The sequence below is a fragment of the Pongo abelii genome, chromosome 4, assembly GCF_028885655.2.
Source record: "Pongo abelii isolate AG06213 chromosome 4, NHGRI_mPonAbe1-v2.0_pri, whole genome shotgun sequence".
Taxonomy (NCBI): domain Eukaryota; kingdom Metazoa; phylum Chordata; class Mammalia; order Primates; family Hominidae; genus Pongo; species Pongo abelii.
In genome coordinates this window covers 1344200-1627200 of record NC_071989.2, presented here as the reverse complement: position 1 = coordinate 1627200, position 283001 = coordinate 1344200, and the positions used below count along the sequence as shown (strand labels likewise).

The 283001-nt window shown below is 52.7% G+C and overlaps 5 protein-coding genes, 2 long non-coding RNA genes and 1 pseudogene across 11 annotated transcripts; 5 read left to right on the top strand and 3 right to left on the bottom strand.

Annotated features, from left to right (window-relative positions):
• The first annotated feature begins 33998 nt into the window (after positions 1–33998).
• Positions 33999–36460, top strand: LOC134761373 (protein MOST-1-like). The gene is made up of 2 exons (XM_063724040.1): positions 33999–34082; positions 36176–36460. The coding sequence occupies exons 1-2, from the start codon at positions 33999–34001 to the stop codon at positions 36335–36337; spliced, it is 246 nt and encodes an 81-aa protein (XP_063580110.1). The 3' UTR covers positions 36338–36460.
• A 13974-nt stretch (positions 36461–50434) lies between these two features.
• Positions 50435–56199, bottom strand: LOC129059309 (mucin-1-like). Of its 4 annotated transcripts, none has more exons than XM_063724038.1 (3): positions 56025–56199; positions 52088–53527; positions 50435–51246 (listed from the first exon to the last, which is right to left on the bottom strand). In XM_063724038.1, exons 2-3 carry the CDS (start codon positions 53016–53018, stop codon positions 51077–51079), a joined length of 1101 nt encoding a protein of 366 aa, XP_063580108.1. In that variant the 5' UTR covers positions 53019–53527; positions 56025–56199; the 3' UTR covers positions 50435–51076. The 4 variants fall into 4 exon arrangements, with proteins under 4 accessions (XP_063580108.1, XP_054411274.2, XP_063580107.1 ...); XM_054555299.2 differs by having other exon boundaries at positions 50435–50954; XM_063724037.1 differs by having other exon boundaries at positions 50435–50954; positions 52088–53503; positions 56025–56156.
• LOC112128503 (serine/threonine-protein phosphatase 4 regulatory subunit 2-like) lies at positions 55569–55703 on the bottom strand. Its single transcript, XM_063724039.1, has one exon. It carries the CDS (start codon positions 55701–55703, stop codon positions 55569–55571), a length of 135 nt encoding a protein of 44 aa, XP_063580109.1.
• A 4751-nt stretch (positions 56200–60950) lies between the features above and the next one.
• On the top strand, positions 60951–90211 carry LOC100438237 (succinate dehydrogenase [ubiquinone] flavoprotein subunit, mitochondrial-like; annotated as a pseudogene).
• A 178-nt stretch (positions 90212–90389) lies between these two features.
• On the top strand, positions 90390–96217 carry LOC134761374 (uncharacterized). Its single transcript, XR_010139899.1, has 2 exons — positions 90390–90851; positions 94703–96217. It is a non-coding gene; the product is annotated as an uncharacterized LOC134761374 (long non-coding RNA).
• Positions 96218–140573: 44356 nt separating this feature from the next.
• On the top strand, positions 140574–204303 carry LPCAT1 (lysophosphatidylcholine acyltransferase 1). Its single transcript, XM_002815391.4, has 14 exons — positions 140574–140851; positions 161971–162113; positions 170690–170904; positions 175804–175916; positions 177199–177259; positions 182658–182716; positions 185269–185303; positions 186573–186627; positions 188467–188549; positions 191275–191400; positions 191859–192012; positions 195059–195157; positions 199049–199190; positions 201893–204303. The coding sequence occupies exons 1-14, from the start codon at positions 140717–140719 to the stop codon at positions 202075–202077; spliced, it is 1605 nt and encodes a 534-aa protein (XP_002815437.1). The 5' UTR covers positions 140574–140716; the 3' UTR covers positions 202078–204303.
• On the bottom strand, positions 199056–201895 carry LOC134761372 (uncharacterized). The gene is made up of 2 exons (XR_010139898.1): positions 199660–201895; positions 199056–199318 (listed from the first exon to the last, which is right to left on the bottom strand). It is a non-coding gene; the product is annotated as an uncharacterized LOC134761372 (long non-coding RNA).
• Positions 204304–219211: 14908 nt separating the features above from the next.
• On the top strand, positions 219212–271351 carry SLC6A3 (solute carrier family 6 member 3). Of its 2 annotated transcripts, XM_024247229.3 has the most exons (15): positions 219222–219322; positions 221373–221703; positions 223122–223253; positions 231727–231961; positions 241596–241734; positions 242917–243051; positions 247905–248008; positions 249288–249412; positions 252481–252593; positions 254013–254141; positions 254735–254834; positions 257553–257653; positions 261393–261560; positions 263477–263548; positions 269706–271351. In XM_024247229.3, exons 2-15 carry the CDS (start codon positions 221418–221420, stop codon positions 269727–269729), a joined length of 1863 nt encoding a protein of 620 aa, XP_024102997.1. In that variant the 5' UTR covers positions 219222–219322; positions 221373–221417; the 3' UTR covers positions 269730–271351. The 2 variants fall into 2 exon arrangements, with proteins under 2 accessions (XP_063580105.1, XP_024102997.1); XM_063724035.1 differs by lacking the exon at positions 223122–223253 and having other exon boundaries at positions 219212–219322.
• Positions 271352–283001: the final 11650 nt, after the last annotated feature.

Sequence of the window (283001 nt, the reverse complement as noted above, 5' to 3'; positions counted from 1 at the left end):
CCTCACCCGTACCTCCGCATCCCCACCTGGACCTCCACATCCTCACCCGTACCTCCGCATCCCCACCTGGACCTCCACATCCTCACCCGTACCTCCGCATCCCCACCTGGACCTCCACATCCTCACCCGTACCTCCGCATCCCCACCTGGACCTCCACATCCTCACCCGTACCTCCGCATCCCCACCTGGACCTCCACATCCTCACCCGTACCTCCGCATCCCCACCTGGACCTCCACATCCTCACCCATACCTCTGCATCCTCACCTGGACCTCCGCATCCTCACCCGAACCTCCACTTTCTCACCTGGACTTCCCCATGTTCTCACCTGGACCTCCGCATCCTCACCTGGACCTCCGCATCCTCACCTGGACATCCCCATCCTCACCTGGACCTCCACATCCTCACCTGGACCTCCGCATCCTCACCTGGACCTCCGCATCCTCACCTGGACCTCTGCATCCTCACCTGGACCTCCACATCCTCACCCGTACCTCTGCATCCTCACCTGGACCTCCGCATCCTCTCTTGGACCTCTACATTATCACCTGGACTTCCATGTCCTCACCTGGACCTCCCCTATGTTCTCACCAGGACCTCTACATTCATTCTCACCCGGACCTCCACGTGTTCTCACCTAGACCTCCCCATATTCTCACCTGGACCTCTATGTCCTCACCTGGACCTCTGCATCCTACCTGGACCTTCCCACATCCTCACTTGGACTTCCCCATGTTCTCACCCGGACCTCCACATCCTCGCCCGGACCTCCACATCCTCACCTGGACCTCCACATCCTCGCCCGGACCTCCACATCCTCGCCCGGACCTCCACATCCTCGCCCGGACCTCCACATCCTCGCCCGGACCTCCACATCCTCGCCCGGACCTCCACATCCTCGCCCGGACCTCCACATCCTCGCCCGGACCTCCACATCCTCGCCCGGACATCCACATCCTCGCCCCGACATCCACATCCTCACCCGGACCTCCACATCCTCACCTGGACCTCCCCATGTTCTACCTGGACCTCCACTTTCTCACTTGGAACTCCACGTACTCACTTGGACCTCCACTTTCTCACCTGGACTTGCATGTTCTCACCAGGACCTCCACGCTCTCACCTGGCCCTTCCCTTGGCTCTCCAGCCCTCAGCACAGAGGCCAGACACCCTGTTCCTGGAGGGCTGCCATGATGATGGTGAGCACTCCCTACAGCTGCAGGGCCAGGCGGGACAGGGTATGGTGGGTGTACAGAGGAGCCTGTGGCATTCCTCCATCCCCGGGGGCTCCCAAACACCAGCCTCAGCATGCTTCCTTCTCCTTTCAGCAGAAGGAATAGAGCATCTTCAGGCAACAAGGCCAGAGGATGTCTCAAGGCAAAGCAGCTCACGTTTGCGTCATTGGGGCCACCACCCACTGAGAAAACCAGCTCCCTTCACTGGAAGCTGCCTCTTCCTCTGCAGACCCAGTTCAGCAGGAGCACAGCTTGACTAGATGGAATGCAAGAGGCCACCTTTTGCAACTCACCTGCAGTGGGACCCGTGAACCAACTCACCTTCATTCATTCATTCATTCACTACCAAATGTTTTTGCAGCCCTCACTATACAGTAGAAACCAGGCAAAGCTCTGTGGGAGGTACGGCATGCATAAAACTGGAAAAAGAAGTCCCTGGCTTTGAGGACCTTGCACTCCCAAAGGGGACATTTGGGGTAACTGTTGCCATGGCAAGGCAGCATAGAGGAGCAGTTGTAGGGCACCCTCTGCAGTCAGATTGCCAGGTTCAGCAGCCCCTCTCCACCACCACCCATGGCAAACTTAGGCATGTTTCTCAGGTCTCCCTGCCTCAGTTGGGGATAATCACAATGTTTACTCCCTGAGACTGGGGATTACATGGGCTGCTACAGGAAGGACTTAGTAAATATCTATTTGTATTGAGGACTGAGAAATTATTAAAAATAACACCATAATATAACATGACAATATTTTAGGAAATGGCTACTATAAGACAGAGCAGATGAGAATCATTTTCTCAGACAGACAGAACCTTTCAATAGGCATGTGCTCTTGGATCAAAACAATAGTGCAGGGGGTATATTGACACCTTTGTGGCTGTCATGTCCAGTCTGTGGAGTGACAGAGAGCTAACTGTAGACTTGACATAACCTGCATAGACAAGTATTCCCTCCCGCTGTTACTTTTGTGTCTACCTTCCTTGAAGAAATAAAACACAGGTCCTGTGGTTCTGAACAAAATGGTGTTTCAAGAAACTCAGCAGGAAATTCATCAAATCTTAGAATCTTAATTTGAAGGGATCCTAGTGTCTCATGATGTGACACAATGTAACAAGATGCAGCCAGTGTAGCCCATTGTAATAGCACGAAGAGAAGACAGGCCACTTTGCCAAAGCCCCGCAGGGGCTGTCTGCTGCTCACCAGGAGGATCCCATGTCCACTCACCGCTGCCTCTCGCCAGGAGGACCCCTCCGTCCACTCACCGCTGCTCCTCGCCAGGAGGACCCCTCTGTCCACTCACCATCTGGGAGGGACTTTGGAGGTGGAGCCAGCCACCCCCTGACCTCCCAGCTCCTGCCTCTCATACCTGGGGACACAGGTTCGTCCTCACCAACCCCGAAAGCTCAATCTCAGCACCAGCCCTCAACGGCAAGGAGACACTCACCGTGGGGGTACACGGCCTGTAAGGAGGGCGGGACACGTGCCACCCTCACACACTGTGGGGGCGGCAGCCCGGAGGGGGCTCTGGCTCAGTGCAGCCCCTCCTGGTCTCAGCCCCGCCCAGGTCAACTGGGCCACATCACAGCACACGGCTCCCAGGGAAGGTCAGGACCACACTCACCATGACCATTTGTCAGAATAGCTCAGAATCGGGCTGGGGTTGACCTGACACACCCGGGCTCTGGTGCAGGAAGGGACCAGACACACAAACATGCAGACACACATAGAAAGACAAATACAGACACAGAGACACATGCAGACACAGGAACACACACAGACACAGGGGCACACACACATGCGGACACACACAGACACAGGGACACACACACACATGCAGACACACATAGAAAGACAAATACAGACACAGAGACACATGCAGACACAGGAACACACACAGACACAGGGACACACACACACGCAGACACACACAGACACAGGGACACACACGCACACGGACACACACAGACATGCGGACACACACAGACACAGGGACACATGCATACACGAGGATGCACGCAGACACAGAGACACACACAGACGCAGGGGCACACACAGACACAAGGACACACGCAGACACAGAGACACACACAGACACAGAGACACACGCAGACACAGGGACACACACAGACACGGGTGCACACAGACACATAGACACACACAGACACACACAGACACAGGGAGACATGCAGACACAAAGACACACACAGACACAGGGACACACACAGACCCGCGGACACACACAGACACGCGGACACACACAGATACAGAGACACACGCAGACACAGGGACACACACAGACACAGGGATGCACACAGACATGCAGACACACACAGACACAAGAAGACACGCAGATAGAAAGACACACACAGACAGGGATGCACACAGACACAGGGACGCACACAGACATGCAAACACACACAGACACAGGGACACACTGTGTCTGCGTGTCCCCAGCCTGTGGGAGTGTGGGACACGTTGCTGTGTTCTCGGCCCCACCTGTGCACTCTGTCATGCAGCCGACTAGCACTGGGACGGAGCTGCTTCCCGGTATCTGGAACGCTGTCTTGTGGAAAAGGACTGGGTCTGCTGTTTTGCATCCCAACAGGCAGGACTATGTCCAGAAAGTAAAAGTGTCCCAAGGAAAGATGGAGCGGCATCCACTCCCGCCCACGTGCTGAGTGGTGCCTGGTGTGGAGGGGCGGCTGGGCAAGCGGAGGTTGGTTTCTGATTCTCCCTCATCGAAGATGTCCTGTCCAGCCAGCAGGATGGGCAGCACCACGGGAAGGCCACACGTTTTAGGCCGATATGAACTTCATTGACACGACCCAGGAGCGCGTCCTAACCCTGCTGGGGAGGGACGCCTTTGGAAGGGTCAGCAGCGGGTGGCGGCAGGCTGTCCAGGGGCAGGGACTATGGGGTGAAAGTTTGGCATTTCCAGGGCCAGGAGGTCCCTGTGGGCATGAGAAGGTCACCTGAGTTTATAGGGAGGTCAGCTTGTGACAAGCCTTACTGGACACGCATTGCCACTGCCCTTTATTCTGCCGGGAGCTCGGGTGGCCTGGATCACAGCGGGGCCACAGGAGGCTGTGGCCATAGCTCATGGACCCAGACCTGGGGGACTGCGAGAAGGTGTGCAGAAGCAGCCTGGTCCAAGGCGTCCCCTACCCCTGGGGTGCCTGGCACCCACTCTCGGGCCTGCTGCAGGAGAAATCCCCCAGCAGGGGCTAAACAGGCTCCTTGATCCCTCCTGGCTCAGACCCCACAAGTTAGGACCTTGGGGGCTTCTCAAAGCAAACTGTGCAGCCTGCAATGGACACCAAGAGTGGAGGCCGGAAGTAAAATGACGTAGGTGGGAGAAACAGGGGCTCTGAGGGCCAGCATGTCCGCGAGGATTGAGTCTTCTAGTTCCACGTGTTTCAGAAAAGGAAAGTTGCGATGCTGAGGGCTCCTGATAGCCACCCCCCCACCCCCGCCCCCCAAAAACAAAGTGCCACAAACAAAGCAGGTTTGCCATGGAGAAGGCCCTTGTGTGGATGCTGAGAAATGCAAAGCCCCGTGGAGGCCTGAGCTCGGGGCTGCCAGGAGCAGCTGAGCTTCCAGGGGACCTTGGTGCCAAGGCCCACACCTGCCGCTCCACAAGGCCAGCATCCCTGGGGTCCCTCCCCAGCGGCACAGCAGCCAAATGGAGGGCCCGGAGCCCCTCTCAAGGTCACGGCTGTCACTGTGCTGAGTGGGTGGGGACAGCCCACTCCACCTCGGCACCCCTGAAGAATAATATTTCAGTCCAGCAGCCTAGTGTCCTCTAGACTATGTGGGTCTTGGTCATTTTAGAATCTAATCATTTTGGTCTCTATCTCACTTTCAGGGGCAAAACAGGTGTGTAAGGACTCTACATGGCTCGTGGCAAAAGGATGAGGTGGCCAGGAGTATTTTGGTAATGACAGAAGGCTGGTGCTAGGGGACAGGGATTCTCTCGTTTGGAGCCACCTGCACTTCTGGCCGGTGCATCCTTCTTCCTCTTGTTTGTGTGCCTCACAGCTTAAAAATTCAATGTAATAACCCCAGCACGAAAAAACAAAACCTGTCTACCATTTGAATCTGTTATTTGCCATGTTGTTTCAACTTTTGTTGATAATAACATTTCCCACCGTATTCCTTGATCCTGGTGATAACAGACACACGTACACACACACACACTCACAACACAGAGTCCACCCAGCCTCACACGTACACACACACACTCACAACACAGAGTCAACCCAGCCTCACACGTACACACACACACTCACAACACAGAGTCAACCCAGCCTCACACGTACACACACACTCACAACACAGAGTCAACCCAGCCTCACACGTACACACACACACACTCACAACACAGTCAACCCAGCCTCACACGTACACACACACACTCACAACACAGTCAACCCAGCCTCACACGTACACACACACACTCAACACAGAGTCAACCCGGCCTCACCTGATGGCACCACCCGAAGCCCGCGGGAAGAGTGGGAGCTGAGACTTGGGGTTGTGTCCGGGGAGGGGAACCTGCTCCTGACATCAGGACACTCAGCAGGCCTCTTTGGCCTCCGTCCTTCAGTGAGGAGGTGTCTCGCCTGTCCTTCTGCCACGTCCTGCTGTGCAGGAGGGAGCCACAAGCCCTTCCCTGCTCCTGCCACAAATAAGCCACAGGCACAGAGAGTTTGCACAGGACGGCAGAATGTCTCAAAAGTTGGAAGATTTTTGTTCATAAATGTGCAGATCATTCTTCCTGATTGGAGGCCTTTTCCCACAGACACCCACGCAGACCGGCAGGGAACCCTCCATCTGGTGGGTGACGTCTCGGGGGCAGCAGCTGTCACCCTCAGGCCCATGAGGTGGTTAGGAGAGTGCCAGGAGCCCAGGGGGCAGACAGCCTCCAGCCAGCCCCAGCTCCCGGTCAGTGGGGCAGTTCAAGTGAGTGCCACCCGTCTGCCTCCTCGTCCCTAAGGTAGGGATGATGGCGTGTATCCAGTGGAATCAGGGCAGCACCCACAGAGACTCACTATGGGGTCTTGGGTCACAGGCACAAGGCAGCCGGGCAGCCCCTGCCGGAGGAGTGCGCTGGGCCAGGTGGGGTCAGCGTGGGTGGGGGGAAGGGCGCCTGCTGTTTCCCTCAAGCATGTCACACGGCTGCCGTGGACCGATGTGCCCCCGCCCCAGAATTCACACTCTGAAGCCCTTACCCCAGCAGGATGGCCTCAGTGGTATTTGGGAGATAACGAGGGTTAGATGAGACCATGAAGGTGCAGCTCTTGTGATGGGATTAGGGCTCGCATGAAAAGAGACACCAGAGCCTCCTCTCTCTCTGCCGTGTGAGGACACAGGGAGGCGGGGCCGTCTGTGAACCAGAAGGGGGCCCTCCTCGGACCCCAACCCTGCGGGCACCGGGACCTCAGACCCCCGGCCTCCTGTGACAAACCCACATCTGTTCTTGGGGCCCCCAGCCTGTGGCATCCTGTTAGGGAGGACTGAGCAGACCGAAACAGCCATGAAGTCTAAAGTCCTGCAAATCCTGCCCCCAGCTCGGCCTCCCTTGCCTAAGTAAGAGAGTTTCTTTAACGCTGGCTTTTTGTATGCCAAAAATGAGAGGCCAGCAGGAAAGCTGAGCTGGAAGAGACGGGAGTGGAGCTCGGAATGGAGCAGCCGGCACCAGCGAACCCACCGGCTCGCGGCCACCCTCCCTGCCCCGGGAGAGGGCTGTGCTCAGAGCCCATGGGAAGGACACAAGTGTGGTGGTGAGCCCCGGGCCACATGGCTGCAGGAGTGGGCAGAGGCTCAGCCTCAGCATCACTGGGTCCACCTGTGACTAAGTCGGTGCTTCCCGATAGAGACTTTGCTATGAATCCTTCCAGGCTTAGAGAGAGAACCCTTCTGGGTTCAGAAGCAGAGGTGCTCCTGCCTGCTGGATTTTTCCTTTGAATGACTGAATCGAATATGCCCTTCCGTAAAAAGCAACCTCAAACATCCATGGACCTGAGATTCCTCAAAAAAATTATAAAGGAGTGGCTACTCCTCTGCATTTAGTGAGCATTCTAAAAGTTAAAAACAGAATTTTGCTTTGTTTCTAAGATTCCAGTCTATCCAAAAGATCTCATTTTAAGCCTGTTACCATTTTGATGATCAAGGCAGTATCCATTGTTAAAATTCATTGCCCTCAAGCTATGAAAAAAATTAGACGCCCTCCTTTACATGGCTAACGCAGGCAAGAGAGCAGGTGGCTGGTTTTGTGTTGGTAAATTGCGTTTCTCTTTTTTAACAATTCAGCTGTTGAGATGTGGCCCGATTAGATCTCTGCCCGCCATCAACCTGACGCCCTGGGGCCTCTGCCCTCGCACTCCACCAGACTCCCAACCTGCCGACCGGCCTGCTAGCCACGGACACAGTTATCTCCTTCTAAATTAAAATTGTAACTCGTTCAGTCCCATTTACACAAAGCCTCAGCTTTGACACATGCAATTACTATGAACATAGGGGAAACATGATTGCTAAGGGCCCCAGAAAGAGAGTTTAATCAGAAAACATGGAGTTGTTCCAGCCGATTTATAATTCCTCTACTTGCTATTCCTTTATGTTCTTATGTGTTCAGATAATTAGATACACTAGTTCCTGCTTCCCGAGAGGCCAGAAAGGGCAAAATTTCTATTCTTTTTACATTAAAAAGATTAAATTATAATATAGAAAATCTGTAACTTTTGGTAGAAATGACAAATTCACACTACATTAATTTCAGTGCTTACAAAATGTTACAAATAATTTGCGCATTCTTTGCTTTCTCGTGTAGGTGCACGTGAATTAATTACCTATCCAATTTCAACGTCTTTCAAGTCCGCTTTCCCCGGACAACTCTGAAATTAAAAGGAAATAGGTTTGATTTCCATTCGCTGAGCATATTTGTTTTAGATGTTTAACCATTTAAACCTTTGTGCATGAACAGAAGTACATGGGCATTAACAGGCGTGTTCACTACGCAAACATGGTGTGGGACAACAGAGTCCATGGGTAATTATGAAGCAGAAGGGACACACTTCAATCCTGATACTTTGCAAAGCGGAGCAGGTACACTCTCACCTAGGAGGGGTGAGCTCACACCCCAAGTCAGGGGAATTAGAAATACGAGGTTTTGGCCAGGTGCAGTGGCTCACACCTGTAATCCCAGCAACTTTGGGAGGCCAAGGTCGGTGGATCACCCTAGGTCAGGAGTTCGAGACCAGCCTGACCAATATGGTGAAACCCTATCCCTACTAAAAATACAAAAATTATCTGGGCATGGTGGCAGGCACCTGTAGTCCCAGCTACTCAGGAGGCTGAGACAGGAAAATTGCTTGAACCCAGGAGGCAGAGGTCGCAATGAGCTGAGATTATGCCACTGCACTCTAGCCTGGGCAAGAGAGTGAGACTCCATCTCAAAAAATAATAATAATAATAAAAGAAAATAAAAATAAAAATAAGAAATACGAGGTTTTAAGGGGACTTAGCACATGTGCACCACACAGGTGGCTGGACAAGTTTTCGTCAGGAGGTGGGGACTCCAGCTTCACTTCTTTTTCCAAAGAACAACTGACTGAGGGTCCAACCTATGGCAGGCGTCCGCCCACCAAGGACAGCTGGCAGCACCAGGGCCTGGGAGAGGCCAGGCAGGGACTCCCTGGAGCTTCAGGAGGGTCATGGTCCTGCCCACAACGTGATCACAGCACCACAGCGAGACAGCACAGTCTGTTACTTGGACCCCCGACCAGCCCGGGGACCCAGACACAACTTGTGCCCTCACCGGAAGGGCACACAGAGACACAGTGAAGACGACGTGAAGAGATGCAGGGAGAAGGAGGCCGAGAAGGCGGAGGCAGAGACACAGCCACGGCCATGAAGCGCCACGACCTGCTGGCACCGCCAGAGGCTGGGAGAGGCATGCAGGCGACTCTGTCAGCTCCGGCAGTCAACAAACGCCGACCGGAGGCTCAAACAACAGAGGCTGACTTCTCACAGTCCTGGGGCCTGCACACGCCAAGATTAAGGTCCCAGCCCACTGAATTCCTTCTTCCTGGCTTGGGGTAGGCGCCTTCTCACTCTGTCCTCACATGGCAGAGAGAGCCAGAAACAGAGAGGGAGAGCCGGAGACAGAGAAAGAGAGAGGGACAGAGAAAGAGGGAGCGCCCTGGTGTGGTCCTTCTCTTACAAGGACACAATCCCATCTTGGGAACACCACCCTGATGACGCCCCACAGGCCCTGCTTTCTAAGACCATCACTTTGGGGGCTGGGGGCTTCAGCTTACAAATCTGAGGGTGACACTGAGTCCGTAGCAGAAGTGCCTCCCGAAGGAACCAGCCCTGTGGCATCCTCGTTTTGGACTTCTGGCCTTCAGAATTGGGAGAGAATTAATCCTAGCTGTTATGGCAGCCACAAGGCACCAAAGAGAGACTCAGCTGAGGTTTGGGAGTTGAGAAGCCCTTGCCAGGATAGGACAGTGAGGTGGGGACCCCAGGTGGAAGGCACGTTCTGGGCAGGGCCGCGCTGTGACTTACGGTTCCCCCAACACCACAGACAGGGAACGCTGTGCGCACTGACACCCACAGTATAAAGATGAAACATTATTTTAGAGTAAAACATTGTTTTGACCTAAAAGTTTATATTTTTCTTATTTTAAAAGAAATGGAAGCACTTTGGGAGGCCCCTAAGAGTACCACGGGCCCCCACCTTCTGCCCACAGCACCTCCTGGGCAAGCGGCTTCGGTTCTGGGCCACAGCCCAGGAGGGGCCGCATGTTTAGGAAGGATGGGGACAGCCCCAGGGTGGACCAGAGGGGATGGAGGAGCTGCGGGCATCGGGCAGTGCCTGAGCGGCCCACACCTGCAGGCCGGGCCAGAGCTGACAGATCTGTAAACCCAGACGTGCAGTGGGAATGTGAAAGGTGAGGGTCACCTTAGCTGCTGTACAGGAAATGAGTCACACCACGGTCTGTCCCTAAAGAGAGGTGGTTCCAAAAAGCCTTCTTCAAAGGAGTTTCCACAGAAGCAGCTGGTTCCACCCACAGAGTCAGCCGCACAGCGTCTTCCAGTTTCTCTCCACTTCCATCCTCGGTCACCGGCCACCTTCTCTTGCCTCCGCCTTGCGAGGACATTGTCTTTGCAGTGAGGACCTGTGTGAGTTTCCTGGGCAGCCAGAGCAAACCAGCCACACCTGCTGCTTGCAACAGTCCATGCTTGTCTCGCAGTTCTGGAGGCCAAGGTCTGGAATCCGTAGCCGTGAACTGGGCTGGTGCCTCCTGGAGGCTGAGAGTCGGGCCAGCTGCCCTCCAGCATCTGCTGTGGCCAGCAGCCCCTGGTGGCCCTCGGTGGGCTCCTGGCCCCGCTGGGCCTCTCCACTCATGGTGCCCTCCTCCCTGCATCTCCTCTTCTCATAAGGACACGGGTTATACTAGATCAGGGCCACTCTGTTCTAGGATGACCACGTCTTAACGAATCACGTCTGCAATGCCTATTTCCAGATAGGGTCCCATTCTAAGGTGTGGGGAGGGATGTGAATCTGGGGTTGGGGGGGCCACTACCTGGCCCAGCACAGGGTGCAGCTGGGTGACCGGGAGGCTCTCCCTGCTCCAGACCTGTCATCATGTTGCCGTCTCAGGCGGCACTCACAGCTTTGAGGGGCTGCACATCTTTGGGGGCCTCCCCTCAGCTTGGTACAGTGTGTGCCCAGCAAGTAGACGACAGCATCCTCACCAGCACACATGTGCTAGAAACTTCTGTCAGGAAATGCTGCTCCTCACAGCCACGGGTGGAAACTACTGGATGCATTGCAGAGCTGACGCCCTCCCTCCGGCCTGGCTCTGAGCTGCGCCTGGTGTGGTGGAGGGGTGGAGGCCACCCTCACCCGGCCCTGTGTGCTGCTCTGACGCGGCTGAGGGGACCAGGGCCTGGGTGTGCCCTCAGTGCGTCCACTCCAGAGGGGAGCCTGCGCCCACATTTTGGCCTGTGGGTAAAGGTGGCTTCCCCTGAGCTTGTAGGGGTGTGGGACACTGCCTGATGCCGCCTGCCATGATTTTACATGAAAAGCCAGGAAGAGGCACTGAGGAGCCACCTGACCCCACGGAATGCCATTTCCTGGGGTCACTTGGCTAGGAAGTCATTGACACAGCTCTGCCAGCCGGAAGCTGGGGCAGGGACGGGGTCCTGCCTTCTGGGACAGGCTCTGTGTGTGCGTGACCATGTCCCAGAGGTCTCTGCTCAGCCCTGGGGGCGGGTGGGGTGGGGTTGGAGGGTGGATGGTGGAGGTGGGGCCAAGTTGGCCCGAGAGGTCTGTGAGGTGAGAAGGGCTGGGGTCTCTCCTCCTCTCCCCCGTGCCCCGCCCCACCTTGCTCTGAATCTCTCCGTCTGTCTGTCTCTGTCGGTCTCTTTCTCTCTCTACTCCCCACTCTGGTGTCTTTAGAGCTCTGGGTAAGGTGCGTGCTGAGTCGGGTCTGGTTTGGGGTAGACGTTCTTTGATCTGTTACCACTCCTGGAGAGAAAGCCCCGGGCCCCCATTCCTGCAGAGCCAGGCCCCACCCACCAGTTGCCCCCATCTGGCCCAGGGAGACCTTTCCTCTGCTCTCCAGGGATGACTGAAGGGGTGTGGCCCCTGAGGGGAGCATAAGGGTGCAGTGCCTGACTCAGGGGACACAGAAGCCCTGTCCATATGGCCTTTTATGCAGCACAGCACCCAGCCTTCTGCAGCCCAGAGCAGGAACCAACAGGGTAGGTACCCAGGGGCCCCAAAGGTCAGAGTTCCTCCCACAGCTGCCAGGGAGCACAGGGACCGCAGCACAGGATCTTCTGCTCAGCACCGGGACCCCGCTCACTGCAACTAAAGAAACAAATAAGTCCAAGGGCTCCATGGCCAGGGCCGGGCACCTGGAACAGAGTGGTCCTGGGGCGGCCACATCCACTCCTTCCAGGTCAGTTCCCGGTGACCCTCGGCCTGCAGTCGGCCTTGCTGAATTCTCTTAGGCCACCCGGATACCCCCTGCTACGCGTCCAGCTGTTGATCGCCCATTGGTCTGTAGAAGACCTGATCAGCCCATCTGTCTTCTGTCACCCATGGAGGCGCCCGCGGGTGCTCCGCGCAGCCCGCCCGGCCCTGCACAGACCCGAGGCGGCACCAGGAGGCGCTGCTGGCCCGAGGACGCGGGCGCCGGGCAGAGGCTGCTGGGCAGGAGCCGCTGTGCGCGTTCAGGCAGCTTTCCGAGACCCCTGGCACCGACCGCAGCCCCCAGAGGCCCCCGGGGGGTTTCTGCCTGAGCCTAAACTGAAGACAGGGCCTGTTTTCAGTCATCGTGACCCAACAGACTCTGCCCGTTACTTCCCGCCCTGCCCGGCGCCCTAGTACCCAGAACTTGTGAGGACTCCAGGCCACCAAAGGCAGGGGCGGGGCGGGCGGTTGCAGGAAGATTGGGACACGGAGAAGTGGGACAAGGCCTGGAGCCCGAGGGATCAGGACGCTCTGCCAGCCTCACCACGTGCAACATCCAGGCACGGACTCATGCACACACCCCACACGTGTGAACACGCATGAATGGCTGCACACGTGCACATAGAGGCACACCCTGCAGGAACACAGATGCATGCACACGGGCACAGGCACGCTCCCTTCACTCTCTCACTCACACCCCAGGTGCAGACACCCCCACCCAGAGGATGCAGCTTGGATGGAAAAACAGGCTGGGTCACAAAAGCCACGGGAGGCAGCCCCTGCTGTTGGGTGTCTTCTCTGGGGAAAGCTTTTCCAGAGCCTGATGGAGGAAGACAGAGGAAGAGAGACCTGTGTTCCCTGATGCACTGGCCAGCTGCTTCCCGGGGAGGGGGAGGCAGCAGCCAGGTCCAGCCCTCTGGGGAGTCAGGCGCGATGTGTGGCCCCCACAAGGTCCCCCCAAAAAAAAGAACCTGAGGACGCTGGAGCACGGAGGGCCCAGAGGCGTGAGAAGCTCAGACCCCTGGACAGGTGACCCCACCCCACACTTGAGGCCACACACCATCGGCTACCTGGCACTCAGAGAGGACCCGGCTCCCAGTCTCCCCAGCTAGCTCTCAAAACACTAACGTCAAGTTTTCATCGGGAAACCGGCGCTGTCAGTGGCTTCCACCACCAGGCTAGCTCTTCCTGGCTGTCATCCAAATGCCAAGGGCCTGTTTTGGAAGGCATCAACCACAAGTTCCTTGTGAGGCCTCGGCATGGCCTGCCAGGGTCCCTCCCCTCACGGAGAGACACCCGGCCCAAGCTGGCTCCTCCCCACTGCCCAAGCCTCAGCCATGCCCCATCTTCCTCATGTCCCCCCAGCAAGTCACCAGGCTGGTGGGGGCCCAAGGGAAGCAGGAGCAGAGGCTACTCTGATCGTGTTCATTCCTAAGTCCCTCCCTCCTACACCAACCTAAAACCCAGTTGTGGGGAAGGAGGGCCAGGCCAGCCTCCAACAGGGAGGGCACTGCTGATGTCCTCCTCTGGACATTTTGTCCTCAGGGCCCCCCACACTGGGTGTGACATAGGGTGACCCCTGGGAGCACTTGACTACTTCCCTGCACAGGGCACCTGGGGGACCCACAGCATCCTCCCTGCACCCGGCCGTCGCCCCACCTCACAGCGTCCTGCGAGGCTGGCGGGATCCCATGGCCACATGGCCAGATTGTGGACTTCCAAGCCCTGGCTCTCTCCTACATCCATGTTACACTCATGTGGTCCCTGGAGTGGGTTAGTGACAGCATGGCCAGCCTGGCCCTCTGGAGAAGCACAGAACTGGGGTGGGAGCAGGGAGAGGGACAGGCCTCCATGGATTGTTCCAGGACCCTCCATGGCGAGGGACCCCATTCCCCCGGAGAATTGATCTGTTCTTGTTCCACCATCAGGCTCCTCCTAAGAATGGGCCCTGCCTTCCCCTGGCCCAGCACCTCCCCTACGGCCTCTGCTTGTGCACCCACCCTGCTCCACACTCGGGGGCCTGAGGAGCCCTCACCCTGAGACCCCTCCTCTCGAAAGGTCCCTGACCACCCACCCACTCCAGGCACCCTCTTCTTCCCCAGGGAACTTCCACCCTGTCTGGGCCATTGCTCCAGACCCACCGTCCCCTCATCAACCTTGGGGGCAGGAGGTCAAAGAAAAACCAGGCTGCCTTGTTCTCAGCAGGAGCTCAGCAGGAGCCCAGGGCCTGGCAGAGGCCCTGCGTGTCACAGGATGAGCCAAGGAAGGGAAGAGTGACACTGTCCCAGACCCCGGGGACCCAGGCCCCATGCCCCCATAGGCCCCGCCCCACAGGCCCACCGTCCCCCAGTCCCACCCCTCCCCAGACCTCATCCCTCCCCAGCCTTACCCTCCCCAGCCCTGACATCTCCAGGCTACCCCTCCCCAGGCGTCATCCCTCCCCAGCCTTACCCTCCCCAGCCCTGACATCTCCAGGCCACCCCTCCCCAGGCGTCATCCCTCCCCAGCCTTGCCCTACCCCAGTCCTGCCCTCTCTGGCCCCACCCCTCCCCAGCCCCACCTTCCCCAGGCCTCACCCCTCCCCATCCCCCACTCTTCCCAGGCCCTACCCTCCCCAGGCCTCACCCCTCCCCAGGCCTCATCCCTCCCCAGCCCCGCCCTCCCCTGACCCCACTCTCCCCAGCCCCACCCTTTTCTGTCCCCGCCGTCCCCAGGACCCACCCCAGCCCTCATGGCACGTCAGTGTCGGGCGAAGCCGGCTGGATCCCATGGCTGCACTGCCAGGTGGTGAGTCAAAGCCCTGGGCTCCCAGGACTCTGTCACTTTAGGGATCCCCTCCCACCCCCCACAAACTCCTCACACACCCCCGTCACTGTCACCCACAGCCCCTGCTTCCCCACACCTGGGATTAACACCCAGTAATTAAGAAGTTCAAGTATTTTCTTTCTTTCAATTTCTTTCTATTTATACACCTTCAAATTAAAATTGGAATAAAGTCGTCTGTATAACTTAATGCTCTCACTTAGCATGACCCTCTCCTGAGTGTTTTCTCATGTTACTGGAAGCTCTTCAGCAGCACTGTCTATCTGTAGTGGCTGCCGAACATGACAGGATTTGCATTTGCCAGAATCGATTGAACTACTTCCATGAGGTTGGAAAGACGAACATTTAGGCCCTTTACTTCTTTATTTTATTTTTACCAACATTTTCTAAATGCTGCAAAATGAACACCTGGACCGTTTTGTTGTTTACCTGTTTACTCCTCCACATAGATCAGGGGTCTGCAAAAGTGCTCTGCAGAGAGCTAGAGAGTCAATATTGTGCTGGGGGCAGGGACAGGGAAGACGGTCTCCACCACACACTCTTCCTTATTCGCTAATTGTTTTCACAGCCCTTTCAACGTAACCACGGACCATTCCGAGCTCTTGGCCATGCAGCAACAGGCCACAGAGCGGATTTTGACCACTTGCCAGTTTATCATCCTAAAGGTAGTATTACTAGGTCAGCCAGATTGTAAGGCTTTTGGTGCATATTACCAAATCCCTCTCCAGAACAAAATTATACTGATACTTTTGCTAGTAGTTATCTGAAAATGCATATTCCTCTGAATATTTGCCAACATTGACTATTACTATTTTTAAGCAAGTTGCTAAATTCATAGTTAAAACTCAAATTGCATCTTCCTGGGTTGTTGTGATTCTATTTCCACATCTAACTTCATTCGATTGTGCCTTCCTTCTTGCTGTGAGACCTCTAGACACTGAGGACATCAGATGTCAAAACTGTCACAGCGTGCTTCCGGTTTTTGTTGGATTTTGTTTGTTTTGTTTTGGTGTTTTTTGAAGTGTCACAGGGTTTAATATCTTTGTAATCAAATCTAAATTTTTTTGAAAAGTGTTTATTGATACATAATAACTGTACATATTTACGGGGCAGTTGTGATATTTTGATTGTGCACACAGCATGCAGTGATCAAATCAGGGTATATAGTATATCCATCACTTCGAACATCTACTCTTTGTGTTGGGAAGATTCCAGTTCTTCTAGCTATTTTGAAATATACAGTGGACCAGGTGCAGTGGCTCACACCTGTAATCCCAGCGCTTTAGGAGGCCAAGGTGGGTGGATCACCTGAGGTTAGGAGTTCGAGACCAGCCTGACCAACATGGCAAAACTCCATCTCTACTGAAAACACAAAAATTAGCCAGGCATGGTGGCACACACCTGTAATCCCAGCTACTCGGGAAGCTGACGGGAGAATCGTTTGAACCCAGGAGGCAGAGGTTGCAGTGAGCTGAGATCATGCCGCCACTGCACTGCAGCCTGGGGGACAAGAGTGAGACTCTGTCAAAAAGAAAGAGAGAGAGAGAGACAGAAAGAAAGAAAGAAAGAAAGAAAGAAAGAGAGAGAGAGAGAGAGAGAGGGAGGGAGGGAGGGAGGGAGGGAGGGAGGGGAGGGAGGGAGGAAGGAAGGAAGGAAACAAACAAACAGTAAATGATTGTTGCCTTTGGTCTGTGAACTGTGCTATGGAACACTGGAACTTACTCCTTCCCCTGACTGCATGTTTGTGCCCCATAACCAGCCTCACTTTCTGTCTGCCTCTCGCCGACACACCCTGCCCAGCCTCTGGGAACCGCCAGCCAACTCTCTGCCTCTGTGAGAGCCACTCCTTCAGTGCCCACAAATGAATGAGAACATGGTGCATTTGTCTTTCTACCCCTGGCTTACTTCTGTTAACATGATAGCTTTCAATTCCATCCATGTTGTTGCAAACGACATGATTTCATTCCTGTGTATGGCTGCAGAGTATTCCATCGCGTATAGATACCACGTGTTCTGTATCCATTTATCCATTCATAGGCACCTAGGTTGATTCCATATCTTTGCCATTGTGAACAGTGCTGCAGTAAACAGGGGAGCGCAGATTCCCTTTCACACAGGATCCCCTTTCCTTTGGATAAATACCCATCAGCGGGGATGGCTGGATCATAGGGTAGCTCTATTTTTAATTTTTTAAGAACTCAATCCTGTTGTCTATTGTGGCTGTACTCATTTACATTCCCACCTACAGTGTGTGTGGGTCCCCTTTCTCCACATCCTCGGCAGCATTTGTTATGGTTGTTTTTTTTTTTTAATTAAAGCCGTCTGAACTGGAGTAGATGATATCTCATTGTGATTTTGATCAGCACTTTCCCCAATGATTCATGATGCTGAGCATTTTTTCGCTTGCTTTTTGGGGCCAATATCCAGAATAGACAAGGAAATCAAACAACAGAAAAAAATAGATAAATAAATAATCCCATAGAAAGTGGACAAAAGATCATTTCTCAACAGAATACATATAAGTGGCCAACAGGTATATGGAAAAGTCTAAGCTTTTTAATCTTTGTGTTCCTTTATTGTTTCAAGCAGTGTTTTTCTTTTTCTTTCTTTCTTTTTTTTTTTTTTTGAGATGGAGTCTCACTCTGCTGCCCAGGCTGGAGTGCAGTGGTGCAATCCTGGCTCACTGCAACTTTTGCCTCCTGGGTTCAAGCAATTCTCCTGCCTCAGCCTCCCAAGTAGCTGGGATTACAGGCATGTACCACAATGCCCAGCTAATTTTTGTATTTTTAGCAGAGACGGGGTTCCACCATGTTGACCAGGCTGGTTTGAACTCCTGACCTCAGGTGATCCTCCCACCTTGGCCTCCCAAAGTGCTGGGATTACAGGCGTGGCCACCGCACCCGGCCCGAGCAGTGTTTTTCAAAGCCATGTCTCAGGACCACCTCAAGAATGCAGACATGAGGGTGGGATCAGCAGTTCTGGGGGAGTGGGGGCAGCTGAGCGCCCCACCACAGAAACACTCCTCTGTTTTGCAGAGAAAAGGGTTCCACAGGGGGAAAAACAAAAAGCAAAAACAAGAACTTCCTGATCACCTTTTATTTTTGAGATAGTCTCAGTCTGTCACCCAGGCTGGAGTGCAGTGGTGCAATCTCAGTTCACTGCAACCTCTGCCTGCTGGGTTCAAGTAACTCTCATGCCTCAGCCTCCCAAGTAGCTGGGATTACAGGTGCAGGCCACCACGCCCAGCTATTTTTTTTTTTTTTTTTTTTTTTTTAGTAGAGACAGGGTTTGCCATGTCGGCCAGGCTGGTCTCAAACTCCTGATCTCAAGTGATCTGCTCGCCTTGGATTCCCACAGTGCTGAGATTACAGGCATGAGCCACCATGCCCAGTGGCTGATCACCCAAGTTCTATCTGCTCCTCCTGGAGCCTGCTGGAGCCTTCCCACCTGGAAGCATCTGATGGACTGAGGCTGGGACTTGGGGGAAAGGAGGCTGTCTAAGGAGACCACAGCTGGCGAGCTGCTGGGATAGACCCACAGGGCCCAGGGTAACAGGCAGGGGTTTGGACACTGCCTTTCGAGTGACAGGGAGATGCTGGCGGGCACCAAGCAGGGTGGTGGTTCCATTACCTTGGAAAGTGAAAGGCTGCTTCTGCCTCAGAGAGCCATGGGCTGGAGAGAGGCGCCCGTGGGCTAGAAACCTCACACGATTAAAACTCCTATGACAGAAGGTTGGAGGGTGGCTTTTGCTTGTAAACATGATTATTATTATTATTATTATTATACTCTAAGTTCTAGGGTACATGTGCACAACGTGCAGGTTTGTTACATATGTATACATGTGCCATGTTGGTGTGCGGCCCCCATTACCTCGTCATTTACATTAGGTATATCTCCTAATGCTATCCCTTCCCCCTCCCCCCACCCCACAACAGGCCCTGGTGTGTGATGTTCCCCTTCCTGTGTCCAAGTGTTCTCGTTGTTCAATTCCCACCTGTGAGTGAGAACATGCAGTGTTTGGTTTTTTGTCCTTGCGATAGTTTGCTGAGAATGATGGTTTCCAGCTTCATCCATGTCCCCACAAAGGACATAAACTCATCATTTTTTATGGCTGCATAGTAGTCCATGGTGTATATGTGCCACATTTTCTTAATCCAGTCTATCATTGTTGGACATTTTGGTTGGTTCCAAGTCTTTGCTATTGTAAGTAGTGCCGCAATAAACATATGTGTGCATGTGTCTTTATAGCAGCATGATTTATATTCCTTTGGGTATATACCCAGTAATGGGATGGCTGGGTCAAATGGTATTTCTAGTTCTAGATCCCTGAGGAATTGCCATACTGTCTTCCACAATGGTTGAACTAGTTTACAGTCCCACCAACAGTGTAAAAGTGTTCCTATTTCTCCACATCCTCTCCAGCACCTGTTGTTTCCTGACTTTTTAATGATCGCCATTCTAACTGGTGTGAGATGATATCTCATTGTGGTTTTGATTTGCATTTCTCTGATGGCCAGTGATGATGAGCATTTTTTCATGTGTCTGTTGGCTGCATAAATGTCTTCTTTTGAAAAGTGTCTGTTCATATCCTTTGCCCACTTTTTGATGGGGTTGTTTTTTTCTTGAGTTATTTGTAGATTCTGGATATTAGTCCTTTGTCAGATGAGTAGATTGCAAAAATGTTCTCCCATTCTGTAGGTTGCCTGTTCACTCTGATGGTAGTTTCTTTTGCTGTGCAGAAGCTCTTTAGTTTAATTAGATCCCATTTGTCAATTTTGCCTTTTGTTGCCATTGCTTTTGGTGTTTTAGACATGAAGTCCTTGCCCATGTGTATGTCCTGAATGGTAATGCCTACGTTTTCTTCTAGGGTTTTTATGGTTTTAGGTCTAACATTTAAGTCTTTAATCCATCTTTAATTAATTTTTGTATAAGGTGTTAAGAAGGGATCCAGTTTCAGCTTTCTACATATGGCTAGCCAGTTTTCCCAGCACCATTTGTTAAGTAGGGAATCCTTTCCCCATTTCTTGTTTTTGTCAGGTTTGTCAAAGATCAGAAGGTTGTATTTCTGAGGGCTCTGTTCTGTTCCATTGGTCTATATCTCTGTTTTGGTAGCAGTACCATGCTGTTTTGGTTACTGTAGCCTTGTAGTATAGTTTGAAGTCAGATAGCTTGATGCCTCCAGCTTTGTTCTTTTGGCTTAGGATTGTCTTGGCAATGTGGGCTCTTTTTTGGTTCTATATGAACTTTAAAGTAGTTTTTTCCAATTCTGTGAAGAAGGTCATTGGTAGCTTGATGGGGATGGCATTGAATCTATAAATTACCTTGGGCAGTATGGCCATTTTCACGATATTGATTCTTCCTATCCATGAGCATGGAATGTTCTTCCATTTGTTTGTGTCCTCTTTTATTTTGTTGAGCAGTGGTTTGTAGTTCTCCTTGAAGAGGTCCTTTGCATCCCTTGTAAGTTGGATTGCTAGGTATTTTATTCTCTTTGAAGCAATTGTGAATGGGAGTTCACTCATGGTTTGGCTCTCTGTCTGTCATTGGTGTATAAGAATGCTTGTGATTTTTGCACATTGATTTTGTATCCTGAGACTTTGCTGAAGTTGCTGATCAGCTTAAGGAGATTTTGGGCTGAGACGATGGGGTTTCCTAGATATACAATTCTTACAAACCCACTTTCAACTGAATTTGAGAGCGGGGAAGCTGGGAAGGAAAGCCCAGGTGTAGACGGCCCTGGGTCCGCTTGCCCCGGTGCTGGCTGGATCCGGTGGCCTGGTGGGTGTGAGAAGAATCTCTGTCTCGGTCTTTCCCGCCCGGATCACTGAGGCTGAGCATGACCGTGCTGGGCGCGGCTTCCTGCTGGTGGGATGGATGTCTGCCCCTTCGCCAGCTTTTCTCAGGGCTGCTCACGACTCTGGTCTCCACCTCCCTCCAAGGCGTCCTCCTTTCTGTCCCTGCACTGGCCAGGACAGCGGTCTGTCCGGCTCCGACAGAGCTCTGAGGCCTCCTGCAAGCCCCGCCACCGCCCAGGATGGAGGAAGGCCTCAGGGAAGCCCTCCCAGGAGGGACTCGGCCGGAGCCGGGGGACCATCCACAAGAGAGTGTGGGCAGCACGCAGGACGTCCTGAGAAGATGCTTGCGCAGCTGGAGTGTTTAAAAACAAACCCGAATAGCGTCCGCTCCTGGGGACTGCAGGAAGGGAACAGGCTCAGGGCCAGCAGCAGCGCGTAGGCTGCGGCTCCGGACTGGGGACGCGGAGACCACACGGTGGCGCTGTGGGCCGTGTTTCCCGACACTGCAGCGCATTAGTTCGTTCCCGCGGTTCTCACCCTTAGCCCCTAGCAAACTGCAGCAGAGGAAAATCAGGTCCACCTGCCTGCGGGGTGCGGGGTAGCTCGGTTTCAGCAAACTGCAGCAGAGGAAAATCAGGTCCACCTGCCTGCAGGGTGCGGGGTAGCTCGGTTTCAGCAAACTCTGCAGCAGAGGAAAATCAGATCCACCTGCCTGCGGGGTGCGGGGTAGCTCGGTTTCAGCAAACTCTGCAGCAGAGGAAAATCAGGTCCACCTGCCTGCGGGGTGCGGGGTAGCTCGGTTTCAGCAAACTCTGCAGCAGAGGAAAATCAGGTCCACCTGCCTGCGGGGTGCGGGGTAGCTCGGTTTCAGCAAACTCTGCAGGAGAGGAAAATCAGATCCACGTGCCTGCGGGGTGCAGTGGAGCTCTGTTTTATGCCTTGAAATGTATTTGCGGCATCCCATTGTAAAACTGCCCGTGAACGCAGCGTCACGCGCTCGTTTAAACAGGAAGGTGCTCTAAGACATCACTGAGAGAATTAAAAGTAACTACATAGCAGGAACAGCATGATCTCGTTTGAAGATTTTATTTAGAAACATCAAAAAAGGTAAAACGGGTAGTGTTCTCTAGGTGGAAGAATAGGAATTCGTTTATTTTCTTATTTTTGCATATATATGTGTAACTTTAACACCACTACTCTGAAAATCACTGAATATCAGAACATCTTCTAAATATCTGAGTACCCAGGGCGGGTCCGAGGACGTCCCCAGGGAAACTGTCCCTTGTCAGGGTGAGTGGGGATGGGGGGATGGGGGAACGGGGACCCTCCCTCCCCAGGCTTTCCCATCCAAGGAATTTCACTGGAGGCGGGAAGGCTTCAGAACAGTTTTTCCTCCACTCTTGGATGATTTTCTTGGACTCCCCCAGACCATACAGCCCCTGTCACTGAGCAGTGTTTTGATACTGACAGCCAGCTCCAGTTTCTGAGCTACCAGCTTCAGCCTTGCCCCCGGGGCCTTGTGAAAAAACCCCACCTGGGCTCTGCGAATCCACATTCTCATGCTCATTCTGATCCCCAGTGACTCAGGGCCACATGAGAGTCTGGGAAGAAACGGCTGTGCTGGGGCAGGAGCATCTGCAGCCATGATGCCACCAGCCTAAGCACAGAGGGTTGTGCCCTCTCGACGGGAGTGCCAGGGACAGGGACCGCGTCCCCACCTGTCACCTGTCCACCTGCAGCATCTGAAAGAGGTGTAGTTGTTAGTATATTGGCATTACTAGAATCTCATTGCAAAACATTTCTATTACCCTGAAAAGGAGCCCTGGATTCACTACCAGCTCCCTCTCTCCGCAGCCTCCGGCTGCTCCCAATCTGCTTTCTGCCATAGAGCAGCTTATTCCAAGCATTTCATATGAATGCCATCACAAGACACATGGTTGCTTTCGTGTCTGGCTCCTTTCACCTAATAATTTTTTTTTTTTTTTTTTTTTTTTTTTTGAGATGGAGTCTTGCTCTGTCGCCCAGGCTGGAGTACAGTGGCGCAATCTCGGCTCACTGCAACCTCCGCCTCCCAGGTTCATGCCATTCTCCTGCCTCAGTCTCCTGAGTAGCTGGGATTACAGGCACCTGCCACCACGCCTGGCTAATTTTTTTGTATTTTTAGTAGAGACGGATTTCACCGTGTTAGCCAGGATGAGTCTTGATCTCCTGACCTCGTGATCCGCCCATCTCAGGCTCCCAAAGTGCTGGGATTACAGGCATGAGCCACTGTGCCCGGCCTCACCTAATAATTTTTCTAATAATTTATTCAAATAGGCATCAGGCTCCACACAGGCACAAGGGCCAAGAGGTGCCCCCAAGGACTTGTGTGTGGGGTGAGGAGGCAGGTGGTCCTACAGAGGGGGTGGTCCTGCAGTGCAGGTGAGCGCCGCACATGCTGGTGGCATCACCAAGGCGGGGACTGCGCTGCAGTAACACCCACCTCCCACTGGCTCAAAGCAAAGGGTCTGTGTGTCACTTATGTCACTGCTGAACCCGGGCCGGGTGGCCCTCCCACAGCCCCCAGGGCTATGGTCTCTGGGTCACAGAGCAGGCATAGGAGCTGCCTCAGCCTAGCCTGACCCCCAGCCCTTGTGCCCACAGTTTGCTGGGCAGAGCTGGTGGCGGCCCCACCCTGCCTGTGGAGGAGTCCTGGAGATGTGGGAGCAGCAGCAGGCCAGGTTGGCCCAGGCCCCTCCGGCCCAGGCCCCTCCCTTTTACTAAAAGAAAAGCATCTTATGTGGGAGGTAGAAAGGACAGAGCTGGGGAGGGTCTCATTGCTGGTTTCAAACTTTTTTTACCAAATACTTTTTGTCCACACCTAACTCTCCACAGGAGAGTGGCCAAGATGCCCGGCTGCTCATAAAAGAGGCCCCAGAGTGCCCCTCCCCCATCCACCACGTGAGGACGCAGTGACACACCAGGGAAGCCGGTCCTCACCACACACAGAATCTGCCGGTACCTTGATCTGAGACTCCCCAGCCTTCAAAGCTCTGAGAAATGCATTGTTGTTTCTAAGCCCCCCAGTCTATGGCATTTCGTTATGGCAGCCAGAACTAAGCCAGGCTTCCACATGTGCATTCTGGGAGGACACGGTTCAGTCCCTCACACTTGCTCTTCTCTATTTTCCTCCTTATGCTCCTATCCTTCATTCTGAGAATTTTCTTCTGACCTACTTTCCAATTATTCATTATTTTTCAATGATATCTAAACTATTTTTAAACCCACTTATTGAGTTCTGAAACATGGCTTGTATTTTTTCCAGGCAATCATTTTTGTATTGCATTTACAAATAGGCATAGAGGTAGAGACTGCAGTGAGAAAATAGAGAACGCAATGAGAAAAGTTGGAGTTCTAGAAAGAAAGTGGAGGGTGAATAGGAAGTATACAATCAGCAAAAAAAAAAAAAAAAAAAAAAAAAAATTCTTTCCTTTTTGTGTAATTTTTATTTCTCCACTGAAGTTCTTGACCTTGTCTTTTTCTTCTCATGGACAATGTCTCCAGTGCTTTCTGCAGCCGGCGTCTGAGGACGCTGTGTCTGCATTCTCGTGCAGATGTTTTCATTTGCAGTGTCTCCAGCGCTCTCTGCAGCCATCTGAGGATGCTGTGTCTACATTCTCGTGTAGATGTTTTCATTCGCTGGGTCTCCAGTGCTCTCTGCAGCCAGCGTCTGAGGACGCTGTGTCTGCATTCTTGTGTGGATGTTTTCATTTGCAGTGTCTCCAGCACTCTCTGCAGCCATCTGAGGACGCTGTGTCTGCATTCTCGTGTAGATGTTTTCATTTGCAGTGTCTCCAGCGCTCTCTGCAGCCATCTGAGGACGCTGTGTCTACATTCTCATGTAGATGTTTTCGTTTGCAGTGTCTCCAGCCCTCTCTGCAGCCATCTGAGGACGCTGTGTCTACATTCTTGTGTAGATGTTTTCATCTGCAGTGTCTCCAGTGCTCTCTGCAGCCGGCGTCTGAGGGCGCTGTGTCTGCGTTCTCATGTGGATGTTTTCATTTGCAGTGTCTCCAGCGCTCTCTGCAGCCATCTGAGGATGCTGTGTCTACATTCTCGTGTAGATGTTTTCATTTGCAGTGTCTCCAGCGCTCTCTGCAGCCGGCATCTGAGGGTGCTGTGTCTGCATTCTCGTGTAGATGTTTTCATTCGCTGGGTCTCCAGTGCTCTCTGCAGCCATCTGAGGGCACTGTGTCTGCATTCTCGTGTAGACGTTTTCATTCCCTGGGTTTCTCACCACTTACACTCATGCTGCCATCTCTCCATGTGTGCCTGGCTCTTTCTTTCTTTGCCTGACATTCTATTTGCAATGTTTTGGAAGGAGAATCTGAGGCCAGAATGAATCTGGAGAATGGCTTCTCCAGAGAGGGTGAGCCCGAGTGCCGGCAGCCTGGAGGGGCAGGACGGTGGCTCTGGTGTCCTGTGGTTTGCGTGGGCTCTCTCTGCACTTACACTCACAAAAAGACAGTATCTCAGGCAGGAATTCTCTCAGGGTGCACGCTTCTCTTTTGACAGTTTAATGTCACGCATGGATTCCTTTGTAAACATCAGATCAATAGCGGAGTTCCAAATTAAAACATTAGGATAAGAAGCCCGTGTTGACTCATCAGTCCCTGGAATGGCCTAGAAGACGGGGCACTTGGTGTTTGCAGATGCATTTGTCTCAGGTCGGCCTCCACGGGTCAGGTAGCCTAGGGCGGGAGGAGGAGGGCAGCAGGCAGCCCCACAGCCGGGATCCAGGAGAAAGGAAGGGCCACTCATCTTCTCTTCTTCACAAAGTCCTGGGAACGCAGGGAGGGGAGACGGGGTCTCACTCTAAAAGGCAGCTTTGTAGCCAAACTGCTCCCTCCAGACAGGAAGAGAATCCTTGCTCAGAAGAAAGGTGGGCCACCCCCGATGATGGCAAGTGGCCCCGAGTGTTTGGATGCGGCGGGCCTCACGGGTTTGGGCCTAAACTCAAGCGGCCCCTAATGGTTCCATGATACTCTTCTCGCTCACACTTCATAGAGATGTCTGACTGATGTCCACTGCTCAGCTGCATCCCCGAGCTGGTGAACATTCAGGTAGAGCACTCACCTCTACTTTCCTCACCCCTAAAATCAGAGACTGGTTCTAAGCTGGTGCAGCCACCGCTCCAGCGTTCCGGATGCAGGACTTTCCCTACTAACACTGGACAGTCCCAGCAAAGCAGACGGTGGGTCACTCTGTATCTCTGAAGAACCTGTGTGTGTCATTCTCAGGCATCTGGCCCAGGACTTCTCCTCCAGGAAGGTGGGGAGGAGCTGCTCAGTTCCGGGCACTGCCAGGGGCCGTGGGCCCCACATCCTTTCCAGGCTGTTCCCCAGCATCTGCCTTCATGCAGCCACCGCGGTGTGCATCCCAGGGATTCTCAGAATAGAATTCTGTCCCTCTCTCGCCTCTGGAAGTGACCGTGCTCTGTAGGAAAATATCACAGCACGCCGGCCTCAAAAGGCCACGACGTGGCTCCAAACTGCTCTAAGTATGTCAGTTGCTTGGAACAATCAGGGTCAGAACAAGCTGGGGTGTAGAGTCAGGGGTCAGGGAACAGACAGCATCTTGTCTTGCAGAGAGAATGCTAGCAATTTGCAAGTTTACATGAAAAGCTTTGTGATTTTCCAGCACCCTGAGTAATTCTAGCCAAAATGCGCGACTAGCCTCACACTAGATGCTTGCTGTAATTGTGTCTCTGTATTAAACCGACCGACCGTCCTTTGGAGCTTCAGAATGGACCAGGAGGAAAAGGTAAATACCAACCTCCCTACAACCTCAGAGGCATCAATGGTCTCCTGCTACAGACACATCTGTTCTCACCTGGTTCCTGCCGGCTGCCCTGGGAGAGGCCACAAAACGCCCTCCATGGAGACAAGGCCTGAGAACCTTCGGGGCTCCTGCTGCCACTCACTGTGTTGAAGAACTGCCCGGTCAGCACCCTGGGCCCTACACACATACACACACAGCTCCGCGGAGGATGAGGAAGTGCCATCAGATGAGACCACCGTGAAAAATCTTCAGAGACACAACAATCTTGCTGAATTAAAACTACAGACTCTAATTTATAAAAACTGTCTGTTTCAAAAGCCCCAAATGTTTACATTCTCCGATTCATCGTTCCTTCTTCTAATTTATTTTAGGAAATAATGCAAAGTACTCACAAAAAAATTTATATAGAAAGATGTTCATTGCAGAATTCATTATAATAAAGAAAACCTGAGTGCCCAGCATCAGCATGGTGGTAACATGCATACAAGGGAATATTGTGCAGCCGCAGTTAGTTCTTATTACATTTCATAGGCATCTTAAATGCTTTGTGAACATTGGTATATAGATTTTTTTGTTTGGTATAGATGGCAATAATTAGATGGGTGCAAGTAATAAAAACAGGACATGTAATTTTAAAAAGATTGAGTGACAGAAAAAAATGAAACAATGTTTAAAGAACTTTTTGGTTATTATATTATCACTAAAAGGCCCTGTCTCCTTGCTCCCTTCTTTGGGGACCGTTCTGGCCTTGCCTGGCCCGTGGGTGGGAATTGTGGTGCTCCAAGTGCCTTCAGCTGCTGCTGGGGTCCCAGGAGCCCAGCCTAGGTGTTCTTCCGTCCTCACCACCCCATGGCCTCCATGGAGCCCCACAGGCAGCCTCAGGAAGGAGGGCAGTATCATCAGAACAGAGTCCTCGTGGACCCCCAAGAGACCCTTGGACAGAATGCCCCATCTCACCCACGTCCAGCTTCACTCAGCACCTAAACAAGAGCACGGCTGCAGGCAGGCTCCATGAACCCCATCCCCAGGGAAGCCGCAGCCCCTGTCCCACACATCCCAGGCGGGCATCTGTAACTGAAGGCAGTGTGCTTGGGTGAGCAGCGAGGCACACGCCGGCTGGGCGGGGAGGGGTGGCCCTGAATGGTCGTCTTGCTCAGTGCTGGAGGGGCTCTGAGCTGAGGGTCCGAGGGTCCTGGAGCTGCCATGGCAGATTCCCTCAGCCTGGGCAGCTCGAAACAACGGGCTCATTCTCTCCCCACTCAGCAGGGAGGGGTCTGAAACCAAGGAGTCCACGGGCTGTGCTCCCTCCAGAGGCTCCAGGGGAGGACTCTCCCACCTCCGCCAGCTTCTGTGGCTCCAGGCATCCCTGAGCCACGGCCGCATTGCTGCACCTCTGCCTCCGTGTCCAGGTGGCCTCCTCCTCTGTCTGCGTCTAACCTCCCTCTGCCTCTGTGTAAGGACACTTGCCATGTGTTTAGGGCCAACGGGTTAATCCAGAATGACCTCCTTATCTCAAGATCTTTAACTTAATCACCGCCACAAAGACCTGCCTCCTATCTGAAGAGAGGTCCTGTGCACAGTTCCAGGGTCAGGAGGTGAACACCCGGTGGCCCAGCCTCAGCCACCCCAGTGAGGATGTGCAAGGTTTCAGAACGGCTGTGCTGCCCTGTTAGGAGCTATACACACAGAAAGGCAACTCCACCGGCGTCAGGGGTGCTGGATGCATGCGGGGATCAGATGGCGTCAGATTTCCCAGGGAAGCTGGGGAGCAAGGGTCCTGCACCAAGGGAGGCAGGAGGCCGGAGACCAGCCCAGGCCCAGCCCAGGACCAGTCCAGGAGAAGCCTGGCCAGGAGTCCCACCAAAGCCACTGGAGACTCCAGTGACCCAGCCCTGGAGGGTCAGCACTGTCCCACAAACGGATTCTTCACACACAGGTCTCCCTGTCTGTGGGGGCTGCAGGGCTGGTGCCTGAGGAGCACAGACTGCCGGAAACCTTTGGGGTGGGAGGCTCCAGATGGGACTTCCTGGCCTGTGTTTATGTGGAGCCCAGGCTGCGGGCACCACAGCCAGGCACAGGTTAGGGGTGAGTTGTGGGTGATGTAGGGACTAGAAGCACAAGTAATGGCCTGACCCCGATGTCCCGGCTGTGCTGTGCGGTAGGAAAGACACAGGCTCGGGCGGCTGCTGGGGGTGGCCTGGCCTGCTCCTGCTGGGTCCACCCCTGGCCACCAGGCTCACCCAAGTGCAGTTGGTACTGCCTGCCTCACTCCTGCCGACACTCAGGGGCCTAGGGGTCCCGCTTGGGGGGTCTAGGAACCATGCTGGAGGACGTGCCTGTGCCAGGGCCACCAGGATGTCTATGGCAGGAGCCGGTGCTAGCAAACCCCACACCCTGAGCCCCAGAGCCAGGCTCCTCAGCCCAGGAAAGGGATCAGAGGCAGGAAGACCACCCAGCAAAGGCTGTCCCTTGCAGTCATGGCTCCACCATCACCGCCCACACATGGAAGGCAGCCACGACTGGGAGAAGCCGTCTTCACAGATATGCCATCCTTGTGGCTCTCACACATGTGCACAGACGCTCCGTCCTCTCCCACCCTCCTGCCACCCCAGGCGGGCCAGGAAGTCCCATCTGGGGCCTCCCACCCTGAGGGTTGCCATCAGTCTGTGTGCCCAGGCATCGGGGCCTGCAGCCCCCACAGACAGCGAGACCTGTGTGCAAAGCGGAATCCGTCCTAGGGACAGTGCTGACCCTCCAAGGCTGGGTCACTGGAGGCTCCCCGGGTCCAGTGGCTTTGGTGGGACTCCTGGCCATGCTCCTCCTGGGCTGGGCTGGTCTCCGGCCTCCTGCCTCCCTTGGTGGAGCACCCTTGCTCCCCAGCACCTCCCGGATTCACACAGCTCCTCCCTGGGGCCGCACACTGACCCAGGGGCAGGAGGTGGGCCGTCCTCTCCGTGGACTGAAGACCTTGTCCGAAGGGAAATCAGGGCCGGCCCAAGGCCTGGCTGGAAGAGCCGGACTTGGTGGCAAAGGCAGCTCGTGGGGGCAGCCCACACAAATGCTTCCCTGGTGCCCTGAGCCCCTGCCCGCGGCTGAGCCTGCTGTACTCTGGCTCCCTCCCATGGAAAGATGGCCTGGGCCTACCATGCTCAGTATCACCCAAAAATTCCTACAGAAGTCTCTTGGGAATAGAAAAGGCCTTCTTCCCTCACTCCTCCTTTCCTCTTCTTTCTTTCATCAGGGAACAGCTTCCGGCCACCTGCACTGTTTGGGCACCATCATAAGAAGCCGTGACGGCCTTCACAGAGCTCCGGGTCTCACGGGTGTGGCTGACCTGCCACAAATGGGGTGACAGAGGAGAGGGAGGGTCGGGTACCGATGGCTCAGGAGGGAAGAGATCCCTTCTGTATGGTGAGACAGGGGCTTCCTGGAGGGAGCCGGAGCAAGGGGCTCACCAGGGTGAGACATCCAAGGGACCTGGGGGACCGGCCATGGGACACTGTGGTCCCACGTGGCTCCTGGATGTGCTGTGTGTTTGCTGAGCTAGAGGGGATAGGGAGCCCACGTGTGGGAGCAGGAGAGGCCATGCACGCCCTGAGTCGGGCTTTACGAAAACCTTCTGGCAGCAGTAGGAGAGGAGCCACGCAGAGTCACAGCCAGGGAGGGGCTGTGGGGTAGTGAGGGGGATGTTGGGGTGCACAGGTTAGGAGACCCCTGAGCCCTGGGACCTGCACGCTGATGGTCAGGGTTGCAGAGGCGGCTGCTGTGGTGACCACAGGGCAGGGAGAGGCGGTGGGGTAGTGAGGGGATGTCGGGGTGCACAGCGCCAGACCCTCCCAGATCTTCCGATTCAGTCCTGGGGAGTCCCTACCCCAGATCTTCCAATTCAGTCCTGGAGGGACCCTACCCCAGATCTTCCGATTCAGTCCTGGTTTGGCCTGAGAATTTGCATTTTTAACATGTCCAGGGACCACAGTTTGAAAACCTCCATGGTTGACATGTAATGGGATGACATGGTCCAATAAATGAAAGAAAAATAACAGGTGGCAACCTCAGGCAGCTTCATCCCAACCAGTAAGAAAGTAAATCCTTTTGTAAACTAAGAGGAAGTATTAATATGGGCGTTTGAGCAGACATTTAAGTGTTAGGATAAAGAATTAAAAACTAGCACAGGCACCCCTAAAGCATGATAGGATGGCAACAGAAGGGCTGATTTAGTTTCCAAGAAATAACTGACAGGCAGTGTTGTGTGTGTGTCTACTGCTTAGGAACCCAAAACAAACCTTCAGACCATTTTCATGAGTACTGAGACCAAGAAAACCACTGGGCAATGGGTGGTCTGGAAATGTAAATGTTTATGGTACTCCACTAATGAGTCATAGAACAATGTTTCCTATTGAAAATGTTTTTGTAAATGTGGGTTTCAAGGTTTCAAAGTGAACCCATATGTTTTAGGAGAAAGGACACACCAAAGAAGTAAAATAATTGGGTCAATATAAAAAGAAAGTAGAATATTGCCCAGAGAGAAGATATGGATAATTCCTAACACGGATCAAAGGCACCAAAACGGTGAGCTGCGAGTAAGATATTCAGACCTGCACCGTCCCCTGCAGTAGACACAGACAACTTCTTGGTAGGCAACTGGGTAAAAATTCAGAGACAATCCTAGGAACTATGAGGATGAAAAAAGTTAGCATTCATGGAATGAGGCACTGAAGAACCTGAAAAGCTGAAATAACGAGAATAATTGTAGTATCCTGAACCGGGACACAGGACACAGGACTGGAGTGGAAGGCCAAACGCGACTACCCATGCGGGAAAGACCCAGGGATCACAGTGGCCCAAAGCTGGGCACTTCCCAATTCCGGGATTTGTGCTACAGGCACTCCAGGCTCCACCATAGAACTGTGTCCAGCACGAAGGCAGTGCTGTCTCAGGGAAGGCAGGGCTCACCACCACCAGAGCGGGAAGGAGCCCGGCAGGGAGGCGCCCAGTGTTTCCAGCTGCAGGGGGTCGGGGACCGCGCTGATGCAAAGCGCGGGGACGCAGGTTAAACCTAACGGAGGGAAGCTTTTGGGGGCGGAACAGACAACCGGGAACGCTGCGCACTGCCCTTCCCAAGCGAACGCGAATTGTGCTTTGCCTTTTTTTTTTTTTTTTGAGACGGAGTTTTGCTCTTGTTGCCCAGGCCTGGAGTGCAATGGCCTGATCTCTGCTCACTGCAACCTCCGCCTCCTGGGTTCAAGCAATTTTCCTGCCTCAGCCTCCGGAGTAGCTGGGATTACAGGCGTGCGCCACCACGCCCGGCTAATTTTGTATTTTTAGTAGATACTGGGTTTCTCCATATTGTCCAGGTTGGTCTCGAACTCCCGACTTCAGGTGATCCACCGGCCTCGGCCTCCCAAAGTGCTGGGATTACACGCGTCAGCCACCGCACCCGGCCTGCTTTTGCTTTTTTTTTTTTTTTTTTTTTTTTTGCAGAGTCTCGCTGTCCACCGGGCTGGAGTGCAGTGATCTCAGCTCCCTGCGGCCTCGACCTCCCGGGCTCAGGCGATCCTCCCGCCTCAGCCCACGGAGTAGATGGGACCACAGGAGCCCGCCACCATGCCCGACTACTTTTTGTAATTTTTGTAGGGATGAGGTCTAGCCATGCTGCCCAGGCTGGTCCCAACCGCTGGGCTCAAGAGCTCCGCCAGCCTCCGCCTCCCAAAGCGCAGGGATCACAGGTGTGAGCTACTGCGCCCCGCCCAGAGTTTCCGACTGTTAGCGTGAATCATATTCACGTCAAAACTTCTTTTTATACAAGAACTAAAAGGCAAACTAAGTCCCTGCTCCATCACTGCCTGTCCCGGGTCGCAGCGCGGGACATTTTCTCTAAGCGCCTTCCCGCCCGGCGCGCAGGCGGCCTGCGCCGGAGCATCCCGGACCACGCGCATTTCCTGCGCCCCCGGAAGTGGCGGTAACGCCCCGCCCTGCCCCCGGCGGAGGCGGAAGCGGTGTCGCCCTGAGAGGTCGCCCGTCGCTGCAGGCGCCTCAGCCCAGCCGCGCGCCTTGGCCCTTGGCCGCCTACTCCTACCGCCCCGGCCCTGGGGCCGGCCCTGGGCCTGCTGCGGGCGCGACGCTGCCCGACCAGCGCTTCCTGTGGAAAGTCTTCCAGAGGTGCGGGCTGGCACCGCCCCGGCACCTCCCGCCTCCCCGGCAGCCGCCCCCGACCCCTGTCCCGACCCTCGCGGCCGACTCCAACCCCTACCCCGACCGCCGCGGCCGCCCCCGACCCCTGCCGGGTCCCCCGCGGCCTCTCCCGTCCCCTGCCCCGACCCCCGGAGCCGCCCCCGACCCCTGCCTCGACCGACGTGGCCGCCCCCATCCCCTGCCGGGTCCCCCGCGGCCTCTCCCGTCCCCTGCCCCGACCCCTGCCTCGACCGACGTGGCCGCCCCCATCCCCTGCCGGGTCCCCCGCGGTGCCTCCCGTCCCCTGCGGCCGCCCCTGCCTCCTGCCCGGTCCCTGTCCTGTGCGTCGGGCCCTTCCCAAGGTGCAGAGTGCGCCACTGCAGACCCGAGGTCGCGGCCACCGGCTCCTGGGCTACGCCCTTTTTCTCGCCTCAAGAGCCGCCAGGTGGAGGGTCTCCAGGGTGCTTGTTTGGGGAAAGTGGAAACAGACTGCGTGGGCCGCTGTTAAAATGTCAGCAGCCAAGGAAGAAGCAGCCACCTGGCATCTGCTCGGGGCAGGTGACCTTTATGGCGGCGCCTTCTGTCCCTGGTCGCTTTTCCACTGAATGAATGACCGAAACTGTAGTAACTCATGGCCAGGGAATGGCTTAGTTATCTGAGGGAATCTTTTCTTGTTTGTGAAAAAGGGAAACTGGTGCAAATGGGAATTCAGACAGGCCAGGAGAGGAAGGAAGGGAAGGATTGAGGTGGGAAAAGAGAGGGAAAGATGATTGTCCTCTTAGGGAAAGACCACACTGGACGTCGGCTCCTGGGGCACTTCCTTGATTCCCCTGTACTCTTCAGGGGGATGGGAGAGGCGGAGGTTCCAGGAGGGAGCCTTCCAGAGTCGGTGCAGGGTTGACAGGAGACGTTTGTTTTGCTTTTCCTGGACTTTCGATCGCCAGCTTATTTGCTCCTCTTGATGTTGTAGGGTTGATAAAGACAGGAGTGGAGTGATATCGGACACCGAGCTTCAGCAAGCTCTCTCCAATGGTGAGTGGGCCAGTGGGACCTGGGTCTCCGGACCAAGAAGCCGCGAGCCTGCCCTGCTCACAGTGGATAACCTTCTTTCTGAAGTTGATTTTCCAAGGAGAAAGGAATCATTAGGACAAATTGTTATTACTGCTTCATGGTGGAGATGCTTCTGGTTTATTTTGTGGCTACCGCTGTTACTGCTTGGAGTGTCTCACCCAGCCAGCTAACAACTGCGTGCGTGAGCACAGGGAAAGGCTTCTCGAGAAATGAAAACTAGGTTGTAGGTTTAGGAGGGGAATAGGAAGGTTACCAAAAGCCGAAAGCCTTTTGGTAAGTTGGAGGTCCTTGAATTTCCTCGGTGACTGCATCTTTGTGACTTCTCTGAATAGACCTTCGAGGGCACTGGGGGGTGATTGTTGGAGGTCTTGGGGAGCTCAGGCAGCACTTGTGTGGGAATGTGGCTGTTACAGGAACTGCAGAAACTGGGACTGGATTCCTGGGGAAAGGATTGGGGGTGTTGGAGGCGCTGGCCAGGGGATTATGGGGAGGCGTTCTTATCAGTGTGCGAATACTGGGCGTTCAGGCAGCGGGAAATCCGGTTCCTTGCCTATTGTGAGCTCCCTGGAGTTAAGTTCTTGCCAGTTTCAGCTCAACTGATCCCCCTCCCCTGCGCTATCATTGGACACATTTTACTTCATTGAACACCTGACTGCCGCTTTTTCTGTAATCCCTCAGGGGCAGTCATCTTTTCTGATTCTGCGTATAGTTTGCTTTTCCAGATCCGTGCCATTTAAGCTAGAAAAGGGGTCAGTTTTGAGATGTTGTGAAAATGTTGAAAGGCTTCTGATTATTAGTGGGAAGTATCTGAAGTTGCCAGAGACTGGACTGGGGCGCGGGGAGCACTACGGCTGCTAGACACTGCCTCACTGCGCTGTGGGTGGGGGGTGCTGGATTCAGCCTTACTTACTGCCTAATGATTTGTGAGGATTTGTGTTTTCAGAGTAACATTTTTACCTTATATTCTGACATCCGTTCCTGATAGGTGACGTGTGGGCCACAGATGCTGGTGTATTATTTCACATGCATTTATATAGATTGTTTTCAGGGAATTCAGAAATGCTGTTATCTCTACACTAGTGATTATGCTTTCTTGGTTTTTCTCTTTTCAGTATTCTTAAATCCTCCTTTTTTTTATTTGCATCTCAGTTCGTTTATACTCGGGAAGTGCAAGACGTGGCTACTAGAAAGAGATGTCAAGAGAACCTGGAATCCAGTAGGCTACAGTTTGGCAAATCTCAGCTTAAAACTTCCTAAATGTTGACCACAGTGGATGCAAATGGCTCTGTGCGTCACCTGTTAAATATGGTCAGATGACCACCCAGGTGCAAGTGGTTTGTCACCAGGGTGATACGAGCCACACGGAGTGCCCTCCTCAGAGGCCGTGTCTCAGAGATATTTGAGTGGTTTTCCAGTGAGTGATGCAAGATTTATGATCCACTTTAACAGCCTGCTTTTTATGCATTTGCTCAAATTTTTAGATTTTAGGTTTAGTTTTAGGTTTTCTGTTAAACTTGCTGAACTAGGAGTGGTGGTCAAATACTGGACCTCATTAGCATGGTAGACTCTGCCCACCTTGGCAGGCTCCACTGGAGTGCTTTGGGGCCTGCCTGGATTCCAGTCCTGGCTCTAACAGTTTTGTGTCCTCGCCGTTACTGGGAGGGAGTATTGAGGAAATGCATGCGAGTTGCTTCCCGTGATTCCTGGCACGGAGCAAGTGCTCAGTAATTGTCAGCTGTGAATATTAGTAGTAGCTGATACACTACTACTATTCTTGGCTAACAAGCCAGCTCAAAGCTTTGATGGTTTTCCATTACCTGATGACGGTGATGATGGTTTCCACTTACTGAACACTCACACACTGGGCTAGGCACTTAACCCAAATCCAAGGTCAGCGTTATTGTTTGGGGGTGGGGGAGACACCTCCTGCTCTGACTTGTGTGTTTGGGTTCCCGTATTTTCACCAGAGGGCGTTAGTCCTGCCCCAGTTCAGCTGGCCCTCAAAGCATATATAGCTCTTTAACCATCGGCAAGTGTCAGTCAGAACATAATCTTGATTTCAGCTGCTACTAAATATCTACCAGGAGCCTGCTGGAGAGAGAGAATTTCCTGACAGGGGCTGAGTCCACCATTCCGAGATACTTTGAAATCAGTGTCTGGCTTAACCCAAGCTGTGTATCGGGACCCTCTCACCGTGGTCCCAATGGAGTCACTTTTCTTAGGCGCTCCCCTTTACCTTGGACTCTGAGCTTCCTCTGCCTTTCATCTCTGCAGGATGAAGCCCCACCCGCCCTTCAGGATGCAAAGCCCTCCTCTATAAAGTGCGTGCGGGGCCAGATGCAGTGGCTCACATCTAACCTCCCAACACTTTGGGAGGCCAAGGCAGGGGGATCGCTTGAGCCCAGGAGTTTGAGACCAGCCTGGGCAACATTGTGAGACCCTGTTCCTTGAATTGCCCTGGGAGATTTCCTCAGCTTGTGCTGGAGGCATGTGGCCCCATGAAGCTCGTAGTCACTGTTCACCCTGAGAGATGCTGGCTTTGGGGCTCACACGCCTGCTGTGGGGCAGCCCCGGGAGATGGCCACCCTGTTTCTCCTGGAGCTGGAGCTGCGCGTGTTCTCAGCAACTGTGGTGGCTGTTCTGTTTTGTTTGCATCTTATAAACCTTTACCTGATTACATTTTCCTCTTCAATTTAGCTGCTAGAAAACTTAAAGTCAGATTGGTGGCTCACCAGTAATGAGTTTAGAGTAGAGGTAAACTTTATGACATAGTCAGACTCTTCACTTTCTCCTCAGCCAACATGATTCACATTTACTTTATTTTGCTGTACTGTGAGTGTCTTTGTGTTTCCTGAATTCCTTCTGGAATAAGGCAGGTTGTTAGTAAGCACAGGTTTCTGGTCCATCACATAGCCTCAGGCAGTGGGCGGTGCTGTCCGTGCTCCCTTTCTGGGTTACCTGTGGTAGCTCTGAAGTTGCAGGGCTGCAATTTGAAGCCTGATTTAGTACACCGTGTTTCTGTCATGTTCTGTGGTGGTTTGCTCCTCACATGTGAGCATTCACCCTGTGACCCTGTGTTTTTCCACCACACCTCTACCTGGTGGCATTCTACTGGATGTCTCAGCCGAGCCACTCTGTTCTGAAGACGCCCTTGTCCTCCACCCCTTTGCTTTGGGCTCTGAGCTTCTTCTGCCTTTCATCTCTGTAGGATGAAGCCCCACCCGCCCTTCAGAATGCCAGCCTTGGCAACATTGTGAGACCCTGTTTCTACAAAAAGTAAACAAGTGTAGTGGTGCACGCCTGTAGTCCCAGCTACTTGGGTGGCTGAGATGGGAAGATCACTTGAGCCTGGGAGGTTGAGGCTGCATTGAGCTGAGATCAAGCCACTGCACTCCAGCCTGGGAGACAGAGCGAAACCCCATCTCAAAAAAAACAAAGTGGATGCGCGCTGCTCCTGCCATTGGATCATCGCAGCATTTTTCTTTTCTCTGATGCGCGCCTTTTTCCTCACCGTGGGGGCTCATGTTTTCATAGTTTCCTCTCGCTACTAGATTGTGAGCTGCGTGAAGGAAGGTTCATAGTTGTGTTGTATGTACAGGTACACAAAATTTGTCCTTGGATAAACACATCAATCCTCTTCCTTCTTCTCTCTGAATTTCTTTATTTTAAGAAAAAAATTAGAGATGGAGTCTCACTGTCTTGCTCAGGCTGGTCTCAAACTCCTAGGCTCAAGCGATCCTCCTGCCTTAGCCTATACTAATATGAATTCCTATACTAATATGATTGAAATTAGTTTGACTTCTATAATAATTGTGCTCCCAGATTGTGCTTCTGTTTTGATAGTAGAACTAAATTATTAGGCTATTTCAAGAAATTAATATATTACTGGTAGAAAAACTGAAGCTACAAAATGGCCTGGTTTCTCACTTCAGTTAAATTTGTGCTTCTGAGTGCTTGTATTCTAGGTGAAACCACACTGAGAAGGTATTTGTGGCCCGTACACTGATTCCTTCATGAGACTTGTTTGCACAGGAGAGCTGCTAAAAATTACTGCTCTCAGGGAGGTCTGTGGGGAACAGGTATGAAGAAGAAGACTGTTCTCTGCCCTTTTTGCAATAAAATGTTCCAAACTGTCTTGAGTTTGATCCCTTTTCGGGTGTTTTGTTTTGTTTTTTTTTTAAACATTCACATATTTCTTGGAATTATAAGAAATTAACTTTGTGCTTCTGAAGTAGGTTTGCCTTAATATAACACTTATGTATTTGTAAAGGGCATTTTTAAAGCTGTACTTTAAAAAATAATAATTCTTATATTCGTTTGAAGGTTTTTTTTGTTTGTTTTTGAGACAGAGGCTCGCTCTGTCGCCCAGGCTGGAGTGCAGTGGCGTGATCTTGGCTCATTACAACCTCCACATCTGGGGTTCAAGCAATTCTCCTGCCTCAGCCTCCTGAGTAGCTGGGACTACAGGCGCCCACCACCACGCCCAGCTAATTTTTTGTTTTTTTTTTTTTTTTTTTTTTTTTTTGAGGCAGAGTCTCGCTCTGTTGCCCAGGCTGGAGTGCGGTGGCGCTATCTTGGCTCACTGCAAGCTCCGCCTCCCGGGTTCACGCCATTCTCCTGCCTCAGCCTCCCGAGTAGCTGGGACTACAGGCGCCCGCCACCACGCCCGGCTAATTTTTTGTCTTTTTAGTAGAGACGGGGTTTCACTGTGTTAGCCAGGATGGTCTCAATCTCCTGACCTCTTGATCTGCCTTCCTCAGCCTCCCAAAGTGCTGGGATTACAGGCATGAGCCAGGGGACCAACATGGTGAAACCCCATCTCTACTAAAAATACAAAATTAGCTGGGAATGGTGGTGTGCGCCTGTAATCCCAGCTACTCAGGAGGCTGAGGCGTGAGAATCACTTGAACCTGGGAGGCAGAGGTTGCAGTGAGCTGAGATCGCGCCACTGCACTCCAGCCTGGGGGACAGTGAGACTCTATCTCAAAAAAAAGAAAAAGAAAAAGAATGGAATAACCCTTGTTTAGGTGTTACAAAATCCAAGCCAGACAAATCTAAACTTTAATCTCACACCCGGTTCCTAGAGTAGTCCCTTCTCCAGCTCAGGTTTGGCCTAAGTCTCAGGGGTCCTTGCTTGGTGGGCACCACCCGCTCCCTTCCCCACCTTTGTTCCTGTTTTTCCTCTGCTGGTTCCTCCGGGGTTGGGTGTGTTCAGAGGCGGAGACAGGCTAAAGGTCTTTGGCTTTTAGGTTCTATTGATGGGTGAGTTCCAAATACTAGCTTTCTCTTGTAGGATATTTCATTTATTTATTAAAAATATTTATTTAGAACACACCATTCATGTGCCAGACCCTGTTCCAGGCACTGGGGATAGGGTGATAAATGAGATAAACAAAAACACCTGCTCACGTTAAGCTCCTGTTCTAGGGAAGACAAAAAAGAAAGAAAATACACGTGTCCTTAGTACATTAGAAGATTCCAAGTACTGTAGAGAAAAATAAAGCAGGCTGGACTCGGTGGCTCATGCCTGTAATCCCAGCACTTTGGGAGGCTGAGGTGGGAGGATTACTTGAGCTCAGGAATTTGAGACCAGCCTGAGCAACATGGAAGATCCTGTCTCTACCAAAAAAAAAAAAAAAATTTTAGCTGGGTGTGGTGGCGTGCATCTGTAGTCCCAGCCACTGGGAAGGCTGAGGAGGGAGAATTGCTTCAGCCCAGGAGGTGAAAGTTGCAGTAAGCCGAGATCGTGCCATTGCACTCCAGCCTGGGTGACAGAGCCAGACCCTGTCTCAAATAAAACAAAAGGAAAGAAAGAAAATGAAAAAAAGAAAGCAGAGATGGGGCAAGCAGGGGAGAGGGCTGGGGACATAGGGGAGGGTGCTGGGGACACGGGAGGGTGCTGGGGACACAGTGGAGGGTGCTGGGGACGCAGGGGAGGGTGCTGGGGACACGGGAGGGGCTGGAGACGCAAGCTTTGCTGAGTTCCCACAATTCTCTGCTCCTCTCCTGTCTCACGGGGCGTGGGCCACCTGCGGCTTGCCGTTGTTTTGCGCCAAGCTAATATCTTATTCTTCCCAACAGACAGAGGCCCGTTGAGGCTTCTCTGTCCTCCACGGGGAACAGCATTGGCCTAAACCTGCAGACGCCATTGCAAAGGGAAGTCAGCTCAGGCAAACCTGCTGGTGAAGAATAATTCCAGTGTGGGGACACAGAGGCTGACATTTCTTGCCGTGGGTGATTTAATGTTGGGCCTCAATTTTTCACTCCCCCCGTAAGAGTATGACACAGCCGCATCCTTGCCAGGGCCTGAGGGAGGGTGGATGGACTTATCCATCCCATAGGTGTTGCTCATGGCTGGGTGACTTGCTTCTGCCAATGAGATTTTCACAGACATGGCACAAGCAGAAGCCTGGAATGTGTGGGCACTACCGGGCCTGCCTCCTAAGGCTCTTGATTTTCCCCACGAGATGCGCGTGCTCCAGGGAACGGCGGCTCTGGCTGCAGGATGAGAGGCGTGTGGAGCAGGCATGGTTCCCATCCTCAGCCTGGAGTCAAGCCCAGACTAGATCAGCCTAAGCCCAGCCACGCCACGGGTGCAGCAGTGAAGAGCAAATGCCAACTGTCCATGACAGTGACTTTCAAAGGGGCGTGTCATGTGCCTCATCCCAGCAACAGTGAAGGCATTTCTCTATCAGTCAGTTGGTAAATGATTATTGACAAACAATGTACTGGGAAGGTGGAGTGATTTGAGTAGATCTGGCCTCTGTTCTCATGGAGCTTCCTTTCTAGAGGGGAAGACAGATGATGAATGAATAAATATGAATGATTCTAATAGGTTGGTGCAGCAATCATTAAAAGTAATAGCAAAAAAAAAAAGTGGGGAGGAGCCAGTGCTGCAGTTCATTAATAGTAAACCGCGATGACTTGTGCACCAAGCTAACACAGTAATCACGGGTGTGCAAAATGTGGCGATGGGCGAGTTCCGAGTGCTAGGAGAGCATCTAGCTTCCCGGAGTCAGGAGACGGGTTGGCAACCTAACCAAGGTGAAGCCCAAGGGAGGGGTGTGGGCAGGGAGCGATATTTCAGTGGAGACTCCAAGGATGAGTGGTATTTAGAGAGTAGAGGGTGTGTGTCTGGCACAGAGAAGAGCCTGTGCAAAAGCTGGCGGGGCGAGAGGACACCGTGTGTTCATCCACCTGAGGGGCGACCAGCAGGCTGGAGCTCAGCGGGTTGAGAGGAGGATGCAGAGCCCGGGAAAGGCACCCTAGGCAGAGGGCACAGCAGGGCAAAGGCCTGGAGTCAGGCCTGAGCCTGTGTGTTTTGAGGAACGGACAGAGGCCTGTCCCGCAGGAAGGGAACGGCACAGGGGAGAGACCTTAGGCCAGAGCAGAGGGCAGGGCTGTGCTGGGCACTGTGGGCTGTGGATGGTGCTGGCATTTAAGAGGGGAGTCCATAGGCCAGGGCAGAGGGCAGGGCTGTGCTGGGCACTGTGGGCTGTGGATGGAGCTGGCATTTAAGAGGGGAGTCCATAGACCAGGGCAGAGGGGTGGGGAGGGCTGGGCCGGGCACCAGAGTGGAGACCATAGGCCAGGGCAGAGGGCAGGGCTGTGCTGGGCACTGTGGGCTGTGGATGGTGCTGGCATTTAAGAGGGGAGTCCATAGACCAGGGCAGAGGGCAGGGCCGTGCTGGGCACTTTGGGCTGTGGATGGTGCTGGCATTTAAGAGGGGAGACCATAGACCAGGGCAGAGGGCAGGGCTGTGCTGGGCACTGTGGGCTGTGGATGGGAGCTGGCATTTAGGCTCAGGTGATGGGAATATGTGAAAAGATTTTAAGGAGGGGAGTAACAGTTGGAATTAATGTGTATTCTGGGAATCTCAACAAAGTAAATTCATAGTTCGAATTTTCATAAGACTTCTTCACAGGCAGAGAGAAATAAGATCGTGTCTACAGCTGTGTGATGATTTTGTTTAAAAATATTACTAAGTTTTTAAACGTGATTTCAAATGGTGTGTTTCTGTTTCACATTGGACATTAGATTGCAAGGCTAATGGAAAGTAGAAAAGTTAACTCATGAACATAAAAGAGATATCAATTTGAAAACAAAACATTTATTCATTTACTTCCGCTGCAGATTTCTTGACTGATGAATTTCATGAGAAGGAATTGTTCAGGGAGGGTCATGGGGCTGAAGACCTGGAGAGGAGCTGGTGCTACCACTCTCCAAATCTGAGGGTGGTGGAGATGGAGCCTTGGGGAGGAGCAGGTGCTGCCTTTTAAGTCTATGAGAGTCGTTGAGCTGGACCTCCAGGGAGGAGCTGGTGCTCCCACTGATGTCTTAGGTTGTGGACCTGAGGACAGTGAAGGAGCCAGTGTGGCTGTTCTGTGAGAGTCGCGGAGCTGGAGATCCAGGTGGGAGAGGTGTTCTAGCTTGGGAAGGAGCTGATGTTCTACATTCAGGGCCCTGCAGCTGCAGACCCGGAGAGGAGCTGATGTTCTAGACTGAGGGTCGTGCAGCTGGAGACCCAGAGAGGAGCTGATGTTCTAGTTTGAGGGTCTTGCAGCTGCAGACCTGGAGAGGTGCTGATGTTCTAGATTGAGGGTCATGCAGCTGAAGACTCAGGGAGGAGCTGATAATCTCGATTGAGGGTCATGGAGGTGGAGACCCGGACAGGAGCTGATGTTCTAGTTAGTGGATCTTCCAGCTGCAGACCCAGAGAGGAGCTGATGTTCTAGATTGAGGGTTATGCAGCTGAAGACTCGGGGAGGAGCTGATGTTGTAGTTTGAGGGTCGTGCAGTTGAGGACTTCGGGAGGAGCTGATGTTGTTCACGTTGAGGGTCTTTCAGCTGGAGACTCAAGGAGGAGCTGAATAATCTTGATTGAGGGTGATGGAGCTGGAGACCCAGACAGGAGTTGATATTCTAGTTAGTGGATCTTCCAGCTGCAGACCCAGGGAGGAGCTGATGTTCTACTGTTAGGTTCTTGCAGCTGCAGACCCGGAGAGGAGCTGATGTTCTAGATTGAGGGTCGTGCAGCTAAAGACTCGGGGAGGAGCTGATGTTGTAATTTGAGGGTCGTGCAGTTGTGGACTCGGGGAGAAGGTGATGTTGTTTGTGTTGCGGGTCTTTCAGCTGGAGACTCAGGGAGGTCCTGATAATCTTGATTGAGGATCATGGAGCTGGAAACCTGGACAGGAGCTGATGTTCTAGTTAGTGGATTTTCCAGGTGCAGACCCAGAGAGGAGCTGATGTTCTAGATTGAGGGTCATGCAGCTGAAGACTCGGGGAGGAGCTTATGTTGTAGTATGAGGGTCGTGCAGTTGAGGACTCGGGGAGGAGCTGATGTTCGCATTGAGGGTCTTTCAGCTGGAGACTCAGGGAGGAGCCCATAATCTTGATTGAGGGTCATGTACCTCGAGACCCGGACAGGAGTTGATGTTCTACTTAATGGATCTTCCAGCTGCAGACCCAGACAGGAGGTGATGTTCTAGTTTTAGGTTCTTGCAGCTGCAGACCCAGAGAGGAGCTGATGTTCTAGATTAAGGGTCATACAGCTGAAGCCTAGGGGAGGAGCTGATGTTGTAGTTGAGGGTCATGCAGTTGAGGACTCGGGGAGGAGCTGATGTTGTTCGCATTGAGGGTCTTTCAGCTGGAGACTCAGGGAGGAGCTGATAATCTTGATTCAGGGTGATGGAGCTGGAGACCCAGACAGAAGTTGATGTTTTAGTTAGTGGATCTTCCAGCTGCAGACCCAGGGAGGAGCTGATGATCCAGTTTTAGGTTCTTGCAGCTGCAGACCCAGGGAGGAGCTGATGATCCAGTTTTAGGTTCTTGCAGCTGCAGACCGGGAGAGGAGCTGATGTTCTAGATTGAGGGTCATGCAGCTGAAGACCCGGACAGGAGCTGATGTTCTAGTTAGTCGAACTTCCAGCTACAGACCCAGGGAGGAGCTGATGTTCTGCTTTTAGATTCTTGCAGCTGCACACCCAGAGAGGAGGTGATGTTCTAGATTGAGGGTCGTGCAGCTGAAGACTCAGGGTGGAGCTGATGTTGTTTGAGGGTCGTGCAGTTGAGGAGTCAGGGAGGAACTGATGTTGTTGGTGATGAGGGTCTTTCAGCTGGAGACTCAGGGAGGAGCTGATACTATTGATACATTGTCATGGAGTTGGAGACCCGAACAGGAGCTGATGTTCTAGTTAGTGGATCTTCCAGCTGCAGACCCAGACAGGAGGTGATGTTCTACTGTTAGGTTCTTGCAGCTGCAGACCCGGAGAGGAGCTGATGTTCTAGATTGAGGGTCATGCAGCTGAAGACTCGGGGAGGAGCTGATGTTGTAATTTGAGGGTCGTGCAGTTGAGGACTCGGGGAGAAGGTGATGTTGTTCGCGTTGAGGGTCTTTCAGCTGCAGACTGAGGGAGGAGCTGATAATCCTGATTGAGGGTCATGGAGCTGGAGACCCGGACAGGAGCTGATGTTCTAGTTAGTGGATCTTCCAGCTGCAGACCCAGAGAGGAGCTGATGTTCTAGTTTTAGAAGCTTGACGCTGCAGACCCAGAGAGGAGCTGATGTTCTAGATTGCAGGTCATGCAGCTGAAGACTCGGGGAAGAGCTGATGTTTTAGTTAGAGGTTCATGCAGTTGAGGACTCGGGGAGGAGCTGATGTTGTTCACGTTGACGGTGTTTCAGCTGGAGACTCAGGGAGGAGCTGATAATCTTGATTGAGGGTTATGGAGCTGGAGACCCGGACAGGAGTTGATATTCTAGTCAGTGGATCTTCCACTTGCAGACCCACAGAGGAGGTGAAGTTCTAGTTTTAGGTTCTTGCAGCTGCAGACCCAGAGAGGAGCTGGTGTTCTAGATTGAGAGTCATGCAGCTGAAGACTCGGGAAGGAGCTGATGTTGTAGTTGAGGGTCATGCAGTTGAGGACTCGGGGAGGAGCTAATGTTGTTCGCCTTAAGAGTCTTTCAGCTGGATACTCAGGGAGGAGCTGACAATCTTGTTTCAGGGTCATGGACCTGGAGACCCTGACAGGAGCTGAAGTTCTAGTTAGTGGAACTTCCAGCTGCAGTCCCCGAAAGGAGCTGATGTTCTACTTTAAGGTTCTTGCAGCTGCAGACCCAGAGAGGAGCTGATGTTCTAGATTGAGGGTCATGCAGCTGAAGTTCAGGGAGGAGCTGATGTAGTTTGAGTGTCGTGTAGTTGTGGACTTCAGGAGGAGCTGATGTTGTTCGTGTTGAGGGTCTTTCAGCTGGAGACTCAGGGAGGAACTGATAATCTTGATTGAGGGTCAAGGAGCCGGAGACCAGAAGAGGAGGTGATGTTCTACTTAGTGGATCTTCCAGCTGCAGAACCAGGGAGGAGCTGAGGTTCTACTTTTAGATTCTTGCAGCTGCAGACCTGGAGAGGAGCTGATGTTGTAGATTGAGGGTCATGCATCTGAAGACTCGGGGAGGAGCTGATGTTGTTGTCTGAGGGTCGTGCAGTTGAGGACTCGGGGAGGAACTGATGTTCCCGTTGAGGGTCTTTCAGCTGGAGACTCAGGGAGGAGCTGATAATCTTGCTTCAGGGTGATGGAGCTGGAGACCCGGACAGGGGTTGATGTTCTAGTTAGTGGATCTTCCAGCTGCAGACCCAGGGAGGAGCTGATGATCCAGTTTTAGGTTCTTGCAGCTGCAGACCCGGAGAGGAGCTGATGTTCTAGTTTTAGGTTCTTGCAGCTGCAGACCGGGAGAGGAGCTGATGTTCTAGATTGAGGGTCATGCGGCTGAAGACCTGGACAGGAGCTGATGTTCTAGTTAGTGGATCTTCCAGCTACAGACCCAGGGGGGAGCTGATGTCCTACATTTAGATTCTTGCAGCTGCAGACCCGGAGAGGAACTGATGTTCTAGATTGAGGGTCGTGCAGCTGAAGACTCGGGGAGGAGCTGATGTTGTAGCTTGAGGGTCGTGCAGTTGAGGACTCAGGGAGAAGGTGATGTTGTTGGTGATGAGGGTCTTTCAGCTGGAGACTCAGGAAGGAGCTGATAATCTTGATTGAGGGTCATACAGCTGGAGACCCGGACAGGAGTTGATGTTCTACTTAATGGATCTTCCACCTGCAGACCCAGAGAGGAGGTGATGTTGTAGTTTTAGGTTCTTGCAGCTGCAGACACAGAGAGGAGCTGATGTTCTAGATTGAGGGTCATGCAGCTGAAGACTCAGGGAGGAGGTGATGTTGTAGTTGAGGGTCGTGCAGTTGAGGACTCAGGGAGGAGCTGATGTTGTTCGTGTTGAGAGTCTTTCAACTGGATACTCAGGGAGGAGCTGACAATCTTGATTGAAGGTTATGGAGCTGGAGACCCGGACAGGAGGTGATGTTCTACTTAGTGGATCTTCCAGCTACAGAACCAGGGAGGAGCTGATGTTCTACTTTTAGGTTCTTGCAGCTGCAGACCTGGAGAGGAGCTGATGTTGTAGATTGAGGGTCATGCATCTGAAGACTCGGGGAGGAGCTGATATTGTAGTATGAGGGTCGTGCAGTTGAGGACTCGGGGAGGAGCTGATGTTGTTCCCGTCGAGAGTCTTTCAGCTGGAGACTCAGGGAGGAGCTGATAATCTCGATTGAGGGTCATGCAGCTGGAGACCCAGATAAGAGTTGTTGTTCTACTTAATGGATCTTCCACCTGCAGACCCAGAGAGGAGGTGGTGTTCTAGTTTTAGGTTCTTGCAGCTGCAGACCAGGAGAGGAGCTGATGTTCTAGATTGAGGGTCATGCAGCAGAAGACTCGGGAAGGAGCTGATGTTGTAGTTGAGGGTCGTGCAGTTGAAGACTCGAGGAGGAGCTGATGTTGTTCGCATTGAGGGTCTTTCAGCTGGAGACTCAGGGAGGAGCTGATAATCTTGATTGAGGGTCATGCAGCTGGAGACCCGGACAGGAGTTGATGTTCGACTTAATGGATCTTCCCCCTGCAGACCCAGAGAGGACGTGATGTTCTAGTTTTAGGTTCTTGCAGTTGCAGACCCGGAGAGGAGCTGATGTTCTAGATTGAGGGTCATGCAGCTGAAAACTCGGGGAGGAGCTGACGTTGTAGTTGAGGGTCGTGCATTTGAGGACTCGGGGAGGAGATGATGTTGTTTGCATTGAGAGTCTTTCAGCTGGATACTCAGGGAGGAGCTGACAGTCTTGATTGAGGGTCACGGAGATGGAGACCCAGACAAGAGCCGATGTTCTAGTTAGTGGAACTTCCTGCTGCAGACCCTGAGAGGAGCTGATGTTCTACTGTTAGGTTCTTGCGGCTGCAGACCCGGAGAGGAGCTGATGTTCTAGATTGAGGGTCATGCAGCTGAAGTTCAGGGAGGAGCTGATGTTGTAGTTTGAGTGTCGTGTAGTTGAGGACTTCAGGAGGAGCTGATGTTGTTCTCATTGAGGGTCTTTCAGCTGGAAGCTCAGGGAGGAGCTGATAATCTTGATTGAGGGTCATTGAGCCGGAGACCCGAACATGAGGTGATGTTCTACTTAATGGATCTTCCAGCTGCAGAACCAGGGAGGAGCTGATGTTCTACTTTTAGGTTCTTGCAGCTGCAGACCTGGAGAGGAGCCGATGTTGTAGATTGAGAGTCATGCATCTGAAGACTTGGGGAGGAGCTGATGTTGTTGTGTAAGGATCGTGCAGTTGAGGACTCGGGGAGGAGCTGATGTTGTTCCCATTGAGGGTCTTTCAGCTGGAGACTCGGAGGAGCTGATAATCTTGATTGAGGGTCATGCAGCTGGAGACCCAGACAGGAGTTGTTCTACTTAATGGATCTTCCCCCTGCAGACCCAGACAGGAGGTGATGTTCTAGTTTTAGGTTCTTGCAGCTGCAGACCCGGAGAGGAGCTGATGTTCTAGATTGAGGATCATACAGCTGAAGCCTCGGGGAGGAGCTGATGTTGTAATTTGAGGGTCGTGCAGTTGAGGACTTGGGGAGAAGGTGATGTTGTTCACGTTGAGGGTCTTTCAGCTGCAGACTGAGGGAGGAGCTGATAATCCTGATTGAGGGTCATGCAGCTGGAGACCCAGACAGGAGCTGATGTTCTAGTTAGTGGATCTTCCACCTGCAGACCCACAGAGGCGGTGAAGTTCTAGTTTTAGGTTCTTGCAGCTGCAGACCCGGAGAGGAGCTGGTGTTCTAGATTGAGGGTCATGCAGCTGAAGACTCGGGAAGGAGCTGATGTTGTAGTTGAGGGTCGTGCAGTTGAGGACTCGGGGAGGAGCTAATGTTGTTTGACTTAAGAGTCTTTCAGCTGGATACTCAGGGAGGAGCTGACAATCTTGTTTCAGGGTCATGGACCTGGAGACCCTGACAGGAGCTGAAGTTCTAGTTAGTGGAACTTCCAGCTGCAGACCCCGAAAGGAGCTGATGTTCTACTTTAAGATTCTTGCAGCTGCAGACCCGGAGAGGAGCTGATGTTCTAGATTGAGGGTCATGCAGCTGAAGTTCAGGGAGGAGCTGATGTTGTAGTTTGAGTGTCGTGTAGTTGTGGACTTCAGGAGGAGCTGATGTTGTTCGTGTTGAGGGTCTTTCAGCTGGAGACTCAGGGAGGAGCTGATAATCTTGATTGAGGGTCAAGGAGCCGGAGACCAGAAGAGGAGGTGATGTTCTACTTAGTGGATCTTCCAGCTGCAGAACCAGGGAGGAGCTGAGGTTCTACTTTTAGATTCTTGCAGCTGCAGACCTGGAGAGGAGCTGATGTTGTAGATTGAGGGTCATGCATCTGAAGACTCGAGGAGGAGCTGATGTTGTTGTCTGAGGGTCGTGCAGTTGAGGACTTGGGGAGGAACTGATGTTGTTCCCGTTGAGGGTCTTTCAGCTGGAGACTCAGGGAGGAGCTGATAATCTTGATTCAGGGTGATGGAGCTGGAGACCCGGACAGGGGTTGATGTTCTAGTTAGTGGATCTTCCAGCTGCAGACCCAGGGAGGAGCTGATGATCCAGTTTTAGGTTCTTGCAGCTGCAGACCCGGAGAGGAGCTGATGTTCTAGTTTTAGGTTCTTGCAGCTGCAGACCGGGAGAGGAGCTGATGTTCTAGATTGAGGGTCATGCAGCTGAATACCCAGACAGGAGCTGATGTTCTAGTTAGTGGATCTTCCAGCTACAGACCCAGGGGGGAGCTGATGTTCTACTTTTAGATTCTTGCAGCTGCAGACCCGGAGAGGAGCTGATGTTCTAGATTGAGGGTCGTGCAGCTGAAGACTCGGGGAGGAGCTGATGTTGTAGTTTGAGGGTCATGCAGTTGAGGACTTGGGGAGGAGCTAATGTTGTTGGCGATGAGGGTCTTTCAGCTGGAGACTCAGGGAGGAGCTGATACTATTGATACATTGTCATGGAGCTGGAGACCTGGAGAGGAGCTGATGTTCTAGTTAGTGGATCTTCCAGCTGCAGACCCAGGGAGGAGGTGATGTTCTACTGTTAGGTTCTTGCAGCTGCAGACACAGAGAGGAGCTGATGTTCTAGTTTGAGGGTCATGCAGCTGAAGACTCGGGGAGGAGCTGATGTTGTAATTTGAGGGTCGTGCAGTTGAGGACTCGGGTAGAAGGTGATGTTGTTCACATTGAGGGTCTTTCAGCTGCAGACTGAGGGAGCAGCTGATAATCCTGATTGAGGGTCATGGAGCTGGAGACCCGGTCATGAGGTGATGTTCTAGTTAGTGGATCTTCCACCTGCAGACCCAGAGAGGAGCTGATGTTCTAGTTTTAGGAGCTTGACGCTGCAGACCCAGAGAGGAGCTGATGTTCTAGATTGCGGGTCATGCAGATGAAGACTCGGGGAAGAGCTGATGTTTAAGTTAGAGGTTCATGCAGTTGAGGACTCGTGGAGGAGCTGATGTTGTTCGCGTTGAGGGTCTTTCAGCTGGAGACTCAGGAGCTGATAATCTTGATTGAGGGTCATGGAGCTGGAGACCCGCACAGGAGCTGATGTTCTAGTTAGTGTGTCTTCCAGGTGCCAACCCAGAGAGGAGCTGATGTTCTAGTTTTAGGTTCTTGGAGCTGCAGACCCGGAGAGGAGCTGATGTTCTAGATTGAGGGTCATGCAGCTGAAGACTCAGTGAGGAACTGATGTAGTATGAAGGTCGTGCAGTTGTGGACTCGGGGAAGAGCTGATGTTGTTCGCGTTGAGGGTCTTTCAGCTTGAGACTCAGGGAGGAGCCGATAATCTTGATTGAGGGTCATGCAGCTGGAGACCCGGACTTAAGTTGATGTTATACTTAATGGATCTTCCACCTGCCGACCCAGAGAGGAGGTGATGTTCTAGTTTTAGGTTCTTGCAGCTGCGGACCCGGAGGGGAGCTGATGTTGTAGATTGAGGGTCATGCATCTGAAGACTCGGGGAGGAGCTGATGTTGTTTGAGGGTCGTGCAGTTGAGGACTCAGGGAGGAGCTGATGTTGTTCACGTTGAGGTTCTTTCAGCTGGAGACTCAGGGAGGAGATGATGATCTTTATTGAGTTTCATGGAGCTGGAGACCCGGACAGGAGCTGATGTTCTAATTAGTGTATTTTCCAGGTGCAGATCCAGAAAGGAGCTGATGTTCTGGTTTTAGGTTCTTGCAGCTGCAGTCCCATAAAGTAGCTGATGTTCTAGATTGCGGGTCGTGCAGCTGAAGACTCAAGGAGGATCTGATGTTGTAGTTTTAGGGTCGTGCAGTTGAAGACTCGGGGAGGAGCTGCTGATGTTCGCGTTGAGGCTCTTTCAGCTGGAGACTCAGGTAGGAGCTGATAATCTTGATTTAGGGTGATGGTGGTGAAGACCCAGACAGGAGCTAATTTTCTAGTTAGTGGATCGTCCAGTTGCTGACCCAGAGGGGAACTGATGTTCTAGTTTTAGTTTCTTGTAGCTGCAGACCTGGAGATGAGCTGATGTTCTAGATTGAGGGTCATGTAGCTGAAAACTCGGGGAGGAGCTGAAGTTGTAGTTTGAAGGTGGTGCATTTGAGGACTCGGGGAGGAGCTGATGTTGTTCGCCTTGAGGGTCTAAGAGTTGGAGACTCAGGGAGGAGCTGATTTTCTAGATTTCGGGTCACGGAACTGGAGACCTGGAGGGAAGCTGATGTTGTAGTTTGAGGGTCTTGCAGCTGCTGACCCAGAGAGGATCTTATTTAGTTTCAGGGTCTTGCAGCTGCAGACCCAGAGAGGAACTGATGTTCTAGATTGAGGGTCACTCAGCTGAAGACTTGGGGAGAAGCTGATGTTCTAACTTGAGGGTTGTGCAGCTGAGGACTCGGGGAGGAACTGATGTTGAGGGCTGTGCAGCTGGAGATCCAGCGGGGAGCTGATGTTCCGGTTTGAGGGCCAGGGAGCTGATGTTCCAGTTTGATGGCCGTGCACCTGGAGACCCAGGAAGGAACATCAAACTGGAACATCTGCTCCCTGCAGTGCCTCCAGCTGCATGGCTCCCAAACTGGAACATCGGTTCCCACCCGGGTCTCCAGCTGCATGGCCCTCAAACTGCAACATCGGCTACCCCCGAGTCTCCAGCTGCACGGCCCTCAAACTGAAACATCAGCTCCCCACCGGGTCTTCAGCTTCACAGCCCTCAAACTGGAACTTCAGCTCCGCACCGGGTATCCAGCTGCATGGCCCTCAAACTGGAACTTCAGCTCCCCACCGGGTATCCAGTCGCACGGCCCTCAGACTGGAACAGTTTGAACCCAGCGGGGAGCTGATGTTCCAGTTTGAGGGCCGTGCAGCTGGAGACCCGGCAGGGAGCTGATGTTCTGGTTATAGGGCTGTGCAGCTGGAGACCCGGGGGGAAGCTGATTTTCCAGTTGTAGGGCCATGCTGCTGGAGACCCAGGAGTGGAGCTGATGTTCCAGTTTGAGGGCTGTGCAGTTGATGACCCGGCGGGGAGCTGATGTTCAAGTTTGAGGTCTGTGCAGCTGGAGACCCGCGGGGGAGCTGATGTTCCAGTTTGATGGCCGTGCAGCTGGAGACTCTGCTGGGAGCTGATGTTGCAATTTGAGGGCCATGCAGCTGGACACCTGGTGGGGAGCTGATGTTCCAGTTTGAGGGCCGTGCACCTGGAGACCTGACAGGGAGCTGATGTTCCAGTTTGAGGGCTGTGCAGCTGGATACCTGGTGGGGAGTTGATGTTCCAGTTTGAGGGCCGTGTACCTGGAGACCTGACAGGGAGCTGATGTTCCAGTTTGAGGGCCGTGCAGCTGGATACCTGGTGGGGAGTTGATGTTCCAGTTTGAGGGCCGTGCATCTGGAGACCCGGTGGGGAGCCAGTGTTGCAGGTTGAGGGTCATGGAGCTGGAGACCCAGGGGGGAGCTGATGTTCCAGGTTGAGGCGGTGCAGCTGGAGACCTGGTGGGGAGCTGATGTTCCAGTTTGAGGGCCATGCAGCTGGACACCCGGTGGGGAGCTGATGTTCCAGTTTGAGGGCCGTGCATCTTGAGACCCGGTGGGGAGCTGGTGTTCCAGTTTGAGGGCCATGCAGCTGGATACCCGGCGTGGAGCTGATGTTCCAGTTTGAGGGCCGTGCATCTGGAGAACCGGTGGGGAGCTAGTGTTGCAGATTGAGGGCCGTGGAGCTGGAGACCCAGGTGGGGGCGAGCTGATGTTCCAGGTTGAGGGCCGTGTTGCTGGAGATCCAGCGGGGAGCTGATGTTGCAGTTTGAGGCGATGCAGCTGGAGACCCAGGGGGGAACTGATGTTGCAATTTGAAGGCCGTGCAGCTGGAGACGCTGTGGGGAGCTGATGTTCCAGTTTAAGGCCATGCAGCTGGAGACCCGGTGGGGAGCCAGTGTTCCAGTTTGAGGGCCGTTCATCTGGAGACCCGGTGGGGAGCTGATGATGCAGGTTGAGGGCCATGGAGCTGGAGACCTGGGTGGGGAGCTGATGTTCCAGTTTGAGGGCCGTGAAGCTGGAGACCCGGGGGGGAAACTGATGTTGCAGTTTGAGGGCCATGCAGCTGGATACCTGGCTGGGAGCTGATGTTGCAGTTTGAGGGCTGTGTACCTGGAGCCCCCGGGTGGAGCTGATGTTCCAGTTTGAGGGCCGTGCCGCTGGAGATCTGGTGGGGAGCAGATGTTCCAGTTTGAGGGCCATGCAGCTAGAGACCCGGCAGGGAGCTCATGTTCCAGTTTGCAGGCCATGCAGCTGGAGACCCAGTGGGGAGCTGATGTTCCAGTTTGAGGGCTGTGCAGCTGGAGATCTGGTGGGGAGCTGATGTTCCAGTTTGAGGGCCCTGCAGCTGGAGACCCGTGGGGATCTGATGTTCCAGTTTGAGGGTGGTACAGCTGGCAACCCGGGCAGGAGCTGATGTTCTAGTTTTAGGGCCGTGCAGCTGGAGACCTGGGGAGGAGCTGACGTTCCCGTTCGAGGGCTGTGCAGGTGGAGACCTGGGGAGGAGCTGATATTGTTCTAACTTGAGTGTGGTGCAGCTGGAGATCCAGGGATGAGATGGTCCTGCGGTTCAAATATGAGGGTCCCGGAGCTGGATTCTATGTGAGGAGCCAATGCTGCCTCTGATGTCTTAGGTTGTGGAGCTGGAAACGCGCGGAGGATCTGCTATTGGTGTTTTTAGTTGAGGGTCGTGGTATTTCCAGGGTTTCACAAAGGCCAGATTTTATTTCAGTTACTCAGAAGAGAAAGAAAATGTCTTCTGAAAGAGATGAATTCAATCATTACCAACAGAAAAAGTATCCACTGTATTCATCTCTTATAGAAACAGAAAAATATAAGGTTTCCCCCCTTAGAATAATATATATATATAAAACTTAAAGTTCCATTGTATGTAGCCGAACAATAAAATCTGGAAACCAGCATGAAACCCTATTATTCACATGTCAAAATGTTGAAAATATGACCAAAATATGAAAACTGCTAGAGCTATCAGAAAGAGACAAGACAAAAAGCTGCTTGCACATGTATAAACTAAATGTGATAATTTCAAAAAACTGTTCAAAATTATTACTTTTCAGTTTAAAAACTTCAATCCTCAATTAAAAAAAAAAATCTATACACAAACCACTGATTTGCCCAGACCAAAAAAAGAAAAGAAAGAAAGAAAGAAAGAAAAATCCACGGTAAGGTAAGCAGGACCCAGAGGAGCTGATATTCACAGTTCTTACATGTACAACTCTTTCAGGAATTATCCATAAAGTACTTTATTTTACAACATGCTTTTCTTGTAAAACTAAAGGTCCACTTTTTTACATAAAAGTTTTATACGGTGTTAAAACCAGAACTGTATGTAAAATACTGCACCTAAATGTTTCTAAATAATATTGTTCCATTGATTCATCAGTGACTTCTGTGGCTTCATCATCATTTTCCATGGATGGTTCTGAAAGAATCTCTCCAGTTTCACTGGAATTGGATCCTGCTAATTCTTCTGTTTCACAGCAGTCAGAAGAACCACTGCTTACAGGGCCTTCGTTTTCATTACTTTCAGGGCCTTCGTTTTCATTACTTTCAGGGCCTTCGTTTTCATTACTTTCAGCGCCTTCGTTTTCATTACCTTCAGAATGTAGTAAATCTTTCTCAGCTTGAGACACATCAGATTCCTCCATTTGATTATTTTCCTCACAAGTCTCTTCATTCACAGTTGAGGCATCATCAGATTCTTTTTCTTGGTTTTTTCTTTCTGGGATCATTTCTCTAGATGTCATAAAAGACTCTAAAAATAAGCAAATGTTGTTGTACTTAAATTTTATTTTCAAAATTCCTCCGCAGTTAAGTTTCATGATTCGGATGTTCTATAGTTCAAATCACATCCCCTGAAATTCAGCGGCAGCTACATACAGGTGGGAGAGAAGCCCAGCGTCGGCATTACGAGGAGTTCCATGATGTACAATTCTTTCATGAAAACAATGAAAGCAAGAATTTGAGGATCTCCTTACTCCTCCCTTTTGCGGATGATCTCCCAATACCTTCTTCTTCCTCTTCATCCTCTTCTGTACAGTGCTGCCGGGTACAACAGCTTTGTCTTTATCCTGAGATGAAGATGATGCTTCTGTTTCTTCTACCATAACTGAAGAAACTTCGCTGCAAGTCATTTGACCGGCTGTTTCTCTGACTTCACCTTTTTTGTCAAACCTGAGTCTTTTTACCTCATGCCCCTCAGCTTCCACAGCATCTTCATCTGGATGTTTATTTTTCAAAGGGCTCACTGAGGAAGCCTCTGATTCAGATGTCAAAGAGTCACTGTGATTTTTCTCTTCATTTTGCTGCAAATTTGCCTCTTTGCTATCTGTGCTCTCAGGTGACCCATTTGTTGTCATGGGGGCCGACAAACCTTTGGTCAATTAAGTGGCCTAGGTGTCCCAGGCCCATTTATATTAGACCTCTCAGTATAGCTTGGTGCATTTCCAGGAAACATAACACCATTCATTCAATTTAAACTATTGGAATTGTTTTCCTCTGAAGAAGGATAAACACGTCTAACAACCATCACGTTCTTTTCTACTCCTCTGAGAAATTTGTCTGTTCCTGTATAGTTTCTCCTTGGATCTGTTAACAATTCACATAGTCACTGAATAGTAAAAGGGATACCGTTAAATCCAGTGACAATTTTCAGTATTCTTTCCTTTGTTTCATCAAAGGGAATATATTCGACTTTAGGATTGGGAGGACCCCTTGACGCAGGAGCTGAAGTTCTGAAATCATCCATCACTTTCTCCAGTTTGAAAATAAAATAGCCTTTAAATTGGGACTACTGAATCTGTTTCTCCAGTCTTGGCTACATGACAAAGAAACCGATCCAGGACAGGACAAACTTTCTTTTTCCCCCTCTTCTCAAAATCTTCCAGTGCCTCCTGGAGCCTCTCGACGTCCATGGCTTCCCAGAGTCCCTCACAGCCTCCACCTTCCTCCGCGGGTCTCTTGGGGACCGGAACTCCTCCCCCCACCCCCTGACGTCCTCCCACTCCCTCACACACACTCCAGCTCGCAGGCCAAGTGGGGTGGGGGGGAACGAAGGGAGCCAGGGAAACGTGTGAGAGAGGGAGACCGACAGAGCGAGCACCTCCCCAAGCCGCTACCACCAACCCTCCAACATGGCGCCTGGCACGTCCCCCTGAAAAGTTATTTCTTGGAGAAGCGATGGATGACAGAGATTAATCTGAGAGTTGCTATTAATGGAGAAACTTAGAACTTACCATTTTTCCTGTGAGGTTTTGGTGCTGATACTGCTATTCTGTGAGTTCTGGCAATTGAGTCCGTTCACACAGCCTGGTGATGCAGCAGGTGTCACAGAAGGACCCTGTCCCAGCTGGTCCTGCTCCACTGCTATAATGGTGTGGCCTCTGATCTGTGACCGTGTCTTGAGGGGAGACCAGGCCCTTGATCACAAGCGTATCCATGGTGAGGTTCCGTGGATGGAAGCTCATGGATGTTCCTTCCTGATGTTCCTCTGCCACCTTGCTATTTAATGCATCTTGTTTATAACTGTCTTCTAAATATTGAATAGAAATAAAGCATTTGTACAGTATGGGTAAGGTATAAAGAATATTGACACATTGGACACAGAGGACCTCCACCAGGTTTAGGGAGTAGAATCTCAAGAGACATAACTTCGGATGCTCCCTGGAGGCCCTGCCTGAGTCCCAGTCCCTTCCCTTCTCCTACGGAGGGAATCACTTCCTGCTTTAGTCTTTATTATTCCCACACTTTCCTTCATAGTGCGTTTCTTTCACCTTGTGTGTACATCCCTAAAAAATATGCCATTTGGTTTTGGAACTTTGTTTTCTTTTTGAGGCAGGGTCTTGCTCTGTTGCCTCGGCTGTAGTTTTGAACTTTGATGTGAGGAAATTCTCCTGCGTGGCTGCTCCTACACTGCATGGCTCTGAGCATCTGCTCTATGTCTATTTTTGTCCTCCATTCTCTCCCTGAGACCCACCCACACTGACATGGTTCATTTTCATTGCTGCCTGATCTCCCGTTGTCTGATGGGAACATGGGAAATGTCTTCATCTTCCTGTGGATGAGTGTTTGGCCAGGTTGGGGCGCTTAGGACTGTGTTTTGTTGGGAACGTTCTTGAGCATTTCTTTTGTACACAAGTGCAAGTTTCTTCTGGTCAGTAGCTTTCAAGTTTTAAAATTTCATCCCAGGTAAGAAATGTAATTTTCCTCACAACTCACAACACACACTCTTTCATATACAAGCATAACAGAAATATACTTCACAACTGTTCTTAGCAGGGCCTGGTGTTCCTGCTTCTCTCCATTCTCCCCAACACTTGCATGGATTGGGTTGTGGGATTTTTGCCCATCTGGTGGATGTCACGTGATATCTCCCCGTTAGGCTGAGCCCCTCTTCATGTTTTCATTAGCATTCCTCCACATTTCCTCTTCTGTGGAGGGCCGGTTCAGCTCTTTTGCCCAGTTTCTGTTGTTTGAATTTTTGCACTTTTCCTTTATTATTCCTATTATTGTTTTTGAGACAGAGTCTCACTCTGTCACCCAGGCTGGAGTGCAGTGGCACAATCTCAGCTCACTGTAACCTCCACCTTCTGGGTTGAAATGATTCTCCTGCCTCAGCCTCCCAAGTGGCTGGGATTACAGGCACGTGCCACCAAGCCCAGCTAATTTTTATATTTTTACTAGAGATGGGGTTTCACCATGTTGTCCAGGCTGGTCTGAAACTCCTGATCTCAGGTGATTCTCCCACCTCAGCCTCCCAAAGTGCTGGGATTATAGGCATGAGCCACCATGCCCGGCCTGCCTTTTTCTTTTTTAGAAGGACTCTTTCTAGATTATACCTATTCATTCCGGTGACTATATGTGTGGCAAAGATGGGTTTGAATCCACCAGGATAAACGTGCCGGATCTCCTCTCTGATGGGAGAAGAGACAGAGGGATAGAAGGGTACAGAGAATCAGAGCCAAGAGGAGGCTGAGTCAGGCTGGGGTTGCAGGCCGCTGTGAGGACTTGGCTCCTCTGAGTCGGGTGGGATTAGCAGGGGATTTAAACAGAGGAACCATGGGATCTCCCTTATGCATTTCTGCCATGGTTGGCTCAGCTGAATGCACCTCTTGAACAAGACTTGGCCTTGGACATCCAGAGGCCGTTGGTTGAGGGTTTACCTCCTGGCATGGCCACTGACACATCCACGTTTGGCTCTCACACGGCTGGGCGGCCCCGAGACCTGCTCTGCCTGGGCTTCTCGTTGGTGGCATTTCTCAAGTTTGTCCCCTCTCAAGTCTGCCCCATCTGGAAAACCAAACACCTGTCTGTCCTACATGGAAACCCCCGTCAGCACCTCCTCCTGATTCACAGGGCATCCCGTCAACATCACAGTCCCGACCTTCCCACACGGACAAGCTCATGGGACCCCCTGATGGACCAGGACAGCGCCAGCACTAAGACGTGCCCTGAAACTCACAGGAAGAGTGGACCAAGAAGACGGGAACAGCACAGGGCACTAGGAGCTGCAAATGCCCATGATACTGTGAGAGATGGAGAAAGGTATGGCCATGGCTGACACAAAATGTTACTCAACATTTATCACAGGCCTAAATGGAGAACATAACGCTATCAAACCCTTAGGTAAAAACACGGGAAAATTTGTATGGCCTGGGGTTAGGCGAAAATTTCTTAGACATGACACCAAAAGCATGATTCATAAAAGATTAACAAATTAAATTTAGTCATAAATTTAAAATTATAATTCTATAAAGCAATATAAAAATCTAAAGAGAATGAAACACAAACTATGGTCTAGAAAAAAATATTTGTGAATCACACATCTCACAACGTACTGGCACACAGAATATATGAAGAACCATCAAAACTTAACCATAAGAAAGTAAAAACCCCAGTATTAAAGAGAGGGCAAATATTTGAATGGAGGCCTCATCAAAGAAGGTATAAGGAGGGCATATTGCCCGAGAAAGAGGCTCAACATCATAGAGATGCTGGAGAAATGCCAGTCAACAGTACCTCTGCAAATCTATTAAAATGGCTAAAAACAGACAAAAACCATGGGCCAACCCAGGTTCTAGTGATGATGCAGAGGAATTGGGAGGGACCCTCATAAGCTGCAGTGGGAATGGGAGGGGTCCCGCCATGCTGGAAAGTGGTCCGGGAGTTTCTTATGAAGTTAAGCACATCCTTACCACGTCATCCAGCAACCCCGCTCCTGAAATGTCCCCCAAGAGAAAAACGTGCACACACAAACCTGCACACAAGTGTTTAGGCCTCATTCCTCTTTGCCAATAACTGGAAGAAAACAAAATGTCCATTGGCACGAGCAGGAGAAGGCGTGAACCAACGCGAATGCTTCCACATAGGGGGCACCAACCAGCAGTGGAAAGATGCACCCAAATGCCCCAGGTCTCCCAGGCCACATGCCCAGTGAAGGAAGCTAGTTTCGGTGGGCACAGGCCGAAGGATGCCAACACATGACATCTTGGAGAAGACAGTGTACCATGTTGGGGAGCAGGGCAGTGGTTTCGAGGGGCTACAGGTGGAGGGGCGAATGGAGGAGCTCTCTGGGGCGATGGCGTGAGCACCTGCACCTCACTGTGGGCTGCTGCGGCTGAGGGGCTGTACAGCAAACACTGGCTTCAGTACATGCAGACTGAAGGAGGAAGGCTCCCACAACTCAAAAGACAGAGGGTGTCACCTCCATCAAACAAAAACATATTAAAAAAAAAAAACTCTTAAGAAAAAAACACAAAAAGTATTTCATAAGCGCATTGACTTTGAGTTGACATAATCTACCTGGGGGCATGGAACTGAAACCACAGGCTTGGCAATCCCGGAGGGAGAGGGTGGAGGGTTTAGACTTCAATTGAAGGGCTCAGTACCTGGCTATAGGAAATAACAGATTTAAAAAGTGTCAGGGAGGAAATAATTTCTGCTGATGAGGTTGCATTTCTCCAGAGAGCCGGCAGAGTAAATTAAAGCAATATAGTCTTGCTCTGTTGCCCAGGCTGGAGTGCAGTGGCGCCATCTCCGCTCACTGTAAGCTCCGCGGGAGAATCTCTTGAACCCTGGAGGCAGAGGTTGCAGTGAGCCGAGATCGCGCCATTCCACTCCAGCCTGGGCAACAAGAGCGAAACTCCATCTCAAACCAAACAAAATTAGATAACTAACCCAGGACTAAAACAGCGTAACTTAAAAAAAAAAAAAAAAAAAAAGTCTAGGAGGTATGTTCATTCCTTGCAAGCCAATAAAGGCCACGTCTGGGGCATACATCTAAAAAAAAATCCTAAAGATAAAGTTATGGTCACAAATATGTTCTGTATGGTGTTATTAAGAGCAAAAATGGGAAACAACCCAAATATCAATAAAATGGGACTGAAACCTTGCAAATTTACTAAAGTAACTCAAAATTGTTAAACATTATGCACAAGATGAAGATTTTAATAATTTAAAGTGAAAAGACAGGAAACATAATTACTAATGATTATTGGTTTTTCATACCACTTCATTCCACAAAAAGATTTCAGATATCTTACAAAAAGACACAGTAGAAATATTAAAATACTATCTGAACCAGAAGCAAAATCAGGGTAAGCTAGCAGAAAGGCATATAAGCCAAAGGGATCTACCCAGCTTTCAAAGCTGACCACGGCAGTGCGCAGTGGCTCTGTCTGTAATCCCCGCACTTCAGGAGGCCCAGGAGGGAGGATCGCTTGAGGCCACAAGTTCGAGACCAGCCTGGGCAACAGAGCAAGATCCCGCCTCTACAAAAAATTTAAAAATCAGCCAGAAGCCAGAGGCTAGGCACATGGCTGAGGATCGCTCCCGTCCCTCGGAGGCCGGAAACCGAGGGTCACTCCGGATCACCAGAGGCCGGAGGCCCCGGGCCGCTCCCGCCCACCTCCGCGGGCGAGCGCCGCCCCTTGCACCCCATTCCTTGAGTTCTGGACGTTCAGGCCCTCTGGGTCTGGGAGATCCCGGAGAACCACCCACGGGGCTTTAGAAAATGTTGGCGCCCAACACCTCCCCGAAATAGGGCCCACCCTATCTCGGTCGGGGAGCGCAGGACCGCCGTGTCCACCCAGCGCCACCGTCCGCGGGTCCGCTTTGCGCAGGCGTGGCGCCCCCGCCCCTTAGACCCCAGCCCGGGCGTGGCGTGGTGCGCAGGCGCGATGTCCCCCACTACCGTCCCCGCTTTGACCCTGGCGTGGTGCGCGGGCCGGGTTTCCCCCGCGTTCTACCCCGGTGTGGTGCGCAGGCGCAGTCTGCGCAGCGACTGGCGGGACTGCGCGGCGGCGACTACAGACATGTCGGGGGTCCGGGGCCTATCGCGGCTGCTAAGCGCTCGGCGCCTGGCTCTGGCCAAGGCGGTGAGTCCCTGCCGCGGACCGGGGCAGGGCAGGCGGGGGGCGAGGCGGCGGTAGGAGCGGGACGGTCCCCAGCGGGTCCGAGTGGAGCGGGCGCCAGGTCCCCGCGCCGCCTGCCCGGGGATGGGGAAGGGGCTGGGAGAGCCCTGGGCCGGTGCGAGGGGGAGCCGCGGGGTGTACTCGGGGGCCTGGGGAGTTCGGTCTTTAGCAGGTATTCCGCGTCCCGGTGAAGGTCACGACCCCGCGGGCTTGCTGGGCGTCCCCTCCGCCGCTTTTGTCCGGGCCTGGGGTCCGGCGACCTCGCGGGCTGAGGTAGCCCCTCGCCTCAGTGCCTGGCGGGTGGACTCGGGGAGGAGTCGTGTCTGCCCAAGGTCACCGGGGTGGAGCCCGGGTTGGGCTTGGCCTCTACCGCCCTCTGTGCGGGTTGTCCTGAGGGGCAGCCCGCAGCCCGTGGGTGGGGCCCGCGGGGCGGGTGAAACCCTCCGGGTGGGTGCGAGGAGTGGCCGGGCTCGGCCGGGTGGGCGTCCGGTGGGAAGCGTGGCGCGCCCGAGCTTGGGCTTGCAGTTCCCCTTTCCAGAAAGCGCAAATCTGTGTATGTCCACTTCGGGACCTTGTAAGTTAAGGACCTCTACTTTGGGTCCTGTGTGGTGGCCCTTGTGCCACCAAAAATGTGCTAGTGTTTAAAAGCAGCTGTGCCGGTTTTTAAAACTCAGGCGGAGAGCTCAGCGCACTGACCGGGCGAGGACTCCAGGACCTGTGCTTGCCTGTGCGCTGAGTGCCTGGAGGGCCGGGCTCCCCTTAGTCCAGGATGGTCGTCAGGGTTATGCTTCCCTGAGCCCTTGCTCTCTGAGTTTGTCTGAATGTGCCCTCTACGATTGCATCTTCAGAATCGGCCTTCTAGGATTTTATTTAATCAAGCTAAATTGGATAGGTTTAGTTGTTTGGTTCTTTTAAATGAACTTACCCACCCACCTCCTTAATTACAAAGTAATTTTAAGTTGCAGAGTAAAAATCTCAATAGGAACCAACGCATTCAGCAATATTGATTTGAATTATGCCTGTAATTGTGCAATTTTCTCCTTTTTGAAATAGTTATTAAAAATCTCTGAATTAAATGTGAGGATTAGTCATACAGCCATCCTGTCAACATCAGAAAGCGTGTAAACGTTCTAGTGTGTTGCTGTGGTTGGTGCTGACTGAGCAGAGACCCCCGCCGCATCTTGGGCTCTTAGGAGCTGCTAAGAGGGCGTCCACAAGCAGGAAGTAAAGCCCATGGTCAGTGGGACTTTTTAGGGGAAATGGTAGCTTGTGGTTGGAGAAAAGCTAGTTAGAGCTAGTGCCTTTGTTCTCAACCCAGATGGTGCCCGGTGTTCCTTCTGCAGACTAAGACCCCAGGCACCTCAGAAAGATGGCAAGATAGCAAAATGGAACCAAAATTTAGTCTTGGGTTTTGTAAAAGTCTTTTTATCTTGATGAAGGTAGCTTTTCCTACAGAAAGTCTTGCGTTTTTAGGTTCTTCGTTGGCTGCTTTTGTGATTGTGTAGGTTGTACATGCAGATTAGTTTCTTGCTCATGATTTATAGGTGCATTTTATTCGATGAGGACCCCTTATGTTGCTAGATTTCGGATATTAAAGTCTCTGCACTTCTTACTTTTCCCCCTCCACCTCCTGATTCAGTCATCTGAAATTCTGTATTGTTAAGCAAGGTCCAAGTATTCCTTTTAGTTATATGTTCTCCATTTTTTTTCTTAGAGGAAATGTTTGATAGTTTCTCCTAAAAAAATTAATAATTGACACAAAAGACTAGTTTTGTGTCAAAACTAGTTTTGAGTTTTATCTAAAGACTGACATTGGCTTAAAGTTGGGCTTTCCAAATTCAAAAATCTGCCCCAGATTAGATTTAGATGCAGAGGGTTAGTGTCCTTTTCCACCAGGGAATGGCATGATAATTTGTTCAAGATTGTGTTATAGTAGCTGCCCTTTTAAGCTAGCTCTGTGTGTGTGTGGGGGGGCGGGGGGGGGGCAGTGTGTATTCCACATCAACATCCTAGAAAGAACAAATAAACATTTAGTGAGCTCACTGTTTCTACTTATGTTTGGTATAATATACTGTTTTTATTGGTGCTATTACCCTATGTTAATAGGGCACTTTACAAAATTTTCAAGAACGTTTGTATTAAAATTATTTCAGAGACTTCTTTCTTAAAATATGATTTTATCATGTCAAAAATTATACTAAGGTAGAAGAATATTCGTTCTTTCTCATTTTCTGAAAAAAGAAAAAACTAAATTAGCTTATGTCAATAAAAACAGAGACTAGAAATTGGAGAAATGAAGAATAATTTTTTATCCCACATAATAAGTAATTTCTGAATTGCAAGTATTTCTAAATACTTGAAGACATCCCTCACATCCCCTCTTCTGATTGTTGAGTGTATAATTTCCTAAAGCTTTTTTTTCTTTTCTTTTGTTTTTTGGAGACACTGTCTCGCTCTGTCACCCAGGCCGGAGTACAGTGGCACAGTCTAGGCTCACTGCAACCTCTGCCTCCTGGGTTCAAGCGATTCTCCTGCCTCAGCCTCCCAAGTAGCTGGAATTACAGGTGCCCACCACCACGCCCAGCTAATTGTTAGTAGAGAGGGGGTTTCGCCATGTTGGCCAGACTGGTCTCAAACTCCTGACTTCAGGTGATCCGCCCACCTTGGCCTCCCAAAATGCTGGGATTACAGGCATGAGCCACCGCGCCCAGCCCCTAAAACTATTTTTTATGATATTTCTGAGACTATTCAGTGGTCTTCTAAAATGCCGCCAGCAGAATGGAAAACATATCCCCTAAATGGCTGGCCAACTTTAGCATATGGACAGTGTCATCTCTCTCACACAGAGCCACTAAAAACTAAACACTAAAACCAGTTTTCTTGGGTAAAGGTTCTAAGATGGAAAATTTAAGCAGCGAGATATGTCAAGTTGTAGACGTTGGCCAGGAAAAAGCCAGCAGCAGCCAGGCAGGAGAGAGTGTGCATCCGACATCCTCCTGTGTGATGAAGGGATGACACCTCGTCCCTCTGGGCTGTCAGCTTTTACTGTTCCAGGGTACAGATCTCCTGATTCAGTGTCCAGTGCCTTTTGAACTGACCGCAAGCCCTCATGGACGATTGCAACTGTAATGTGGAAAGGGCTCTGATGGAGCCAGTTAAAATGCTTCATTATTTGCAAAATATCACATACAGTAATACGATCTAGATGTCTTTCACCTTCTCCACTAAGTAGCATGAATTAAGACTTCACAGAGGAAGTGTGCCTTTTTCATTTTGTATCTGAGTCAGTGAGTATCCTTTTTGGAAACAAGCATCATCCTGGTTTTCTAGAGTGCCAAGTCAGGGTGGAAAGGAGGACCTGGGGGCTAAGTCCTTCCTTGCCCCTTGGGCTGCCCTTCAGGGTTAAGTAGAGGGTCCCAGCTGAGCTTTCTGGATGCACAGGAGCACCTGGATACATAAGAAGGTGAAGAGTTTGCAAAAAGGGGAAATTTGAATTACTGTCCCCCACATTTGTTCCTTCAGGACACTAACCCTTTGGATCTGTGTCTTCTGTGTCTCCAGTGGCCAACAGTGTTGCAATCAGGAACCTGAGGTTTTCACTTCACTGTTGAAGGAACAAGAGGGCATCTGCTAAAGTTTCAGATTCTGTAAGTTCATGCTTTTTGTTCCATTATAAATGATTTTTTTGGCTTGGGGGTAAGGATCTATACCAGTTTGTTTTCATATGAGTCATAGACATAAGAGAAAAATTTCTCATAGGTATCCAATGCATGCTGAAATTATTTTCAGTGTAATACTACTTAATTGCAAGTACAAATATAAACATAGATGTTAACATTTTTACTTGTATCTCTTATGTATCTATAAACTAGATTTAAATTTAGGTCAAGTAAAGCAATAAATTAAAATGAACAGTATCTGCTGTGATAGATGATAAAATCCTACTGAAGATTAAGGGTTAGGCCCTCTCCCTCTCCCTCGTCTCCCTTCTTTCTTCAGTCTCCCTCTCCTTCTTTCTTCCGTCTCCCTCTACTTCTTTCTTTGGTCTCCCTCTGTTGCCGAAGCTGGACTGTACTGCTGTGATCTCAGCTCGCTGCAACCTCCCTGCCTCGGGCTCCTGTGGTTCTCCTGCCTTGGCCTGCTGAGTGCCTGGGATTGCAGGTGCGCACCGCCACACCTGACTGGTTTTTGTATTTTTGGTGGAGACGGGGTTTCGCCGTGTTGACCGGGCTGGTCTCCAGCTCCTGGCCTCGAGTAATCTGCCTGCCTCGGCCTCCCGAGGTGCTGGGATTGCAGATGGAGTCTCTCTCGCTCAATGCTCAATGTTGCCCAGGCTAGAGTGCAGTCGCGTGATCTCGGCTCCCTACAACCTCCACCTCCCAGCCGCCTGCCTTGGCCTCCCAGAGTGCTAAGATTACAGCCTCTGCCCGGCCGCCACCCCATCTAGGAAGTGAGGAGCGTCTCTGCCTGGCCGCCCATCGTCTGGGATGTGAGGAGCGCCTCTGCCCAGCCGCCCCATCTGGGAAGTGAGGAGCGCCTCTGCCTGGCCGCCCTGTCTGGGAAATGAGGAGCGCCTCTGCCCGGCCGCCCCGTCTGGGAGGTGAGGAGCACCTCTGCCTGGCCGCCACCCCATCTGGGAGGAAGTGAGGAGCACCTCTGCCTGGCCGCCCCATCTGGGAAATGAGGAGTGCCTCTGCCCGGCCGCCATCCCGTATAGGAAGTGAGGAGCGTCTCTGCCTGGCCGCCCATCGTCTGGGATGTGAGGAGCGCCTCTGCCCGGCCACCCCATCTGGGATGTGAGGAGCGCCTAGGCCCAGCCACCCCGTCTGGGAAGTGAGGAGCGCCTCTTCCCAGCCGCCACCCTGTCTGGGAGGAAGTGAGGAGCACCTGTGCCCGGCTGCCCCATCTGGGAAGTGAGGAGCGCCTCTACCTGGCCACCCCATCTGGGAAGCGAGGAGCGCCTCTACCTGGCCACCCCGTCTGGGAAGCGAGGAGCGCCTCTACCTGGTAGCCCCGTCTGGGAAGCGAGGAGCGCCTCTACCTGGCCGCCCCGTCTGAGAAGTGAGGAGCGCCTCTGCCCGGCCGCCCCGTCTGGGAAGTGAGGAGCGCCTCTGCCCGGTGGCCCCATCTGGGAGGTGAGGAGCGCCTCTGCCTGGCTGCCCCTTCTGGGAAGTGAGGAGCGCCTCTGCCCGGCCGTCCTGTCTGGGAGGTGAGGAGCACCTCTGCCCGGCCGCCCATCGTCTGGGAAGTGAGGAGCGCCTCTGCCCGGCTGCCCCGTCTGGGAGGTGTACCCAACAGCTCCAAAGAGACAGCGACCATCGAGAACAGGCCATGATGAGGATGGCGGTTTTGTTGAAAAGAAAAGGGGGAAATATGGGGAAAAGAAAGAGAGATCAGATTGTTACTGTGTCTGTGTAGAAAGAAGTAGGCATAGGAGACTCCATTTTGTTCTGTGCTAGGAGAAATTCTTCTGCCTTGGGATGCTGTTGATCTATGGCCTTGCCCCCAGCCCCGTGCTCTCTGAAACATGTGCTGTGTCAACGCAGGGTTAAATGGATTAAGGGCGGTGCAAGATGTGCTTTGTTAAACAGATGCTTGAAGGCAGCATGCTGGTTAAGAGTCATCACCACTCCCTAATCTCAAGTACCCAGGGACACAAACACTGCAGAAGGCCACAGGGACCTCTGCCTAGGAAAGCCAGAGACCTTTGTTCATGTGTTTATCTGCTGACCTTCTCTCCACTATTATCCTATGACCCTGCCATATCCCCCTCTCCGAGAAACACCCAAGAATCATCAATAAATACTTAAAAAAAAAAAAAAATCCTACTGAAAATACGACCATGGGGCCCCTTCGGTGTGGGTTCCTTGGTATTGAGTGTGCCTGTTCTCTCTCTCTTGGAAAACTGAAACTTGCTGCGAAGTTCTTTTCTCATAAGCTCACAATAGCGACTGAATACTCCTTGGCACCTTCTCAGGCATAAGCATAGGCAAGGCCCTGAAGTAGAGTTGTGGTCCTCAGTCTGATCCCATGGGATAGACCCTCTACCATTCATAGAATCTGATTGTCAGTCCCTTCTCCAGGTGCGAATGTGCCCACCTCTCCCCGCACTGTTCAGGGCTCAGCCCCAGGACAGGATGGAGGCCCTGTGTGCCCAGCAGTTGCTCGTTTTATCTTTGTCAAGCTCTTTCACTGTCACAAGAGTCTTCATGTTTGGCATGGTGGGACATGTGATTGACAGGTGAATTTTTCTTTTCCAGATTTCTGCTCAGTATCCAGTAGTGGATCATGAATTTGATGCAGTGGTGGTAGGCGCTGGAGGGGCAGGCTTGCGAGCTGCATTTGGCCTTTCCGAGGCAGGGTTTAATACAGCATGTGTTACCAAGCTGTTTCCTACCAGGTCACACACTGTTGCAGCGCAGGTAAGAGAAAGGTGCCCCACCGTCCTCCCACTCCGTGCAGGTCCTGCACAGCCTCACACTTTCTACCTGGGCAGCCTCCTGCCTCCTCCCCGTGCTCCAGCCATATGGCCTCTTGCTGTGCCTTGCTCACTCAGCTCACCCTCTCAGGGGTCTCTCCCTGGAGCCTCTTCCCTGAAGACTTTGAACGATGGGAGCCTTGTTGTCACTCCTAATTCAGACTCCAGTCACACTTGGGTTTTCTCTGACCATCTCGCCTACTGCCCTCCCCACCCCCACCCACCCCCGCCACCCCAACACCTCTGACCATCTCACCTACTGCCCTCCCCACCCACCCCCGCCGCCCCAACACCTTAAGAAAAGGAGATCACCTAAAGAGGAGGAATCAGAATTTAGGTTGGGGAAGAAGAGGGCAAGGGTTTCATTTGTCCCTGTGCTGCTGTCTTCTGGGACTCTCTGAGGGGTAAGACGGCGGTGGGCACACACAGCCAAAGGAAGCAGGGGTACAGGGGAGTGCGACTCTTGAGTATGGAGTTTATTACTTGGCAGGAAGCACTTCTAATCTTTAACACATGCCTGTAAATGCCTTTGGGAAGATTTGTTAGTAAAATTATCTGGAAAGATTTGTGGAGTACCTTTTCTGTGCCAGATAGGTTAGGTTATAAGCATATTACAGGTAGCCTTTCACTCACTGCTCCAGTCAGCCCTTCCTGGAGTTCCCTCTGTCTCCACCACACAGATGAGGACACTGAGGCTAAGGGATGGAATCACTGGGCGAGTCAGGGAGGGGTTGTGATCTGGAATCTGTCAGGTCTCGCTGCTCCTCTGCTGAGGTCAGTCCTCACTGGGAGTCACCGCGTGAGTAGTTGGCTGTCTCTGAATCCCCCAGTGGGTGGATTTGGGCCTGGAAGACAAAGTTGGGGCTCCTGTTTGTGGCTTGTAGGAAGTGGTTGGTGTTTCCAGGTTGGAATCAATGCTGCTCTGGGGAACATGGAGGAGGACAACTGGAGGTGGCATTTCTACGACACCGTGAAGGGCTCCGACTGGCTGGGGGACCAGGATGCCATCCACTACATGACGGAGCAGGCCCCTGCTGCCGTGGTCGAGGTGATGGGCGGGAGGCTCTGGGTGCTCTCGTGGTCTGTTTCTAGTACAAAAGAGTCTTGGAAAAAAATGTAAGCAATTGAGGCGGATGTGGCAGCCGAAAGAATGGTGATTGGCAAAGCTCACAAGAGAAGTCTTTGTCCATCATGAACTATGTATTACATGTAACAAGAAAAACTTCTCTTTGATGAAGTGTTGACATTTTCATAAAATAGATTACTTTGGGTTTGCAGATTCGTATTAAAGTTGTTTAGTGTAGATTAGCTGTGAATATCTTGACTCCTTTAAGGTAATAAGGTTTTTGTTTGTTTTTATCTTTCACAGCTAGAAAATTATGGCATGCCGTTTAACAGAACTGAAGATGGGAAGATTTATCAGCGTGCATTTGGTGGACAGAGCCTCAGGTTTGGAAAGGGCAGGCAGGCCCATCGGTGCTGCTGTGTGGCTGATCGGACCAGCCACTCAATATTGCACACCTTATATGGGAGGGTAAGACCACCCCCGGTCCACCTGAGACAGGACATGTAGTGCTGGGGCTTATGGTGACAGCGGGGAATGGGTTAGCGTGCCCAGTGAGTCAGCCAGAGATTGCGTAAAAAGCAACAGAGAACAGCGGTGTGGGACACATGCAGCGACTGTTGATGTGACAGAACCAGACATGTGCCTTGAGGAGCTGCCCCTAAGGCAATGTGTGACTTCTTGCATTTATTTTGGAAAGTTGAATTGATAATCTTATATACCAGGTTTTAACTTGGGATATGTGACACTCAGCCTATAAGAACAGAGCAAGCAGGCCAGGCACAGTGGCCCACATCTGTAATCCCAGCACTTTAGGAGGCCGAGGCAGGAGGATCACTTGAGACCAGAAGTTTGAGACCAGTCTGGAGAATATAGCAAGACCCTGTCTCTGCAAAAAGTTTAAAAAGTAACTGAGCATGGTGGTACATGCTTGTAATCCCAGTTACTCAGGAGGCTGAGGTAGGAGGATCACTTGACACAGTGAGCCATGTTCATACCACTGCACTCCAGCCTGGGCAACAGGAGACCTGTCTCAAAAAAAGAAAAAGAACAAGTATTTTAAGGCTCTTTTACCATCTCTGAGTTCCTGAATGGATTGGTTTTGTTTGTTTTGTTTTATTTTGTTTTGCTTTGTTTTTGAGATGGAGTCTCACTCTTGTCACCCAGGCTGGAGTGCAGTGGCGCGATCTCTGCTCACTGCAACCTCTGCCTCCCGGGTTCAAGCGATTCTCCTGCCTCAGCCTCCAGAGTAGCTGGGACTACAGGGGCACACCACCACGCCTTGCTGATTTTTTGATATTAGTAGAGACAGGGTTTCCCACGTTGCCCAGGCTGGTCCCGAACTCCTGAGCTCAGGCAGTCCACCCGCCTCAGCCTCCCGAAGTGCTGGGATTATAGGCGTGAGCCACCATACCCGGCCATGGATTGTTTTAATATTAACTTATCACTAGACAAAGACTTGAGGTGACAATAGTTACTGGGTAATCGGGGTCAGCTTTGGCATGGCCAAATAATATTTTGAACAGTATTGATTCAGAGTAATCAATATTCTGAACTTTGTTGTTTGATGAATGGGGACGGATCGTTAATTTGCAGGTTGTTAGAACACCAGTGACTTCTCTGTGGCTGAGTGCATCGACAAGTGTGTGGTGGGAGGAGACAGCGGCTCCGTCCGGAGCAGGAGCTGTCATGTGGGGAGCTGGCCCAGGCTTACGAGAGCAACTTGCGCTGGCTGAGGGAACAGCAGGTCCAGGTGGGCAGCGCTATCCAGTGCCTACTTTTCTGCGGTGCCGGAATCTGCTCGTCTGCAACCGTCTGCTTTGGTAGCTGCCAGCCACATGGGGCTGTTGCTAATGTGGCTGGTGTAGCTGAAGAGCTGAATGTTTTGTTTTATTTTAATTAATTAAGTGGTTATGTGTTGCCAGCAGCTCCCATCTGGGCTGTGACCCCCTGGTCTGTGAACCTCACTCTGGCACCAGACTCTGAGTGGAGCTGCATGCAGCCACCGGACAGTGTGGCGTGCCTCTTCGGGTTGTGTAGAAGTAGGAAATGTGTCACCAACGTAGGAGCTGTTGCTGCTGCGTTCTCTAGCACACCTGCCTTGTCTGTACTGCTCTGCGTGGAATACCTCTTGGGCTCTGACAGTGTCACTGACACTGTTGCTGATCTCCTTGGATTCACCTGGTCCATTTGGATCAAGTTCTTTCACCTGTTCACATGAGCAGATACCACCTTAAAACCTTAAAGGTTGGCTTAACACTTCTTGCCCTTTTTTTTTCTTTCTTTTAGTCTCTGCGATATGATACCAGCTATTTTGTGGAGTATTTTGCCTTGGATCTTCTGATGGAGAATGGGGAGTGCCGTGGTGTCATCGCACTGTGCATAGAGGACGGGTCCATCCATCGCATAAGAGCAAAGAACACTGTTGTTGCCACAGGGTAGGAATCTCATTTCTACTTTATTTCATTTATAAAAATGAATAAATTTCATTTAGAGTTTCTTTATTTTAATGAAAATAGAGGCATTGTAGAATAACGGTTCAGACACAGGCCTTGATATAACCGTGTGAGGGTGATGGCCTTTCCCAGCCGTGGTTCCTCACCTGTAAAGGGTGAGGACAGCAGCACCTGCCTCGGGGGTGAGAAAGCATGGCCCTCAGTAGTCGGTAGTGGCTGCCATCAGGTTCACAGCTTACCTCTCCCGAGTTTAGATGAGGAAACTGCAGCCGGAAGAGTCACATGGGGTTTTTCTGGCAAAATCTCTCTTGTTTTAGTGGGTTCTGTGTTTATACTGATTCCTGGGATAGATAAGTCTGTCTTCTCCACATAATGAAAATAAATAACTTTAATTTTATACACTGTCAGTTACTTTAACCACTTTAAAAGTTAAAAAATGTCAGTACAGCCAAGAAAAAAAATCAGCAAAACTACAGGTTGGGAAAAAATATTTTCCAAACCATATATCTAATATCTTAGTATCTAAAATAGAAAAAAACAAACAAACAAACAAAAAAAACCCTACTAAAAACAACCTACTAAACCCTACTAAAAACCCTACTAAAAATGGGCAAAGGACTTGAATAGATATTTTTCCAGAGAAGACATACAAATGGCCAATTGATGTATGAAAAAATGCTCAACGTCACTAAGCACCAGAGAAATGCAAATTAAAACCCCAGTGAATATCATCTCATCTCGCTCCAGTTAGAATGGCTGTTACCAAGAGGACAAAAGATAGTAAGTGTTGGTGAGGATGTGGAGAAAAGAGAACCCTGTGTGCTGTTGGTGGGAACGTAAATTAGTACAACGATTATGGAAAACTCTGGAGGTTCCTCAAAATTCACAGGGCTACCATGTGCTCCAGCAACCCCATTTCTGGGTGTATATCCATCCAAAGGGCATGAAATCAGAAGCTCAAAGAGACACCTGGACCCCACGTTCATTGCAGCATTATTCACAATACCCGAGATATGGAAACAACCTAAATATGTGTTGGTGTTTAGTGACAATGTGTGTATACACAACTGAATATTATTCAGCTATGAAAACAAAGGAAATCCTGTCATGTGTGACAATGTGGATGAACCCAAAGTCATTATGTTAAGTGAAATGAGCTGGGCACAGAAAGACAGATACTGCATGTCACTCATACGTGGATCTAAAAGTCACAACTCACAGAAACAGTAGGACAGTGGTTGCCAGGGGCTGGGGGAATGCAGACTGTGGCGATGCTGATTGAAGGTGTAACTTCCCGTTACAAGATGAAGTTCTGAAGGTCTAATATACAACATGGTGGCTAAAGTTAACATTATACAGCACGGTGGCTAAAGTTAACATTATACAGCACGGTGGCTAGAATTAATATTATACAGTACAGTGGCTATCATTAATATAACTTGAAATTTGTGAAGAGAGTAGGCCTTAGGCGTCTGTATCTCCAAAAAAAGGATAATTATATGAGGTGATAGATGTGTATTAACTTGATTGTGTCATCAGTTCACAAAATAAATCATAACGTTCTACACCTTAAATATATAAGTTTTGTTTTTTGTTTAATTCATCAATCATACCTCAGTAAATCTGGGGGAAAAAAACAAAATCAATAAAAATTTTAAAATTTTCATTATAAAAGTAGTATATACTTATTGGGGAAACCTTTTGAACAGCACAAAGCTAAAATACAAATAGGGCCGGGTGCACAGTGGCTCATGCCTGTAATCCCAGCACTTTGGGAGGCCGAAGTGGGAGGATCACTTGAGGTCAGGAGTTCAAGACCAGCCTGGCCAACATGGCGAAACCCAGTCTCTACTAAAAATACAAAAATTAATTGGGCATGGTGGTGCACACGGTAATCCCAGCTACTCGGGAGTCTGAGGCAGAAGAATCACTTGAACTTGGGAGCCAGAGGTTGCCGTGAGCCGAGATTGTGCCACCGTACTCCAGCCTGGGCAACAGAGTTACACCCTATCTCAAAATAAATAAAATAAAATAAAATACAAATGGAAGTCCTTTCTCTGATCCCAGGCTTCTATCCTACCTGCGCAGGGTAGCAGCACCACTGGCATGGCCCCCAGTGATGTGTGTGGGGTGTGCGTGAGTAGGGGGTTGTGTGCATACAGCACTGAGAAGACGGTTTGGAGAATTCATATCTAAGTTACCCAAACAGTGGCAAGAACAGTAATAATGATTATTTTAGTTAATATTTAACACTGCCCTTGCTATGGGCAGTTCTAGCTGCTTTCCACATATTAAACTCATTTAAGTCTTAAAACAATTCTGGGTAGTACAACCCCCCTTCTCAGTGACAAGCAAATTAATGCTTGGTAACATCCAGTCATACAGCTGAAGGACAGAGCTCAAACCCAAACCTGGGCAGTCTGGCGGTCTGTGCTCCAAACAGCGGCTCTGTGACTCCTCAGTGCGATGAGAAACAGGGCGTGCCAAGCTCTCGAATTTTAACAAAGGAGATCAAAAACCCTAAACTAAATGTATTTCAAAAGCTACAATTTTTATTTAAAACAGTAATAAAAAATACAACAGGCCGGGTGCAGTGGCTCATGGCTATAATCCCAGGACCCTGAGGGGCCGAGGCAGGAGGATCGCCTAAGCCCTGGAGTTTGAGACCAGCTTGGGCAAAATGGTGACATCCCGTCTCTACCAAAAACGAAAAAACCTTCAAAAATTATCTGGGCATGGTAACACATGCCCGTAGTCCCAGCTGTTTGGCAGGCTGAGGTGGAAAGATCGTTTGAGCCTGGGAGACAAAGGCTGCAGTGAGTCAAGATTGCTCCACTGCACTCCAGCCTGGGCAACAGAGCAAGACCCTGTCTCCAAACAAATTTAAAAAAAAAAACCTACAACAAATTCATTTCTTATTTTCATCCCTTCCAGGGAGCAGAAAGCTGACACTGACAGAGAAACAGAAGACACAGGTCTGGTTCTTTGGCACCACTTCAGGGGTCTCCATCGTCCACAGGTCAGAAAAGCAACCCAGGAAAGTCCAGGATGAGTCACCTCAAACGAGAGGCAGATGTGTGTGAGTCTGTCTCTGACTTATTTTGAAGTACCCCCCCAGACTCAAGACTTCAACTATCATTTCTGTGTTAATGTCTCCAAACTGCACATTCGTAACCTCAACCGTCAGACGTCCCCAAGATGAGTTCATCTTCCCCACGACAAGCTCCCTCAGTGGTCATGTGGGCTGAGCCCAGTGCCCAACGTCACATGGGGTTCTGTCACGGCTGCGTCCTAACTTTGCATCCCATTATCACGGAAGCTCCATGTTCTCCTACAAAGCTGAAGTCTGCCTGTGCTGCTGCTCGGTTCCATGGCATTCTCCCAGCTCTCAGAATGCTGACTCAGTAAACCCCGATGGAGACCCTACCATGTGCTGGGCATGGAGCACCCCAGTTAATGAGAAGACCTGCCTGCCCGAGGAGCTGACGACCTCACTGCGAAGAGGGACACTGAACAATCCCTGCTTTACTTTTTTTGTACTGTATCTTAACTGTTCTTTCTATTCAGTTTTGCATATAATGCCTTCTGCATATCTTTTTCGTCTCTCCCCCAAAAAATATCTTGAAAAAAAAATAATGCATTTAAAATAGAGACCTAGCAATTGTTAGGTTATAAATGTGTGGTTTTTTGCAGGCACATATGGTGCTGGTTGTCTCATTAAGGAAGGATGTTGTGGAGAGGGAGGCATTCTCATTAACCGTCAAGGCGAAAGGCTTATGGAGCGATACGCCCCCGTCACGAAGGACCTGGCGTCTAGAGATGTGGTGTCTCGGTCGATGACTGGAGAGCCGCGAAGGAAGGTGCGTGTGATTTACCACCAGCATTGTCTGAGCGGGAACACGGGCCGGGGTTGCTTCTGTGAGTTTCAGCACCACTCGCCCTCACCTTCATGTGCAGGCACACGTGTACAGCCACCTCTCTTAGCTGTGGGCAGGTGTCTGTTAGTCTGTGATATTTTCCTAAAGACCTACATTTTGAAAATTTTAGCCAGTTTCTTTCTCAAATATGTGGAACAGAGTTTCTCTTAGTGTCTGTGAGTATGTGACGGAGCATGGGAGAGAGAGACACACACCCAACCTGAAGTCGGTATGTGAACCTTGGGTGTTGTGTCTGATACCCACAGATGTTTTTCGGCAGCTTTCAAAGTCTGTGGGTTATTTGGCTTTCAGTAAGACAGTTTGCAGCTCTTTCATTGCCTGACCCTATTCTTTAATGTAATGACACTTGCTAAATACCTGCTGGTATGGCCTTTAGAGGTTTTACATTTTTATATTTAAAAAAAAAAAAAGAGAGAAGTCAGATGGTTTTTAGGAATATGGTGGCCCTCCGTATCCATCGGTTCCACATATGTGGTTTCAACCAACTATGTATTGAAAATAAAATTGCATCCTTACGAATATGCAGACTTTTTTTCCTTGTCATTGTTCCCTAAACAACAGTGTAACAGCTATTTACGTAGCATTTACATTGTATTAGATACTATGAGTAATCCTGGAGTTGCTGTAAAACTTAAATGTAAAACTGTAAATGAGGATGATTTAAAGTATAGAGGAGGATGTGCATAGGTTACATGCAAATACTCTCCCATTTTATATTAGGGACTTGAGCATCCACGGATTTTGGTATCCGTGGGTGTCCTGGACCCAACCTGCCATGGATACTCAGGGACGACTGTATTTGGCATAGAGGCCTTTCTGATGCTCTTACCAAGGACAGCCGCAGCAGGCTGTGATCCCTGAGACGAGTGTGAGTTCAGTGAGGGCAGAGTTTTTGTTCTGGTTCTTAGCTGTGTCCCAGCACCTAGGATTGTCCCTGGCACACAGTAGATGTTTAGAAAAGATTTGATGAGAGGGTGACCATACATGAGGGGAAATTTTCCTCAGTATCAAAAAACACGTTGAAACTCACACGCTTACAAGATGACGTATTCTCAGTTCTCCTGCCATTGCCGTTCTCTGCCTTATGTGATGGTGTCCTGTCTTACCAGAGACTGTGGCCCTTAGAAAGATCACGTCTACCTGCAGCTGCACCACCTACCTCCAGAGCAGCTGGCCACGTGCCTGGCATTTCAGAGACAGCCATGATCTTCGCTGGCGTGGATGTCACGAAGGAGCCAATCCCTGTCCTCACCACCGTGCATTATAACATGGACAGCATTCCCACCAGCTACAAGGGGCAGGTGATGGTGCTGACTCCTCTCCCACAGCTGGAAAGAAGGCTGGGATGACGGGGCCCACCTCGCAGTTGTCTCTTTAGATCTTACAGGAAAAGACAGATGTTTCCTTCAAGAAAGTACTATGTTGTTTTCTAGATCGCACTTTAAATTTCTATTACTGGAGGATGGAGGGGGCTTGATAATTTATTCCTCCTTAGTAAATTGTCAGAGATACATCATTTGCAGCTTTTTCCATTTTATAATTACTTTCCTATATGATCTTGTGTTATTTCTAATGATCTTATACATCAAGGGATCTATAATTCCTATTTCTAATGATCTTATACATCGAGGGATCTTTATAATTCATTCCATTGAGTGGTTTGTGGTTCACACAGAGCTTATCAGTCACTTAGGCTCCTTGTTGGGTGAGGTGGGTGGAAGCTGTTACGTTCCCTGCATAGACGAAGAGGTGAACAGGGGGTAGAAGAGTCTGGAACATCAGTCTCCCCTGCTGATGTTCCTCCACCTGCCATGCTCCTGGGTCTGAGCTGGAGCACAGGTGGTGAGGGCCTCGGGAACATGGGACATGGGGGACAGTCGCAGATGCTGACATTGGAGGTCCTCTGACCTGCTTCTAACAGCAGGTGCTCAGGGGCAGAGAGGAAAGTGGGGGATACATTCAGAAGTTTCCCTCTGAAGAAGAGTAGCTATGGTCCTTACTTCCTTCTTAGATATGGTCTTTACTTCCCTCTCTTTGTTTCTTGGAGATGGAGACTCACTCTGTCACTTAGGCTGGAGTGCAGTGGCGCAATCTCGGCTCACTGCAACCTCCGCCTCCCAGGTTCAAGCGATTCTTTTGCCTCAGCCTCCCGATTAGCTGGGACTACAGGCACTCGCCATCATGCCTGGCTAATTTTTATATTTTTAGTTGAGACGGGGTTTCACCATGTTAGCCAGACAGGTCTTGAACCCCTGAACTCAGGTGATCCACCCGCCTCAGCCTCCCAAAGTGCTGGGATTACAGGTGTGAGCCACCACGCCTGGCCTACTTCCCTCTCTTTCTCTGACCTGCAGCACAGACACCCTGTTGAGGGAGGTGGGCTTGTGGAGGAATGGGCACCTTGACATTTCACCTGAAATCTTCCTTTCCACAGGTCCTGAGGCACGCGAATGGCCAGGATCAGATTGTGCCCGGCCTGTACGCCTGTGGGGAGGCCGCCTGTGCCTCAGTACATGGTGCCAACCACCTCGGGGCAAACTCGCTGTTGGACCTGGTTGTCTGGTCAGGCATGCGCCCTGAGCATTGAAGAGTCATGCAGACCTGGTAAGTGTTTTCTTCAGGAGCCAGACTATTTGGGAAGGCGCAGGAGGTTACAGTCTTTTTTCTTTTTTTTGAGACAGGGTCAGCCCAGGCTGGAGTGCAGTGTCACAGTCATAGTAGCCTCAACCTCCCGAGCTCAAGCAGTCCTCAACACCTCAACCTTCAGAGTCCCAAGTAGCTGGGACTACAGATGTGCACCACCACACCTGGCTAATTTTTAAAAAATTTATTTTGTAGAGACAGGGTCTCACAATATTGCCCAGGCTGGTCTTGAACTCCTAGACTCAAACAGTCCTTCTGCCTCAGCTTCCCAAAGTATTGGGATTACAGGCGTGAGCCACTGCACCCAGCCAGGTTACAAAGCCTTGATTTGTTACTGGAAATTTGCTTAGTGATCATATAGAGGTAGTCTAGGTTTTTTCCTCTAGAAGTGATTAAACTGAGAAATCCAGAGATTATATGGTGGTAATGTTGGGACTAGATAGAGGCTGGTTGGGGATTTTAACAGTTAAGGTGACATTTTTGGGGTTACATTTTTTTTTTAAATTATTTTGCAGTCATTATTTTCTGCTTAGAAAAAGCACTATTAGGAAGTTGTCATTTTTAGGGGAATCATTACGTATTACTTGCCGATAAAAATCATTTATTTGCAATGAAATATTTAAAATAGTTGGCATGAATGAATATGTAACTTCTTGGTACTTAGAAAAATAATTTAGGCCATTCCAAAAACAAAGTACAACTAACCTCTTTTAGAGGAGAAGGGCTGACTTAGAGTGAACAGGATTCCCACCCTCTACAGACAGATTGGATTTCACTTGCTGGTTTTCTTTTCATGATAGCATCAAATAATGTACAGGAAAAGAAATACCATGTGTGGGAGTGTGAGTCTTATGTGCACTAAGAACAGGACAGTTAGCATCACTCCCACCTCCAGAGATCTTCACAGTGCTTATCCAGCCTCGTGTGCTCAGAACAGTGTGAGGTGGATGAGGCACTGGTGGGTGTTTGTGTGGCAAGGATGGTGGGACCGCAGGCCCACGTTCTTCCCGTTACTTTTCTCTGGTGTTAACTGTTTAGCATCATTTCTGCTGTTTTTATAGAACAGGTGCTTTTTGCTTTTTGTATGAACTCAAGTGAAATAAAAACTAGCACTGCCGTAACTTACAAACATGCGCCCTTTTACATCTGTAGTTAGAAAGGTACGGATAGTATTAAAAGGGTAGCTTACTTCAGACACTGTGTCTCTGTGAATCTGACCACAGCTGGGGAGGCCAGCACACTCAGAGCTGGCGTCTTATCCCAAGCCGTTGCTGATCATCGGTGAAGGCAGAGTTCAGGTCCATTGTTCCTGACGCCACAGGTAGTGCTTGTCTCACTGCATAGCCCTGCACTTTGTAGCAGTGAGGACTGATACCACTTCTCTCAGAGCAATGTAGAAATTTTGAGCTTCTCTTTCTTTGAAAATGCAGAAAAGAACATTTTGTAAGAATACCCTATACTTTACATCTGAGAAACCGCTCACACATGCAGCATCTCACGCCGAATGCTGTGGAGTCAGACTCAAAAGGCTGTACACCTGTGGTTCTGTTGATACAACATTCTGGAAAAGGCACATCTAGGGAAGAAAAGGGATTGGTGGTTGCCAAAGGCTGTTTCCTGATTGTGCTGAGACTTACAGACACAGCTCTTTGTCAAAATTTGAAAAATGCTACATTAAAAATGATGAGTTTATTTTACTGTATCTTTATGCTTTAATTTTTAAAAATGAAAAGGAAAGAAAAAAATGCTTGTAGCATGACAACTTCTCCCCCACCGCCCCCGCCCCAAAAAAAAACATATATATATATATTTTTAGACATAGTCTGCCTCTGTCGCCCAGGCTGGAGTGCAGTGGTATGATCAGGTGCACGCCACGACATCTGGCTAATTTTTAAAAATGTTTTCTAGGGACAGGGTCTCCGTATGTTGTCCAGTATGGTCTTGAACTCCTGACCTCAAGTGATCCTCCTTTCTCAGCCTCTCAAAGTAGTTACATGCATCTATACATGTGTTAAAATTGGTAGAACTGGACTGGGTGCAGTGGCTCATGCCTGTAATCCCACCATTTGGGAGGCCGAGGCAGGCAGATTGCTTGAGCTCAGGAGTTCGAGACCAGCTTGGGCAACGTGGTGAAACCCCGTCTCTGCCAAAAATACAAAAATTAGCTGGGCATGGTGGCTCACACCTGTGTAGTCCCAGCTACTTGGGAGGCTAAGGTGGGAGGATTGCTGGAGCCTGGAAGGCGGAGGTTGCAGTGAGCCGAGATCACACCACTGCCCTCCAGCCTGGGCAACAGAGGGAGGAGACACTGTCTCAAAAAAAAAAAAAAGAAAAAATAAATTGTAGAACTGTCCACCGAAAGAAAAAAGTCAATTTTACTGAATGATCAATTTTTAAAGCATTATAAACAAAAGGGAAAGAAACACCAGCAAGCCTAGAAGCATTTGAGCAGACCCTCAAGAGACCCACAGCCTGGTCCCATGGAGAGGCGGTAGGCGGGGCAGGGCCTGTTTGACTCCTGCATTTCATACCTCCTCTCTCCTGCATGTGTTATCTATTGAAGAAAATATATATATAATGTTATAAAAAAAAAAAACTTTAAAACTTTTTTCAAGACATCTTGGAAACACAAGAGTTGCAAATCTTGGCCGTGTGCAGTGGCTCACACATGTGATCCCAGCACTTTGGGAGGCCAAGGCAGGTGGCTCACCTGAGGTCAGGAGTTCGAGACCAGCCTGGCCAACATGGTGAAACGCCATCTCTACTGAAAATACAAAAATTAGCAAAGTATGGTGGCATACTTCTGTAGTCCCAGCTACTCCGGAGTCTGAGGCAGGAGGATTGCTTGAACCAGGAGGTGGAGGTTGCAGTGAGCCGAGATGGTGCCACTGCAATCCAGCCTGGGCTGTAGAGCAAAATTCCATCTCAAAAAAAACAAAATTGCAAATCTTGAAGTATAGGTGAGAGCACACAACAGTCCAAATCAGCAGGTGACTTTCAAGCACACAGCAGCCACCTTCCTCCCCCTAATGTGAAGGACAGTGGGGTGGCCGGCCCCTTGGACCACCATCTGGAAGGTGTCTTTTTTTCCTCTTAGTGGAGTGACATTTATATACACTTAATGTATATAAATTTGTATACATTTAATTTTTTTTTTTTTGTAAGACAGGGTCTCAGTGTGTTGCCCAGGCTGGAGTGCAGTGGCGCGATCTCGGCTCACTGCAACCTCCACCTTTCGGGTTCAAGCAGTTCTCATGCCAGATAATTTTTGTGTTTTTAGTAGAAATGAGGTTTTGCCACGTTGGCCAGGCTGCTCTTGAACTGACCTCAAGTGCTCCACCTACCTCGGCCTCCTAAAGTGCTGGGATTACAGGCGTGAGCCCCCGCACCCGGCCTGCATTTAATTTTTTAATTTTAGAGATGATTTCTAGTTTATTCACGCTAAGATCACTTAATGGATATCTACTGTGTGCCAACAGTTTTGCCTTTTATGTCCGTTCTTTAAAATTTGCCCCAACTCAACAGATGGCCTCAGATGTAGGGTGGGCTGGCAGTGTGTTAGCTCAGGAGACTTACACAGTTTCCAGGCTCCTTGAGCGGCTGTGCTACATGTTTGTGTGTCGTCCTTAATCCATTGGTTTTTTAAAACGGTTTTCAAAAGTTAAATTCTAGCTTTTTTTTGTTTTAGGAGATAAAGTCCCTCCAATTAAACCAAACGCTGGGGAAGAATCTGTCATGAATCTTGACAAATTGAGATTTGCTGATGGAAGCATAAGAACATCAGAACTGCGACTCAGCATGCAGAAGGTGAGAGCCTGGACTCGCTCTGGAGTGAGCAGGCTGGCCGCATACCTGGTCCTGCACTGGCTTTGTTTTTTTAAAAATAGATCTAGGGGGATGCAGGTGCAGTTTTGTGTGGATGTACTGTGAGGTGGTGGAGTCTGGGCTTTTCATGTACCCATCACCCAAGTCGTGTATGTTGTACCCAGCAGGTAATTGCTCATCGCCACCCCTCCCGCTTTTTGGAGCCCCCAGTCTCTGTTAGTGCGCTCCGTGTGTCCATGTGTACTCACCGTTCAGCTCCCACTTCCAAGTGAGAACGTGTGACACTTGACCTTCTGAGTCACTTCACTTAGGATAGTGACCTCCTGTTCCATCTGTGTAGCTGCAGAAGACATGGTTGTGTTCTTTTTTTATGGCTGAGTAGTGTTTCATGGTATATATGTACCACATTTTCTTCATCTGGTCGTCCGTTGATGGGCTCTTAGGTTGATTCCATGACTTTGCTGTTGTGACTAGTGCTGCGATAAATACACGAGGCTGCACCAGTATCTGGAGCTAAACAGCGGTAGGACGTACTCCTCACCATATCAAGAATGTGAAAGAGACCAGGAGGCCTGAACTACACAGAAGTGCACTTGTTTTCCACGTAGAAGGTCAGCAGGCTAGGGCAGAATTCGTGACTGCTTAGCATCCAGGACAGCCTTCCGTGGTTCACTCGTGTGTGCTTGGGCGTGACCTCCGTGCCCTGACCGTCGCTGGCTGTCATGGATGAGTCACAGCGTGGAGGAGAGGGAGCTGCAGGACCGCCGGAGAAGCTCAGTCCCCAGCAGGGCAGCTTTCTCTTAGAGGTTTCCTGGAGTTCAACACAACACTGGTGCTTACATCTCAGGCCCAGATACTGATCATGTCATCATGCCTGGCTTCCAGCAGCTTGGAAATGTCTTTAAGCTGGGCCTGTTGCTGGCCCTAAATATACTCGGAAGAGAGGGAGAGTGGGCGGCGGGTGGAAACTGATCTGTGCGGCCTGTGCTGCTGGGAGTCGGTCCAGTAGGACCGTCTGTGATGATGGAAATGTTGAGTGTTTGCCGTCCAGTATGGCAGCCATTAGCCACAGGGGCTGTGGAGAACCTGATACATAGTCAGTCTAAGAAACTGAATTCGTCTAATAACAAGGATTCTTGTCCAAGAATGAGATCTCTCCTCTACTATTTGCAAGAATTTCTGCGTATTTTCCAAAAAGAAGTCCATTGCTTTAGTCCTATTCTGAAAGGCATTTGGTGTTAGACACGGGAGAACAGGTTCCCTGCTGACATTTTCAGAGGCCTGTGCCCTTCAGTCTTCAGGTGAGGCTGGGCTTGAGGGAGGCTTTGTGGAACGGTGAGAAGAAGAGCGTGACTAAGGCACGGAAGGGTGAGTGATGCCCTGCAGTGCTTTGTGGATCGGTGAGAAGAACAGCGTGACTAAGGCACGGAAGGCTGAGTGATGCCCTGCAGTGCTTTGTGGATCGGTGAGAAGAACAGCGTGACTAAGGCACGGAAGGCTGAGTGATGCCCTGCAGTGCTTTGTGGATCGGTGAGAAGAACAGCGTGACTAAGGCACGGAAGGCTGAGTGATGCCCTGCAGTGCTTTGTGGATCGGTGAGAAGAACAGCATGACTAAGGCACGGAAGGCTGAGTGATGCCCTGCAGTGCTTTGTGGATCGGTGAGAAGAACAGCGTGACTAAGGCACGGAAGGCTGAGTGATGCCCTGCAGTGCTTTTGTAGGGTTGGAGGGCAGCTGGGAAAGAAGGAACCAGTGCATTAGAGAATGGGAACGCGCCTTCAGATACAGAAATGGCAAATCCATGAGATAGCTTGAAGTGAGAATACTAGAAGCGTTCCCACCAAACAAGGTGCGTCGTGGTGCCTGCTGTATCCCGGGCTCCGTGAGATGCTGGAGTCGGCACTGAACAAACAGAGCTTCCTGTGCTCGTGGAAATGGGTTTCGTTGGGGAAGGGATTTTTCTGCTGACTCCAGCCATTAATAGTAAGAAGCAAAAAAAGAAATGAGGTAAATTGTTGGGAACAGGCCCCCAAATGTGGCCATAAACTGGCTCAAAACTGGCCATAAACAAAATCTCTGCAGCACTGTGACATGCTCGTGATGGCCGTGACGCCCGCGCTGGAAGGTTGTCGGTTTACGGGAATGAGGGTAAGGAACACCTGGCCCACCCAGGGCGGAAAACCGCTTAAGGCGTTCTTAAACCACAAACAACAGCGTGAGCAATCTGTGCCTTAAGGACATGCTCCTTCTGCAGATAACTGGCCAGAGCCCATCCCTTTGTTTCCCATAAGGAATACTTTTAGTAAATCTTATGATTGGCTTGCTGTCAATAAATACGTGGGTAAATCTCTGTTCAAGGCTGTCAACTCTGAAGGCTGTGAGACCCCTGATTTCCCACTCCAATTGCTATATTTCTGTGTGTGTGTCTTTAATTCCTCTAGCACTGCTGGGTTAGGGTCTCCACAACCGAGCTGGTCTCAGCAGTAAATATTGAAAAGGAATAGATACAATTGCCATTATTTACAGATATAATTTCCAAAAAATTCCCAGGGAATAAACTGAAAAACTAACAGAAACAAAACAAGAATGTAGTAAGGTGTCTGGATAAGAGATTTGTATCTAAAAATCAGTAGCTTTACAATGTGCCAGCAATAATCTGCTCAGACATCAGTAAATATCTCATTCATATTTTAAACAAAAAATTAAAAATGCCTTGAAATAATGTAACCAGAAATACGAAAAAAAGGATATGAAAACACGTGGTTGCTAAAGTACATGAAAGAATGTAATACTAGATTCTGAGATGCAATTTTTTTCATTTGTTCTTCCTGAAAAACCATTAGGTTGATGTGCATTACAGTGTTATGATTATGTATGAGTCTAAGGAAAATCAGATGAAATGTCCAAATTAAACCATGAAGGTGCATTGGTAGAGGAAGAGACAATTAGGGTCAGTGGAGCAAGGCACAGTTAGAGGGAGAAGCAAGGAGGAGGAGGGATCACGGAGATGGTGCCTGTCTGTCCCACAGGAAGCAAAAGCTGACGCCCAGTTCCCAGCATACCTACAGTAAACTTCAAGTCCACTGCATAGTATGTTTCTCATCACGGTAAAACCATGAAGGAACTCAGTGTACAAGGAGCTTCTACAAGATAGGCAGAAGACAGTAGCTAGATGGGCCAAGGGCCGCAGCCACCCATGCCCCTCCCTCTCCTTGAAGACCTTCCGCTTCAACACCACCATCACCAGGGCTCTGCTCAGCTCCTCCTAGTGTGTATCACCACAGGGCTGCTGGCTTGTGTCACGTTCACCACCAGACCCCGTGTCAGGAGTCCCGCCAGGGGTGTGGGGAGGCAGCGCTGCCTGGTTGGCCGCGGAGCCGTATGGAACATGGTGCCTCACAGGCAGTCTGCTCAGAGTCCTGGACCCAGGCTGTATCCTGCTGGAAAGGATGTGTGTGAGTCTAAGATGTGTATGTAATAGAAACATTTATTTATTCAGAAGCTTTAGTCAAAACTTCATTTTTAAGTTTGGAGTAATAAACTCACAGTCTGAATTTCCTAATTTTTCTGTTTAATTTACTTAACTTTTAAATGAAATGCAAAACAACAGGTCTAAAAGTTAAGCAGTTCTTGGTACGGCTGCTTCTATGGATTAAAAGTTTACAAATAATATTTTGTGCCACAGTCAATGCAAAATCATGCTGCCGTGTTCCGTGTGGGAAGCGTGTTGCAGAAAGGTTGTGGGAAAATCAGCAAGCTCTATGGAGACCTAAAGCACCTAAAGACGTTCGACCGGGGTGAGCAGACAGTGGGCTCTGTGCACACTGTTGGGCCCTGCCTTCTGCAGGGTGGGCTGGTGTCTGTACCGTCAGTGCTGACTTAGTTCCGTGCTTGCTGTCTAGATGGGTCCTGGCCCACAGCTCTAAAGCCACAACCAGTGATTCCATGGACTAGCAGGCCCAGGCTGACAGCTCGGAGGGCCCATGTGACTGGGTCCCGCCTGCCCCTGATGGAACTTTTTGTGTCCCCAGGAATGGTCTGGAACACGGACCTGGTGGAGACTCTGGAGCTGCAGAACCTGATGCTGTGTGTGCTGCAGACCATCTACGGAGCAGAGGCACGGAAGGAGTCACGGGGCGCACACACCAGGGAGGACTACAAGGTGGGCCTTCTCACCATGCCTACCTGCACCTGCCTTTTCCTGCCACCTGGTGGGACTCAACCCCACACCTGCATTTTCTCTGCATTTTATTTCGTTTCCCCAAAAGTAAATCCAAAAAATGCCCTTTTCCCCTTGGTAACTTCGATCCCTGGGTTCTCGCCATCTTCTGGATCACTGTGACCTTTTCCTTGCTTTGGGTCAGCGTCCACTGATGCCAGCAGTGGCATCTCCAAGCCAATGTGCTTTGTTGTTAGAAGGCCAAGGTTAGAAGTGCAGCCAGAGTGGCATGACCAGGAAATAAATGCCAGTTTATTAAATAACGAGTAAGCCACCGTTTCAAACCTGCCCTGTGGAGGAAATGCCAGTTTATTAAATAACGAGTAAGCCACCGTTTCAGACCTGCCCTGTGGTTTGGAAAAGGTATTATAGAGCCTGCCCTGTGGTTTGATTACAGAGCCTGCCCTGTGGTCACTTGTTCTTCAGATGAACTGATTTTTTGTGCAGAGCACACGTGTTGGATTCTGCCTGGTAAGAGTTTTTTACATATGATAGCAAAAAAACACAGAAAGGGAAGCTAGGGGTGCAAATGCAAGTTCAGGATAAACCACATCAGCAAAAGGACAAAGGCTCTACAAGGCAGGCACACAGGCTGGTTCAGGACCGTGTGTAGGCGGCTGGTGGCAGCCTTTCCAGTCATCTGAACACGGTGAATGGGAAAATCATTTTTATTCACCATGAAATTTTACTGATTTACCCTCCACTAGAATATGCTGATGGCTGTGATCACTGCTCAGAACTTGCTCTTGTCTCCTTGTACATATTAAGAGTTTCCTGCAAAGTATATGAATCCGTGTTTGCCAGAATACAGAATAATAGTAAATTTATTATTTTTATTTTTATTTTTTTGAGATGGAGTCTCACTGTCCCCCAGGCTGGAGTGCAGTGGCGCGATCTCAGCTCACTGCAACCTCTGCCTCCTGGGTTCAAGTGATTCTCCTGCCTCAGCCTCCCAAGCAGCTGGGATTACAGACACATGCCACCATGCCTAATTTTGTATTTTCAGTAGAGACGGGTTTCACCATGTTGGCCAGGCTGGTCTTGAACTCCTGACTTCAAGTGAACCACCCACCTCGGCCTCCCAAAGTGCTAGGGTTACAGGCATGAGCCACTGTGCCTGGCCAGTGCATAAATTTAGTTGGTGACAGCGAGTTTTAATTAGAATAGAAGCCAGGCGCAGTGGCTCACACCTGTAATCCCAGCATTTGGGAGGCTGAGGCAGGCAGATCACTTGAGCCCCAGAGTTCTAGACCAGCCTGGGCAACATGGTAAAAAATGAGCCAGGCGTGGTGGTACACGCAGGAGGCTGAGGCAGGAGGATTGATTGAGCCTGGGAAGTCAAGGCTCCGGCGAGCTGTGATCACACCACTGCACTACAGCCCAGGTGACATACCGAGACCCTGTCTCAAAAAAAAATTTTTTTTAATAAAAACAAGCTGAAAGAAAAGATTGAGGTAGTCTCCCAGCACATGGAGCAAAAAGACAAAGTATATGATAAACTCTTAGGTACATAAAGGATGTCTACGGGAACATGCGGACATGGATTACTCTGGACTCACTGCTGGCTGCACACCCCCTGGCCAGCCATGTGGCTTCCGTGGGTTCTGAACACGTTGATGGTGCCAACCTCCTGGGCTGAAGTGGAAATGGAATGAGTTCTAGGGCATCTGTCTCTTAGGTCATTTTAATGTTTGCTGTGTTTTTTCTGTATTGCTCTGTTTGAGTAATAAGAAATGTGATGGTGTTTCTGGCCTCAGGTGCAGATTGATGAGTACGATTACTCCAAGCCCATCCAGGGGCAACAGAAGAAGCCCTTTGAGGAGCACTGGAGGAAGCACACCCTGTCCTATGTGGACGTCAGCACTGGGAAGGTCAATGTGGAGCTTGTTCTCACCACAGCCCAGCACCCACACGGCCCCGCCCAGGTCTGCGGGTTGGCCTTGCTGATGGTGAACCGGGAGGAGCAGGCCAGATTTAAATCAGCTCCTGACAGATTTGAGGCACCACTGAAAAAATCCAGTGCCTGCAGGTAGTTCAGAGGAGCCTTAAGGAAGGGTTGCTCCGTGGTGTGGGCCAGATGGAAGTCACTGGGCAGGAGCAAGTGTCCAAGGCCTGGTGGCAGGGGAGGAGATGATTGTGGACCTAGCAAGAAAGTAAACATCTGTGGGGTGGGGACACACAGCCACTACCAGAAACCAGTCCCACGCCAAGGGAGCCCAGAAGAGACCCCTCCCCTCTCCTCCCATGGGCTGGGCCAACTGGAAGCGTCTGCAGGGGAGCTGAGGGGATGTGGTGCAGCCCTTAGCATCCCCTGGGCACTCAGCAAGCAGAGAAGGGCAGAAATGGAGGCGGGGTTGGGGTGAGCTGCATCCTGGGAACAGCCAGCTGAGGGTGTGGTAGGGGGGTCGCAGCCGTGTTCCACACATGGTGAGCAGCGTCCTGGGAACAGCCAGCCGAGGATGTGGTAGGGGGTTGCAGGTTGTTCCACACAGGGTGAGTGGCGTCCTGGGAACAGCCAGCCGAGGGTGTGGTAGGGGGGTCGCAGCCGTGTTCCACACATGGTGAGCAGCGTCCTGGGAACAGCCAGCCGAGGATGTGGTAGGGGGGTTGCAGGTTGTTCCACACAAGCACAGCATCCTGGGAACAGCCAGCCGAGGATGTGGTAGGGGGTCGCAGCTGTGTTCCACACATGGTGAGCAGTATCCTGGGAACAGCCAGGCAAGGGTGTGGTAGGAGGGTTGCAGGTTGTTCCACACAAGCACAATTCACCCGTGTGGCATTTCCGCTGGGCATTAAGATTCAGAAATAATGAAGATAGAAAGCTTTTGCCCTTAAACTTTTCATAGTTTGTAAGAGTCATATAATCACTTAGCTGTGTCTGTGGAAGTTACCTTTGGACTCTCACTATCATCTAGTGTGTCTGTGATTCAGGCAGTAGGTCATTTTTAGGATTTATCATGAAGGCCATTGCCTGATAGTGTATAGAAATCACACTTCACTTGCTTAGCACAAGTCTGTTTTTAATGTTTCCGGGTTCGGGTTGTTTTGTTTTTGTTTTTCTGAGATAGAGTCTCATCTCTGTTGCCCAGGCTGAAATGTGGTGGCTCGATCTCGTCTCACTGCAGCCTCAACCTCCCCTGGGCTCAGGTGATCCTCCCACCGCAGCCTCCCGGGCACATGCCACCATGCCTGGCTAATTTTTATATGTTTTGTAGAGACGGGGTTTCTCCACATTGCCCAGGCTAGTCTTGAACTCCTGAGCTCAAGTGATCCACCTGTCTTGGCCTCCCCAACAGGCATGAACCAACACCCCCAGCCAGTTTTAGTGATTTTTCAAGAAATACATACTCATTTTAGAAAGTACAAAGAGATTGAAATAAGAGCTGTCTAACCAGAGACGACCCATTATGGTTTAAATTTCTTCGTATATGTGCCTACCTTTTCCTGTGTGTGCATATTTAATACACAGCTTAAGTATTCCTTCTCTGAAATCCTTGGGACCAGAAGTGTTTTGGAGTTCAGGCTTGTTCAGACTTTGGAATATTTGCATTATACTTACTGTCTGAGCATCCCTAATCGGAAGATCTGACTCCATAGCACATTTCTTTTGAATGTCATGTTGGTGCTCAGAAAGTTTCAGATTTTAGAGAATTTCAGATTTTTGGATTAGGGATGTTCAACCTATATAAATATTTACTTTGAAGTAGAAAAACTGGAAGTAGATAGTTTAAACATAAAGTATCTTGGTATAGACAAGGGTTCTCCCACTTTTCATGACGGGAGCATTTTTGTAAAGTACTGAGAATCTGGTACAGTGTCATTTTCATTGCTCTGTTCCACTCTGCGGATCTGCCGTCATTTACAGTCCCCTGTTGCGCATGTAGATCATTTTTGAATTTGTTTTTGGAAAATACTGCAGCAAATACCTTTAAGTTCACATGCTGTAAATCTACTTTTATAGTTAAAATTTTTTAAAAGGAACACAAGAGATGGTTTTTTGTACATTTTTGTGCTTAACTTACCACTGACTCTTCTTTTCAAGGTCACCCTGGAATATAGACCCGTAATCGACAAAACTTTGAACGAGGCTGACTGTGCCACCGTCCCCCCAGCCATTCGCTCCTACTGATGAGACAAGATGCGGTGATGACAGAATCAGCTTTTGTAATTATGTATAATAGCTCATGCATGTGTCCGTGTCATAACTGTCTTCATACGCTTCTGCACTCCGGGGAAGGAGGAGTACATTGAAGGGAGATTGGCACCCAGGCTGGGAGCTTGCCAGGAACCCAGTGGCCAGGGAGTGTGGCACTTACCTTTGTCCCTTGCTTCATTCTTGTGAGATGATAAAATTGGGCGCAGCTCTTAAATAAAATATAAATGAACAAACTTTCTTTTATTTCCAAATCCATTTAAAATATTTTACTGTTGTGAGTTTAGTCATATTTGTTGACCTAAAAATCAAATGTAATAATCTTTGTATTCCGTTACATCAAAATCCAGATATGTTCTTGTAGTTTCTTTTTTTTTTTTTCTTTTTTTTTTTTTTTCTTTTTTTTTTTTTTGAGACAGGATCGGTGCAGTGGTACAATCTCAGCTCACTGCAGCCTCAAACTCCTGGGCAGCTCAGGTGATCTTCCTGACTCAGCCTTCTGAGTAGTTGGGGCTACAGGTGTGCACCACCACGCCCAGCTCATTTATTTTGTAATTGTAGGGACAGGGTCTCACTGTGTTGCCTAGGCTGGTCTCAAACTCCTGGGCTCAAGTGATCCTCCCTCCTTGGCCTCCCGAAGTGCTGGAATTATAGGTGTGAACCACCATGCCTGGCTTTGTTGTAGTTTATTTCTAAGTTCAAATTAATGTTGGTGCCTGAGAACGAATGGAGAAAACTAACAGTTCCTCCTTTTTCTTGGCAGATGGTTTACTAGGTGAGTGTGTCCTCGATTATTCAAATCAGGGGTCCCCAATCTCCAGGCCACAGATTGTTACCAGTCCATGGCCTGTTAGGAACCAGGCTGCACAGTAGGAGGTGAGCAGCAGGCCAGTGAGCCTTTCCGTGTAAGCTCCACCCCGTCAGAACATTACTGTGTGAGCTCCGCCCCCTGCTAGAGCATTACCATGTGAACTCCGCCCCCTACCAGAGCATTACTCTGTGAGCTCCGCCTCCTGTCAGAGCATTACTGTGTGAGCTCCGCCCCCTGTCAGAGCATTACTGTGTGAGCTCCGCCTCCTGTCAGAGCATTACTGAGAGCTCCGCCCCCTGCCAGAGCATTACTGTGTGAGCTCCGCCCCCTGTCAGAGCATTACTGTGTGAGCTCCGCCCCCTGTCAGAGCATTACTGTGTGAGCTCCGCCTCCTGCCAGAGCATTACTGTGTGAGCTCCGCCCCGTCAGAGCATTACCGTGAGCTCCGCCTCCTGTCAGAGCATTACTGTGTGAGCTCCGCCTCCTGCCAGAGCATTACTGTGTGAGCTCCGCCTCCTGTCAGAGCATTACTGTGTGAGCTCCGCTTCCTGTCAGAGCATTACTCTGTGAGCTCCGCCTCCTGTCAGAGCATTACTGTGTGAGCTCCGCCCCCTGCCAGAGCATTACTCTGTGAGCTCCGCCCCCTGCCAGAGCATTACTCTGTGAGCTCCGCCCCCTGTCAGAGCATTACTGTGAGCTCCGCCCCCTGTCAGAGCATTACTGTGTGAGCTCCGCCCCCTGCCAGATCATTACTGTGTGAGCTCCGCCCCCTGTCAGAGCATTACCGTGAGCTCCGCCTCCTGTCAGAGCATTACTGTGTGAGCTCCGCCTCCTGTCAGAGCATTACTGTGTGAGCTCCGCCTCCTGTCGGAGCATTACTGTGTGAGCTCCGCCTCCTGCCGGAGCATTACTGTGTGAGCTCCGCCTCCTGTCGGAGCATTACTGTGTGAGCTCCGCCTCCTGTTGGAGCATTACTCTGAGCTCCGCCTCCTGCTGGAGAATTACTGTGTGAGCTCCGCCTCCTGCCGGAGCATTACTGTGTGAGCTCCGCCCCCTGCCGGAGCATTACTGTGTGAGCTCCGCCCCCTGCCGGAGCATTACTGTGTGAGCTCCGCCTCCTGCCGGAGCATTACTGTGTGAGCTCCGCCTCCTGCCGGAGCATTACTGTGTGAGCCCCGCCTCCTACCGGAGCATTACTGTGTGAGCCCCGCCTCCTGCCGGAGCATTACTGTGTGAGCCCCGCCCCCTGCCGGAGCATTACTGTGTGAGCCCCGCCCCCTGCCGGAGCATTACTGTGTGAGCTCCGCCCCCTGCCGGAGCATTACCGTGAGCTCCGCCCCCTGCCGGAGCATTACAGTGTGAGCTCCGCCCCCTGCCGGAGCATTACAGTGTGAGCTCCGCCCCCTGCCGGAGCATTACTGTGTGAGCTCCGCCCCCTGCCGGAGCATTACTGTGTGAGCTCCGCCCCCTGCCGGAGCATTACTGTGTGAGCTCCGCCCCCTGCCGGAGCATTACTGTGTGAGCTCCGCCCCCTGCCGGAGCATTACTGTGTGAGCTCCGCCCCCTGCCGGAGCATTACTGTGTGAGCTCCGCCCCCTGCCGGAGCATTACTGTGTGAGCTCCGCCCCCTGCCGGAGCATTACTGTGTGAGCTCCGCCCCCTGCCGGAGCATTACTGTGTGAGCTCCGCCCCCTGCCGGAGCATTACTGTGTGAGCTCCGCCCCCTGCCGGAGCATTACTGTGTGAGCTCCGCCCCCTGCCGGAGCATTACTGTGTGAGCTCCGCCCCCTGCCGGAGCATTACTGTGTGAGCTCCGCCCCCTGCCGGAGCATTACTGTGTGAGCTCCGCCCCCTGTCGGAGCATTACTGTGTGAGCTCCGCCCCCTGTCGGAGCATTACTGTGTGAGCTCCGCCCCCTGCTGGAGCATTACTGTGTGAGCTCCGCCCCCTGTCGGAGCATTACCATGAGCTCCGCCCCCTGTCGGAGCATTACTGTGTGAGCTCCGCCCCCTGCCGGAGCATTACTGTGTGAGCTCCGCCCCCTGCCGGAGCATTACTGTGTGAGCTCCGCCCCCTGTCGGAGCATTACTGTGTGAGCTCCGCCCCCTGTCGGAGCATTACCGTGAGCTCCGCCCCCTGTCGGAGCATTACTGTGTGAGCTCCGCCCCCTGCCGGAGCATTACTGTGTGAGCCCCGCCCCCTGCCAGAGCATTACTGTGTGAGCCCCGCCTCCTGTCACAGCATTACTGTGTGAGCCCCGCCTCCTGTCACAGCATTACTGTGTGAGCCCCGCCCCCTGCCAGAGCATTACAGTGTGAGCTCCGCCTCCTGTCAGAGCATTACTGTGTGAGCTCCGCCTCCTGCCAGAGCATTACTGTGTGAGCTCCGCCTCCTGTCAGAGCATTACTGTGTGAGCTCCGCCCCCTGTCAGAGCATTACTGTGTGAGCTCCGCCCCCTGTCAGAGCATTACTGTGTGAGCTCCGCCCCGTCAGAGCATTACTGTGTGAGCTCCGCCCCCTGTCAGAGCATTACTGTGTGAGCTCCGCCCCCTGTCAGAGCATTACTGTGTGAGCCCCGCCCCATGTCAGAGCATTACTGTGTGAGCTCCGCCCCCTGCCAGAGCATTACTGTGTGAGCTCCGCCTCCTGCCAGAGCATTACTGTGTGAGCTCCGCCTCCTGCCAGAGCATTACTGTGTGAGCTCCGCCTCCTGTCAGAGCATTACTGTGAGCTCCGCCCCCATCAGAGCATTACTCTGTGAGCTCCGCCCCCTGCCAGAGCATTACTGTGTGAGCTCCGCCCCCTGTCAGAGCATTACCGTGAGCTCCACCCCCTGCCAGAGCATTACTGTGTGAGCTCCGCCTCCTGCCAGAGCATTACTGTGTGAGCTCCGCCTCCTGCCAGAGCATTACTGTGTGAGCTCCGCCTCCTGCCAGAGTATTACTGTGTGAGCTCCGCCTCCTGTCAGAGCATTACAGTGTGAGCTCCACCCCCTGCCAGAGCATTACTGTGTGAGCTCCGCCCCGTCAGAGCATTACTGTGTGAGCTCCGCCTCCTGTCAGATCAGTGGTGGCATTAGATTCTCATAGGAGTGGAACCCTGTTGTGAACTGCACATGCGAAGGATCTCGGTTATGCGCCGCTTATGAAAATCTAATGCTGATGATCTGAGGTGGAACCGTTTCATCTCCAAACCATCCCCACCATCCCCACACTTGTCCGTGGAAAAAGTGTCTTCCATGAAACCAGTCCCTGGTGCCAACAAGGTTAGGGACCACCAATTTAAATAACCAAATACTAAAAGAACTAGCATAGAAGTAAATGGGCTGCTTCTTTATTTTTAGACTGTTCTTTTTAGAGAACAATGACAATTATTTCCAAGTTTGTCATTAGAAAATATTAGGTTGGTGCAAAAGTAATTGCGGCTTTTGCCATTACTTTCAATGATAAAAGCCACGATTACTTTTGCTCCAACTTAATATGATAAATTTGTTCCTTAAAGTGTATTTTTGGTAAGAAAAACCTTTTGTTTTTCCTTCTATTAATTTTTTGTTTTTTTCTTGGTAGAGACAGAGTCTTGCCGTGCTGCCCAGGCTGGAGTGCAGTGCTGTGATCTCAGCTCACTGCAACCTCCACCTCCCAGGCTCCAGCAATCCTCCCACCTCAGCCTCCCAAGGAGCTGAGACTACAGACGTGAGCCACCATGCCTGGCTAATTTTTATATTTTTTACAGAGACGGGGTTTCACCATCTTGCCCAGGCTGGTCTCAAACTCCAGGGCTCAAGCAGTCCTCCTGCCTCACCCTTCCAGAGTATTGGGATTATAGGTGTGAGCCACTGCCAGAAAAACTTTTCCTAAGGCAAGGCAGGTTTTACATTATATTTAGATTTTCTTTTTAATGATGTCTTTTTTGGCAGTGCACAGCCAGAGAACAACACATCACACACAGGAAACAGTTGTGCTCATGTGATGGGGGCCTCAGCACTAGGAAGGAGTGGACTATTGGCACATGCAGCAGCTTGAATAGATCTGAAAGTCACTACACTGCGTAAGAGAAGCCAAATTTAAAAAGTGCGTACTGTGTACAGAGGGTGTCGAGAACGCCTCCTACGTGACAGAAAGCAGATCCGTGGTTCCCTGCAGACTGGCAGGAGCAGATTCCAAAGGCACAAGAAGAAGCTTGTGGGTAGAGTGTGTTCATTACCTTCTGCGCATTACACCATAAAAAAGCTGGTAATAAAAATGTGAACCAAAAACAAAGGTGAAACTAGGATAAAATTCCTCACCTGTGTGATTGGTAAATGTGCAGGTTTGCCGTCGTGCTTTGTTTGTGAAGCTGTGGGATACAGGGACTCTCATACGTCACTGTGGAATGCAGAACGTTGCAGCCTCATGGAAGAGGATTTGGCAGCATCTAACAAAACTACCTGGCATTTGCCCTTTGACTCAGCAATTCTAGAACCTGCCTCAAAAAAACTCTGGCAAAGAAATGAAAGGACTTTACTCACAGAGTTCTTTTCACAGCCTGAATGTGTTTGCAACCAAGTTCTTCACTGCGGCATTTGTAAATGTAGGGAAAAGAGAGAGATCAGGCTGGTACTGTGCCTATGCAGAAAAAGAAGATGTAAGAAACTCCATTTTGATCTATACCGAGTGATTGTTTTGCCCTGAGATGCTGTTAATCTGTAACTTTGCCCCAACCTTGAGCTCACAGAAACATGTGTTGTATGGAATCAAGGTTTAGGGGATCTAGGGGTGTGCAGGACGTGCCTTGTTAACAGTATGTTTATAGGCAGTATGCCTGGTAAAAGTCATCGCCATTCTCCATTCTCGATAAACCCGGGGCACAATGCACTGCAGAAAGCCGCAGGGACCTCTGCCCAGGAAAGCCGGGTACTGTCCAAGGTTTCTCCCCACTGAGATATGGCCTCGTGGGATGGGAAAGACCTGACCATCCACCAGCCCGACACCCGTGAAGGGTCTGTGCTGAGGAGGATTAGTAAAAGAGGAAGGCCTCTGTCTCCTGCCTTCCCCTGGGAACGGAATGTCTCAGTATAAAACCCGATTGTACATTTGTTCAATTCTGAGATAGGAGAAAAACCACCCTGTGGTGAGAGGCGAGACATGTTGGCCGCAATGCTGCTCTGTTACTCTTTACTCCACTGAGATGTTTGGGTGGAGAGAAGCATAAATCTGGCCTACATGTACATCCAGGCATAGTACCTTCCCTTGAACTTATTTGTGACACAGATTCCTTTGCTCACATGTTTTCTTGCTGACCTCCCCGCTGTCACCCTGTTCTGCTGCATTCCTCTTGCTGAGATAGTGAAAATAGTGATCAATAAATACTGAGGGAACTCAGAGACCGGTGCTGGTGTGGGTCCTCAGTATGCTGAGCGCCGGTCCCCTGGGCCCACTTTTCTTTCTCTATACTTTGTCTCTGTGTCTTATTTCTTTTCTCAGTCTCACATCCCGCCTGACAAGAAATACCAACAGGTGTGGAGGGGCTGGGCCCCTTCGTTCTATAGTTATTATAAATGTACAGGAACGTTAAAAGGAACTTGTTTGTATAATGTCACTCAGTACAATGTATGTAGCCCAGGAAATGACCAATCTGATGGGGGTTATAACCCATCCAAGCCCCCTGCAACCACCGTTTTTAAAATAAAAAACTGGTCCTTTCCTTGGCGATACAAGTAAAATAATAACTAGAAGAGAAGAAAAAGAAATTCCCAAACAAGTAACTTTAAAATTTGATGCTTGTGCAGCCATTAATGGTAACAAGCTAGAATTAAAATGGAGTTCTCTTAACTAGGAAAAGAGCTACACAGTAAAAAATAAATGTGTTTGTCATAAGTCAAGAGTCTGTGAAAATTGTGCCTCTTGGCCATGTGTTATTTAGGCTACTTAAAAAAAGGACAAAAAAGACCCAGTTCACCTTCAAAAAGGGGAAGCCAATCTCTCCTGTGCTGCTGGTCACTGTGTAACCCACTAGAACTAATAATCTCTAATCCCCTAGACCCCCATTGGAAGAAAGGAGAACATGTAGGCCTGGGGATCGATGGGACAGGGCTAAATCCCCAAGTTGCTATTTTAGTCTGAGGGGAGGTCCACAGGCGCTCTCCCAAACCAATGTTTCAAGCCTTTTATGATGAGCTGAATCGGCCAGCACCAAGGCTTCCGAAAAAGACAGAGCCACACACACCCTGCATCACCCAGGCGGGGAAAATGAGCTGGGCTATGGGTGCTGGGAAAGCCGTGCCTGCAGCCCCCTTCAGAGTCAGGCTGCACTGCACAGGGAGCCCGAGAGAAAGGTGGAGAGGCCTCCTGAACCGGGCTCTGGGCATCACAACAGCTGGTGCCTTCCAGTCAGGTTCGCACCGCCAGCTACAGGGAGGAGTCCGGCTGACGGTGAGTTGGTGCCCAGGGTTCTTGGTCCCGTCCCACACGGCAAGACACAGACAAGACTGCCCAGCCACACAAGCCAGTGAGCGAGAGGAATTCCCCAAATTGTGTGTCTGGAGGCCAGGTGAGCCCCTCGTCCTGCATCTAAAGCCCTGACCCCCTGCCCCACACAGCCTACCCTGAGGTGGGTCCCGGCACATGGTTACTGCCTCCAGGACAGGGGACATCCTCCGGGGCTGGCCATGGCCATGGTCGTGGCGCCCTGGGGGCCCAGTATGCAGCAGTGCAGGCCACAGTGACAGGAATCTCCAGGGTGGCCTGGCAGGCGCCCAGGCCTTCCCTGGCTCCAGCCTGTTGTCTGGCCAGTTGTGTTCCCCAGGGGCCACCTGATGCCTCTGGCACTCTCCATGCTGGCTGGGAAGACCAGTGTCGGCCACTTGGCCATGGGCAGCCTCCTCCTGGCACTAGCACGTGCCCCTCCCTCCATCCTCGCTCTGCCTGCCATGTCCACTCAGCCACATGGCACCGGGGTGTCTTCACCTGTCCAGCCTCCAAACCTGGTGAGCCTCAAGGGCATGGAGCTCTGCCCACCAGGCTGACATGCCCCGAGGGGGGACCGGACTGGACTCAGGACGGCCCCGGCTCATGGCAACCTTGCTGTCCACCTGGGCTCCTCGGCCTGGGTGAGTCCTTACTGGGGAGAGGGCTCCTCTGCCCTCCAGCTGATGGGTGTGTGCTGGCAGACAACAGGTCAGGAAGCAAAAGCAGAAAAACCAGGGGGGGGCGTGCGGTGTGGAGGTGAAGAGGGGTCCTCCCCTGGCCAGTGTGTGTAGTCAGCTGCACCTCACGCCCCAAGGCCGTGCCCAGGAGCAGCCCCCACTGTGTGTCCAGGGGGCAAGGCGCTGACCCCACTTCACCTTCCCCTTAATCCAGCCGTGACCCTGCCCATTCCTGGATGCGCTGGGATGGCTCGGGGGCAGCACCCTGCACAGCAGCTCTGGCTCTAAGCTGCACAATCCTGCACAGTCACCGGCTAATCCAGGACAGGCTGGTGAAGGTCACTCGCCTGGGCATGAGTCGCCACCCTGCACCCTGCAGGATAAGTAACTTGGAGAGGGCTCACGTTATCTTATTTAACAAAAACATTGCACAGAGCATGGTGTGATAAAGGCCTGGCAGGAATGGAGGGCGCCTCCCACAGAACTTTCACCAGGTGGAGGGAGGCAGAACGCCCATGGGGCGTTCGGGCAGATGCCACAGGGCGATGTTGGGTGGGACCCCCAGCTGGCGGCTGGAAGGGGTGAGGAGGACTTGGGCTCCTCTTCCAGGCAGCCCCACTCACAGCCTTGGACGGCGGGCGGCGCTGCATGGAGGGGCAGCCAGAGCCAGGCCGGGAGCAAGGGGCCAGAGGGAGGCAAGATGCAAAGCAAAGCCTGGGAATCCAGACGACACCGGGAACATCCTGCACTCTCTAAGTTCACCAGCGCACAGACCCGCCTGTGGATGGACTCACCCTTGTCCTCTGGGTCCCGCCTGTGCCCAGGACTCCCAGGACCTCGGAGGTATACACTAGGCATGATACTCATTCTTCTGCAGAACTGTTCACCTTAATTTGCTGGAGGTTGTCTTAAAGCATGGTCTCTATCCATCCACATATTTAGCGAAATTAATTAAAATAAACTTAACACTTTTATGTCATCCTTTTAGGGATTTCTTCAAAGGTTTAGATATTTCAAGCACTGTGTTGATTTTATAATTCACCTGCTGGGGAGAGTTGGCTTAAGGGATATTCTGAAATGAACAAACAGCCACAGTCGCCTTTGAAGAGCCGCACGTCGCCTGTCCCATCCCAGCTCCAAGCCTCTGCGAGGTTCTCCCCTGCCTGCTGAGCTCCCCTGTGACACCAGGGATGGCCCCTCCTCCCCACGCTGCAGGGGCCTCCAGATCCTAAGGGGCAGGCCCAACTCCCTGAGGAACTCAGAGACCAGTGGCCACTGTCTCCTTGGGGACAAGGGTTTGTCCAGCAAATGTGGTGGGCAGGATGGGTTGGATCTGAGACAGGCCTCCAGGTGCCGGGGTCGCAAGCCAGTCAGCCCCGGCAGCAGGTGGTCACTGCAACATATCAAGGCTCTTGTGACTTCGAGTGTGGCCCCTGGGAAAGGAACCGAATGGGCCGACTCAGTGTGGCCCCTGGAAAAGGAACTGAATGGGCTGACTCATGTCTGAGATGCCTGTCAGCCTCTCTCAACCTCACCCCTCGCTGGGAGGCCAGACACTGGGCCAGGACCCAGAGGGTGGGAAGTCACAGCCCAGAGGATGGGGTTGTGGGGGAAGGTGAGGAGGACAGGGGGAGGTGCAGAGGACAGGGGGAGGTGCGGAGGACAGGGGGAGGTTCGGAGGAGAATCTCGGATGCCGGTGGGCCAGGGTGCCTGTCACCAGGTGAGTGCCTGCAGCTGCCCTGGCTCGTGGCTTCTGTGGTCTGCAGGCTCTGCTGCTTTTTGGCATTTGTGAGTGCCTGTAGCCTTGTCCACAGGAGGAGACTGCTTCTGCAGAGCAGGGCCCCGGACGGGCCTTAGCAAACCCCTGAGGACCTTGGACTTGAAGACCCTCCACAAGGAAAGGTGGGGGGCAGGGCTGGCCAGAGGGGCTCTTTGTATAGCTGTTGCTGGGGGTGCTGCTTTACCAGGCCCTCAACTGGGTGTGAGAAGGTGGCTCCTGGGCACAGCCCTGATGGCCATGCTGGGGCCAGCTCCAAGTCCCCTCTGCCTTCAGGGACAGAGGACACGGTGCAGAGGCATGGCCTTGAATCCATGTGGCTTTTCTACAGGCTGTGGGTGAAGCCCACCCAAGGATTCTGGGGTGAGCTGCAGACCATGCGCTTCCAGTGAGTGAGGGGAGCAGCAGCAGCGGCCACATCTCAGGAGCCTGTCTAGGGGCTGTCCTCCAGAGAAGCAGCGGCAGAGACATGAGGCAGCAGCCCCCGGAGACCCTTCCACATGTGGCCAGCTAGCATGTGGGGCCGCATCAGCCTCCTGACAGGGGGGTCCCCGATGCAGCATCACTTCCTGGGCCCTGGAAGCTGCCTGGTGTGGGCTCGCAGCCACATGACCAGGCTCAGCCAGGGAGGCATTTCCAGGAAGCTTCCTTCTCGTCCCGAGAGCTGCCTCTGTTCCGTGCTCACCAGGCCTGCGGCCGGCACAGACTGTGGTTTAGGACCACTGCTCTAGGGGCTGAGGAACGTGCAACCTGCATGACCAATGGCACGATGCATCCTGCTACCTCCTGAGACCCCTCAAAGTGTGGTGATGGCCGAGCATGTTGAGGTCCCGAAGCGACCCAGCCCATTCCGGGCGAGGAGGCCCAGCTGGAGCTGCTGCGGGGAACTGAACTCCCCGGGAGCGAGAAGTCCAGGGCTGAGGCTGAGCTGAGTGGAGTCTGGAACAGAGAGGAGGTTTCAGGACCTAAGTTCAGTGTGAGGGTTTTAATTTTCAAGGGTAAGAGTTTGTGTGTATGAATGTTGCTATGGTCTGAACGGGTCCCCCAAAATCCATGTGTTGGAACCTTAATATCCAGTACAACAGTGTTGGGGGTGAGGCCTTTGGGAGGAACTTAGGTCACGAGGGTGGAGGGTGGATGAAGGCTGGTGACTCGATGTGGGACTTCACAGCCCCCAGAACTGTGCAAGAAAAAAACCTGTTCTTCATCAGTTACCCAGCAAGAAGCATTTCATTATAGTAGCACAAATGGATTAACACATATGTATTGCTGGGGTGTGTGTGTGTGTGCGTTTATAAGTTTGTAGATGTATGGTACTGCATTGGTGTGTGTCTGTGTTATGAATTTGTATGTATGTCATGTGTGTGTGTGCGTTTATAAGTTTGTAGATGTATGGTCATGTGTTGGTGTGTGTCTGTGTTATGAATTTGTATGTATGAGTGTTGATGTGTGTTTGTGTGTGTGTGCATTTATAAGTTTGTAGATGTATGGTCATGTGTTGGTGTGTGTCTGTGTTATGAATTTGTACGTATGTCGTGTGTGTGTGTGTGCATTTATAAGTTTGTAGATGTATGGTCATGTGTTGGTGTGTGTCTGTTATGAATTTCTATATACGTGTGTGTCGGTGTGTGTGTGGGTGTGTGTGTTTGCATGTTTATATGTTGGTAAATATGTGAGTGTGTACACGTGTGTATATGTGTTTATTAGTTTATGTGTATATGTGTGTTAATCAGTTTGTGTGTGTGTGTGTGCATGTATGCCACATTCCTTATGAAAAGAAAGATATCTTCCCAAACACGGAATGACCCAGTGCCCAGCCCTGTTCCTGGAGCTTTGGCCATTCCTCTGTGTGAACTGCGCTCAGTGAGCCAATGTCATGACCTGGAAAAGCTGCAACCCAAGAAAGGGAGCCAGCCCTGCCATTCCCCATCGTGCTGGGTGAGCTGCTGCAAACTCGCTGCAGACTCACCCTGGATCCTCTGAAACAAGGACCTTCTGTCCCCGGGACCTCTGTCCCAGGCTTTCTGTGCACCCAGGATCCACCCAGACCACAGGAGCTGAGAGTTGAGGTCACGTGCATGACACCAGGGAAGATGAGGGGCCTCTCTCACCTCCTCCTCCTCTTCCTCCTCTGCCAGGTCCAGGTCTGTCACCACCTTCCCCTTATCCTCACATCACTGCAACCTCACCCTTCCCTCCACATTCTTATTATCCAAGAGAGCAAGTAAAGAACAGTATTTAGTTGAGTTTATTTTTCACTGAGATAAATTTGCATATAACAAAACTAAGAATAAAATCTAATTAGTGATAATCCATCAATCAGGCTAAAAGATGTAACCTGGATTAGGGAACATTGTATCTTTGTCTGCATCGTTGAAACAGACGACTTTCATGCATATTTATCAATGAGAAAACGAGGCACCAATGTTTTTGTGATGCCTGCTCTAGTGACTGTACAAGACTCATTTACAATTAACACAGTTACTGAGAATGGAATGTTTGTGAACGGGATTTCTTTTACATAAATGAAGATGTCTTAAAATCCTGTTACCCTGAGAGTTGACTCACTGAATTCTCATTTCATGGATCCAGAAAAGGCCATCCCAGTGTAGCAGGATGAGCCACAGACAAAACTCCTCAGACACCAGCTTAAAGAAGGAAGAGGTTTGGCCGGATGCAGTGGCTCATGCCTGTAATCCCAGCACTTTGGGAGGCCGAGATGGGTGGATCACGAGGTCAGGGCATCAAGACCGTCCTGGCTAACATGGTGAAACCCCATTTCTACTAAAAATACAAAATAGCTGGGTGTGGTGGTGGGCACCTGTAGTCCCAGCTGCTTGGGAGGCTGAGGCAGGAGAATGATGTGAACCCGGGAGATGGAGCTTGCAGTAAGCCGAGATCATGCCACTGCACTCCAGCCTGGGTGACAGAGCAAGACTCTGTCTCAAAAAAAAAAAACAAAAGAAGGAAGAGGTTTATTCAGCCGGGAGCGTCAGCAGACTTGCATCTTAAGAGCCGAGCTCCCTGAAAAAGAAATTCTTGGCCTTTTTAAAGGCTTACACTCTAAGGGGTCCACGTGAAAGTGTTGTGATAAATCAAGCAAGTGTGGGGAACGTGACTGGGGGCTACATGCATCAGCTAACAGAAAGTTTTGGAATGCTTTTTCATACAATGTCTGGAATTTACAGATAACACAAGTAGTTTAGGTCAGGGGTTGATGTTATTATTATTATTTTTTAATTCCTAGGGCTGGGTGGTGGTGCCAAGGTCGCCTAGCTATTTATCTTACATTTGTTTCTTTCCAACTCTTTGCTTTCTCTCTTTCCTCCTGTCTTGTGAACTAGGCAAGGTGGGCAGCAGGAGTAGTAGTGCTCTCCTTCCTTACCAGGTGGACCCCTTCTGAACTTCAACAGTGGCGACTGGTGGTTTCTGTAATGAAATTTCAATTTGACCCTCATCTGAGAAGAGACAGTATCTGGTAACACAAAGCTCAGGAACTGCACACTATCTCTCACGAAAGCTTATGTCCAATTTCCATCTGGTGCCAGCCCACTTGAAGGGCAGCTAAATGTCACTAGGCAGGTCCTACTGGCAGTAAGTGTTACGTAAGATGCAGATTCAGTGAAGCCAGGCCCATCGTATGACAAAAGCTTGTTAGGGTTGGTTTCTCTGTCAGGTTCCAGATTCATAGATAGGATTCAGTGAAGCCAGGCCCATCGTACGACGAAAGCTTGTTAGGGTTGGTTTCTCTGTCAGGTTCCAGATTCACAGATAGGATTCAGTGAAGCCAGGCCCATTGTACGGTGAAAGCTTGTTAGGGTTGGTTTCTCTATCAGGTTCCAGATGCATAGATAGAAAAGGAGGAGACATTTATGTCTTCTGCCATTATAAAGAGTCATTCTTATATGTTTTAAAATATTGGCTATGTATATAATTTATAGATCTACATGTAGCTCTGTATAATCAATATTGCATACCTAATATATACTATATAGAGATATTATGTAAGTATTATATAAATTATATAGATCTATGTATTTAAAAATGTAGATCTATAGAGAGCTGTACAGGTGTACTTTGTCTTATGGTGTTTTGCTTGATTTTGCTCCATGGATGTTACTTTTTTTACAAATCGAAGGTTTGTGGCAACCGGCGTGGAGCAATTCCACGGGCGCGGTTTTCGCAGCAGCGTGTGCTGCCTTTGTGGCTCTGGGTCACATTTTGGTGATTCTTGCCACAGTTCAAACTTCTTCATATTATTATATATGCAGTGGCAATCCGTGATCAGGGATCTTCAATGCTACCAACGTAATTGTTTTGGGTGCTATGAACTGCACCCATATAAGACACAAACTTAATAAATGTTTGGTGTGTTCTGGCTGCCCCTCCAGTCAGCCGTTCCCCCACCTCTCTCCCTCTTCCCAAGTGTTCCTGTTCCCTGACACACAACAATATTGAAATTAGCCCAGTTAGTAACCGTTCCATGGCCGCAGAGTGCTCAAGTGAAAGGAAGACCCACCACGTCTCACTTTAAATCAAAACCCAGAATTGATTAAGCTTAGCAAGGAAGGCAGGTTGAAAGCTGTGATAGGCTGAAAGCTAAGCAAGGCCTGCACCAGTGAGACAAGTAGTGAAGACAAAGAAAAAGTTCTTAAGGGAGATCACAAGTGCTGTTCTAGAGAGTGCATGAATGATGGGAAGTGAACCAGCCTTGTTGCTAATACAGAGAAAGTTTTTGTTTTCTGGATAGACAATCAAAACAGCAACACCATTTCCTTAAGCCAAACCCTAGTCCAGAGCAGGGCCCTAACTTTTTTCAGTTCTGTGAAGGCTGAGAGAGGTGAGGAAGCTGCAGAGGAAGAGTGGAAGCTGGCAGAGGTGGGTTCATGAGGTTTAAGGAAAGAAGCCATCTCCATAACATAAAAACGCAAGGTGACGCAGCAGGTGCTGATGGAGAAGCTGCAGCAAGTTACCTTCCGTGTCCAGAAGATCTGGCTAAGATCATTGATGAAGGTGGTTGCACTTAACAGCAGATTTTCAATGTAGATAGGACAGCCTTCTGTTGGAAGAACACCATCTAGGACTTTCCTAGCTAGAGAGGCGAAGTCAGTGCCTGGCTTCAAAGCTTCAAAGACAGGCTGACGCTCTTGTTAGGAGCTGGTGTGGTGGTGACTTTCATTGGAAGCCGATGCTTATGGACCATTCTGAACATCCCAGGGCCCCTAAAAATCACGCTCAGTCTACTCTGCCTCGCTCTATAGATGCAACAAGAAAACCTGGATGTCAGCATGTCTGTTTACAGCGTGGTTTACTGACTATGTTAAGCCCACTGTTGAGAACTACTGCTCAGAAAAAAAGATTCCTTTCAAAATATTACTGCTCACTGACAATGCACCTGGTCACCCAAGAGCTCTGATAGAAATGAACAAGGAGGTGAATGTTCTTTCCATGCCTGCTAACACAACACCCATTCCACAGCCTAAGGACTCATTTCAACTTTCAAGCCTTATTATTTAAGAAATACGTTTTTTAAGGCTGTATCTGCCATAGTTAGTGATTCCTCTGATGGATTTGGGAAAAGTAAATTGTAAACCTTCTGGAAAGGATTCACTATTCTAGATGTCACTAAGAACATTCATGATTCATGGGAGGAGGTCAAAGTGTCAACATGAACAGGCATTTGGAAGAGGCTCATTCCAATCCTCATGGATGACTTTGAGGGATTCCAGCCTTCAGTGAAGGAAGTCACTGCAGATGTGATAGGAATAGATGTGAGGCCAGTTACTGCTAAAATGCCTGGGATATGCTCCTTTTGTCTTAGAAAGTGGCTTGTTCTTGGATGTAGCAATGCACACACTTTGAGAGACATTTCCCCGTGGCAGCCGGCATTTATTACGCCGATCAGGAGCCATGCTTCGGGCACCAGTGCAGCAACAAGTCAGTGTGCTGGCCAAGCCAACTCCCTCCCACAGCACAGGGCCACTGGCTTCTGTGCCCTTGCACTCAGACACGACCACGTGACTGCTCCTGCCTGGTAGCATAGGGGGCAAGGATGCCACGCTCCCCAGCGCTCTCTCCCACCCCGCCACGCCCCCACTTGTCCACTGAGTCCCCAGCTCTCTCATCCACAGCTGGACGCAGGGACCCAGCCAGACACTCCAAGAGGCCCCTAGAGGAAGGCAGCATCTCAAGGCAGTCAGGCCCTGGGGAGAAACACGCTTTTACCATCCAGGGCCATGGACCTCCTGGCTGTGAGTGAAACAGCACCTGGCCCTGGTGCACACACGTGGGGCACGCAGAAACCTGCACACAGGGAATTCACCAAATTCTCACCCACGTGGTGGGCTGGGCCCTGCTCACCCCAGGTAAAAAACACAGGACCTGAGCTGACAGGGGAGTGCAGTGTGGGCTCCACCTGAGGAGGAGGCGCAAAGGTTTCAACAACTCACGGAGGTGGGCGTGCCTGGAAAGGCACTGGGAACAACCTCACCCCGAATCAGAGGAACTTCCCCGTTACCAGCCTGGGCCACAGCTCCACACCTGGGCCCTCTGCCGTTTGCCAACTGTAAGTGGCCTCTACCCACCTAAGCGGTTCATGAGAAACAGGAAAATCATTTCCAGAAACAAGTTTAGCGTCAAACAGTTACCTAGAGTTCAACATTTCAAGAAGTTGAACCTTCTATTTCACACATTATTATTTTGCATTTATTTATGAAAGCAATGTGTGCTAACCCTACAAAACTGGAAGAGGCATTGAGGGAAAGGAAGAAACTGAAAACCATGGCCACAGGCCTTCCGGGACTTTCCTCTGTGTTCGTGTCTACTCAGGGTTGAGTCGCACAGTTCTGCGTCCTTCATTGTCACGTAGTATTTTCTTAAGACAATTCCATGTCATAAAAGTGCTGCAGGTGCATAATTTAAAGCACTATATTGTATCATATCGGTTCTTCTTCCATTTATTCCAATGCCCCCCCACCCCGTGAACCTGTTCTCACGCTGCCAGGGCCTTCACAGCGCCCTTCCCTCTGCCGCCTCCGCCATGCGAAGCCCTCCTCACCCTGTAGCCCCCCAGGAGGGAAGCTCCGTCCCTCAGCAGCCAGCACCCCCATGGGGATTCCTGCAGGAGAAACCTGAGGGTGAGGGGCGAGGCGAGCAGGATAGGGCAGGACCAGGCATCAGGAGGGGGTCCCTGTCAGCCGGTGCCCGGGGGCTCTGGGCAGTGACCCGCACCCCACTGTTGGCCCTGGGGAGGCCAGGGTGGCCATGGCACCCGCCACTGTCAGTCACTGGCTCTGGGCCACCCACAGGCTGTGCTTGTGACCTCCCAGGCACCTCCCAAATAGGCACACAGCCTCCTCAGCTCGGCGCAAGGGTGCAGGCCCAGACAGGGCATCCGGGAGGCACGGCAGCACCTCCACAAGCCCTGTGGACAGCGGTGGGCCCCATCTGGCACCGCCCGCTCTGCACGTGGCCCTCGGGAGGCGCTCGGGGCACCTGTGTTCATGGAGCTCAGAGCAGAACCGCACTCTGCATGGGCGCTCCGGAGGCGCTCGGGGCACCTGTGTTCATGGAGCACAGAGCAGAACCGCACTCTGCACGGGCGCTCCGGAGGCGCTCGGGGCACCTGTGTTCATGGAGCACAGAGCAGAACAGCACTTGTGTGCACGTGGGATTCATGCCCTGGCCCGCTGTCCTCAGCCAATGGGCAGCAAGCTGGAGATACACTCCTTCCTGGAGGCCTCGGGCCAGGGGCTCTGTCGCCAGGCTCTAGATCAGCACTGACCCCTTCCTGGAGCATGACCCGGACATGGGGTGGACCCAGGGCCTCGGCTGGGGTTGGAGAGATGGTAAGGGAGGCTGTGGCCTGGGAGGTGAGGCCCGCAGGGCTCAGCACTGATCCAGCTTCCCCTCGGATTGCTCCAGTGGCCTCTCTCAGCCTCAAGCTTCTCATCAGTAAAATGGTGCAGAAAACAGGGCTTCGTGTCCTGGAGGGTGTGAATTCACCAGGGCCCTAAATCACCCAGACCCCTACTGTGTCCTTGCAGGGACATGGGACTCCTGTGTTTGCTTCATTCCATTAAAGAAAAAAAACCAGACACAGCCACTGGTTGCAGAGCTCATCATAAACAACGCACTGCCGGTGCCCTGCTCCACAGCCACCCCACAGCTGCCGTTCTGATGCGGGGCCGCCACTGTGCAGCTCTTTCTGCTGGATGTGGCATCTTCTCCTCCTCCGACCTCTAAGAAGCCTGGGCCAGCCCTGTGGTTCACCACAAGGAATGCCGTACTTTGGGCAACTATGAGCCAGGAAACCACCCTCAGAGGAGCTGGACACGGGACATCAAGGGCACTGCTGGCAGTTGAATGGTGTTTGCAGAGGGAGGCAGGGAGACGAGGGCAACCTTGACCCAAGCTCTTGCTCAGATAAACACTTAAGCAACGTTGTCAGGAAGGAATCCATGACTCGATGGCTCAGCAAATATTAGCTCAGCAGGTGGCATTCAGCTGCTGGGGGCAGAGACAGCACTGCGTGCAGACACGGTTCCACTCAAGTTGGCCTGCCCTTGTGTGTGAAGAGGGCACACGGCCAGCCAGCACCCACCCTGGAGGCTCCCTTGGCAGGTGCACCCCACCTGGCCCAGCTGCAGACAAGACCCATGGCTTGGAGGTTCCGGGTGCGTCTCTGTCTCTGTGGGCTGAGGGACATCGCCAAGCCCATCCTCAGCCCCATGGGAGCCTGAGACACTCCCTCCTCACTGCTCACACCAGACCAGGTTCAGAAGGAGACATGAGGCACTGTGCGTTTTGCAAAGTCCGCAGGACGAACACAAGCATTTGGAGCCCAGACGTGCCAAATGCCTAAAGGGTGCACTCATTAAAAAACAAAACTTTGAAGCTGAGGATCATTTCTGCAATGTGGAATAATCCTTGTTTTTAGAAAAGTCAGTTTTCAACTCAATCTATCTTATAATTGAAAATCTTTATGTAGTGAAGTATCTTGAAGTAAAACAAGCTGCTAACAAGCCACCATCACAACTTAGTGAGCGCAGCACAGGGGCTCTTCCCGGCATGCGTCCGCCCTCGGCCACACGGCTGGTTTCCGCCAGGCTCCCCGCGTGTTGCCTTCAGGCTGACTCGGAGGCACACATGTTGGCCGTAGCCTTGTAGAATAGTTAAAATTCGTAAATGCACTGGGGTTTTGAGGGACCAAGCCCCTCACCTTGCAGAGAAGGAAGATGAGGTGCTGAACACCCAATGCCTTGATCAAGAACACACAGTGACCCCAAACCAGGACCTGTCCCTTGGCCTCGGCTGCCCTGTGCCCTGGTCAGGTATGGTCAGGCCTGTGGAGTTTCTGTTTGGTAAAGACTTTGCATCAGGCATGTCTCCTCCAAGATGTCCCTCCCTTTCACCCTGCCTCTCATTACCAAGCTCAGACACAACTTTACCTGCTTCCAGACACCCAGTTAAAACCCACCCACGCATAAAACCTTTTGGGCCATGAGGAGCGGGATTACACCTGGGGGCACTGGATGTGGGGCATGGCTCTTCCTGTGCCCCTGGGCCCCAGGTGCCCCTACAAAGCCCTTGGCTGCCCTTGGGTCTACCCCCCCTCACCCCCAGCACAGCAGTTTCCGGCACTGAGACTTGCGCTCTCACCTGCTGAGACTTTCGGAGCGTTCGTTTGAGCAGCAGCTTTGGCCAGTAAGATCCTCGTGTTGAAAGGCCTCCCAGCCTCTGGAGGCCTCCTGGGAGCTGCTGTCCTCATAGGATGTGCCCCCCCAGGGGGAAAGATTCCCCACCCTGCCAGTTCCTCCACTAGCGGGACCAGCAGCACCCATCCGGTCCTCAGCCCTCTGGGCTTCAGATCCCTGCCAGCCCACAGGATTCTCTCAACAGCCTGCCCCGAGCCCCACAGAGCCAGGGTCCCCTCACCCTGTGGGCGGTCACTGCAAGGCCATGCAGCCCCTGAGAGCCCACCCTGTCCCCGAGTGGAGTGGGCCGCCTTCCACCAGCACATCAGCACCTGTGACCATGGCCTGCTGTCGCTCTCAGCTGTCCGGGGTTGGGTGCTGGGCACTCAGGCATCTGGTGCTATTGAGGGCAGCGGGTCCCCCTCATCAATAGGGCAGAGAGGAAGGAGGTGATCAGAATAGCCCCATGGCTCAGCAGGCCCAGCTTCCAGGCCCACCAGAGCCTTGCGGGACCCCACTTCCCCCATCAATGGGCTGCAGAGGAAACCGCAGGGCTGGGCTTTTCTATCAAAGGATCATTCGGACATCTCAGATTACAGAGCCACAAAGACTGGGAGGTGACGGGGCAACTCCCCAAAATCCAAAGGAATGGGGGGCTCTAAGTCATGGGGGCTCTAAGTGGTCGGGCTCTAAGTGGTGGGGGCTCTAGTAGTGGGAGCTCTAAGCTGTGGGGGCTCTGAGCCATGGGGTCTCCAAGTCGTGGGGTCTCTAAGTCGTAGGGGCTCTAAGTAGTGGGGGCTCTAGTGGTGGGGGCTCTAAGCTGTGGGGTCTGTAAGTGGTGGGGACTCTAAGTGGTTGGGCTCTAAGCTGTGGGGGCTCTAAGCCATGGGGTCTCCAAGCCATGGGGTCTACAAGTCATGGGGGCTCTAAGTGGTGGGAGCTCTAAGTCGTGGGGGCTCTAAGCGGTGGGGGCTCTAAGCGGTGGCGGCTGTAAGTTGTGGGGGTCCTCTCAGGACCCTCTTTGGCAGAGGAGAGCCCACATGGGCCAATGCTCACTGCCTGGAAACTGAAGACCAGCTCCATGCACTTTAGGACGTGAAGAAAAGGCGGAGTGAAGGAGGCTCCTGAGCATCCTGTAAACTCTTGAAGTTCCTCCAGGTTCAGGGCGCCTCTTTCCCCAGCCAAGCCCAGCGGTGCTGTCTGCTCCCCCCACCCTTGGGCTGACCTAATGAAAGCCCGCTCTCTCCAGGCTCCCATCTGTGAGTCCATCGCGGCAGGCCTCGGCAGGGCCCTCTCTGCTCAGGGCTCTTCTGGGTGGAACAGAGGCTTTTTGTTGCACGGGATTTCCAGGGCTGTGCTGGCTTCACACATCGAGGAGCTGCCCTATAGGCCACCGCCGCCAGGCCAGCGTCCAGCGGGAACACAAGGGATCTGTGTGTCGCTGGGTCAGCATCGCGGCCCAGCCCAGCGGGAAAGTGGGGTGGCTGCTACTAAGGCTCTGGCTTGTTTGAATGAGGTTGCTTTTCCCAGAGTAGCTGAAGTGTCAGTCCACACCGAGAGCTGGTTGCCTGCCAGCGTCGTTGCCTTTAGATTTAAAACGAAAATATGACAGAGCCAGAAGCCGGGTAAACTGTTTTCCCTCCCTCTCCTTTCACAAAGCCAAATGGAATAATTGAGATCAAATCCAACTCTTCAAAAATGCATTTGCCTGACAACTCTCCATGCCAAGTGTCGGCCTGAAATAATCCCTTCGCTGACACTCTAAGCCCAGAGAAAGGCCGCCTGTCACAGAGGTGCTGATGCCGCCAGACGCAACCGCGCCAATGAACTGAAGCCTCACTCTGAAAGCGAAAGGGTTGGCTGCAAACTGAAGCTAAAACCAGATGCCTATCAATGCTGTTAGCAGTAAAATGACTTATTATTAGGCAAATGACTTTACTTTGAAATTTAAAATAGAATTGAAAAAAAGCAAAATTACAATAAAAATATAAAACCATCATTTAAATGTCAAATAACAAAACTAAATGGGTAAAACTCAAAGTCATAATTGAACACTTGTGAAGTATCTCAGCATCTCACCCCTCTCAGTCCTGCTCCCGAGTCCCACCCAACCTGGCGTGTGAGACCCTGAGGGCCCCCCAGGTCACCCGGTTCCCTTTCTGTGCACCGTATCCCCAGGCTCAGCCACACAGGGTTTATCTGCTATTGCTCCTTCTTTCCAAGTGGTATTTTCTCTGCCATCTCTACTCCATCTCTTACGAAGATCCAGAGCCCCTGCTGAAAAGCGCTGCCTTCAAAGTCCCCCAGAACCCGTGTCTGTCCTCTCTGGTTGCACAACACAGTTACTGCAGGGCCTCTAAAGTGATCCCCATCCCACTGTCGGGCTTGGGCTGCGCGGTGATGCTGCTAACAGGAGCAGGTGCGGGCGGTTGTGGTTACGCATCCGGCTCGACTGAGTGTTCCGTATACTACTGTACAAAACTCTTATCACTCCTTCCACTTCATTTATCACTTTCCTTGCAGATGGACATTTTCAGTTTCTCACAATTCCAAAATAAAAATTCTTCTCAAGTGTCAGTTCCTCCAGGGCATATTCCTGCAAGTGTTGTTCCTGAATCTCAGCCTCGCAGCTTCCTTCACTGACGATTTGCAAATTGCCTTCCTGAGTAGAGCCTCCAGTCTCTGTATTCAGTGGGACTGCCCGGCAGTCACGGGCTCTAGGCCTGGTCAGACCTGCTCCCTTCCTCAGTCGAGGGGAGAGAGGTGCATCCATCCCCAGCAGGGCACCCGCTGCAGCTCTGGTACCCCAGCCAGCTCCAGGCTGGGCGCCCATTGCAGCTTCGGTACCCCAGCCATCTCCAGCACGGCGGGTGCCCTGTCTCCGTGGCCAGGTGGGTCTCCTCTCAGAGTCTCCTGTTCATTAGCTGTGCCTGTTTTTTGGTGTTTTGCTTTCCTACAGCTATGAGGAACTTCTTTAGTCTGTGGATGCCAATCCTTTTCCAATTTTATTCACTGTATCTACTATTTGGCCAGTTCACAGCTTTTATTTTCCGTTGGTTTATGGTGATTTTAACAATGTTGCCTTGTTTAAATTTGCCAATGTTTTTCTCTATGCTTTTAGTTATTAAGAAATCCTTTTCTATCTCAGGCATTAAGAAAATCTCCTAGTTTTTAACTTTAAGGTTACACTTTTCACATTTAGTCACTCCTTCTTTTGGGTTTTTATGAACTATGGAATATCAAATATGTATAACATAAAATTTGCCATTTTAGCCATCTTTGAGTTACCCGTCAGTGGCATTCATGATGTTGTGCAACCATCACCATTTCTATTTCCAAATCTCCTTATAACCCGGACAGACTCATTCACTTTCTAACCCGATATTCAGTGGCACTGGCTGTGCATCTGCTAATGGCCAGGCCCTGCCCTCAGGGGGATTGCTGTCTAGCAGGGGAGGCAGACAGACAGGCACAGTAGGCGCAGCAAATAAGTGAATGAGAGGGCCTGGGGCTGGGCAAGGACAGCCTGGATGGCTTTGCAGAGGGAAACTTTGTTCCCCAGGGCAGTGACTGTGCTGCATGTCCACCCCCAGCTGTGTTCCTCAGCCCCAGTTCTCATGATGTTTGTTCTCCTGGGTGTAGCGATGAGACTCCCATTCCAGGTGGTAAGGAAGAGGCACAAGACGGGGCCGTTGTGCAGACTTCTAAAGAAAGAACTCGTGTTATTAAAACTGAGCTCATGGCCTCCATTGATATTTGCGGAGGGATGAGCCCTCATCCCTGCCTGCATAGGGCCCATTTCTAGTGGGGACAGAAACAGCTTGACCCCAGGGAAAAGGCAGGGAGCCTACAGGGTGGGGTGGCGCCAGAGTTGGTCTTAGCAAGGACAGTGGGAGTCCATGAGCCTTGAGAACCTCCTGTGGGAGAGGCAGCGGGGCAAAGGCCCTGGGGCAGGAGCAGAGCAGAGGTCAGAGGTCAAAGATCCTTTCCAGGAGCCGTCATTTTCTGTAGAGCCGCATTCTCACCTGGGAAGAGTCACACTCAGGTTAAATGCAAGCCCAAGGCCATCTTAAGCCCAAGGGGACAGGATGACCATCTCCGTAGGTAGGGGTGGAGGATGTGGGACAAAAGGGACAGGGTGCTGGTCACACTCCTGACAGCACTCAGGCCCAGGAGCAGAGGGAGAAAGCCACCCACATGCTCAGTGCCACACGCTGGGCAGGGGCTTCTGACATTCCCATGACCCCACGAAGCAGCTCTTATGCCCCATTTTCCAAATGAGAACACTAAGGACCCACGAAGTCAGCAGCCGGCCTATGGCCATGTGGCTGGAGAGCAGAGGTGCTGGCCTCGGGAAGGCGACCCCACAGGTCCATGGCTGAGGCCGGCAGGCTCCATCAGCGCCCTGCCCTGCCCCCCTCAAAAACTGTCTCCTTCTGCCTCTGCAGAACATGCCCAGGGCTGTCATCCTTGAAAGCCGCAGGGACTCTAGGAGAAGGTGGCGGCTCCCCGTGATCCGCTCCCACTCTGGTCCACGTTTCACAGGGCCTGGGCCTTAGATAACTTCAGGGGTTTTCTTTAAGAAAAACGGTACACAATCACAAATGCTAAATCGACATGAAATGGAATATTTACGCAGAATGAGGAAAGAGATGGCAGCCGATGGCAGGTGTTTCAAAGCTGCATCACCCAGGAGGAAGACTGCCTGGAGCTGTCACTGACTTGCCGAGACCTGGTGGATCTCACGGCGGCCTGCGTTGGGGCTGGAAACATGTTATGTGCAGTGCAGCTTGAGAGGTGGACCCAAAGGAGAAATGGCCATTGCAAAGATGTTAAGAGTAAAAGTTTGCAAGTCTTCTGCTCACAGATTTTACCGAGTTCCTATCGTAAGGCAGAATTCAGTTCTAAGGAAAGAAATGATTTCTGGATGCGTCGTCTGAAGAACGCTGGCCCTCTCAGCGTTAAAGTCGCCGTGTCTCTTTACACGTGAACTTGAAACAAATTAGATGACTCTTTGTTCCAACGAGCAGGCTATCCGCTTGGGTGCTGCACCGGCCCACCTGTGCAGGCAGCCCAACCGTTACTGGCCCACCCTTGCAGGCAGCCCACCCAGCGTCCTCTCCCCACTGAGCCTGGCCCTGAGAAAGGACCCCTCAGACAGCAGGACAGGCCAGTCCCAGACATGTAAGCTTGCTCAGCACCCTTCTGGGGTGGACCTGTCCCATTTGCAAATGTGGGTTCCTGTGCAAGGAGTCCCATTTTCGGATATTTCTTCTTTCTGCCTGCTCAAGGCAACCGTGGCTGCGGAAGACTCTGGAGCAGGACGGTCAGCAGTCTCCCTGCACGCTCAGCTGCTCCTGCTTCAGAAGAACCAACCCCTCATCAGGATCCCGCCCATTGGGAAGACTGCACGGATTCTTCTGTATGCCTGTGACACAGGCAGGGTCCGTGCCGTAGACCCCCTCTGCAGTTCTCCAGGGAGACACCTGTGGCCTGCAGTGAGGAGGGCTCTGAGTGTCATCGCCTGAGGGCACTTTCTGAGAAACAGCGACAATGTAGAATAACAGGCAACATTGTGCAGCATTTATCAGCCCCTCCCATCACACCGTTTATCAGCCTCTCTGATCACACCATTTATCAACCCCTCCCATCACACCGTTTATCAGCCCCTCCCATCACACCTTTATCAGCCCCTCCAATCACACCATTTATCAACCCCTCCATTCACACCATCAACCCCTCCAATCACACCATTTATCAACCCCTCTGATCACACCGTTTATCAGCCCCTCCAATCACACCGTTTATCAGCCCCTCCGATCACACCGTTTATCAGCCCCTCTGATCACACCGTTTATCAGCCCCTCCCATCACACTTTTTATCAACCCCTGCGATCACACCATTTATCAGCCCCTCTGATCACACCGTTTATCAGCCCCTCCGATCACACCATTTATCAGCCCCTCTGATCACATTGTTTATCAACCCCTCCGATCACACCATTTATCAGCCCCTCCGATCACACCGTTTATCAGCCCCTCTGATCACACTGTTTATCAACCCCTCCGTTCACACCATCAACCCCTCCGATCACACCATTTATCAACCCCTCCAATCACACCGTTTATCAGCCCCTCCGATCACACCGTTTATCAGCCCCTCTGATCACACTGTTTATCAACCCCTCCAATCACACCATCAACCCCTCTGATCACACCATTTATCAACCCCTCTGATCACACCATTTATCAGCCCCTCCGATCACACCGTTTATCAGCCCCTCTGATCACACTGTTTATCAGCCCCTCTGATCACACTGTTTATCAACCCCTCCAATCACACCATCAACCCCTCTGATCACACCATTTATCAACCCCTCTGATCACACCGTTTATCAGCCCCTCCCATCACACCGTTTTGCCACGTGCATCGCTTTCCCAGCATTCTTCTTAAAAAAGGAAAAGAGAACAATTCCTTAGGTCTTCTTGCCTATTACAGATTGATTTGTTGTTGGCTGGTTTTATACACACACACCTGGGTCCCTGGGGTCTCCGTTAGAGGATCCTGTGCCCCCAACCACCCCAGCTTATTTCCTAGGGTTACAGGTCAATAAGGTAGTTGGGCCGTTTACCTACTCACATTTTTCATGAATCTCTTTTGACAGCTACCAAAGAAGAGACAACATCCAGCAGCAGCCATGCCCGCAGGACTCCAGGGAACAAGGACGGAATGAGAATTGAGAAGCAGAGCTGAGCTGTGACTCAAGCACCAGGCTGGCTGCCACACAGCATCCCTGTGACACTCAGACGCCATCTAACGTGTTCCAGTAAAAGTAAGCATCACTGGCCGGGTGCGGTGGCTCACGCCTGTCATCCCAGCACTTTGGGAGGCTGAGGTGGGCGGGTCACCTGAGGTCAGGAGTTCGAGACCAGCCTGACCAACATGGAGAAACCCCATCTCTATTAAAAATACAAAATTAGGCGAGTGTTGTGGCAGGCGCCTGTAATCCCAGCTACTAGGGAGGCTGAGGCAGGAGAATCGCTTGAACCCGGGAGGTGGAGGTTGTGGTGAGCCAAGATCGCCCCATGGCACCCCAGCCTGGGCAACAAGAGCGAAAGTCCATCTCAAAAAAAAAAAAAAAGAAAAAGTAAGCATCACTTTTAAAGACATGATACCAACCACTGAAACATTCTCTGATTGCATGGTTAATAAGAAAAAGACAGCAGAACACCAGCGCACTTGGTTTCTGGAGAGCACCACTGTCAGGAGGCTATGTTGACAAAGGTACTGGAGGAGCTCAGCCACAAGCACCAAGCAGACTCCCAGACGAGAAGAAGCCTGGGCTTCAAACCTGATGGGTGGTGAAGAGTACATTCCCTTTGCTGGCACAGTAAGGGAGAAAGACCAGAATTTTATGTTTAGGTTAGAGGAGATCCACACTTAGGGAGCTAATGATGACAGCGACTGTTGAGTAACAGCGTTCTACCACGATGCTATTCCAATAGCCCTGAAGACAGGTCTTCTTATTAGCCCCTTTCTATAGAGGAGACACCGAGGCTTAAAAGTGGAAATCCCTTTCCAAAGTTATCCCAGTGGTAAAAACAGTACGGGGGTTTGAACACAGGCCTCTCTGGCTGCTGAGTCCTGGTGCCTGCCCCACACCCTACGGTGCCACTGTCTCCCGGGAGACCCTGAAGGGCAGGGGTAGCCACAGAGCAGAGTGGACAGCCTCCGGTTGTAGTGCCCGATGTGTGCACATTGATACATTAAAGTCCTGTCACTATGCAGATGTACGAGGGATGTATGTCCAGAGAAATACTGTGTGCTCTGAGCAGTAACAAACCCAAACTGTCAAAATGAAGAACTGAGGACACATCATTGTTGGGTCCATCTAATTCTGAATCATCTGTGAATATAGAAGAAATAATTTGCTCAAAAAGAAGGTGTTAACTTGTCCAAGACACAATATGCTGTCTCTTCCTCTAGAAATCAGAAATATTCAAACCTGGAGTTCTACTGAAATACCCTAAATTGACAATGCCTTTTTGTGGTAATTTAATCAGTAGCTGAAGCTGAAATTCCCAGCTTTTCACAAAACACAATTTGCAATCTGAGATCCAACACCGTAAAAAGTGTGGCTGGTTCTTCACCCCCATAAAATAATCAATGTTTTCCAGCTGACCAGTCACATCAGCTCAAACCCTACCTAGATCTGGTGATGAGCCCCTGCTCACCCCAAAATTTCCCACATGTTCATGAAAGATGATTGACTCCAGAACGGAACATGACACACGTGCTGAGACATCAGCATGGAGTAAGCAGGCGCTGTGGGCCAGGCCCGGTCTCCGGACAGCTGCGCTCCCTCCAGACTCCACGGTCCTACAGGTAAGTTCCACTTCGCCCCTGCTTTGCAGAGGATGGAAGGTGAAGCAGAAAAGCCGAGTCACTTCCCAAGATCACAGGCAGAGCCCAGAGCCCTGTCACTCCCTGTGTCACTGCCTTCCCGGGTCACGACGAGTAACTTCCTGAACAGAAGGGCCTGACTTGTTGCATTTGTCCCAGCTTAGGGATCATGTTGGCTGCAAATGGGTGTCTAAGACAATCCTTTAAATGTGAACATGGAGAAAAGGAGAATTGCTAAACACATTGCTGGAAAACATCGCCCATATAAACGTCTGCCTAAAAGAGCAACTTAGCCAGAGCAAAATTATCTGCTAAATCAAAGGCGACTGGCACAACTAAATGGTGTAGAAGCAAATATTTCATTTTCAGCTTAAAGAATATCACTGCAAAAATATGTTCATTCTGGGTTATCAATGCGTTTTCTAAATGAAGATCCTTCTAAAAACATACTGATAAAGTTAAATATATGCCGTTTCAATCCCAACTGACACAAACACTCCAAGGAGTCAAGGACTGCAAACCAATTATGTTTGCAAAATCCTGGCTCAAATGTCCTCCCTCAAAGACAAATGTTAATGTCTTACTCAGTGTACTAAGAAATATGTCCTCTCTGTTGAGTCTTTAAAATCAAGTGGCTTATGAAATAAACCTCCGATCCAATAAGAGCTCTTGGCCTCATCAACTCATATTGAAAATATGCACAAGGGTTCTGTTTTGACAATTATCTCACTGTTGAAGGGTCAGATCAGGTGATTCTCAGAGTCTGTTACCAGAGACCAGGTGCTTCCGCTCAAGATGACTTCCCGGTTTGCTCAAGCAAGAACCACTTAATGAGCAAATGAGCAAACCCTCTGGGCTGCTCCAGCTTAGGTGAGAGTGCACATGTGGGGTGACATAGACAGCTGTGTGTAGAGTAACAGGTGTGCGTGCAGGTGTGAGTGCAGGTGCAGGTGTGCGTACACAGGGGAAAGTGTGTGTATAGATGCAGGTGTGTGTAGGTATGTGTGCAGGTGTGTGCACAGGTACAGGTGTGTGTGCTGGTGTGAGTGCACAGGGGCAAGTATGTATATAGCTCTAGATGTGTGTGCACAGGGATGTATGTATAGGTGCAGGTGTGTGTGCAGGTGTGTGCAGAAGTGTGTGTGCAGATGTGTGTGCAAGTGCAGTTGTGTGCTCACTGGGGCAAATTTGTGTATAGGTGCAGGTGCGTGTAGGTGCATGTGCAGGTGTGTGCGCAGATGCAGGTGTGTGTGCAGATGCAGGTGTGTGTTCAGAGGGCCAAGTGTGTGTAGAGGTGCACATGTGTGTGCAGGTGTGTTTGGAGGTGTGTGTGCAGGTGCAGGTATGTGCACACAGGGACAAGTGTGTGTATAGGTGCCCGTGTGTGCAGGTGCAGGCCACACGCAGGAACACTCGTGGTTCCACTGGCAACTCATCCACAGTGGCTGTGCCTGCTTACTTCCAGGCATGAGTGGGGAATGCATCACCATCCAACTGAGTGAGAGGCCCTTCTGAGGAGCCAATGCCTTCTCACACAGAAGGGGGGAGATGGAAGGGGACAGGCTTCTCCCTGAAGCCTCTGGGCCCACCTGCGGCAATGTGAGTCCCAGTCTGCTGCCAGGGCCAGAGCCCTCTGCACCCTGGTTCCCGCCCTGGCATCTATTTAGGACAGTAAAAGGGCCACTTAGATACTAATGAGAATGAGGATTTATTAAATGAAGTCTTTCTAGAATAATTTTTTTAATTCTCCAAATGAGTCTCTTTTCTTTCTTTTCTCAGACAATGAATATTATGCAACCAAAATGTCCTGGGAATTCAGAGCCAAAGGCAGCATTCTTAGGAAATGCCTCCCGCTCTCCTGCCGTGGCATAGAGCTCTGCTGGGCTCTGGACCTGCAGAGAAGGTGAATAAGGTTCTGGGGGTGTCAGATGCCAAGGGGTGACCTGAGGAGGAGACGGGCTTTGGAGTGTGAGGCAGCACCCACGGTCAGCAGACAGCTAGGCATGGGGGCTCAGTGGGGAGGAAGGGTTGAGGCAAGGGCAGGGGAGATGGGGCTGGGAGGGCAGGAGTCTTTGGGCACCCCCGAGAGAGCTACAGCTCAGCAGCGTGCAGGAAGGGAGGGCAAAGGGAAGGTAGGGCAAAGGGCCAGGTCAAAATGTCCGATAGAAAGTAGGATGAGAAACAAAATCGAGGTTAGAGGGAGCAGCAAATAAAAGTACTCAGAGGTATTTGAACGGGTTTTCTAAATCTACTTCAATATGCAAAGATATGTCATGAGCCTTGTTTTTGCTTTTCCAGTCCAAGCGTCTCCAGGAGCCTGCAAGTCCATTAGAATCAGCTGTACTTGCAAGTAGCAGAAATATCCAAAACAATAATCACCTAAATGAGATAGAACTTCATTCCTCCCTCCCATTCATTCCCCCCTCCCATTCATTAAGGCCAGAGGCAGCCAGTCCAGAACTGAGAGGGCCCTTCCAAGGGTCCAGGACCCAGACTCCTTCTCCCCAGTTGCTGCTGGCCTGATTTCCCTTCCTGAAGTTGTTTTATAGGCCAAAATGGATGCTGGAGCTCTAGCCAACACAGCCACCTTCCAGCCAATAGGAAGTTACTCAAGGGCACTTCCCAGAAGCTCCGCAATCTTGGGATCACATCCAGTGTGCTGCCAGGAATTAGTCACACAACCACACCTAGGCTGGGAATGCAGTCTTCACCCTGGGTAGCCACACATCCAGCTAAAACATGCAGGTTGTATCATTAGGAAGGAGGTGAGGCTGGATGCCAGGAGAGGCCGTCAGACTCTGTGGGGCCTGGCCACTGACTCCTCCCCACAGCAAAGTTCCTCCTTTCGAAACTTGCCCTCCTCCCAACCAAAGGAGGTCTCTGTCTTTGCAACTCTGAGAAAAAAAAAATTTATATATATACATATATATATATATATATATATATATATATATATATATATATAGGTATATATATTTGAGACAGTCTTGCTCTGCCGCCCAGGCTGGAGTGCAATGGTGAGCTCTCGGCTCACTGCAACCTCCACTTCCTGGGTTCAAGCGATTCTCCTGCCTCATCCTCCTGAGTAGCTGGGATTACAGGTGTGTGCCACCACGCCTGGCTGATTTTTGCATTTTTAGTAGAGACGGGGGTTTCACCATGTTGGTCAGGCTAGTCTCAAACTCCTGACCTCATGATCTGCCCACCTCGTCCTCCCAAAGTTCTGGGATTACAGGAGTGAGCCACCGCGCCCAGCTGAGAAATTTTTTTTTTATGCTGAATTCCTTACAAATGACACAAGCGATCATACAATTAGCCATGCTTATGTTTTAGACAATATAAATGATTTTAAAATAGGAGATACACCTTCCTGATTCGATCAACAGATGCTGGGGCTTGTGGGGGGCCAGGAAAGGAAGAGGCCCTCATCACAATGCTCCTGAGACGGTGAGGCAGGGCTTTCCCTTACACTCCCTGTTCCCAAGTGTGTGAAGATAATTCCACCCAGCATTTTTCAAAGCCAACTGGAACGAGTTACTGTAAGCAGTCTTTCCACAAAAGATCACTCTTTGAGAATACTTGTTTTCATATTTGTGCTATTTTTGACATTTTAGGAAGCAAAATTACATGCAAACATTTGTTCTGCAAACCCAAAGTGTGAAGAAAGATGCATTCAAATACTAAAAAAAGCTGCGTGCCTCTAGATTTCAAAAATCTTTTTAGTTTTCACAAAGACCCACTGACGAGATCATCATTTCAGCTCATGTTTCCCACAGAGTATCACATATTTAAAGTCAGAGAAAATGGGACAGACACAGCCGCTGAGGGAGATGCTGTGTTCATTACACACAAGTTTTTTTTACATCACTTGGGACCCTGTGAGATGCATCTCCATGGAAGCGGTTTCAGCGTGCTGGCTCTGCTGCCACAATTACTACCGCGGGCTTTGAATGCTTATCAAAATATAGTAAATGAAGTCAGAATTTCCTAATAGGATATAAAAACAATGTCAAGTATCTAAATCCTTATGTGATGTCAAATGTCCTGTAGTTGAGAAAAATTGTTTATTCTGGGAACCAAGTGTTATGAACCAGAGCCTCCTTCTAGAAAGACACCTGCAGAAATGGACGGTCACAGGGCACACTCCACCTGGGACGCTGGATGAGTGCCCAGAAGAAAGACCCTAAAGACTGGGAAGGAGGTCACCACCTTCCTTCACTGGTCCTGGCTATGACCCGGGTCAGTCTCTTGTGCCTCAGTTTCCCTGTCTATAAAAAGGTCTAACTCACTCACCGAGGTGCCTTGGAAACTACTCTGTACCAAGCAATGAAACCTCCTCTAAGATGCAGGCAGGATGCCTGGGCTCACAAGAGCTGTGCACACAGCAGGGCCCAGGGCTTGTCTGCCAGACTTTTGGGTCAAGACCCAAAGAAGTGGCTGCAGGAACAGCAGGGGCAAGAGCCCACTGGCCAGAGCACAGCAGCCTGGGGGGCAGGGAGGACGCTCAGGAAGGGCAGGGATGAGGCAGAGGGGACAGGAATGAGGGGCCACAGTGTCAGCCAGGCCCAGAGGCATCTCCCTGCTGGAGAGGTGGGTGCCACTGGTGGCCCCAGTGAAGGAAGCCCCATCCACCCACTTATGTCCGGAAGGATCCCCTGGCCACAGAGATGAAAAACCAGGGCACAGCCAGGGCCAGCCAGGAAGCCAGAGACTCCCCAGGCAGGAGGTGCTGGTGTGGCGAGGAGGGAATGGGTCCCAGTCGTCTTTATGTTCCGAGCTTTGACTCTGGGGTTTTGCTGACCCTAGAGCCATCACCTCTTCCAGGCCTGGCTAGCACCTAGAGTCAGGAAGCCGCTTACCTGTGAGCACACCTTCCATATTAGTCTGTTCTCACGTGCTGATAAAGACAGGCCCGAGTCTGTTCTCACATGCTGATAAAGACAGGCCCAAGCCTGGGTAATTTACACAGGAAAGAGGTTTAATGGACTCACCGGTCCACATGGCTGAGGAGGCCTCACAATCATGGCGGAAGGTGAATGAAGAGCAAAATCACATCTTACATGGCGGCAGGCAAGAGAGTTTGTACAGGCGAACTCCCATTCATAAAACCGTCAGATCTCGTGAGATTTATTCACTACCACGAGAACAGTATGGGGGAGGCCGTCCCCGTGACTCAGTATCTCCACCTGGCCCCACCCTTGACATGTGGAGATTATTACCATTCAAGGTGAGATTTGGGTGGGGACACAGACAAACCACATCACTTTCCATGTGGAAACCAAACAGGCCAGGGTGCTCTTGCCTCCCGCTCTCCATCTGCCCTGCCCACCCCAGGGCCGGGTATTGGACAGCAGGGGGCAGTTTCTACATGTGCCCTGAGCCCGTGGAACCACAGACTAAGCCAGTGAGCCAGCCCTAAGCCTGCTTGCCCTGCCCAGCTGCAATGCCTCCTGACGGGCTCTACCCACATGGCCCTGTGAAGCCCCGTGTGGCCCCGTGTGGCCCCGTGTGACCCCGTGTGGCCCCGTGTGGCCCCGTGTGGCTCTGTGTGGCCCCGTGTGGCTCTGTGTGGCCTGTGTGACCCCGTGTGACCCCGTGTGGCCCCGTGTGACCCCGTGTGGCCCCGTGTGACCCCGTGTGGCCCCGTGTAGCTCTGTGTCACCCCGTGTGGCTCTGTGTGACCCTGTGTGGCCCCGTGTGGCTCTGTGTGACCCCGTGTGGCCCCGTGTGACCCCATGTGGCCCCGTGTGGCTCTGTGTGACCCCGTGTGGCCCCGTGTGGCTCTGTGTGACCCCGTGTGGCCCCGTGTGGCCCCATGTGGCTCTGTGTGACCCCGTGTGGCCCCGTGTGGCCCCGTGTGGCTCTGTGTAGCCTGTGTGACCCCGTGTGGCCCCGTGTAGCTCTGTGTGGCCCCGTGTAGCCCCGTGTGGCCCCGTGTGACCCCATGTGGCCCCGTGTGGCTCTGTGTGACCCCGTGTGGCCCCATGTGATATTGTGTGGCCTCATGTGGCCCCGTGTAGCTCTGTGTGACCCTGTGTGGCCCCATGTGGTCTTGTGTGACCTGTGTATCCCCGTGTGACCTGTGTGACCCCATGTGATGTTGTGTGGCCTCGTGTGGCCCCATGTAGCTCTGTGTGACCCCGTGTGGCCCTGTGTGACCCTGTGTGACCCCGTGTGGCCCCGTGTGGCCCTGTGTGGCCTGTGTGACCCTGTGTGGACTGTGTGACTCTGTATGGCCCCGTGTGGCCCTGTGTGACCCTGTGTGTCCCCGTGTGACCCTGTGTGACCCCATGTGACCCTGTGTGGCCCCGTGTGGCCCTGTGTGGCCCCATGTAGCTTTGTGTGACCCTGTGTGACCCTGTGTGGCCTGTGTGACTCTGTATGGCCCCGTGTGGCCCTGTGTGACCCTGTGTGACCCCGTGTGGCCCCGTGTGGCCCTGTGTGGCCTGTGTGACCTGTGTGACTCTGTATGGCCCCATGTGGCCTGTGTGACCCTGTGTGGCCCCGTGTAGCTTTGTGTGACCCTGTGTGACCCTGTGTGGCCTGTGTGACCCTGTGTGGCCCCGTGTAGCTTTGTGTGACCCTGTGTGACCTTGTGTGGCCTGTGTGACTCTGTATGGCCCCATGTGGCCCTGTGTGACCCTGTGTGTCCCTGTGTGACCGTGTGTGATCCTGTGTGGCCCCGTGTGGCCTGTGTGACCCTGTGTGACCCTGTGTGATCCTGTGTGTCCCCGTGTGGCCCCGTGTGACCCCGTGTGGCCCCGTGTGACCCCGTGTGGCCCCGTGTGACCCTGTGTGACCCTGTGTGACCCTGTGTGACCCTGTGTGATCCTGTGTGGCCCCATGTGGCCTGTGTGACCCTGTGTGGCCTGTGTGACTCTGTGTGACCCTGTGTGACCCTGTGTGAACCTGTGTGGCCCTGTGTGGCCCCGTGTGGCCCCATGTGGCCCTCTGTGGCCCTGTGTGGCATGCTGTCCCTCCAGTCCCCCATCTTGGGCACCGAGGGGAAGAAACTCTCTTGTCAGTGGGCAGCATCTCCTGACACATTGGCCTCGCCATACCTGAATTACAATAAAACCTGCATTTTCAAACAAGGTTAGGCCATCAGGAAATGCAAATGGGTGTGAGGGTGAGAGGCAGAGGCAGGGCAGTCGGAGGGTACCCGGATCTTGGCTTGAGCAGCCAGAGCATGGGCTGCCCCTCCCTGGGGTGGTCCCAGGAGCAGGGGATGTAGGCTTGGGAAGGATGTTGGGAGTGCAGCCACGGATGCTGTAGATTTGAAATGCCTGTTAGACCCCACTATGGACTGAACTGTACCCTCCTTACCGCCCCCCCCCCACCGCCAATTCCTATGCTGAAATTCTTGCCCCCAAGGTGATGCTATTAGAAGGTTGGGACTTTGGTAGGTGATTCGGTGCCGAATCCTTCATGAATAGGATGAGTGTCCTTATAACGGAGACCCAGAGAGCTCCTGGGCCCCTTTCACCTCACGAGGACACAGGGAGAAGGCGCCCTGTATAAACCAGGAAATACAGCCTCACTAGACAGCAAATCTGCCATGCCTTGAGCTTGGACTTCCAGGCTCTAGAACTGTGAGCAAAAGCGTCTGTTGTTTAAGCCACAAGCCTATAGTGGCTTCTACTTCAGCAGCCTGAGCAGACTGAGACAGACCTCCAAGAGGAAGCATGAAATCACTGCCAGACACGTGCATCTGAGCTCAGAAGGAGGTCAGACGCGGATGCAGGCGTCACCCATGGGCAAGCAGTGTGTGAGGCACAGGCGTGGTCCAGAGCACACAGGGCGAGGGTGTGCAGAGAAGAGAGGGGAGGGGCGTGGAGGGAGCCACACTTACAGCTGGATGAGGGGGAGCCATCAGCCAAGACAAGGAGGAGTGGCCAGAGTACAAAGGGAGAGGGAGAGACCGCAGCCGCCTCTCCGCCTGAAGTCTGAGGGATAAAGGCTTTGGCGGCGAGGCCTGCTGTGTGGGCAACATGAGCGCCCAGGTGATGGTGGCGAGGGCCCTGGACCACCATCAGAACTCCCCAGCGCCATGAGGAGGGAGTCTTAGCACTGACCTCCACAGCAAAGAGAAGTGGGTAGCAAAGGGGGCATGGGCAGCCAGCAGGGACCACACTTCATCGCTAACATCTGTCATGGATTTTGCCCAAATTGTACGAGATTGGATGGCTGCAGAGTTGGGGAGTGGCCCCAAAAAGATGTGCCCAAGTCCTAGCTTCTGATACCTGTGAATGTGACCTTATTTGGAAACAGGGTCTTTGTAGATGTAATTAGGAGGGGCATCTCGAGATGAGATCATCCTGCATTTAAGGTGGGCCTTAAATCCCATGATTGGGGTCCTTATCCGAAAAAGAAGAGGGCAACTGTAGACACAGACACAGACACAGGAGAGCAGCCACGTGAACTCGGGCGGCAGGGCGGCGGCAGGAGCTGGGAGAGGCCTGGGTCAGACCGTCCCTTAGAGCCCTCAAGAAACCAGCCCTGCCCACACCTTGATCTCAGACTTCTGACCTCCAGAACTGTGAGACGACACATTTCTGTTGTTTTGAGACACCCACTTTGTGGTAATTTGTTACAACAGCCCTAAGCAGCGAGTACACTGGCCAAGGTAAAACTCTGTCATGAGTTCCATGCAAACACGAGCAAAAACTACAAACTACAGAATCCCCCAACCCTGAGGCTCACTCAGGGGCAGACCCCGGAACCGCAGCTGTGTCCCTTGAAAGGAGCTCCATCCCTGGGGAAAGAGCCATCTTCCGACCCCAACTCGGAAGAGAAGACTCGAGTCGCAGATTTTATTAAATTAGGAGGGTTTTGTGGCAACCTTTTCCGTTTTTTAAATTTCTGTCTACAACTGTCATACGGTGAATGAAACCAACGGATTTAGAACCTGGAAGTTTGAGAGGTAGTCCCTGTGGTGGGACGGGCGCAGGATTTCGAGGCATAAACCTGGTTTCCAACCTCAGTGCTGTTCCTGGCCTCCTCTGACACCTTGGGCTGTGTTGTGCAACCTGCAGAGATTCAACGTCCTCCTCTGAAAACTGGGATTAACACCTCCTTATGGAGTTAATAAACAAGAAGACAATTCATGTGAAAGTACCCAGGTCAGCGTGGATGCCAGAATACTGACACCAGCCCTGCCACAACTGACACCAGCCCTGCCACAACTGACACCAGCCCTGCCACGAACAGGGCCACAGCGGCCAGATGGGCCACACCCTTCTTATTTCAGGTACGAAGTAAACGTCTGAGCAAACGTTTTCATTTGTAGCCTTTCTGGAAATCAGAAAAAGCCTAAATTGCAGGCAAGTACCCATATTATTTCCTATTAAATAGTTTATCAGTGTGGATTTTCAACTAGATTTAAATGGTAATTTATCTTAGATGAGAATTAAAAGTGAAAGTGAAAGTTACAATTGATTCTGTTTTTAAAAATTTGTGAAGTGCATTAAGATATCTGGAGAGAGAACAGGCATTTTTAAAAATAGAAGTTTGGAGTTTTGCACTTTGGCTATGTCCGTGTAAGCTGCTACTAGACGAGATTCTTGAGAATTTTTTTTTTTTTTTTTATGTTTTGATGACCTATCTTGGAGAATGAACAAAAGTTGGCAAATTAGGGATGGGAGGTAAACCTTGTAAGAAGAGATATACACAGGGAACTGTCCCATTTTGTAGCTTTGAGCCAGAGGTTAGAACCACACAGAGTGGCTAATACTATGACAGAAAATCCACTGAAGGGTAAGGGGGAACCCTAAAAAGAGAAAAGACGTAAAGAGGAACCCCAAGCTCTGTACATAAGCTCTATCCATGTCACGTCACTGGTTAACACCAGGATCACCAGGTGTGGAGTGACCCAGGGCAGCTCAGCCAAGGACTGAACTGAACCAAAACAGAGGCTGCCACCCAGGAGACAGACTTCACATGTGAGTCAGACCCAACCAAACAGCACTAAAGGGAAACCACCAGCATTCACTGAGAGAACGTGCACCCCAGAGCCTCCTACGTCCCACGTGAAGAACAGGGAGACGTGACCCAATCTCAAAGAACAGGACGACCAAGCAAGCTAAGCCCTGAGGAGCCAGTGCGGAGAGAGCAGATGTGGGCTGTAAGGTGGCCATTCCAGCTATGCTCAGAGCAAAGAAAACATACTCACAAATAAATAAAAAGATGAGAAATATTAGCAGAGAAAAAGAAACTACTAAAAAGAACCCAGTGAAAAACTAACATTGAAAAATACAATATCTGAAAATACAAATGTACTGGGTTGGCTTAACAGCAGAATGGCAATGACAAATGAATTAAAATGGAAGACAGATCATTCGAAATTGTCCAATGTAAAGAAGAAAAGAGGGAAATTTTTAAAAAAATGAACACAACCTCAGGAACCTATGGGACAATATCAAAAGGCTTATATATCTGTAACAGGAGCTCCAGAAGAAGAAATGAGAAAAAAAGTAGCAGAAAAAAAATCTGAAGATACAGTAGCAGATAATTCCCCAAATGTAGTGAAAGATACACATTTTCAGATTCAAGGATCTCAGAAAACCTACAAGCAGGATACACTCTAAGAAAACCACAATTAGGAAGATTAACGTCAAGCTGCCGAAGACCAAAGATCAAGATAAAAAGAGAGGGCTGCCGGGTAAAAATGACACGTGACACACACAAGACGAAGATTTAAATCACTGCTGATTTCTCACCAGCATTTTTAGATGCCAGAAGACAGGGCAGCAAGATTTTTAAAGGGCAGAATGAAAATAAACTGTCAGCCTAGATTTCTAAAATCATTAAAATATCCTTCAATAGTGAAAGCAAAACAAAGATTTAAAAACTAAGATTTAAAAAACTATTTATGTGCAGCAGACAGGTACTGTAAGGAATGTTAAAGGAAATTCTTCAGGATGAACATTTATACCTTATGGAAACAGGGAACTTCAGAAAGGAATAAAGAGCTTCAGAAATAGTAAATGAAGTGATTATTAATTTACTATTAATTTCTTTAAAATACATAGGGCTGTTAAAAGCAAAAATTATTATATTCTTTTATAGGGTAGGTAATCAATGTAGATATAAGACACATTAAAAGTGTGCTATGAAGAATGGGGGTAAAAGGGCTGATAGAAAAAGAATGAAAAATCAAGAAAAAAACTATATATTGTCTACAAAAGATCCATATTAAATATAAAGACACAAATAGGTTGATAGTAAATGTACCACGCAAAACTAAGACTAGAGTGCGTTTATTAATATCAGGAAAAAATAGACTTCAAAACAAAGTGTATTACCAGAAATACAGACATTTCATAATGTTAAAAGGCTCAACTCATCAGAAAGACATAATTACATATGTGTGTACCTAATAACAGAGCTTCAAATCACCAAAAGCAAAGGCAAAAAGAAAAAAGAATTAGAAGGAGAATTAAACCATATCACAATATGAACAACACATCAGTAAAGACAATCAGACAAAAATATCGGTTAAAAATAGAAGACATGCCGGGCGCGGTGGCTCACACCTGTAATCCCAGCACTTTGGGAGGCTGAGGCGGGTGGATCACAAGGTCAGGAGATTGAGACCATCCTGGCTAACATGGTGAAACCCTGTCTCCACTAAAACTACAAAAAATTAGCCGGGCATGGTCGTGGGCGCCTGTGGTCCCAGCTACTCGGGAGGCTGAGGCAGGAGAATGGCGTGAACCTGGGAGGCGGAGCTTGCAGTGAGCCGAGATTGCATCACTGCACTCCAGCCTGGGCGACAGAGCGAGACTCCGTCTCAAAAACAAAAAAAAAAATAGAAGACATGGCATCATTATCCACAAGCTTGAGCTAATTGACATTTATAAAACACTACACCTGACAGATGCAGAATATACGTTCTCCACAACTTCAAAAAAACTTTTAAGTACCATTTTCAGTAGCACTAAATGTTAAATATTTAATGATAAATCTGACAAAAGATGGGTAAGATTTACACATTGGAAACTACAAAACATTGTTGAGAGAAATTAAAGAAGGCCTAGATGAACTGAGAGATGTACCATGACAGGGGGTCAAAAGACTCAATATTGTCAAGATGTTATTTCTCCCAAAATTTGTGCACGGTGCCAACATAATCTCAAAATTGCAGAATTTTTTCTGTAGTAATTGACAAACTGATTCTAAGATTCATATGGAAATCAAAAGGACCTCAAAAAGCTGGAACAACTTTCAATAAGAAAAACTAAGTTTAAGGACTAATGTCACTGGATCTTAAGACATTATAAAACTACAGTAGTCAAGACTTGCATCCAAATGAATAAATAGGTCAATGCAATGAACAGACAGCCCAGAAACAGAAGCACACAGATGTGGTCAATCAATTTTTCACCAAGCTGCAAAGGCAATTCAGTGGAAAAGGGGTAGTCTTACAACAAATGATATGGAACAACTCTACATCTATAGGTAAAAAGTAAAAATAAAAAACTTGTATCTATACCTCATACCATGTAAAAATTAGCTCGCAATGGATTATAGACCTAATTATAAAATATAAACTATAAAACTTCTTGGAGAAAATAAGAGAAACTATTCATAACCTTGAATTAAGCAGAGATATTTTTAGATATAACATCAAAAGCATGATTGTTTTTTAAAAAGGTAAATTGAACATAAAAATTAAAAACTTCTCTTTGAGAAATATTGTTAAAAGAATGAAAAAGCAGCCATAGAATGGTACAAAATATTTGCAAATCACTTATCTTATAAAGAAATTGTATTCACAATATATAAAAACTCTCTAGACCCATTAATAATAAAACAAAGAAAAATACTGTAATGAGAAAAATATTTGAACACATCATCCAGGAAGATTTATGGATGATAAATGAGCACATGCACAGATGTTCTAGGTCATTGTTCAAAGGGAAAGCAAATTAAAATCATAACGAGACGCCACTGCATATGTATTAGAATACCTAAAACCTAAAAGTCTTACCGTACTAAGTGTAGGCAAAAATATGTAAGAATGGAAACTCTCATACACAGTCTGGGTTAGGGGGTGTAAAATGGTCCAACCCCTGTGGACAAGAGTTTGAACGTTTCTTTCAAAATGTATCACCCAGCTTCCCACTGATAAGTATTTATCCAACAGAAATGAAAGCCATACATCCATACCAAGACTTGTACTCAAATGCTCACAGCATCTTTATTTGTAATAGTTCCAAACTAGAAACAACCCAAATATTTATCAACAGGAGAATGGATAAACAAATATCCATACAATGGAATACAATTCAGCAATAAAAACAAGTAAACGATTGATAAAAACAAAAAAAAGGTGAACCTCAAATAGTTATGCTGAGTGAAATAATTGGAACCAAAGAAGAAACTGTATGATTTTATTTGTATAAAATTTCAGAAAATGCAATCTAACTTACAGCGACAGAAAGTAGAACAGGAGTTGCCTGAGGATGAAATATGTAGGGGTGGGATGTAGGGATTACAAAAGGGAGTGAAAAAGCTTTTGGGAATAATAACTATGTTTCCTATCTTAAATACAGTGGCAATTTCATAGGATGTGTGTGTGTGTGTGTGTGTGTGTGTGTGTGTGTACATATATATGTGTGTATAGATAAAAACAGCAGAATGTCCACTTTAAATTTATGTGGTTTATTATATATCAATTATAATTCAATAAAGTCATGATAAAAAGGAAATAATGACTATGAGTTTTCTAAATTTTATTAAAAGTAGAAACCCATAAATCAAAGAAGCTCAGTGATTTCTCACACACAGGTACATCATAATTGATTTGCAGGAAAACAGTAATAAAGACAAAATTTCGAAAGCAAATAAATATATAAACAAAATAAACACTTGTTGAGTTAGAATTCTATATTTATCAGGGGAAAAATCTTACAAAACAAAGGTAAAATAAAAAAGTTTTTTATACAAATCAAATCCAAAAGATTAGTCGCAGACAGCTCTGCACTGCAAAAAATATTAGTAAAATTTCTTCAGAAGGCAGAAAAGTGATACAAGAAGGAAACTCAAATCTCAAGAGAGCAATGAAAGTGCTTGAAATGGCAAACATACAGATAAATACAAAAACCTCTTAATTTTTTTAAAATCTCTTGAAAAGACTTTGTTCAAGACAAAAAAAATCATATATTGTGGGGCCTACGGCATATATAAGAGTGAAATGTATGACAGCACTAGCCTAAAGGATGAGAAGGGAAGCGGAAGTGTGATACTGTAAAGGTCTTCAATTGTATGTGAAGTGGTGTATTATTTAAAATGTCTTCCAATAATACACATATTAATAGCAGATACTAAAAAGTTAAAACAAAGAGGTACAGCTGATGAGCCAATGGTGGAGATAAAATACTAAATTAATCTAGAAGAATGCAGTTAAAGAGTAAACCAAAAGACCAGATAAGACAATAGAAAACAAATAGCAAGGTTGTATATTTAAATCTAACCATATTAACACATCAAATATGGATGATCTAAACATGCCTATTAAAAGACAAAGATTTTAAGATTAGATAATAAAGCAAGATCCAACTCTATGCTGTATACAAGAAACCTTCTTTAAATATAAAGCCACAGAAAGATCAAAAGGATGGAAAAATATGCCATGCAAACACTAAACATAAGAAATCTGGAGTGACTATGTGAATATCAGACAAAGTGGACTTCAGAACAAGAAATGTTACCAGAGGCTGGGCGCAGTGGCTCACACCTGTAATCCCAGCACTTTGGGAGGCTGAGGCAGGTGGATCACAAGGTCAGGAGTTCAAGACCAGCCTGACCAACATGGTGAAACTCCATCTCTACTAAAAATACAAAAATTAGCTGGGCATGGTGGTGTGCACCTGTAATCCCAGCTACTCGGGAGGCTGAGGCAGGAGAATCACTTGAAGCCAGGAGGTGGAGGTTGCAGTGAGCCAAGATTGTGCCACTGCACTCCAGCCTGGGTGATAGAGTGACTCTGTCTCAAAAAAAAAAGAAATGTTACCAGAGTAAAAGAGAGACATAACATAATGATGGAAAGGTTGGTTCACCAAGAAGACGGAATAATTTCAAATATATATGTACCTAATAACATAGCTTCAAAATATATGAAGCACAGACTAACAGTATTGAAAGGTGAAATAAACAAATCCATAATTATAGTTGGTCTTTCAGTCATTCATATAACAGTAACAGAAAAGCACAAAGATACAGGAAGCTTGAACAAAACTATCAACCAATGGAGTCGACTGGCATTCATAGAACACTCCACACAAAAACAAGAGAACCTTTTCTTATAATATGCACCTGAATAGTCAAAAACACAGACTATAAAAGGATTGAAATCATACAGAGTATATATTGTGACCACAAATAAATTATAATAAAAATTAACTGGAAATTCTCCAAATATTTGGAAATTAACACATAACAAGAAAGTCACAGGAATCAAAGAAGAAACCACATGGGAAAAGAGAAAGTACATTGAAAACTGAACGAAAATGAAAAATCAGCATGCCAACGTTTGTGGAATGCAGATATGGCAGAACTTAGAAGGAAATTTGTGGTATTACATGAGGCAGGTCTAAAATCAATGGGCTATACTTCCAACTTAAGAAAGTAGGAACAGAAGAGCAAATTAAACCTAAAAGAAGGAGAGAAAAGAAAATGATAAAGATAAAGACAGAAATCAACAAAAATAGAAAACAGAAAAATAATAGGAAAAAAAATCAATGAATTCAAAAGGCAGCTATTTCTAAAGATCAATAACAAAATACACCTCTAGCCAAAGTGATCAAGAAAAAGGAAGAAGACACAAATTACCAATATTATAAACGTGAACAAGGGCTATCAGTCTAGATCCTATAGCTATTACAAGGATAAAAGGGATTATGATAAACAATTTTATGCCAATAGATCAATAACTTAGACAAAATGGACAAATTCCTGGAAATATCTAAATTACTAAAAAAAAATTAGGTTTTTAGAAGGAAGAAATAGAAAAGATGAATAACACCTATCTAATGAAGCATTCAAATTCATAATCTTTAAATCTTTCTGAAAAAGAAAACTCTCATTCCAGATAGCTTCATTGATAAACTCTAACAAACATTTAAGGAAGATAAAATACCAACCCTACTCACTCTTTATTTAGAAATAGAGAATTTGGAATACTTCCTAACTCATGTTTTAAAGACAGTATTATCCTCATTAGAAATCAGGCAAAGACATTATAAGAAAGGGAAACTACGGCCAATATTTCTCATGAACATAGACACAAACATCTAACATAAATTTATCAATTTAAATTCAGTAATAAATCAACCGTGTAGTATGGTTAAGTGAGGCCTATCCAGAAAAACAAGGTTGGTTTAAAATTGGAATACGAACCAATTTAATTCACCACATTCACAGGATTAAGAAGAAAATTTTAAGATAATCTCAATAGACACAAGCAAGATTTTTGGCCAAAATGATAAAAATTAATCAGTAAACTAGGAATAGAAGGGAACACTCTCATCCTTTTTCAGGGCATCTGTGAAAACCCAGAGCTCACGTCAAGACTGGGCACTGGGTACTAACAATCCCCAAGACTGTTAACAAGACAAGATGCCCAGTCTCAGCACTGTGTCCAACATTCTGTAGAGGATGTCACAGTCAGTGGAACAAGAGGAAATGCAAACAACGAAAGGCATACATGTTGCTGGTGAAGGAAGAAATAAAGCTCCTTATTTACAGGTATTATGATTGTGAAATGGGGAAAATCCTAAAGAATCTACAAAAAAAAGTCACTATTACTAATAAATGAATTTAGCAAGGTTAATGCCTACAAAGTAAATATATAAAATCAGTTGTAGTTCTATATACGAGCAACACACTTCTGGAAATTGAAATTAAGAAGCAGTATCATTTACAACAGCATCAAAACATGAAATAGGAACAGAATTAGAAAAACCTACGTAAGACCTATGCAGTGAAAATTATAAAACATTGCTGAGGGAAATTAAAGAAAACCTAAATAAATGATCTCTATACCATGCTCATGGATGGATAATTCAATATTGCTAAGATGGCAATTTTCCCAAATTGATCTACAGATTCAACACAATCTCATTAAAAATCCCACCAACCTTTTGTTTGTTTGTTCCTGGATACTTCAGTTTGTTGACAAAATGATTCTAAAATTTTGGCGGGGCATGGTGGCTCACACCTGTAATCCCAGCACTTTGGGAGGCCAAGGCAGGCGGATAACCTGAGGTCAGGAGTTCAAGACCAGCCTGGCCAACATGGTGAAACCCCATCTCTACTAAAAATATAAAATTAGCTGGGTGTGGTGGCACATGCCTGTAGTCCCAGCTACTCGGAAGGCTGAGACAGGAGAATCGCTTGAACTCAGGAGGCGGAGGCTGCAGTGAGCCGAGATCGGGCCACTGCACTCCAGTGCAATGCAGTCTAATTTCAAGACTTAATATAAAGCTTTAGTAATCAGGATAGTGTGATGTTGGCAGTTGCAGATGTACAGATCAATGGAACAAAATACGGAGTCCAGGAATAGGCTCACCTGTACATACATGGCCACTTAATTTTTTTACCAAGTTGTCAATGGAGAAAAAATATTCTCTTCAACAAATGGTGCTGAAACAGTTGAATATTCAGACGAAAACATTTGAAACTAAAAAAGCCTCTGCCTCCACTTTACTTTATGCCGTGTACAAATGTCAACTTGAAATGGAATACAGGCCTACATGGCAAAGCCAAAACTGTAAAACTTCTGAAATAAGAAAATCTCAATGACCCTGATCCAGGTAAATATTTATAAAAGAGGACACCAAACCATGTCCCTAAAAGAAAACGCTGATAAATCGGACCTCATCAAAGTTTCAAATATCAGCTCTTTGAAAGATGCTGTCACTGCTTAACAAATCATCTCAGTCCGTAGTGACTGAGAACCACCACAATTTTCTGTTTGTCTTGATTCTGGGTTGAATAGGAAGTCCATCCACTGTACATGATGGAGTCCCTCACTCTGGGGCTGTGCACTCCTCAGCTGGAACATCCACAGGTCCTCTTGTACCCTGGGGTCTGTCTTCATACAACCTCTACACAATCCGTAGTGGTTCTCCATATAATCCATACTGTCAAGAGTAATTTTTTTCTGAAACAGAGTCTCACTCTGTTCTTGCCCAGGCTGGAGTACAGTGGCGTGATCTTGGCTCACTGCAACCTCTGTCTCCCAGGTTCAAGCAATCCTCCTGCCTCAGCCTCCCGAGTAGCTGGGACTACAGGTGTGTGCCACCACACCCGGCTAATTGTCATATTTTTAGTAGAGATGGGGTTTTGCCATGTTGGCCAGGCTGTCTCGAACTCCTGACCTCAGATGATCCGCCCACCTCGGCCTCCCAAAGCGCTGAGATTACAGGCATGAGCCACCACGCCTGGCCCAAGGGTAATTTTTGAAACGATTATTACACCACTGCAGAAGTATGAAGCATCAAGGAATTAACAAAAATACAGAATCTTTATGTAGAAAAATTTTAAATGCTATCAAAGGGCATGAAAGAACATCTAAATAAATGGTAGAATAACCATGTTGGTGAAAAATCGTTCTCAAAATTATAAAGTGTCCATGCCACATCATCCATTTAAAAAAATGGTTTTTTGTATTTTCTAGAGCTTTGAAGCCTTGGAGCCTTGCTGGCCCTTAGAGGGCCCCTCCCAGGGCCAGCCAGCTCTTACTGAAGTAACATTCTTACGGAACAGGGAGAATGAACAGTAAGAATGAAGTAACATTCTTACTGAAGTACCCTGTACAATTAATGTGATTCAAAAGGAAGCTTCCAGTGGGAATTTTTAGCAATGGGGACAATTGCTTCCAAAATTTGGATGGAAAAATAAAATTCCCTGAATTCCTACTACAATTCTTGGGAAGAAGCGCCAACAGAAAGGAATCCCCTCTACAGTTACTAAGGCAGACGGTTGAAAGGTATGAGACAGGAGTAAAGAAGTACGTGGACTGGCGGGTGAGACGGGAGTAAATGAGTACACAGACCAATGGGTGAGATGGGGCAGCCAGAAGGAGCTTCAGGAACCCTTCTGTTCATGCTGGAAGTGGACCCACAAGTGGGAGTCTGTGATTGATACGTGGTGTTGAGAATATCAGGTCTCCATGCAGAGAAAAAAATCTTCAAATGGATTAAAATGCAACCACAAAAGGCAGAACTGAAAAAAGATGTTAGTAGAAAATGAAGGAGAATATCTTTTTCTATCCTATAGATAACTCTAAAATTCAAAAATTAAACAAACAAAACAAAAATACTCAGCCTCACCAGAACAAGCAGGTACTTCATGTTCTCAATGTGCTTGGAGTACAGGAAACACTTCTCTGTGAGCCTACACTCTTAAAACAGAGACAAAACCAGAGCAAGAAGCCTCAGGGGTGTGGTTAACAGCCCCAGGGAGCTGTGGGGGGCTTCCAGGAGGTCCCTGAGAACCACAGTGGGGTTCTCAGGGTTTAACTTTGTAGTTAAAGTGCCCTTAGGGTGATTTTCCCAAAACTAAGTCTTAATGAGAAACTCATTTTTCCCCTGCTAGAGAGAGAAAACTGCTTATACCTCCCCACCCAAGACCAACTTCTCTTAATCAAGCTTCCAGACCCTCCAGGTTTTAAGAACATTCCACTACATAGCAGAACCAAAGCCTAAGTGTGAAGGACCAGTGTGGGTGGAGGAATTTCCTTGCTGCTCCTCCACGCTTGCACTGATTTCCCCATAACCAGCCCCTCCCTTGCACCCCTCGAAGTCCCCAGGAGAAAACTGACTCCCACACACAAGAGTGCCCCAGCTCCCCACCCGCTGGGCACGTGCCCTGTGGACCATCCAACCCTTTCCAGCTGCAGCAGAGAAGGAGTCCCCGCTCCGGGCCCCAGGCCTTTCCTTCCCCTGAGCGCTGGATCCTTCCAGACTGAGATGGGCCCATGACACCCCCTCTCATAGGGGTTTTCAACGTCTCCTGTGAGGCTGGCCTGTTGCCTTCCACCCAGGAACATGTCCTGGGCCCCTTCCTTGAGCTGCTGCGCTGGATCCCAGCCTCCCGCCAAGCCTCCATTTTCCTCCTCCTGCCCGTCACGCTTCCTCCTTTCTCAGGTAGCTGGGAAAGAACCTCTGTAACTCCTGTCCACTCCACAGCACCCTGCAGGGTGGTGGTCTCCACCCTTGCTACTACCACTGGCTGGCCTTCCCAGTTCTCTCCTAGCCAGTCCTCCTGGATGGGGCCATTCCGTGGACTCAGCCCCTCTGGGGGCCTCTGCTCCTTGGCTGCTCTCTGGGGCCTCCTTGGGTTCTGCTTGGTGAGGAAGAGTGTGCCCCAGTCCTGCCCCCGGCTCTGCACAGCCCTTGGCCCTGTCACACCTACCCTCCCAGCTGTGCCCCCTTGTGTACTGACCCCAGAGCTGGGCCTCTGGGCCTCCACCAAATGGTGCCTCAGTGACCCAAGGATCCACTGAGTTTCTACACCAAGGCCACGCTGCCCACAGTGGCTACACCAAAGACCTCTGCTGGGAGAGGGACTCCTCTTTCCACCGACCTCGGCTCAAGGACAACCTGTTGACCCTGCTTAGATTGCCGGGCAGTATGAGGTTCTTCCCCAGCCTCCCCACCTCCTTCCCTGGGTTCCGACTCATTTTGCACTCTGCAGGTTAAAGCAGAAGGAATTTATTCTCTCCCAGTCTGGAGGCCAGAAGCTTGCGATCATGGCACCCTAGGGCTAGGCTCCCTCTGAGGGCACTAGAGAGGACCTGCCCCAGTCCTCTCCAGCTCCTGGGAAGTGCTTGCCTGTAGCAGCAGAACCCTGGCCTTCCCGTGGAGCTCTCTCTGTGTCTGTCTCTGAGCCCGAATCTCCCTCTCTATAGGGACACAAGCCATTTCAGACTAGGGCCCACCCTAATGACTTCCTCTTAACCTGATCATCTGCAAAGACCCTGTTTCCAAATAAGGTCGCGGCCACAGGTGCTGGGGGTTAGGACTTTTGCATCCTCTGGGGACACAGCCATGACTCTCTGGCAGCTCTCCCCATTGAATCTGGCTCCGCACTATCTCCAGCAGGTTTCCCCTCCACCACACACCGCTTCCTGGCCTGTGCTTCTGGGAGGACCCCACTTTCATGGCTCTCCAAGCCCAGTCCTGAGGCTGCTTTCATCCCAGGACTGGGACACCCTAGGGCTCCTCCTCTCCAAAGCACTCAGGCAGCAGGTGGGGCCGCCTGGATGGCTGGGGTGCAGTTGCTGCCCTGTGGCTGGCAGGCTTTGTGTCCTGGGCTTTCTTGATGATCAGTTCTGTGAGGAGCCTTGGGTGGCCTCGGGTGCTGGGCTCTGGTTTTGGGGATCAGAGCAAGTGGCCACTAAAAGCCCAGGAGGTGGGTGCAACGCTGGTGGCCGGGCCACAGAGCCACCAATGCCCACCAGCACACAGGGCTCACCCCGTCCCTGTGGGTGTGGCACTTGGGACAGGTGCTGCTGCTAGGCATGGGCTGGGACTCTTATGGGGCAGGAACAAGGCCATGCAGCGGGTCTGGCCTGCCGGGGCCTTCTCTGTGCATGATATATGGATGGCACAGACCCCTGGCTCTCACCCAGGTCTCAGACACAGAGGGGTCTCTGCCAGCCCGCTGCACTATGAGGTCCACAAGGGCGCAGGCAGGGTCATTGGAGGGTTCGGGGCACTCCCTGGCGTCTGCTGAGGATGGGGTCCAGCTGGGGCCAACACAGCAGTGACATCCCCAGGAGCCAGGACCCTGGGGGGTTGGCCAGGTGGCCCAAACCGGCTCTGTCTGGGTGAGGTCCATTGGCCGTGCAGGAACCAACAGGGCCAGCCGGGGTGAGGAAGCCGTGAGCACTGTGACCGAAGGCCTGCCTGAGTTCTGAAATCCATGCGTGTTCACCAAGAGGCAGGAGCCCATCCCACTCTCGCCCCGGCTAACTATGGGCCCCATCCTGGGGCTCCTCACACGGCTCCTGAGCACCACAGAGGCAATGCCCGAGCCAAAGGAGCTACGGGTGAGAAAGCGCTGGGATCTCATCGCAGCCCCTGCAGAACCAGCACGGACAGTCAGTGCCCGCCCCTATGTGCGCCTCCTGCCTGGGCCATCCCTGCGGGGCCTGAGGCCTGAGAGGTCCTGAGATCGGAGGGGGTCCTGAGATCTGTGGGGTCCTGAGGCTTGAGGGGTCCTGAGATCTGAGGGGTCCTGAGATCTGAGGGGATCCCGAGGTCTGGGGTGTCCTAAGGTCGAGTGGACCCCAGGCGGGAGTCGCCTGGGCTGAGGCGCGGCTGGAAGAAGCTCCCTCAGCCCGGGGCAGCTTCCAGGGTCGCCGGTGCGAGCTAGGAGCCCGACGAATAAGAAGAATGGCGTGCGGCCTCGGCCGGAACAGCCCGGGGCTCGGCACCCAGGGCCTGGCCCGCCTTGAGCGTAAGCTGGACGCGTGCCCGCCCCTTCCTCCGTCCCCGCGAGCAGGCGGGCCGAGCGGCGGAAGGGAACGACGTGGCAGCCTCGCGGGCCCCGGGAACCTCCCTTTCTCCCGGCGCAGACCCTGCCGGGGATCCCTGTGCTCCAGCGGCTGCAGGAGGCGCCCCCGGTCCCCAACGGCCCCGGCCCCCCACAGACCCCAGAGAAACCTCCAGGGCGCGGAACTCCGGCTGGTGCCGCCCCTGCCGGCCGGCGGGAGGCGAGGCTTCCGGGGACGCCCCGCCCCGGCCACGCCCCGGCCGGCGCCCCCGCTCCGCCCACGTCACCTCCCGCGCCTGCGCGCCCGGCCCGCTCCAGCCGCCGCGCATCCTCGGCCCGCGCCCCGAGACCCGCGCCCAGCTAGCCCCGGCCCCGCTCGGCGCCCCAGGCAGCTCGGCTGCGCTCGCCGCGGGACGGCGCGGCCATGAGGCTGCGGGGATGCGGACCCCGGGCCGCCCCCGCCTCTAGCGCAGGGGCCAGCGACGCTCGGCTGCTGGCGCCCCCGGGGCGGAACCCCTTCGTGCACGAGCTGCGCCTCAGCGCCCTGCAGAAGGCCCAGGTGGGTGCCCCGGGCGCGCGGCCCCGGGAGCCGGCGCGGACGCCAGGGATGCTGGGGCCAGGGAGGCGCGGCCGGGGAGGGGCCGGGGAGGGGGCCTGGGGCGCGGCGCGGCCCTGCTAGCCGCGGCGCCTTCCCTCCCGCCGGCCGCCCCTCAGCCCGCGTCCCCGCCGCCCGCACCCGATGCCTCGGTCCCTGCGCCGGCTTCCCGCCGCCCGCACGCGCATCCTGGTCCCTCAGCGCCTTCCTCGCGGTCCCCGCTTCCCATCCCCGCCCCGCGTCCTGCTCCTCCCCCCAGACCCCTGCACCCTGAACCGGGCCCACAACCCTTTCTCTACCTCCCAGAGCTCCGACCTCGGCCCCCGCGGGAGCCTGGACCCGCATCACCGGTCCCTGCGGTCGTCCCTGGTCCGGGCCCCGCCCGCCTTGGCAGGCCCTGCGCGCAGCCCGGGGACTCCGGAGCGGCTTTGCCTGGACGCGGCCCGCGGGCGGGAGGGCATCGCGGCGCTGGGTGAGCCTCGTGTGCGGGGCCTGGTGGTGCCCGGGACAGGGCGCGCAGGCGGTGCGGGTCCCCTGTAGGGTCCCCTGTAGGCGCACGGGTCCCCCCTGCTCTGCGTCCGCACGTTGCCTTCTGGGGTGCATGCTTCGCTTCTGTTGTAAGGGATGCTTTCTCGGGGCTGGTCTGTGACCAGAATGAACTTTATGCAACCTGGGCTGCCACGTGGGAGGGAACGGTTTGCTGAGATCCTGCGATGGGACAGTGGTGAGCGGAGACCCGGGGGCGTCGTGGGGAGGGGGCCGCTCGCTGCGGGAAGCTGCACCGGGGATGTGCTGGCTCAGCCTGGCTTTTCCGGCTACCTGGCTGCCAGCTGGGTTTGCAGTTACCTGAGATCCACTCTCAAGAGGACCTTACTTTTGACTCTAGAATAATTCCTAGAAGCAAGCACTGCTTCGGGGCCTATGGGGCTGTCCGGTTTGTAGGGAGCACACTTCCAATTGTGAGAATAGATTTCCGGGAAGATGGAGATTTGTTAATGCATAAAGTACTTTATCTGAAAGAACCCTGAAGTGAAAAGTTCTTGAGGCCAGTTTGAGGTTGTCATTTTCCCACGACGCCTGCTTTTGCTCAAAGCCCTTTGATGCGGCTAGTCCTCAGGGTATGGAAGGGGACGAGGAGCAGGAGAGCCCGATGGTGCCGCCCTTCCTGGTGACACACAGGGTGAGGTCGTCCCCAGCCTGGCTCCCAGGCCCTGGCCCCCGTCTCCCTGTGTGTCGGGAGCTGGACTCTGCCGCCGCTCTGCTTGGCCCTCTGTCTGCCACATGCTGTCAGCTGCCGTGTGCTGTGCCCCTCGAAGGAGGGCTTGGGACACAGTCGCTCATTCTGTGCGCCTCAACCATTTCTCCTCTTCAATCCTCACCCCCACCCAGCCACCAGGCTCTCTCCCTGGTGAGTCACTCCCAGCAGGCTTTCTTCCTCCTGCACTCTGCTGCTCGGAAGCCCTCAGCGGGGACGCCCCCGGATGAAATTTGAACCCCTGCTGTGGTTTCCAGGGCTTTCCCAGCCCTGCTCCTGCCCCAGCTCTGGCTGCCTCAGGCATGCTCTCTCTTCCTGCCTTTGCTACGCCCTCCTGGTTCCCTGGGGGAAACATCAAGCCCCTCCTCCCTGGAGGTCCCTGGAGGCCACTTCATCATGCCTGTCATAGTTGCAGCCCCCGGTTGAGGTGTGTTCTGTCCAAAAGTGTGCACCCACTGCCCTGGCGAGAAGCAGGGCAGAGACTCTCATGGGTAGGTACAGATGTCAGGGCACAGCCAGAGTGCCCAGCCCTTGGGCCTGCTTTCCTCCCCAAGACCTCAGGGTGCAAGCTGCTCCCAGTGGCTCTTGGGCAGGGGGTCATCGAGAGGCTCCTGGTCCCGAGATTGAAGGCTTCGGGCAGCTGTTCTCCCTTGGGCCGAAGCCAGGCAGAGATCCTGGCTTTAGGTGCTGGGGCCTCTCAGAGAGGGGGCTTGCTTTGCCACTTCAGAGGCTCCATCTGAGGAATTGGGTGTGTTTGTACATCCAGTAGTTTCTGCTGGATGTCTGCAGTGTGTGGCTCAAGGGTATAGTTTGTAAATGTTCTCAAAGTTCTCTGCAGAAATATTTTGCTTTTCACCAAGCATTGCTTTGCAAAGCTTTTACTTTTATGTAATATATTCTTGTAAAGTTTCCACAGAGTGAAATAGCCTATCTTTCAAGCCAAGAAAGTCTTCTTCCCCAAAGAAAGAAATGGGTCCAGTAGTGGCTGACACACTCAAGAACCCTCAGAAACCCAGCTAAGTTCCCAGTTGAGATAAACCAGTGAGTACCTGCATTTACCTGTGAGCATTTGCCGCCTGGGAGGGGCTGCTGTGTGTCTTCGGATTAGTGCCATGCGGGGACACCTCCTCCTCTAGCCAGCCCATCTGTCATTTAACTACAGATTTAGTGAGGAGCTTAAGTATCTCTTTGAAACACACATTAAGATCTGAAAAGAGGTATCAAAGCCATCAGGGTCTGTAATACGTGCAATGTTTTAATCCCTTGGCTAAAGCAAGGATATAGATTTAGTAGAGAGCGGTAAATAGTATGGTATAGGATCTTAGTGAGTTCAGCTGAAGTTCTTCATAGTCACACATTCATGTATCGTTTTGGAGTCATGAAGTGGTTTTCTGTCACCCAGAGTTTTCTCGGTACTTTCCTTGGAATCTGTGGGTATGAGTATTTCCCACCATGGTTCTGATGCATTTTCCCCATTTCTCTTTTTTTTCTTTTTTCTTTTATTTTTTTTTGAGACAGAGTCTCTCTTTGTCACCCAGGCTGGAGTGCAGAGGCGCGATATCGGCTCACTACAAGCTCCACCTCCCAGGTTCACGCCATTCTCCTGCCTCAGCCTCCCGAGTAGCTGGGACTACAGGCGCCCGCCATCATGCCTGGCTAATTTTTTTTGTATTTTTAGTAGAGATGGGGTTTCACCGTGTTAGCCAGGATGGTCTTGATCTCCTGACCTTGTGATCCTCCCACCTCGGCATCCCAAAGTGCTGGGATTACAGGCGTGAGCCACCGCGCCTGGCCCATTTTCCCCATTTCTAAAGTCTCTGCTGCTCAGAACCAGAGTTGGCAAGAACTTACATCCTGGAAAGCATAACGCCTTCCTGTGCACCTTGGAGCTGAGTCCTTGGACGGGCGTTGCTGTCTCAGAGTGGAGGAGGCTGCCGGGTGCCCGCCTGCCCATGCTGGCTAATCCACAGAGAGGATTATGATGAGGATTGAGTCCAGGGACAGATTCCGCCCCTCCCTGCCTGGTGGCCCTGCATAGAATTTACCCAAAAGTAGGCCATCTTTTTTCCACATTTTTATACAAATACCTGAGTTGTGATTTTTAAAAAAAACTCAGGAGCAGGACTCCGCCCTCTCAGCCTCCCTTCTGAGTCCAGTGTGGCCACTGCAGAGCAGGAATTCGTGTGCCTACACACCTTGCCAGGCTCCTCACGTGGATGGCTATGTTTGCAGTGTGTTCTTGACCCTTGGTGCCCTCTAGGCACACATGCACGGGGATGGGGGTTCTTCAAGCTTCTCTGAGCTGCTCCTGCTGCCCACTGGGTCCCTGGGTGCTGCCTGCCTGGATTCAGTAGGACTGGCTCTTCGCTCAGCCCCAGTGCTAGGCAGTGGATGTGGAGGGGTGGGGTGGGCCAAGGAGCCCTGGGCAGTGTACCCGGCAGGAGCACAGGGCAGCCACACCCTGTGGAGGATGTGCAGGAGAGTGCCTGTCCCTTGGGGAGGCTGGAGAAGACCAGGGCTGTACAGGGCCTGCTCCCTCCCTGGATGCCTCAGAGGCCTTGGAGACGGTGCCAGGCCCATGGCCCCCAGCTGCCTTCTGATGACCTGGGTGTGATGGTGCCAAGTGTTTTGGCCCCAGAGGCCTTGGAGACGGTGCCAGGCCCATGGCCCCCAGCTGCCTTCTGATGACCTGGGTGTGATGGTGCCAAGTGTTTTGGCCCAGTAGAGGCCCAAGGGTCATTTGCCCATGTCCTTGCCTCTGGTCACTGTCATCTTTTGCTCCAGGAAGCACAGGTGAGGACACAGAGGCCCAGGTGCTGTGCCATCTCCCAGGCAGGGAGGGCAGCATGGGCTGGCTTAGCATGCATGCCTGCCCTCACCTCACAAGGAGCCCTGACCTTAGGGAACTGGCTTTTTCTCAGTCATCGAGAGCGTTCCTGTAATCCTGTCTAATTTTCTGAATGACGCACTCATGAAACTTAGTTGTGGTTAACTTTGCAAAATGGGAAGGGGGATTCAAAATTGGAAAAGACTTTACTTTTCATTTTTTATAGCATTCTGTCCTAAAACTTGGGTTTCTAATATGAGTGTGTGTATGAGAATATGTGTGTACACACAGGCATACACACATATACGTAAGTGCATACACATGCATATACGTGCAAGTGTACACAAACATCCACATAAGCATACCCACATACACACAGAAGTGCACGCACATAGTTTTGTTTTACAGCTGACAGCAAAGCATCATCAGTTTCATGCAGAAGCCCGTGATTGTGACCCAAAGCTCATCTTAAACGGACACTGTCTTTGGCACTCCTGTTTCATCGTGAGAAAGAGCCCTTTATCTTATATTGTCAGCACGCATCTGTGCCAACTTTTAAAACTCTGCAGCTTCTGGGTCTGTTTCAGGACACCGGGCTGGCGTGAGCCATGGGAGCTGCTTTCTTCCCCCACGCATGCACCCTGCTCTGCACGCTTCCTGCAGGCAGGTTCCTTTCTCACATCAGCCCAAGTGAGACAACACCTTCCCATTCCCAGACAGGAGATGACACCCAGGGCGCCTCCTTCACTGCCTGTGGTTGTGGCTCCGGAACTCTAAAGGAGCACATGTTTTTACACATTTCAGAATGATGCTGGCCTCTTGCCTGGGTCTGGCCCCCTATCGTCATCGGCGCTCGGGGCTGCTCCTTCCTCCCTCTGGAACACGGGGCCATGTGGGTTCTGCTCCTGCCTCTGCTTGCTGTTCCCAGCCATGGTCAGTGCTGGCCGCAGCAGGTGCATTTTAAGTTTTTATTGTGGGCCGGGCGCGATGGCTCACACCTGTAATTCCAGCACTTTGGGAGGCCGAGGCGGGCGGATCATGAGGTCGGGAGATCAAGACCATCCTGGCTAACATGGTGAAACCCCGTCTCTACTAAAAATACAAAAAATTAGACGGGCATCGTGGCAGGCGCCTGTAGTCCCAGCCACCCGGGAGGCTGAGGCAGGAGAATGGCGTGAACCCGGGAGGCGGAGCTTGCAGTGAGCGGAGATCGCACCACTGCCCTCCAGCCTGGGCGACTGAGCGGGACTCCATCTCAAAAAAGAAAAAGAAAAAGTTTTTACTGTGCCTGGGACAAGCAACCTGGGGTAAGACATCAGCTCTTTTATTTTTCTCTTTTTTTTCAGCTGTGTTTTTTTTCTGCTTTAAACCACGCATTGCCTTTTCTCTGGAAGGCATCCAGCCAGTCACCCGGCCCAGGCCCTTCATCCTATGCATGGGGCCACAGTGCATCCCCCACCCTGTGGGACCCAGGGTCAGGAGTGGGTGAGCTCGAGAGAGGCCACAGGGCCGTGCTCAGAGTGGGGTGAGAACCCTGAGGCATCCGTCAGCCCTGCGGGTTCACTCCTGTGTTAGCCCATGTGAGCCGTCATCAGTCTTCGCAAATGCTTCCTCTCTGATGTCCACTTTCTTTAGTAAGAGGAGGCAGGCGGCCCACAGCTGCGTTCAGAGTGCATTCCGGATGCAGCTCTCCTGAGCCCTCCAACCTCGTCCCCTTGTCTTCTCGTCCCCCACGTGGGGAGGCACTGCCAGGGGTGGGGGCTCCTGTCTGGGAACAGCGGACTTTTCCAAACCTTGATTTTACTCTTGAATTTCACACGTCACCTCTGTTCCTAGATGAACTGTAGTCTTTAGAAAATGTCAAGCTATGGTCACTACTTGCTTCCATTTCATTTAAATCGTTTCTTCTTAACATTGGTTTTTTGTTTTTTTTTTTTTTTGTAGTTGAATTATCTATTTCTCATATAAACATGTTAGGATTTTGTGTCTGAAAAAGTGGCCACTCAGGAGCCCTGCTGCAGGAGCCGGGCGTGGGACTCGACTACCACACTTCCTGGGTGTCTGGCCCATGCCCGGTGCCTCCTGTGCCCGCAGGGGCAGAGCGCCCTCCAGTGCTGGGAGGGCCCAGGCAGTGGAGAACGTGGCTCCCTGTCCTGCTCCCTCTCACCGCTCCTGTCTGAGAAGGCGCCCTGTGCTGTACTGCTTGGACATGACTGGTTGGGAGTGTCCAAGCTAGGCTTCCACAGGGTCATCCGTCTTGCTAAGCCATGTCCCTGCCTCTGATACAGAGACTGCAGGAGGAGCCCTCCTGACCTTCCTCTTCCTGTTTCCAGGGCCCTCATCCCCACGCAGCTCATGACAAAAGTGCCATGGTTCCCAGAATGGCCAGGAGCCGCAACCCTCCCCTCCCAGTCTTGTGGGCCTCCTGTGGGTGCTGGGGCATGCTTACCATTCCCGGTTACTGTTTCCAGCATTTCCAGTGTAAACCTTTAATCTAGCTGTGAATCATTTTGAAAATGAGCCCAGGAAAAAAAGCATGATGCTAGGCTTGCATTTGGAAATAACATTATTTTCTAATGTGATCAGTGTTTGTCCCTCTGAAACCCACGTCCTTTTGCAACCCTGGGGGATACTTTTTGCTGTATTAAAACCAATGCATCCCTGGCTTCTCCGCCATGTTCCAGCAGCATGAGCTTAGGTGTGTTAAAGGTGAGGTGCTGTTCTTGAACTTACAGCACAGTCAGCTCCCAGCTTCCCTCAGTGTGGTCTTTCCTGTGCTGTGACTGGTGGCCCTCCAACCTCGTCCCCTGTCCCCTCGTCACCTGTGTGGGGAGGCACTGCTGGGGTTGGGGCTGGTACCTGGAGACAGCAGCCTTTTCCAAACCTTGATTTTACTCTTGAATTTCACACTTCCCTCTTAGAGCCAGAGGAGTGAGTTATTTCCTCTTAAAAGATATTTGCCACATACAAGCTTAAAAAAAAAAGGAAAGAAAACAGTCTTGTCTCCCAGTTCTAAATGTTTTAAAACCCTTGGGGTAGAACCAAAGCTGGGCCAAGGTACTGGAGGGCAAGGGCCCTGGAGCCGGGGAGGGCTGGTGTCCAAGCACAGACAGTGGGGATGCCGCCAGGGCTGGGCAGGCGTGAATCTGCATGGAATGCCTGGGCTCCTTAGAGTGGAGTCTGTTTGCTCTCCTAAGCTACCCTGGAGGGGTTAGATCCATCTTTCTGCAGCAGTGAGTCATTGTCCCCATCAGGGAAGAGTCATGGTCACCTGTGTGCCATGTGAATCATCATTGTGACATCCTCATGCGTCCCATGCATCCATCAAGCTCAGCACATCCCAGACTAGACCTGTCCTGTCCCTGTGCCGGGCTGTCTTTGCCCAGTCATTGGCCCCGGGACCACGTGGCGCCTGTGCCTGTGAGGAAGTCTCTGTAAAGAGTGGGCTCTCCTCTCCCTCACCTAAGAGCGATCAGGTCATTTCTGCCTCCCCCACAACTGCCACCAGGCAGTGGCCTCCAGCCCCCAGCAGCCCTCCCCCTCTGTCCACAGCTGCACGTCAGGCTGGTCACCTCTGTCCCTCCCTGCACTCAGAGGAGTGGACATACTTGCCAGGGCCCACAGCCCCTGCCCACTCCTGTTCTACCCACTGGCTGACCAGGGGTCATCCTTGCCTCACAGATGTTACTGGTGGGCCAGGGGCTCCCTGCAGCTGGAGGGAGCAGGATATCCTGGGTGGAGGGTCTCCCACAGCCGGGGACAGGGCCAGGATGTGCTTGGTGGGCTCCCTGGAGATGGTGGCACAGACCCAGAATTGTGGGGACAGAGGCACTCCTGCAGCTCGCGGGAGTAGGGGTGAGCCAGGATGTTCCAGAGGGGCCCCCGCTATTTGCCCATAGTGTGGAGCAGGGTGTACAGGGCAGGCCAGGGACTCCTGCAGCTAAGGGGGTGGGACTTAGGCCAGGATGTTCTGTGTGGGCGGCAGTGGGAGGTGGGGGAGGGTCCCAGTATCTGTAGATAGTGCAGGGCAGGGTATACAGGGCAGGCCAGGGGCTTGGGCCAGGATGTTCTGGCTGGCGGGGGAGGTGGGGGGTCCCTGTATCTGTGGGTAGTGTGGAGCAGGGTGTACAGGGCAGGCTGGGGGCTCCCGCAGCTTTTGGGCCAGTTTGTGGCCCAAACCTCCCGCAGGGTTTGGGCCAGGATGTGCTGGTAGGCTCTCCGTATCTGCGGCCAGTTCGGAGTAGGAAGGGCCGGGCAGGCTGGGGACTCTTGTAGCAGGATCCCCTGATACAGGATGTGCTGGGGGTGGGGCTCCCACTACAGGGGGCTTGGGAGGTGCTCTCCACCAGGGCCCCACTGGCTTTCTGCAGATGTTTGTTAAACAAATGCAAGCAGCTAGAAATGCCACGGATCTTGAATTTCAGGATTCTGTTTACTCAGACCATGCAGGAGGTCCTGGCAGATTGGCGTTTCCCTGGGCCACAGCTCGGGAGGGTCTGTCTCAGGGCCTGGGCTGAATGGGAAGCATGCTGCCTTGGGGAAGGGTCCCCTGAGGGGAGGTGCAGTTCCGAGGTATGTATGAAGGTCCTGTTTTGGCTGGAGGTGGAAGGCGGGGTCCTGGCAGAGCACGCAGGGGGACCTTTTTGTTGGAACGATCCCAGGAACCTGCTTCTCCTGAGCCCCCGACAATGTGTCACTGTCTGCATGGTCCACAGCCCCTGAGGTCCTCGGACACCAACAGAGCGAAATGCTGCTGCAGACCTCGGCCTGGTGGTGTACCTGGCGGTGTAGGGTGCATTCCTAACCTCGGAATTAAAATGTGCAAAGCGTGCACCTGGGGGTCAGGGTGTGGGGCGTTTGGTTTACTTGACCACCTGTGGGCCCCATCTGGACTTTGGGTCCCCCAGTGCGGAGCAGACCCCCAGTGTCCTGGGACACAGCCTGGGGCTCAGGAATGACCTGTTGAAGGAACGTACTGAAGAAACAGGCTGCCTTTCACTGCGAGTGCTTGGCATGGCTCTGCTCTGTGAAGCCGTGAGGCCCGTGCACCTGCGATGGCCACTTGTGCTGCTGTGGCTGCAGCACTGGCATGTGGACCCTGTTTGTTGTTTTTGGATATCGCTCACTGGGCAGATGAGGCTGGGGCCTCCCTGTGCCTGGCCTGTGCCGGGCCCCTTGTGCCCAGCATCTCCTGTGCTTCTCCTCCCCTCGGCCTCGAGGACAAAGCTGGTGCCTCCCAGGACGGCCCTGGCATCTGCAGCCTCTCCCCAGCCGCTGGTGGTGGGGGTCCTGCTCTCGGGCTGCCCATCTGGCCCCGTTCTCATTGGAGCTTCTCCACGGCTCCTGGGACTCCCGCCTCCAGGGCCCGTTTCTGCACGTGGGAGCTTGGTGCCTTGAAAGCTGCCTTCCAAGGAAATGTAATCACAGGGTGTCCTGCCCCAAGGGTGAGAGCCTTGTGGAAATAGGTCAGGTGTAACCGAGTCCCTGCAGCCTCCAAATAGGAATCTGCAGCCAGTCTCTGCTTTTGAGGCTTAGCCTATTCCCACAGTGGAACGTGTGCAGCCCAGAAGCTTACACTTCTGAGTTTCTGCTCCCTTCCCTCCTGTATTCTTGCAAGCACCTGCCGTGAGCCAGGCCCTGCAGGAGGTGAGCCCTCGGGGTCACCAGGCAGCGATGGAAGGGCCTCCCAGCCTGCAGCCTGGATTGTCGTGGAATCTCTCCTCTAGAGTGTGGGGCTGCAGGTTGGACATAGGGGACCTCATATGTAGGGATCAGAGGGACAGAACTCTGGCAGGGTGTCCCAAAAACTTCAGGGAAGGGGGATTTGTGCAGAGCTTTGCGGGTGAGGAGGCATGAGGACTGTCCGGGAGAGCATGTGGGCAGGACCCGGAGGCCAGCCTGGGGACCAGAGGAGCGGCTCTGGCACCTGCCTGCCATTGGTCATCTTGAAGCAGGAACTGGGGCATCGGCTGTGATGCTCACATAGCCACCCTGCCTGGGCCCTCCCTCCGTGGGGCTCTGCACTCTACTCCTGATTTCTCAGCTGAGCTTGCACCTCCACCCCACGCCCTTTTCCCACAGGCCCACACCTGGACGCCTGCGTGTGCCATCTTTACACGGGCTGCACCTGTGCTGTCTGAGCCAGGCGGTGCTGCGGTCTCCGTCGGTCTCGTTCTCCCTGCACCTGGACACCATTTGTCCAGAGTGCACATCGCAGGCGCTCAGGAAGTGTCTGCAGAATGAGTAAATGTGTTTTCTTTCACACACCTTTTTACTAGTTACTTTCCAACAGCACCAGTGTGTGAGCACCGTGCCCTGTGATGGCATCACGGGTGTAAGCCAGGGCGTCAGGGAGCTCTTAGTCCAGATAGCAGAGCCCCCGATGGGAGGAAGACTCCAGGTGAAGGCGTGGGCTATGCATAGCTCAGGGGGCCCGAGGGAGCCAGCCCACAGGGCACAGCCTCATTCCAAAGGTTACAAGGTGTCCAGGAATCTGCATTTGTAGTACACAAGGTTAAAAGTCTGAGATGTGGCCCCCCCCCCACGGGCACTTCAGCAAGCTGTGTCTTCTCCGGTGACTGCAGGGTGCTTGCCCCAGATGTTGGGGGTCTATGGCCCTTGATTCTACGAGAAGCACAGACACTGGGTGCTTCAGGGATAGAGTGAGAGGGAGGCTCTAGTGTGGGGCTGCTCTTGGGCCGGGGCCGTGTGACCCTGTGAGCCTCTGTGGGATGATGATGCTGAGCTGACAGTGACTCCGAAGGCGGGTGTGGCCGGCCCAGCGGCTCCATATCTTCCTGATTGCACATGGGGCATGGAGGGCCTGCCTGTGTGGCACCACCTGGCACGGAGCCCCACTGCCGCTCACGGGGCCGCACCCCACACAGCTCAGACTACTGTGCCTGCCGAGCCCTGTCCGGGTGGCCGTGGGGCTCACTCTACTGGCGAATGAGCAGGGCTCTAAGTGTGGTATGCCCTCTGCCACCTGCTGTGTCCTGGTGGTGATGTGGGGCTGCCCAGGTGGAGCCTCCTTGCCTGGCCTCAGCAGGACCCAGCCCACCCTCCAGACACCAGCTGAGACCAGGAAGTGATGCTCCTCCCAAGCCACAGGGCTTAGGGACAGCTGGGGTTGTAGCTCAACACAGCCAGCCCCAGCCATGAGGCTGCCTCCTTGGGGTTGTTTGCTGAGTGGCAAGCAGGAGGGTGCCACCATCTGGGAGCAGAGGACGATGCCCAGCTTTGCTGTGCAGATGCACAAGGCTGCTGGATGGACCTCCCTCCTGGAGGGGCTCGGTTCCTGGCCAGCCGAGACTGGAGTGGCCTGATCCCACTCAGGGATTCCCTGGCTGTTCTCTGAGCCTGTCTGCTGGAAGCAGCTCTGTGTTCAAGAGAGGAATTGAAGCAGTGTCCTGATGGCAGAGTGAGGGAGGTGAGCAGGTGCATCCTCATGTAGGGTGAGCGAGGTGAGCAGGTGACGTCCCCACGTAGGGTGAGCGAGGTGAGCAGGTGACGTCCCCACGTAGGGTGAGCGAGGTGAGCAGGTGCATCCCCACGTAGGGTGAGCGAGGTGAGCAGGTGCATCCCCACGTAGGGTGAGCGAGGTGAGCAGGTGCATCCCCACGTAGGGTGAGCGAGGTGAGCAGGTGACGTCCCCACGTAGGGTGAGCGAGGTGAGCAGGTGACGTCCCCACGTAGGGTGAGTGAGGCGTGCAGGTGGTGTCCCCTGAGGGGTTGGGGCCACATGGTCTTTGATGCCACGTCTGCTACAGAACCTAGGTAACTGGGACACACAAACAGCTCTCACGGGGAGGTCAACCCTGCAGAGCCAACCGTGAGCCCAGGTGTAAGTGAGGAGCTGTGCAGTCGCTGTCGGTGGTGCTGTGTGTGGAGATCCACAGAAAGGCCTGTGTGAGCATGAGCGAGTAATCGCAGTCACTCTGGCCTCTGCTTGCTGGGATATGGGGCCTCAGTGCCATCTTAGGGGCCCAGGGTTTTCTCAGAGCCAGTGCCCCTCAGACGCTGGTGGGGACACCCCGCAGGAGGAAGGTGTGCTCCCCCATGGCTGTTTCCAGAAAGCAGGACTAACCAGGACCTGCAGAAGCCACGGGAGACAGGCTTCACCCACGCTGCGGAGAGCGGCCCCTGCTCCAGAGACACTGCATTCTTCCAGGCCTGCCTGCCCTCCAGCAGCGGCCCCTGCTCCAGAGACACCACATGCTTCTCCAGTGCCTGCCCTCCAGGTCATGTTCCAGTGTCCCACAGATGCAGCACCGTGGCCCAGGCGGCATTGGTGTCACCCCAGGGTGCTACCTGCATGATGCCATCCAGTCCCAGTGACTACGCTGGTGCCGAAGGTCCCAGGGCCTTCCCTGTATCCCGGAAGCTGGCTCACAGGGGAGCTGGTTGGGTGTTGATGGGGGTTCCCGAGTCACAGGGTGTCATGGTTTAGACATGGCCAAGACCAGACTGGCTTTGATCCCATTCAACACCGTGCAGCATCCTTGTAAGATGCCTGCAGACTGGAGTGGGTTGAAAACGGTAAATAGAGTGGTCTAGGAGAATCACTGTGCTGTGGGACTGAGGGGCCGATTTGCAAATTCAAAGGGAATTACTGGACACACTGTCATCTTGCAGGTGAGAGCCTCGGGTAGGTGACAGTGCCAAGGGTTCTGGTGAGGACGGTGGAGTAGAGATGACAGTGGCAGGAGGCGGTGCGGCTGGTTGAGGGTTTGAAAAGAAAAACAGTTCAGTTTTAGAAAAGCTATATTTAATTTTAGATTTGAGTGGGAGAGCAAAGAAGAAACAGCTTTATAGATAGCAGTAAGCACGGGCTCTGGGGGAGAGGGGTTCCTGTGGGGAGGCGCAGATCCTCCTGCAGTCACACGGGGTGGGGGTGAAAAGCTCCAGAGTGTGACCTCACTGAAATCTAAGGTCAGGGAGACAATGGGTGTTCACAGGGGTGAGAAAAAGACAAAGAAACCCACCATACATTTGGCAAAAGATGTATATACATTTATATAAATGAGCAAATTATGCAAACAGAAATGGGAATACCCAGTAAACAAAATGTTGCTCCCGATGAAACTGTCCCCGCGATGTGGCCTGCGCTCCTGGCAGCCCTTCCCTCCTCCTGCAGGTCTCACCTGGGATCTGTAGCACCTAGGGTGCGGGCCGTGCCTTGGGCTCCAAAGGTAAGAGCGGTTGTGTGTGGAGAGAGCCCACGGCAATGGTTCATGGTGCCAGTTTTTCACATTTCGTGTCTGCTTTCAGTATTGTAACTATGAGAATTCATTGTGGGCGTGATCACTGATTCCATATTTGAATGCAGTGTTTGGTTTGGACCAGAAGGCATGTTATATGAATAAAGGTGTTTTGGTGATTGGGGAGACAGAAAAGGATGGCGTTTCCTGCCGCTGCCTTGCTCAGTTTGTGTCTGTGGGTGCTGGACGGTAGTGGGTGATTCCCGAAGCTCCCTCCAGCTCTCAGATGCTAAGGGCGGGCTGGTGGTGTTTGCTGTTGGAAGTGCCAGCTCCGTCTGATGGGATGCCTGAGAGAACTGCTGTGCTTTCAAAAGTTGTTCTTCTCTAAAAGGAAAAAGCAAAAGAAAATTAGACCTTGGACAGCAGGCGCCTGTGTGTGCTGCCGCTCGCCCTCTCACCGTGGGAGGAGTGAACGTTCTTTCGTGGATTTACAAGCGCACTGTCACATATCCTGTGGAGCTGGGATAATTTTTTCCCCATAATTAAAGCAGCAATGTTGGGATGCACCTTCAGGAGGGAGCATTCCTGTGAGCTGCCTCCACTGTGCTAACCGTAGAGCTTGGGGTGGCTGGCACTGAGCATCTGCCCCGGCCGCCGGTGCGGGGTGATACAGCCTCGTGTCCTTCGAGTCTCCAGGCCCCGTCCTTTGGGCAGCCTCCCCTCCACCCCTGCCTTGTTGCAGGTGCATTGGAGCCCCTTCACTGACTGGAGCACTGCAGTGTGACATCTCCAACAAGTGGGCTCAGAGGGGCCGCAGCATCACTGCACCTGGTGGACCTCACCGCAGCACCCCTGCCGGGCACTGCGATGGCATGAGTGCACACGAGAGGGACCACATGTTCTCTGGCAACCTCGTGTCTTTGGGTTCAGCACTGATTGTGAAACGCCGGGTGATGCTGGGGCCTGGGGCTGCTTACGGCCCTGGTGGCCCTGGCAGAGACGAGGGAGGGGTTTGCCAGCTGCCCGACATCAGAGAGCCTGGGCCTGGGCATTGTGACCACCGGCGCCTTCACTCAGAGACTTCCAGAGAGTTCCAGGCCAACATTTGGATGGCCTTGTTTACATTTAAACCAAGACTCATCACTTTTATCCTTTTTATTATGGGAAATTTCAAATATATGTCAAATGTTTTTCTCAGCTCAGGCTTCCATAATAAAGTGCCTCAGATGGGGCTTAAACCACAGACATTGTTCTCTCACCATCCTGGAGGCTGGAGTCTGAGACCGAGGCACAGCAGGGCTGGTTCCTCCTGAGGCCTCTCCTGGGCTTACAGATGGCGCCTTCTGCGTCCTCACAGGGCCGTCCTTCCCTAGGTGTCTGTGTCCTCATCTCCTCTTCATATAAGGACGCCAGGCAGGTTGGCTCAGGGCCCCCAGATGATCTCATTCCACCTTCATCACCTCTGTAACGGCCCCATCTCCAAATACAGTCACCCTCTGGAGTCCTGGGGGTCAGGACATCAACAGGAATTGGGGAAGGGGGCAAAATTCAACCCAGAACACCAAAGCAGTGATAATACAGTGGGCCTGGGACCTGTCCCCCAGCCCGGAGAATGACGGTGTGTGGCCAGGCCGGGGTCACGTGCACTCCCACTGCGCCCACCCTGCTTGGCGCGGCTGCTGTCACAAAGGACCACAGACGAGGTGGCTCCTAAACAGCAGACACGGATTTCTCACCATTCTGGAGGCTGAAGTCCAAGATGCCGGCAGATTCGGTGTCTGCCAAGGACCCCCTCCGGGTCAACAGATGGCACCTTCTGTATCCCCGCAAGGTGGAGGGGTGAACAAGCCCCCTCGGGCCTCTGATGCATGTGGATCAGGAGGGTCCTCCAGCTCTTCCTTGTTTGCTGCAATGGATATGGGCTGTGTTTTGTGGAGTTCTCTGCATTTTCTGATTGATTGCATCTCCTTGTTGTCATTGGGGTTTTCTGGAAGCTGGTGCTTGCATCTAGACCCAGAGAGGGTCAGTTCCCACTGGTCTGCTGTGCTGCTCCTGCACCAGGCTTGGCATTGGCTGCTGCTGGACCCCTGTCACGTGAGTGTGTGTGAGCTGGGTAGGCCTCGAGCCAGCCCTCAGGACGTGAGCCTCTGCCGGCTTCCTTGATTTGGGCTGCGCCATGCTCCTGAGACTGCAGGTGTGAGCCCCCGCGCCCGGTCTCTGCCAGCTTCCCTGATGTGGGCTGCGCCATGCTGTCCCGTCTTCATCTCTGCATTTCCTACCCGTGACCTGGAGCAAGCCCGGCTGAGGAGCCCTGGGCCTCCTGCTGGGAAGTGGTATTTAGCGGCCACAGTCTGCACCAAAGCTCTCCACGCGTGTGGGCAGGTCACTGCCTGGATGCCTTGGTTTATCATAGCCAACTTTCAAATAGTTTAAGTAACTCAGCCTCAGACTTCAGACAAAGTTCCCCATTAGGATTATGCTATAAACCCTCACTTATGGCTCACACACAGGGTGACCATATTGCTTCCTCCAACTGGCATTTCTCAGAGTGATCAGGGTCCTGTGGTGACAGCCGGTCCACAGCCATCAGCAGCTTGTCTTGGGAGGGCCAGGTTGCAGGTCTCAGCGTCAGCAGGCATCCACAGTGTCCTCCCCAGTTGGCTGCCGTGTAGAGGCCTGACCTATGGTGACCAGGAGCGTGGTCCATGCTCTCCTCTCTGAGTCTCTCCCCCTCCCCACATTCAGCGTCTGGCCACACTGCCTGGAGGCTGCTCCGGCTCCCCACGGCTGCCCGCCTTGTCCACGCGACAGCCCGCTTATCCCTGTCCACGACTTGCAGTGATGTCTTGGTTCCGCTTGCTGCCCCTGCTGCCTCTGGTGAAGGTGCCAAGGGGGCTTCTGTGGAAGCCTCTGAGCCAGGGTGCTGGGCCTTGCTTGAATGAGGAGAAGAGACACCTGCCCTCTCTGCCAGGTGTCCCTGTGGCTGCAGGTCTGTAAACACACGCTTGCTCTCAGTGTACACTGCAAAGCTGCCTCGGGGAGGAATGGCTGTGCCCAGTGCCTCCACTTTAGCGACCTGAGTCTCTAGCGACGCTGCCTGGGAGACCGCACGACCAGGCCCCTTTCCTTAGAGGGCCTTTGTTCTGGGAGTTTCTGGTCTAGCCAGGATTTTCTAAGAATTTCTTTGCCTACCCAGCGCCTCCCTTGGCCACCCCCGCCAGTGCTGAGGGGCTGGGCTGCTGCAGCTGCCCCAGCCAGCTTCTCTCTCTGCAGCTCTGCCATACTGGCATCTCCTGGGGGTCTAGAGTCCATCCAGACCCATCTGCACCGGGGCATGGGGGCATGAGGAATGGAGGGATCCCAATGGGTGGACCTGAGGCTGGACGCAGGGGTGGGGCCTGTGGAGGAGACAGGTGGGCAGAAGTTGCAGGGTCATAGAAGCTTCTGGAAGGAGCCACAGCAGTCACCCAAGTCCTGTTCTCCTTGGTGAGGGCTCCCGGCTCCTGTGGGCAGGCCGAGTCTGGCAGAGAAAGAGCGCACAGGCCCAGAGCTGGGCGAGGTGAAGGCAGAGCGGTGGAGATGCCCGGGCTCTTCACCAGGAGCACTGCTCCTCCTCCTACCTGGGGCTCCCAGAGGCCCCCTCTCCAAGCAGTTTTCACAGCACTGCAGAGCAGAGCCACACCCTCCCCATCTGCTGGGGGCCTGGGGAGCTCCTCCCTGGACATGTTCCCTCTCCACCCTCCACTCATCAGCCCTGTTTGCTGAGGGTCAGCGATTGCAACTGTGGCCCACAGGCCCCTCTCTTTGCTGATGCTAAGCTCAGAAGCACGGGCCGCATTCCCTGATGCACCACGAGCAGGCACAAGGATGCATGGGCTGAGGGTCACATGGTCACGAAGTCTTCTGGGACGCCAACAGGAGCAGGTGCACTGACGGGTGGGGAGGGTCACGTGGTCAGGCATTCTTTCCCATACAGGAAGGAGCTGGTGCAGAAGGTCACTTGTTCACACAGTCCTCCCCGTGCACGAAGCAGCAGGTGCATGGATGCATGGATGTGTGGGGCGAGGGTCAGGTGGTCATGCAGTCTAACCCGTGCATGAAGGAGCAGCTGCAGGGATGTGTAAGTCGAGGCTCAGGTGGTCGCCCAGTCTTCCCTATGTGCACAGGAGCAGGTGCGGGGGTGCGTGGGCTGAGGGTCACGTGGTCGCACAGTGCATCCCCCCACTGGCTGGCCCAGCGAACCCTATGTGCTAAGGAACCAGCAGCTTGACTACCCGGGATGCAGGCAGGGCCTCCCCACCCAGGGCTCGTTCATGCCCTGTGTTGTTTGGGGATGGGGTGCTGCTCCCCCAGCCCCGGAGCCTTTCCCAGTGGGCGGTCCCATATGGAATGGCCTGGCAGTTGGTGCTGTTTCAGGAACGCCATGGGTTACTGTGATTTTATTCCACTCTCTCTGGTGGAAGCAGTGTTGTAGCAGAATTGGCTGCCGCGCCAGAAGTGGAGTGAAGCAGACTGTGGGCAGAGGCTGCCGTGGCCGCAGGGTCAGAGTGGGGAACTTCCTGAGACTGTCTTAGTGCTGCTTATCACTGCTTCATGGTGTCTGCCCGGGGAGGCAACAGGTTCTAAGAACAATTTATGGGAAGAAGAAACTTACCCAGTAACTTACTGTCGGCTTTTTTTTTTTTTTTTTTGGGACAGTTTCGCTCTTGTTGCCCAGGCTGGAGTGCAATGGCGCGATCTCAGCTCACCACAACCTCCACCTCCTGGGTCCAAGTGATTCTCCTGCCTCAGCCTCCAGAGTAGCTGGGATTACAGGCATGTGCCACCACGCCCAGCTACTTGTGTATTTTTAGTAGAGGTGGGGTTTCTCCATGTTGGTCAGGCTGGTCTTGAACTCCCGACCTCAGGTGATCCTCCCGCCTTGGCCTCCCAAAGTGCTGGGATTACAGATGTGAGCCACCATGCCCGGCCCAGCTGTCGGCTTTAACAGCAGAGCCAGGCTTATGCGCCCTGGAGTGGCCTCTTCCCAGCCAGTGGCCCTGGAGCCCCGGGACCAGGCGGGCTGAAGGCCGAGGCTGCGGTCTCCTCCGCTGCACTCAACAAAATATGAAACAGTAACAGTAGATGGGAACGGACGAAACATTTAAAACTAAATTTTACAAATAAAGGAAAAGGCTGCCCCTTAGACTTGTGGGATTAAATTGAGGTGGTCCTTAGGGGAAGCTGTGTTCTAAATGTGAATATCAGGAAATCAGGTATTTCTGAAAATAACAACGTGGGCTTTTCCCTCAAAAAGTTGAAAAGAATATTTGACTAAATTCAAAGCAGAAGAAAGAGGAACTAATAAGAGCCAAAATTAATATGATTAGGTCACAACAGAGAGAATGAACAAATCTGAAATGGTTCTGTAAGAAGATTGATAAAATAGAAAAATATCTGGCGACGTAGGTTTAGAAGTTTTGGCAGACACAGGCAACATTAGAAAGGAAACCAGAGAGCAGCCTTGGTGTAAACCCAAGGAGAGTGTGGTGGGCAACTTGACTCAGTTATCTTAAAGGCAGCTGGGAGGGGACCTTGGTAGCGGGACGGAAAAATATGCCAAAAGCTTCCAGGAAGAGACTTCCTCATTGACAAAAACAGTGAAGTCAACCCAAGAAAAAAGAGGGACTCTAAACAGTAGGGTTGGAAACGGTGAAGCAGTGGCTGGTTTCATAGGGCGACTGCACGAGGAAGCCGCGGGGAGGAAGTGACAGGCGCGTCTTACTTAACAGCTGGTGACAGTCCCAAGCATCTGTTAGCCAACAGACCTAGCAATTCCTTTTAAAAAACAATCCTAACAGGTAGCTGCACAGCACTGAAGCTGGCTTTCAATATTAGAGAGACCGTGGCTGTGAGGTATCACGTTAGCGGATTAAAGTGGGAAGCAGCACATGGCTGTCCCCACAGATGCAGGAGGCACCCCTGATAAAGCTCAGCACCCGTTCATGATTTAAAGCAAAACAAAACTCATGGAGGATGAGGCCTGGGAAGGTTTCTCAGCAGTAAAGAACGTTTGCTGGACACCAGTAACACGATGTGGAACAGTGACAATCGTCACCAATGGCGGGATAACAGATTTGTGGTTGCTTGGTGCAGTGAGCGTGATGCGGAAGCAGGGACCCAGCTAGAGTGAGGAGCAACCCCCGGAAGCGGGGAAGGGGAGGCGCATTAGAGGTCGTCATCTCTCGCAAACCAAACATCATTTAGATCTGCGTACCCGACAGGCTGACCTGACCACTGGACACTGACAGGGTGGAGACACGGGGGGCCGTGAGAGTGAAATGCACACTGCACATCCAAGACAGCGTGAGAAAATGCAAACTAGCCAGTAGCAACTTCTATGTTGAGTACGTGTTGAAATGGTATTTCAGATATACCGGGCAAAATGAGGTGTATATTAAATTGTCATTCCCTGTAAATGTGGCCACTCGAAAGTTTAAAATGACACATGTGGCAGGCATGTTTCTCTTGGGCTATACTGGTCTCCGTTGAGAACCCAAAAGAATCTAGGGAGAAACCAAGGAAACAGAGTGGGAGCGCTCTCATGACAGGCATCAGAAATTAGGGATGGCTGCCGCTTGGGGAGCCAACTGCGGTCTGTGTCTCCTGGGTCTTTTCTGTCTCTGCACAAAACCTGCACCTCAGGACTGGTGTTTCCCCTCACCCAAAGCCGCCGGCTCCCCTGCACGGAGTCTTTTCCGCCTCCCGGAGGGAACTCCATCATCGGACCCTGGGCTGCCTGGGATCCCGCAGCCTCGGCCTTCCCTGGCATGGGGGCCTGCCCTGGCTTGGGGGGCCTTCCTGAGCCCCCATATTGACCTGCGCCCCTACCCTCCCGCCAGTCCACTCTCCTGCGCCGGGTCTTCCATTGACTGGAAAGTCACACCTTCATTCTCCCGTGTTCTCTGTGGTCTGAGGTCCAACCTTGCAAACTCCAGGCCAGCTACCTGCTCACGTCACCAACACTGCCTAGGGTGGCGTATGCACTCTCATGTCCGCATAAATGATTTCAGGGGAAACTGCTGAGTGAGGCCTGCGGGGCTGGGGGTGCGTCTTGGGGGGCGGAGCTGCCTGGGGGTGCGGCCTGGGGGGGGCGGAGCTGCCTGGGGGTGCGTCCTGGGGGGCGGAGCTGCCTGGGGGTGCGTCCTGGTGGGTGGAGCTGCCTGGGGGTGCGTTCTGGTGGGTGGAGCTGCCTGGGGTTGTGTACTTTGCCTCAGAGTGGCCCTTGAATTTGCAGGAGGAAGCTCCACTGTGTCTTTCCCAAGCCACTCGCTTGGCAGCTCCAGTAAGGAGGCAGGAAGCGGGCAGTGGGCGTGGAGCATGTCAGTCAGCACTGGTCAGTGTCCACAGCCATGGTGAGGGCTGGTCAGCATCAGCACCGGTCAGCCTTGGTCAGTGCCAGTCAATGTTGGTCAGCCTTGGTCAGGGCTGGTCAGCCTTGGTCAGTGCCAGTCAATGTTGGTCAGCCTTGGTCAGTGCTGGTCAGCCTTGGTCAGTGCCAGTCAATGTTGGTCAGCCTTGGTCAGGGCTGGTCAGCCTTGGTCAGTGCTGGTCAGTGCTGGTCAGTGCTGGTCAGTGTTGGTCAGCCTTGGTCAGCCTCGGTCAGTGCTGGTCAGCCTTGGTCAGCTGTGTGCCGACTGTAGCCCCTCCCCAGCTCTCCACTCTGCGGGGCGTGCTCTCCCCCTGGGCTGGCCTCTGCTGGGTGGGGAGCTGCCTGGTATCCTACATGGATTCTCTGGATAACGCCCCCCTCTGTCTGCAGGTGGCCCTCATGACACTGACGCTCTTCCCGGTCCGGCTCCTGGTTGCGGCTGCCATGATGCTGCTGGCCTGGCCCCTCGCACTTGTCGCATCCCTGGGCTCTGTGGAGAAGGAACCCGAGCAGCCCCTGGCCCTGTGGAGGAAGTAAGTTGCGCATGTGCTGTGCTCTCCTCCTGGGCGGGGGGTCACGCGGCCAAACAGTGGGAATGCATTCTCACAGTGGGGTTGTGTCTCTCCACCCTAGCCCATCTGTCCTTCCCTTCTGAGCCCAGTGTCCACCAGGGCTGCCCCCTGCCAGCGGGGACTCGGCCACCTCCCCACTGCCTCCGTCTTCCACGCCTCCGCCACAGTCCTGCTCTGAGGCTTCATTTTCCAGGGCTCTGCAGGATGTGTGGCCATCGTTTCACATCCTTGAGCACAGAGACCCCCGCTACACCATGGCCTTCTCTGCTCCAGAACCTGCCAGGGCTCCCTGTTGCTGACAAAAGTCAGGCTTCTGGACACCCTCTCGTGGCTTTGTGACTGCCAGCCCCCTTACCCCTCCCGCCTCAGACCCTCAGCTCTGGCCCTGCCCATGGTGGCCTCTCCCAGACCCTCAGGCTGTGAGTGGACGGCCTCTTGGGCTGCAGTGACAGGGCACCACAGTGACACAGCCCTCCTGCCTAGGGAGGTCCCCGCCTCAGTGGCCCCCATGCAGAGGCAGCTGGACCCAGTGCGGGTGCCGTGGGCCCGGGAGGGGCCGTCTTCCAGGTGTAAGAGCAGCAGCAATGAGGGGAACGGCTGCCTGGGGGGCAGGTGGCCGCTGTGGCATCTCCTGCCAACCTGGTCTTATTAAAAGTGGGCTAAGTGGGAACAGGTTGCCGCATCATAAAGGCCTAGTGACTTGACATCAAAATCCCCATTTCTGGCCAGTCTTGGAAAAGCAGAAGCTCTGGCCAGTGGGCCTGCTCCCCAGAGCCAGCAACTGGCCGGAGCCAGGCCCAGCCCTGCCTTCAGACAGGAGGCTCGGGTCCTCCCCCGCCCTCTGAGACTGCATGTCAGCCAATGTTGGCCTGGCCTGCTGCCTGCTGGCACCACCCCTCAAGGGCTGTCTTTCACTCGATTTGTGGACCTAAACTCTTCCTGGCTTTTAAACATGGAATATAAATAAAGCACACCTACCCAATGAGGAATACATCTCAACTAAAGATCTAAAACAGACCACAAAAAATTAAACTAAATCACAATATTTTCTTGTTTCATTTAAATTCCTAAAGCTGTGCTTTCACTGAAAGTATCTGCCATTAGCAAATGAAAATGTTGAGATATCATAAATACTTTGATAAATATTTTCAGTGTCTTAAAAGTTATCAGTCATGTCCTATAACCACAGCTCTGACAACCCTTCCATGTGTTGTTAACATCTCTCATCATCCTGAAGGGGCTCCCTGAATATTTTATTCAGAAACAGGAATATTAGTAGTTAATTGGAGGCTGCTGCCTGACTATAAATAAAGTTTTACTGGAGCACGGGCATGCCCGCTGGCCTGCGTGATGTTCAGGGCTGCATTGGGGGGAGTCAGGCCAAGTGGTTGGGGACAGAGGCCGTGTGGCCGTAGAGCCTAATTCATTCACTGCCTGGCCCCCGACAGGTGTAGTGGGCATGCCCGCACCCTTCCTTTCTCTGGAAGATGTCTGATCTGTGGGTTGTATGTACAGCCGAGAGGCTGATGGGAGCTGACATCTGCCTGAGCTTCGGTTCTCTTCGATACCCAGGGCCACACTCAGACACGCAGTTAGGTGCAGGGGAAAGACGGCCACTTAGGGTCCCGGGTTTGCCGCACCGTTGCGTGCAGACATGGTGCAGTCGTAGTTGAGGGCAGCCTGGGCGTTGGGGGTCCCTCAGTCTGGGCCCTGCTGAGCGGGTGGACGTTGAGCAGCTCGCTGGGTGGTGGTGACCCGGGGCAGCCTGGGTTCTTTAGGGGCAACAGGATCATCATTGGCTTTGGTTCTTCATTTTGCCTTTCTAGATTTTTAAAATTCTCTTATGCTTTATCTTGAGGTTTGTTTTTGAAATGTTTTAACCATAAAATAGGAATTGGGTATCAAATATATAACCAAGCAAAGTAAATCAAGGCCAAATCAAAGTCAGGCTCTCAGTTTTGCTGAGTTGAGAAGCCACAGCTAGAAAGTGGGGGTTCTGTAGTGTGAAGCAGGCTGCAGGTGACCTGGCTGAATGTGGTGCTGTGGGTAGCAATGGCTTCATGGAGCTTTCCTGGCACCCTTTCTCTTTACTCCCCGTGTCCTTGTTGGGCCGAGCTCCCCACCTCCTCTGTTCTATCTCGGGAGGCAGGAGTTCCCTGCGAGCACAGGCTCTCACTTTTCAAAACAGATGGCTTGGGGCAATTTTCCATTTCACTCTGCTAACCCTGGTGGCTTTTCTTGTCTGTGAATAATTGACTTGGCTTCAACAGGCGATAAATGGACCACGACGGACTCTTATTCTAGCAGCTGTACTTCACAGATGCTTTCATATGTACATCTCATGCACGTGTAAAATGTCCCATGACAGTGACACGTTGGGGTTTCTGTCACCTCTGCTTCATGAGATCTTTGGGCATCTGGGTCTGTGGAGACTCACTGTGTATCATTCTGTGTATGTGTGCAGAGAGGGTGTGTGTGAGTGTGCACGCGTGTGTGTGTGTATGCACGAGAGTAGGTACATGTGCATAGGTGTGTGGTTGCATTTGTGTATGTGTGTATGTGAGCCGCCGGCGCAAGTATGTGTGGGTATGAGAGTGTGTACATGTGTATATGTGTGTGCTGTGTACCTGTGTGTGTTGCATGTGTATACATGAGAGTGCATGTATATATGTGTGTATGGATGGATGGATGTCTGTATCGTGTGCACATACATGTACATGTATGACAGTATGTACAAGTGTATGAGTGTTGTGTCTCTGTGTACATGTGTGTATGTGTGTATATGTGCAAGTATACATGTGTATAGGTGTCCACATATGTATGTACATATGTGTATGAGAGTATATGTGTGTACATATGTATGGGTGTGTGTGTGCATGTGTGTATGAGTATGAGAGCGATGTCTGTGTATGCGTGTGAATGTGTGCATGTGTGTGTGCAGGTGAATGTGTGTGCATGTGTGAGAGTATGCACAGATGCTTGTGGGCACTCAAGCTGCCCGTGCTGCCTGGCATTGAATCCCACCCCTGGAGCCCCTGGTGTCTCCTTCAGCAGCACTGATGAAAGCTCCCTTGGTGCAGAGTCCTGGGCTTGGCTTGGTGCTTGAAAGGAAACAGAAGAGAGAACAAACCCTGAATTCTGAACTCCCCAAGGGGAAACCTAGTCACAAAAGCACCGTAGTTAGGGACGCAAGGGATCAGGAGAAAACTGGATTTGAAATAGCAGATTCAGAGTGTACCACTGAATAATAATTACGTAGTCAGTTTGGGAGTTAAGTTGGCTCACGTTATGCACCGCTCTGCAGTTTTGAATAGATTGATGTTGAATTAAAGCATTTTTGCTGAATGTAAGTTAGTGTCATTCAAACCTTCCTAAAATAAAAATCTTAGGCTTTCAGTGAAAGAATGACACAGTTTCGCAAAAGGCACTATTTTAAGTTACTTTCAACACACACAGTGTTGTAAAAACCGTAGCATCGTTTTGCAAAACCCGACCATCTGGCGCTGAATCCTTGACCACGGGCCAAGTCCTGAGCTGGGCCAGGTCCTCCAGGAGCTGCCCCTTGGCTGACTGGACGGTTCAGATGGATGGTGCCCTTTCCTGAATGCTCTGTGTGGGAACACCCGTTCCCAGGTTTGGGGATGCCATCCCCATGATGACTCTAGGTACTCCCCGTATGTTGGCCTGGCAGTTGGAGCTTGAACTTGAGCATCAAGCCACTTTATCTGGTCTCCCAGAAGCCAGCAGCTCCTGCCACCTGCGTCTCAGCCTGGGGCTACCCCTCCACACCTGCCAGCCCAACACAGCCCTCCCACCAGCCGCCCAGGGGCCGTCCCTGACCCAGCTAAGCCAGCCCACATGGATCACCAGACTTGGCTCCTTGAAGCCCCACCAGACGTGGCCCCAGGGCCCCTTCCCTTGCCCTGCCCCACCAGCCTGGCACCGTAGCCAGCACTCAGGCTGTGTACATGTGTATAGGTCCTCTCCAGGGCCGGCTCCACTCTGCCTCTTGCCTCCGCTCTGCCTCTTTCCTCCGCTCACAGCAGAACATTTGGAACCTGCAGAGTTGGGGCCTGCGCCTGCCCCTCACGCTTAGACATGTGGGCCTCCCCCGCCCACCTCCGCATGCCAGCTGGGTTGAGGAGATGCAGGCCTCAGCGGCCTTCCTCCTTTTCCCCCTGCATGTTCTGGGAGATTTCCTCCTCCTCATTTCCCAGGCTGTCCTGTGAGTTGTTTGTCTCCACAGTGCGAGTCTTGGTTTCTGAGAATGTTTTCTTGTTCTTTGATGCTCCTCAGCACCCTGTTCTTCCTGACTTTCTTGGCGAGTGTGGTGGATGTTTTGCACCCCTCTTCTGATACCCACCCTTTCTGTCTCCTTGGGGTCAGTCCTCTGCTTCTCTGCCATGCAGCTGCTCTGCTCACACGTCTCAGGATTCTTGGGTGTCGTCCATGTGAGGACGGTAGGACGGAGTGGATTTCCCGGGGGTGCTGATGGAGATCCCCGCTCCTGTGTATGCAGATAGATCCGTCTCCCTATTCACATTCCCCTGGGAACGGGCTGCTGAGGCACCTGAGCACCTTGGGCTTGTGCTGGCTCCCTTTGCCTTGGGGTGAGTGGCTACTGGGTCCCCAACCCCACAGCGAGTGGAGCTTTTCTCTGAGGCTGTCATCCACACCAGCAGTCCGGGTTTTCACATGTGGATAGTTTGGGTATAAAATTCCTCCAAGATCTTTAGAGAAGAGCTGAGGCTGCTTTTTCCCTGCCCCGACACCCAGTACATTTCCCCTGAGCACCGTCTGTCCCTGCAATTCGATTTGGGGGCTGGGAGGTGTGTTCCTCCAAGGGTCGCCTGGGTTTTAATCCCTTTTTCCCTGCTGTCCTCTCTCCTACCCCTGAACCTGCCCGGGACCGGCTCCTATGCCTGCCGCAGCCTCCTCTGCAGCTGAGCCTGCCCGGGACCGGCTCCTGTGCCCGCCGCAGCCTCCTCCACAGGCTCACTTCTCCCTCCCCGACTGCCTTGTTTCTTCCATCTTAGGCATCAATTGCTGTCTGTTGGCTTTTATTTTTGTACGTGTTTTTTTTTGTGTGTGTGGAAAATAACATGCGTACGGAAGACTACATCTTTATTTTTTAGTTTAGATTAGTTTTCTTCAGATGGAGTCTCACTCTGTTGCCCAGGCTGGAGTGCAGTGGCACAATCTCGGCTCACTGCAACCTCCGCCTCTTGGGTTCAAGCAGTTCTCCTGCCTCAGCCTCCTGAGTGGCTGGGATTACAGACGCATGCCACCACGCCCAGCTAATTTTTGTATTTTTAGTAGAGACAGGGTTTCACCATGTTGGCCAGGCTGGTCTTGAGCTCCTGACCTCAAGTGATCCACCTGCCTTGGCCTCCCGAAGTGCTGTGATTACAGGCGTGAGCCACCATGCATAGCCAGAAAAGTACATTTTTAAATGTGCAGCTGAACAGGTGGTGAAGAAGTGCACGCCTGTGTAATCCCCCCTCCTCTAGAAAAGCAGCACCCTGGGTTGGTCCCCAGCGTCTCCATGTGTAACTACACCATTGTTTATCATCCGCATACACAAAGGCCATTCCAAGGTGGCCCCACGAGAGGAGGCTCTGTGCTCTCCTAGCGACCGCCTTGGCTCAGATCCATGGGGACCCCTGGCCTGGAAGTCTTCTGAGAGGATCATCTGTCCCAGGGGAATGTGAATCCAGTAAGGCTTCAGGCTCTTGTTTCTCTGTGCAGTAGTTTTACCCAGTGTGATCGCCCACTTAACCCAGTGGCTGAGTGAGACGTGGCTTTTCATGAGGCTGAATCATGTTCTCTGTGTGCGTGGCCTGTGGCTTCTTACACACCGTGCCGTCTGCCGCGTGTCAATTCCCTGACGTGTGGAATAACAGCCTGATCTGTAGCCTCATATGAAAGAGGATACACACATTTAAAAGGCTAAATTTGTACCTATTTTAAAAAGAGATAAAGAGTACACAAATTCAGTTAACCTAGGCTGATTTTTACTTTATTTTCCAAATTTATCGGCCATCTAATTTCTTCCAGAAACAGCTCACTGTAATAACACAACGCCTGGTTGTGGGAACCCCGGGCTTCCTGTGGAGATGAGATGGGGAAGTTCACACGCAGGTCTCAGCTTCCGCCCTCAGCTCTGAGCCCCCTCCATATTTCGATACACGTTTTAGGTGTTTTAATGTTTTTCCCATTTCAAAATGATAGCATGCTGATAAGTTGCTAACATGAAGATCCGGAGGTCTTCTGGCCTGGGACTTGTGCTGTCTGTGTTCCGGATTCTCATGTTGTCTTAGCGCTGCCTGTCACGTGGCCGTGACCACCACACAGGGCCCCGCGGCCTCCTTCCTAGGTGAGAGCGCAGCCAGCGAGGGCCCCGCGGCCCCCTTCCCAGGTGAGAGCGCAGCCAGCGAGGGCCCCGCGGCCCCCTTCCCAGGTGAGAGCGCAGCCAGCGAGGGCCCCGCGGCCCCCTTCCCAGGTGAGAGCGCAGCCAGCGAGGGCCCCGCGGCCCCCTTCCTAGGTGAGAGCGCAGCCAGCGAGGGCCCCGCGGCCCCCTTCCCGGGTGAGAGCGCAGCCAGCGAGGGCCCCGCGGCCTCCTTCCTAGGTGAGAGCGCAGCCAGCGAGGGCCCCGCGGCCCCCTTCCTAGGTGAGAGCGCAGCCAGCGAGGGCCCCGCGGCCCCCTTCCTAGGTGAGAGCGCAGCCAGCGAGGGCCCCGCGGCCCCCTTCCTAGGTGAGAGCGCAGCCAGCGAGGGCCCCGCGGCCCCCTTCCCGGGTGAGAGCGCAGCCAGCGAGGGCCCCGCGGCCCCCTTCCCGGGTGAGAGCGCAGCCAGCGAGGGCCCCCGCGGCCCCCTTCCCGGGTGAGAGCGCAGCCAGCGAGGGCCCCCGCGGCCCCCTTCCCGGGTGAGAGCGCAGCCAGCGAGGGCCCCCGCGGCCCCCTTCCCGGGTGAGAGCGCAGCCAGCGAGGGCCCCCGCGGCCCCCTTCCCGGGTGAGAGCGCAGCCAGCGAGGGCCCCGCGGCCCCCTTCCCGGGTGAGAGCGCAGCCAGCGAGGGCCCCCGCGGCCCCCTTCCCGGGTGAGAGCGCAGCCAGCGAGGGCCCCGCGGCCCCCTTCCCGGGTGAGAGCGCAGCCAGCGAGGGCCCCGCGGCCCCCTTCCCGGGTGAGAGCGCAGCCAGTTGGGCCCCGCGGCCCCCTTCCCGGGTGAGAGCGCAGCCAGCGAGGGCCCCGCGGCCCCCTTCCCGGGTGAGAGCGCAGCCAGCGAGGGCCCCCGCGGCCCCCTTCCCGGGTGAGAGCGCAGCCAGTTGGGCCCCGCGGCCTCCTTCCTAGGTGAGAGCGCAGCCAGCGAGGGCCGCGCGGCCTCCTTCCCGGGTGAGAGCGCAGCCAGCGAGGGCCCCGCGGCCTCCTTCCCGGGTGAGAGCGCAGCCAGCGAGGGCCCCGCGGCCCCCTTCCCGGGTGAGAGCGCAGCCAGCGAGGGCCCCCGCGGCCCCCTTCCCGGGTGAGAGCGCAGCCAGCGAGGGCCCCCGCGGCCCCCTTCCCGGGTGAGAGCGCAGCCAGCGAGGGCCCCCGCGGCCCCCTTCCCGGGTGAGAGCGCAGCCAGCGAGGGCCCCCGCGGCCCCCTTCCCGGGTGAGAGCGCAGCCAGCGAGGGCCCCCGCGGCCCCCTTCCCGGGTGAGAGCGCAGCCAGCGAGGGCCCCCGCGGCCCCCTTCCCGGGTGAGAGCGCAGCCAGCGAGGGCCCCCGCGGCCCCCTTCCCGGGTGAGAGCGCAGCCAGTTGGGCCCCGCGGCCCCCTTCCCGGGTGAGAGCGCAGCCAGCGAGGGCCCCCGCGGCCCCCTTCCCGGGTGAGAGCGCAGCCAGCGAGGGCCCCCGCGGCCCCCTTCCCGGGTGAGAGCGCAGCCAGCGAGGGCCCCGCGGCCCCCTTCCTGGGTGAGAGCGCAGCCAGCGAGGGCCCCGCGGCCCCCTTCCCGGGTGAGAGCGCAGCCAGTTGGGCCGCGCGGCCTCCTTCCCGGGTGAGAGCGCAGCCAGCGAGGGCCCCGCGGCCTCCTTCCTAGGTGAGAGCGCAGCCAGCGAGGGCCCCGCGGCCTCCTTCCTAGGTGAGAGCGCAGCCAGCGAGGGCCCCGCGGCCTCCTTCCTAGGTGAGAGCGCAGCCAGCGAGGGCCCCGCGGCCTCCTTCCTAGGTGAGAGCGCAGCCAGCGAGGGCCCCGCGGCCCCCTTCCCGGGTGAGAGCGCAGCCAGCGAGGGCCCCCGCGGCCCCCTTCCCGGGTGAGAGCGCAGCCAGCGAGGGCCCCGCGGCCCCCTTCCCGGGTGAGAGCGCAGCCAGTGAGGACACAGGCGGAGGCCAGGAAGGCGCGGCGTCTTTTCTTCCCTCAAGCAGATGTCCCAGCGGCGGCGACCACAGGAAGCCCGTGGCCTGGACTGCGCCCTGGAGGGCCCTCCCGTGGGACCGACCCTGTGCCTCACACAGCCTCCGAGACCGGACCCGTGCCCGTGTGCCCGCGTGACGCAGCGCCCTCTTTTGCAGGGTTGTGGACTTCCTGCTGAAGGCCATCATGCGTACCATGTGGTTCGCCGGCGGCTTCCACCGGGTGGCCGTGAAGGGGCGGCAGGCGCTGCCCACCGAGGCGGCCATCCTCACGCTCGCGCCTCACTCGTCCTACTTCGACGCCATCCCTGTGACCATGACGATGTCCTCCATCGTGATGAAGGCAGAGAGCAGAGACATCCCGATCTGGGGAAGTGAGTGAGACACCCCTGCTGGGAGTGAGGGACCCTGCCCTGCTGGGAGTGAGAGATCCCCCTGCCGCTGAGAATAAGAGATTCCCCTCCTGCTGGGAGTGAGGGTCCCCCCTCTGTTGGGAATGAGTGAGACCCCCTCTGCTGCTGGGAGTGAGGGACTCCCTGCTGGTTTTGAGGGACTCCCCCCTTCTGGGAATGAGAGATCCCTCCCTGCTAGGAATGAGGGACCCCTACTTACTGGAAATGAGTGAGACCCCCCTGCCGGGAGTGAGGGACCCCCGCCCCGCACGCTGCTGGGAGTGATTGAGCCCCCCCTGCCAGGAGTGAGGGACCCCCCTCCAGCTGCTGGGAGTGATCGAGCCCCCCCTGCCGGGCACATTGGCCTTGTGCCCCATTTTCTGTGTTGTGGTTTCCTGTGTAATTTTCATTGTTATTTTATTTTTATTGGTAATTGTTATTTATTTTATTGTAATTGTTATTTTTATTGGTACCTGAGTGCCCTCACTATCATAACAGGCTACAGTGCTTGCTCCAGGTCTGCTTGGCAAGGGTGGCTCACCTTTATCAGATGGCAGTTCTGGAAGTCTTTGGGAGCAGGTCAGCAGGGCTGCCCATGCCCTGGGGCTGTGCCGTGAACCCAGGGGCCTGATCACCTGGTGCTGCCGTCACCCCTCCCCAAAGCCAGGGACTCACTGCAGCAGAGATTCACCCTCTCGTCATCTGGGGACCAGATGTTCAAAATCAAGGCGTCTCTGGGCCGAAGGCCCTGTGGGTCCCCTTCCTGCCTCTTCCTCCTCTGGGGTCTGCAGGCGATCCTGGGCTGTGGCTGCGTCACTCTGACTCTGCCTCAGTGGTCGACTGGCCTGGCTCCCTCCAAGTGTCTCCTCCGTGTGTCTCTTATAAGGTCCAGTCATTGGGTGATCCAGGATGCTCTCGTCTTGAGATCCTTAACGAGTTACCTCTGTAAAAACCTTTTTCCAAATAAGGCCCCATTCAGAGGTTCCAGGGTCAGCATGTGGACCCATCTTTGGGGGCCGCGTCCCATGGACCCACTGCTCTGGGAGGACTGTAGGGAGCCCTGGAGCCCTGCGTGGCCCCTCACCCACGTGTGCACAGCCCTGACCCACCAGAGCTCTGTCCTCGGTGCTCTTCAGGGCAGCTGGGCCTGTTCTGTCCTCGTGCTTCCTTCACAGGCGCCCTCAGCACAGCACAGCACGTTCTGGGGCACAGCGGGTCCTGGGTTGGCAGTGGGCAGTGCTGAGGGAAGGAGCTGCTGGGAGGAGGGGCGTCGCCTGTGGCCAGGGCCCTCACCTGGGCGCTCCTGCTGGCTGTTTCCATGCAGCACCTAACGTTAGCATTCATGTGACAGTTTTCTAGAGAATATCTGGGGGGACACATTCAGTCTGTGGTGCTGACCCCTGAGGGTGGCGGCCACAGCTGGGACAGGAAGGCTGGAAGTGGGGTGAGGAACCCCGGCACGGCCCGTGGGGGATTGGGCCTGCAGCAGCTGGAGGGTGTCCAGACCGTGCCTGCAGCTGAGCAGTTGTGGGTGGCCTGAGTCTGCCTGGATCAGGCTTGGAAATTGGGGATGGTCCTTGGTGGGACTGGAGGGCTCGCTGCACTCAGCTGGCTGGGGAAGCCTGGAGGAGGCTGGACAGGCCGGCACTGGAGGCGCGACTGGACTGCAGGCACCGTCCGAGTGATGGCCTTGGCTCTCACATGCAGGTTTCCCCGCTCTGCAAGCTCCACAGGCTCATGGGGCAGCCGCAGCTCCACTGAGCACCCTTTGCATCCTGTGGTTCCGGCATACCCAGGAAACCACGTTTGTGCCCCCACCGTGGCAAAGGCCCGTGGTCGTTCGTCATCTGCTCAGGGAGGGGGATTGTGGAGCCGTGTGCCCAGGCACCCTCGCAGCTGCAGGGGTCCTTGGATAGGGGGACTGGCCCACCCAGAGTGAACCTGAGCTTTGGCCGGGCTCTCCCTGTGCCCCTTGGTGCCCCCCTGTGGAGATCGCCAGCACAAAGGAGTGTTTGGTGCGGTGACGCTGGACGTTGTAGTCTCATCTTTCTAGAGGCCCGGGATTCCACCTCTTCTGGACCAACCCAGGGACCCAGCACTGACCTTCATCTCAGCGCAGCAGGAAGAATGGTCACAGCCGTGCTGCTGTGTGCAGGGCCCTCGTGGAGCCCTGTGTGTTTCTTGTCATTTCAGAGATAATCCACGGACCTGCGAGGGAGAGGATAGTGACAAACAAGCTTATCAGAAATTTTCGTTAGAATTCAGACTTAGCGGGAACCACATTTTGCTCCCTGCTGTCCTGGCCTGAAAGGGCAGTCATACTGGGGCGTGGCTGACGACTCCTCTACTGCGCACCTGGAGCACCCTCTGATTCGGGAGCTCAGAACCATCTCCCCAGGCCCCAGCTCAGAGACGTCTCCCCAGGCTCCAGCTCAGAGATGTCTCCCCGGGTTCCAGCTCAGAGACGTCTCCCCTGGCCCCAGCTCAGAGACATCTCTCCTTGTCCCAGCTCAGAGATAATCTTCCCCCATCCCAGCTTAGGGACATCTCCCAGGTTTCCAGCTCAGAGACATCTCCCGTGGTCCCAGCTCAGAGACATCTCCCTGGTTTCCAGCTCAGAGACATCTCCCTGGTTTCCAGCTCAGAGACATCTGCCCTGGTCCCAGCTCAGAGACATCTCCCTGGTTTCCAGCTCAGAGGCATCTGCCCTGGTCCCAGCTCAGAGACGTCTCCCAGGTTTCCAGCTCAGAGACATCTCCCCGGTCCCAGCTTGTGGTGACTTCTGGTTCCTCTCATGGACCCTTTGACAGCTCGCAACTTTGTTGAAGAAATGAATGTTGAAAATGTTCAAAATATTTTCATTTTTAGATGTATCAATACCAATTAGAGTGATCAACCAGGTGGATTTTTTCCTTTTCACATTCTTAGTTTCCTTTCAGTGACCTTCATATCCGCACCATCCATTTACAAACCTTGTCAAGGAAAGTTTGAGGCTCAAATGCCCAAAAGACGGCAGAACGCTGTCACCTTCTTGCTGGCAAAATGCACCAGTCTCAGTGTGGCTGTGCACACGGCGTGGTGACGTCCTTCCCTCTTCAGGGCTCCCGGGGAGGAGCTGCCTCTCCTTGCTGTCCTCACCGCCCAGTTCTCAGTGTGAAACGCACACCGGGCAACTCACATGAAGACACATGGCCCAAGACTTCACTCGGATACAGAGTCCTCACCCTGCACCCCCCACATTTACCCTCGGACCCATCTGAGTGTGAAACGCCCCGACGTCACTGTTCTGTTCTTTGCCGTTATAGACAACTTCTGAAATCTCTACTCTGTTCATGAAACAAACCAGCTGACAAGATCGCGAAGGTGGCAGGGTGGCATCTCCAGACCCCGTGTGCCCCGGGATGACCTTGGGACGCTTTGGCCAAAACAGTGGGCACCAAAAGACCACGCAGTCAGGGCCGTTTCTTTCACGCGTGCGCCATCCTGCGAGACGACTCCGCCATTCTTCCCTTCCTTCTGATTTCGTCCTTTTTAGCAGAGTTGGGAATAACCGATGAGCAAGGATGGGATAGTACTGGAATCGTGAAAAAGCACAATGATTCAAGGCATAGGAAAGACCACAGAGACCCAACAGGCAACCACAAGATAGAAGGAATTTTCTTTTTTTGGCTTCAATTTTCTCATTGTTCTTGGAGGAAAGAACCTCCAAGAAAGAATAAAAGTCATGAAATGCTACTCCTTACAAGTAATAAAAATGCTAAGAAAAGAAACTGGAAACTGAACTGGGGTGGGGAGGTGGGGCTGACCTGCAGCAGCCTAGGAGCCCGTGGTGGGGTCAGAGACATCCTCAGTTGGCCTGGGGGGCGCCAAGCGTGGATCCTGCTCACCATCCTCAAAAAGGAAGCTCCACTCAGGGATAGTTTCATTTTAAAGTCTTCAGAGTTTTCTCTTCTAAGAAGTATGTTTCCACGTTCAAATCCTCTTGCAGAAAGACAGATGCCGTGGCCGCGTTGCCCTGGTTAAGCACCAGCCTTCGTGGCGGGCTGTCCCTTGTACCCCGACCCTGCAACTTCCAGGAGGCTGTGGGGTGCCATGGTTAGAACTGGGGGTGTGCTACAAAGCACCACAAAGCTGGTGGCTTAGAACAACAGGAATGTATTCTCCCACCGTCTAGAAGCAGAAGCGCCAGAACAAAGTGCTGGCCGCACTGGGCTCTTCTGAAAGCTCCCTCAGCCCTCCAGGTTCCTGGCGGGGGCTGTGGTCACATCCTCGCATGGCCTCTTTCATCATTGGCCTTGTCTCCCCCTCTTCATCTCCTCTTCCCATAGGGACCCTCATCTGGGACTTTAGCTTGAGCATCTGCTTTGTCTCCTCCTCCCATAGGGACTCTCATCTGGGACCGTGAGCATCTGCTACCACCTGTTTTGAAATGAGGTCCCATTCCCAGTACCAGAAGTGAGGACTTCAGCTTGTCTTTTAGGGGATGCAGTTCAACCCACAGGGGGTGGGCAGCGTCCAATCCAGGGACCTGGCACCTTCAACCGTGTCTTCTGTGAAGACCGGGACTAAAGACTTTCTGCTTCCTGGCGGTTGTCTTTCATTGACCTCCGTTCTGTGCTCTGTGTCCTCAGTGGGTGCCGTGGACTTGGTGTTTGTTAATTGTGGCACTGAGGCTACAGGGCTTCCTGCTGTCAGACGTGGGAAGCCTGGGTGCTGTTCCCCTTCCCTCAGGCAGGGACTCACAGCCCACCCATGGCACAGCCCCTGGGGCATCTGGAGTCTCCCGCCCCACTGGGTGCCATGCAGCAGCCCCCTCGTTCCTCAGCCCTGCCTGGCGGGAGCCGTGCATTCCACGTGATCCTCTCCCCTCCTCTCTTCCAGCTCTGATCCGGTATATACGGCCTGTGTTCGTGTCCCGGTCCGACCAGGATTCTCGCAGGAAAACAGTAGAAGAAATCAAGAGACGGGCGCAGTCAAACGGAAAGTGGCCGCAGGTAACGCACGCAGCCCTGATTGTGTTGCAGCGGTTTTATTCCGAAAGATGCGAACTTCGAGAGTGGGGAGAAAGAAACCGGGGGCCCTTCCTCCAGGGCTGGATTCTGATTCTCTTCTCCTAGTGAGTGCATGAACTCAGGAGGGTGCTGTCAGGCGCATTTGGTTTCGGTGCCCGAAATTTAAAGTTAAAGTAAAGAAAAACAATTCTCAAACGCATCTCAGCTTCCTGAATCATCTTTTCTGAACTAAGTTCTGACTCAGAGCATTGCTCACCCGCCCTCCTGGTGCAGTCTGATTTTGGAGTTGATGTGTCAGCCTGCTGTGTGTTGGGCGGTTCTAAAAGTCCTGGAGTAAACTTCCTGGTCTGTATGCTGGTTCCCAGGCATCATTCAGAAGCTGTAGGGGCAGCTCGGCCGACATTAGCTTGAACGCTCTTTTTCTTCTTTCCAGCTGAGCCAGCATTAGAAGCTGGAAATTTCACAGAACTGTCTGGGATCTGATTGCTCAGGAAGCTTTGCAGGGTCTGGCTGGGGGTAGCCCCTTAGAGGGCTGTGACTTCCAGGGTGCTCCAGCTCGGTCCCCGCAAGCACAGGCAGTCTCCTCCCCCACCCATTTGGCCTGCCTGGCCCTGGGCTTGCCAGGGTGAGCCCACGCCGGCCCGCCTGAGGTCTGTCTTCCTCGCAGGGCCCATAACTGAAAGCAGCCTGCGGGTCTGGGAGTTTGAGTGCAGTTCCTGCTACTGCAGGCCAGTGTGAGTCGGAGGAATTGAAACCCCAGTGTGGAGGGTGCTGCCTGACTGGGGCTCGGCTTTCTTGCTCATCCAGCCCGTTGCTGGGGTCCCAGCCCTCCTTCGGCTCCATCAGCCAGGCACTGCCATTTGTGGGTCTTTGCTCTCCTCCCCGCCTTCTTCCTGATGAGAATGAGTGCCGCCCCCAGGAGATGCTTATGTTGTGCCAACCGTGGGTTATATTTAGTTGCACCTGGTTCTCACAGTGTCTGAGAGGTGGGCACCGCGATTACCCTGCTTTTCAGGAGCTGTAGTTGAAGAAGACAGATGCTGTTTGTGTATTGACACTGCTGCTGCACTTTAATAAAACCAGCAGAGCGGAAATCAGCGTGTGCTTCCATAATGCATTTTAATAATTTAGATTCTGAATATGATCACGGTGTCTAAATTATGTCAGCAGCAAAGAAAATATATTGTGAAGATTGGCTTCTGTAAGCTCTGAACTATAATTATGTACAGTTTAATGCTGATCCTTTTCTTTCTCCCACTCCCAGATAATGATTTTTCCAGAAGGAACTTGTACGAACAGGACCTGCCTAATTACCTTCAAACCTGGTATGTAGTTTTCTTAATTGTTTACTTTTCTCCAAGAGAAAAGGAAAATATTAAAGAGATGTTTTTTAATAATGTGCTGTGCACATAAGAACAGTTTCTGTTTTTATCCTGTATGCTGGGGTTCTTAGAGGTATTCCTAAGAAAAGTCACAAAATAAATTTGAGAATGTGAGTCAAGGATTATCATGTTTGCAGGAAGATGGAGAAGTTATGGTTTCAGGGCGTTTCCAGTGAGGTGGAGATAGATGTTTGCCTCTGTTTTGAGATACAGGCTAGGGGGGTCCTGGGTCCAGAAGGGGCCTCCTTGCCTTTGAATGGCTCAGGGCACCCTTCTTCGCCTGCACCTCACCCCCTACACCCGCCTGGGAATCCCAGGTGCAAATCCTTGGGAGCCATCCTCAGATGCCCAGGTCCTCAGGTCCCCAGGTCCCCAGTTAGACAGTATTCTTTCTCCCTGGGGAGGGGGGACTGAAATGCATGAGAACTTGGGTCTCTCCCGCTTTGGTTGCTCGAGTCTAGTGTTGTGTCTGCACCCCTGACATGGGAAGTGTTGCAGTGAGCAGGCATTGGGCCTCTCCCGCAGTGGTCACCCGGGTCTAGTGTTGTGTCTGCACCCCTGACATGGGAAGTGTGGCAGTGAGCAGGCATTGGGCCTCTCCCGCAACGGTCACCCGGGTCTAGTGTTGTGTCTGCACCCCTGACGTGGGAAGTGTTGCAGTGAGCAGGCATTGGGCCTCTCCCGCAGCGGTCACCCGGGTCTAGTGTTGTGTCTGCACCCCTGACGTGGGAAGTGTGGCAGTGAGCAGGCATTAGGTCTGTCCCGCAGCGGTCACCCGGGTCTAGTGTTGTGTCTGCACCCCTGACGTGGGAAGTGTGGCAGTGAGCAGGCATTGGGCCTCTCCTGCAGCAGTCACCCGGGTCTAGTGTTCTTTCTGCACTGAGTCTGTTTGGAATTCTGCACATCCTTGGGCATGTCAGAGGGTCCACCTGGATCCTGTCGTCTCCCTTGGGCTACTTTAGAAAGTAGTGGCTTTCATCAGCTGTGTCCATACTGGGGCATGCAGACCTGTTCTCCCAGGTTGGGTCAGAGCCACGTGGAAAAGCCAGTACGTCGCTCGGACTGGCACCGGCTGCCCTGCCTCCGGGGCCGCACAACCTGAGTCTCTGGATATTTATGGGACCTGGGTCGAGGAAGTGTGCAGTCGCTCACCTACATGTGCCGCCGTGGTTTCCGAGCCTGTAGCCATCCTCTTCCGGCTCAGATGCGCGTGCTTTCACCCTCCACCCTCCTTGGTGCAGCAGGCAGATGGCAGGTTTTGCTAGCAGAGGCTTCAAGGTACAGCTCAATGGAAGGTACTGGGTCTTCCCATTCCATTGTCTTCACCACATGTGGTTTTGAGTCATTCTGATCAGAACCAGAGATGCAGAGGGTGGAGGTGGCACCCGGTGACCAAGAATCCACGTGCTCCCGCCACACTGGGCCCATGCCTGCGCATGGCCTGTGGGCACCCTTGGTGAAGGCCGAAAGTGGGCCGTGTTTCCAAGGCCCCAGGCAGAAGACAGCTGGCAAGTATGTCAGGTCTTGTTCCTTGGCAAGATGTGGGGCTGGGGTCAGTGCTGGGCCCTGTCTTCAGGGGCGGGTGTTCCTCGGGAGTGGAGCCTCGTGCCTGCGGGGAGGCTCCTGGGGAGGGCCATCGCCTTGCCCTTTGGAGCTGGCGGCCCTCATGTAGACGTGAGGAGGGCGTGTGAGCACCTCTCAACGCATATCACGAAACTGAGGGGAGTCACGGCAGTGCCCAGCAGGAGCTCACTGTGTGCAGTCCAGGAAGGGTGCTCGCTGTGCCCCAGGTGGGTTCCACGGCGTCTGGGGAGACGACACGGTGGCTTGATCCTGTCCCCATCTCCATTTCCAGTGGGTCCAGCCGTGAGTTCCACGTGTCACCCTCAGGCCCGGGGTTCACGCTGCCTCGAGTCACATGTTCGGAATCTTCCAGGCCCTCGTTCGTCTTAGCTGGGTACTTTTTAGTGAGGTTTGGAGCCTCCTGTTTGGAGGTGAAATTGGTGTGTGGTGCGTGATCCTGACGCCTCGTGGTGGAGCCCTCCAGAGCTGCGGGGGTCTCCTGCCTTGAGCCTGACAACAGAGGCACCCACAACCTGCCTGGTGTCTTGGGCTCCAGCTGCCCCAGCTCCATGGCAGCCCGCCCACTCAGACCCTCCCTCCACCTTCCATCACATCGCCTGATGTTGGGGTCATGTTGCTGGGGTCACCCCTGTTTGGGCACCACTGCCGACTCCCCACCTTCATCCCCGGAGACCTTCCCGAATCGGGCCCAGCCTCCAGCCTCAGGCTTCTGGAGCCTCCGCCAGGGTCCTCCTGGGCCCAGGCACCTTCTTTCTCCTGAGCGTCTCTTGTCTGTGCTGCACTGTCCACCTGAGTCCCCCTGTTCTGACCCAGGCCAGGGGTGCCGCCTCTGAGGTGGGGGTGACAGAGCTCAGCAGAGCCCTGTGGGGTCTGCTGGATGTGGTGGGTTCCAGCAGGGCTGGGACCCTCAGGGCTCTGCAGGGATTGAGTTGCTCCTGAAACAGGCCCATGTGGGGCCTTCCTCTCCAGTGCCCACACTCACCCTCCTTGTCAGAGGGCACTAGAGCAGGATCGGCTGACTGGGTGCCTGGAGACCCCTCCTGGAAGGTCCTGGGCCCATGCCCTCCACATGCCTACACCCCACCTGCCTGCCAGCTCCAAGCTCTCAGAGCAGAACGAAGATAGTGAGAAGGCCCTAGGATGCTGTGTGGGCCCAGCGATGGCACAACTGCCCGAGGATGCAGAGGCTGGGCCTGCTGAATGTGGCTGTTGGAAGTGGACGCAGCTCTCCCTGGGCCGCAGCGGCCTTGCTGCATGGGCTGTGAGCAGACATGGATGTGGCTCTTCCTGGCCTCCCTGCACGGGCTGTGAGCAGACATGGATGTGGCTCTCCCTGGGCCGCAGCGGCCTCCCCGCACGGGCTGTGAGCAGACATGGATGTGGCTCTCCCTGGGCCGCAGCGGCCTCCCCGCGCGGGCTGTGAGCAGACATGGATGTGGCTCTCCCTGGGCCGCAGCGGCCTCCCCGCGCGGGCTGTGAGCAGACATGGATGTGGCTCTCCCTGGGCCGCAGCGGCCTCCCCGCGCGGGCTGTGAGCAGACATGGATGTGGCTCTCCCTGGGCCGCAGCGGCCTCCCCGCATGGGCTGTGAGCAGACATGGATGTGGCTCTCCCTGGGCCGCAGCGGCCTCCCTGCACGGGCTGTGAGCAGACATGGATGTGGCTCTCCCTGGGCTGCAGCGGCCTCCCTGCACGGGCTGTGGCCAGATGTGGACACGGCTCTCCCTGGGCCATGGTGGACTGTTTCTTCCTGTGGGGTGGGCTGTGGGGGATGGTCAGGGTGAATAAGGGGTGGTGGCCTTCTGGGGGCCTCAGGGGTCTCTGTTGAGCCATCTTCCAGCCTCATTGTTGCAACTAGTGAAGTTAGACCGATGCCCAGCACAAGGTATGTGTGAATATGGAGGTTTCTGTGCAGTTTAGAAGCCCGTGCCTCCTCCACTCAGCCTTGTTCCTGCGTTCAGAAGCCCTGGGCTCCAACTCCTTCATCTTGTTTCTCCCAGCCTGGCCCTTGTGCAGCCTGCCCTGGGTGCACGGTGCTGGCGGGGTCTGGGTGCTGCTGACCCTCAGGGGCCCCTGGGAGACTAGGGAGGCCAGAGACCCCTACAGACTTTCCCACCGGGGTTTCCATGAAGTCACTGACCTTTCAGGCTCATGGGGGGTTTCTGTGCTCTTGGGGACTTTCCTGAGAGGTCCCCAGGGTGTTGAGGTTTCCTTTGATTCTTACTGAGTTTCAGTGATGTTCCCTTGACACATGGTCAAGACGGTCAGCCGAGCTGCAGCAGCAAAGCCATTATCACCCGCAGCAGGTCTCGGCACTCCACGCGTGCTCCTGGGCTCGGTCCCAGGCAGTGAGGTCTATTTTCTCCACACTGCATGTCTCAGGGGCTGGGACTCGGCTGCCGGGCGTTGGAGCTGGGGCTTGAGCCTGGGTCTGTGCCAGCCCTCCCGTCCTCCGTCTCCCCTGACACAGCCACCTGTCCACCTGGGCACACAGAAGTGCTGGGTGAACTGTGTGAGCTCACTCCCAAGTGCTGCTGAGCCCACAGCAGGAAGGGGGCAACCCAGCCCTGGACACGGGGGAAGCTGCGGCACACGGTCCCAGGGACTTTGGGTACCGGCTGGACACCAAGGCTGCAGGCGGATGTCCTGCATGAGACGAAAGCTGAGCGGGTTGGGCGGTCAGCTTGAGGTTTCAGCCCTGACACGGGCCTCTGGCCTCAGGCCACTGTGAAAGGAGAATTGGCCCTAGGGACAGACGCTCCTGGCAGCCCCAGGGGCAAGCATGGGCTCCATTCTCCCAGAATTGTGCAGAATTCTGCAGCCAGGACCAACCCCAGATTTCTGACCACATAGCAGCACTCGGTGGCAGCCTGGGAGGAACGTGCTGCCTGGGGATTCACCCGCGTAGCCTCAGGTCGCCAGGCAGGGGAGCCCTTCTCAGACCGCCTGTCCTGTTCTAAAACTTGAGCGCTTCTGATGCCTGAGTTTTCCAGTTAAAAAAAAACTCGTACGATAGAAATTTAAATAGAATTTAAAATAGAAACAGAATCCACAGGTCCATGGTGCCTTGCTCCAGCCCGCAAGGGCACAACTCCGGCCAGTGAGAAAGCGGAGCGGCTGCTGGGTACCGCCACAATTCCAGTGGGAACGGGGAAGTTCCTGAGCCTCCGCGGCCTGTGGCTCTAGCTGGGCCTCACTGGGGCTCCTCCTGATTCCTTGGGAGCCCATCAGGTGGCAGCCGCTCAGAGAGAGAGGCAGATCCTGGGCAGGTCCTGCTGCAGCTGTCACCAAATCCGCCTGTCTTTGGAGCTGAGCCCCAGGGGCAGATGAGGGCGGCGGGTGGGGCCCCGAGGCAGATGTGTGTGCTTGGTGAGGGCATACCCTAACCCCATCAGGTGGATGAGCATGGCCGGTGATGAGCACCCCCACTTTCCACCGACGCCTTCCAGCTGGTGCGCGATGTTATAGCAGAAGGTGTCCCTCCACAGATGCCTTCCAGCTCGTGCGCAATGTTATAACAGAAAGTGTTCCTTGGCCGGGGAGTGCCCCTGGCTGATGTCCCCGCCCATCCGTGCTGTGGTGCTGGGTGTTTACGGTCAGGACAGATGTTGAGATAGTCCAGGCATGGAGTGCCCTTGCTGACCAGGAAGGCCTAGATAGAAAAGCTCACTTTTATTCCAAGGGCAGCATGAGAAACGCAGCAGACGCCGTCCTGCGTGGGCTGCCATGGGCAACACCGTTGTTCCTTTCTCGGCAGGTGCATTCATCCCTGGAGCGCCCGTCCAGCCTGTGGTTTTACGATATCCAAATAAACTGGTGAGTTGTGTTTTCCTGGGGTCAGCTTCCAGGGGAATTCTCTGGGAACGGGAACTGCGAGCTGCCTCTGTGCGCCTGTGTCTCTGTCTCTCCACACCCTTTATCTGCGCCACAGCCCACACTCGGCCATGCTGAGTCCATCCGGCCTCAGCGCTGGAGAGGGCAGGACAGGCCCTGGCCCTGGGCTCGGCGCGTTCCTGGGTGCGGCCTGTTCTACGCACATGTCCCTGATCAACCCCATGATTCCACAGTGGCCCCCAGTGTTCCAGAGCCCTGCTTCCATAGCTCCTGACACAGCTGCCCTTTCCTCTGTGTGCCAAACCTGACATTTTGCAGAGGGAACCCCTCCACCCCACATCACTGGCCAGAGCCCCTGGCAGCTTTCAGTATCCAGTTCATGCTCCAGGAATTTTAAAAATTAAGAACATTTAAGTTCTGGAAGGCAGAGGCAGCTGGAAAGAAAGGAGGTGACTTTGTCATTTCTGTGGTTTTGTCATTTAGTGCCCAGGTTTTGTTTGGTTTAAGAGAATTAAGAAGGCGTTTGGGGTCCAGAGCTCCTGGGGTGAAGGTGGTAGACCCCACCTTTCTGGAGAAAGTCTGGACGAGGCCTCAGAGCAGTTCCCCATGGGGCCTTGCTGCCTCTGGAGGAGGCTTAGCCTGCCCTGGCTCTGCTCCGGCCCACCACACCACACCCCACCCCACCCCAGCCTGTCCTGGCCCACCACACCCCACCCCACCCCCTTGCCCTACCCCACCCCACCCCCCTGCCCTACCCCACCCCAGCCTACCCCACCCCAGTCTGCCCTGGCTCTGCCCCACCCCAGCCCACCCCACCCACCCCACCCTAGCCCAACCCACCCCACCCCACCCACCCCACCCTAGCCCAACCCACCCCACCCCACCCCACCCCAGCCCACTCCACCCCAGCCTGCCCTGGCTCTGCCCCACCCCACCCCACCCCAGCCCTGGCTCTGTCCCGCCCCACCCCACCCCAGCCTGCCCTGGCTCTGTCCCGCCCCACCCCACCCGTGACCCAGGCCCTGCTCCATCCCTGCCCCTGGCCGCAGCCCCACCCCCTGGCCCCGCCCCTGCCCACGTCCTGCCTCAGTTTCCACACCTGTAAGGTGGCTGCTGCACCTTCCTCCAGGTGCTCTTGGATGCTCAGAATACTTCCGGTTCCATCGGCCCTCCCCACTTAGGCGACCTTGCCTCACAGGCCTGCCGCTGGGCTCAGGGCATTCATTTGGTGCCAGCTGTGTTCCCCCTTCCCCAGCAATGACTCCCGCACATCCTTGCCCCTTCATGGGCTCCTGGAGCACAAAGACAGCCCAGGTGGACTCAAGGTCCCCACAGCCCACTGGTGCTGGGCTCACTGCAGGTTCCTGGTGGAGCGCCCACCTGGGAGAGCGCCGAGGAGGGCCTGCCCATCACAGGGAGCTTCCCGTCTATAGCAGTTCCTTTTTGTGATGGCGAAGGAAAGCACTGAAAGAAAAACCTCGTGGGTCAGGACACAGTGGGGCAGAAATACAGGTGACCTCTGGGTGCCAGGGTTCTGGGCCATCTGCCTCAGGGCCTGTCCCGTCCCATGCCTGCGGGCTTCACTTTGCCCGGAGAGCTGATGGTCAGGTAATAACATGGAGTCAGGGCCAGTAGTTACACGACTGACAGGCCTCGTCCTTCTTACTGAGGTGGGCATTTGTCAGCCAGGCTCCTGGCCAAGGGCCCCTTCCTGCCTCCGCTGCAGAAACCATGCCCCAGTGCAACTCCTGTGGGCAAAAAAGTCAACCCGAGGACAACAGACTCCGATCTGTGCGGTCATCTGATTTTCCACTTTTAAGATTGTTTCCACAGACCCTGATCTGTGCAGTCATCTAGATTTTCCACTTTTAAGATTGTTTCATCAGTGTGTTTAAAGCAACACACTATTACTGGATGCACCAAGAAGCACTAGCTTAGCCGTCGGGGAGCAGAAGGTCTACCCCAGGGTGACGGTGTCCGGGCCTCTGCCGTCACGGCCCCTGCTGTGTGGTCCCTGCCCGGCGGTGCTGAGGCTGAAGATGGGACTTGCAGAGCGCCCAGGGTCAGGGGGCCCTGCACATGCATAGTGGTGGGGGGAACACTCAGAGCACTTGGAGAGAGTGCTGGGCGGGAGAGGGCCGGGGTCCCGGGTGCACACTGGAATTGGTGTCCCCAGACCTGTGAGGAAAGAGGAGAGTATGGAGGGAGGGAGGACCCTTTTCCCAGGTCCTAGGGGCTCTGGGAACCTATAAGAGGGGGCTCTGAGTCCTCAGGGACTCTGGGGATCTTGGGGGAACTCTGGGGACCTGTAAGGAGGTGGTTCTCTGGGTCCTTAGAGGCTCTGGGGACCTCAGGTCGGGCGGCTGGTCCGAGTCCTGGATCCTCAGGGGCTCTGGGAAGCTGGAGCTCTAGCACCCTCCTCCTCTCCCCCTGGCTGCAGCGCCTCTGTGGGGTGGGAGGTGCAGGGAGAGGCCGGCACACGCAGGTGCTGGGTGCAGGCCCCATGCTGGCTGACCCTGCCTCTTCCTCTCCAGGACACCATCACATGGACGTGGCAAGGACCTGGAGCGTAAGTTGAACGCCGTGTCGTCCTCTTTGTCCTGTTGTTCCATGAACACGTAGGGGCCGCTTGGGGTCTGCTGTGCACGCTAGTTACTTTTGCAGTTGTGAAAGCAGGTGTGGGACAGCCGTTAGGTTCAGCCCATTGTGAAAACTAAACGTACAGACGTGGCCCAGGCCTGACACTCCTGGATTCTGGGGTCTTAAGTTGCACGTCTTCAGTACCAGCAGGAAGGGAACTGTGAGTCTTGCATTCCGCTCTCGAGTTTGCCAGCTCAGTAATTACCATCGTCCACCTGATGTCCCCTGGTAAGGAAAGTGGAGATTTAGGGGTGTCTGGGGGGACCCCGTCTGCATAGGCACAGAGACTGAGTAGTGCTGGGTGGGAGGCCAGCCCTTGCTGTGAGTCAGTGTCCCTGTCCCCCCGGCACAGACACCGAGGGTCAGTTATGCAACGATGAACAAGCCCACGGAAACGGGAACGAGCCCCAGGGGAGAAGCCCGGGGCCACAGGCTTGTCAGGGCCTCCTGGGTGCTGATGTCTGAGCCGACATCGGGAGGGCAGAGGGAGTGGGAAAGTCCGAGAGAGAGCAGCTCCATCCCAGGCGTTTGGGAGGACGTGGGTCCGCTGGTGCGTTCAGGTGAAGGTGCTGAGGTCAGCGCTTCCCAGGCTGGCGTGTGGAGGCTCCCAGCTGGGAGCAGAGCTGGGAAGGGGCTCTGGGGGGTATAGGGGTTCTGGGGTCCCTGGGGCCTAGGGCTGGGGCTGGCGTGACGGCAAAAACGGGAATGGGGCAGTGGGCTGTCTGTCAGGGGACGTGAGTGTGGCCCTGGGAGCAGCTCCGAATGTCTCCCATGTCAACTCCTGCGGCAAAGTCATGGCGATCCTGGTTCTGAAGTTGGGAACTCTGGATCCAGGCTGGAGGGGTGGCATGAATTAGGGCCTGTGCTGCCTGGGGACAGCGAGGAGGGACAGGTGTGGAGGGACAGGTGTGGGCTGTACGAGGTCTCCTGAGCTGGAGAACAAGCAGGAAATGGTGTCTTGCTAGACGAACCAAAGACATAAGCAGGTGTTGAATCAGAAAAGCAGCATTTCCACCCACGGCTGTACGTCACACTGGGGTTCGGGCTGGGTGGGTACAGCACCCCCTCCACGGGAACGTTGGCTGCCCGGTAGCGCCCTCTGGAGGGCGCATCTGGAGGTTTTGCTCCAGAATTGGGAGTAATTTACTTGTTAACCAGTGTTATAAATCTGCTCAACATTGTGCAATCTGTTTTTAAGGCTGGAAATCCTGTGGCTCACGCTGTGTCAGTTTCACAACCAAGTGGAAATCGAGGTTCGTATGGATATAGTTAGTTACACAGTGCTCTTCACAGTGGTTGATGCAGACACAGGGTTACACCAGGATGCCCAGATAAGCCTTGTACAATGTGACATGTCATCTGTCTTGCTTTCTCAGCTTGCCATTTCTCAGGGCGCCCTAGAGGGGCCTCTGGTTACTTTACATCAATGACTTTATGTTTCTTGTAAGAGTCTGAACCACTTGGGTAAGATTTGGGTTTTTGTTTTTTGTTTTTCTGAGACAGCGTCTTGTCTTGCTCTGTTGCCCAGGCTGGAGTGTAGCGATGGGCTCACTGCAGCCTCGACCTCCTGGGCCCAAGTGATCTCCCTAACTCAGCCTCCCACGTAATTGGACCACAGGCACACACCACCATGCCTAGCTAATTTTTGTAGAGACGGGTCTCACTTTGTTGCCTAGGCTGGTCTCAAACTCCTGGGCTCAAGCAGTCCTCCTGCCTCGGCCTCTTAAAGTGCGGGGATCACAGGCTTGAACTACCACAGCCAGCTGGAAAGGATTTTTTAAACCTACCATTCGTTATTATGGGTATTGTAGCTTAAGGGCATATGAAGCTGGCCCACATGCAAATAATTATTTGTTTGGCTCTTAGTTTTACTTTACATATTTAATACTGCTGAGTTTGTCATAGCACCATGCTCTGTTTAATACATAGTCAAAGATCCCCCTTCTCAGCCTGACCCAGGTCTCCAGAGTCAAGACCTTGAGCTAAAATAGTCACCTCTGTGTAGCCTGCACAATTTTATCTAAGTCGATGAGGAGTAGTTCTTTTTTTGTTTAAAAGGGGAATTAATATGCACTTCTTGCATCTGGAAATAAAAGATGAGTCACATGCAACTTAAATATTTAATAAAACAATTTGCTGCCTTCCAATAAATATTGCAGAGCGCTACGAAATATACCAATAAGCCCGGCTTTCAGCCCGGCTGTTCACTTCCATAGAGGATAAGCCGCTCTCATACAGAGGATTGGGCTGAAGGGCCTTGGCCCGGGCCTGAGGGCGGCAGTCCCCCCACCCAGCAGGATTATGTGGCTGGATGGGCAGTGGCCGGGAGGGTGCAGGCCAGGCCTTGAGCACAGAACACAGGGACTGAGCTTGAGCTCCTGAGGGCTCCCTGGTGTTGAATGGCTGTGTTACAGGCCTGGTTTCTAATTTTAAGAGTTGAAAAGAAAGTGGATGGCTTTGCAAAACTGCTCTGTCCTTACTGACGTTGTTCATACAAGATGCAAATGTTGATGCGAGGCGCCATGGCAGTTTACGGAAGTTTTAGAAATAACAGTGAGAATTGGGGTTTCAGGATGTTCATGTATTCTGAAATATTCCGTATTAGAGAAAAGGACATCCAGGGTGGTCTTCTGCCCTTTGCTGCATGGCGTGCAATGTGGGTCATATTCATTTAAAATGCTGTATAAGTGTCACTCAGGCACGGACAAGTTCACTGGACAATTTTAATTTCAAAATGCAAGAGGTGGCAAAACGCTGCCAATAATCTCTTCCAAATGTAGGAATAACGTGCTGCATTATCCCCATTACAAAACTGATTCCATGAGAAATGGGCATAAGCCCCTCTGTGAGATCAGGGAGCCGGATGTTCTGATGTAGGGAGCACTGATGAGGGTGAGTGTTCAGGTGCACATGTGTGCAGTTCATGCGTCATGGGGTGTGTGTGTGCACGTGTGCACATGACAACTTTGAAGACAGTTCTAACGGGCGTTGCTTTGACAGATCTTAATTTTGTCAGCCTCCCAGTTGTCGTTATGGTGGTGTTGCTGAGGTCAGCGTCTTGTGATACTAATGCAGCTTCTCTGTGTGCTCAGTTCCTTCCTGTGTACAGCCCTTCCGAGGAGGAGAAGAGGAACCCCGCGCTGTATGCCAGCAACGTGCGGCGAGTCATGGCCGAGTAAGTGAGCAGCTCCTTTCCCCATGGCCGAGTCAGGGGCGTCTCCCAGAGTGCTGCTCTCTGTATATTTAAAATAGGCAACAGCGTTAGGAAAAGGCATTCGTGCAAAAGTGCAGGAACCAGCTCCATGCATGTTGGTGAAGTGTGCAGGAACCAGCTCCATGCATGTTGGTGAAGTGTGCTTGGCCTTGTGCTGTGCGTCCTTTGTTTCCCTCTGATGGCATTTCACCCTCTTTGACATTTGGAAGATGCATGACTGGTTCTTCCAGACCTGCCTGTAGCCGTTGGTCACCCCAGGCCCTATGTTCCCTGTGCCCTAAATGATCCAACGGGGCGCTGGCCTGGGCCAACTTCACATCTGTGCGGCGGCCTCCACACCTGCCTTTGCTCATCTGCCTGTGTGATACTTACCAGTGCCCTTACTCTATCCGGCAGGGTGGAGTGGTGGTTGCACATTTAATCTTGTAAGGTGACTTGTGCTATTTACACAATTCTCATCATGCAGTTAGGAAGACAGGGAATGTCCTCGCTTCCCATCGTCCCAGGTCCCCCGCTTGCATGGCCAGCAGTGCTGTCGGCTCACACGCCCTCCCACTCTCCCTCCCTCAGTGTCGTCAGCTCACACGCCCTCCCCATCTCCCTCCCTCAGCACCTTCCATCCCTCAGGGTGCCATTCCCCCCACACTTCTCCTTGCAACCAGGTCCTCCCACCTGGATTTACCCCCACCTGGATGCCTCCCTAGTGCTTCCTCCTCCAAAGCTCTGTCCAGTGGAGCTAGAGCCTCCCCTCCACCGGGCGGCTGCCAGACCTGAGCTGCAGGAGCCACCCGGAAGCCACATCAGCCTCGGTTCGCCGGCCCCACCCCCAGGCTCCTGCTGCAGCAGGTCGGGGCATGGCTGGGAACTCGCCTCTCCAGAGAGCCCAGGGGGAACACAGCCACGGCCGGGCAGCCACATCAGCCTCGGTCCGCTGGCCCCACCCCCAGGCTCCTGCTGCAGCAGGTCGGGGCATGGCTGGGAACTCGCCTCTCCAGAGAGCCCAGAGGGGAACACAGCCACGGCCAGGCCCGTCAGAGTGTACCTGGCTCTGACCTCCAAGACACTTTGTTCACACTCTGCTGACACCCTGAAGATTCAGCTGGGCGGCCCGTTCCCTCACGTTCCCGTCCTCTTCCTCCCAGAGCATGTGTCCGAGGGTAGAAATGGGCCCGGCAGTCTCTGTCCCGCAAAGCTCCACTCAACCCCCACCACAGGCAGCTCTGAACAATACAAAAAGCTGAGTAGGCGCCGAGCCGGGGGAATGCATTCCCACCTCCAAGCCCAGCACCTGTGCTCCGGACTGCTGCCAATACTGGCAACTTTTGGGGACTTGGGAGGAAAAGAACAGATTTTACAGAGCTCAAGGAGAGATTGCTTGTGGGCCTCACTGATTATTTTAGAACCCTCCATTTCAAACGGACTCCGAGGAACTTGTACCTTTTTTGGGTACAAGAGTGCTGCCATTTCCATTATAGTAATTCAGAATTCTCTTAAAACCCCACTCCAAATTACCGGGAGCTGTGTTTCATCACATCAGGGCCATTGGAGGGTCTGCCACTGTCAGCAAAACCCCCCACCAAGGAACATGGGAGGGAGAAGCAGCCTCGGACTCCTGGGCCTGGGCGGGGCCTGTGCAGCCCCACTCGGGGAGTGGAGTTGATCATGAGCAAAGGGACCCTGGCGGCGCCTCCTCCTGGCTGGTTTCCCAGTCCCGTAGCGGGTCCTAGGAGGCAGTGTTGGAAGCATGTTCTCTTCCCCTGCCTGCTGTGAGGGCGGTGGCACCCCAGGGTGGCAGAGCGCACACATCCTTCCCCGACTTTGGTTTTCATCTGGGATGGGGCTAGCCTCTGTGTCATTAGGGGTTCTGAGTTGAATGACACATGTGCAGTGCTGGCCTGGAGAGAGGTGCCACCCAGGACGGGCCATCAGGAGAGGCCGGGGATGGCCCCAGATATGGCTGGCGGAGGTGGGTGGTTCTCCCAGCCAGGGCTCCTGGTCCCTGACTCACCTGGAGTCACACGTGGCGGGGCCAGGACTGCTGTGAGCTTCACGGGCAGCCCCTCAGTTGGGCCTTGTCCTTTCCTGTGGATAGCCTGAGACTCTCCTGTTCCAAATGATGATGCCTAAGTTTGCCAAGGGGAACTTCAGCGGCTCTCAAATAGGACTGGAGAGGCACCGATTTCTCATCACCTGAGCACACACGGCACGTTCGGGGCAGCTCTGGGAGTGAGGGCACAGCCCACCTCACTCTGCTTCATGTTACTGTGCTTCACAAACAGTTGCTTCACGTTTGTGGCAACCCTGTGTTGAGCAAGCCTATTAGCACCATTTTCCAGCATCGTGAGCTCACTTTGGCGTCTCTGGGTCACATTTTGGTAATTCTCATACCATGAGCTCACTTCGTGTCTCCACGTCACATGTTGGTGATTCTCACGCTGTTTCAAACTTTTTCACGGTTCTCTGTGTCAGTGACCTTTGGTGTGGCTGCCGTCACTGTTTCAGAGCACCCGGATGAGAGGTGAAGCTGATCGATGAATGAGTAACTGCCCCACCAACTGGCCCTTCCCCTGTCTCACTGCCTCTCCTCAGCCCTCCTTTCCCCTGAGCCATCGGCGGTTATTCCGGTGGGGCGGTGGGAACTGGCTGCCACGAGGCTGGGCTGACGGGGGGGCTGCCCTCCTTGTAGGGCCTTGGGTGTCTCCGTGACTGACTACACGTTCGAGGACTGCCAGCTGGCCCTGGCAGAAGGACAGCTCCGTCTCCCTGCTGACACTTGCCTTTTAGAATTTGCCAGGCTCGTGCGGGGCCTCGGGTGAGTACCTGGTTCTTCTTCCTTGAGCATTAGCTAGAACCCGTGATGCCAAGGCCCGGCGGGGGCTGCCTGGGGTTGCAGGGTGGGGAACTGAGGAGATAATTATTAATGATATTTATTCCGGCTTTTTTCCAACATCAGCTTCAGCCCACATAGTGTCTTTCAATCCCTTAATGCTGGCATCAGCTGTCTGTGTGGATGGCGCCCCAGGAGGGCCACCCTATGTCCTGCCAGACCCGCCCTGGGGAAGGGAACGGGTCTCAGGGGCACAGGCACCTGGCTTGACACTTGGACAGAACACATCTCGCACCTTCCAATTAGGAGAATGCCTTTTCTTGAAAACTAACTTGCTGCTACTTCTATCAATTTTAATATTTTGATGAATCTTAGAAGTAAATCTAGTGTTAGCATGCCGCCGTTTTATTGAAAAAGAAAGCTTTCCCTCTTTTTTTGTCTAGGTTAAAACCAGAAAAGCTTGAAAAAGATCTGGACAGATACTCAGAAAGAGCCAGGATGAATGGAGGAGAGAAGATAGGGATTGCGGAGTTTGCCGCCTCCCTGGAAATCCCCGTTTCTGACTTGCTGGAAGACATGTTTTCACTGTTCGATGAGGTAGGGGCTGTCGCCTGTGGAGCGGGGTGTCGGCAAAACCTCCTGCTTTTTGAAGCATAAATTGTTCTCATTCTAGTATAAATATATTTTCACACGAATTTGAAAGCAGAGAAGGAAAACCACCCGTCACTACCCTCCCTATCATTTTGAGGTATTTTCTCCCATGCTTTTAAATACATGTACACATTTGACGTTTAAATTACCCTTTACTGATAAATGTGCCTGTGGTTTGGGGTTTTTTAGTCTGATTACGGAGTCTAACAATATCAAACGGTGACACCCAGCCTGGGGTCTCCAAGGGACCCCCTGCAGGGCCCCTGCTCACCAGAGCTGCTCTTTGCAGCGTCAGAGTTTCTAATAACACGCCCGTCCTCTATGATCAGCTTAGAGGCTCCCCGCCAGCCTGTGGGTGTGGGAGAGCTTCCTCCTGGTGCAGCCGCCCACTCCCCTCTGCCCTCCGCATGTCATCCCCAGGTCCTCGTCGTAATTGATGAGGCATCCACGGTCACGCCAGGTGGCCCTGAACATGCGGGCAGCCTCCGGGTTTTAGGAAGGTGCGAGGCGGTATGCAGGGGCGGGACAGGCTGCCGCGGCGAGCCACAGGTCGGCCAATCCTGGTCTTTTCTGGGTGTCAGTGTCACAGCGTGGACACTTACGCTGTGGTCCTGGAGGAGCTGGTGACACGGCAGGGTGTGTGTAGAGGGCTCCTTCAGCCATGACTGTCCCATGACAGCGTGAGATGTCCCATGTGACAGTGCCATATATGCTTTGCACTGACACGGAGCAGCTGCAGTGCGGCCCTGGGTAGAACCCGGGCAGGCAGGAGGCCTCTCTGGCCAGAGAGCAGGTGAGGAGCACTCAGGACAGCGGGAGGACTCTGGCCAGAGAGCAGGAGGTGAGGAGCACCCAGAGGCAAAGGAAGGACTCCCTGGTTGGAGAGAGCAAGAGAAGATGAGGAGCACCCAGGACAGGGGAAGGAGGCCGCCCCGCGAGTATGCAGAGTGTGAACCAAGGATCACAGTGCGTGGCTCAGGGCATTCTCCCACACGCACCAGAGGGGCCCCCAGCCACGGGCCCTCTGCTACGGGGCAGCTGCAAACAGCGTCTCAGATGTGAGTCCCGCCTGGTGTCCATAAGGGGCCCCGAGCCACGGGCCTTCTGCTACGGGGCAGCTGCAAACAGCGTCTCGGATGCAAGTCCCGCCTGGTGTCTGTGCCACAGCTGGGGCTGCGTTTGCACTCAGGTGCTTTACCACAGTGTTGGAATTGAAACACGAAATGGTGAATACTGGTTTCACAGGCAGCATTCCAAGGTAACTTACTACACTGTGCGGTTAAGTTTTTATTTTCTGCAATTTCAAATGCACATGATCTTATGAGATAGGAATATTCTCCATTTACACCCAGGACCTCAGACTCCCAGCCTGAGGCCTTCCCAGAGCCAGGGATTTGTAGTCATTTCCACCTGCCAGATACCCAAGCCCCAGTCCCGGTACCCCATGCCTTGCAAGGGGTGTGGCGTAGCACAAAGAAAGCTATCAGTTCCCTCAGAAGACCCTCAGGGACCTGTATGCGTCTCACCCCTAGCACCTGCGGCCTGTGGTTGACACAAGCATAGAGGGGCAACTACTGGTCAAAGTCCTCCCTCTGCTCCTGGGTGCTCCTCACCCCCGGCCCTCTGACCAGGGAGTCCTCCCTCTGCCCCTGGGTACTCCTCACCTCGCCTCCTCCTGCTCTGACCAGAGTCCTCCCTCTGCCCTTGAGTGCTCCTCACCTGCTCTCTGGCCAGAGTCCTCCCCCATCCTGGGTGCTCATTACCTCCTGTTCTCTGATCAGGGAGTCCTCCTTTTGCCCCGAGTGCTCCTCACTTCATCTCCTCCTGCTCTCTAACCAGAGCATCCTCCCTCTGCCCCAGGTGCTCCTCACGTCCTCCTGCTCTCTGACTAGAGTCCTCTCTCTGCTCCTGAGTGCTCCTCATCTCCTGCTGTCTGGCGAGAGTCCTCCCCCTGTCCTGGGTGCTCCTCACCGCCTGCTCTTTGGCCAAAATCCTTCCCCTATCCTGGGTGCTCCTCATCTTCTCTTGCTCTCTCCAACCAGGGAGTCCTTCGTTTGCCTCTGGGTGCTCCTCATCTCCTGCTCTCTGGAGTCCTCCCCCTGTCCTGAGTGCTTCTCACTTGCTCTCTGGCCAGTGTCCTCCTCCTATCCTTTGTGCTCCCCACCTTCTCTTGTTTTCTCCAACCTGGGAGTCCTCCCTCTACCCCTGGATGTTCCTGCTGCCCTCCTCCTGGAACCTCCTCCTGCTCTCTGACCAGGGAGTCCTCCCTGCACTCCTGGTTGCCCTTCATCTCCTGCTCTCTGACCAGAGAGTCCTCCCCCTGTCCAGGGTGCTCCTCACCTCCTCCCGCCCTGACCTGGGAGGTTCTTTCCTGTGGCCTGGGCACACCCTGCAGCCACGTGCAGACCGTCCCCATCATCATCAGAAGTGCAGACCCTGTCAGCACCCACCTGTGCCTCTCACCACCCTGCTCACTCACATCAGCATGTCCCTGGAGACTCTGGGTGTGAGGAGTTACTGAGAATGGTCAGCGCGGGGCTGACTGGCTTCCACAGCTGGCCCGGGCTGCGTGTTTAGCTCCACATCACAGCTCCGGGTTCACCTTCTTTCTGCAGGATGAATGGGTTGCTGTAAACAGACTAAATTCCTAGAGCCCAGAAGCAGCCTTGGTGCTTGGGCGGTTTTCTCAAATGCACGTCTCGGCAGGTGGCAGGCATTGCATCGTGTGTGCTTTGCTGAGGTGCTTCCTGTGGCAGCCTTGTGAACTTTGGGAAGTCACTGTAATGGCCCCAAGAAGTGTACACAGCACAGTGACCTTGGAGAACCCACTTCGTGGAATGTCCTTCCAAGATTCCCTTTTCATGTGGGCAGACGTTCCCGAGTGAGAGCGGGACTGGCCCTTAATTAACACCAGCACCCGTGGGAAACCCTGGCGTTTCTCCAGTGCCGAAGGCAGCGGCTGAGCTGTGGCTGAGAGCGTCTCTCCCCACAGAGCGGCAGCGGCGAGGTGGACCTGCGAGAGTGCGTGGTTGCCCTGTCTGTCGTCTGCCGGCCGGCCCGGACCCTGGACACCATCCAGCTGGCTTTCAAGGTGAGTGCAGAGTTCACATGGGTTTGACTGGGGGATAGGGCGGTGCAGTCACGTCAGCACCATTGTTCATTTTTCTAGTTCCTTATAATATCCGTTAATTGATCATTTGCCCAACTGCTATTTTTACATAAGCTTTTTATGCTAGCTGTTGTTTGTAAAACGCCCAGAAAACTCCCAGATTTATTTCTTCCTGGAATTAGCGATCCACACTCATCAGAAAGCATGGCTGAGGTTCTTCCTGGGTCCTGGGGCACCTGGGTGGGGCTGGTGGTGTCACACACCATCACACATTACAGGGCACCTAAGATGGGGCCACACGCCTTGTCCTCTCTCCTCCTCAGACTGTGGACTGGTGAAGAAGGCATGGCTTAGGAGCTGCCCGCCTCAGCTAACTCCAGGGGCTACAACATGTCAGAGCCCAGTCATTCACCACTGGGGGAGTCTGGGGTCCCAGCCCAGCTGCAGACTCCTGGGAAGCCCTCAGGACTTGCCTCACCTCAGGGAGTCGCTGCTCCCTGGGGGCTGAGTGGGGTCTGGGTCAGGCCTGGAGGGTGGGAGGCCAAGTAACCCTGAGGGTTTGGCCTGGCCTATTCTGAGGCTCCAGCAGCACCAATGTGGATTTCATCTGGGATAGAGCTGGGCCGGCTTTGCCTGTACAGAGGCGCAATTTTACCAAGGCTTCTCACAGGGTGTGACTCACATTAGCCAGACTCTCGAGGGCCTGATGTGTGAGTCAGGAAGCTGCTTGTCTGTCACTGCTCCAAGAACTCCCTTCTCTCGCTTCTGACGCCAGCACACCCTCTCCATAGCAACACTGGGGAATGGTGGCTTGTGGGGGTCTCCCCAGGCATGGAAAGGTGGCTTGTGGGGGTCTCCCCAGGCAGGATGAACTGGATGACGTCAACATTTGGCAGCCCTGTGTAAGAAAGCCTGACCTCCCCCGCCCCTCCAGGCCTGGGCAGCCTGCCTCCTAGGGCCCCTGATCTGAGCCAGGCCCTGTGGCCTCACAGCCCCCACTGGCCCTGCTTTCACTGTGCCCTGTTTTTTTTTTTTTTTTTTTTTTGAGACGGAGTCTCGCTCTGTTGTCCAGGCTGGAGTGCAGTGATGCGATCTTGGCTCACTGCAACCAACCTCTGCCTCCCAGGTTCAAGTGATTCTTGTGCCTCAGCCTCCCAAGTAACTGGGATTACAGGCTCATGCCACGGCACCCGGCTAATTTTTGTAATTTTAGAAGAGACAGGGTTTCACCATGTTGGCCGGGCTGGTCTCAAACTCCTGGCCTCGAGTGATCCGCCCACCTCAGCATCCCAAAGTGCTGGGATTACAGGTATGAGCCACCGCCCCCCGTTCTGCTGGCCCCACCAGCCGCTGCTCTAAAGCCACCAAGTATAATCTGGAACGAATGACAGCAGCGGTGGGGGTGGCACTTGCCTTGTTTCTCAACATAAACAATGGGCTGTGGAGCCCGACCGTCCTCCTGCAGAGGCCCCACCTGCAGGTGGGCAGGGTAACTGGCTGTGGTAGGGTTGAGGATGCCCGCTGGGGAGGACAGTGTGCACCGAGTCCCTGCTCGGGGCGGGGTACGTGCCACTGGGAGGTCTTTCTCAGGTGTACCAGGCGATGGGTGAGGCCCAGGCTGCCCTACAGTGACCACCTAGGGGCAGGATGGGTGATCACTTCTCACAGGCTTCCAGGCCCGCTGATGTGGCTGCATCCCTGTGGTGACGCTAGGGTCCTGCCTCACCTCCACCCTCAGCAGCTCCGCCCTGACGGTACATGCCCTGCCTTCCTCCCACCTTCTTGTGGGCCGCCTCCTCATGTCCCTTTCTGTAGCCTATACCTTCCATGGTGTCATCATTTCCTGAAGTCATGGCCACTGTGCTTTTCTGCTGCCCTGGGAGCCTGGCACATTTTGAGGGGGGCTGCATGTAGCCGGAAGGGCTTCCACGGAGCAGTCTCGTGTGAGAGAGCGTGGCGACTGCGCCAGCATGCTGACCGTGGACACAGAACTCCTAGCACCGAAGACCCCAGAGGCACACGCCGGTGCTCAAGACTTTCCAGATGCGCAACGCACAGACGTGCTTCATACGCCTTGGGGCCCCTTGTTTTTGTTTTTTCATTATTATTACTGTGTAAAACCTTAAGATGTGGTCCTGCTAAAACTTCCAGCGGCTCAGAGAGTGGACAGTGAGAACTGAAGTCTGTTGTCCATGGTAGCCTCCGTCCTACCTCTCTGCGTTTCCCGTGCAGCATCTACACAGGCTCCGAGGATGAAAGTCTGCATCTGCAGTTCTCATGTCCAAACGGACACAGATGTCAGGTCGTCCCCTCTGGAGCAGCCTTGCAACCACTAGGGGGCAGGAGGCACCGCTCTCTGGGGGCTGAGTGGGATCCAGGTCGGCCGAGGAGCTGGAGGCCGTGGCCCTGGGGGTTTCACCCGGCCTGTTCTGAGGCTCCAGCAGCACCAACGTGGATTTCGTCTGCAGATGTTTGATTCAGCAAATCTAAAAGCAGGAGAGAAACGTAGACCACAGAAGACAGGGTGGCCGCGTGCACCAGCGCTGTGGGATGAGGCCCAGGGGAGGGAGAGTCGAGGGTGAGGATGGGGTCCCCAGAGCCTGCGGCAGACCCGGTCCCTGGGGTAGCGACAGAGCCCCGGGAAGAGGGTGTGAACCCTGGGACAGCGTGCCAGGCCGGAAGACGAGGCGTCAGCGTTTCTTCCCTGAGTGCCACAAGGAGGAGCCGGGCGATCCCTGAGTGCCACAAGGAGGAGCCGGGCGAGGTGAAGGCGCAGCCCCTCCCTGAAGAGGGTAACGCCCCTCACAGGCAGCCCACTTCTGGGAGGGTGGAGCGAATGCTCAGCAGATCACAGCGCCCTGGAGCCGGAGAAGGGGACTCCTGGGAGCCCCAGGAACCACGGGCCCCAGGCAGAGAGAGGGCGGCGGGGGATGGTGCAGCCCCAGGTAGAGGACTCGGGGAAGAACCAGGTAGAAGAGCTGGCGCATCTGAGGGAGCCCAGGGGTTGGAGCGGAAGGACACGGGAGGAAAGTGCTGCCACAGAGCCCGTGCGCCAGGCTGGAGCCTCAAGGGCTGGGGCAGGAGCCTGCACCCCACCGGGAGCCGAAGTGTTTCCGAGGAGGCGGAGGGACAAAGGGACGGGCAGGCCGTGCTCAAGGGGTCTGGGGGATCCGCAGGTCACAGAGTCCGTGGGAAGCCAGGGAGGGGAGCGCCGTGGCGTTGTGGGGAGCGGGCGGCAGGTGCGTCGGCCCTGGTCCCTGCACAGAGAGGGCCGGCGCCGCCGCCCCCACAGCTGGAGCAGGAGGAAGAGAGGAGGCGTCCTGGTTCCCGCTCCCCACTGGGGCCCTCCTGGGTCCTTCTCATTTCTGCTCCTGATCTGCCCTGTCGATTTCTAACCATCAGGGCTCTTTAATGTTATTACTGATGCTTGTGAACACGTCTGCTGTAGCCTGCACTCAGGCAGACAGAGGGCTGTGGGGGGACTCTGCAGCCCAAGCTTGCGCCGCTCTCGCCCGTGGCCCAGGCAGGTCCCTTCTGCGGCCTCCCAGTGGCAGCCACAGGTTCTGGTTGGTTTGCTGAGCTATCACGGGTGGGATGGGCAGTGTCTGAGTCCTTGTCCGAGAAGCATCTGCTGTGTGTCCACGAGGCACTTGGAGGGGCCAGATCCGAGGCACCTGGAGGGGCCAGATCCGAGGCACAGGGCCCTGCCGCATGGCTCCACATGGAAGCTGGAGTCCCCCGTGTCCAGCCGCCGGCCCTGCAGGTGCCCAGCAGCTCTGAGGAAGCGGGGCAGGGCCGCTGGGGTGTCCCTGGACAGCGGAGCCTGGTGGGCAGGGCAGGAGGCCGCAAGGTGACACCCAGTTTGCCTTGCAGATGTATGGAGCACAGGAGGACGGCAGCGTCGGCGAAGGGGACCTGTCCTGCATCCTCAAGACGGCCCTGGGGGTGGCGGAGCTCAGCGTGACCGACCTGTTCCGAGCCATTGACCAAGAGGAGAAGGGGAGGATCACATTCGGTGAGCCGGCAGGAGTGGGGTCGTGCTCGCGACCCTTGGGCGGGGGCTGGGCAGAGTGTGGGGCGAGTCTCCGTGGGAGCCCAGGACGGGAGTGGAGTACCCGCCATGCCTCCATTCACCAGGCTGCCCTGTGTAACAAAGAAACCCCTGAGAAGGGAGGTTCTGGAGACCTGGCAGGGTTCGTAGGAAGCTTTCCAATCTGATTTGTTTTGGCGATTTATGCAACCAAACTCCAAGCCCAGTTCCGAAGCTCTGAGCCTTCCATGGCCTCAGGCTGGGATCCAGGTGCCTGGAGGTGGGGGATACCCGCACCCAGCCCTCGAGGCCACTGGCTGTGGGCTTTGTCACTGCCAGCGGGGGTGTGGCTCACATCCCCCCTCTCCTGGGAGGGGTCTGTCGGGAGAGACGAGGAGGCGAGCGCTGCAGACCCCCGTGCCGCCCAGGGCGACTTCCTCCGGAGAAAACTCACCTGTCTGTGGACATCTGATGAGGTGACTGGTAACACGGCTGTTTCCAGAGCACAAGCTGTCGGTAATGGCGGTTGATATTTTTAAATTGCTGTGCAAAATCCGCAAACTCGAGCCTGGGGAGCCTTCTTCCCCTGCAGTGTGAATGAGCCACGCTGCATCCACCCGAGGCTCCCAGGGCTGCAGGCCCCAGCCTGGCTCATCCCGGTGGATGCCGCAATCCCCACCTGGAAGTGTGGGCTTAGAGCAAATGAGAAGACATGCGAGAGAGCTGCGTGCACAGCGTCTGCGTGGGAGCCAGAGGCGGGAGTGCGGATGTGCGCACTTGTTTCAGTAGTGAAAGCACGTATGTGTGTTTAGTTACCGTGTGTGTGCGCGTGCGCATGTGTGCGCTTGTTTCAGTACTGAAAGTGCACGTGTGTTTAGTTACCGTGCGTGTGCATACGTGTGTGTGCATTCATGTGCGTGCTTTAGTATTGAAAGTGTGCATGTGTTTAGTTACCGTGTGTGCACGTTTGTGTACACATGTGCATGCTTGCTTCAGTATTGAAAGCATGCGTGTTGTGTGTGTGCGCGCATGTGCACGCTTGTTTCCATTTTGAAAGCCCATGTGTGTTTAGTTACTGTGTCTGCTCTTGTGCTTTTGTGTGTGTGTGCGCGCATGTGTTTAGTTACCGTGCGTGTGTGTGCGTGCGCTTGTGTGTGTGTGTGCGCATGTGTGTTTAGTTACTGTGTGCGTGCGCTTGTTTGTGTGTGAGCACGCATGTGTGTTTAGTTACCGTGTGTGAGAGCTTGTTTTGTGTGTGCACGTGTGTTTAGTTACTGTGTGTGTGCCTGTGCTTTTTTAGTGTGTGTGCATGCATGTGTTTAGTTACTGTGTGTGCTTGTGTTTGTGTATGTGCTTGTGTTTGTGTATGTGCATGTGTGTTTAGTTACCGTGTGTGCATGTGCTTGTTTTGTGTGTGTGTGCATGCATGTGTGTTTAGTTACCGTGCATGTGTGTGCATGCGCTTGTTTTGTTTGGGTGCGTGCACATGTGTGTATTGCTGTGTGTGTGTGTGCGTGTGCTTGTTTTGTGTGTGTGTGCACGCACGTGTTTAGTTACCGTGTGTGTGTGCCTGCGCTTGTTTTGTATGTGTGTGCGTGCATGTGTGTAGTTACCGTGTGTGTATCTGCTTGTTTTGTGTGTGTGCATGTGTTTAGTTACATGTGTGTGCGTGCGCTTGTTTTGTGTGTGTGCGCGCTTGTTTTTTGTGTGTGTGTACACGCATGTGTGTTTACCGTGTGCGCACACTTGTGTGTGCGCGTGCATGTGTGGTTACCGTGTGTGTGCTTGTTTTGTGTGTGTGTGTGCACATTGTGTGTTTGGTTACCGTGTGTGCGTGCATGTGTGTTTACCGTGTGTGTGCGTGCGCTTTTGTGTGTGTGTGCGCGCGCATGTGTGGTTACCTTGTGCTTGTTTTGTGCGTGTGTGCACATGTGTTTGGTACCGTGTGTGCGTGTGTTTGCGTGTGCGCATGCGCAGGCTTGTTTCCATTTTGAAAGTGCGCAATGCTCCTGGGTGTGTTCGGGCTCTTTGATGTTTGTAGTGGGCACCGACCAGCTGCAGACAATTTCCAGTAACAACCATCCCTGGATTTCTCGCCGGGTGGCCCAGGTTCTGAGTGTTTCTGGAGCTGCCTGGCATGACCAGCCCCCTGCACCATCTTTCCAGCCCCGCCAGAAGCCTCCACGGTGCCATCAGTAGGAGAGGAGGGCGCTCATATGAGAGCCAGGCACAGCGGCCAGGAAGTGCAGTCCGAGGCTCTGTGAGGACGGCCCGCTGCCTGCCAGGTCCCCCGGTGTGGACGAGGGCACCCCCTCAGAGCTCCAGATCACTGCCCAGACACTTGGTCTTGTCCCTGAGCCAGCTCCTGTGGTTACAGAAGTGCTAAGTCCCCAGGATATATCTATCGAATTCAAAACCAGAAGCTTTCTGTAGGGTTTCCCAAAAGCAGGAGTAGCTAGGAGGACACCCAGGCTGCCCCGGTTGTCAGGGTGACTTCGTGCACTGCAAAGAAAGTAAGCGCAAGTTCCTCTCTCCACCCCGAGAGCATCCGTTTCACAGACGAGTCTAACCAACCGTCCCCGAAGGGCGTGAGGTGGACACCCACCAGGGCCCTGGGAAAAGAGCCTCCAAATCCTAGACATTTGCTCATCCCCATTCCATAACCACAGGTGCCTTTGTCTTTCCAGCTGACTTCCACAGGTTTGCAGAAATGTACCCTGACTTCGCAGAGGAATACCTGTACCCAGATCAGACACATTTCGAAAGCTGTGCAGAGACCCCACCTGCGCCGATCCCAAACGGCTTCTGTGCCGATTTCAGCCCGGAAAACTCAGACGCTGGGCGGAAGCCTGTTCGCAAGAAGCTGGATTAGGACCGAGGGTTGCGGAGAGACGCGGCCCCTCCCGCGTGGCCATCACCACCATGAGCCTCTTTGCGAGTGACCTCTGGGCTCCGCTCCTCACTCCTGCTGTACAGGCACTGTCTTCAGCCCGAGTTCCAGGGGCCTCGGGGGCTGTTTGTATCTTGTTCCTTTGTGAAGTCTGTTGCAGAACCGACGCTTACTGTGCGAGAATCAGAGGGCGCGCACGTGGATCCCCCGCCTGGCCTGGACCCCGTGGGGTCAGGTTCCCTGCTGGGCGGGGAGCACCGGTGCCGCCCCGTGTTCTCCCACGGGGTCCTGGTTTCGAGTCTCTGTCACAGCCTCTTCCAGCGGCAGCGTGCATCCGGCGGGCCTCCGTGCACACTCAGCACACGCCTGCCACATGGAGCGTGCGCTTTCGTGTCACTGGCACGAAACCTCTGTCTGCCTCTGTGGATCCACAGCCTGGCAGAGCTGTCGCCTGATTTTTCAGTGTTTCTACCTGTGTGCTGGAGCTCATGAGTATTTTATAAACTCCATTTAGGTACTTCAGGAAACATGCAGCATTTTTTAAAAAATGAAAATTGTTTTTCTACTTCATTTTTCCTTTTAGAGTCAAAGGATATTTATTTATAGGCCTTTTTTTTTAATATAGAATCTGAGGCTGTTTGGGCTTTGACTTAAATTTCCATCAGGTCTCTCTCCAGCAGGTAATCCCTCTCCTTCCGTTGGGTCCCCTGGGGAGGTGTGAACTCAAGGACCTAGCCCCAAAACACTTTTTCTGCTTTTCTTAATCCTTTTCCAGTCCCCTCTTTTTTTTATAAACGTTGGCAGTTTGATGTTTCTGTTTTGGCATAACGTAATCCACTTCACTGTAGCCTAAACTCCAATCTGAGGTTGGATATTGTTCAAATGAGCAGGGCCCAAGCTGGAAGCTCAAGGCAGCCGCCGCTGTGCCGCTCCTCCCTTGCTCTCAGGCCAGGTCCCTGCTGGAAGCGGCTGCATCTTCCTCTCAGCCCTGGTTTCCATGGTGACTGGCGTGACGCAGCCACCTGAGTGTGGCTGACCTTCCTGCAGAGAGAGGAGCCGCAGTCTTTTGCTTGTGGAAGGAGATGCTGGGCCGTGCAGTGTGGAGGGTGACGAGGATGTCTGGTGACAGCCGTGCGGACACCCCTTCTCTCTGCAGCACTGCCTCCCAGTGCCAGGGTCGCGGGTACATTCCACTGAGAGCGGGGGGTCCTGCCCCATCTTAGAGTCAAAGGCAGAGGGGCTTCCAGGCCCTGGATGGGGGTATTTTGGTGTCACCTGAAGTCCCTATGACATCACCTTATTTCATCATTTTTTATGACATAATTAGAAACCCATCCTTCAAGCACAATAATCATCACAGACTTGGGTTTACTTCCTAAAGCAAAGGCTCCGGGTTTGTTTGGAAATTTTTTTTGATTTCTGAAATGAATTGATTTTTATATTTGGGGCATCTCTACAGAAAGTGACCACCAAGGCCAGTAAGTACAGGAAAAAATGTTTACTAACTTCCTCAGAGATTCGTGATACACATTTCTCTACTGACAGACATTTAAAAACAAACAACCTTCAGCTCCGTTTCAATCAATCACCTCGACTTGTTTCTAGCATGGACACTGCCAGCAGGACAGACAGGGCTGGAGTCAACCGAAGTCAATTTCAGGGCCCTTGGCATGTTGGACACAGAAGAAATCCTAGTGCAGCCTTTGGTAGCTAACAGTCATTGATTTTATAATTGCAGAATGCATAAAGATTCATTTTTCAAGGAGAAGAGCCTGCAAATGGCCAATGAAGGAGGTAAATAAACTAAGATATTCCGAGGGAAGGGACCCAGGCCGTCTCCCTTCTGCAGGTCTGCAGATGAAGGGTTTTTTGAATGAAATGCCACTGTGCATTTTCAGAAAAAAAATCTCTGACAAACAGACTTTGAATGGATGTTTGTTCCTCCTGATTCTCTTTTCTCTTTGTGGTGACTTAGAGTTGGCGGGTATTCAGAACTGTGAATGTACATAGCATTGAGTTAAATCCCTTGTGTATGAGACGGGACGCAACGGGCCCCTGGTGGCCTGGGAGCCAGACCCGTGGGCAGGTGGGGCATGGGCCCTGGCCTGCAGGGACCTGCTGGGGTGTGAGGGCAGAGGGAGGGTTGCCATGAAGGAACTTGGGATTTTCAATGGAATAAATAAAACATAAAGTCTTCTATACTTGGGAGTGATGTTGTTTTGTGTGGTTCTTTATTAGAAAGACAACAACAGGCATTGTGAGAGGAGAGCCAATCCAAATGAGATTTTCTTAGTGTGGTTCTAGCATGTTTGGAAAACACAAGAATTGAAATTCTGTAGAAAAAGCCGTCTTGGTGGCAAAGGGACGCTCTGGAGTGTTCTGGTATTTTGCGGACGGTAGCAGACATTTTACAGAGTTGAAACATGGATGGCTGTCTGCCTGCCTGGTGGCTTGACTTATGTAATTTCTCAATTTTAAGCACATGCACCTTAAGCATGTTTTGTCAAGCAAAGAGAAAAATGGATCCGGCATTTAGTCCTACTGAGTCAGTAAAAGGTTTGGAACTAGAGGTAAGAGACCGAGCTCACCCGTTACACTCCCCAAAACTGCATGTGAAGAGTCAAGATTGTGTCTCCACCAGCATCAAGGATGGAAGAAAACTTAAGGAGAAAAGCCTGCAAATGGCCAATCTGCAGGCCTTGCTCCTTTTTAATACTTTGTAAAACCAAGTTTCAAAGTTCACCATCCACCACCACTCATTTCCCTGTGTACAATTATGGGGGATACTGAGGGTGAAAAATGAATCGTTATGTTGTTCAGGGAGGTAAGTCTCAGACATGGGCTACCAGTGAGCTGTGCAGTCTGACCTCACTCAGTGAGAGAGAATGCACCAAAATGATATTATTTCAAGCAACAGCAATTTTTACTTCTTCATGCTTGTATGCATTTGCCATTTTTAATAAAGAATACTGCCGTTGAAATTGAATATGTCCAAGTTTTAAAGTAAAGCAGGGGTTAAAACAAAAACTAGATCTGCACATCTCACATCAGCACTGGATGGGGCAGCTGCTGCTAAGACGCGGCTGGTGTGAGACCAAGGAGGAGGAGTGTCTGGCTCCAGGTGCAGGCTGTGGGCAGGGTGGCCATGCCTGGCGGGTGCACATGGGGAGGTGCACAGCAGGGTAACTCGTGTGGTTTGCAGCACACGTGTTTGTCATCGAACATGCCTCTGCTTCTGTATGTTCAGTTCTCCACTCGGCGTTGGAGCCAGGAGAAATGAAGGTGGGACCCTCAGGAAAAGCAAACCCACCCCCGGTGTTCACGCAAGAGTTGACACAGCTGCACCTGCTGTGCCGGAGACTCCATCAGAACCACGGCAGACAGAATGGGCTTGTCTTCCCGGCCAGCCGCTGCTGCTGCCGTGTGCTGATCCTAACCAGAATCTGGCTGGGAGGAGAGGCCCCCTGGGCCACTAAGCAGAGCTCGGGAATGTGTGAAGTGGGGCTGAGGGCAAACGGGGTAGTGAAGGACCAGCACTGCCCACCCATAGCTGCTGTATGTCCACAAGTAAGCCACACACTCGGACGTCTTCCGACACAGTGCTGTACTCACACCACCCAACACAGGTGCTTTTACCTTCCCCAGAAACAGTAAAGACCCATGAGTCTTCCTCGCCACTAATGGTACCTTAGTTTCTCTGGTACAGCCACAAACCCATCTGGACATTCTCTGACATGAAAAACTAAGTTTCAAAGTTCACCATCTACCACCACTAATATTCCCTGTGTAAAATAGTGGGGATGCTGAGAAGTGGAAAAAAGAGTAATCAATTAACAAATGGCATGCGTGCTCCCAGGCTCACGTGCACACACACATGCACAACACATGTTCACATCCACGCATGCTCAATCATACACACATGCTCACATGCACTCATGCTGAGGCTCACACATGCTCATGAGCACATTCACAGGCACACATCTTCATAGACACATTCACATGCATGCACACACACTAATGCACACACATTTGTATGCACACACACGTGCTCACACACACACACCAAGCAAAGAGGACAGCCTGCATGCCCGGTCCTGTCCTCATGCTGTGGCTAGCTGTGAGGCTGTGATCAGCAGCTATACTTTCCTTCTTCCACTACCCATTCCACGTTTTCTTGACCCTAAGCAGTACTTTGGATGGTCAGGGTTCTTTACTCAGTGAGAGGACTCATTTTCATTCCAGTGTGTCTGATGCAGTTGTTGTCTTGCCTTTATTAGTCACAATATTAGTCGTGAAAGCACTGAGAAGTACCTAGAGAATCCACTGAGCTCCAAGATAGCCCTTTCATTGGGGTTAGCCATCCCCACCGAGACAGCATGCTTTTCTTGAACTATTAGCTAAGGGGCATGAGCAGCCCCAAATAGCTGATGACCGTCTGAACTTTCAGTGCAGCAGATGGATCACTGAGGTCCCAGGTGAGAGCATTCCAGTCTTGGGAGCTAGGACCTTGAAAGCAAAAGAGCCCAACGTCACAGATGAGAAAAGCAAAAATATGTGAATGGATTTATCAGCCCACCTGGGATCACTGATGCTGCAGTAACAAATGTAAACCAATAAGATGTAGGGGTAAGCTAAATAGATGTGGTCCTCGTCCATCTCTCCCAGGCAGGTCAGCTGCAGCTCTACTCCATGTCACCATCTGCATCCAGCCCAGCACAGCAGCCCCTCCTGGGACTCGGCCAGTCAGATGGCTTTGGGAAGAGAGAGGTGACAAGCAAGCCTGCCTAGATGCTAAATCTTCTGCACAGATGCAAAATACAGCAGGCCACTCCTGGTTCATTGGCTACAGTAAGCCATGTGGCCACAGCTGAATTCAACAGCCAGAGATGTACAGTCCTGCAACGGAGCCCCTCAAAGGAGGTGAAGGATCTTCTGAACAGCAGCACCAGCCATCCTGCGGTAAGTGTTGGATGTGGTGGTGAGCAGGGCCAGTCCTAATTCCACCCATTGACATAACAGACATTATTCTGGCTATGAAATGGTGCCATGTCTTGGTCCACAGTTCAAGGCACTATGTCACCCATCAGGATGGCAGTCCAATGTTCTAGGGCACTGCCTCCCCATGGGCAGCACACCTGAAGCTTCAAGAAGTCATCCTCATGCTTAATCAGACTCGCCACCTCTGGGTGATGGGAAACGTAGGGATTCCAAGCGTGTACCTGTTCCCATGCTGCCTTTGCTGTAAAGCAAATTCCTTAACAATGCCATAGGAGGTGGGCAATAGTGAATAAGCCATTCATCAAGCCCACAGATGGTGCTGGCAGAAACACTGACAGCAAAGACATATCCATATCTGGAATAAGGGAAACTGAAACCAGGAGATATTCCCCTCAATGATGGAAGAGTCCAGTGTGATCAACCTGCCTCCAGGGGGCTGGCTAGTCCCTTTCCCAGGAATGGTACCTGGGGCTAAGTATGGGACCCTACTTCTGACATGTTGGGAGTCCAGTGATAACTGCATCAGCCTAGGCTATTGTTGATGGGTCAGCTCTTTGTTGTTGATCCACACTCATCTCCATCCCTATTTCCAGTGCCAGTTTGTGAATGGTTCTACTAGGTAAACACTGGGTTGGCTGGGAAAGAGGCAGGCTGACATCCACTGCCTGTGTCATACCCTGGCAGAGACTATAGTAGATTAGACCCAATAAGAGAAAATATTAGTGAACCTGAAAATACAGCTATGTGTGATCCCAGTGATGTACAGGGAGAAACAGAGGGAAAGAAATGAAGCACAAGTGGCCATGGAATAATGCCACAAGGCCCATCACATGTGATTGGAGCCCTAGAAAAGGAGGGGGATAGGACAGAAAAATTATTTGATGAAATAATGGCCAGAATTTTTTTCCAAATCTATAAACTAAGATACTCAAGAAGCTCAATAAGCACCCAGCAGAAAAAATACAACAAAAACACAGCAAGACACACATCACAAACTGCTGAAAGCCACTGAAAAGGAGAAAATCTTAAAAGCAGCTGGAGAAAAACAACATACTATCAAGGAACAGAGATAAGAATGACAGCCGACTTCTCTGCAGAAACTATGCAACCCAGACGTCAAGGAACAGAGATAAGAATGACAGCCGACTTCTCTGCAGAAACTATGCAATCCAGACATCAAGGAACAGTGATAAGAATGACAGCTGACTTCTCTGCAGAAACTATGCAACCCAGACATAGAGGAATAGAGATAAGAGTGACAGCTGACTTCTCTGCAGAAACTGTGCAATCCAGACAACTGATGACATCTTCAAAGAGACTAAAGACAAATGCAGCCACCCTGGAATTCTATGCTAAAATAAACATCTTTTAAAAATCAAGACATAATAGAAACATTTTGAAATCAGCAAAAGCTGAGATAATTCACTGCCAGTAGTTCATAACCAACAATGTTCAGAGTTCTACAGGCAGAAATAAGAGAATACCATGTAGAAATTTGGCATTTGAAGGTAGATTGTGGTAAGTTAAAAATACACATAGTGGCCAGGCATGGTGGCTCACGCCTGTAATCCCAGCACTTTGGGAGCCTGAAGTGGGTGGATCACCTGAGGTCAGGAGACCTCGTGGCCAACATGGTAAAACCCCATCTCTACTAAAAGTATGAAAATTAGCTGGGCATGATGGTGGGTGCCTGTAATCCCAGCTACTTGAGAGGCTGACGTGGGAGAATCTCTTGAACCCAGGAGGTGGACGTTGCAGTGAGCTGATATTGTGCCATTGCATTCCAGCCTGAGGTGACTGAGCAAAACTTCATCTCAAAAAAAAAAAAAATACACATAGTAATACCCCCCCCATAGAAAACAGAACCAAAGAAGTATAACTAATATAAATGTAAATTTTACCCAAACTAAGAAGGAAGGTGGGAGGGAAAGAACCAAGGACAGAGCATAGAAATATATAACAAATAGCAAAACAGTAAATTTAAATCCAATCATATTAGTAGTTACATTAAACACAGACTAAAAACTCCTAAATGACATTTGTTGGACTAAATAAAAAATAAAATACCTAACTATATGCTGTTTAAATATAGATTGAAAGTAGAAGAATAGGCTGGGCACAGTGGCTCATGCCTGTAATCCCAGCACTTTGGGAGGCCGAGGCAGGTAGATCATTTGAGGTCAGGAGGTCAAGACCAGCCTGTCCAACATGGTGAAACCCCATCTCCAGCAAAAATGCAAAAAAATTAGCCGGGCGTGGTGGTACATGCCTGTAGCCCCAGCTACTTGGGAGGCTAAGGCAGGAGAATCACGTGAACCCTGGAGGCAGAGGTTGCAGTGAGCTGAGACTGCGCCACTGCACTCCAGCCTGGGTGACAGAGCAAGACTCTGTCTCATAAAAAAACAAAACAAAACAAAAAGGTAAGAAAGTAAAAGAATAGGAAATATATTTATAACATGCAAACAGAACCTTAAGAAAAGAAAGTTTATTTGGCAAGATTATCATACTAAGTGTACTTTAAAGACTAGGAGAATTAGCAGAATTAAAGACAGACATTTCACGACGATAAAAGTTCAATTCAATTAGAAGACACAATGCTTAAAAGTGCATGTATCTAATCACATAGCTTAAATATATTAAGCATCAATGACAGGATTTAAAGGAGAAATAAATCTGCAAACATAGTTGGAGATTTTAACATAGATCTCTTAGTAACTGATACAACCATCAGGGAAAAATGTAGTTACATAGAAAAACAACTCTATTCACCAAATGATGTGCCATTTCAAGGGCACATGAAGCAGTTGACAAAATAGACCACATGCTTGGCCACAGATAAATTTCAAGATGTTTAAATCACACAGAGTATGTTCTTTCATCTAAATGAAGCTAAATGTCATGAATTCTGCCCATATTCCCCAGGGCAGAACTGAGCTACTTGGCCGAGAAGCTACGAGAGTAACTGGAAAACATTTGCTGAGGAAGGACAACAGAAACAGCAATACTGATGAGGAGGCTACTGTCTGTCATGTGACACTGTCAAGGGCTGGCTAGGTGCAGATTAACTCCCTTAAATGTAAGAAAAGTGAATGGAGGCCGGACGCAGTTGCTCATGCCTGTAATCCCAACACTTTGGGAGGCTGAGGCATGCAGATCACCTGAGGTTAGGAGTTCAAGACCAGTGTGGCCATCACAGTGAAACCCTGTCTCTACTGAAAATACGAAAATTAGCTGGGTGTGGTGGTGCACGCCTGTAATCCCAGGTACTCTGGAGGCTGAGGCAAGAGAATTGCCTGAACCCAGGAGGCGGAGGTTGCAGTGAGCCGAGATCACACCACTGCACTCCAGCCTGGGCAACAGAGTGAGACTCCATCTCAAAGAAAAGAAAAGAAAAGTGAATGGGTCCACAATTTTTGCTTCCAGTCAAAATGGAAGAGTAGAGACTGGATTTACCCTCCATTGAGAAACATGGTCATCAGGCAGGAAACTAAGATGGGCTTTGCCCCAGCAGGCAAGAAGCATCAGCCCTGAGCAAAGCACTGCTCTGGTCCTCCTGGACAAAGCTTAAAAGTGAAGCCTGAAAGAATGACCAAACTACAACAGGGACCTTACCAGTGGCCAAAGACAAAGTTCCAGAATATTCACACTAGTACAGTGTTATCCACAGACCAACAGGGTTAAATTCACAATGCCAAGCATCCACTGGAAATTAGCACAATGCAAAAAGGTGGGAAAATGTGACCTACAGTCAATAGAAACAGACCCAGAGATGACTCAAATGATAGAATTAGAGAGGCATTGACCATCATAACTGTTACCTCATTCCAAGAGCTAGCCAAAGGCGAGACTGAACATGTTTAATAGAGACATGACAGATATTTTTTAAAAGACACAAATCCAAATTCTAGAGATGAAAACCACAACGTCTCAGATGCAAAATGCACTGGTTGAGAGGAGGGGTGGATTCAGCATCTCAGAAGAAAGGATACATGAACTTGAAGACATAGATGGCAGTGCAAACTGTTCAAAATGAAATAAAGAAAAAAGACAAAAAAATGAACCAAGTATCAGAGAACTGTGGGACTTCAAGCCACCTAATATGCAAGCCATGGGAATCCTCATAAAAGATCATGTCTAAACAATGTCATTTTATGATTGCGTCAGTTCACCAAAAGGACAAATGTTTATGTACCGAATAACATAGCTTCATAATGAATTCAGCAAAAACTGATAGAACTGCAAGGAAACATAGAGCAGTTCACAAAATTATACTCGGCGATTTCAATACCTGTTTCCCAATAGTTGATAGAACAGATACACAGAAACTTTTAAGAATACAGAAGACTTCAAAAATAGTATGAACTAACTTGACCTATTTGATATTTGTACAATAATTCACCCAATAATAGCAGAGTGCACATTCTTTTCAAATGCATGTGAAAAGCTTACCAAGATCGATCACAGTCCAGACCATAAAATTCCCTTTAGGGATTCAGGTCATGTAAAGCATGTTCTCCAACAAAGAGGCAAATAAATTTGATACTGAAATGAAAAATACATTTGGCAAAAAATAAAGAAGCATATCCAGACAATCTTCTAATATTTGGAAACTAATCACATATCTAAATAACAATGGGTCAAAGAGGAAATCAAAAGGGAAATTAGAACATATTTTGAACTGAATCAAAACAAAACAACATATCAAACCTTTTGGAATTTGGCTAAATCAGAACTTAGAAGAAAATCTAGACATGAAGACTGCTCAGAACACGAAGCCTGCCTCAGAAAGGAATAATGATGAAAAATTGATGGCAGCCTCCACCCGAAGAAATCCCACACAGAACTTTGGAAGACATTGGAAAGTTGATTCCAAAATTCATATGAAAAAGCACAGGACCGAGAATACGCAAAACAACTTTGAAAACGAACAAAGTTGTCTGACTTACATTACCTGATTTAAAAATGTATTACAAAAGGACCATAATGAAGGTAGTGCTATTTTAATCTCCTCAGGCTGCCACAACAAAATACCCCAGATTTGGGGGCTTAACAGCAGACATTTGTTTCTCACAGTTCTGGAGACTGGAAATCCAACATCAAGGCACCAGCTGATTCAGTTCCTGGTGAGGCCTCTCTTCCTGACTTGCAGACGGCCGCCTTCTTACTCTATCTTCACATGGCAGAAAGTAAAAGAGAGAGAGCTTCCTCTTCTTATAAGGTCACAGTCCTCCTGGGTTACAACCCCACCCTTACAATTTAATTTAACCTAATCACCTCCTAAAGGCCCTATCTCCAGATAAAGTCACCTTGTGGGAGTTATGGCTTTAACCTATGAATTTGGGGGTAAACAATTCAGTCCACAGCAAGTGTGGTATTAGCATCAAAATGGATTAACAGATCATAAAACAGGGAGCCCAGAAATAAACCCACACACATACATACAACTGACTTTTCAACAAAGGTGCAAAAGCAACTCAGCAGAACACTGAACAACTGGCTCTTCGGAGGTGAAGTGGTGAACTTCAATTGGTGTCTTACACCAAGCTAGTTTAAAATGCATTCTATGTGTAAATACGCAATCTATAATCTTAAAAAGTTTAGATGAAAACTTACGAGAAAATCTTGGTGATCATGAATTTGGTAAAGATTTCTTAAATACACACTAAAAGCAGGATTTGTGAAAGAAAAATGGATAAATTAGACTTCATCAAAATTAATAACTTTCTCTTTGAAAGAATCTATTAAGAGAATGAAAAGACAGTGCAAGACTGGAAAAAATATTTGCAAAGTACCTATCTGATAAGGGACTGGTATCCAAAATAGAAAAGAACTCTCAAAGCTCAATTAAGCAACCCAAAGGTGCAAAAGATTTGAACAGACACTTGACATGAAGTGGCACTGATGCAGCTAACACATGAGAAATTGCTCAAAGATCGTGCTCATTAGAGGAGTACAGGAGATATTACTGTAAACATATTAAGATGTCTAAAATTTAAAAGACTGAGCATACTAAGTATTCATTAGACTATGAAGTAACTAAAATTCTCATACACTGTTCATGGAAATATAAAATGATACAACTACTTTGCAAAAGCATTTAACAGTTTTAAAAAAATAGTTAAACATATATCTACCAAACAACCCAGCCATTCCACAACTAAGTACATCTTACCTACCCCAAAGTAATGAGAGCCTATGTTCAGACAAAGACTTGCACACAAATGTTCATAGTAGCTTTACTTGTAACAGCCAGATGTCCATCAATAGGCAGATGGAAAAACCAAGTGCATCATATCCCATATCCACACAATAGATACTACAAATAAATAAAAGGGAATTAACTGCCGATGCAATGATGTGGATTCTTCTCAAATATGCTGAATGCAAGAGAACAGACCCAGAAAACAGTACTTACTGTATAATTCTATTTGTATAAAATTCTATTAAAAACACATTGTTCTGTAATCATAGAAAACAAATCATTCCAGCATTTTGGGAGGCCAAGGCAAGCTTATCACTTGAGGTTGGGAGTTCAAGACCAGCCTGGCCAACATAGTGAAACCCTGTCTCTACTAAAAATACAAAAATTAGCTGGGTGTGGTGGCGGGCATCTGTAATCTCAGCTACTTGGGAGGCTGAGGCAGGAGAATCGCTTGAACTGAGGAGGCAGAGGCTGCAGTGAGCTGAGATCGTGCCACTGCACTCCAGCCTGGGTGACAAAGTGAGACTCCATCGCAAAAAAAGAAAAAAAAAAGAGCAAATCAGTGGTTGCCTGGGGATGGGGCGAGGTAAAGAGACACAGATGGAGGGAAGTAAGCGAGTGATGAGCACCACCATCATCTTGTGTGTGATCACGTTGCCATGACCCCATCAGTCACTCACCAAATCGTACACTTGGAATATTGCATATCCATTACACCTCAGTAAGGCTGTTTTTAAAAAGACACAAATGCCATGATAATTACAGAAAAAGTCCAAGTAGTTTTGTTAGGATGGTGGAATCATGAAAGGCATCTCCTAGGTCCTCCAATGTTGTTCTTTTTCAAGATTCTTTTGGCTACTCTAGGTCACCCATATCTCCAAACACATTTTAGAACCAGCTGGTTAATTTCTTCAAAAAAGCAAGTTAGAATTTTGATTGAGATTGCATTGAATCTGTATGTCAATTTATGATTAACTGACATCTCATTAATATTGAGCCTTTGAGTCATAAACATGGACACTCCTCTGCTTGTCTAGACTTTCAAAAGTTTCTCACAGCAATGGATTCTAGGTTTTCGGTGCACAAGTCTTGGACACGGTTTATCCCCAAGCATTTTGTTTTGGATGCTATTGTAAATGAAATTATTTTAGGTTTTATTTTAGAATTGTTTGCTGCCAGTACATAGAAATGCAATTGATTTTCGTCAGATCCCATGGCCTTGCTAAGTTCATTTATAAATTCTAGTAGTTTTTTTGGAAATTCCTCAAGATTTTCTACAAACATGAAATCTACCAAGAAAAATCTTGTCATCAATATTTCAATTTTCTTTGAAGCCTCCTGCTCTGTAGCCAGACCATTCGCCACTGCCTATGACTACATTTAGGGCCATCCTCCGGCCATCCGTCCTTGGCTAGATGATGAACCTGATGCATGGTTTGAATATGTGCCCACTGGGAAGCTTTCTTTCACTGGTCTTTCACAGAAGGCCATGGTGACCCAGCCTTTCACTTTCTGGTGGGGGCAGTGTGTTGTGTATAGACACATGTAATCCAGGCCCCAACACATGCATTTTCTTCGTTCGATGTCATAAGAAACTCTCATGTAGCCAGAGGTCTGGGTTAAGAAAGCGGTCTCAATGCAGCAAGAGTGGGTGCTTGTTCATGGAACTTCCCGCGCCTTCCAGACCTGCTCAAGCCTTGTGTCGTAAACATTCCACCTGATGATGGCAGGATGCTGTCTACACAACCTCTGTGGGTCCAATAATAAATAGCTTCTGTTGGGCCGCTCAGCTTCTATGATAACAGAGCTCCCTGAGTTTCTGCTATGGCTCAGGGGCGCTCTTATTCAAAAGGAGAAGACGTATTTTCAGGAGAGCGTTCAGCTCTTATTCAACTGTCATTTTCTGCACTGCCTACAACATCTCCGTCTGCCACAGACCCTCCAATTCCCAATGGTTCTGCCAGATCAGTGTTTCTCAAAGTGTGGTTCCTGCACCAGCAGCGTATCACCTGAGAACTTTCTAGAAATGCAGGTCCTCAGGTCCCACCTCAGACCTACTGAACCTGCGTCTCTGAGGATGGAGCGAGGTGATCTGTGCATCCTGTGCATCTAAAGGTTTCTCTAGGTGACTCTGATTCCGGCTAAAGTCTGAGAACAACACCAGATTGTCTGGCCTCCCGGGACAGCAGTTTGCCCATCCAGACCAGAAGCAGAATCTTTCTTACTCTGGGCCCTACTCGAAACCAAACGCTTTATGAATAACACAAAACGGGCCAGAGAAGCATCCCCGAGTGTCTTGCACCTCGCCTCGCAAATCCGAAGAGCCTCACCAGGTACGATACTTCTTTCTTAGGGGTAGTCTTGCTTGCCAGAGACAGAGTGTTTTCTTTCATTTTGGATATATATTTTGACCAATCAGACCAATGGACCCACAGAAACTTCACAAGTGGCAGGTTTTGAAAATGTGTTATTTTCTCTTTCAATTTTTAGCAAACACGTGTCTTACCAAGGCATCTTGGCATTTTTCATTTTTTGCTCCCCAGGTTGATTCAGCCCAATGTCATCAGTGTGGCAGACCACTGTGACATGCTGTGCAGTGGCAAGACCATCAAGATGTCTGTGACTAAAACCAGCAGTGAGCCGGAAAATGATACAGCTCTGAGAGAAGACATTGGAAGTGTACTGCTGTCCCTGCCATGCGAGAGGAAACTATCTTCCTCCTGAGGTGGCCCCCGGGGAGGGCACAGGGGTGCAGCAGTGAGCAGGGCCTCCTGCCTGGGGCCAGCGCCTTCCATCATTCTCAGAACCTGGACATACAAGGTCTGGGATCTGACCTCTCACACCCCTGGACAAAAGCCATTCCTGCCTACTGGCCCCTCACCCTTGCCCTCCCCAAGCCCCCTGCCCCCAGGGCCTTCCCAGCACCAGTGAGAGGTCAGGGTCTTTAAAGTCTGAGCTGGGCTCCCTGGGACTTCCTCTGAAAGCACCCAGGACACCCTCAATATAGTAAATACGTGGGCAGGTAAATGACTGTCATCTCACTGCCACTGTCCTTGTCCCCTCTCAGATACAGCACTCATGGGGGGAGCACCCACGCTGTCTTCCAAATCAGGCGAGACACAGCGCAACATCCAGCACTGAGAGACTCCCAGGAGGCAGCACCCAAGGACGGGGGGACCCGTGGGGCAAGGTTGCTTTGGAGACAGCAGTCAGCAGCCAGGGGCTCCCTGTGGGCTCTGCAGCTGCAGTCCCAGCCAGTGGGGAGAGGCACCGAGCATGGGCAGGAAGTGCAGAGACAGGGGGGCTCCACCTGCCTGCACCCAACGCCCTGAGCCCACAGCAGCCACAGCAGCCACAGCAGCAACCACGATAATCAAGTCGGCTTGGCATTTAGGGCAAAGTTCCAAGCATGCAAAGGTCAGCCGTTTGATCAGGTCTGATCAGCTCATAACCACACTGCTTCTACCTGCACAGTTCACGGAGCGTTCCTGTTGTGGGAGGATGGAGACCAATGGGTCTGGCCGCTGCGCTTTCTCTGTGTCATCCATGAGCCCAACTCCCACAGTTAGTTTGTTCTTAGAACACCCAAAGCTCCTTTATCCTAATTCATGTGGTTGGAAGTCGGGGTTGAGGCAGGGGTGGAGGAATGCTCTTTGTCTTGACAGAGTGCAGGTTACATGCGTGTGATCACTCAGTGGCCCCTCCTGAGTGTGGCAGGTGCATTCTCTGTGTGCTACTGGTCAGTAAGGATGTGGCCACCTGGATCTGTGTGACCTCTGGTCCCTGCTCCTTCCTGCCCTGTACCCTGTTAGCTTTGGGTCACAATTCTGCACTACTGCAGTGCTTGCAATCCCTTCTGACATGTTGTTTGCCTGTGTATTGTTTTGTTTCGAGACAGGGTCTCATCCTCTGGCCCATGGTGCAATCTTGGCTCACTCAACCTCCCCCTCCCAGGTTCAAGCTATTCTCCCGCCTCTGCCTCCCCAGTAGCTGGGACTACAGGTGTGGGCCACCATGCCTGACTAGTTTTTTTTTTCAAAGTCAGGGTTTTGCCATGTGGCCCAGGCTGGTCTCAAACTCCTGGCCTCAAGAGATCCTCCTTCCTCGGCCTCCCAGAGTGCTGGGATTACAAGCATGAGCCCTCACTCCTGGCCTGTGTATTTTTAATATACCTGAACATCCATTCTCTCTGTGTGTTTTATTTAACAGCCTCCCTTAGTCACCTGCAAAGTCTTTTCCTTGGGAGACTGTTTCCTCGACCCTGCTGCTCCGGGGCCAAGCCCTGGCTCACTCCTTTTTATTGAAACCTGTGCCATGGAGCTTATAGGGGTAGAGAGATCCCTTCTGTGGCAGCCACCGACACACTACAGCTTCGAGGTGGCACATCCCCCTCTCCTGAAGTCCCCTCACCTCCCTGGCCATGAAGTCCCACCCCTGACGGGAGGTGGTGTCAGGAGGCCTTCAGGTGGTCAGGCCAGGAGGCTGCACCCTGAGGAACGGGGCCAGTGCCCTCATAAAACAGACCCCGGAGAGCTCTCCCCAGCCCCCACCATGGGGAGATACAGGGAGAGAACTGTCTGCAACCCAGAAGCGGCCCTCACCGGACATAGAGTCGGCCAGGCCTTGGTCTTGGCCTCGGGACACCGAAACTGTTAGAACTAAAGGCTTCTGTGTGAGCCCCCAGGCTGTGGAGTTTTTTGTCATAGCAGCCCCAGGGGGTCACTAGGCTCCCACTTGATTCCAACTCAGCATGAAGTCACAGCCCTGAGTGCCTTCTGCCTGGGTACCAGCCCCGGGGCGGGCTGGTGGGGGGCTGTGTGCGGGGAGTGCGGGGCGGGCGCAGGGGGTGGGGCACCGCGCTGCGGGCGAGTACTGCAGGGTAAGGCACCAAGGGTCCCTGCCTCCCTCACTGCTGAGCGCGGGCTGCAGGCTGGAATGGCTGGAGAGCCCCAGGGCTCGCCTGGACGCCCAGGGCAGGGTGCTCACGGGAGCATAGAGGGTACATGGGGAGGAACGCTGGGGTTTGGGTGACCCTAGGGGCGACGCACAGAGCTGGGCGCCGCCACTCACCTCGGTGCCTTCTAAAGACCTGGACATCCTGGGCCTTGGCGGCCCGGGGGCTCCGTTCCTCAGCGCGCTGAATGGAAGAAATCCCGCCCGGGCATCTCGGAGGGAAGCCTCGGAGTCCGTTCGGCCCTGGAGCCGGATACCAACCGCCAGGGCTTTCCAGGCCCGTCCGGGAAATGGTTTTCTTAGGCGAGTGCGAGGCGGGCCCCTCGGTTCCGATGCAGGCGCACTAGATGCCGGCAAGGCCTAGGGGACCTCGGTCGCCTCGAGGTCGCGGAGACCCCAAGGCCACGGAAGGACCCGCGTCTCCGCAGCCCGCACGCCGGGAAGCGTGGACAGTCCTCGGCGGGGTCCCGAGCCCGCTGGTCAGAGCATGGAGCGGCGGGTTGGGAGGGACGTGGTCCCCAGAGCGCGGGGCCACCGCAGGGGCCCCGGATGGGGAGGGAGGGAAGGGTCGGCCCAACGGGGTCCCAGCAGTTCCCCGCGCGCAGCCGCTCGGCTCCCTCCCGGTCCAGCTGGGAGCTGCCAGCCCTGGGCGTCCGAAGATAGCTGGTGCCCGGGGCAGCCCCCAGGGGTGCGGGCGAGGGCGCAGGGCGGCCCAGACAGTTCTCGCGTGGAAGTCGCCCGTCTAGATCCGCGACGTCTCGGACCCACAGGCCCCCGCACCCCGTGTCCGAGGCTCCAGGACGCGCAGGACCGTGGAGCCGTGCCGCCGCTTGCTCCTAGCCATCTGCGTCCGGGGGGCGGGGGCGGGGGCGCGGCCCGGGGAGGTGAAGAGGAGGAGCCAGGACGCTAGGGCGACCCCGACGGCGGGAGGGCGGGGCGGGGCGGACCCTGGCGACTGGATAAGAGCCCGAGGCCGAGGCTGAGACCGCCCAGCGCGGCGGAGCGGGAGGGGAGGCTTCGCGGAACGCGCTCGGCGCCAGGACTCGCGTGCAAAGCCCAGGCCCGGGCGGCCAGGTGAGGCCAGGGTCGCTCCCGGCATCGGGGCGCGCCGCTCCTTCCGCAGACCCCGAAGTGGGGCGCAGGGGCGGGGGACGGGGGCCGGGCACAGTCTGGGGTCCCCGCGTCCCACAGACCGCGCCGTCTCCAAAGTTGCCAATAGTCGCGGGTGCCGAGCGCCCCCCGATAGCGCCGCATGGGACCCTGAGGCCGTCCGAGGCACGAGGAGGGTGCAGGGCTGCCCCCTGGCCCCGCTCCAGGCTCAGGACCGGGTGGGCACCTAGTGCAGTCACCGGGTTAGGGGACGCGTGGGTGTCTATGGCTGTGACTCGGGGGTCCTGGTTTCTTCTCGTGGAACTTAACCCTACTAGGGGTGTGGCGCACCCCAGATCCGATCGGAGTGAGTTTTCTACACCGCCGCCCCATCTCGCGGGGGCTTTGTCTGATTTGGGGGTGGTGGCGGGCGCGGGCTGCGCGCTGGTGCTCTGGGCAGGGCGGGGAGGCCGGGCGAGGACTCGCCAGGCAGCGCCGCTTCTTGCTCTGGGCGCGGTGAGGAAGGACGCTTTCTAACGGGCCACATTTTGCTGTGTAGACCCAAAACTCGCCTCTGAGGCCCCGCGTTCAGGAGCGGGGTCAGGTGGCCCCAGGGCGGCGGCGGCTTGCCGGAGACTCGCGAGCTCCGCACCCGACGCCCTCTCCCAACGCGGCCTCCTGCTCGCGCCGCGGAACCCCTTCGGCGGGTGTTTTACCCATCGGAGGGGTCGTGCCGGTTGAGGTTGTCACCGGGTGCGTGGCATAGCTCGTGATAGCTCATGGGTGAGGTTTTGTGCAAACTTGGATGCAGGGAAAGTTGCCTGTTGGAGCCTCCGCCTGCGACCTGTTTCAGTCATTGTGTATGTGTGTGCGCCTGTGTGTGTGTGTGAGTGTGTGTGTGTTTGTGAGTCTGTGTGTGTCTGTGTGTCTGTGTGTGCGTGCGCTCGACTGAAACATGCTGCTGCTGGATCCAAATGCCAGAAGTCACCCTGGCTGGGGCGGTGTAGACGCTCCGGCTCTCCTGCTCAGCATTGCAGGGGGGTTTATGTAGCCATTTGGACAGGATTTCCCGGGTTGCCCTGCTGGCCCAGGAGCTAGTTCCCGCGATGAAGCCCTGTCCATCCTCCACCCAGCTCTCTCAGGTGGGGTGGTGCCACCTGCCCTAGGTGGATGTGGCTTGTACAGACACTCTTTGAGGAAGTGGTTGTGGTGGTTATGTCTAAACTCTCCTTTACAGTGGCTGATTTTGCTTATATAAATTTTGCTCTTTATTACGGAGTATAAACAATACAAGCCCAGGCTTGGTGGCTCATGCCTGTCATCTCAGCACTTTGGGAGGCTGAGGCAGGAGGATCGCTTGAGACTAGGAGTTCAAAACCAGCCTTGGCAACAATAGTCAGACCCTGTCTCTACAAAAAAACAAAAACAAACAAAAAAACACAAAAATAACTTAGCCAGTGCTGTGATGCACACCTGTAGTCTCAGCTACTCTGGAGGCTGAGGTGCAAGGATCACTTGAACCTAGGAGGTTGAGGTTGCAGTGAGTTGTAATCACAACTGTATTCCATCCTGGGTGACAGAGCGAGACCTCATGTTAAAAAAAAGAAAAAAGAATACAGATGAACAGTCATAAAGACATTATTGAATGTTCTTTGAAGATTGTAAAATTGCTCTCTGGAAGTGTGGGGGAAGGTGGAAGTGATATCCATGCATTGTTATTAGAAAGCCACGCTAGAGCTCACACAGCATTGCACTTTGATAGGAGTGAGGAGGGGTGCAGGGGAAGGAGGGGCAAACCAGAGTGTCTGTCTTGAGGCCTCCATGGGCCAGTGCCCCAGCCCTGTGGTGAGGGCTGGCACTTCCCAGCTCCTGTGCCCCAGCTGTGTCATCTCAGGTGCTGGGAATGCACCCATCCCTTCCCAGAGGAATGCCCGTGAATGTCTCGGGGCTCTGCCCTCCACACAGGCGCGTCCCTAGCCCTGGCTGCTGGATTGTCGCATTCCTGTTGTGTGTTTATTTTTCATATTGGCTGAAGACCAAGAGGGAAGAAGCACAGAACTCCTCAATTTCCAGTGTGCCCATGAGTAAGAGCAAATGCTCCGTGGGACTCATGTCTTCCGTGGTGGCCCCGGCTAAGGAACCCAACGCCATGGGCCCGAAGGAGGTGGAGCTCATCCTTGTCAAGGAGCAGAACGGAGTGCAGCTCACCAGCTCCACCCTCACCAACCCGCGGCAGAGCCCCGTGGAAGCCCAGGATCGGGAGACCTGGGGCAAGAAGATCGACTTTCTCCTGTCCGTCATTGGCTTTGCTGTGGACCTGGCCAACGTCTGGCGGTTCCCCTACCTGTGCTACAAAAACGGCGGGGGTAAGTCCCATCTCAGCCTTTCTGAGCACGCTGGCTGGGCGGGGGTCGTGGGGGCATCCGGGGCCAAGGCACGCACCAGAACGAGATAAAGCTGTACCCATGCATGAAGACGGAGCTCCCTGTGAGAGCTCGCGGCCAGTGCAGATCTTCCCAGAGGACATCACAAAACCATAGACCAGGGCTGGGAGCTGCCTTGTCCCACGCCTGCATTTCAGAATTCAGGAAAGGGAGGCCAGCGAAGAAGCTGGGGGGTGGGGGGTGGCAGATGGAGCAGCTTGGCTCTGCCTCCTGTTTCCAGAGGCTATTTTCACTTTGGAAAGAAAATTCTCAAAGGTCCAAAGAACAGCCTCTGGCTGACTTTGGCAGCCTTTGCAAAGCATGTGGAGGCCCTGGAGCCTGGAGTGGCAGAGGAGGCCCCTGGAAAGTGCCTGTGTCCCCTGCACCCTCCAGAACCCAGCCACAGAGCCAGAAAGCGAAGATCGAGGCAGGGCTACTCGGGACGTCCAAGAACATTGGTGATCCCTTCCCAGGAGCTTCTTTGGGCCTCCCAGCCTGCCTGCCTGGCCTCCCTCATTAGCCTCTATGCTAGGTCTGGGAAGGGAGGCCTGGGGAAGAATTTGGGGGGAAGCCTCACAGGATGCTGGAGGAGGCTGGCATTTTTATGCCCATCTTGAAGAGGGGAAGACAGAGGCCTCAGCAGGTACAGGAAGGTGCCCAAAGACAGAGCTGAGGGGCCCCATGCCTCCCCATCCCCTTCCCCAGGAGAGAGAGTGGCAAAGCTCTCCCTCACTCCAGTCAGACCAGGGAAGCAGAGGGGATTTTGGAGGTTGAGACCAGGGGCCCTGGGCTTTGTGCTGGGGGTGGGGGAGGTGCAGGTTTCAAAGGAACTAGGCTCTACCCTGGTGGGGCGCCCAGCACCTGGGGCAGCAAAGACCCTCAGCCACTGTCAATGGGGGCAGCCTCTGAGGGCCCCGGAAGCTGGGGACAGGATGCAGGGCCCACTCAGCTCAGGGGCAGAGTTGGGGGGGTCACAGATTCACAACTCAAGAGGCAAAGAGGATCAGGGCAAAGTGGGGGGATGCAGGCCAGGGAAGGGCACCCCAAACCACCACAGGGAAGGACAGTACCTAGAGCACTGCCGAGCATGGGCAGGGCCTCCCTGCGCTGCTCTTGGATTTGACTTCATGACTCGGGGTGTGCAATGACAAGGGGATCCAGGAGGGACGTGTCAGGCACTGACAGCAGTGGAGGGCGGGCTTCGGGACTCATCTACCCCAGCCTGGGACTTCCCGTTGGAGAGTAGGGTGAAAGGGTCAGGCCAGGACATGGGTGGTTGACTGGGGTAGCAGCCCGAGCTCCCATGAGGAGAGATGGACCCTTCCAAGGCCCCAAACTCGAGGTGCTGTTCTGCCTCACAGGTGCCTTCCTGGTCCCTTACCTGCTCTTCATGGTCATTGCTGGGATGCCACTTTTCTACATGGAGCTGGCCCTCGGCCAGTTCAACAGGGAAGGGGCCGCTGGTGTCTGGAAGATCTGCCCCGTACTGAAAGGTAATGTGCGGGTGCCTCCCTTCACTCTGGCGCAGTGTGGATCACGGTGGTGATGCTGGAGCTTTCAAAGCAAGCCAGCTGCATCATGGGCATCCAGCCCTGCTTTGCTAAGACACAGGCATGGCACACGCCACTTGAACTTGGGTCTTACCTTAAAGATCTGTGATGACAAGGACTGGATAGTTCATTCCCTTGCTCTAGGTGAGGGTCCTGCAATTCATTTGTGGTGTTACTTTGTCAAGATGTTAAAATGTAGTTAAGATAAAGATAAAACACATGTCTATCTATGGATCTGCCATCTACCTATCATCCATCCGTCCATCCATCAATCATCTGTTATCTATCTATCCACTATCTATCTTTATTATTGATCTTTATATCAATCATTCACCCATCTATCTACCTATCTACCTAATCCATCCATCCATCCTCATCATCTATCTGTATCTGTTTCCTGTGGGTGCTGTAACAAATGACACAAACTGGGAGGCTTAAAAGGCACACGTTTATTGTCTCACAGCTCTGGAGGCTGGAAGTCCAAGATTAAGGTGTCAGTAGGGTTGATTTCTTCTGAGGCTGTGAGGAAGCATCTGTTCTAGCCTCTCTCCTTGGCTCAGAGACTGTCTTCTCCCTGTGCCTCTTTATACTGCTTGCTTCTATGCATATCTCTGTAACCAAATTCCCCCTTTTTATGAGGCCACAAGTCCTGTTGGATCAGGGACACCCTAATGACCTCACTTTAACTTGATCACCTCTGTAAAGACCTTGTCTCTAAATAAAGTCACATTCTGAGGTTTGGCGGGTTAGAACTTCAACAGATGAACTTGGGGGAGGGACACATCCCACAATTCTATCTATCTATTATCTATCAATCATCTATTCACCTGTCTATCATCTACCCATTCATCCATTTTCTATTAATCCATCCACCTATCTATCAATCCGTTCATCCACCCATCCATTCATCCATCCATTCATCTATCTATGGATCTATCATCCATCCATCCATCCATTATCTCTTGATCCATCCATCTACCTATCGATCCATCTATCTATCCATCCATCCGTTCATTCATCCATTCATCTATCTAAGGATCTATCCATCCATCCATCTTCTATCTATGATCTATCCATTCATCCATCTGTTATCCATTGTTCCATCCATCCATCCATCCATCTATGTATGGATCCATCCATCCATCCACCTATCAACCTATCCACCTATCTATTAGCTATTGATCCATCTAGTTGTCACTGAACCTTTCTGGCTGCTGGTGTCCTGCTCTGGCACCATGAAATGGACACACCTCGTGTTGAGTGCAGGTGGCCTGCCCAGCACCAGGCCCTCTCCCGGCATTTCTGACTCCATCCTCCTGAGACCCTGGGGAGGGCACGCACTATGTCTCTGTGTTGGAGATGCAGATGCTGAGGACCAGAGGGCTGGGGTCGTTCCCCCTGGTGTCCCCATCAGAGCAGAGTGGGATTTGATCCCAGATGTTTCTGACTCCCCAATCCATGCACACAGGTCACGCTTCCCCAGTGGGCCAAAGCCACCTCTCAGGGGCTGGTGGTTCAGGGAGGGTTCAGGCGTTTACTCAGAGGCACCACTCAGAAAATTGGCATTAAGAAAATGACTACTAGAAGGTCAGCCTCTGGATACTTATAGAAGTTCTGGAAAAGCTGTGTGTTTAGAAGACAGCTGAGCCCAGCACAGCCCCAGGACACATTACCAAAGGGTCAGGGGTGGGCCTTCAGAGGTGAGCTGCTGACCTCCCTTAGGAGAGGGAACAGATGGCATTTCACAGCTGCTGAGGTCAGGCTCCAGGAGGAGAAGTCACTCTCGCAGCTGTGGAAATGCTGAGACTGGACAGGTGTGATGGCTTTTCCCACTGGTCAGGTGTGATGGCTCTTCCCAGGCACGAGACTTGTTCATTCTTAATGGGCTACTTAGTGAATCTTACGACTTCAGTAGTTTCTTCCTAGGCTCCATATTCACTGAACTGCACTGAAATGGAGCTATGAAAAGAGGCCTCCCTCCCCACCCCCACCCCACACACATCTTCAGAGTGAGAGACAGATGCTTTGGGCATGCACCAGTGCCAGACGACCCCTTGGCGAGATCTGCAGGTAGAAGTCGAACCGTACAAGAATTGCTCAGAACATGCCTCCATCCCCGTCGTCAGGTCCCCGATATCAGGTCCCCGATGGAGGAATGTAGCAGCTAATGGAAGACCCAAGCGTGTCGTTACAGACAGACAGGTGCGCGTGTCAAATCGGGCATTGCAGTGAACCCAGGCTAACAGTTCAAGACACACACACATTACCTGTGTCCTCCCTGGCCCTGGCCAGTGCCACGGATGTGTTTCAGGGAGGAGATGCTGCCTTTGAGCCCACAGTCGTAAGTGACGCTGAGCTTGCACCGTGGTCCGTGTTGGAGAATATCTGCTGAGTCAGAGATGAAGCTGGCCCACTGGGGTAGGGGAAACTGGGGAAAGATGACATTGTGCTCTGGCACAGGCTGCAGCGACGTCAAACTGCTTTGCTGGATTTTCAAGAGCCACCCTGGAGTCTGTCACAAGTGTCTTACATGGCACAGCCCCATGCCCCACTCCCGCCAGTGAGCCTGGTGTTGGAGCAAGTTAAATCACCTCTTCACATGCAAGATTCAGGTGAGGAGGGCAGGAGGAAAAGGGGCCTGTGGGTCCGCAGATAAGAGCTCATTTCCTTCTGTCTGTCACATGGAAAGGATGTTCACCAACAAAGCTGCCGGTGTGGGTCTTCATGATGCAGTCCATAAAATGTCAAGAAGCAATTTCTAAGAATTTCAGAGCACCAACTTGACTTGGGCTAGTAGAGAACCTCTGACTTCCGTCAGCGTGAGCAGTGGCACCTCATTCTGAAGAAATGCAGCCGGCGGATGCGGGCATCTCATCGTGTTCCCCACAATGCACAGCTGGGGGAAGCTGGGCAGTCATCTCCTCCGTGTCACAGCCCCTGTGCCCACAATACCGCATCCCATGCCGCCAGCTTCGTTCTGAAGACTAGTCCCAGAGGAGGGCTGCAAAGCGTGGCTGCAGGAAGGAAGGCTCGTGGCCCTGCAGGCGGATCTTGGGAAGAGCTTGTTCACACTCACCTAGTCCTGGTGAGGAAGGAAAATTGCAAATCACAGAAAGTGAACTGTTCGACCCACAAAGGGATAGATGAATCAGTGCAAGAAAGCTGGACTTTTTAGAGATGAGACACATTGAGTTGTTGAATCTCAGTAACGCTGCAGGTTCCGGTGCCAGTGTCCCGTTTGTTCTGCCTACCTGTCAACCGCAGGATGCCAGTTTAGAGGAGACTGACACTGCTCATGAAATTAGATGTACACCATGCACCCCCGGCACCCTGATACATGTGCCTTTGTCCTTTTTAAAAATTTAGTTAATAAAAATGCATGCGTTTTCATGTCTCATTGAATAGAAGTGCCACGTGGTAAATTAAGACATCAGCTAAAGTGCCCAAAACAATCATTATGGAGCTAAAAGACCATCCAGCCCTGAGCAGGTGGCAATTCCATGGGGAAACGAAGCCAGCTTTCCAGGGAGCCTGGTTGTCCCTGGCCCCTCCCCTCCTGCAGACCTGCTCCCTGCTCCTAACTGGGAGCCAAGATCCACCCTCAAAAGCCAGGGGGTGGAGTTCATGGTGAGGCCCAGCTGCTCAGAGGCCATGATTCGCCTGCATTTCCCATAGTCTCGCCAGGGCAGCTTGAGATGGGCACCACAGCCAGAGGGGCCTCTGGGGCCTTCAGCCCCGCAGTACACCCCAGGGTCCTGAGAGTTGGGTCTTTAAAACTCTCCTTCTCCTCCCCTCCCCTCACTCTCTCTCTTTCCCTCTCCCTGTGTCTCTTTCTGTCTCTTTTCCTCCTTTCCTCTCTGTGTCTCTCCTGTTCTGTCTCTTCTCCTCTCTGTCTCTCTGGTACATAAACACACACAGCAAGCACATACTAAAGACACCCAGACTGACACAGAGAGGCGTCCTACCCCCTCTTTCTTTTTTTTTTTTTTTTTTTTTTGTGAGACGGAATCTCGCTCTGTCACCAGGCTGGAGTGCAGAGGCCCGATCTTGGCTCACTGTAACCTGCGTGTCCCGGGTTCAAGCGATTCTCCTGCCTCAGCCTCCAGAGTAGCTGGGGCTACAGGTGTGTGCCACCACGCCAGGCTAATTTTTTGTATTTTTAGTAGAGACGGGGTTTCATCATGTTAGCCAGGATGGTCTCAATCGCCTGACCTCGTGATCCGCCTGCCTTGGCCTCCCAAAGTGCTGGGATTACAGGCGTGAGCCACCGCGCCCGGCTCTCTCCCGTCTTTCTTCCAAAGACCTGCTTGATGCCTCCTGTGAGGTGTGGAGGGGCTGCTCCACCAGAGGCTTCCTCCAGCAGGATCCATGCATGCGTTGACAACACCCTCTCCTGAAGCCAGCTCTCGTGGGTGCCCTGGGGTGTACAGGTGTTCAGGGATGGGGCAGGGCGGCCGTGCTCGGGTGGGCAAAGCACCATTGGCAGGCATGACCCTCAGCCGGCTTCTGTTTGTCAGGTTTTGGTTTCATTGCCAAGGGCAACCCCATTTTACAGACGTCCTGGAAACCCTACCATTCGATTGTATTGAATATAAAATATTTTATAGTCAATCATATTTTAGTGTGATTTCTCAAACACAAAACAAACTACACACAAGGTTAATATAAAAAAAAGGTACTAAGCAAAAATAAATTTAAGGAAATGGACCTTAAGAGCTATGCTTGAAATTCACACTTACTGCCGAGCTTCCTGGGAGTCAGACAGGAGGGAAGGGGAGCGCCACGTTCTCATGAATGTTTTCCCTGGAAACGCGAGCAGGGACTTTGCCTGCCATCTCCTTGGGGAGAGGGCCTCCCGTGTCACTAAACGGTGTTTAAGAAATGTGTCAGGTGAAGCTTCATCTGGAGCCCACAGTGATGTCATGAGCAGAGATCACTAGAAGGTTCTGTAGCAAACAGGGTAGTGGGTTTTGTGTGTCTGGGCCTTTGGTGAGCTTGAGGAGCTCGTGGTGAAGTTGGCTGGTTGGTGAGGGGCCACACATCGGTGGCCCAGGTCAGGGGCTCTGCCTTCCCGAAGGGCAGGGCTTGGAGCAACCAAATGCCTGGCCAGTGCTCACACTGTTCAAGGGAGCCGTTTCCTCACCCAGGTGCCCAGGGAAGCATCCACAACCAGGAGGGGTCTCTTGGTAAGGGGGACTCTGGTGTAGGGGCTGCACTGTCCCATGGATCAGAGCAGGCCCATTTGCTCTGGGAGCCGTGTCAGCCAGTGTGGCCAATGGTGATGTCATGCATAGTGGCCATGGTGATGTCATGATCCCATGGTGGCCCTGCCGATCTGTGATGCAGGGCAGGAAACAAAAGCAGTGGCTCTGGAAGGACCCAGGGCACAGTCAGCCCTTCCTTCGGACTCTGGGTTGGGATCCACTCTGGTGGTGTTTGATCAAAGACTTCCCGGGGTTTCAAGCTAAGGACTTGATACAGAAAGTTTTAACCTTGAAAAATTTTCAAATTGGGCATCCATTGTCAGTTACCACCATGGAAAACCCTCCACGGTGCTCTCTGGAAACAATGTGGCTGGCTCCTCGACAGTGTGGCTCCCAGCCTGGCTGCCTGGGTGAGTTCACTGTGGATCACAACCCAGCCTCTCTCCTAAGGGACTCCGGACAGACTGTGATATAGAATCATTTAATATGGACCAGATGCACATGGGAGAAGGCCTTTCAACGGCAATCCATGACAGACTGTGATACAGAATTATTTAATATGGACCAGATCCATATGGGAGAAGGCCTTTCAACGGCAATCCGTGACAGACTGTGATACAGAATTATTTAATATGGACCAGATCCACATGGGAGAAGGCCTTTCAAAGGCAATCCGTGACAGACTGTGATACAGAATTATTTAATATGGACCAGATCCACATGGGAGAAGGCCTTCCAAAGGCAATCTGTGACAGACTGCAATACAGAATTATTTAATATGGACCAGATCCACGTGGGAGAAGGCTTTCCAAAGGCAATCTGTGACAGACTGCAATACAGAATTATTTAATATGGACCAGATCCACGTGAGAGAAGACCTTCCAAAGGCAGCAGCTTGGCTTTCATCATCACCACTACTGAGCACACTTTCCAAGAGGGATTACCCGCACTCCTGATCTTAGGTCTGTTTAAAACAAAGTTTTGAGCCTTCTTTTTGCTTTCAAGGTAGGAAGAGAACTTTACTGAGGTGCCCTGAGCATGAGAACAGCTTCTCCTAAGGATTGAGACTATAAAAAGCAACCCAGGCCACTCCCTGCAAAAATCACCTTGAAGGTATGCTCCTACCCCTGGCCATGAACAGGCAAGACAGGGCATGGCGCCTACTGGGTTTTAATAAAGTAAATCAAAGTTGTACCCAAACTAATCATGTCAGCAAACTGAGAAGAAATGTGGAAATGAAAAAAATTCTTCCCGGAGCTTAGTAAAGTGAACCCCAGTAGCAAGAACATGATAGTGCCCATCCAGCAGTGAACAAGGAGGAAGCCATCTGACCACCAGGCCCATCTGCCCACCAATCAGGCTGACACCATTCCAAAGACTGCTGACCACTGAGTTCTGTTCCAGTTTACCAGGAGACCCCATAAATGATGGATCCCAAATTCCAGGTCTGTGATCCTGGAAAGGACACTCTAAAAGACCCTGGATGGCACTGGATGGCCATGGATGGCCCTGGCTGGTCTTTGATGGTCTTGCATGGCCCTGGAAGGCCTTGGAAGGTCAAACATCACTCTGAGTAGTCCTTCATAGTCATGCAAGGCTCTGGGTGGCCCAAGGAAGCCCTGGATGATCTTACCTGCCCTGGGTGGACCCTGGTGGTCTTATGTGGCCCTGGGTGATTCTAGGAAACCCTGGATGGTCATGCATGGGTAGTGTGACCTTGGATGGATCCACATGGCTGTAAATGAGCTCAGATGACTCTTCTGAGTAGTCTTGTGGGAGAGGCATGAGCAGCTATAGATGGCCACAGATGGCCATAGATGGCTATGGATGGCTCTGGATGGCCATGGGTGGCTGTGGATGGCCATGGGTGGCCGCAGATAGTTATGGGCAAATGCAGATGGCTGTGGATGGCTGTGGATGTCTGTAGATGGCTGTGGATGGTTGTGATGGCAATGGATTGTTGTGGATGGCCGGGTGGATGTGGGTGGTTGTGGATGGCCATGGATGACTATGGATGGCTGTGGATGGATGTGGATGGTTTAGTTGGCTGTGGATGGTTGTGGATGGTTGTGGATGGATGGATGGTTGTGGATGGCCGTGGATGGATGTGGATGGCCATGAATGGTTGTGGATGGCCATGGATGGCCACGAATAGTTGTGGATGGCTATGGATGACTGTGGATAGTTGTGGATGTCTGTAGATGGCTGTGGATGGTTGTGAATGCCAGTAGATTGTTGTGGACGGCCAGGGGTGGATGTGGATGGCCATGGATGACTGTGGATGGCTGTGGATGGATGTGGATGGTTGTGGATGGATGTGGACGGTTGTGGATGGCCGTGGATGGCCATAAATTGTTGTGGATGGCTATAGCTGACTGTGGATACTTGTAGATGAATGGAGATGGCTGTGGATGGCCATGGATGGCCCTTTGCAACTCAAAGTGGCCCTGGATTAGCCTGGGTGATCATGTGTGGTCCTGGGTGCCCTCCATAGTCCTGAATGAGCCTGGTGGCTGTGGGTGGCTGTGGATGGCTGTCAAGGACCCCAGGTGTCCCTTAGTGACTACTGGCAGTCTTCGTGGCTCTGGGAGACACTGGGTGTTCCTGGGTAACCCTAGATGACCTTTGATGGCCCTATTGCATGGGTTCCCTAGGTAGCCCTGTGTGCTTCTGGGTGGCCGTGGATGATTCTGATGGTTTCACATGGGCCTGATAGCCCTGGTTAACCATGGGTTGGGTTGCCCTGGGTCACCCAGAGTACCCCCTAGATGGCCTCAATGATCCTAGATGAAGATCACCCTTATGGATCCTGAGTGGCTGTGGTGGGGATGGATGACCATGTGTGGCTGGGGGTGACCTTGGTGTCCCTGGGGGTCTCTGGGTGCATAAGGGTGGCCCTGGATACTCACCATAGCTCTGGGTGACCTTGCTGGCTCTGGATGTCCCTCAGAGACCCCTGAAAGTCCTTGTGTAGAAGTGCATGGTTTTGGGGAGTGGGCAGCTTCTTCTCTGTGGTCACAGTATGAAATCTGATCTCAGGCCTTTCACGGGCCTTCCCCTGCATGTTTGAAGATGCTGCCTGGCATCAGGGCTGTCCAGGAGCTGTGGGCTCAGGGTAATGTCTCCTGTGAGGGGAGGCGGAAGGGACGCGTTGCTGATGGTGGCTCTGTGCTCCACCTGCGTGGGCTCCACGGCCTCCCCCTTCCCGCTAGGTGTGGGCTTCACGGTCATCCTCATCTCGCTGTATGTCGGCTTCTTCTACAACGTCATCATCGCCTGGGCGCTGCACTATCTCTTCTCCTCCTTCACCACGGAGCTCCCCTGGATCCACTGCAACAACTCCTGGAACAGCCCCAACTGCTCGGATGCCCACCCTGGTGACTCCAGTGGCGACAGCCCAGGCCTCAACGACACTTTTGGGACCACACCTGCTGCCGAGTACTTTGAGTAAGTGGGAGTCGGGTCCTCGGGAACGGGAGAGATGGCGCAGCCAGGTCCCCCATGGTAGCCCCTTGGTTGGACACCAGCCCTTACTGACTCCCAGGGTGCGGGGAGGGGGAATCTGTTCCTGCACTCCATCCCTTTGATGCTCTGGAGGGGCACATTTCTGAATCACTGTGGTGGTCTCCAGGAGCTCAGCAAAGCTCCTGTAGGGTGAGCCCTCAGCAAGGATGGGGCACTGAGCAGCTCCCCGGGCTGCTCCCAGCAGTGGCTCAGGGTGGGAGGGGGCTGGTGGGGAACACAGCAGCCCCTGTGCGGAAGGTGGGCAAACTCCAGTCTCTGGGAGCTGCAGTGGCGCCTCTGGAGTGAGTCAGCCCCATGTCTGGGCTCCCTTCCTCCCTGCTCTTCCTCTGTGCGTAGCCTGGGGCCGAACTGCCTCACTCAGGCCCTTGCCCTCTCCAGAAAAGATACGTTTCTGGGTGTCACTGCACAAGAATTCTCTGGCTTCAGTAGGCAGCCCCGTCTCCAGGGTGACCCAGCCATCCACTTTTCCCAAGACTTTGTTTCGTTGTTTACGTGCACGGCTTTATTTCTGTCTCTGGGCCTCTTTCCACCTCCCATGCTGGCGTATCCCATGTCCAGCAGTCTCCTGGGGCTCTATCTCCTCCCTTTGCCCTGGCCAGGCCTGACCTGCACAGTCCTCCCCAGCCAGGCCTGTTCCTCACTGTCCACCGCAGCCAGGCCCAACCCTCACTGTCCACCCCAGCCAGGCACAAACCACAAAGTCCACCCCAGCCAGGCCCCTCCCTCACTGTCCATCTCGGCCAGGCCCACCCCACACCATCCACCCCGGCCAGGCCGGATCCTCACTGTTCACCCCAGCCAGGCACAAACCACAAAGTCCACCCCAGCCAGGCCCCTCCCTCACTGTCCACCTCGGCCAGGCCCACCCCACACCGTCCACCCCGGCCAGCCCCAACCCACACTGTCTACCCTGGTCAGGCCCGTCCCTCGCTGTCCACCCCGGCCAGGCCTGATCCTCACTGTCCATCCCAGCCAGGCCCAACCCATACAGTCCACCCCGGCCAGCCCCAACCCGCACAGTCCACCCCATCCAGGCCCGTCCCTCACTGTCCACCCAGGCCAGGCCCGCCCCTCACCATCCACCTGCAGCACCTGCTTTCCTGGACCCCGATGTCTCAGATGAAGTCCTTTTGGGCCCCGTGCCAGCTCCTGCTGGCCCTCCCTCATCACCAATGGCCTGGCCCAGCCTGGAAGGGCCGTGACTGACCCCCAGGGGTTCCCTGTTTCCCCTGGACCCCTCCCAGAATCCGGACCTGGCAGGTGCCATCCACATCCTCCTGCCCTCGCCAGCCGGGCCTGGGGCCTCGTGCCGGGTCGCCGTTCTGACAGGCGGACGCTTAAACTCAGCCGCCATTTCGGAGAGGACAAGAGGACGTTTGCGCGATTCTCCTCACATCTGCTGTTCCTCGACAGCCAGGACACTCCTGTCTGGGGGCTCGCTTGCCTAGTTAGACGCGTCTTATTCACGTTTATATGCAAAAATGAGTCCACTTCAAGGTAGGAAAAGGAACTTTGACTAATAAGAATAATTCCAGTTTTAACAGCCAGTAGGTGCCTTTGCAAAATTTGTTTTGAGTCAGAAAACAGGGAGCTTGAAAGCAAATGAAGCATCTCATGTTATGTTTGTACAAGTCATGGTCATAGAACAGCCAGGCGGGAGGTGAGCAGAGAAGCCCCCACCTCGCCTCTGCTGGGGGAGGATCATCCCCGAGAACTTTGGTCTTGGTCTGCAAAGGAACCTTTGGGGTGCACAGCCTCCCAGAGAGATGCTTTCTACATCTGAAAACCGTATGGACAGACATCACTGAGGTCTTTTCCTGCAAGGAAGGGACCTTCGCCCTCTCCTGGGGGTCTTGTCAGAGATGGCTGAGATGGAGCCTTCGGGCAGGCCGGAGGGTGTGGCTTGGAGAAAGCAGGGCTGATGCTGCCGGAAAGGGGCCAGTTCTCATGGTGGGCGGGTGTTCAGTCTCTCAAACTGCTCTGCTCTCAGATATTCAGAACCCAAGTGCTTGGTTCTAGAATTCCTCCTCGGACATGGAAGCATATTGCCGGGACTGGCCTCGGAGGTGAGGAGCCGGGGTGGAGGCAGGTTTTGGGGGGCTACCCGGAGTTTTTCTTAGAGCATGAGGAAGATCACGGGTCGCGTGGGGTGAGCGTTGTGTGGGCCTTTCTTGTGGCTTGGGAATTGGACAGGAGTGACGAACTCTGAGGAGGACGGTGCCACGATGGGAGAGAGGGGCCCACCAAGTACCCAGCAGGAGGAGAGAGAGTCCAGGCTGGGGTGCCAGGAAGGCACTTGTGGGAGGAGGGCTGGTTTCAGAAGGTGGGGCAGGCGGGAGAGAAGATGCACCCGGGATGAGTCCTGGTTGGTTTGCCTGAAGACACTTGGGCGAGCATCGCCATAGGAAATGCAGCTGCAGGCAACGTCGTGGGAGAGTCTGGGCAGGACTCCCGTGGGTAACAGGCAAGGAGGAAATGATAAAATCGTCCAAATAATGCACAGTCACACCATTTGTCCAAGTAGATTTTAACATTCTCGAGGGAGAAAACTCCCATTGCGTGTGGATGGGCTGTTCACACCTACATTTCCCTCATTAAACACCCCATGAACACTCCAGGCCTGGGCTGCATGTGCTCTTGCTGTGTGCCCAGCTCTCAGGGTTAGCATGCGATCAAAGAGATGGGACAGCAGGAGAAAGTGGGGGGGCACACAGGGGCAGAGGCTGCAGAGGCGCCACCTGGGCAAGAGCCTGAGAGTTCCCGGTACCCAATGCCCTGTTAAAGCTGCCAAGTGCAGCCATGTGGGGACTGCCTTTTGTTTGGGCAGTGTGGGAAATGTTGACTCATCTAAGTGATGTTAAGATAACAAAATTGGAGAGGAAAACTTAGTGTAATGATTAGTCCAGTGATTCATTGTTAAGAATGCTAGAAGGAAAGAACACGTGTTATTATTTTAAGCGATCAGACTAGTGAAGTCTATTTGGAAGTTCTCAGTCTGGAAGGAAGGAAGGAAACAGAAAGGTGCCCAGCCCTTCACTCAGAAGCCCTGTCCGCACTGGCACATGGTACACTTTAGCTGGCGACAGCTCAAGAGCAGACGTGGGGAGCTGGAGAAGGTTTAAGATCAATTCACAAATGATTAATGACTCAGGGCACTGAGGCGCTTGGCGCTCCTCCCACACCTTCTGAAGTTGATTTTCCCACCAGTGGGACTGAGGTTCCCCTGAAACAGGCCCCGGTGACTCTTGGGGAGCAGGGGGGACAGTCGTAATGTGCTCAGATCTGCCAGGGGTTTTCTGGATTTCAAACCTGCTTTATAAAGCAGACCATTGGACAAAGGATGTCAGGTTCCTGCCAGCGCATGTAATCAGGGAGTGGATGTCTCACCGTGAAAGGCCGTAAAGGCCAGAGTGGCTGTGATGTATGACAGTGCAGCTCTTTGTCCTAGATAATGGGCATGCCTGACTTTGTCAGTAACCACAAGAGGGATTGAGGTTCCTACACAATGCACGAAACATGCCGCATGTTATGAAACATGTCATAAATTTGACAACTAAGATGTTAGCAAGAGTAGATCTGAAAGGGCTTTATCGTGCGTTTTTACTACAGGTCCTCAGGAAGTAACCATGAGGCCTGGGTGAGACGCTGGCCGTGTCTTCTGGGCCCTAAGTCAGAAAAGACTGCTGAGCTGCCCCACTGATGGTGCTTCCTCCATGTGCCATGAATGCCGTGTGCAGTGCTGGCTCCTGCACCCTGTGTTCCTCAGGGTTGGCAAATGAAACATATCCTGTGGGACTTGCTGGCACCCCTGGCCCCCAGGGTTCCCAGCCAGCCTTCCTGCATTGCCACTTCCTTCTTGGGCAGCAGCCCACCCACCAGAGGGAGGTGGCATGGTTCCTGCAGAGGAATGAAAGGAACCCTTCCTTGTAGGAACCTGGAGATTATTGATTAGCTGCATCCCACAAATTTGATATGCTGTGTTTTCATTTCAAAACCCCAACACAGGACCACATAACTCTGACCAGTTTACAGTTTCCCCACTTCCATAAATACTTATCGACACTGCCCAATATAAATTATAAAGTTATAAATTAAAGCTATTAACTTGCCTCAAATGGACTGCATTAGCTGCATCCCACAAAGTTTGATATGCTGTGTCTTCATTTCATTCAGTTCAAAGTATTCCCTAATCTTTCTTTTGATTTCTATTTGACTAACAGGGCATTTTTAGAAGTTTGTTGTTTAATTTGAAATATTTGGAGGTTTGCTAGATATTTTTGTTATTGATTTCTAATTTAATTCTGTTTTGGCAAGATGATATGCTTATACATCTTTAATATTTTAAAATATATTGAGACTTGTTTATGACCTACTAGATGGTTTACACTGGTGAATGTTCCACGTGCACCTAGAAAGAATATGTATTCTGCTGTCTTTGGTTGGAGAGTTGCATAAATGTCAGAGAGGTCATGTTAGGTCATGGTGTTTTTCAGGTTTTCTACATCCTTACTGGTTTTCTGTCTACTTGCTCTATCAGTTACTGAGAAAGGGGTACTGAAATCTCAACTATCATTGTAGATTTGTCTGTTTCTTTTCCCTTCTATCAGTATTTGCTTCATTCACGTATTTTGAAACTCTGCTATGAAGTGCATACATGTTTATTATTATTAGTCTTTGAATTGGCTGCTTACCATTTGAACTATCCTTCTGGGTTAGATTTCTCATTCTGAAGTCTACTTTGTCTGATAGTAATATGGCCACCCCAACTTTCGTACGATTACTGTTTGTGTGGTATTATCTTTTCCAGCCTTTTATTTTTAAACTATATGTGTCATTATATATAAAATGGATTTATTGTAGACACCATCGAGTTTGTTGTGCTTTTTATCCAATATGGCAATCTCTGTTTTTTAATTAGAGTTTCCATTCAATAATTGTCAGCATGGCTGGCTTTAAGTCTTTCATTGTGCTAATTTTTTGCCCCATCTTTTCTTTGTTTCTTGTTTCCTCTATTTATTCCCTGTTTTGAATTAATTTTTTAGGCTTTCATTTTGTCAACACTATTCGCTAATAAACTATAGCTTTCTGTTTTCATTTTTTCATGGATTTTATAGGGTTTACAACATTGATCTTTAACTTATCACAGTCTACCTTCAAGTGACATGATACCGTTTCACAGAACAGAAGGGCCTACAACAGTAGACTTCTGTTTCCCTCACATCCTTCGTGCAATTGTTGTCATAGATTTTATTTCTACAGTATGTATCACTCCATGATACCTTGCTGTTATTTCTGCTTTAAGCATTTACATTTTAAATAAATCTAACAAAGAAATGTTTTATATTTACCTGCATAGTCACCATCTCTAGTGCTGTCCGATCCTGTATGTAGATTGGGGTTTCCATTTAAGACCATCTTCCTTCCATCTAAAGAATTTCCTTTAACATTTCTCATAGCGTAGACTTGCTGGCAGTGATTCAGCTTGGGCTTTACACAAAAGTATTTTGCCTTCTTGGGGGGCTATTGTGGTAAGCTATACATAGCATTGCTTTTACCACCTTAGCCATTTTTCAGTGCAGTTCAGTGGCATTAGGTACAATCACATGTTGTGTAACCATCACCGTCATCCATTGGAACTTTCTCCTCCTCCAAAGCTGAAATTTTGTCCCTATTAAATACTAAGTCCCCATCCTCCCTCTACTTTCTGTCTCTGTGAATTTGTCTACTCTAGGTCCCTCCTCTGAGTAGAATCACTTTTTTTGTGACTGGCTTATTTTCCTTAGCATATGTCTTCAAGGTTTATTGAAGAATTTCAGAACCAGAATTTCATTCCTTTTTAAGGCCAAATAATATTCCAATTCCATTGTATGGATATATCATGTTTTGTTTATCCATTTATCTTTTTCCCTTTTAGAGACAGGATCTCACTCTGTTGTCCAGGCTGGAGTGTGCAGTGGTATGATCACGGCTCACTGCAGCCTTGACCTTCTGGGCTCAAGCAATCCTCCTGCCTCAGACTCCCAAGTAGCTGGGACTACAGGTATGTGACACCACATCCAGCTAATTTTTTAAAATTTTTTGTAAAGTGGGGTCTTGCCATGTTGCCCAGGCCTGTCTTAAACTCCTGGGCTCAAGTAATCCTCCTGCCTCAGCCTCCCAGAGCACTGCGATTACAAATGTGAGCCACCACACCTGGCCAGATCTATTTATCTTTTGATGGACATTTGGGTTGCTTCCACCTTTTGGCTACTGTAAAAACATGCTGCTATGAACTTCAGTATTGAGTACCTGCTTTCGAGTAGATACCCAGAAGTTGAATTGCTGAAGCTATGTGATAATTCTGTGTTTAATTTTTTGAGGAACCACCACACTGTTTCCCACAGTGGATGCAAATCGGAACAAGGGTTCCGATCTCCCCACATCCTTGACAACACTTACTTTCTGCTTGTTTATTTTGATAATAGCCATCCTAATGGGTGTGAAGTGGTCTGTCATTGTATTTTTGATTTGTATTTCCTTAATGATTAGTGACTGTTGGGCATCTCTTCATGTGTTTATTGGCCATTTGTATACCATCTTTGGAGCAATGTCTATTCAAGTCCTTTGCCCATTTTTGAATTGGGCTGTCAGATTTTTTGTTGTTGAGTTTTAGGAGTTCTTTACATATTTTAGGTATTATTTTCTTATCAGATTAATAGATGATTTGCAAATATTTTCTCTCATTCTGTAGTTTTCCTTTTTACTCTGTTGATAGCATCCTTCAGTGCACAAAAGTTTTAAATTTTGATGAAGTCTAATTCATCTTTTGTGTCATATCTAAGAAACCAGTGCCAAGTCCAAGATCATGAAAATTTACCCTATGTTTTCTTCCAAGAGTCTTATGGTTTTAGCCCTTATATTTGGCTCTTTTATCCATTTTGGGTTAATTTTTCTATATCATGTGAAGTAGCTGTTCACTGATTTTCTTCTGGTTGTAGATCACATTTCTTGCTTCTTGTCATGTCTAGTAATTTTTTATTAGATGCTAGACTTGGTGAGTTTTATACTAATGGGTACTTAGCTCTTGTTGTCTTTGTTTAGAGAGTTAGATTTGTTCTAATAGGAAGTTAACGTGCTTTGGCACAATTTTATCCTTTGGAAGCTTGTTTCACCACCTCACTGCTTTGGCTCCCTCTTGGTAAAACGGGGTGAGAGGGCTGCTGTGAGGTCATCACAATGATGCGTGGGAGGCCTGAGCATGCCTGGATCACCACCAGTGGCTCCACTGTCACCCAATTGAATCATGGCCACGAATTCACCAGGAAAAAGAGCCCAGCAGAAATTGGGAGGTGCCGTGCCTTTTCCACGCCTGGCGAACATCCTGGGCCAATGCTTTTCTGGTCCTCCCAACTATTATGGCTTATGAAACGCCTGCACGTGGGCCTGCACTTATGCCCCTTCCCAGACGTCCTTTGATTGTCTCGCCTGCCCTGCCCTCAGAAGCATGGACATGCTGTGAGATGCACGGCTTTCCCCTGTTCCTGGCATGGCTGCTTCCCATGCTGTGGTCAGCTGTGGGGACCCCTCTTCTCAGGTTGACAGCACTCAGGAGTGTCCGGTTCTCTAAATTGTCTGTGGGTTTTCAAATAACCTCAACGCACAGTGACTTTCTAATCTCGAGAAGGGGCTCGACCCAGTGTGTCAAGGTGCTGCGTCCGAAGTTGCTTTCGTGTTTGATGCTGAGCCAGCTGTGTGTGCTGTGGACACAACCTTGTGAGAAGGCCCCGAGTTAGGCAGCGCACTTTCCCTGGGCCTCCCCATCAGGTCCGGGAGGGCCTGTGCCACGTATGGGCATTGACTGAGTTTGCCTTTTCTCCAGGCACCTGGGAAAGGGGAGAGGGTGTGCTGTCTGGTCTGGGTGTGTAATTCATGCACATGTGTGTGTGAGGCACCGAGGCTGCCAAGGCGTGGGTGGGTGGCATGCTGGGGTCAGCAACACCACGGGAAGTGAGTGAGGAGTGGTCCGGGCTGCACAAAGTTGCTGTGAGGCCTCAGAAGCTCTCAGTGATGAGACTTTGCTGGGGGAGCAGAGCGACAGGGATTGGCCAGCAGGAGCAGAGCCTGGTGTGTGGCAGGAGGAGTGAGAGGAAGGCCCTGGGAGTCCCCACTGCCCCAGGAAGGGCAGGCATGACCTCCACCAGCTCAGACGACTTTCCCTGAGCAGTGCGGGTGACGGACAGCCTCCTGACTGAGCGGCTTGCCCCCGGAGAAGAGCAGAGAATGGTGGTGATGGTTTCAGTGGTGCAGCCATCTGCCCACCCAGCCAACCTGGGGCCTGTGCCAACCTGGGGCCTGTGCCTGGACACCCTCCAGGATAGGACGGAGGCACTGTCCAGCCCTTTCAGGGCTTGTGGGGCCTTCCCTATTGGCAGCAGCCAGGGTGTCTGGTATGATTCTGGAGTTTGAAGAGCCGAATTCCTGGGACATGGCCCTGGAATGCCTCGCAGCTGGTGGAAAGCTCCCCAGGGCTGCAGTCGGCCGGGCTCCACCGTGGGTGTCAGGTGTTATCTCCTGGGGACCTCAGTGGACCCACAACAGAAGCAAACCTGGGCAGTGGGAGCTCCTTTCATAATGCGGCTCCTGGCTGTCACAGCTCCTGACTCTACAGTGGCAGCGGCACGGCTGTTACAGTTGCCTTGGCCCCAAGTCACAGTCTGCAATGGTGATGCAGCTGACTGCATGTAGCCTGGTGCACGTTCTCCTGCAAAGAGTGTCACCAGGATGGAATGAGTTCCCACAGAAAGGGGGCCCAGGATCTGTGCCTGGGGCAAGGAGCACGGCTGACGGTCAGCTCCATCCCTCACCCTCTGTTCTGCCCTTTCTGAGGGATCCTTCAAAAAACAGTGGAACTGCGAGTGATTCCTGCTGGAGCAGAGTCATCCACTGAATCTGTTCCTTGTGGAATCCTCATAGCAGCAGGGGCTGTGAGCAGGTGTCGTGAGCCGTCCCCTTAGAAAACAGTGCTGGCTGGCGCCTGTGTGCCTGGCATTATTGCTAGAGTTTGCTTGGCCTCATCCCTGGAGAGGGACCCTGGGGCTGTCTTGTGGGCAGCAGTGGGTACCCAGCACTGTGGGCAGCACCTGTGGGCAGTGGTGGGTACCCAGCACCATGGGCAGCACTGGGCAGCAGTGGGTACCCAGCACCATGGGCAGCACTGTGGGCAGTGGTGGGTACCCAGCATTGCTCAGCAACTTCCTTTTGGTTTCTGTGGCTCCTTTTCTTCAAAGACCCAAGGTGCCCTTTCCCTCCCCAGCTCCAGTGAGCAGGGGTGCCAAGGGCAGACGGTGAGGCAGGGCTTCCTGGGCCTCCCATGTGCTCCACGGGTTTCAAGGGCAGCCCTGACACCTCTGCCAAGGCCTATGGGCCAGACCTCCCTGGAAGGCATCTCTTGTCCATCAGACTGGATGCTTTCTGCCCTGCTGAGATGGGGAGGGCAGGTCCCTGGGCAAGCTCAGCCGTCCAGTTCCAGGTGGGTTGACAGCCACCCACAGAGTCCCCCGCTGACTCCCCTCTGCAGACGTGGCGTGCTGCACCTCCACCAGAGCCATGGCATCGACGACCTGGGGCCTCCACGGTGGCAGCTCACAGCCTGCCTGGTGCTGGTCATTGTGCTGCTCTACTTCAGCCTCTGGAAGGGCGTGAAGACCTCAGGGAAGGTGAGGCTTGGGGGTCATCAATTGGGCCTGTAGACATGGGGCCACCAAGTGGACATGTGTCCATGGCTGGACAGGGGATGCACACGTGGCCTCAGTTGGGTTTTGTGCTACAAATGTGGCCATGGCCAGGTTGGGGTGGACACATGGCCATGGTTGAGTTTGGGGGACTCATATGGCCATGATCAGGTTGGGAGTGTACTTGTGGCCATGATTGAGGGTACACCTGTGGCTGTGCCGGGTTGGCTTGGGTAGACACGTGGCCATGGCTGGGTGGGGGGAGTTGGACACGTGGCCATGGCTGGGCTGGGTGGACACATGGCACAGTTGGGTTTTGGGTCCATATGTAGCTGTGTTCGGGGAAGGGCCTCAGGAAGGAAGCACCCACGGCAGCGTTTCTGGCAGGAAGGCACACACAACATGATTTTTTTGTTGATAAAAATACTTTGGGAGGCTGAGGCGGGCAGATCACCTGAGGTCAGGGGTTCAAGAACAGCCTGGCCAACATGATGAAACCCTGTCTCTACTAAAAATACAAAATTAGCCAGGCGTGGTGGCACATGCCTGTAATCCCAGCTACGTGGGAGGCTGAGGCAGGAGAATTGCTTGAACCCAGGAGGCAGAGGCTGCAGTGAGCCGAGATCATGCCACTGCATTCCAGCCTGGGCAAAAAGAGTGAAACTCCATCTCAAAAAAAAAAAAAAAAAATACTTTGGTTGTTATATGGGCCAAAGCCAGTTTTGACCAAGATACGACCCCTCCCTTGGAATAGTGCGGGTAGTATGGCACCAGCCATGGGAGCCTCCCGCAGGGACACAGCCCAGAGCTGCCCTTCAGCGTGCCACAGTGCCGTTCACCAGTGTGAATCCACTCACGTCCCACGCATCAGAAAACCTCCATCAGCCACTCCCAGCTACTCTGGCAGACCGAATGCAGAAAAGGAATGTGCTTTCCCCGCCAAGTTGTTCTTCCCATTCCATCCCTGGGGAGGGTGTGCAGGACAGAAAGTGTCTGACCTTCTCACTCCAATGAGCATTTGCTGAGCTGGCGTCCCAGGAAATGTTTGGGAATTGGGCCTCCCAATCAGAGGACAAGCCGTCAGGGCAACCCGGTGCCCCTGTGCCAGTGTCTGCTCCCAGCAAGGGCCCCGCCTGTGCAGCTTGGTGATACTGTCCTCTCCCGCAGGTGGTATGGATCACAGCCACCATGCCATACGTGGTCCTCACTGCCCTGCTCCTGCGTGGGGTCACCCTCCCTGGAGCCATAGACGGCATCAGAGCATACCTGAGCGTTGACTTCTACCGGCTCTGCGAGGCGTCTGTGAGTACAATCCGCTCACTGCTTCACAGTCCACAGGGGCTCTGGCATTCCCAGGTTTCCATATTCATTGCCTGCCAGGGCTGAGATGTGTCAGAGTTGCAGACACCAGGGTTCTTTCCTCAGGAAGCCAAATCCCAAGTACCTGTGATACAGTATGAGTCATCTAAATCAAATTACATCAAAAACTCCATCTAGACTCAGGCTGCAGATTTGGTCAGCAAAAGAAGAAATAATTCAGGGTTAAAATATTTGGAGAAAGCCTCCCGGAGAGAGGAGACTTAGCTGGGCCATGGGGGATGGGTCCCTTGTCCAGAAAGGGGGAAGAAAGGGCTGCACCATTCCGGGCAAACAGGCCCAGAAACAGAAGCAGCTGTTGGTGGAAGGCTGGCATGACAAAAATGGCAGCTCCCTTGGGGCATCGTTGGAAATCAGGTGGACTAAGTGGGGGAGGTGGCAGGCCCCAAAGCCACCCAGAGGCGTCCATGTTGCTGTGAGAGGACGATGCGGCAAGAGGGGAAGGGCCATCTCAGCTGGGGTGTGAGGTAGGAGGCCGTTGAGAGGTGCTGTCCTATGTGGGTGGGCCGGTGGAGCCAGGTCTGGGGGTCATGAGGCAAGTGTAAACCCAAGGCAGAAGTGGGAAGGAAGGGGAGAAGGGATGGGCGGGCATGGCTGCAAGCCTCCCAGGAAGCCCCAGGGAGGCAGCAGCTGACAGGTGCAGTGAGAGAAGGCACCTGGACATGGCACCTATGAGCCTGCAAAGCAGCTGGGTGGGGGTGGGGATGGAAGTGTGTCTGCAGCACTGAAGGGGAAGCCCTGTGGAGACAGGAGCCATGAGTGCAGCAGGTGTGTGGCCCACGGGCACCAAGGAAGAGAGAGGAGGACAACCAGGGCAGCAAAATCAGCTGTGGCGGGGGGCCCACAAGTGCAGAGCTGGAGCCGGACAAACCATGAAGTCAGCAGGGCGTCAGGACCCCAGAAAGGCCAAAATGAAGCCAAGGGGTGTGTTTGCAGGACCATGGCATGTTATAGAATCAAAGAAAAATACCACAAGGACAGCGTAGAGCCTAGTGCTCCAGCCAGGAAGAATAGGCAGCCCCAGGAGGAGGCAAAACAAACACCAGTGCATGTGAAAAGATGCTCATTGGAGAACAAATTACAAAGACGAGATGTCAAAAATTAGGTGGAGAGAGTGAATAGATTGGATGGATGGATGGATGGATGGATGGATGGATGAATGCTAGGTAGGTAGGTGGATAGGATGGATGGATGATAGGTAGGTAGATAGAATGGATAGATAGGATGGGTGGATGGAAGGCTGGCTGGCTGGCTGGATGTATGGATAATGGATGGGTGGATGGAGGAATGGATGATAGGTAGGTAGCTGGATAGTATGGATGGATGGATGATGGATGGATGGATGAATGATGAATGGGTGAATGGGTGGATGAATGATAGATAGGTAGCTAGATAGGATGGACGGATGGATAATGGATGGATGATGGATGGGATGGATGGGTGGATGGATGATGGGTGGATTGCTGGATGATGGATGGATGGGTGGATGGATGAATGATAGGTAGGTAGCTGGATAGCATGGATGGATGCATGGATGGATGGATTGATGGATGGATGGATGATGACTGGATGATGGATGGGTGAATAGGTGGATGAATGATAGGTAGGTAGCTAGATAGGATGGACGGATGGATAATGGATGGATGATGGGTGGATTGCTGGATGATGGATGTTTGGGTGGATGGATGAATGATAGGTAGGTAACTGGACAGCATGGATGGATGGATGGATGATGGATGGGTGGGTGGGTGGATGGATGGATGGGTGGATGGATGGATGGATGATGGGTGGATTGGTGGATGATGGACAGATGGGTGGATGGATGAATGATAGGTAGCTGGATAGCATGGATGGATGGATCGATGATGGATGGGTGGATGGATGGATGATGGATGAGTGGATGGATGGATGATAGGTAGGTAGATAGGATGGATATACAATGGGATGGATGGAGATAGATACATACACACACATGTACTTCATATATTCATAGATGATAGACAGTTGATAGATTATACAGATGACAGATAGATGATAGATTGGTGATGGATTGATAGATGACAGTGATAGATGATAGATAGATGATTGATTGATAGATAATAGATGATGGATTAATGTATAGTGAAAAGAAATCAGGAAAGAAATGGAAGGAAAGGACAATTGCAAGTCCTGGAGTGAAAGTGCATGAGGTGAGGCCCAGGGAGGCAGCCATGGGCACTGGCTCTGGGGTGGCACTGGGCAGAGACCTGAGCTGCACACACAGCTCAGGGTGAGGAGGAAGCAGGCACTCCCCTGTGACACTTGATCCAGCCTGCAGCTATCTAGCCAGGCAGGTGGTTGATGACCAGCATGGGAGCCACATCAGGGTATGAGCCTCTCCACCCACTGCCCACCCAGCCACTCTTGGCTTGGCTCTTCCCCTCATGCTGAAACACTGGCCACCTGCACAGCCCTGACTGCGGGGCCGGCCATCTGCCTCCAAACACACTGTCCCAGGAACTGGGGTTGCCTTGAGGCTCTGACATGCTGCCCAAAGGACAGAGGGCCTCGCCCCCTCTGCAGCACCCAGTTCCCTTGCTCAGTCAAGCTCAGGCAAGCTTGACCTGGGACCTGGGATGCCCTGAGACCCACCTGGCCTCCCCAGCAGGAGCATCTGGTGTCTCTGCCTCAGCATCCTGGCCCACAGGCCTGTACCATGGGCTCCAGGGACTTGCAGGAACAGCCCTAACTGACCAGTCCCTCAAATGTCTCCAAGGGAGGTTGGCTGCTCCTTCTCCCCCATCCAAGGCCCAGGGAGGGGCAAGGTGGGCATCTGAGTCACTAAACGGTCTCCACAGTGCCCTCACCTTAGCAGGTTGTGCTGACTTTTTAAAATACCACAATGGTCCAATCGTGGACCCACCCACCTTTCCTTTCACGTCCAGAGTTGTGGGTGCCATCCACCAAGTTGGGCAGGCACAGCACCAGCGTCTAAGCTGCAGGTGGGCTCCTGGCCATGCCCAGGTGCCACTGTGCACCTGTACTGCTCATGTTTTGGGAAAGATACAAAGCAAGCACTGCTGGTGTGCGTCCAATCAGGACACCATCATCATGTAGCGTGTGGATGATCCATGCTGTTCTGAGGGTTATCAGGGTGCCACCATCATGTAGCCTCAGGATGAGTTTATGTTGTTCTGAGGGTTACCAGGGCGCCGCCATCATGCAGCTTGTGGATGATCCATGATGTTCTGAGGGTTATTAGGAAGCCGCCATCATGTAGCAGGGTGCACATGGGATGGGGGGACACACTCAGGGGGTTGTGAAGCCGGACCCTGATCAAGGGAGGATGGAGACCCCGCTAGGGCTGGTGTGAGTGTGCATAAGTCCATGCTGTTCTGAGGGTTATCAGGGCGCCACGGTCATGTCGTGTGTAGATGAGTTCATGACTTTCTGAGGGTTATCAGGGTGCTGCCATCATGTTGTGTGTGGATGAGTCCAAGTTGCTCTGAGGGTTATCAGGGCGCCGTCATCATGTTGTGTGTGGGTAAGTTCATGACTTTCTGAGGGTTATCAGGGTGCCGCCATTATGCAGCATGTGGATGAGTCCGTGCTGTTCCGAGGGTTATTAGGACGCTGCAGTCATGTCGGGTGTGGATGAGTCCGTGCTGTTCCGAGGGTTATTAGGATGCTGTGGTCATGCTGTGTGTGGATGAGTCCGTGCTGTTCTAAGGGTTATTAGGACGCTGCGGTCATGTTGTGTGTGGATGAGTCCGTGCTGGTCTGAGGGTTATTAGGATGCTGCGGTCATGTTGTGTGTAGATGAGTCCGTGCTGTTCTAAGGGTTATTAGGACGTTGTGGTCATGTTGTGTGTGGATGAGTCCGTGCTGTTCCGAGGGTTATTAGGACGCTGCAGTCATGTCGGGTGTGGATGAGTCCGTGCTGTTCCGAGGGTTATTAGGATGCTGCAGTCATGTTGTGTGTGGATGAGTCCGTGCTGTTCCGAGGGTTATTAGGACGCTGCAGTCATGTCGGGTGTGGATGAGTCCGTGCTGTTCCGAGGGTTATTAGGATGCTGTGGTCATGCTGTGTGTGGATGAGTCTGTGCTGTTCTAAGGGTTATTAGGACGCTGTGGTCATGTTGTGTGTAGATGAGTCCGTGCTGTTCCGAGGGTTATTAGGACGCTGTGGTCATGTTGTGTGTAGATGAGTCCGTGCTGTTCTAAGGGTTATTAGGACGCTGTGGTCATGTTGTGTGTAGATGAGTCCGTGCTGTTCTAAGGGTTATTAGGATGCTGTGGTCATGTTGTGTGTGGATGAGTCCATGCTGTTCTAAGCGTTATTAGGACGTTGTGGTCATGCTGTGTGTGGATGAGTCCGTGCTGTTCTAAGGGTTATTAGGATGTTGTGGTCATGTTGTGTGTAGATGAGGCCGTGCTGGTCTGAGGGTTATTAGGATGCTGCGGTCATGTTGTGTGTGGATGAGTCCGTGCTGTTCTGAGGGCTATGGAGCAGGGCACCTCTGGTTCTGTGGAATCGCTGCCCTGATACTCCATGGGGAATCCCAGATCAATGAACACAGACAGCCCCCTGCTTCTCAGGCTCTTCCAGGCCGCTGGCCTGGGAGGGTTCACTTCCTGAGGCTGCGTCTTCCACCAGTCGTCTGCTGCCATTTGCTTCCTGAGGATGGTGTTGAGTTTAGAGGCCTCGGCGTGGGGCTGGGACAGGAAGGGTGCTCAGGTCCTTTGCCTGTGCCCTGCGTTCTCCTGGGACAGCCTCTCACCGCCCTCTGGCTCTGCAGGTTTGGATCGACGCGGCCACCCAGGTGTGCTTCTCCCTGGGCGTGGGGTTCGGGGTGCTGATCGCCTTCTCCAGCTACAACAAGTTCACCAACAACTGCTACAGGTGAGCCCCTAGCAGGGCCAGGCAGGGGCCTCATCAATACTGGGGAGAGGTCACTGACTTCCAGAAATAGTGTGTCCCTGGATGAGAACAGGGCGGATCCACTGAACCCGCAAACCTGTGAGCTGCGTGGCCTTTCAGACAGAAGCGACAGCGAGGCAGCTCCCAGCACGATTTTGATTTCAACTTTAAAGAAGGCACTGAAGCCAGTGGGTGTGTCGCCTCCTGGGAGGGACCTGCCTAGGTTTGACCTGCGGCCAGATTCCCCACTGAGGACCCCGAGTGGCAAGGCCAGCCCCTCCCTCCACAAGGACACACCCTCCTCCCTCACACCAGCCCCGGGGGGGTCTCTGTCCTCCCTTGCTCAGCGTCCGGCTTCACAACCCCCTGAGTGTGTCCCCCCATCCCATGTGCACCCCGTGTTACCGGCAGGCACCTGAAGCCCCATGCCGGAACCCAAATCCTCCTAAAAACAGAAACAGAATTTTATCCGGGACCTGCTTTCTTTGACCTTTATGGACTTGTGCTTACTTTCTTTCACATCATGAGGATAGAAACACGGTAAAAATACAAGGACAGTGTGTGCAGCAGAATGGCCAGACAGACCACAGGCAGGCTCCACTGAAAGTGGGTGCTGGAAGGCAGGTCCCGAGACAGCCCCTGCCCGCTGCCCACCTGCGTCCACCTGGGTCCAGGTGCTCTGCAGATGAAGTGTGTGGTGCTTCCACCCCAGTGACAGGCCACACTGGAACCCAGGAGGAGGATGCTGGTGCCCTGACCGACCCCAGGACCCTCCCTCTTCCTCCTTCGCTTGCCTCCAGCCCTCTGGTTTCTCAGCCCTCAGAGTGGGGCCCCCAGGCCCGCAGCACCAGCGCCCTTGGGAGTTCACGGGAAACGCAGCCCCTGAGACCCCATGAGACCCGCCCAGTCAGGATCTGCATCTTAGCGAGGTCCCCGGGAGGTGTGTGCTCCTAAAGGTTCTGCAAGATCTGCCCTAGGTGAGGTGTCCACAGCAAGACTCGCGGGGCACAGGGGTGGCCGTCTGTTCTGCCCACCCTGAGCCTTGATGGCTGAGCCTTGAGCAGCTCAGCCAGGGGACCAAGGTGGCCCACGGACAGCTCTGCCAGGCTGCTAAGGAGCTGGCCGTGCTCACTGGGAAAAGTGGCCCCTCCAAAGACCTCCCGCCCCCTTCCCCAGACACAGTAAATTAAGAATAATGACTGGAAAATTGTAACTGCTGCAGCTCAGCTGGTTCCTGAGACGGCGTGTCTTGTTCTTACAGGGACGCGATTGTCACCACCTCCATCAACTCCCTGACGAGCTTCTCCTCCGGCTTTGTCGTCTTCTCCTTCCTGGGGTACATGGCACAGAAGCACAGTGTGCCCATCGGGGACGTGGCCAAGGACGGTGAGCCCCTCCTGCTGCACCTGGGCCTGCTCCTTGTAGCACCAGCGCCGAGCTCTCAGCAAAGCCTTTTTCCTTATGAAAGAGGAAGGAGACACACGGGCCCTGAGCGACATCAGTGAGAGTTGCTGCCTCACTCTTGAAGGATGGCGGTACACATCCCAGTACAGACCTGCCCCCCACCCAGCGCCTTCCCTGCCCTGCCTCTCCCCGGCCCCCCACCCTGGGCTGGGGAACCTCAAGCCCAAATGCAGCTGAGCAGCACAGTTGGTGCCTCGGTCCCTTGGCTGCTCCCTGCAGATGCCACATGAGGCTGCCCCACCAGGGTCTGGCGTACATGCTGTCACTGAGGGCCCTCTAGATGTTTGCTTGCCACGTGGTGTGGGAACATGCAGCTCAGGGAAGGGGAGGAATGAGCTGTTCCAGCAACACCAGGAGGCAGGCTGGGATGCCGCGAACGTCAGCTTGGCCACAGAGCAGCCGGGAGATCCCTGAGGCCTCCAGCACAGGGTGTGCCTGCCTGCTCCCCAGGCCGACGCATGACGCTGAGTGTCCCTGCACGCCTGGAGTTGTCTCCGAGAGGGTGGGGAGGGGTCCAGGGCTTGGGCAGGCACAGGTGAGTGGTGGAGGGAGGCCTCGGCTGTAGCAAGAAGTGTGCCAGGCAGGATGGAGCTGGCAGGACGGGCACCGATGCAGGGGCTGAGAGTGGGCCCAGGCACTTGGGGCCACTTGCCTGGCTCTGGTGCTTGCAGTGGAAAGCTGTGGTGTTGGCAGCCCCAACTTGGGCCAACCGAGAGCTCCAGGGAGTCCCGAGGCTTCTCCATCTCTGTCAGCCAGCAGAGCCCCCGCCTGCCTCCAGGCCTGCTCTGCCACATGGATGTGGAGGAGGCCCTTTCCCTCCAGACACGGGCCTGGGTTGGGTGGGCTCCCATCCTGCGTCCCCATCCTTGCTTCCTCTGGACTGTCTTCTCCGGGGGTGGGGTACTACACTTGTGAGGAATGATTGTGCTCAGAAAAGCCCCTGTCCCGTGTGGATGTTGTTGCTGACTGATCTCTGCCTGGATGTTGGGGCTCAGTGAGGGCGGGGAGCGACAAGCACCAAGCGGGGGCAGCCTTGACCCCATCTGAGTCTCACAGAGTGGGGCACTAGGACCCTCGCACCGCAGGTAGGAACAGGCTCGGAGACCTGAAAGGGCCCTCCATGCTTGCAACAGAAAGCCAGGGTCAGGGCTGGAGCCACAGCTCAGAGGTGGGCCTCCTAAGCCCATGTTCTTTCCTCTAGGGAAAAAAAAAATTCAGTCAAAGCGGGAGAAAGGGAACATCATGCAAATAAATGCAGAGCAGTGAAATTTACTCGGTGCCACATTTATGCATTTTCTTCATTCTTTTTGCCCTTTATTATGATAACTAGCATAGTTTGCAAAAACCTCTATTAACCCCTGAAAATAAAGTCGAATGTTCTTCTGTGCGTTTCATGACAAGCAAAGTAAATGTCATTTACAGCCTTAATTCTCAAGAAAATAGGGTGAAATGTTAACTCAGGCACAGAAACGAAGGCAAGGGTGTTGACATTACATTCCCCGAGCTGATGAATACCTTCCCAGCCTCCTGGCTGGTACCATCTAAGCCCCGGAACATCTCAGGGGAGCCTGCCTCCCCCACCCCACGTAGAGGCTGTCCCCATCCACCAGGGTATCTGGGAGCTGCGAGAGCCCAGGTCTGACCCTGCTGCTTGGCTGACAGTGAGGCTCCTGAAAGACCTTTAGGAACGGCCCCTGGCTCTGGCCTTTGATTATTTAAAAGGCCAGGCACAGGCCTATTCCTGCAGGCTAGGGCCAGGCACGTGCCTGCTGAGGACAGGGGACTCTGTTGCAGGCAGATCGGGCTCGGGGGACGGTGCCAGCCAGTGGAGGATGTGAGGCTTCTGAAATGGTCAAAGGTCAATTGCCTCTGGGACTGGTTTTTACTTTGGGGTCATTGGAGACCAAATCGCATTGACTTTTGGTCGCGTGCCTGCCACACTCTCATCCCCTCTGCCTCCATCTGAGTCTGCCTGCTGGTAGCAGGAAGCACGTGTCATTTCCCGAGAGAGCTGTGGGGGACACCTCCTCCACCTTTGCCACGCAGCCATCAGCCTGGCATGCCCCTCGCTTGCAGGGATAGCAAGGTAGCAGGTTTGTCTCTTATCTTCGAAGCCACCATCTGGGCCCCTGTATCCGTCAGGATGTGCTGCTCCTCTGAGCCCTCAGGGCCCCAGCTGACAGGAGCCTGTCTCAATGTGGCCTCCAGGACCCCGCGGCAGGGGAGGTGGTGAAGGAGCCACACACTCCTCTACCAAGCTTCACTCGCAGGGACCCGCTCATTGTGGGTTCACAGCGCATTGGCCAAGGGCAGCCACGTCTAACCTCACGGGAGGGTGGGAGGACCTCAGCTTCCTCGTGTGCCTGGAAGGCAGAGGTCAGGAACGTATCTCTAATGTTTTGCTAATTTTAGAAATGAGGCTACTAAATCGTGTGGACGTGTGTGATTTGTGTGTGTTTGTGTGTGTGTTTGTGCGTGTACGTGCATGAGTCTGTTTGTGTGTGTGCATGTGGATATGTTCTTGTGTGTATGAGTTTGAATGCACAAATGAGTGTTCATGCATGTGCGCGCATGTGTCTGTGTGTGTAAATTACATGATATGTGCAGGAAAAACTAACTAGAAGGACATTAGCAGGTGTCCCTGCGATGAAGGGCAGGACCAGCCTGGAAACCCCTCCTGCCCTCTCCTTGTTTCTGCCCCTTCCTTCCCCCAGCACCCCATGGCCCACAAGGACACAGGTAATTTGGAGGAGCCCCATTGCTGGGTGGTAGGCATGAACCAAAGCCCTCCGATCAGTTCTGGGTTTCCGCTTTCCTGAGTCCCAGGCCAGGTCTGCTGAATGTACAGGAGGGGGGCTTTTCAGCAGGGCCGCACCAGCCCTAGTCTCTACAGGCCTGTGGCAGGCCATGCTTCTCCGGGTTGGGTGGGGCAGGATGGGTGGGAGAGCACAGCGTGGGCTCTGTGGCAAACAGGGCGGGTTCTGTTTCAGGGCCGGGGCTGATCTTCATCATCTACCCGGAGGCCATCGCCACGCTCCCGCTGTCCTCGGCCTGGGCCGTGGTCTTCTTCATCATGCTGCTCACCCTGGGTATCGACAGTGCCGTGAGTAACCCGCACCGTCCGGCCCTGTCCTCGGCACTTGGGTTCCTTCCACCCGAGGGGGCCCTGCCCTCCCAGGGCCAGGCAAGATCCCTGGGCTCACAGATGGCCCCCAGACCTCCTGTGCTTGACTTGGGCGAGCCCCACGATTATTTGGGAGACCTTTCTTGGGGCTAGGGTGAGTGGTGACTGGAGTTTATCTTTCCCTTTATCCCCCTACGCTGGGGTACCCATGTGCCCTGCCCTGAGCCACCTACAGATCCTGGACATGTGCACACACACACGCATGAACGCATGCACACACACACACATACACGAACGCACACACACATACATACATACACGAACACACATGCATGTACACACACATACACACATGCACACACTTGCACACATACACAAACACACACATGCACACACATGCATGCACTCATGCATGCACACACACACACACACACACACGCACACCCATGCATGCACATGAAGCACGGCCCCAGCCACCAAAGACTTGGCTCAGGACACCAGAGTGGTGAGGCCTTGGAGGGCACACAGCAGGTCCTTCATATCTCGTGGCTTTCCGTGGAACCCTCGGCTACCCCACGAGGAATGAGGAGGGCAACAGAAGTTTCTGGCACCCACCAATCCCAGGCCTGGCCCTGAATGCTTTGTGTGTGGCCCCTGCACCTCCAGCTGCTGGGGGTGGCGGGTCCAGCCCTCGATCGGCCCTGGGCCTGCTGGACTTTCTCAGGCTCCTTCTTCCCTGTCAGCTGCTTGGGACCGAAGAACCCAGAATCCCTTGCCTTATAAACGCTGGTCACCCACCCGGCCCCCACTCATAGCCTCTCCAGCTTGGCCACAGCTCCTGGGTTGGCCACAGGCCTCGTGTTCCTGACGTGAGAGCACGAAGGGGGGTCTGGAACGAGCAAGGTGAAGAAGGCCACTAAGCAGGAGTCAGGTGCCTGGACGGTGTCCCACAGGAGGATGCCGGGAGGCGGGAGGCGGGAGGCTCCGTCGGGAAGGCGTAGCCAATGACAAGGCCAGGTGCAGCCGAAAGCTTTGTGTGGGGGGTGCATCTTGCTCAGGAAAATCTGGCCGAGCTGAGCCCGTGCAGCAGCAGTGGACGGGGTGGCATTGTTTTAGCCATGCCACATCTTACCCGCCCAGAGACGTCGAAGAGGCTGCAAACCCCCTACCGTGGATACAGTGGTCCCTCTGGGTCCTCTCTCCTGCGGTCGTGCCGCCATAGTAGCCTTCGCTAACAGCTGTCCTCACCACCAGGCATCCTGCACCCTGGACGGCCGCGCGGCCCCTGTTCCGTGTCCATCCCCGGGTGTGCCTTCACTGGGTGACAAGTAGATCTTGGCCCAGGCTGCGGTCAGGAGCGCCGCCAGCCTGCAGCCCGACCCTGTGCTCTGTGTGCAGATGGGCGGTATGGAGTCAGTGATCACCGGGCTCATTGATGAGTTCCAGCTGCTGCACAGACACCGTGAGCTCTTCACACTCTTCATCGTCCTGGCGACCTTCCTTCTCTCCCTGTTCTGCGTCACCAACGTACGTACCATCGCCGGCTTCGCCTTCTCCTGGTCATGTCTCCTTAGCATGTGGCACGAGGCACCCCGGCTGGGACTGTCAGGCCAGACAGAACCGCAGCACTTCCAGGAAGCTGCGTACCCACCCACCCCAGAAAATGACTCATAGCAGTGCGCAGGGTAACTGCACATCCAGAGCTTGGTCCCAGAGTCACTTCAGCACCTGGACAGCTCCCCCAGAAGCACCACAGGCTGAAGCTGCCTCCTTCTAGGGTTTGGGGACTGGGGGACGCTGTGGGTGTGGTGGCAGAGCCTATCTATGTGGGAGGGGGAGCCCAGGCCACTCCCTCTCCAGGGGAGGCACTGCCAAGTTCCACATTCGGTTGCTTCCATTTCTAATTGCACATGAAGCCCTAGGAAGGGAAAGGAGAGGTCATTTTTATTTTTGTTTTTTGTAATAGACGTGGCCCTAAGAAGCTGCATGTGGGTTGAATTTTAGGGACTCAAACCAGAGTTTGCAGTGAATGAAACAATTTGTGTGCACAGTTGAGTCCCCAGGCTGGTTTACCTTTGGGGAAAGCCCTTCTGCAGTCCACAGGCTCCCCTCTCTTCCAGGGTGGCATCTACGTCTTCACACTCCTGGACCATTTTGCAGCCGGCACCTCCATCCTCTTTGGAGTGCTCGTCGAAGCCATCGGAGTGGCCTGGTTCTACGGTGAGTCTGGGGGAGGCAGCCAAGCCGGTGCCCCCTTGTTTGGTGGCTGTACCGCTCCCCTTCTGGCAAAGCCGCCGCGAGGAAACACCTTTCAGCTGCGGGAAGCCTGGGTTGTGGTCATCACAGCTCCGCAGAGGGGAGGGGCTTGGCACTGGTCCCTTTGATGGGATCAGTGAGGTGCTTAGCTTGGATGGCAGCCAGAAGACGCACACTGTGGTCAGAGGTGTTCACAGCAGCTGGGCGTCTTCTGCCTCCTCCACGCTAAAGGCACCGGCGAGCCCATCCCACACAGGGGAACACAATCAGATCTATGCTGGGGTTTCAGCAGGGATGTGACATGGTGCATTTCAAAGGTGCCGTCATCGCCTTCCCTGCTGACCAGAGCTCCAGAGCAGTCGGGGCCTGATGATCAGCGGGCGGCACTCGAACGGGGTGCAGCTCCTGGCCCATTGTGCTGCCCCAGCTGTGTCCTGGGATGTCCACCAGTGGTTTAAACAGCAACAGAGAACCCAGCCTGGAGCCAGGGCTGCCCTTTCCCTGTGTGCTGACCTGGCCAAGTCACCTCGACTCCCCTCAGTTCTCTCTTCTGTAAAATGGGCTGGAGTGCCAGCTCCACTTACCTGGCCAGGTCACTTCCAGGGAGGTGGCAAGGCCGAACCAGGGCATCTCGCCATAAATGTGCGGCCGGGCGCGGTGACTCACACCTGTAATCCCAGCACTTTAGGAGGCCAAGGCGGGCAGATCATGAGGTCAAGAGATCAAGACCATCCTGGCCAACATGGTAAAACCCCATCTCTACTAAAAAAAAAAAAAAAAAAAAAAAAAAAATTAGCCAGGTGTGGTGGCACGAGGCTATAATCCCATCTACTCAGGAGGCTGTAGCTTTTCTGAAGACACTGACGGTATACTTACGACGGAATATGATTCAGCTTGAATCCGGAAGGTGGAGGTTGCAGTGACCCGAGATTGCGCCACTGCACTCCAGCCTGAGCAACAGAGTGAGACTCCGTCTCAAAAAAGAAAAAAAAATGTGTGGATCCGGCTGAAAGCTGAACGTCTGTGGTGCTGCGTGAGCCCCGGTTTCGGAGGACGCCCAGCTCGCCTGCAAACAAGGGGGTCATTTTCTCTGTCTCAACGCCCTGACTTTGAGACAAATAGGACAAATAGCTCCTATTCTGAGAACATCGTTTTCAGTGTTGCTCTACAGAAAAGGGAAATATCAACCTCGTTGTACTTTCACGGGTGTCTGGAATCAATACTTTGTCTATCACTTTCACTGTCATCTTCCCTGAACAAAACACAGACCTTCACAGGGAAGGGAGAAAGTGCCTTGAATCGCCATGGCCTCTGGAACCACGGGAGATGGCGAGAAGCTGGCCCTGGCGACCTGCGCCTCAGAAGACCGAGATCTGTGTTATTTTTCCAAAGAGAAATCCACGCCCCTCTCATCTAAAGGAAACAAAACCTGTGCTCTAATAAGATGCGCCGAAATACGCCGGGCTTCCAGCGCGCTGCAGTCCTGTAGGTCTTGGAGCTGACGACTCCTGCTCCGGCAGGGGCCCTGGGACCTGCTGGTGGGAGGCAGGGTCTGGGGGCTGAGGGGCCTTGGGGACTCCTCCATTGGCTTCTTCTGGCCTCACCTCTCTGCATCCCCGCTGCCTCCCACGTCCATCTCTCATGTCCAGAGCTCGGATGCCGGGTGGGTGTGAAGAGGGGATTCTGTGTGGGGGCTTATTTATGATGGGACATGGGACAACTGCAAGACTTGCCCCAAATCTCAGCAGATCAGCCGCGGTTACTCGAGTCACAGACCAGGCCAGATGTGGGGGGAGAAATCACTCTTAAGGTCTTAGGGTCAGTTGCTAGAAGAAGTTAGATAATACCAGTGAAAGAAAAATATGCATTTCTAAAGTGGACTGCTGGTACTTGCTTTTGGGGAGAAAAAAATGTTTATTATGTTTCTAGAAATAGCTTTTCTGAAGACACGGTGACAGTATACTAATGATGGAATATGATTCGGCCTTAAAACAAAAGGGAATGCTGACGTGGGCTGCAGCTTAGGTGGCCTCAGGGACACTCTACAGGGAGTAAACCAGTTGCAGAGGCCCTGTGCCGCGTGACTCCACTGACGGGAGGTTCCCACAGGAGTCACATTCATTGAGACAAAAAGCAGATGGTGCCGGGGCCTGGCAGGAGTTGGGGGTCGGGAAGAGTTGGCGTTTCATGGGGGCAGAATTTCGTTTTGGAAGATGGAGTTCTGAAGATGGACGGTGGTGACGGTTACACAGTATGTGAATGTATTAATACATTATGAACTCTACAGGTGAAAATGGCTAAAATGGTAAGTTTTATGTTATGTGTATTTTACCACAATCTTTTTAAGTGAACAAGAAGTACCAGTGGCAGAGGGAGACAGGGAGAACCATGGGACAGGAGGAGCACCCGAGGGGCTGTTGCCTAGGCGCAGGGAGCACCTGCCGGGGCACGGCTCTTCCTGGTGCATCTCCAGGGTGGAGCAGGCACGTGGGCTCCCACCCATCAGCGAGGCACCCAGTGGGCTGGGGTGTGGCCTGGCCCCCTCTGCAGGAGGCTGGGTGCAGCCGGAGCCTGGGGCCGGTAGGTGGGGCCCTTGGGAGTCAGCGAGGACCCCCACACGTGTCCAGCATCAGGGGAATGCGCTGCCCTGATGGGCGCTAATGCCGCCTCTTCTCCCCTCAGGTGTCGGGCAGTTCAGCGACGACATCCAGCAGATGACCGGGCAGCGGCCCAGCCTGTACTGGCGGCTGTGCTGGAAGCTGGTCAGCCCCTGCTTCCTCCTGGTAAGAGACCTCGGGCCACCTGCCCCTCCCCCGTCTGCCCACTGCCCCCACTCTGGCACCTGCCCTGAGGTCCAGCGCCCACATGTGGGTTGTCGCTTGAGCAAATTGAGTACACAGGAGGCTGGGGGCAGGGCCTGGGGTGGGCTCCTAAAGGCTGCTTTGAGACTGAGGTCACCGTGGCTGGAGTCAGGGGCCTCAGGACTCAGCCCAGAAGGACAGGCTGATCCCTGAACTCATCTCTAGTCTCCTGAAGGTGCCTTCCACCCTCCCCTCTAGACCCACCGAAAAAACCTCATGTGGTCTTGGACCCCTCACAACAGTCAGTTGTGAGTCCTGCACTTGGGCCGCGCCTCTGTGTTGGGAGGGGAAGCTGGAGGTGAGTCGGGCTGTCCACTCACCTCTGCCTGTGAGGATCAAGGTCGAAGTTAGAGCTTCTGGGGCAGCGGGGACCAAGGACACCGAGTGCTGGATGAGAGCAGCAGGGGCCTCGGCCCTGTCCCGTTGCTCACGCAGGCCTCCCTCTGGCTCAGCAGCATCACTGCGTCCAGTAGGCACTTGCTTCTGTCATCCGCCACTGAGTCAGGGCCCACCCGGCAAGGCCGTCGGACACCCGTGTTTGTAAATAGAGTTTTGTTGGAAGGTGACCGCGTGCATTCATTAGGGATTGCCTGCAGTGCTTCCCCCGCTGAACCACAGAGGCCCGGAGGTTCACAAAGCAAAGCTGTGCTGCCTGGTCTGGGCAGGCAACCTAAGAGCTGTCCAAGTCTAAGCAGAGTGTCCCGTGAGCTGCTCATGTAGAGAAGCACCTCCCAAGTCCAGCAGGCACGAGGTGAGGCCTGGAACAGGGCAGGGGACTCAGGCTGCACCGTCTCATTGACCAAGGGCTGGTCCCGGGGTCAGCAGGGCCCGCGTGCGTGGAGACCCCTCGTCACCTGCACACAGCAGGTGGGACAGCCCCACAGTTGCAAACAGAGGGGTTCCAGGGTACAGGAAAGAGATGAGAGACAGGCCCTATCCCGGAGGAGCTCGACATAGTGTGAGAGAGGCCGGCATCTTGTAGAAATTCCACCGTGTCTGAGCTCCAGGCCGCGTGGTGTGACTGCACGTAAGTGTTCCAAGTCCAGTTAACTGTGCCTGTGGAGGCTCCCGTTGAAGGTTCCTGGATTCACGGGGTGGCCTTTTAATAGCACACAGACTACACGGCTGTTCAGAGGGGAAAGTGAGGAAGCCCTCCCGGAAAGTCAGCCTCCTGCCCACCTCCCGCTCTACCCTGCCTGTAGCTGAAACTGAACTGTTTTGCATGAGGACGTCGGCTCCCCTTGAGGGGGTGTCTCCTCTTAACACCCAGAGGGCTGACCTTGATCTTAGGAGATAAAATGTTCTACTGATCTTAGATTAAATCTTCGAACTTCATACAGAAACACACTTTGTAGACTTTTAGATAAAACTACAAACTATACGAAACAGGACTTCATTTTGCCAACTTGAGAGAAACATGACAATTTCATTGCTCTATGTCATTTTGTATTTAATATTACAGCACAATTCCTATGAAGTTTTGATTTTAGCAGAAAAATAATGTCTGTGTTATCATCTGTTTCTTCAGGCTGTGGCGTAGTCCCCTGCCCTCTGGCGTGTGCTAACCTCTGGTCGTAAGGGGTGTACACGCCCCAGACTTGTTCAGATGACTCTGTGGCAGATGATGCTGCAGCACTGCTAAAGGGAAATTATGCCAGAGCAAAGGCAACTTACATGGGCAGACTGTGGCCTGGGGAGGCATAGTTCTTTCTAAGAAAAGTGATATCTAGCCAGAAGTTGAACAATACCAGAAAGCACATTACAGCAATACCTACATGTCAGATATGCAAGACCGACATGTCCAGGGACGCACGCATGGCTCTTTAAAGCATGCTCAGGGCTCTCTGTGCAGCCAAGGGAGCCACCCCTGATCCCAGATGCTGCAGGCCACTGGCTTTGCTTGCCAAAGTTCTGCTCACCCTGGCTCTGGTCACGTGACAGACACAACCCCAGCCCCCATCCCAGTCCCCTGCTAGCCGGCTCCAAACCTACAGGTGGCCCGAAGTAGCACGTGAAGAAGATGCTGAGACTGGCATGAGACTCGCATCCAACATGCTTTTCAGGTGGAAGGCTTGGATGTTTTAACTTTTCTGAAATTGAGGAAAAGTGGACAATTTGGAAAAAATTGCATTTTAAGCTACATCATAAACCATATCTATCAGAGCTTACCTTGTCTCCTTGGGAAGGACCCAGGTACACAGAACACATATGTAGGCGTGCAGTACACATGTGTGCGCACAGAACACATTCAGATGTGAGGTGCATATGTAGGCATGTGGAGGATCTTTTTAGATGGTGGTGCATGTTTGTGGAGTGGATGAACAAATGTGAGCTGCCTCAGGAGAAGCCTCCGGAGAGTAGGAAGCTTCCCCTCCAAGTGGCATCCACCCCACCCTCTGTTACCTTTGTGGTGGTTCTGAGACAGGTCTGTGACTTTATCAGATTTGCTTCTAGAATGAGTAGAGATATGGAGCTCAGATGGCCCTAGGGTGGTCCCACATGGGTCACCGTTGTGTCTTCAGGCCATGGATGATCATAGATTCAGTGTACTGGGTGTGGTCAGTTTTGTTTTTGTTGTGATTTCAAGCAAGGAATAGAACAAGGTGGGATAGAACAGGAAGGGATGGGATGGGATGAGATGGGATGGGATGGGATAGAGCGGGATGTGATGTTGTAGAACAGGATGGGATGGTATAGAACACGATGGGATGGGATGGGAGGGGAGGGGAGGAGAAGGGATGGAACAGGATGGGATGGGAGGGGAAGGGAGGGGAGGGGATGGAACAGGATGGGAGGGGAGGGGACGGAACAGGATGGGATGAGAGTGGAGGGGAGGAGAGGGGATGGAACAGGATGGGAGGGGAGGGGAGGAGAAGGGATGGAACAGGATGGGATGGGAGGGGAAGGGAGGAGAGGGGACGGAACAGGATGGGATGGAAGGGGAGGGGAGGGGAGGAGATGGAACAGGATGGGAGGGGAGGGGAGGAGAGGAGAGGGGATGGAACAGGATGGGAGGGGAGGGGAGGAGAGGGGATGGAACAGGATGGGAGGGGAGGGGAGGAGAGGGGACGGAACAGGATGGGAGGGGAGGGGAGGGGAGGGGACGGAACAGGATGGGATGGGAGGGGAAGGGAGGAGAGGGGATGGAACAGGATGGGATGGGATAGAACACGATGGGATGGGAGGGGAGGGGAGGAGAGGGGAGGGGAGGGGACAGAACAGGGATGGGAGGGGAGGGGAGGAGAGGGGATGGAACAGGATGGGATGGGAGGAGAGGGGAGGGGAGGGGACGGAACAGGATGGGAGGGGAGGGGAAGGGAGGGGAGGGGACGGAACAGGATGGGATGGAAGGGGAGGGGAGGGGAGGAGATGGAACAGGATGGGAGGGGAGGGGAGGGGAGGGGATGGAACAGGATGGGAGGGGAGGGGAAGGGAAGGGAGGGGAGAGAACAGGATAGGACAGGGCAGGCTAGATCATGCTTCAGGAGGACATGGCTTGCCCGGGATGCCCAGCTGCCATGTCTGCAGGCCTGGCCGGGGTCTGCACAGGCACAGCTGTGGGGGCTGAGAGACCCTCTGCCATGAAGTGCCTGCCCCATCCCTGCTTTGTCCTGGCTCTGCCGGCTGAGAGCTGCCTGACCTCTGTATCTGCTGGTTTCAGTTCGTGGTTGTGGTCAGCATCGTGACCTTCAGACCCCCCCACTACGGAGCCTACATCTTCCCCGACTGGGCCAACGCGCTGGGCTGGGTCATCGCCACATCCTCCATGGCCATGGTGCCCATCTATGCGGCCTACAAGTTCTGCAGCCTGTCTGGGTCCTTTCGAGAGGTGGGTATTCGGACGGGGCACCTTCACCTGAGTGTGAGGCCACCAGAAAGGCTGCGTGGGTGTCCATGGCCCCAGTCCTCACCTGCCTGGGTCATCTGTGACCAAGAGGAGAAGACTGGAGGTGGCCACCACAGCAGTGTGTGTGTCCACCTGCACGCCTGGGCCCATGGGTGTGCGTCCATATGTGTATTCATGTGTGTCTTTATGTATGTCCACATGTCTGTGTGTGACTATGTGTGCGTGTGTCTGTGTGTGCATGTGCCTGTGTGTACGTCCACTGTGTCTCTGTGTCTGTATGTGCTGTCTCCGTGTGCACGTGTGTGTGGGCCTGGGTCTGTGCTCACATGCGTGTCCAAGTGTTTGTGTGTGCTGAGTGCATGCGTGCCTACACACTGTTGGATGTGGTGGGGTGGACACAGCAGCCATCTGAGGGCGCTAGAATCAGGGGTGATCTAGGTCCCCCCAGGGCCGAGCCCAGCTTTGGCTGAACAGGGGCGGCTGGAGCCCCAGGCAGTGGAGGAAGCCTTGCGGAGTCACTGACACGCATCTCCTTTCCTCTGCTTGGTTTTGCTGCCTTTGTGTAGAAGAAAGGCAGGTGGACCAGTCACAGGGCCCCGTTTAACACCCTGGCTCTGTGGTTCCCAGAAGAGACAAGGACACTCCCTCCTTGGAAGAGGGTTGCCCTAACCTGAGATCCCATCACTGGGAACTCCCGGAAGCTGCTTCATCAAATCCCAGCCTTTCTCAGAAAGAACTCGCTTGGCCCTGGGCAGCAAAACCCCAGAGCAGCACCAGCTGTGTTCAAGGATTCCAGCTTAGGGCCACACGGTGTCCCCTGGGCTCAGACATGTGGCAGGTGCTCCCAGGCTAGCACTGAGCTAGTCTCTCCAGCAGCCTGGCCAGGCCAGGGCCCAGTGCAGGCAAAGCACAGTGTGTGGCTGGGGGCTTCTGTGGAGTGGGAGGAGCTCTGGGGCTGCCATGGCCCCAGGAAAGCTGATAGCACCCTGCTGTGGACAGTCCCTCTCAGACCCCCATGGGCTGACCTGCCAGGACCCAGCGCAGGGGAAGAGCAGGCAGCCGGGCAGTCCCTGCAGGGAGAGAGCTCCTCTGGGAGGCTGGATGGACTTGGGAGGTGGGGTCCAGGTCAGCGAAGAGCTGGAGGATGCCTACAACCCGGCGGGCCTGAATAGCCAGTACCCTTACCCCTCGCACGGCCAGACACTGAACATAAGCCAAGTAAAACCTCAGCAGCTAAGTCAGGTCCAAGTGGAATTGTGGTGATGACGTGGGGTGGGGCCACACACAGGGGTCCCTGCGAGAGGTCACCTGGCCTCAGAGATCCAGACATAGGCATCCAGGCCCCCGAGGGTGAGCTCCTGAAGATGCCGCCTGCTCTGGGAGGACTTGGTGCCGTCCAGGCCCCAGGAGCTGCTGCAGCAGGCAGTGGAAGGAAGGCAGATTCAGCGTTCACTCTCCCAGGAGCTGCAGGTGACAAAAAGCGAGTGCTCCTGGAACATGTCAGCTGCAGGTGGCCCCGAGGCAGCCCATTTGGGTGTAGGCACTTTCTTACTCAGAGCCCAGCACACGTGGTAACTTAGAGACAAGAGCCATCTCCAGGACCACGTTTTATTTCAAGTGAGGGCTCAAATGCTGATGTTCTGCTCTGTGCTAGACTTTAAGGGGACTGTCAGGATGTCGGCTTCGGGCTTGACTGGCTGTCTGGTCGGTGTGGGCACTGGCAGTGTGACTCAGTGATGGGCGCTGGTGATATGGACGCCGGGGGGTGGGCGTTGGCAGGTGAGGAGGGCTGGTGGTGAGGGTGCTGGTAGGTGAGGGTCCTGGCAGTGTGAGTCAGTGGTGGGTGCTGGCGGTGGGTGCTGGTCTGCACTGACCCCCGCACTCTCCTTCTCTTTCAGAAACTGGCCTACGCCATTGCGCCCGAGAAGGACCGCGAGCTGGTGGACAGAGGGGAGGTGCGCCAGTTCACGGTGAGGTCACCATCCCTGCTGGGCCTCTCTCGGGGGAATTCAGAATGATCCCAAGCTCAGTGTTCTTAGCCCCCAGAGGGCTCCAAGGCTGGTGTAGACAAGGCTGGTGTAGATGGTGTTCATTTACTCAGCCAGCATGCGCTCTATGAGGACGGGCAGCCAGCGGTGGCAGGTGACAGTGGAGACATGCGCCCGGGACGGGGGGCGCATGATGCAGGGGCCCCGGGAGATGTGGCTGCACAGACGCCTGAGGAAAGCATGGTCCCTGCAAAGACCTGGGCATGTCCCAAACCACAGGAGCAGTGCCCTGTGAGGCCGGCTGAGCCAGCTTAAGGACCAGCAAGGGACACCCCCCCACCGCCTCACGGAGGCACGAGGGACAGTGCCAGGAAGGGAGGCCTGGGCCTGGCCATGGGGAGCCACAGGGAGCCCTGGAGGGGCTGGGAGAGGCCTGGGAGCCTGGGGCTGACTTCCAGTGAGAGGATGGTCACACCAGGTGTTTCCTGCACCCTGGGAACCATCCACGGTGTGTGCGCACATGTTCATGACATGCCGTGGAGCAGGTGCATTCCCGGGGGCACACAGTAAACACTTGATGTGTTTTTACTCCCACAACCCTAAGAGGCAGCCCGCCACTCTCTCTACACAAGGGTCCCTGAGACCCAGAGAGGCCCCAGAATGTGCCCAAGATCACAGAGCTGGCCGGCAGGAGAGGAGCCTGGACTGTGCCCTGGGCCTGTGGCACTGTCCTCCTCCACCCCAGAGTGGCCTCAGCCCCGACCTGATTCCAGACACTAACATCAGCCTAATGCCGACAGCAGAGTCCAATGCACAGCAAAAGGGAGAGAAGGCCGTAGTATGGAGGGCACCGCGGCGCCACCTCGGACCTGCCTCTTCCCTCTGGCCACCTCTCTGTGGCTCGTTCTCGTAAACAGTCCTCCCAGCAGGGGTCTCATGAGCTCACGCCTGAGGAGCCCAGGATGGACCTGCACATGGGGCAGGAGCAAGGATGCAGGCAGAGGGAGGGGTCTCTGTGTGCCTGGGAGGTGGGCGGTGACGTCAGGCAGAACAAGACGCTGAGCAGGGAACAGGCTGGGAGGCAGTGGGGAGAAGCTGCCTCTGAGCACACATCTGCACAGCTTGTTCCTCCTCCCTGCAAGTCAGGTTCTGGTGTGGGCTCTGCCTCCCTCCATTGGCACCCTTTCCTCTGTCCTCCCAGTGACTTGCCTGCTCCAAACACAGGAGGAGCATCCAGGCATCCCATCCCATCCATCCAGGGGACACCAGCCCCTCCCCACTGGGCCTCCGGTCCCGCTCCGCCAGAGCCTCTCTCCTCTGAGAGTCCTATACCTGGGGGTCTTACACTTTGTATAGGATCTTGCTAGTCTTCTCAAATATCCAACTTTGACTTCGTGTGAGATTCTTGCTGTGTTTCCTGTCGCATTAATCTCAACTCCTGTATTTATCATTTCTTCCTCTGCTTTTCTTGGATCTACTCTGTTGTAGTTTTGCTAACTTTTTAATTTGGACTTTAGGTTATTAATTGCATTCTTCGTTCTTTTCTAATGTAAGCACTCAAGGCTATGAATTTCCCTCAAAATACTCCATGTGCTGCATTCCACATTTTTTTACATAGTATTTTTATCTTTTAGTTCTAATTATATTTTAATTTCCATTGTGACTTTGTCAACTCATAACTTGCTTAAAAGTCTGTTTTTAAATTGCCAAATATATGGGGATGTTTTACTCATCTTTTTGTTTTTAATTTCCAAATTAATTTCATTGTTCTCAGACACATATGATACCTATTATTTAAAATGTGTTGAGACCTCTTTAGGGCCTTGTACCTGATCAACTTTGATAAATGTTGCACATCTTTTAGACGAATGTGCTATTCTCTAATTGTCAATACATGGTTCTGCTTCTGTCCATTTGAGTAGGCTTATATATCGTGTTACCCACATTGTCTACACTTTATCAACTTTAGGGGTGCTTCACCATGAGTAATTGAGAGATGCCTGTGGCATATTCTTCCTCAATAGTATATTTGTTTGCTGTTCCCCTCAGTTCTATCAGGTTTTGCTCTCTGTAGTCTGATACATGTCTAGGATGATCATCTCTTCCTGGTGACATGAGCCCATCTTCACTCCCTAATGATGCTTTTGGTCTTAAAGTCTGACTTGTCTGGGACAAATATAGTTGCACCAGGTGTCTTTTGAGTTTGCCTGAAATATATTTTTGCAATCTGTTAACTTTCAACTTTGCAGTGATCTTAAGATTTAAGTGTCTTTTGCAAACCCAGCATACACCCAGAATTTTTTATGCTGACAATTGGACAGGTAAATCCATTTACATTTGTTGTGATTATTGATATATTTGAACTTGATTCTACTTTCTATTCCATTTGTCCCATTTTTAGTGTTTTTCTCCTTTATTGCCTTTTTATAGATTGATTTTTCTTGGTTCACTCATTCTTATTATTCCGTTTATTTCTCTCTACTTGCTTAGAACTTACATACTTTATTTTTATTTATTTATTTTTTTTGAGACGGAGTCTCGTTCTGTCACCCAGGCTGGAGTGCAGTGGTGCGATCTCTGCTCACTGCAACCCCCACCTCCCAGGTTCAAGCAATTGTCCTGCCTCAGCCTCTCAAGTGGCTGGGATTACAGGTGCCCACCACCATACCTGGATAATTTTTGTGTTTTTAGTAGGGACAGGGTTTGACCATGTTGGCCAGGCTGGTCTCGAACTCCTGACCTCAAGTGATCTGCCCACCTCTGCCTCCCAGAGTGCTGGGATTACAGCCCTGAGCCACTGTGCCTGGCCTTATTCTATTCCTTTAATAGCTACTCTTGAGGTTGTACCATACATATTTCACTTAAACTCTACAGATAAACCATATTTTAACCCCATCCCATTACAAGGACTTAAATCTTCCTCCTACTGATGAACATGCCATGATTGTTCAAATCTATTTCTCTCTTTTTAACCCACAGGTTAGACACTGTTATTATTTTGTATGGACTCATCGTGTTCCTTGGACTCATGTGCATGCTTGGTGTTTGTTGGTTCCCATACTTTTGTTATAGACTTCTTTTCTTCTAGGACCATTTTCTTGCTTCTCAAAAGGCATCCTTCAGACATTCCTTTGAGGAGGTCTCTTGCCAACCTCCTTCACTATTGGTGTCTGGAACGTCTTTATGTTGCTCTCATTCACAAAAGCACTGTTGTGGGCTCAGGGCTCTAGGCTGACAGGGACTATCTCTGTGTTTTGGAGGCAGCAGTGTTCCCTGGCTGTGCTGAGATGTGTGGCCCTGTGAGCCTGCTCTGTGGTGGGCTCTGTCCTGACTCCTGCACTCAGCCAAGTTTCTTCTGCTTTCTGTGTCGCGGGTTCACTGTGGAGTGTCGGGACCTGGGTTTCTTTTTTTTTTTTGAGACGGAGTCTCGCTTTGTCGTCCAGGCTGGAGTGCAGTGGCGTGATCTCAGCTCACTGCAAGCTCCGCCTCCCAGGTTCCCGCCATTCTCCTGCCTCTGCCTCCCAAGTAGCTGGGACTACAGGCACCCGCCACCGCTAATTTGGTTTCTTTTTATTTTTCCTCTCTGGATATGTTGTGTGGCCAGATCTGTGGATTCACAAATCTTGTCATTCTGTGAATTTTGCAGCCACACATTGAAAGATTGCCTTCTGCCTTTCTGTGTTTTCCGTTATGAGGCTCTGGTGTGTCCACTTTGCCCCAGGTCCTCCAGGTCTCTTACCTCACTTAGATTTTGTTTTCGTTTGAATCTTAGGTGCACAGTTGAGTAACGCATCTTATCATTAATCCACATGTGGCCATTTTAAAATTATTAACTTGTCACCGTAACAAACAGACCCTTGTGAGCCCACAGCAGGAAAACTAGACACTGGAAACTGCCTGCCCCTCACCCATTCTGTATCTGCGTCTAGCTTGATCTTTCCCTTGCCCTTGTTACAATTTCATTTGTTGCATCTCTAGATATTTCTAGCTTCCTAAAAAGTGTATTATTTGTCTTCAGCATTTGGTGTAGCCCTAACCAACCCCTACTGAAGCAAGACCTTGTGCACACTCCATGCAAATCCCCGAGAATCGTGACATTTTCCTGGCTGGGGGAACAGGCACCATGCCCAGCCCTGTGTGGGCATCAGAGGTGGTTCCCTCTGGTCCTGTCGGCGGATCTCTCCCCAGCCTCCTCGTACACAGCGGGATGTGCTCAGATGAACCCTTAGCGGGGGTCCTGGGCCATTGTCCCGGGTCTTCTCTCTGTGTGGCCACCTCCTCTCTGGTGCTCTGGCCTGCAAACTGCAGCCACCTCCGTTTCCCTCGCTCTCCTTTCCAGCCTCTCAGCTCAAGGAGTCCACCAGGCTGCACCCTCCCTGTGCTGCAATCTAGAAACTCCCTCAAGGCAGCGAGCAGTGTGGCAGGGGGGCCTCCTTGTTGGCTTCCCTCAGGGACCACTGACCCTTACAGTCTGGTGTCCACAGTCTGGAAGGTCATCAGCACGTGTGTTTTGTTTATTTGGGGGTTGTTTCAGACAGTAGGGTAAATTCGGTCCCTATTATTCCGTCTAGGTCAGAAATGTCTGTGTCCATAGCTACGCTTCACCTACCGTGACTGGTCCCTGACCATCCGTCACGTGAACAAACCACAGCTCAGCTATGGACGCTCCACCTCCCACTGTCCTGCCCCTGGTCTGCATCCCAGCCATTCTCTTTTCTACTTCATCTCTGGAAGCTGTGTGTGCTCTGCTGTTTCTTGTGAAATTCTCATCACTGTGATGTGCGTGTGTCACTTTTCTGAGAGTCCCCTGTGTGGCCGTCCTGGAATCTGTTGCAACAGCTCTGGTCCTTTGGGGTCAAATTGCAGTCTGGTTTCTGGGGGCCCACTTAGAATGGGCGGCTGTCTTCTGTTTCTAGTCTTTATTTTACATTTATGGCTTGATCTTAATCTGTGGGAATCTGGGAGCCCCCAAGCACACCTCCCTCCAGAGGGGACCTTCTGCTTCTGTCAGCGGGCAGGACAGAGAACTGCTTCACCCCGGGGGTACAGGGCTCACAGCTGAAGTCCCAAGCATGGCTCCTTCATCGCTGGCCTGAAGTGGGGCTGCCACCCAGAGTCTCTGCTCTAGGGCTCCGGCCATTGGGCCACCCCTGGCTGTGGGTCCTGGCCGGGCTCCCTGCCCCCAGCTTCCTTCACTGAGCCCCTAGCTGTACCTGGATGCTGCCTGTGCTGGCATCAGCTGTGGCTGCTCCAGGCCCCCGGTAGACCCGTGGCCTGCAGTGTGATCCCACCCTGCTGAGGAGGTCCCTGCAGGCTCTCGGTGGAGTGGCGGGAGGAGCCTGTGGTGTGGCCAGTGGTAGCTTCAGTGGCTTTCCATGGCCAGCGTGGTTTTGTCAGAAGCAAGCCCCATGTGCCCCTGTTTGGAAATGTTTATGAAGCACACTTCTTGCCATTTAGTTCTATCAAGGGGCTTTTACGCTCACAAACAGGCTGAACTAACAGCTGCATAATAGCAGGCAATGACATTTGCTGGTGGTCTAAATAGCTGCTCTTGTCTATCTCATCAGTCCCTGAGCAGTCAGTACACGCTGCTCTTGCACCCCTGCGGGTCGCAGAGAGCAAGACGGAGCTGCAGAGGTAGGGTGTCACTCAGATGGAGCATCTGAGGCCCCCAGGAAGGTGGGCGGACATGGGGGAGAGGTGACATCACCACGTCACACCCAAGTCACTGGGGTACAATCTGGAACCAGCCCCGGACTGAGGGTGCCCGGCATCTCTCAGACTCAGCAGCTAATCAATATGCCCCAGAGGCCACCATGGCCACCACGGCAACCACACCCAGCACACCTGCGTGGGAGCCCAGGGAGGGGACAGGTCACACCCACCACACCTGTCTCACGGCTTTTTAAAAAATCAAGTAATAATTGATTTATAGAAATTTGAGTGAGGCATCGGATCCCTGGCACCTGTCAAGTATGTGCTGGTCCAGGCCCCCAATGAGCCTCCCCTTCTCGCAGGCCCCATGGCCAGGAGGCTGCAAACTGTCTGCTCACTGCCTTCAGCTGCTCTTAGCCACCTTCAGCTGCTCTTAAATGGGGCCTCGCCCCAGGGTTTCTGAATAAACCTGTTTTCTTTCCAGCTCCGCCACTGGCTCAAGGTGTAGAGGGAGCAGAGACGAAGACCCCAGGAAGTCATCCCGCAATGGGAGAGACACGAACAAACCAAGGAAATCTAAGTTTCAAGAGAAAGGAGGGCAACTTCTACTCTTCAACCTCTACTGAAAACACAAACAACAAAGCAGAAGACTCCTCTCTTCTGACTGTTTACACCTTTCCGTGCCGGGAGCGCACCTCGCCGTGTCTTGTGTTGCTGTAATAATGACGTAGATCTGTGCAGTGAGGTCCACCCCATTCTCGTCTAACTTCATGCTGCCTGTGTGAGGCTGGCTCCCTCCTTCCCTGCCGCTGGCTCCGAGGCTGCCCCAGGGGCACTGTGTTCTCAGGCGGGGATCACGATCCTTGTAGACGCACCTGCTGAGAATCCCCGTGCTCACAGTAGCTTCCTAGACCATTTACTTTGCCCATATTAAAAAGCCAAGTGTCCCGCTTGGTTTGGCTGTGCAGAAGGTGAAATGGAGGAAACCACAAATTCATGCAAAGTCCTTTCCCGATGCGTGGCTCCCAGCAGAGGCTGTAAATTGAGCGTTCAGTTGACACATTGCACACACACTGTTCAGAGGCATTGGAGGACAGGGGTCCTGGTACGTCTCACCAGGAAATTCTGTTTATGTTCTTGTAGCAGAGAGAAATAAAACTCCTTGAAACCAGCTCAGGCTACTGCCACTCAGGCAGCCTATGGGTCCTTGCGGTGTAGGGAAAGTCCTGACAGGAGTGTGTCCTATCCCCGGACATATGCAGGGCCCCCGCAGGAGCATGTACTACCCCAGGACGCATGCAGGGCCCCCATGCAGGCAGCCTGCAGACCACATTCTGCCTGGCCTTGAGCCATAACCTCCAGGAAGGGACCCCACGGGAATTTTATTTCTCTCAGGTGCGTGTCACATCAATAACAACAGTTTTTATGTTTGCGAATGGCTTTTTAAAATCATATTTACCTGTGAATCAAAACAAATTCAAGAATGCAGTATCTGCGAGCCTGTTTGCTGATATTGCAGTTTTTGTTTACAAGAATAATTAGCAATACTGAGTGAAGGATGTTGGCCAAAAGCTGCTTTCCATGGCACACTGCCCTCTGCCACTGACAGGAAAGTGGATGCCATAGTTTGAATTCATGCCTCGAGTTGGTGGGCCTGCCTACGTGCTGCCCGAGGGCAGGGGCCGTGCAGGGCCAGTCACGGCTGTCCCCTGCAAGTGGACGTGGGCTCCAGGGACTGGAGTGTAATGCTCGGTGGGAGCCGTCAGCCTGTGAACTGCCAGGCAGCTGCAGTTAGCACAGAGGACGGCTTCCCCATCGCCTTCTGGGGAGGGACACAGAGGACGGCTTCCCCATCGCCTTCTGGGGAGGGACACAGAGGACGGCTTCCCCATCGCCTTCTGGGGAGGGACACAGAGGACGGCTTCCCCATCGCCTTCTGGGGAGGGACACAGAGGACGGCTTCCCCGTCGCCTTCTGGCCACTGCAGTCAGCACAGAGAGCGGCTTCCCCATCGCCTTCTGGGGAGGGGCTCCGTGTAGCAACCCAGGTGTTGTCCATGTCTGTTGACCTCTCTCTAGTCAGCATCATGTGGGTCCCTAAGCACAATAAAAGACATCCACAATGGAAAAACTGCCTCAGCCCTCTTGCCTCGTTTCCGCTGAGCCCCGTCCATTTACACAGGCCCAGCTCACCTGCTCACACCCCGAGGTCAGCTTCCGCCCCACCCAAGCCCACTCACAGCAAAGCTTCCTCACCTGATGCCTCTTGGCCCATCTCTCCTTCCGGCCTCCCCTAAAGCCTAGATGTTAGAGGTAACACATCCACTACGCTCCCATGCAGGTGTGCTGGGTGTGACCTGTCCCCCTTCCCTGGGCTCCCACGCAGGTGTGCTGGGTGTGACCTGTCCCCCCTCCCCGGGCTCCCACGCAGGTGTGCTGGGTGTGACCTCTCCCCTTCCCCAGGCTCCACGCAGGTGTGCTGGGTGTGACTTCTCCCCTTCCCCAGGCTCCACGCAGGTGTGCTGGGTGTGACTTGTCCCCCCTCCCTGGGCTCCCACGCAGGTGTGCTGGGTGTGACCTGTCCCCCCTCCCTGGGCTCCCACACAGGTGTGCTGGGTGTGACCTGCCCCCTCCCTGGGCTCCCATGCAGGTGTGCCGGGTGTTATCTGTTTCCCCTTCCCTGGGCTGCCACACAGTATTGGGTCCAGTGGTGACCCTCACCCAGGTCCACACTCCTGCAGGGTCCCCTGTGGCAGGTCATGGCACCTGCTTTATGTCGTGCCCACTTGCTCAGGCTGGACCTCCATGCTGTCCTGCACTGCTCTCCCCCAGTCCCTCACCTGCCTGTCAGCATTCTTGTGGGCTCCCCACGTGTCCAGACTCCAACCACACTGCCTGAGCACTGCCACTGCCCAACCCAAGAGCCTCTTCCAAGCCCCATCCCAGATCTTAGTGGCTCCTGGCCCTCAGTCCAAGCGTCTTTCATCGCTCTGTGGCCTAAAGGATTCTTCTAGATACCAACAGATCAGGCCACAGCCCAAGGAAACCCCAGGATTATCCTGGTGCTTGGAGCAAATGCCAATGCCCTCAGCATGACCTGTGATAGGATGGCAGCCACCCCTTCCAGGCAGTGACCTGTGATAAGACAAGCGTCACTCCTACCAGCCCCACCTGCAGCCGTGCCCCAAACTGCCTGAGGGCACACCCCACACCGACGGCTTTGTGCCTGGCAGCACATGGGGACACTGCTACTGCTGCATTGCAGCACATGGGGACACTGCTACTGCTGCATCGCAGCACATGGGGACACTGCTACTGCTGCATTGTAGCACCTGGGGACACTGCTACTGCTGCATCGCAGCACATGGGGACACTGCTACTGCTGCATTGTAGCACCTGGGGACACTGCTACTGCTGCATCGTAGCACATGCCACATGCACCTGGCTGCATGTGGACAGGAGGGACGCTTGCATGTTTCAGGTGGGTGAGTGAACCCTGTGGCAGGAAAAGTGCTGGGCTGCCTACAAGGGCTGAACCTGCCTGCAGCCTTACTAGTGCCCCCCACCCTCCCCGTTGTCACATAGGATGCCCCTTACCCTCAGGGGCGGCTACACCCCGCCTGCTACAGGTGCCACCCTAGCAGCTCACACCTGGAGCCCCCAGGGCCTGCCTTGGGCAGCTGGGCCCTCGTCCAGGGGCCCCTGGGATTGAAGCCTGTGCCAGGGTGGCCCAGGGACAGACCCTGACCACCTTGAGATCAAAGCCCCCATCCCGACCTGCAGTCTAATGTATGTCCAGAGTCCCCGTCAGGACCACTGGACCCCACCTGAAACCACGTCTGCTCCGGCCTCTCCCTTCCCTTTGCCTGTTTCCCGCTGTCTCCTTCAGGTTTTCTCCTGCGAGTCCCAGTGAGTCAGGAGCACAACAATCTCCACTCAAGAGTCTGCAGGATTCCAACCAAAGGGAGACAATCACAAGCCCCACAGTTCTCTCTCCATGCCTGACAGAGACACATGGAGAGGCATGTGCAGTGGCCATAAAAGCTGAGACTGGGAGCAGCAGAAAGGCCAGCACTGTGTGGGGGCTCATGGCAGGAAGGGCCAGCACTGAGTGGGCGCTCATGGCAGGAAGGGCCCGTGAGCTGTGGCACTGGCTGGTGGGGCAGTGGGAAAGGTTGAATTGTATCCCCTGAGAAGGCTGAAGTCCTGACTCCTTATGTGAAATTAAGGCCATTGCAGATGCAATTAGATAAGACAAGGTCATACCTGAGTAGGGTGGGCCCTAAATCCAATATGACAGGGACCCTATAAGAGGAGAGGAGAGACACTGAGACCCTAAATCCAACACAACTGGTGTCCTGGGAAGGGGAGGAGAGACACAGTGAAACAGAGACCAGGACAGGACCTCTGTGTGACTACGGAGGCAGACATCAAGAGATGCACCTGCAAACCAAGACTCACTGAGAGCAGAGAGACTCAGCAAAGCAAAGCCATCACCAGGGGCTGGAGACACACACATGGAACAGATGCTGCCCCAGAGCCTCCAGCAGGAACCAACCCTGGCAACACCATGATTTCAAACTTCTGGCCTCCAGAGCTGTGAGACGATAAACTTCTGTTGTTTCAAGTGCCCAGTTTGTGGTGGGCGTCCCCAGGGCATTAGAGAAAGTAGGTCCATCCTGCCTGGGCCTTTGGGTACCTGAGACTCTCCCAGCCCTTGGGACACCTTCCCAGGCTTCACTCTCCTTCCCATCCTGTACTTCCTCTTGTTCCCTCATCTGGAACTACCTTCTTTCTGTTCTCACCATGAACTTTCCAACCTTAACCCACTAGCTCCTATGCCATGTCAGCTTCCCATAGACATCACCACTGTAAGTCTGTTCCCACTCGAGCTTTTGGGTTCTGGCCCTTGGCCAGTGTTCCTTGAAACCCCCATTCTCCCCAGGTCTTCCCCAGCAGGTGTCATATTGAAGGCAGATGGCCCATTGTCTCTTTTCCCAGCAGGAACTGAGTTAGTCTCACTCACTTCTGCCAGTGTTTTGAACAGGCCTGGTACATGGAAGGCAGTGGCATTTAATATATGTTTACAGATGGATGAATGAATGGGTGGGTGAAGGAGTGGGTGGGTGGATAGATGGGTGGATAGATAAGGGATGAATGGATAGATGGAAGGCTGGATGGATGGACAGGAGAAAGGAGGGATGGATGAAAGGAGAGAGAGAAAAGGGTGTGAGAGAGAGAAAGGGATAAATAGATTGATGAATGCACAGGTGGGTTAATGGATGAGTGGTGGATGGTTGGATGAATAAATGGATGAGTGGATAGTTGGATAGATGGATGGGTAAATGAATGGATGTATTGATGGACAAAAGAAAGAAGAAAGGGAGATAGGGAGGGAGGGTGAGAGGGAAAGGGGGTGTGTAGATGGCTGGGTGGATGGATGGTTGATTATGGTTGGGTGGGTAGATAAATGGATAGTTGGATAGATGGGCAGGCAGATGATGGCTGGATGAATAGATGCATGGATGGGTGGATAGATGAATGGGTAGGTGAATGGATGGGTGAGTGGATGGATTGATGATGGATGGATGGATAGACAGATGGGTGGGTGGGTATGTGATGGATGGATGAATGAATAGGTGGTGTGTGGGTGGATGGGTTGATGTGGGGGGTGAGTAGGTTATGGATGGATGGATGGACCAGTGGATTTGTGGATGGATGAATGGATGGATGGATGGATGGGTAGATGGGTGAATGGATGTGTGGGTAGGTTATGGATGGTTGGAGGGATGGATAGATAGATGGATGAATGGATGAATGGATGGATAGATGGATGCACGGATTGATGCTTGGGGGGATGGATAGATGGATGTGTGGATGGATGGATGCATGGATGCATGGGTGGATGGATAGATGGATGCATGGGTGGATGGATGGATGGATGGATGGATGGATGGATGGATGGATGGATGATGGATGGATAGAGGAATGGATGAGTGGATGTGTAGGTGGAGGGATAGACAGATGTGCAGATGGATGGGTGGAAGGTCCTGGATGACCTGTCAAGTCTGCCATTCTGGTCCAATCTCAAATTCCCCTACAGGGCTGGCTGTGTGGATGCTGTATTTAGTACCTGCTGTCCAAGGAGGGTTGGGCTCTTTAATACAAATGAAATGTTAATTTCAAAATGTCTGAAGAAGTCTTTTCTTCTGACACTGTTTGTGCAGAACCCAAGTTCCCTGGGAGGGATAAGCCTGCAGAGCCTGCTCTGGTGCTGGACTCCCTGGGAGGGATGAGCCCACAGAGCCCGCTCTGGTGCTGGACTCCCTGGGAGGGATGAGCCCGCAGAGCCCACTCTGGTGCTGGACTCCCTGGGAGGGATGAGCCCGCAGAGCCCGCTCTGGTGCTGGACTCCCTGGGAGGGATAAGCCCGCAGAGCCTGCTTTGGTGCTGGATTCCCTGGGAGGGATGAGCCCGCAGAGCCCGCTTTGGTGCCGGACGGGAGGCTCACCCCTCCGCACCCTGCCCTTTACCATCGGATTTGTGCTGTTCATCAAGTGACCTTTAGACACATGGCCTGGGTTTTTTAAGCCTGAAAACACTATACAATTTTTCCTTTGAGAGATGCATTTTAATAAAGGTTCGGCAACAGCGAAATACGTGGCTGAAAGGGTAAACGGATTCCTCTATGTTTGGCTTTTTTTGGTTTTCACTCCACAATCCTCCTTTAATCTCTGTAGATTCATTTGACTGGCCCAAAGGTCACAGCCTCTAACTGGTTCCTGATGTCTGACAACAGAAAAAAAGCCACCTTTTTTGAAACACAATTCATCAGCAAATCCTACGTTCCCTGGCGCCTTGCCTGCTCTCCTCCTCCTGAGGATGAACCAGGTCACAAACACAGCTGGCCCTGGCGCCACAGCCAGGACCCATGATTCAGCAGGACAGAGCCAAGGATACTCATGCCCTACTGACAGATGGGTGTCCCACAAACCAACTGCCACTGTGCCGGTGCCTGACTGGGGGAGCTGGGGGAAAGCAGAAATGAAACCGACGGTCACACCCTGGCCTCCTCCCCTCACCCCAGCCTGTCACTTAAGTGATCCAGGGTCATGGGGAGCTGGGTGTGGCCTGACCTGCAGCCCCCAGCTGCTCTCTGCAGCCAAGAGTGAGAACCGCAGCACCAGCCATGACCCACAGCTGTCAGCATCCCCACCATCCCCACAGAGGACGGGAACCTCCGAGAACCACCCTCCTGGCAGAGAGGGCCAAGGGCTGTTCTGTGAGACCTGTGTCTCAGGTGTGTGTTTGAGACAGGCAGGCAGACATTCAGACAGGGAGAGGGGGAGAGAGACAGAGACTCAGCAAAGCAGAGAGAACTTAGGTCAGGATCAAAGACTTTGGACGGCCCTCCCCTAGTCAGGGTGGTCCGCCCCAGACTGAGGGGTTTCCTGGATTCAGGATTTCTGGGGACCAGTGGTCGCCCCCCGTCCTTAGTCCTGGCCAGCCCTGCTCTGCTGAGCTGGGGAGAGCAGCCCCAGGCAGGGAGGTCTGAGGAAGGGGTGCCCGAGATGGGGGTGGTAGAGAGGAGATCACGGGAGAGCAGGTGGGGCAGGCTCAGACCAGCTCCCCACGTGTCGGGGTGCAGGAGGGGCAGCAGTGGCCGTGCACAGCGGGAGGGCGGTGTTTGGGGTGGACTGAAGGTGCCGAGCTCCAGCCCCGCTGTGTGGGACGCACTCAGCCTTTAAGGAGCTGCACCTGCACTTCCGCAGCAAGGAGCGAGCGCCACAGAAGCCAGTGCAGCCGGCCAGGGAGGACAGGGCAGAAAGCCACGAGGACGGGACCTGTGGGCAGCTGGCGGAGCGCGCAGGCCAGACCAGGCGCTGCCGGCTTGGAAGAGCGGCTCAGCCGAGGCAACGCGCGCCCGGCGTCAACAGGGCGTCTGACGTTTTCCTTAGTTTTCTTTTGTTTGAGAAGCCGGAAGTTTAGACTTTTACATTTGGGTAAAACGCTCCAGTGTTTGGGTGTCGGTGGCTGCGTCGCTGCGTCAGTCAGTCCCTCGGTGGCAACAGCAGCAGCAGGGGCGCCCTCCTGGCTGAGCAGAGAGACACGGTTCTCACGGCGGGGGTGGGGGGCACAAGGCGCTCACAGAGGCCCCAGAGAGCCGGCTCAGAGGCCAGCAGGCACAAGGGGGAGTCAGCCGGGTGAGCAGCTCTGCGCCCCACCGGCCCCCACACCGACCGCAGCAGAGGAGACCGGCGGCCTCACTCCCCGCGCCGGCCCCAGAGCGCGGCCCATGCAGGTGCAGTAGGGCCCAGGGCACAGGCGCGGGGGAGCCGGCAGGGATGGCTGCGCCCAGCCAACGGCAGCAGGACCACGAACACCCCACTGCACCCCGTTCCATGAGGGCAGCTTCATGTGAGCCAGACACGGCCCTGTCCAAGGGAGCCTACAGCCCCGGCCCAGGCCACGCCCCAAGGAACGCCCTGTGGGTGGTGCTGAGCCGCCCAGTCACCAGGCCCCGCGGCCGGCCCTGCGTTCACGCTCTCGTGCCTTCCCTGGGGAAACGCCCAGCCTGGCAGCACAGAACCTTTAGTTACACAGGCCTGAGTTCGAGGTCCGGGGAATGGGAAAGTGGAACGTGATAGCTGAATGTGCGTCTCCGATGTTCACACTATGTCCAGCAGCGAAAGTCCATGGAGCCGCCGACCCAAGCAACAGGCCACTCTTCTACGCTTCCCCTGGCTGGCCTCCCTTCCCACCTCACAACACTTACATGAATAAAGCGTGTCCCTCATGCCACTAGAAGAGCCCAGCCTGGGCCACAGCCACCTCTTGGTGGTCCTGGAGAGGCCTCCTCTCCAAGGACACCAGCCCACCATGGTCCTCTGAGGACACAGGGCCAGACACCAAGCGGGCAGGTGGCATGGAAAGAAAATATCGCAAGCTCTATTTGCCTAAAAATATCGCTCTTCTAAGGTGAATGCAGAAGAATTTCCATGTATATGACTGACCTTCACAAATCCAGCCAGCATTAGCCCATCAAGCACTGAACACATTTATCTAGAATTTAAACAATTTTACTTATTCTGCAAGCTGAGATCCTCTTTACTTAAAACTGTTTGTCATATAGATGAAGGGACCCATCAGACAGAACATTTTATTTGATTAAAAATTGGATGGCATATATATTTACACAGTATTAGTGGGACAGAAATGCCCCTTTTGAAGTATGCCCTCAGCCATGGCTGCCAGCCATGGGCTCCACCCGGCCACGCCCTGCAGGTCCCCATCGTTAAGCTCATCCTGGTTCAGAATCAAAGGTTAATATTTAAGTGGCTTTTCAATATGTGTATTCAAAGATAGTATTATGACCTGTAAGCTACAGAAACATTCTCATATCCTCTAAGCCTTGTTCACACAGAGAAACTGTATCTAAAATTCTAAAAAGTTCTATTATATCACAATGGTAATTTTTAAAGCTTAGAAAGAAGAGGAAAAGACATCACCTGTAGGTCCGTTACCCAGAAATGGCCAACACCCCACCGGTGCCCTGAGTTCATCCCGTGCCCATGCCGAGGCCTGGTTTGCTCCGGGTCCTGTCGCCGGGACACTGCTGGGCAGCTGCAGACCCTCCCTGTACTTTCTCCGCCCAGGGTCGGGCATCGGGGTTGTGGAGGGAGCAGGCAGATGGGAGAGGGCAAGGCTGAGACTCAGGGCTGGGGCCCTGGGTTAGAATCTCTGGCTCCCTCACTTTTTGGCAAGGGTCCAGGCACCTGTGCCTCGGTTTACTCATCTGTGCAGACAGCAGTCATCGCGCCCAGCACAGAAGGTTGTTGAAAGGATTGGAGAAGTTAAATGATGGAAATGGCTCAGATGTTTATGCGCTGGTGCCACAGATGTCCCAGATCCATGTCACTATCAGTCTAATGCTACCGTTACCACTCTTAAAACTATTTCAGATAATGAAATAAAACAGACTTTCCAGATTCTGACATGATGTAAAAAGGCTTCCGTGGGGATCACTGACCTGAGGTTTCTGGAGATGAGCCTGGCCCTGCCATCACACAGGTGGGGTCATGACACAGAGGACAGCCACCTACACCTGTCACCACCTGACAGGATACAGGACAGCCACCCCCACCTGTCACCACCTGGGAGGACAGAGGGGACAGCCACCCCCACCTGTCACCACCTGACAGGATACAGGACAGCCACCCCCACCTGTCACCACCTGGGAGGACAGAGGGGACAGCCACCCCCACCTGTCACCACCTGACAGGATACAGGACAGTCACCCCCACCTGTCACCACCTGGGAGGACAGAGGGGACAGCCACCCCCACCTGTCACCACTTGAGAGGACACAGGACAGCCACCCCCACCTGTCACCACCTGACAGGACACAGAGGGCTTCTGGGAACCACTTGTGTTGTCTGTGTGTCCAAAGGGCATGAAAGGACAGCCCAGTGACTGTTGCCTGCACAGAAATGATGCCCTTGAGACCGGAGGCCCAGGACACCTGCCCCTGTGATGGGCTTGGCGCTGGGCTTGAGAGCAGGAGTGTGTCCTGCTCCTGCATGTGTGTTCTGAGCAGAGTCCCTTTCCTGCGTGGCTGCCAGGACACTCAAGGCCACTGCTCAGCTCAGGTTCAGTGATGGGGTGGAGCTGTCATTTCCTCCTGTGTGGTAGCCATACTCCCAAGGGCCCCCACCTCCTGTTGGTGACACCCTTGTTTGGTGTCCCGGCGATAACCATCTTCTAACCCACAGAACACAGCAAAGGGGAGTGAAGGAATGTGATTGTGTTACACAGGATTGCAATGCCCATTTCTCTGGAACCTGGTCCTCCCCTGTGGCTTTGAGGAAGCACATGGCCAGGCTGGAGAGCCTCAGGTGACAGGAACAGCAGGTGGCCTCTGGAAGCTCACGCAGCCTCTGACCAGCAAGGAAGTGAAGTCCCGAGTCCACAGCCTCAGGGCCCGGGATCCTGCCAATATCCCGAGGAGCAGAGCCCAGGTGGACCCTGGCCCACAGGAGACTTGAGTGAGACGGTAGCGGTCTGACGTCCGGGCTGCACTGGTGGGGCCTGAGCAGGGGACCCCGGAAACCCGGAGGGAGATGTGGGCTGTGTTCAGCCGTTTGGCTCGTAGCTGTCATTGCCATACGCGGGAGGCACTCGCTTCTCTGCCATTTTTATTTTATGTTTTCTTGTTAGCAGCCCTGGGAGGGGCCTGGCACAAAACATGCCTCAAACACTGTGGAGAGAATGAAAGAGGCGGGGTGGGGGGGGGGGCGCCTCAGAAACCCCTGGGGAAATGAGGTGTGGTATGTAAAAGCAAACATTTATTATTTGTAATAAAAACATTCACTGTTTGTGTGTGTGTGTTTGTTTATTTGTTTGTTTTGAGACAGAGTCTCACCCCGTCGCCCAGGCTACAGTGCAATGTCACCATCTTGGCTCACTGCAACCTCCCGGGATCAAGCGATTCTCCTGCCTCAGCCTCCCGAGTAGGTTTGTATTTTTAGTAGAGACAGGGTTTCACCATGTTGGCCAGGCTGGTCTCAAACTCCTGACCTCAAGTGATCTGCCCGCCTCAGCCTCCCAAAGTGCTGGGATTACAGGAGAGCCACTGCGCCCAGCCAAGACTCACTATGATATGGAACTTCTTCCATTTGTTTTTGCGTTTTGGGCTCTGAAATACTTACTGGTAGGGCGTGATCACCACAGTGCCTTCCCTAAACGGGGAGCCATGCCCACAACACAGCTCCCCCGACACACCAGTGTGTCTCCACCCCTCCAGCCTCAACAGGCTTTCCCAGGCCTCTGCACGACCGGGGTGCTGGAGGTACATCCTGGGAGGCCCTTACCCAGGGACTGAGAGGTGAACACATGAAAACGCAGCCTCCCTGCCTTGCATGGGCAGCTCAGAGCCATAACTCGACCCCCAGAGCGCCTCTCGGCCCATCGCCACCCACCGGGCACTTCCTGAGAGCAGAGCCTGCTCTGCCGCCTCCCTCTGAGGCCTCCCTGCTACTCTCGGAGACCACCTCCCTCCGAGGCCTCCCTGCTACTCTCAGAGACCACTACCCTCCAAGGCCTCTCTGCTACTCTCGGAGACCGCTTCCCTCATTAGCTCTGCGGAACGAAGCCCTCTTCCCGGGACCACGGTGGCTGCAGCACGGGGAAGTGGGTGGCACACTGGCTTTTTCTGGAACCACACGATCAAGAAGGTTTGGCTACTGAAATGCCTAGAAAGCCTCAGGACCAGGCACTCTCCTGAAAAGCTGAGCTCCTGGTGGTGGCGCTCATGCCCGGTGCAGTGGAAATCCAAGGAGGGCCCCCAGCAATTGTGCGGGAGCCCCAAATCCCTCCCGCAGAAGCCTGTGTTGGAGGTGGGGAGGGTGGTGGAGACTGACAGTAAAGAAACGTGGTGTGTCGGGGTGCCGGGGTGGTGGGGAGAGCAGGACAGGAGGAGCAGGCGGCTGTGTCCTTAATTCAGCCGTCAGAGCCCACAGCAGCGCGTCCTCAAGGCCAGGCCACGCTTTTCACCGTTCCGTTTCTGTACCTTGCCCTTGTCACCATGTGATGCCCCCATCACCGCTGTGTCTGTGTGTTTAGAAGGAGCCCCAGGAGCTGGGCACAGTGATGCACCTGCAGTCCCTGCAGTCCCTCGGGAGGCCAAGGCAGGGAGCTGGGACCACCCCAGACCTCTTAAAAAAGAAACAAGAAATGGGACCTCAGGAAACAACCAAGAAGGGTCTCCCCCAGGGCAGCTCAGTGGTTGGTGATGAGGCCTCTCAGGGGTGGAGGCAGCAGCTGCACAGGGAGAAACTAGGGGGTCATGGCCTTCTCCTTTGGGGCTTCCCTAAATCCCCAGACAGCAGGCAGAAGAGCTGGCCCCTGAGCTCTGGAGCGCAGCACGTGAGCTCGGGGTCCCATCTTCCCTAAGAGGATGCCTGTGCCCGGCAGCCCTGGGGCCTGCTGCCCGCAGCTGCGTCTGGGTGGGGCAGCACCACCACCTTCTCCTCCTGGACAGTGGCCCCTGTCAGTGCCTGGAGGGGTGAGGAGGGCCTGCCTCCCCACGTCCTTGAGCACAGGTTGAGCACTTCCCGTGTGTGCGCCCCACGTGGGGTTTCACATCTAAGCCTTGGCATGACCCTAGCACAGGCCCCACTGTCTCCCCGGCTGTCAAGAGGCGAGGAGACACCCTGACTCACCAGGTCACGCAGCAGGCAGACGTGACCTCCCCGGGTGCCAGCTGGCAACCACCATACTGTCCCCTGGGTTCTCAGCTGGGGGAACCCCCGCCCCACGGAAGACGTGTAACAATACCTGGAGGCACTTTTGATAGTCACTATGGGAGGGAGAGGTGCTCTAGCCGATGGGCAGAGGCCAGGGTGGCCACGTGATGTCCTATGTATCCCTGGTCTGTGCTGTGGTTGAAAAACACTGCTATTCGGTCGAGTGGTTTAGGTGGGCATGCGTGTATATCTGGGCGTGTGTGGGTGTGTGTCCATGAAAGTGGCCATGTCTGTGTGCGTGTGTGCATGTAACAGTGCCCGAGTGGGTGGGTGTTGATCATGTGCATACGTGGGTGTGTGCAGGTATGTACAGTGTGTGCACATGTGGGTGTGGGCATGCATGTGTATGGTGTGCACACAGGTGTGTGGGTGTGCATGCATGTATGAGGTGTGTGCACAGGTGAGTGTGCAAGCATCTGCAGGTATGCATGGGTGTGGGGTGTGCACGTGTGTGGGGGTATGTGCTTGTGTGTGGATG

Excerpts from the sequence above, each read along its gene's own strand:
- LOC134761373 (XM_063724040.1), top strand. The coding sequence starts at position 33,999 with ATGGTGGAGATGCTTCTGGTTTATTTTGTGGCTACCGCTGTTACTGCT. Across the intron at positions 34,083-36,175 it reads GCCAGCTAACAACTGCGTGC|GATGAAGCCCCACCCGCCCT; the intron begins GTGAGCACAGGG and ends TCATCTCTGCAG.
- LOC129059309 (XM_063724038.1), bottom strand. The coding sequence starts at position 53,018 with ATGGCCTGCAAACTGGAACATGAGCTCCCTGCCGGGTCTCTAGCTGCA. Across the intron at positions 51,247-52,087 it reads GAACATCAACTCCCCACCAG|GTGCACGGCCATCAAACTGG; the intron begins GTATCCAGCTGC and ends CTGGGTCTCCAG.
- LOC112128503 (XM_063724039.1), bottom strand. The coding sequence starts at position 55,703 with ATGGACGTCGAGAGGCTCCAGGAGGCACTGGAAGATTTTGAGAAGAGG.
- LPCAT1 (XM_002815391.4), top strand. The coding sequence starts at position 140,717 with ATGAGGCTGCGGGGATGCGGACCCCGGGCCGCCCCCGCCTCTAGCGCA. Across the intron at positions 175,917-177,198 it reads CAAACGGAAAGTGGCCGCAG|ATAATGATTTTTCCAGAAGG; the intron begins GTAACGCACGCA and ends TCCCACTCCCAG. Across the intron at positions 199,191-201,892 it reads GAAGGGGAGGATCACATTCG|CTGACTTCCACAGGTTTGCA; the intron begins GTGAGCCGGCAG and ends TTGTCTTTCCAG.
- SLC6A3 (XM_024247229.3), top strand. The coding sequence starts at position 221,418 with ATGAGTAAGAGCAAATGCTCCGTGGGACTCATGTCTTCCGTGGTGGCC. Across the intron at positions 254,835-257,552 it reads CGGAGTGGCCTGGTTCTACG|GTGTCGGGCAGTTCAGCGAC; the intron begins GTGAGTCTGGGG and ends TTCTCCCCTCAG. Across the intron at positions 261,561-263,476 it reads TGTCTGGGTCCTTTCGAGAG|AAACTGGCCTACGCCATTGC; the intron begins GTGGGTATTCGG and ends CTTCTCTTTCAG.